The sequence below is a fragment of the Narcine bancroftii genome, chromosome 13, assembly GCF_036971445.1.
Source record: "Narcine bancroftii isolate sNarBan1 chromosome 13, sNarBan1.hap1, whole genome shotgun sequence".
Lineage (NCBI taxonomy): Eukaryota > Metazoa > Chordata > Chondrichthyes > Torpediniformes > Narcinidae > Narcine > Narcine bancroftii.
Window position 1 is genome coordinate 51477877 of NC_091481.1, and position 288358 is coordinate 51766234.

Genomic DNA, 288358 nt, shown 5'->3' on the forward strand with positions numbered 1-288358 from the left:
TGGTCCCCACATGGACCACGACTTCTGGCTGTTCTCCTTCCCCTTGCAGAATGCTATGTACTCGATCAGATATATCCCTGACCCTGGCACCAGGGAGGCAACATACCAACCTGGATCCCCTATCTCTTCCCACAAACCTCCTATCTGTCCCTCTAACTAATGAGTCCCCAACTACAAGAATCCTATTCTTATCCTTCTTTCCCTTCTGAACCTCAGGGGCAGCCCGTGTGCCAGATAGCTGACCCCCACGACTTGTCCTTGATAGGCTGTTCCCCCCAACAGTATCCAAAGCCGAATACTTGTTGCTGAGGGGCACTTCCACAGGAGTACTCTGCAGTGGCGCTCTCCCTCCTTTCCTCACAGTCACCCAATTCACTGACTCCTGCCTTCTAGGGGTGACTGTCGCCTTGTAACTCCTCGCTATCACTGCCTCTGCTTCCCTTATGATCCTCAGTTCATCCAATTGCAGCTCAAGCTCCCTTACACGGTCACTCATTATATGCAATTGGATGCACCTTTTGCAGGTGTAGTCAACAGGAACATCTGTGCAGTCTCTGACTTCCCACATCCCACAATTGGAGCACTTAACTCCCCCAACTAACTACATTTCCTCCTTTCTTACTATAATACCCTTTACTAATAAGCTCCTTCTTAGCCCTGCTCACCGAAGTCCCTTGAACCAAAGTCTCCACTCCTTCACTGGGCCACTCACTCACTGCTCCTCGCTGGCCGCTCCCCCCCCCCCCCCCCCCGTTTCTACAAAACGACTTTTAAACTGTTTACTCATTGTTTAAATACCCGTAATTCTATACACTGCAAATGTGACAACATCCACTTGTCATTCGAAAAATTTACTAAATCCTAAAAATAGCTGTCACATGGTATTTCCTCTGGTAATCCACTATTTTTCCATATATCTCTCATAGAGTTTGATAATTTATCTATCACATTCTGAGTTATGTCAAGTTCCTGACCTGAAGATAGCCAATCCCCATAAAGACATTGAAACATCCTGTTAGAAAGAAGGTGCAAGCTTATAAATAATTCATGCCCTCTGGTGCCATTACCAAACATGAAATCCTTCTTTGTGCAAGCTGTAGGAATGTATATTTGTTATCAAAATACATCTCTTGTAACCACGTCGCCTTTTTCAATCATACATCCGGATTCAGATGTTGACAAGTCCTTACGAATTCAGTTGTTGGTCCTCTCATGACCTGTTCCAAATAAATGTAATAATCCTCTGAGCTTTTACTCAATTATTCAGTGCTCTTCTCAAAGATTTGGAAGTTAACACCATCAAAGCTGGATTCTTTATCTTGGGAAGAGGATATAGAGTTAAATATTAATTAATAATTAATTAATTATTCAGCCAATTCATGTTCTTTTGTCATCCCAAGGCTTATGTTACTTTGTCCACCTGAATTTCTAATACTTGCCAGGAGTTAAGAGATGGTTTTTGTCTCACATCTTTGTCCAGTGCGGCGATCATTGGTGTTTGATCTCTGGTTCCTTGGATCAACCCTGTTAATTCGAGATCCTGCACATTTCGACTTTTCGGTGCTTGCTCAGCTTATTCCCTTTTCCTCCCTGGTCCAAGAACAAGCCTGTATTGTTCAGGAAGTACTGGCTGAACACCGAGACATAATATCCTCAGTCCTTGATCATGTGCTTCTTGTAGTTCTATCACTGGCTTAGATTTTGTAATTGATAGATTCTTTCTTCTCTGAAGCCCTTCATCAAAACCTGACGCATTCAATAGTATACTTGGAGCCACAAATACCACTGAGCGTTTTAATGCTTATGAGCTGGCCACATTAGCAATATCTTCGTTCAGTTCCAGTTGCTGTTTTAGCTCCATTCTTAGCTGCTCCTTTGGTCGCTCCTCTTCTTTCAATCGCTGAATGACCTGCAGCTCCTTTTCTTGTCGTCGCCACACCCGTGTCATTCTTGATCGCTCCTCCTTAACTTCTAAGTCCAATTTGAACTGAAACCACTTTAAACACAGTTGCAACTGCTTGAATCTGCAAATACATAAAACCAGCATCTGAATCTCTGGAGCCTGCCCTAAGAACTCGAGGAGGTAGGTCCTATTAGGTTCTGTGCTCCATATATTGCTTTAATCTCTGATCATGTCTCTATTTTGGAAGCTCTTTCCTATCACCACTCTCTTGTGGTATATCTTCAGCCACTATTTCAAATTCAATCTCAAATTCAATTATTGGCTTTTGCGGTATTTGTGCAGGATATGAATCACTCAAAACTGTATTATCTTTCTTGTCTTTATCCTCCCTCCGCCATTTCGCATCCCCTTATATCTAACTGCCGCCTTTGCAATTCATCAAATCTTCGATTTTCTTAATCTTCTCGGCATGTAGCTCCTTAACTGCTGCAGTTGCTGTTATCTTCCTTGCACTAAGTCATCAAACATGCACAAAAAATCTATCCAAACCAAAGAGTCCTTTTAGGTAAAGTAGATCCAATGCCCCAAAGCGTATTGTACTCTGTAATAAACTTCTTCAATGGTATTAATTGTTGTTTATTGTCTCCTTCTCGATCTGCTCAAAGCAGGGACCAATTAATACTGTCTTCTTCCAAATTCAATATTCAAATTTCTATGTATTCGATTCTGTGTTATATTGCCTAATGTGTCAAACATCCAGGTTTCTAAATATCATCATTTTCTATTAATTAATCAGTCAATATTCCAAAGATTTCTTTGACTAATATTGTGATCATTTCCATTTACATTTAAAATCATGACTCATGAAATAATGAAAAATCCGTTCCAAGGTAGCACTGATTTCATTCAATATTGTTTCGAACTCTTGAAACTGTAAACTGTATTTTAAGGAATTAATAAATGTATATAAGATATTAAGACATTCAAAATTAAATTGTCAAAATAGTATCTGAACGTGCTCTATGTTCTTTATTCTAACAGCACAAAAGCAAATTCAAAACAATGTTTTGTTTATATTATACACGTAAAAATGGACCTTGGCTACCGGCCGTACACACGCAAAATAATTTCAAAATCTTTTGTTTCTGTTTCAATTAGAAATTGGTACAATATGTTTGCAAGTAGTTATAAATCATTTTACACCATTCAACTGCCATGTGAGCATTATTGTATCCCAGCTTTAATGTTTGAGAACGGGATATGTTTTATTTTCTTTACTATTTTTTCAATCACTGATTTCCACCTGCATCATGTCCTTCAAGAAATATTTAAGACATGCAGTACGGTAACAAGCCTTTGAGGCCCACCAGCCTATGCATTCCAAATACACCAAATAAAGTTTTTATAGAAGTTAGGAGGAAACTTGAGCACCAAGAGGCAATCACGCAGACACGTGAAGAACGTACAAGCTCTTCACAGAGATGTCTTATTCGAAAACGTTTTGTGGTTATTATGTGCTGGATATTGTGTGTGCATGGGTGTGTACTTGAATCGAGACCAAAGTTGCTTTATCTCGTTGAATAGATACAGTCAATTGATAATAAATGGAATCTCCCTTGTGATATTTCACTTAAAACACTCTGTCTTCACCGCACCATTTTTTAAATGAGGAGCCGAAACCTGTTTGCAGATTACCAAGTGAGGTCTCAACATTGCATCGTTGTTCTTATATTCAACATCTGCTGTGTATGTAAATCGAAATAGAAATAACATAAGAAACATAACATTAACAGGTGGAAGACAGCTTTAAATATTTTCTTATTGCACCAAATAAAGATCCTATCACAGAGCAGATAATTATTCTTGCATGGTTAACTTGTTCACTAAGCTTGAACAGATTGAGATATCAATTCCCTCCATTACTTCGCCGAATCTGCATCTCATTACACTCTACCAGAAATTTTATTGCAGTATTTATTTATGGAATCTACTGGACGAGACGTTTAAATTTTCATCAGAATCACATCCCTTGAAATTAATGAAATCTTTTGCAGTTTAACACGAATTCGATGGGGTCATTGGCATTCTAAATTGCTGCCATGCTGTATTAATATCTTCAAATAAAGAAGGAAAACCAAAATACTGCAACTTTCAGACACACAAAAGTGCAAATTTTTGAAGGGATATGAAGAGAAAGCACTGGTCGTCGAGCAAAAGAAAGGGGAGGAGACAAGCAAAGTTGGGAAGGTGACAAGTACTTGCAGCCAGTGACTCGCTGGTCATCTGGGTGAAAATGGAAAGGCTGTTCTCAATATTTCACGGATTGGTCACACAAATTGAGGCCTATCCATCCCAGTTCCTAAAACGCTATGGAAACCTTACTCCCATGTACCTACTCTCCCGCTTCGGAATGGCATTTCATTCCACACCAGCGCATTATGGCAGCGGCCACATGGAGAGGGATTAGAAGTTGTGCTCCAGCACTGGTTTCATCCCACCCAGCACTGGTTTCCTCCCACCCTTTCCTCATTCCTCTCAATGACGAAATGATTTGTGTGTCCAATATTACTCTGTTATTTTCCCATTTTCGTTGTTAATTAAACCCTGATAAATGCAAAATTCTGTGCATTCTTTGAAGGAATTAACACATTATTTGGATAAAATGTTGCCGGTGAGATGTTACCCTTGTTAACGGTTTTCTTTATATCTGATCACTCATCTTCAAGAGTGGAATGGATTTGCACTGTTTTCTTTCGACATTCAATCGTTCATACGTAGTTTGTTGACAACAATGAATTTTTGTGGCACGTTATCTACCACAGGCATTTATGAAACCAGATCACGGTCATTGAACATATTTTTTAATTAAAGTTACAAAAAGCATAAAAGTCTCATATTTAATTAATTTTTCACTATTCCCGTCACGCGATCACAGTATGAAATATGAAGGCAGGCAGCAGTGTCCTGTCACAAACTTTGTGTTTCGGGGGGATGAGAGCAGATGGTGTGAGTTGGGTTAGTGGGCAAGAGGTACATACCCGAGTCGCACTGGAAACCCCTGAGATTCACTCCACTTACAAGATAGACAAAACTGCAGAAAAGATGGACTGGATCCATGGGGTTGGAGTTCGTTGTCATTCTGGCTATAGGGTGTAGGGGGATTTGCTAAAACCAATGTCCACTCTGGCAAAAACGTTTCCTTGTTGAGCTCACATGTATTGTGCAGTACACAACAGGATAAATACAACATCTGGGACACAGGCAGTAGCAACATCAAGACCTTTTAACAAGCATCACCTGCTGTCTTTTAGATCGCGAAAGGCATGTTCCACCACTAACCTTGAATCCTAATCCAAGGATTCCCAACAATGCCATCATTCTGACCCCAAGGAATCCCAGTAAAGCTGTCACTCACTACCCAAGGATTTCCAACAATGCCATCACACCGAACCCAAGGTTTCCCCCCAATGCTGTCACTCATAACCCAAGATTTGCCATAAATACCATTACACTTAACACAAGGATTCCCACCAATACCATCAATTAAAAGTCAAGGTCTTATACCTCTGGCACCACTTCATAATCTATTTCCTCCATTCATCTTAAGACAGCCAGTAACAATCCACGATGGACAAGACATTGAAATTAGGATATGATAAATTAAGGAAAGAGTTGTCTAGAGTCTCAAATTGCAGGCCAATTAAAGGTTATGTTGAGCTGACGGCCGCCAATCTGGGAGACTGGGCAACGCGGGAGTGCTTGATTCCGTTCCCAGATCCCGGCGGGTCCGCAACGGCGGTAGTGTTGCCGTAACAGTAGGTCCCGCTGCGTCGCCATTTTCCATGGCATCGGAGATCACTCATGAAGTATCGGTAGCTTGACGTTCATCGTTGCTTTGTAAACTGGATTCGACATTTACTCTCTGGGAGAAGCCTGAGAGTGGTAGTACAATGCTGTCTTTCTGGTTGAAGTCATGTGCTGAGCAGTGTGCTTTGAAACGACATCCATTCTTGTTTGTCATCCATGAACGTAAATGATCTCGATGATTATTGATACTTTGGATTAGCAAGTGGACAATGAGGAAGGTTTTCAAATATTGTAGATGTTTCTGGGCCGGCTGCTAAAATGTAAGTTGCATGTTAATGCAGACGTGTTAGATATTGCATTTTGAAAGGACTAATCAGCATGCGATCAACGGCAGGGCCACTCGATGATCTTCCACCACATTGTTTGCACTGTCGATCGGCAAATGGCCACCAGAGTGAACAATTTAATCCAAGATCACCAGAATTGGGTAAATACCCGGCACTCAAACCGCTGCTACTCAGCACATTAGGCCTGTCCAGACTCAACCAAGCCACTAGGCCCATGCACCTGGACAGCCTAGGAGTAAGGGCGCAGACATCCTCATGAATAAGATTCTTGCCCTGACAGAAGGCCACAAACCATGCCCCATGATTAAGCATGCCTTCCTGCAACAAATCCCTGGACAACATCCAACTAATGTTCGCAGATGAGGACTTCTCAGAGCCCTTCCCCCCACACGTACACCGAATGCTCCCCAAAAATGAAAGAAATAGAAAGATTAGAAAAAAAATAGGAAAGCGTGGAAAGCCCCAGAAGCACTCTTCACAGCACACATAAAGTCTCTATATTAACATTTGACTTTTCAATACAGGTATACATTTTTCAAATTTGTCTCATATTAATCTCTTCTACTCCTAGTATTCTTTATTAATTAATTAAATTTAATATAAATAAACTACTTCTTCCATTTATTAATGTATATCAATATATTATTCATTAATATCTGGCCATAACGTCTCCAATAATTCAAATATTACTTCTGAGTTCCTGCCAACTTCTCATGTTCTTCCAAAAAAAAATTCACCTGAATGAAATCAATCTGATAGTTTTATGACCAACTCTACAATCGATCTATATCCTCTTGTATCCTTCAGCAACCTTCAATTCAATTGACAAAACCTCCAACCTTCTTTCTGGATGACTCAGAAGAAAATGACCAGAAATGAGTTCATTTCTCGAAAGTGTGAAGTAAAAGTACGAAAATAAATCTTGATTGTGGAATAAATGGTTTTTTTTTAGATTTATAGGATTCTGGAGAAATACAGGAATCTTCGTGTGTACCACCAACAAGATAGGAACTGCAACTTCACTTGTGTTGTCTGAAGAGGGATCGCATATTGATTGAGGCCTCATGGCAGGAAATCCCAGTTTGGAAGACAGCCTAATCAAAACCCTTGTGTGTCATGCAAAAGGAGAGGAACGGCTGTCTAATGTTTCACTTAAATAAGGGAAAGAAAAAGGAAGTCTGTAGTGACCTGAAAGAAAGAAGGTATCATCTGGGGAATCCTGCTGGTCAAGTCACTGGAGTTGTGGATATCCTGAAACAGCTAACCTCTCTCTGAAAAGCAAGAAGAACCTTTATGAGCGGTAACTATTTAACTTTTGGTCACTAAATTATGGTGACTTTATAATGATGAATTCTGTGTACAGTATAAGAATTTACCAGTGAACATGGAGGAACAAGAAGTGAGTTTGGACTGTGAAGCAAAGAGCTTTTCTGAACTTACACACACGTGCGCTTAGAATTAGAAGGGGATAAGTTAGGTTAAGTAAGTTAGAGTTAAGTTAAAGTGTGATCCTATTTTCATGTTTAAATATAATTTAAAGCAACTTTTTTTAAGTAACCATTAGTCTTGGTGAATATCAATTGCTGCTGGTTTTTGGGTCATCTGGGCTCTTAGCACATTTAATACGTATTTTATTTGTAAAATAAGAATAGGTATGTTCAGAGTTTACAGGATTAATTTTCCTTCCTTCAGAGCACGTTACTTCTAGTGATAACATGGAAGAGGTTCCACTCATGATATACCATCAGAGGCAGGGTATTTCCGCCAGTGTCGCCTTCTCCCAACTGTCCACCTCGCAGTGTCAGTAACCTTCTGGGTGCGGGATTGATTCAATAGGCGACGCTTTCCCTTTTTTGCTACTGAATACCACTCTGATTAAAATATAGAAGCTTATAATCTACAGACAAGGAGATTTCATTCCGATCATGCTGTATATTACGGAAGAGAAGTCCTGGAGACGCTAACTTGCAAGGTTCTAAATTGGATCTTAATCCAACGATTGTACTCGGTTGCCACGAGTAACAAACAACATTTGGGACAGTAAACTTTCCCCAGAGAGAGTCAAAAGAATAATTAATTTATATCTGAATGGACGTCGAGACCGCTCATTGCAAAGACGGGAAGGACAGACAAAATTCAAAAGAGCGCCATCAGTAAGTGTTAACAGTTGGGAGACAAGTTCATTACATCGGTGGCAGTAACCGGAGTCCTTTGTAATGCGCTAAATGAAGGAATATGCCTTACCAGGAATTCCAATCGCGGCCACAATCGGGTAGAAAATTCATTTGACGGCTATAATCGGAACCCGTCCCATCGCGGTGTCCCCTGCAACTCCGGGCTGCAAAATGCAGAAAACAGAGCGGCTCACATCTAATTAATAGCTCGCCGATCCACCAAGGGATTCTCGAACGGCGTGGTGGAGTTATTTACAACCCCTTTACGAAACATAATCACATAATCACGCCTGATTAATTTCACCCATTTGCAGTTGACGTAATGCTCAACAAAGCGGCGGGGTGGTTACACATCGGTCGCTTGAATCATGACGCAAAGTGATGGGGGATTTAAGTGCAATTCAAATTCATCTCTACGTGACAATGAGCGGAGAGCGGGGGTTGCTTTCAAATTCCAGGTTTGTGTCATTTTAATATCTTATGGGCCAGCAGGACCCCAAACACCAGCAGCAATAGGTATTCACAAAATCAAATGGTTACTTTAAAAAAATGCTTTTAATAATCTTTACAGATGAAAAGAGAATCAAATTGTAACTTATCTTCATTGACTAACCTTAACCTAAATTTACCCCCTTAAAATTCTAAATGCATGTGAATCTATTATGTGTGCAACTTCACAAAAGTTCTCAGGTTCATAGCACCATCTCACTTTTAATTCTTTCAAGTTCACTGGTTGCAGGCAATTCTTTTTCTGTGCACATAATTTAACATTTATAAAGTTCACCAGTGCTTTGACCTGGCCATATTCTAAAATGAGGGATTCTGGAAGCTTGTGAGTTTGTCCATTCCCAGTCCCAGTCATTGTCTGCTGACTGTACATGTGATCTCTGTAGGTTTCTCTCCCTCTCTCTCTAAGAGAAAGCCGTTTTGACTCTCTCTGCTTAACAAAAACTACATCACCTTAAAACAGCAAGTTCTCCGCCTTACTACATTTGACTCGGATGAGATCTTTCATCTGTTGCTTTTTATAAACAACATTCCATTAGTGAAGTCTCTTGAGTCCCATTCAAAAATATTGCAAAAGCTCAGAGGGCCCGATATGTCTAGCATGGGGCAGACCCCCATTATTTAAAATATGACCTATTTTGAAGTGTTTGTATATAACCTACTGTAGCAAATCTTTCCCATTTATCCCCCGAAAAAATCTATAAACTCTGTGAAAAAATATATATATACATTAGAAATATGATTTCTCACCACCGCGGTGCACAGACTTAGAACCATGTTAAATAACGAACAATAATCACATAGATACATACCGTAGTCCTGCACAATTAAATCAATAAATATGTTTGAATTGTTCACTCTCTTACAGGGCGCCATTCATTAATCTCATAGCCTGCGGAAAGAACCTTCCTTCAAGAATGGCTGTTTTGATTTCGATGTTCCTGTAGTTCCTTCCTTCTGGGAAATGGTCAACAACACTGAGTGATCCAAGGCTGAGGTCCCAAGTAATTATTTGATCCATAGTAAGCCATGCTACAGGTGAACGACATCAACGTAGGAAAAGAAGACTCCAGTGATTAACTTGATCGAATTCATGAATCAATATTTACTTCCATCCCAATACTTTTCAGCCTCCATAAGCACACAATTATGTAGCACGACAGGAGCCACTCAACAGTGCCTCTGAGAAATGTTGTCAATATGACGTTTGTAAACCTTACATTCATCAATCACCTCAGGAAGTATAGATTTTACAATCAGATCAGGTGGTGAATCCATGCACAATGGAGGAGGCACAACACAGTATCCTGTGCATATAGTGCAGATATGTATCGACATGGTTCACCTGGACTGTGTTTTAAATTAATGTTATCCAATATATTGATGATAGTTTGATTGAAACATGGACCCTGCAAGTCAAGTTAAGAAGTCAAGTTTATTCTCATCCGATGGTAAAAAGTATAACCAGATGAAACAGCGTCCTCTGAGTCGTTGTGCCTGTACCGCCAAATATTACATGTGCAGGGAAAAGTACCATATCTCAAATTTAATAAATAAATAAATATATAGATATTGTTTTGCACAGATGAGACATTCAGATCTTCAGTGTGAACAGTTTATTTGATCCTTCAGGAGTACCTGTGCCTGTTTTAAGAAGTTGTTAGTCAGGCACCTGGTGAAGTCTCCGATCCCTCTCATCCCCGACGCAGCCAGTTTAAACATGCTGTGTGGAGGGTGCGCTGGGCTTCAATGAATTTGCGCTCCCTCTTCAGACAACACAAGTGAAGTTGTAGTTACTATCTTGTTGGTGGTACACACGAATGATTCCTGTATTTCTCCAGAATCCTATGAATCTAAAAACGAACCATTTATTCCACAATCAAGATTTATTTTCGTACGTTTACTTCACACTTTCGAGAAATGAACTCATTTCTGGTCATTTTCTTCTGAGTCATCCAGAAAGAAGGTTGGATGTTTTGTCAATTGAATTGAAGGTTGCTGAATGAGACAAGAGGATATAGATCGATTGTAGAGTTGGTCATAAAACTTTCAGGTTGATTTCAATGAGGTGAAATATTTTGGAAGAACATGAGAGGTTGGAAGTAATATATGAATTATTGGAGGACGATGTGGGACGTAAGTAGGTCCTTTCATATTGGGTTGGAGTTCGTTCCGAGGTCAGGGAGCAGGATTCATGTACTTATCCGTCAGGAAATGGGAGAACATAGTATCACCTTGATCCTGATTGTTGAATGAGTATGTCCATGTCATTTCCCCAGTCTCTGAAGGTTCCTCCCTCTTTGTCCGAAGTTTATATCTGCCTCTTATATATTGTGTGTATGTTTACGTTTGCATACAGACAGAAGACTATGCCTATGCATAAAGGAGACATCCCACATAAATGTGATGTGGATCAGTGGGCGTATCTGATAAAGGTTTATATACTGAGAAATAGCCCTGATATAGGTATGCTAATAGGTTTAGATGTACCAAAGTCTATAGGACCAATAGAATTAGTATCTAGAGTGAGCGGTCGTGCATACTGTATTTGAACTATGCTTGGATTGACAATCATTTGTCCATTGGAAAGAAAAAATAACATTGCTCAGAAGTAGTCAACATGTTTCAATATGTTACTTTGTGAAACTCAACCAACCATTGAAACAAACGTTCAAGAAAGATTTTCCAGATCGCATTGATTTAAGTCAAAAACATTCAAAGGAATACAAACAGGTCTCAGAAGTCGATATTAAATCCTTTGAATTTGAGGGTGCCCAGATGGAATTTCAGATGTTCCATTTCGAGGGTGATCTCAGTCTGGTTGTTCATGAAATCCTGGACAGATGTTTCAGAGAGGGAACGGGATGTGGAATTGAAATAGGTGGCCAATTGGACACCAATTCATTTGCTGGGATCAGATCTGGTGTGATCAATGAATCGATTTATCAGTGCCTAATTGTCCAAGATAACCGTTCGGTGGGGCAGGAACTGTAGAAACGATTGGTCTACTGGGACAATTGTGTTTATGAATATTGGGTAGGAGGTAGGAGCGGACAGTGGGAGGTGTGGAAACAAAACGTTGGAGGCAATGCAAGTGATGATTTTAGTCATGGTGCGTGATACTGTGGGTTGACTTGTTTTGGTGGATTCCTGTTGGAGGTGTCAGTACAATGAATTATCTTAGATGTGAGGTATTCTGTTAGCCAGATCGAGGTCGGTGCACCAATTAATAACAGCCCCAGGCTTGACGTCGGGTTTGACAGTGAGGTTGGGATCAGTACGGAGATAGTGTCGGGGATGAGATTGTTATGATTGAGGAGAGTGCTGAAGTCTATGGGTTTGATATCTAGAGCAGGTAGAAGGCTGGAACAAGGTGCCCAGTAGTAGAAAGGGTTTAAAGCGCGAGAAAGCGTCCGCAGTGCGGCGGGTAATCCTGTTTGTACTGGGAGGAAAGGAGACAGAGCCGACGGAGGACATTTTCAGCATCGTTGAGGTGTGCGTGAATAGATGCAGGATGGGACGGGGGAAGGGGAGAGATGGCTGATGAGCAGGAGAAGAACGAGAGAAGCGTCCTTTAGTCTTTCAACGGCCGGAAGTGTATCTCTGTGTTTCTGCTGACTGGGTGTCCAGTATGAACTCTAATTAATTGAACATAAAGTGTTGATAACAGAAGTATCTCCAGCGGTATTTACTTTGTTACAAAACACACTTGATTAGGTATTTTGAAGCTAAATACAATTTTATTTGGGTTTACGTTTCATTTCAAGTGTTTCCCATTGCACGTCAACAGGTATCTCGCCCCTTTCTTCAGCTCCTCCCTGAATTTCATCTGTGTCAGCCCATAGATACAGGTGTTTGTGCAGGTACTGAGCATCTTCAACATCACCCCACATTGTTGCAGGATATACATCGGAGTGCTGAAATACTTATCCGTATAGGAATAGTTTTCCTTTGGCAGTGTCATAGAATATATAACTTGGGGTGTCCACGTTAAAATGAAATTGGCGGATAGAGCGAAGAGCAAAATCACCGACTTATTCCGTTTCTCCATCTCGGGATCTTTCTCCATCTCACTCTTGCATCGCAGTTTCCGACGGAGCTTATTCACGACTACAATGTGTCTGACGGTTAATGTATTAAATATCAGAATTAAACCGAATGGTAAGACCGGAGTCATAATATGTTCAAATCTTCTGTACGCTGCCCACAACGGCGCCCGCACGTATTCGTGCGAGGGAACGCAGCGCTGTGGATGGACTGCGAAATAAAATGGACCATTCTGAGCACAGCTCACTGCACCTACTGCAATTATCACCGCGGTGGCTATTCTGACCGTGCAGTATTTGATTTGCAGCTTCTGACAGCAGATGGCGATGAAACGATCGACAGTTAAAGCCACAGTGAACCAAACGGAACAGTCAATGTTTACCTGTTGCAGGACCAACGTGACGGAACATATCGGTGTTTCGAACAAGAAATTTGCGAACAAATAGATAAAATTAATCTGATGTATTATCACTGCAACGATAACCACCATCAGATCTGCGACCGCCATGGCTACTAGATAGCGAGTGAGGCATTTGGAGAGGCCACAGTTCCGGAGAGACAGGATCACAATCGTAGTTACATTAACTGAAAGAAATGAGCAAATATAGAATTACGTTCATGTGGGAGAAAATGAATTGCGTCACCTTACATGCAGAAAGGTCCAAATCCGTCGTTCCCGGCAGCTCACAAGCCCGTCTGCGCTGATCGAAATTGATTGAGGTTCACAGTTCGAACAGACACTCCATTAGCATGTAGAACTGGGACGTCGAATGTCTCAGTTTCCACATGAAGTAATATATTTGGAATATAAGCATGATGCTCTCGTAGAGCTGAGTTATCCCCCTCAGTGAACAAAGGGAACAATGACATTCTCTCTGGCCGCTGAAATTATCGCATTAACGGGTTTGCTGCTGTACGGTAGAGTAGTAGATATCGTGCAGTGTTTACGATATATAATGGAACAAAATCTGAATGGCGTCACACCTGATCATAAGACACACTTTTGATGAAAGAAAAGGACATCTGACTTCACGCTGCATGAAAAGCTTCCCAAGGCTGGGGACAAGGACGATCATCATCCCAATTGAGGTGATTTGGTCTTTCAGCCTTGCGGAACAGAGTTGCCATCAATGGACTGGTTCGTGGAGAACAATGGGGCTGAAGATGGTTCATTTTCAAAGTTTATTTCCTCTAATGTTCGAGCGGCCTCAGCTGGAAATTGCATGGGATCATGGACAGAATGGGGCCGGGATTGAAAGCACCTGCAATTTGGAGGAATGCCATTAAAATTGACTTCTTCTCCTCCCTACATCCGTTCATAAAGCTCTCTCTCTCTCTCTCTCTCTCTCTCTCTCTCTCTCTCTCTCTCTCTCTCTCTCTCTCTCTCTCTCTCTCTCTCTCTTCCCTTTCCTTCCTTTATTCACAGAGCAATATCTATTTTCATCTTTCTTATCATACCCAATTAAAATATTTTGTCTGTTGGTCTGTACCTCTCCTCCTTCCAGTCTCCACCTTCCTTCCACAAGTCTGCAATTAAGACGTCGTGTTTCTTCAATCATATATGGAGGCAAGACTCAAGCCTGACGCAGTAATAATATATCTTGCAGCATCTATGGATGCTTCAAGATCGCCTGCATTCCTCCAAAATTTTGATTAGAATTACCTCGGCTGCATTCATTCGTGTTTCACTCACATAAATAAAGGTTCATAATTCCTCAATGTCTGCAAGTTAAAAGCTGATGGAATCTCGAAAAGAGCATTTGGTGTCTTCTGGTCTGGTGACTGCATGGTGGACCAGGTATTAGTTTGGTGATCCGATCGATTTTAATCATTTCCTTCTTAATCTTTAACCAAAGTGGCTCACACCTGATCCCTTCAATATTTACTATCAGTGATTTTGAAACGACAACGACCAGAGGATCTAAAGCTGCTAAAATGGTAAAAAGAAGACAGCCTCTCTGACTGGAGATTTCGTTTCAGACAGGCTGAAAAGGCAAGTACGTGAGATAAGACGAGAAAAACTGAAGCATTGGAAGAGAGTGAAAAAAGCGATTGAAAAAGCCCTACAGTTAACTTCAGCAATTAAGGATGGTTTGTAAACTGTGGAGGTTGGTGTCAGTTAATAAAGTGTGAAGCACTGTCTTCCAGCAACTCCAAGTTAATCTCGAGGGTGGCCGATTAAGAGAGGAGAAGAAGACGCAAAAATGTTCGGATCTTGGGGCTTTTGGAAGATGCAGATAATGGAAAGTTAACGGATTTCTTCTACAATTTACTCAGCAAAGTGTTTAGAAAGATACATTTGCTACTAAGCCTGAGCACACATGTTTCCAGTTTCCAAGCCAACCTCAGAATATCGTTCAGAATCGGTAAAGGAGAAGGATCGTGTTGTTCGTGAATCTCGTCATAAAATAAGTTCCTTCCTGAAATCTTGGAGTCCAACTTCATTAATCATTGAGCTGGATGTTTTTTCGCTCGTAATTCTATGACTGGCTATTTGGTCCATGTTACGTTCCTTCGTAAGTGGCTGTCAAATGGCCACAGAGATTTGAGGTATTTTCTTGTTGCAGTAACAGGGGAAAATAATGGGCAAACATACTAGAGAATATTTCTTTTTAATGCAATCCTTTTAGATAGGATTGGTTGTGGCATTGATTATCCAGTGGGGATTAATAAAACAGTTTGTTGCTCGAACATGACACCATATTACCAAGGTAATACGGGGAGAACATTTAAAATGGAGTTACCTTTGAATGACGCTGACATTGGATATTTCATGGCCGTTCAGCTGGTTGAGAAATTTAATATCACTTTTTATGTCGTTCACTGTGGACTAGGTTGATGCTGGCAGACAACAAACAATGTTGATGCTTTTCTATTTCACTTTAAATGGTGCAGACGTGCCTGGAAACATGATAATTGTGGTTCTCACAATTTGAAAAAAATATGAAAACGACTCAAATAACATCAAAGTGGAAGGTACTACCTTTCTAGCAATTGCGGAAAACAAGGGTTAATTTAGTGTCTAATCCAGAAGTGACACATATGTCACCTGCGCCCTGCTACAAAGTCTTCCGCTCTTTCACTAACTGACAAATCCCAGAGATTGAAATAATGGCACAGAGCAACATCATCAGGGTCTTGGCATCAGTTGGAAAACTGCACATCTTTCATTGCTGTGAATAGCAAGACGTCATATTCTCCACGCATCTAAGAGAATGTACTTTACATTCTTACCTATTGGAACCATAGTCTACAACGACACAAAAGCAGCCCCCGTGTCTCGTTTATTGAGTAACAAACTATTTTCCTGCCGCTCCCCATTAATGTGCACCTCTTCCATCCATGCACCTGTCCAAATTTCTTGAATGTCGACATTTATCATGTTTTCCTGACTTCATATGGCAACGATCACCACAATCTGCGTGAAGTCGTTCCAATTAACCAACAATGTGGAAAATTTCTGCTAGCCCTTACTCCATCCATTCCCCTCCATCAGGTAATACCCCTTATGTTTCGACATTCAAGAGAATAAAGTGCAAACATATTGCACTCCCCTTGTTTATCCACCCTTCATGTCAAGGCATCATGATTTGGCGGCGATTAATAAAATCAGATTTCAACTGTATTCTTAGATTTACAATGAATGTTAGAAAAAAAGACATAGATATAAAGCTATTTAATTAATCAACGTGTATCAAACCTCTGAATGTGCACAATTATGTTTATAAAACAGAAGGCATCATTTTTTTTCTGATGCCCTCTTTCTAAAATGAACTGAAGAATTGTCAGGAAAGAGACATCGTGTCTACGTTTCAATAATCGTAAGATAATTGGAGATCCACAGGAATCTCTTTCCTTACCTGGAATACCGACCGCAGCCAGTATGGGATAGTAAATTCTCACTATCAGGAAAATAGCTGGATAACCCATTTTCGGCCTGAACCAACGGTAGGTTCTTGCTGCGCAATTGACACTAGTTGACGGAAAATTTATACCCCAGTAATAACTTAATTAAGCTAATGAGTGGCATTTTCATTCGCATTAGCCTCAGACCACGGAAAGAAGCACAATTAGAGATAACATGTTTACACGTTACGTCATTTCGTAATCGAATTTAATGGTCTCATGGACATTAATTACTTTCATGTTACTTGGATAGATATGTGGGGGAAAATGTCCCAATATGTCATGAGATTTGAACCGGTGAAAAAATTAAAATACATATATTCTTCATTGAATTATGTCACAAACGTCATCTCTTTCTATGAATAGTAACATTAGTGTTGTAGGACAGGTTTGTAAAACAAAAATGAATGTATAATAAGGGAGGAAGTTTCGTGATTCCAGAAATTTTTGAAGCCTTCGCAAAGCTGGAAAACAATTTGTGACTACCTGTCCTAAATATTGCTTTCTGACTTCACATCCGTCTTATCAAGTGACCACGATGTACCATCGAAGGCGAAGTAAATGCCAGTGCTGGATGAATGATTCACCACGAACAGCATCTAAACCAAATATATCGAAGACGCAATTGAATTAATGAGTACTTATGTCAAGAGAACGACCGCTTTGTAAAAATTCACTCTGTCACGTCAGGCACCCTTCATCACTGACACACCCTGTCAACAATTCCAACCGATGCACAACACGCCGACACTTTGCGAGTCAGATAATGGAGCAGAGCAGATGCCATTTGCTCACGGCCAAAATTAGAGGAGGTGGAAGTCGATGGTCTGAAGACACAGGGTCTTAAAGACAGTGGACTTTTCTATATTAAAGTAAATGCATTGTGGCACGCAATCGACTTCATCAGTATTTGTGTAGAAGAATGCGTGACGAATAAGAGGATTGAGGCATCCATACATGGACGCCACGAGTATACCGTGATGTCATCAGGATGCTGAAATCAAGGTGATAGGCATCAATGTCAGAATATCCTGCACGCCATCGAGCATACTGGCGTATATTAGTTTCCATACCTCTCCAGGCGTGTACACATATGAGATTTTTTTTATAAAAACAAGACCATCATAAAGACGCTTTGAACCATGTTCTACTTATTTGGGATAAATGTCAACTATTTAGCACCTGTTTGGCCCCGACGCATTTTCAAGAGAAATGCTAAAATTAATGGAGTAACGGACTGCAGCGCACAAATGCCTTTTCATGATCCTACACAACCATTCGTCACTCTTGTTCCTGAATAGATGAATCAGCGCCTTTTATTTTGTTTGAGGAGGCTTCTCCATCCACAATCAGGCCCAAACCCATAATAATTCGGAAAAGTTAGTATTTCTCAATAATGCAACAAATTCATTCAGACAACACTCTGCAATGTCTCGACATGCACGCTTGCCAATTCATATTGCCTACTGATCGGTACATATTAAATCCCCATATAAGAGATAATTACCTGATTGCATCTATAACTTGCCCGTGTCTCCTCACAGGGCAATCACAACGAATATCTTTTCTATTTACTATTCTTCTCTCCCACCTCACGTCCATCGTGAATTTCAGAAGCAAATGAGCACAGTTACGTTTAATGACTGTTCCTTTAGATGATAAATGAAGCATTTTCTGTCGCATGCTTCATTCTTCTTCCCTCACACATGTTTGTCCACAATCACCTGAAGTCTCGTACAAATTTAATAGGATGCCTTAGGAGATCTGTGGTTAGTAAAGTGTTAATTAAGGTGGAATGTGAGTGTTAACGAAAGAGATGAGAACCACTGATTTATTGTCCCTCCCGTTTTTCTTACGCTTCAAGGAATAAATTCTTCAACTGTGCTTGCAATTTTGTTGCTGGCGTTCTGTATTAACGTGACCAAACCGGCTCACATTATTCTAAATCATTCTTACTAATGGCTAATCTTACTTTCACAAAACGTCACAAATTCTAGACGCTGTACTATGATTTATGAAGGCTAATATTCCAAACGTTCTCTTACCGAACCTACGAATTTGTGGCAACATTCTCACCGAGTTAATTAGACCTGAGTGTTCCCCAGTCGCTCTGCTTGACTACTTTGCCGTTTATCGCACGTTGATTTGTCCTTTCAAAATGCAATATCTCACACTTCTCCGCATTAAATTCCAGTTTATATTTTAGCAGCCGACCTGGAACCATCTACAATTTTTGAAAACCTTCCTCTTGTCCACTTGCTAATCCAATATATCAATAATCATCCAATCATTTACGTTCTTGGATGACAAGCAATAATGGATGTCTCGCCCAAGTACACTGCTCATCACAGGGCTTCTGCCAGAGAGACAGTCATGCACTATCACTTTCAGGTTTTTCCCAGAGAGCCTATGTCGAATCCACTTTACGAAGCCACCATGCACACCAAGCTACCGATACTTCAGAAGTGATCTCCGATGCCATGGAAAATGGAGGCGCAGCTGGACCTACTGTTACGGCAGCACTACCGCTGGTGCAGAACCGCGGAGAGCTGGAAACGGAAACAAGCGCTCGTGCGTTGCCCAGTCTCCCAGATTGACGGCAGTCAGCTCCCGATAAGCTTAAAATGGCTTACAAATTGAGACTCTTGACAACTGTTTCCTTATTTTAACATATCCTAATTTCATTGTCTTGTCCATCGTGGATTGTGACTGGTTGCCTTATGGTGAATTGAGAAAATGGATTATGAATTGGCACCATAGGTATAAGTCACTTTTGGGAATCCTTGGGTCATGCGTGATGGCGTTGATGGGAATTATTGGGGTCCGAGTGATAACATTGTTAGGAAATCTTGGGTTGGGAGTGAAAGCTAGTATCGTGGTGGAACATACCTTTGGCTCTCTAAATGGCCGCTGGTGATGTTTGTCTAAGCGTCATGATGTGCTACTGAATTGTTCCAGATGTTGTGTTTGCCTCGTATGTACTGCACAATATATGTGAGCTGAACAAGGAGAAATTTTAGCCAGAGTGGACATTGGTTAGAGCAGATCCCCCTGCACTCAACAGCCACGATTGTAATGAACACAAATCCCATAGACTCCAGGCCATTCGTTCTGCGATTATGTACATCCTGTGAGGGGAGTAAATCACAGGGGTTAACCGTGCGACTCGGGTATGTGCCTCCCACATACCAGCCATACTCCCTGCTCTAAGCCCCCGCACTCCCCAGCAAAAAGCCTATCACAGGTCCCTGCTGTCTGGTTTCATATTTCACACTGTGATTGCGTGACGGGAATAGTGGGAAATTAATGTAACATGAGAATTCTATGCTTTTTAAAACTTTAATTAAATAGTTTCCAATTTCGCTTGTCCGGTTTCAAATATTCTTGAGCTAGATAATGCGCCACAGCTATTCAATGTTGTCTACTAACTAACTGTAAACAATTGAATGGAGAAAGAAACGTTCGAAATGCATTCCACACATGAAGATAACAGATCAGACATAAAGAAAACTGTTAACAAGGGTAACACCTCCACCCGGCACCATTTCATCCCACTGATGAGTGTTTCATTCCTTCAAATAGTGCACAGAATATTGCACTTCTCAGGGTTTCATGAAGAACAAAAGTAGAAAGTGAGTGAGCAGCATTAACAGAGCAACAGCGGTCACAAAAATAATTATGTCATTGAGAGGAATGTTGGGGGGGAACCAGTGCTGGACCACAGCATTTCATTCCTCTCCATGTTGCCACTGCCGTGATGAGCTGGTTTTGAATGAGATGCCATGCTGACCCGAGTAGGCAGATAGGTGGGAGGAGGAGTTCCATAGGGCTGTGGAAACTGTGATGGACAGGCCTCAATTCGTGTGACGAATCCCTGGAATATGGAAGATTGCCTGTCCATACTCACACAGATGACAAACGAGTCACTGCCTCTTAGTGCTTGTCAACTTCCAATCGGTGCACTGTCTCCCCCTCTTTCTTTAGCTTGGCGAACAGCTCTTTCTCCTGCTCCAGTTCCACCTTTGCACACTGGCGGTCCCTCTCTCCTTCCTCCCGGTGAAGTGTGGACATCATGCTCTGCAGCTCCTAAGAGAGAATCTGTGCCTTTGCCAGCCTCTCCACTTGTGTCTGGGTCAGGGCAGTGTGGGACAAATCTGGAATAGTGAACCAGTATTTCAATGATGCGCATCTCAATACACACAACCTCATTGCGACTATACCTGTATCCTCAAGCGAGAGAGCCGCCTGGCTACGTCCACTGACTGCGATTACTGCATTGTTGCTTTCAGGGCATCCAAGGTCGTGCCAGTGGAGCCATCGGTGGTGACCTGCTCCTCTTGGGTTTGCATCTAAGTAGCTCCACTACAGACAAACGCTGCCGCTCCTCCGATTGTGATCCAGCACAGTGTGGAATATTTACTTCAGACTACTCAGCTTGGTCACAACCTGCGTTTCACTACGGATATGACCAGAGGCAGTGGTCATTCATTCAAATGTGGGACCATCCCTTACTGTCCCCGTGACCCCCCTTTCCTGGGCCTTAATTCACATGTGTTCAGTGGGGTATCATAGGATGCTATTTGAAATCATGAGGCGTTAAACCTGATACTAGTGGCCGGAAAACTATTGGAAAATATGGAGGGATATGATGTATGCACGTTTGTAGAATAATTGTCATCTTCAGGTGAGTCGACATGGCTTTGTTTGGTACAGGACCTGTCTTATTGATATGAAGTCATAGTCGTTGTTTATGAAGTTAGTGAAGTGCATATTGCATACGTAGACTGCCCAAGACATTTGCTAGTTATCACCTAATTAAGTTTGTGTGCTCTCATGTCATGACAAGGCAAGACTATTGTCATCGTATTGCACCAGATAACCTGACAAAATAGCGTTATCTGTACCTCGGTACCAAACATGCAGAAACACAACTAGACACAACGCATGTGGCAACGGAGCATAATGTATTGGATACATTTTTTGAGAAATTTGGAAATATTAAAGTGGGTTACATAAATACACACATTTTAAAGTAGATCTTATTTGAAAACCTGAGATTTTATATTCAGTAACATTGCAGAAACTTTGGAGAATTACAAGCATATTTCACAAATAGGTGCTAAATGAAATGATGTCACGAAATGAATAGACCATTGTCTTGGAGGAGACAATCTGGCTGTTTGAAATTACCGAAAGAGTGCTCGCAGAAAGGTCACACCCAGATTTTGTTTACTTAAAATAACTGCTTGATCAAGAGGGAGAACACCTGTGCTGTGCTGAAGAAGCTGGGAATTTTTGTAAGTGAGAGAGACACAAGGGCATTCCGGCAGTCTTAGTTGGAGAAAGAGAATAAGAGAGAGAGACAGAAAAAGATGACAAGCTCAACAAGCTCTCTCAGTCAGCTAGCGTATGTGACTCTGAAAGCAGTGCAAGGCAGGAAAGGCAGGTTGGAAACAAAATGATGATTCTCTGGGAACAAGAGGAACAGGAAGGAACACTGATGGAGCTTGAAATAAAGAGGTTGCCAACTGGAGAACCCTGATGGGGCAAGTTTCATCAGCGAGACATTGAGGTGACTGATGGTGGTACCTCAGTTGTGGACATCCTGGAACAACAAATATCTCTCTGCAAACCTCCAAAGAACCTTCCTGAGTGGTAAACATTAATCTTTCGAGCACCAAATCGTGGTGAACTTTATACATGCTAACTTTTGTGCACAGTATAAGAATTGCCTACAACCAGTGAACTTGGAAGAATCAGAAGTGAGATTCAACAGTGAACCAAATAACTTTTCTTAAATTTATACATATATTACATACACGCTCGCTGAGAATTAAAAGGGAGTTAAGGTGAGTTAAGTTAATAGAGAAAAGTTAAACGTTCATTCTGTTTTCATGTTTAACGATAATTAAAACAAGTATTGTTTAGTTAACTACTTTTTTGGTGATTGTCTATTGCTGTTGGGTTTTGGGGTCCTTTGGGCTCATACAATACCTATGAAGTCTAAGTATTGGAAATACAAACATATAAATACAATATTTTGTTTCACAAATACAACAGTCCGCATGTTAAGTGTCAGCAGCAATTTGGTACTTCAGCATTTTTACAGCTCGCAATTGAGAGAGTATATAGCGGTACTTGGGAGATAGATTAGGGATGGTTTGTTGGAGCATGGCATTCACAAACACTGAAGTTTTGCAGGGGCTTTTGCAAGGTTTATCTGACTCACTGTTATTTGAAAAATTGGAAACAAACGTGACAACAGGCAGTAGTGTTATGGCTGGAAAAGAGCATTTATTGTCTGGAAGGCCATGTGACCTTTACAGGCAGAGAGCAGAATAAAGAAGTTTTGCTCTCAGAGAGGAGGCAATGAGAGAGAGGGAGGGAGGGAGACAGAGGGAGAGTGTGTGTGTGTGTGTGAGTGTGTGGGTGTGTGTGTGTGTGTGTGTGTGTGTGTGTGTGTGTATGTGTGTGTGTGTGTGTGTGTGTGTGTGTTGTGTGTGTGTGTGTGTGTGTGTGTGTGTGTGTGTGTGTGTGTGTGTGTGTGTGTGTGTGTGTGAGAGAGAGAGAGAGAGAGAGAGAGATGGTTCCAGAGAGACAAGCCTCTCTGAAGACGGCCTGTTCAAAGGAGAGGACTGGTTGTCCACTATTTCCCTTGGAACAGGTAAAACAGAAAGTAACTCTGTGGTGGCCTACAAGAAAGAAGTTATCATCTGGAGAACCTTGAAGGGGGCACGTTTCATCAGGAAGATACTGGAGTTTCCTATTGCAAAAGAATGAGTTGCGGATGTCCTGGAACAAGGCAAACTCTCTCAAACCTAACCACCTGAGTGGTAATCATTTATCTGTTAAGCACCAAAGCCTGGTGAACTCTATTAATTTTAAAGTCTGTGACCGTACAAGAATTGCCTGCTACCAGTGAGACTTGATTGTGAACAATATAACTTGGATGAAGCTACACCCACATTACACACTCGTGCGCTTAGCATTAGAATTGGGTTAAGTGGGTTAAGTATGTCAATAGAGATAAGTTAAAGTTTGATTAATATTGTTTTCGTAACCCTTGTCACGCAGCATATCTATTGCTGCTGGGTTTTTGGACCCTCTGGACTCGTAACAGCTAGAAGAAGCTGTTTTACTGCCTTGCGATGTGGTTCTGATGTTGCTGTATCTCTTCCCGGGAATAGCTGAAAGCAGATGTGTGCGGTGTGGCAAGGTTCTGGGAAGGAGGTAAGCTACTCCAGTGATCTGCTCTGACACACTTATGATCCAGCAGAATCCACTCCAGTCCATTTACCTGCAGAATCCATAGTACACTGTGATGCAGCCAGGCAGGACTGTTGGAGAAAATCTGCTGCCCTTGGACCCATGGTATTGTTACGATTCAGAAATCTAAACATTTCCTGTCTCACAGAGTTTATAGAAATATATAGACATGTTTTTAGGAGATAAATTGGGAAAGGTTTGGTGGAATAATTTACATATAAACACGTTAAAACAGATTTTAATTAAAATACAGAAGCTCTGCCTATGATATACGTTTAGGCTCTAGAGGTTTTGCAAGAGCTTCACTAATGGATTGTTATGTACAAAGGGCGACAGATAGAAATGCTTGTTGGAGCCGCTACTGTCTGGAAGAGAACCTGCAGTTTTGAGAGGATCATGTATATTTTTACGAGCAGAGATAATCAAAGGGCATTTCTCTCAGAGACAGAGAGAGAGAGAGAGAGAGAGAGAGAGAGAGAGTGAATTGAAAGAGAAAGGTTATCATATGGACAACCCTGAAGGGGCAAGTTTGTTCAGTAAGATACTGACGTAGCTAATTATAAAGGAACAAAAAATCTCTATCTGGAAACCAACAAGAACCTTCATGCGTGGTAACCATTTTTATTTCAAGCACAAAAGTATGGTGAACTTTCTAAATATTAAACTTTTTGCACAGTATAAGAATTGCCTACAAACAGTGAACTTGGAAGATGAGAAGTGAGATTGGACTCTGAACCCAAGAACCTTTCTGAACTTACACACTCATTACATACATGTCATCATAGAATTAAAAGGAGGTTAAGTAAGTAAATAGAGATAAATTAAAGTGTGATTCAATTTTCATGTTTAAAGATAATTAAAAGCAACCTTTGTTAAAGTAACTATTTGTCGTATTGAACATCTATTGCAGCTGGCTTCTGGGGTCCTCTGGGCTCGTAACATTTTATTGGGTTGCACCATGCCCCAGGTCTGTGTTACAAATGTATCAATTTCACTGACCTCCACCTCCACACCTAGAAATACTTTGCAGGCTATACCAAAACTTGCTGCAAAAATACATACCCCTGAAGACATTTCTGAGCTTTGCTCACCTCACTTTAAACTCGTGTCTTCTTGTATTTGACACTGTACATACGGGACCAAACACATTACCTTCCCAACCCACATTTACCTCTCATTATCTTATTCTCTTTTATTAGATCACTTGTTATCATTCTTTTCTCCACGGAGCTGTTCGCTGCTCATTGACTTGGCCTGTAAGAAATTGAACAACGTGGGTTATTTTGTCTGGAGCCTTTGAAGATGAAGGGTGATCATTATGTAGATATTTAAATCCACAGGGACCAATTATGACACAGAGGAGAACAACCGTTCACGTAAAGAGAAAAGGATTGCTGCAGATCATATCGGATTTGCTGGGGTTAGTGGTCAAAAAAGGAAGTATTTTGGTGGGGATTCGAGAATTTCAAATGGTCACTTCATCGTGAAATGTAATAGGTCGGTTGCATGGATTATAAACCTGTGCTTTCTACGATAGTGGTGGGATAACCCCATGGAATGATTCTATAGGACCCGATTAATTGAAATTTATGGAAACATGGACTTCAAAGTGGTAGTGTGCTGGTGCACATCGTGACACAGGCGAACCGGCTCCGCATGCAATGTCCGCGGTAATGGAGCAGCAGCGTTATGATTGCGCTCTCAAGTTCAGGGTTGACTCATGGACTCGGCCATCGCGCATGCTTTCCTGCTGCGTCATGATGTCACAGTCGGCGCTGGGCCGGGTCTCACGGTCGCCTCTTAAAATGCGGGGCGTGGGTTTTCAAACAGACAGTTGAAACTGAAACTCACCTCGGCTTGTGATTTCGCGACTTATAGCTACCCCTACAATTGGTGACCCCGACGATTCTGGCCTCCACATCATGGACGCTGCAGCAATAAATGCAGTTACTGTGAAACCATAACCCTTCTGGGCGCTTCGCGGGCGCACATGCTTTGGGCAAGTGGAGGGGCAGTTTCAACTCCGGCAGATCAGATCCCACTGGACGATGTTCTACAACGTTGTCAGTGCCCTCGACCTGGAGACAGCCACCTGAATGTAAAACTTAATCCATTATCCCCCACAGGAGGGTAAATAGCCTTCCATCAAACAGCTCCTCCTCAGTGCCTTCGGCCTGTCCAGATGCCAGTGCGCAGCCATGCTCACACAACTGGATGGCCTCAGACACAGGGCGCCATCCGACCTCATGGACCAGATGCTCGCACTGAAAGAAGGCCAGCAACCACGCCTGATGTTTGAGCAGGCCTTCCTGAAATAAATTCCTAATGACCTCCAACTATTGTTGGCAGATGAGGAATTCTCGGACCTACCCATACCCATCAAAAGCTCCCAACAAATATAAGAAATAGAAGATTTCTATTTCTAAATAAACTACCTCTTTCATTTAATAATGTTTACCAATATACTATTCTTTTATATCTGCCCAATTTACCCTCCAAATAATCAAATATTACTTCTGAGTTGCTCCCAACTTCTCTTGATCTTCCAAAATGATTCACGTCACACGGATCCAAGTTGAAATCCATCTGCTATTTTAATGCCCAACTCTATATCCTCATTCATACTTTAACAACTTCCATTCATGAAATCGAGTCGAGTGGACCTCCAACAAGTTAAGAACTGATACTACATTTGTGTTACCTGAAGAGGGAGTGCAAAATCATTGAGGCCCAATGCACCCTGCACACAGCTGTCAGGAATGAGACAGAAGAGTGTCAGACACTTCCCCACCTGCCTGAGGAACAGCTGCTTCAAACAGGCACTGAGAATACTGATGGACAAAAGGAACTTTTCACTCTGAACATCTGCAAGTCTCATCTGTACAAATCAGTATCTATTTATTTATTTATTTTTTCTATTTATATTTATAGATATAGTACATTTCCTGCATATGTAATATTTGTCTGTGCTGACACCATGATCCGGATAACGCTGTATTATCTGGTCAAACTTGTACAATCGGATGAGAATAAATTTGAATTGACTTAACTTGACTTGCAGGCTTTCTGTTTCTAGCACACTATCTTTAATATATTGGATAACGTGCCTTTCAAATACAGTCCAGGTGAACGTTATCGATCCATAGATGCACTATTTGTACAATTTCGTGTGTTTTCCTTCATTTCCTGCTCCATTCAACACCTGAACTGCTTGTAAAATCTACACTTCCTGAGGAGATTGATGAACGCAAGGTTTACCAACCTGACCTTGACAACATTTTAATGAGTCACTGTTAAGCTGCTCTGGCCGACCTATATGATTGTGCGGTTATGGAGGCTGGAAAGCATTGGTCCAGAAGTAATTTTCATCATATAAACTACCACGATATTCACTAGAGTCTTCCTTTCCTACGTTGACATCCTTCACCTGTAGCGTTGCTTTAATATGGATCAAATAATAACTTGAGACACCACCTTGGATTACTCATTGATGTTGACCAATTCCCAGAGGGAAACAAACTACATGGACATCAAAATCGGAACACCCATTCTTGGAAGAAGGTTCTTCCCGCAAGCTATGAGATTGGTAAATGGCGTCCTGTAAACGAGTAAACTATTTCAAAATATTTATGTATTTAATAGTTCCGGATACATTATGTATATGTGCGATTATTGTTTGTTATGTAATATGTTTCCATGTCTGGAGAACGTGCTGGTGAGAAATTCCATTTCTGTTGGCGGTATCTTTACATTTGTGACAGAGTATATAGATATGTTATTGCGAGATAAATTGGGAAAGGTTTTTTTTAAGAGTAGGTTAAATACAAACAGTTCAAAACAGATCTTATTTGAAGTACTGGAGCTCTGCCCAGTGCGAGACATATCGGGACCTTAGAGATTTTGCACGTGCTTTGAAGGGGGCTTAAGAGACTTCACTAACAGATTTTTGTTTACAAAAGGCAACAGATGAATAATCTTGTCTGAGCCGCAGGCAGTCTGAAGGAGAACTAAAAGAGCGATGTGGTTTTGCAAACAGAGAGAGTCAATCAGGTGTTCTTTCAGAGGAAGGGAAAGAGAAGGAGACACACCCATAGATCGCTTGTACAGTGTTACAGCGTGCAGACAGTAGCTGAGACTGGAACAGGACAAGCTCGCAAGATTCCAGAATCCCCCATTTTGGAAGACGTATTGCTCAAAACCCTGGTGAACATTATAAATGTTGAATTTTGTGCACATTATAAGAATTGCCTGCAATCAGTTAAATTGAAGGAATGAGATTGGACTGTGAACCAAAAAACATTTCTGAACTTACAGACACATTACATATGTCAAGCGACCGGTGAGTAATCACCTCACCGCTTTGTGGAGCATTGCGTCATCTAGAGATGGGTGAAATTAATCACGCGTGATTATGTTTCTTAAAGGGGTTATAAGTAACTGCACCACGTCATTCGAGAATTCCTTGGTGGATCGGCGTGATATTAATTAGGATGTGAGCCACTCTGTTTTCGGCATTGTGCAGCCCAAATTTGCAAAGGACACCGCGGTGGGACGGGCTCCGGTTCTGGCCATTAAAGAAATTTTCTACCCACTTTTGGCCGCGATTGGAATTCCTGGTAAGCCATATTCCTTCATTTCGCACATTACAGAGGACTCCGTTTTCTGACACTGATTTAATGAACTCCTCTGCCCACTGTTACCGCTTACTGACTGCGCTCTTTTCATTGTCCTCAATCTTGTTTGTTATTCCTGGCAGCGAGAACAATGGTTTGATTAAGGTCCACTTTTGAGACCTGCAAGTCAGCGCCTCCGGGACTTCTCTTCCGTAATATACAACATGATCGGAAAGGTAACTCGTTGCTGTGGAATAAGACGCTCTATACTTTGGATTAGAATGGTATACGGTAACAAAGAGAGGCAACGTCGCCTATTAGATCAATGCCCCGTCCAGAAGGTTACTGATACTGCGAGGTGGAGAGTTGGGAAAAGGTGACACTGGGGGAAATACCCTGCCACTGATGGTATATCACGAGTGCCAACTATTCCATTGTATTACCGGAAGTAACGTGGCTCTGAGGGAAAGCCAATTAATTCAGTTGTCTCAATATACTTACTCTAATAGAATAAAGAAAATATATATTAATTGTGTTATGAGCCCAAAGGACACCAAAAACCAGCAATAATAAATATTTACCAAGACAAATTGTTACTTAAACAAAAGTTACTTTTAATTACCTTTAAACATGAAAACAGAATCGCTCTTTAACTTACCACTGTTGTCTTAACTAATCTAACTTAACACCCTTCTAATTCTTCGTACATGTGTCTGTAATAAGTGTGTAATTTCAGAAAAGTTCTATGATTCACAGTTAAATCTCACTTCTCATTCCTCCAAGTTCACTGTTTGCAGAAAATTCTTATACTGCGCACAGAATTTAAGATTTATAATGTTCACCTGGCATTGGTGCTCGAAAGGGTTCTCCAGATGATAACTGTTTTCTTTCTGTCACCATAGACTTGTTTTTTTCAATTCAATCCAAGTGAAACATTACACAGCTAGTCCTCTCCTCCTGCATGAACCAGGAGGGCTTTGACTAGGGCATTTTCCAAACTTTGCTTTCTTGCCAGCTTGTCCATTTCATGTTCCAACTGCTCTTGCTGGCAGTTACTTTCTCGCTCTCTCTGTCTGTCTCTGTCTCTGTCTCTGTCTGTCTGTCTGTCTGTCTGTCTGTCTGTCTGTCTCTGTCTCTCTCTCTCTCTCTCTCTCTCTCTCTCTATCTCTCTCTCTCTCTCTCTCTCTCTCTCTCTCTCTCTCTCTCTCACTCTCTCTCAAAGCTGGTTTGACTCTCTTTGCTTACAAAACCATATGAACCTCAGAACAGCAAGCACTCCTTCAGACAATATGTGGCTTCAATAATCTCTTTCTTCTGTTGCCTTGCTGAACAACAATCCATTAGTCAATTCATTTGTGCACTGTTAAAAGCTGTTGCAAATGGTGTAAGGACCCACTATGTCTAGCATTAGTAGAACTCCGGTATTTCTAATATGATCTCTTTAAAGTGTTTGAATGTGACATACTCTATCAAATCTTTCCCAATTTATCTTCCAAAATATTTCTATATATTCTGTCACACTTCCCTTTGTGGGTGTTGTTGAGAACAAACTATGCCTTTTGAAAATAAAAAAAATAACAGCATAGTGTGTTGGCACACTGGAATATATATGGGTGAATCATGAAACGTGCGTCGGATTTGAAAAATCAGCTGAATATCAAATCGGAGGCCATTGAGCTTCAGGTTCTGAAGGCGTGGAGTGAACAAATAAAATATCTCTGTTCAATTGTCAATGAAAAGAAAGGCATGTGGTGGACGGGCTGTTTGTTATATTATGGCGGAACTTTTATGGAAGTAAACATTCGGAGAGACAGATGGCAGGGAGAAAACCAACCGAAGACCATTGAAATGTGCTAAAATATCTGGAATTCAACCATCAGTCCGCCAGTGATCTAATTGCAATGATTCAGTCCGAGATCTACACTGGAATATGTTCTTTTATATGTATTGCGTTTTTTATTTTATTTTCGTGTATCCTCAAGATTAACCCAAGTTCTTCTCACACATGAACCATCCGGCTCAAACATAGCCATAGAAACATAGAAGATAGAAGCCGAGTAGGTCATTCGGCCCTTCACGCCTGCATGCCACTCAATGAGATCATAACTGATCTTAAAGTTCAGTACCCCGTTCCTGCCTTCTCTCTGTTACCCCTAATTCACTTATACTGAAGAAATATATCTAATTCCCTCTTAAATATTTTCAATGAACCTGCCTCTACTGCTTTCTGTGGCAATGAATTCCCCAGATTCACCACTCTCTGGGTAAAGGAATTCCTCCTCATCTCGGTTCTGAATGGATTCTCTATTATCCTCGAACCATAGACCCGGGTTCTGGACTCCCCCACCATTGGAACCATCCCTTATGCATCCATTCTGTCCAGTCCTTCCAGAATTGTATATGTCTCTATGAGATCCCATCTCAATCTTCTAAACTCCAGCGAGTACAATCCAAATTTGCCCAATCTTTCCTCATAAGTTATTCCTGCCATTCAAGGTATCAGCCTGATCAATTGCCTTTGCACTCCCTTCAGTGCAAGAACATCCTCAGATAAGGGGACTAAAACTGCACACAATACTCCAGGTGCGGTCTCACCAAGGCTCTGTACAATTGCAGTAAGGTATCCTTACTCCTATACTCAAATCCTCTTGATACGAAGGCCAACATACCATTTGCCTTTTTAACCGCCTGTTGTCCCTGCATGCTCGCCTTCAGTGACTGGTGCACCAGAACCTCTAGGTCTCTCTACACTTCCCCATCTCCCAATCTATTGCCATTCAAATAGTAGTCTGCCCTCCTGACCCCCTAATCAGTGCGCACAAATCTCCTAGTTTAGTGTCGTCTGCAAATTTGGAGATATTACATCCAATCCCATCATCTAGATCATTAATGTAAATTGTGAACAGCTGGGGTCCAGTACAGATCCCTGTGGCACCCCACTGGTTACTGCCTGCCACTCAGAAAATGAGCCATTTATCCCAACTCTCTGTCTTCTATCTGCAGTGTTGGAATCTAGGGGTTAAAACATTATGAAATAAATGATTAATTAATAATTTTATATTTACTGCATGGTTCAGGGGAAAAGAGGAATGTGATGAAGTGGCAATCACAGCATGGAGCAAAGTTGGCTGAGCAAAATGGTCTGCTCCCAAATACAGGGAGAGGAAATGCAGAAAACGATTTAGGAGGAATGCTCAAACTGAAGGAGGTGGTGAGTAGCACAGGAGATACAGGCCAGACCAGAACAAAGAATGGCCTGCAAGAAACAAAGGGAATGGAAAACCAGTCTAGGAGGAAGATTAAGGAGGTGTTAAAGAGAACAGCAGAAATTGGCCAGACAGGAACAGAATGTTGATTAGAAATATCTGGGGATGAATTAATTTCTGATCAAAACAACAGGATAGTCTGACTTGGAGGATTAAGATGGGAGTGCTACACCCCAGATATCTGCAAAACAGGAGATGACTTGTGATAACCCTTATGCAAAAAGATCTAGCAAAGGAAGACAACTTTTGTTCTGTATGATAATGAAATCTAGCAAAGGAAGCCAACTTTTGTTCTGTATGATAAGGTTGATCTATATAAACTGAGCCAACTGGACAATAGGGGTCAGTCTTGGGGAGTAGCTCACTGTGCAGGTGACCTATGAACTAATGATTGACCTAGAGCTCTGTTAAGTTTTATTCTTGTGCTGTGTAATAAATTGACTGTTGAACCGAATACCTTCTCCTATCACTTCATTCAAAGAACACGCTGGACTCAGACTACACATAGACTAAATTAAGAGTAAGGTAAAGCCAGAGTCTGACAATTTGGTGACCCCGACGTGATGAAGATGGAGAAGTGACGGAAGAAAAGATACGAAACACCGGTCGATTGTGGTGTGGTGATAACAACAAGTGACCATTCTACAAAGGGAGGTAAGCAGACGCCTGTTTGAACGAAGTTCTGCTATTGGCAAAGATAAATTTTGTGTTGTCACTACTCTGCAAAAGCCCTCGTTAAAGCCAAAGAATAAAACAAAAGGGGGTTGGAGTCCCCCTAGTAGAACGGGGTTGGAGTCCCCTGTAGTAGAAGGGGGTTGGAGTCCTCCTAGTAGAACGGGGTTGGTATCCCCTGTAGTAAAAAGGGTGTTGGAGTCCTCCTAGTAGAATGGGGTTGGAGTCCCCTGTAGTAAAAATGGGGTTGGAGTCCTCCTAGTAGAAAGGGGGTTGGAGTCCTCCTAGTAGAATGGGGTTGGAGTCCCCCTCGTAGGTTTAGACACTTGGCCAATTAGAATGAGGTGTATGGTGATGGTTATTTGCTTCTATAGTGTGTAATAAGTATTTGATTAAGGATCGTGTACCATAGTAGTGTATAAGTATCTGTATAAGGTGCATTGTGATAGTTATTTGTTTCTGTAGTTTGTAATAAGTATTTGATTAAGGATCGGTAGTGTATAAGTATCTGTATAAGGTGCATTGTGATAGTTATTTGTTTCTGTAGTGTGTAATAAGTATTTGATTAAGGATCGTATACCATAGTAGTGTATAATCAGTATCTGTATAAGGTGTATTGTGTTATCGTTATTTGTTTCTATAGTGTTCAAGTATCTGTTTAAGAATCGTGTAGTGTATCATAATAGTTTATAGTAAGTATTTGTTTAAGGATTGTGTACAGTGTGCCACTGGTGTTTATAATAACGTGGGAAGGGTCGAAGTAGATTGCAGGGTGGCAAAATCCTACCAGGGGAGAGACCCAGTGAAGTACGAAGTCTAAAGGGTTAAAAATCGGAACATAAGATGGAAGGAGTAATTAGTAATGTAGGGCAAGAGTTCGGGGAAGACAGATGGGTTCCCCCATCTGTAAACCGACAGTGGGGAAAAAAAACAAGGAATCAATTACTGGGAGGATTACCGAAGGGAGAGGAGGTACAGTCTATTGCACGGTACGAACAGATATGGAAAGAGCTGCAGAGTCAGGGGATGGTACCACGAGGGTTTGAAAAAATCCGGCTGGTACTGTACTTAGGAGAAGCAGAGAGGGAAGCAGCCAAGGAGGTACAGGAACATGAGGCAAAGGGACAAGGATCTATATGGAATAGAAGAAGGCTTAAACAACAGAAAGAAGTGAAGGAACAGAGAAGGGCAGATTTACACAATATGACATTGGCTTGCATGGCTGTGGAAGCGAACCTTCAACATGATATTAAAAAGGGATCCCATATCACTAAGGAGAATACGGGGGAGGTTAAGCCGTCAGCCCCGCTATATCCAAAGTTACCAGAGACATTTCCACCACCTTATCCTATTCCCCAGATGCCAGTGATGCAGATAAATGAGGGAATAGTGAATGTCACTGAATTAGCAGGTCACGAACTCCAGGAGGCGAAGGAGAGACTTAAGAGAGTTATGCAGGAAAGGGTGGAGGAAATGAAGGAGTTAACAAAGGAAATACAGAACGATGTATGTAAAGTGAGGGAAACTAGTATGCGACTGGAAAAAAACAAATGAGAGAGAGCAAGAATAGACACTTGAGAATGCCTTCTCGGTAGGAATGTCAGAGGATCACACCACCCCAACTCCTCACAATAGACAAAAGGAGTCAGAGGATGAGGAGATCTTGACTTTTTTGAGTCAGTGTAAGGAGAGTTGGACGGATAAAGCAGGAGTACACCCAGCCACAGATCCCTTGCAGACTACACTCTTTAGGGCTGCAGTAACGAGTGGACTGCCAGCTGTGGTTAGGGAAGCGTTAGAGAATAACCCTGATATTCCTGGCTGCTCGAATGAGCAATGGGAAAAACACTTGACCCATCACATGAAACGTTACAGGGCTAAGCAAAAGGAGGACAAACAAACTACGGAGTCGGCACAAGTGCAACTCCTTAAGCTTCAATTGGAAGAGGCTAGGAAAAAGGCAAACGAGGCAAAAAAGATTTCCTCAAAGGGTGCGAACCAGATGATTCAGCAGCCTCCGCAGCCACCACAAGGGAATAATATGAGTTGGCACCCGGCCCCATATTGGGCACCGGGTCCCACCTATGTGGCCAGAATAGGAGGTCCAATGGGGGGGGATTCCGAATAAGAGGGAGAGGTCGGGGTGCTCCACGAATGCAACCAGCCATATGTTTTGTATGCGGTCAGCCAGGACACTGGAAGAGAGATTGCCCCCTGGGTTGGGATCCTCGGGACACTGGGGGAAGGGGATATGGACCACCACAAAATGAGTATTGGGTCCAGCCCCAGAGATCGTCTGTGCCACCCCCAGTACATCAGGCACCCCATGCGGCTCTAGCTCCAAAGAGACAATTCCCTTTGCTGACAGAAGAGGAGCAATATTCAATAGAATTATTTACATTTCTGATATGTATAATTTGCAGATTAAATATAAAACTACGTTTTCAAAATTCTCTGTTTTGGTTCTTCATTTTATTCAAAAACACCAGAGGATTGTGATCAGTAAATATCACAATTGGTTCGTGAGAGGTACCGTGATGTACATCAAAATTCTGCAAAAAAAACACGACAGACAACAGTATTTTTTTAGTAGTGGAATGGTTCCTTTGATGAAAATTGAATTATTTTGCAAAGTGGGCAACTGATCATCAGAGTTTCATTATGTGTTTTCAATAACACTGCACCTGCTGCCCCCTCAACGGTTTCCACTGATACGAAAAAGTTTTATCAAAATCTGGAGATTTTAACACAGGAAAATGGCATAGCGCATTCTTCAAATTTTCTGAAGCTGTCTGACATTCTTTAGTCCATACAAAGTTCTTCCCTTTCTTCAAATGTTGGCAAAACTTCCTACAATATCCTGCAATTACAAAAAATCATTTTCACTGTTTTCTTGCTATTAGAAATAGGAAATTCATTAATTGCATTCATTGCTTCAATAGGTGCAACTTTTCCACGACTAAATAGTTGACCCAAGTACGTTCCAGTGGGATATGAAAATTCACTCTTCCCAAAATTAACATTTATGTTTGCTTTGGATAATCTTGCCAACAGTTTGTCCAATTACCTTAGTTGTTCTTCCCATGTGTCATTTTTTTGTGACCAAGTCATCAATATAAGCATCTGTATGTGTTAACCCTTGGATCCATGGATTACACAAATTAATCATCCTTTGAAATGTTGCAGGGGCATTTTTCATGTCAAATGATAACACATTATACTCATTTAAACCGGATAGAGTTACACATTCTGAACTATTCTTTCCTCTATTAGTTCAAGGCACACACCAGTAACCCTTCAACAAATCCAACTTAGTATGAAATATAGCTTTGCCAATTTTATCAATACAGTCATCTATTCTCCGAATAGGATAAGCATCTGTTTTACTTACTGAATTAACCTTCATGTAATCTGTACATAACCTAACACTTCTATCTTGTTTCAGTACCAGAATACAAGGAGTTGTTCAAACTGAGTGTGAAGGTCAAATAATAAAATTTCGCAACATATATTCAAAATCCTAATCCATAATTCTACTTTTCTGAATGTTTATTCAGTATGTGTGTAGTTCAATGGGACTCATTCAACCCACATCCACATCATGATAAATCACGGATGTCCTTTGCAGCACATCAGGGAACAAATTTTCACATTAAAATTAATTATTTTAGCTGCATCTCATCTTGTGACTTAAGATGGCCTAACATTTCCTCCAAATTTACCAAAATTGCTGAGTTAGACAGGCGCACAAGAACCATGGTTTCTTTAACGTTACTCTCACAAGATTATGCTTCCATAATATTTTCATCTATTACTTCCTCAACCCTGTCAAAAGCTAACACCTCTGATAGTGGATAGTTCTCCACTACCTTTATACTCCTAATAAGGTTTAAACATATTTATGTGACAAACCAAAGTTTTATTCCTTCTATCTGGTGTGGTGTGTTAACAACATAATTAACATCATTCAGTTTTGATTTAACTACGTACATTCCAGAAAATCTAGGTGTTAGAGAATTGTCATATGTTGGAAACAAAATCAAAACTTTAATTCCTAAGTTAAAATACCTCACGAGCTTTCCTGTGAAATAAACTCTTCGTTCTACCCTGAGCCACTTCTCAATTCACTTTGAAGCCTATCCTTAAATATAGGAACATAATCCAGCAAGTCCAATTGCACATCCTCATTCTAACCTGATATTGAAACACAATTTCAAAAGGGCTGAAACCTAATGACTTTTGCACAGACTCCCTTGCTGGAAATAACAATAAATGAATACCTTCGTCCCAATCTTTTGTAGTCTCCAGACAATAAATTCAAATCACATTTTTTAAGAGTAGAATTAAATATTTCCAAAGCTCTCTGAGTTTCAGGACGGGACGCAGATGAAGTGATCTGTTTATTCCCCTACTCATAAATCAACTGTCGAAACAACCCGAACATAAAGTTAGATGCTTGATCACTCTGGATCTCTTTTGGTCATCCAAACACTCTGAAAGTTCCAGAGCCTTTACCACCATTTTGGCTTTCCTATTCTTTAATTTTATAGCTTCTCGAAATCTCGATGCTGTACAATTAATTGTTAGCATGTACTGATTTCCAGACCTAATTTCCAGTAAGGGACGTACACAATGCATAGTGGAGAGAGAAAATGAGAGAGAGGGAGTGATAGAGAGTGAGAAAGAGAGAGAGAGAGAGAGAGAGAGAGAGAGAGAGAGAGAGAGAGAGAGAGAGAGAGAGAGAGAGAGAGAGAGAGAGAGAGAGAGAGAGAGAGAGAAAGAGAGGTGAGACCAATCTCAATAAGCTCTCTCAGCTTGTATGTCTGTCACCAAAAGGAGCTGAACAGTGCAAGCCAGGAAGAGCCGGTTGGAAACAAAAAGTTCCAATGCAGTAGATGGCTGGAACTCCTATCTGTCTGATGTTACTCTTGGAATACGTGGAACAGGAAGGAACTCTGTGCTAACCTGAAGAAAGAGGTTACCATCTGGAAAACCCTGATGTGGCAAGTTTCATCAGCGAGACATTGAGGTGACTAATGGTGGTACCTCGGCTGTGGAAATCCTGGAACAATAAATCTCTCTCTGCAAACCCTACAAGAATCTTCTGAGAGGTAAACATTTATCTTTCAAACACCAAAGCCTTGTGAACATTATACATGTTAAATGCGGTGCACAGTATAAGAATTGCCTGCAACTAGAGAACTTGGAAGAAGAAGTGAGATAGAACTGTGAACCAAATAACTTTACTTAAATTTACACAGATAAATTAAAGTTTGATGCTATTTTCATGTTTAAATATAATTAAAATCTCTTGTTTTTAAAACCACTTGTCTTGGTCAATGTCTATTGCTTCTGGGTTTTGGAGTCCTTTGGGCTGGTAATTTCAGGCCTACTATCTACTCCATATTAACCTTCTGAACAGGCTTATTAGTCTGTAACACATTAACTTTCTGAAAATGCCTATGAGATGTACCTTTGTGAATCAGGGCAAATTTGTCTGCTCATCTACCTGTTCGTCAACATGTCCTACGTCATTCTCATCCAGGAATAATTTAACCTCCTTTGTAACACACCTTTTTAATTTCCTCAATTAACATCAGTTCATTCAATATGTCAATATCATCATTTATTCCTTTTGAGGCACACCAACAGATTTATTAAGAGCAAAATTCACATAGGATTGTTTGCATTTTTTCATCAAACTCCTTTTTGTCTATAGCGTCTGGAACCAACTCTTAAGCTTTCAATACTGCTTGTTTAACAGTATCATGATTGGCCACTTTCTGTGCAGTCAAAAGAGAGTTTGGAATTTGTGCTTTTCCCTTTAATAGATTTTGGAGTATAAGAGCCTATTTTTGTTTTAGCCATCTTGAGCTCTCAGCAACATTTTCAAAAAGCTGAAACTATGTATCTGTATCTCCTTCATCAAAAGGAGGCATTAGATGTACCTCTCTATCAGTCAAAAAAAACTCTCTCCAGGAGGTACAGACTCAATTCTCGTACTTTCCTCCTTCTCAATTTTCATCCTCTCTAATTGAAACCGTCTGTCCCTTTCAGACTTTTCCAAGTCATATTTTATTCGTCTTTCAGCCAACTCTAACTCATACCTCCACTGGTTTTCAGCTTTCTCTGCCTGATATATCATTTTTTCAGCCTCTTCACTTATTTTTCACCGTCTTCTCTTTTATTTTCCACTTGGACTGTTTCTCAGCCTCAAACAGCCTCTGCTTTTCTCTTTCTTCTTCCATTCCGAGTTAATTCATTTCAAATTGCAACTCACCAGATCTATCCTCTGGAAAATCTTCTGTCTTTCTCAACAGATTTTCATTAACCTATATAATATTTCACTATAATCCTCTGTATTTGTACTTTCCTCACCCAATGCATAACCTATCAGTATTATTGCCTTATAAATAACCATCATTTCATCTTTTCTCTTGTTCTTCAGGTCTGTAGTTGATGGTTGTGACGAAATATTATCAATATCAATTGCTGCAGTTTTCCAGACACAAGCTTTAAATAAGCTTGGAAAAAATACCCTTTGACCAATAACCCACAAAACACGAGTGCAATCGACTGGACGAGCCCAATAAAGGATTACGACCACAAAGGGCCCCAAACCCAGCAGCAATAGATATTCATCAGGACAAATGGCTAATTAAACAAAAGATGTTTTTGAATTATCTTTAAATATGAAAAAATAATCAAACTTTAAATTTTCACTATTAATTTAGTAATTTAACTTAATCCTCTTTTAATTCTAAGCCTACATGTCTGTTAATTTCAGAAAGTACTTTGTTTCACAGTGCAATCTCACTTCTCATTCTTCCAAGTTATCTGGTTGCAGGCAAGTCTTATACAGTGCACAGAATTGAACATGTATAAAGTTCACCTGGCCTTGGTGCTGGAAAAGTAAATGATTACCGCTCAGGAAGGTTCTTGTCAGTTTTCAGAAAGAGATATGTTGTTCCAAGACATCCGCAACTTATGTACTTCCATCATTTACCTCAGTGTCTTGCTGACGAAACTTGCCCCATCAAGGTTCTCCAGATGATAATCTTTTCCTTTCAGGTCATCACAGAGTTCCTTTCTGTATCACCTATTCTAAGTGAAACATTAGACAGCCAGTCCTCTCCTCTTGCATGAACTGCAAGGGCTGGGACTAGCTTGTTGTCCACACTGCAGCCTCTGTTTCAGTTGCAGCTGCTCCCCTGGCCGAAACACAGAGATACTGCTCTCTATCTCTCTCTCTCTCTCTCTCTCTCTCTCTCTCTCTCTCTCTCTCTCTCTCTCTATCTCTATCTCTCTTAATACCGTCCTTGTCAAATAGCAGACCCAATTTATATACAAAAAAAATATCTATATACCGTGTACTTGACATCGACCCCCACGGTATAGCTTGACCTGGTACTGAGCAAGTCCGAGTTTATGATAAATCAGTGCCCACCCAGTGATTGTGCTCTGTGCTCCATCCTTCTGGGATCCTGCCCAATAGCCAATAATCCTGTCCTATTGGCTAATTATTTTTCCAACCCTAAATGCATTCCCCATTGTTCATTACAGAACGTGACCGAACTTTCGGAGAAGGGAAACCAAGCAGACGGTTCCAAACTACTCCTAGATTTCATGATGCAGAAGGGCTCTGGTGCTCGAAGGTTCATGTGGAAATCGTTGGTGGAACTACATCACACGTTACCGAAGATGAGGAGAATATTGAGAGAAATACAGGAAGGAGGTACGGTGAAATATTAAGTGTTTTAAATTTCGGATGTAATAAAATAAGAGTAAAATGATAGTTATAAGAAAATATAAATTTAGTCCCCTACAAGAACAGAGTGCTCATCCATATGTGGAGCTTTACGAGATGAGGGAGATCTTAAACAGTTTGTTTTTCATCATAATTTACTGAGGAAATTTCCATAATGCACAAGGACGGAAGGCCTACAAGCAGTACTGTTATGGAACATAGAGAAATTAAAGAGGATGTGGTGCTTCCTGCCTTACAGCGGATGGTGGTAGATAAATCCCCTTGGCCTGACATGATATTCCCTTGGACCTTGAGGAAGACTAGTGTAGAAATTGCATATTCAAACGTTGCCATTGGTGAGATGCTGTGGAGTTGAAAGGTAATTCAAGTGGTTGAGGTGTTTCTAAAAGTCTCCAAAAATAAACCAAGAACTTATAGGCCTGTGAGCTTGAAGTCGTTAAATTATTGGAGGGTGTTCTGGGAGATTGGATTTTCACAGCCAAGGGCTCATTTAGGATAATAAGCATTGCTTTGTGAGTGGTAGGTTGTGTTTAACAAATCTTAGGATTTTTTGAGGAGGTCACCAATACAGTAGATCTTGATAAGATATTTTCTTGATAAGAAAAGGCTGTGGATATTTTCTACAAGGCCATTAGTAAGCCCTTTGACAGAGTCCCACTTGGGAGATTAATTTGGGTTCGGACACTAATACCCATGGTGAAGTTGCAAAATGAATCAAAATAGGCCACATGGAAGAGAACACAGAATAGTAGTGAATGATGCCCTCCCAGATTGTAATTAGTGCTGTGCCTCAGGGATCGATGCTGTGGTTAATTCGATCGGCATGTTTACAGATGTCATTAAGTTTGGGTGTTTTGTGGACAGCGAGGAAGTTTTTCAATCCTTGCAGAGGGAGTTGGACCAACTGCAATGATGGGACAAGAAAGGGAAAATGGAATTTAATGCAGACAAGTGTGAGGTGTTGCATTTTGGAAGGACAAAGCAAGGTAGGACACACACACATTAAATGGTTGGCCACTGAGCCATGCAGAGAAACACAAGGGTCTGGGAATACAGATACATAATTCCCCGAAAGTGGCGTTACAGGTACACAGGGTTGTAAGAAAAGCTTTTGCCATTTTGGCCTTCATAAGTCAAAGTATTGAGTACTGGAATTGGGATTTTATAATGAGGTTGTATAAGATACTGGTGAAGTCAACTTTGGTGTTTCCTGTGCATTTCTGGTCGCCTACGGATATTGGTAAGATTGAAAGAGTTGGGTGTAAGGGAGTTGAGTTGCAGGGAAAGATTAAAGGTTGAGGACTTTTCTTCCTTGGATCACAAAAGCACCAGGGAATGTTTGGTGCTTTACAAAATTATGAGGGGTATAGACAGACTAAATGCGAGTAGGCTCTTTCCACTGATTCGGAGAAATAAATAGGAAAGGACATGGGTGAAAAGGGAATAGTTTAGGGGAACATTAAGGGCACTTCTTCACTCAGAGAGTATTGGGAGTGTGTAACGATCTGTAAAGTGAGATAAATACAGGCTCACTATTAAATTGTAAAAATAAATTGGATAGACACATGGATGGGAGATGTCTGGTTGGTATGGAATGTGTGAAGATCGTTGGGATTAGCAGAATGGTGTTTAATCACAGACCAGAAGGGACAAATTGAATGTTTTCTGTGCTGTTTTTAATGGCACTCAGAACTGACTACAAGCTCATCTTTTTAAACAGATATCGGACTCTTGACGCATATTGATATAGAGCGAGGTTTATCTGAACTACCCAACCAACTAAGAGCTATGTGATGGAATGGAAATCCCAAGCTTGAGAATCTGATTGTCTTTCTTTATCTGCCTGTTTAGTCTGTCAGACTCTGGTAGCCAGACTCTGGTTGTATCGGGATGTATTTGTTACAATCCTCCGGCATCCCGTTGAGCCTCGACCTTCAGAATGAACTTTTCCACGGCGAATCCAGCCTCCGTCCTCAGTGTTTGAACATGTGGCGTCTGCCAATCAGCAAGTCTCCGAATTCTGCCCTCGAGAGTGCAAAATGAAAATCCCAAAAACTGTTATAACTTCATCCGCTGAAAGAAGACGGACACCCTTGGATCAGCCAATGTTACAGGTCCTGTGAACCTAGGGCACGTGCCGGAGATACATTTTTCCTTGAGAGGGACTAATAAAGTTTTCAATGCCATCGTCGATCATTGCATTAATTCCCAATTAAGTTGAAAGATGTCAACCGGATAATAATCTATAACTGCAGGAGAAAAACTCACAAATATAACCGACTAGAAAATGGTGATATGGTGAAGTAGGCGGGTGCGGGAGTAATACAGTGTGTTTGTGGGACCTTGGTCTGATTGGATCTCTTTGGCCAAACCAACGAAAGTGTAAAATCTCACGAGCTCTTTACGCAGTTCTAGCATTAATATTTTAAGTAGTAAGCATCGAGACACCTAGACATTGTACACATGATAGTTCATAAATACTGATTCCAACATTTTTGTCTTGGGAAATGGGCGAATGCAATCCCCAATTACGTTAGAAAATGGTTTTCCTAAAGGACAAATGTGTTTTAAATGGGCTACTGCAGGAGCCCGATTAGGTTTCCACGCAGCCTGACAAGTGTGCCTTGACCGGAAAAATGTCACAATATATTTTCTCAAACCAATAGAATTGTTGGATCATCATATAGATAGCTTTCATTCACAAAGATGAACACCCAAGGGTCTGCTATTTGCCAAGTTTAATCGTTAGGAACAATTACCTATTTTTCATTGGCAAAAATATCAAGTGGTCTTCACTTTCTCATTAGCAGAACTTTCCTAAAATAATATCCAGTTGGCATTTTCTTACTTTCCAACTCAGGGAGAGCTTTACCCTCACCAATCTAAGATCGGGTCAATGATGGTGTCTTTAACACCAGAATTCTAGTCCCAACCATATGCACTGCCAAGTTTCTTTTTGGAAATTGTGTCGCTGCACCTACTGGATATATATCCGAATCTGTCTTCATATCATCAATGGCTGGTTTTGCAGTCAACCTTAACACAGGGACAATTTTACGCTCTGCTAGATAATTTCCCAATTTGTTTTCTAATTTATGTTGATATTCCACATTAGCCCTTTGGAAGGGATGACTTGGCAGAAATTTAACCCTCTGTAAGAATGCACGTGGCACAAAATTAAAGCATATTAATCCGCAAATTCAGCAAACCCTGTCAAGTTTCCACTTCTTTCTCAAATAGTGTTTCCTTCTTGGTTTTCTCCCTTCTATTATTTATAGTTCTAGCACAAATTAATTTTGTTCCTCTGCCTGTCTAAGTGTTTCTAATTCTAGCTCGAACTGCCTTTACTTCTCTTCTTCTTCTACCTCAAGCTTTTCTCTCAAACTCCAATGTAAGCTTTTCCAACTCGATTTGTTTTATTGGTGACCTCTGCTCACAGGATTCATTCGACGGAAATTGTTTTACTTCTTCCTCTCCAAATGTCTCCTTAATTACATAATAGTCACCTATAACTTTTCAGATCTCTTGCCTTCTTCATTGATAGTTTGACCACCACCGATTCCAACTTTTGTGCAATAGTCAATAAATAATTCTATTAACCCTCTGCGAATCTGCAAAAGTGAGCCATCCCACAAATTTCTGAAGGCCCTTCACTTTTCGGTCCACATAAAAGCCTTTTAATTAGCTCAAAAATTCTTATTAATAAAATTGAAAATGAACCAATCACACAGCCCCCAATTTCCAGTGATCCTAGATGAGCCCTTAATTATGTTACGTCCTCAGACAGCAGCAATAGAAATTAAACAACAAAGTGTTATGTTTATATGTTTTATTATTACTTAGCAATAATACACCTTATATAAATTAGCTAAATTTAACCCACAAACTTGCACCAACTCTGTGGGTATGGCTATGTTTGTGCGTGGAATAACATTACAATTCGGACACAATTCTGGAACGTTGGTTCAAGGTTCAGTGACCGAAATCCAGTGTTAAAATGCAGACTTAATTTTTTTGCACAGAAGTCATCACAAAGTAGGCGAGAAAGACCGGGCGACAGACAGTTGTAAAGTCACAAAATCCTTGTCGAAGTGCTTCCAGCTAAATATCCTGTCAGACAATCGGTCATCAAAATTCCTCTTTCTCTTGTCGCAGAGGAATCGAAGCTAGTAATTCTCACAAAGCTTCCAGAACACTTTTGAGGATCATCTGTCGATCACTATGGTCTCGATGGGATTGAGCAGGTCCCCTTCAAAGGGGACCTTTCCTTTGGCGACACGAAACCAATTCACCACAGTATTCCTCAAAGAGCTCCTGCTCCTGTGCTGCTGACGCAAAATGGACCCATAGTTTCTATAATATGTTAGTCACATGGTCTCTACAGCAGAAGTCCAGTGGCACTTCCTCTCTCTCCATAAGTATCAAAAATTATGCACCCCTTCCCAGCCTACAAACCCACAATCTTCAGTGTTTTTTTAGCTGTAAGCTTGAGTGACAGTACCACACAAATATAAATGAAGTTAGAACACTACATAGTTATGAGCGCACACGACCCCAAAACCCAGCAGCAATAGTCATTCACCAAGACAAGTAGTTATTTAATCAAAAGTTATTTTTAATTATCTTTAAACATCAAAATAGCATCAAACTTGAACTTATCTCTATTGACTTAACCAAAACCAACACAACTCCCTTCTAATTCTAGGCGCTCGGGTATGTGTGTAAATGTAAAAAAAGTTATTTGGTTCGCAGTTCAATCTCACTTCTCATTCTTCCAAGTTCTCTGCTTCCACGTAATTCTTATACTGTTCATAGAATTTAACATGTATAAAGTTCACCAGGCTTTGGTGCACGAAAGTTAAATGGTTATCCCTCAGGAAGGTTCTCGCAGGGTTTGCAGAGAGCGATTTGTTATTCGAGAATTTCCACAACTGTACTACCAAGTTTAGTCACCTCAATGACTTGCTGATGAAATTTGCCCGATCAGGGCGTATGATGACCTGTTTCTTTCCAGCAACACATATTTCCTTCTGTTCCACTTATTCCAAGAGAAACATCAGACAGATAGCACTTCCAGCCATCTGTCGCTCTGGAGGTTTTCTTCAGTTCCAACAAGCTCCCTGGCTTCCACTGTTCAGTTGCTTCCAGTGTCACACACACTAGCTGAGAGAGCTTGTTTCACCTCTTTCTGTCTGTCTGTCTGTCTCTCTCTCCAACTCATACTGCCAGTAAAACAGGTTTTCTCTCTGTGTGAGGGAGAGAAAGAGAGAGAGAGATTAAGAGGGAGAGAAAAAGAGTGAGATCAGTTCTACAGTGCTACATCCAGTAGCAGTAGCTGGAACTGGAACAGGACCTCTTGGCTTATAACAACTTGCACATTTGCGTGCACACACACACACACACACACACACACACACACACACACACACACACACACACACACACACACACACACACACACACACACACACACACACACTTTCTTATAAAATGTATCGGAGCTCCACAGGGCTGTAGTCGTCGCCGCATGCTCTAATCACTTTACACCTACGAATATGTAGCTTGGTTTGATAATAACACCATATATAGATTTTCCCATGATACCACGGTAGTCAGTTGGATAAACAAGGGGAGTAGTCGGAATTCAGGGTGCAGATTTAAACCTAGCTGAGTGGTGCACCAACTACAACCTTGCACTCAAGGTCACCAAATCTAAGGAGATTAATGCTGATTTCAGAATATGAAAGCCAGATGCTTAAAATTCAGTGATCATTGGGGATCAGAGGTGGAGATTGTGAGAAAACCCACGTTCTTGGTAGTCACTATCTTGGGGAAAATCTCCTGGACTAAACACCTCAATGGTGTAAGCACGTGATCTCTTCTACTTCATCAGGAGGTTACGGAGGTTTTGCATGACACCATATAACATGGCAAAATTCTATTGAGTTGTGATGGACACCGGGCTGAAGCAGAATCTGTTATGGGAAAATCAACACACCTGAGCGTAAACCCCTCAGAACGAGTGTGGACACAGGCCAGAACATCACAGGAACAACCTTACCCACTATTTAGTACATCTACAGGGAACGCAGCCGTTGGAGAGCAGCAGCAATCATCAAAGACCCAAACCACCCAAAACACGCACTGTTCTCCCTGCTGCCATCAGGAGAGAGGAGTCAGTGCCACAAGGCACGCATCACCAGAGTCAAGAACATCTGCACCCCCTCCACCATCAGACCCCTCAACACAAGCTTAATGAGAGACACCTTTAACGAGCCTTACCAATGCACTTTATTTATCTTCTTGAATTATCTCTGCATTTCGCAGTCAATTTGTTTACATTCATTATCTGTTTACAGTTATTTTATCTGTTTATATATTTACACAGTGTAGAGATTTTTTCATTACCAATTAGTGCTAATTATGCCACTCCCGAAGGAAAAGTGAATCTCAAGGTTATATGTGATGTAACGTATAGAGTCTGAAAATATATATACTGTATTTGTGTGTGTGTGTGTGTGCATGTGTGCGCGTGCGTGTGTGTGTGTGTGTGTGTGTGTGTGTGTGTGTGTGTGTGTGTGTGTGTGTGTGTGTGTGTGTGTGTATGGGTGTGTTTTAATTGTACTCCAGAGTAAAATTGTTTCATCTTGTTTGATATGTTCATTCTGTTGACAAGGAAGAAATTGAATTGGAATGTGCAAAATGTTTACCCACTAAATATGTTCCAAAATTATATATCAGGGTTACCGAGCGTAACCAAACAGCATATCTATTTGTTCCAAACTTGCGTTGAAAACAAACAGGATGCATTTCCTTATTCATCAGAACCAACATTGAAAACAATTTTCTTCATGTCCATAGAGGTTCAGCGGCAGCACAAGGAAACTCTGTGGACACAAACGGAGCAACTACGTGTGAACACGATATGGATGAGAGAAAAGTTAAGGTTTTCCAGCTGGTTGATCAATACAAGGAGCTCACGGTCATTTCCGCTTTTCGACCTCGAAGGCTTGTGCAAGATGAACTGCTGGCGCGTGGAAGAAACCACGAGGAGTTGAGAGAGAAACATCTATGGGGAGAACTGGAAAGAATACAGATAGATCAGTTGTTCCAGAGCAGCTTTTTGAGGACAGGTATAGGATCGTTTCTTGGGAGTTCAGAAGGACTGGATGGAGAACCGGGAATACGGAAAACTATAATGGTGCAAAAGATCATCCATGACCTGGCCACCATGGAAATATACCAAAATTTCCAATTTGTCTTCACGATCCAATTCCGGTATTTAAACACTATAGAAGGCAGAATAAACCTGACAAACTAGATTCTGGGTCAGTATCCTTACTTTCAAAATGTCCTGGGAGAGATCTGGTAGAATCCAGAAGGGCTGCGGTTTATATTCGATGGCTTAGATGAATTCAAGCACAGGACTGATTTGGATGACAGGCGAGGAGCCGTAGGTGCGCAGAGTAAGTGTCCAAATCCTGAGTGGTCTTGTGAAGTGTCTGACATCATATATAATTTAGTCCTGCACAAGCTGCTCCCAGAATGTTCGGTGCTCGTGACCACCCGGCCTACAGCGTTATATTTGTTGAGAAAATCGAATATCATTGCCTGGACTGAAATTCTGGGATTCCATGGTGATGAACCGAAGGAATATTTCTGAAAGTGTTTTGAAGATCCCTCGTTGGCAGCGGCCGTCTTCAAACACATGGAGGAGAACGAGATTCTGCACACTATGAGCTACAACCCCTCCTACTGCTGGACCCTTTATTCACACGAAGGGACAATGAACCGCAAGGAGATCCCAGAACCATCACCCAACTGTATTCCTACTGTGTTAACCACATCCCGAAATACTACAGTCGTGAGAATGAGAGCGCCCGTGACGTGCTCCTGAGAGTTGGTCAGATGGCCTTCACAGGAATGCAGGAAAAGAAAATTATATTTACAGGTGGGGATTTGATCAAATACAATCTGCAGCCTTGCCAATTTCTCTCCTCCTTCCTGGTGGAACGATGGGAGAGAGAAGATACTGCCGGCGGCGGGGTGTACACTTTTCCCACACATCACGATCCAAGAGTTTTTAGCCGCACTCGCACAATTCTTGACTACAGACCTGGGGGATATCACGGAAGTTCTCACCGAAGCCCACAACAATAACGATGGGCGATTTAAGGTGTTTCTCCTTTTCATTTTTGGTTTCTCTTCCCCAACAACATTTCGAAACCTGGAGGAATTTCTTGGTCCGTTTCGTCATTGAACAACATGCCGAGTGATTGACTGGGTGAAGGAATTTATCTCCGTGAAATTCTCTCTCTCTCTCTCTCTCCCTCTCTCTCATATTCTCTCATTTCGCCTATTTATATCTCTCAATCCCTCTATTATAAACTATTTGAATCTTTATTCCTTTCATTGCGATCTTACCTCTCTGGTCACCCCAGCTCTATCTTTCCCTCTCTCATTGACTTGGCAGTGACATCCTTACTCACTCCATGTCTTCTGATATCGTCTCACTTATCTGCTCCTCTCTATCTCTCTCCCTCTCTCTCTCTCTCTCTCTCTCTCACTCTCTCTCTCTCACTCTCTCTCTCTCACTCTCTCTCCCTCGCTCTTTCTATCTTTCCTTTTCTCTCTCTCTCTCTCTCTCTCTCTCTCTCTCACTCTCTCTCCCTCGCTCTTTCTATCTTTCCTTCTCTCTCTCTCTCTCTCTCTCTCTCTCACACACACACACACACACACACACACACACACACACACACACACACACACACACACACACACACACACAAAGAAAAAGATGTGTGTGCACGCAAACAGGATGTCCGATTTAAAAAGGTAACAGCAGCAGCTTTTGTCTTTCTGTACTGTGAATGAGCAAGGAGATGATAATTTGAAAATCATGGCAGTCAATGTCATGGGCAGACGATGTAAGGTGTAGATTGTCCAAATTTCATAATATCCGGCCGAAATGCGGCGAGTATCTCAATTATAAATCATTGCTACTTGATAGCAATTAGGTCAACAATCTGAATCTGAAAATATCTTGGAAAAGCAATTGACAATAACTTGCAAAATCTGTACAATCTAAATATGTTTTTGGAAAGATAAAAAGAGACCTTGAGAAATGGAGAGACTTACCGATTAAATTGATGGGAAGGGGTAACTGCGTCAAAATTCAAGTAATGCCAATGTTCAATTGCTGCCAATTCTGTGACCTAAACACGATTTAAAGCTACTAAACAACCATACTAGACAGTTCGTATGGAATAACAAGGCACCAAGAATTGCAGTGAAAAAATATGACTTTGGACTTCGGGCTTGCAGGTCTTAGACTTCCATATTTTGAAAAATAAATGATCTAGCTGCACAGGCTGGATTTCTCGCAGCCTTCTTCACTGAAGACAATACACCTCCCCCCACCCCGACCATCTTGTGTTCAAATGTAAATGTAACCAATGAATGAGGGGAAAGCAAAGGAATTTATCTATAAATGGAGTGTCAAAACACTAAAGAAAAAGATGGATAACCCCATTACAATATATAAGATTAGAACATTGTAAGAAATTAATGAATGTATAGGGAAAAAAAGTAGGTCTGTTGTTAGAAACAGAAGTAACTTCACAGAAATTGCTCGAGACAAAAATTGAGAACAAAGAACATTTATTATACAACAATGCAAAGTTGGGTGCTTCCCCTTACCATGGGAATACACACATACACTGGGGCTCACCCAACTTTTATACAGTTCATTTTAGTATAGGGATACCCTCCCCCTTACATTCTTCTGCCTCCTGGAGAGGTTTGGCATTAGGTAATCCTGCCTGCCTACGTGCTGTTTCTGTGCACTTGGAGGACCAGGGGGTATTCTTTCGGTGTCTTATCATATCATTATCCTCATTGTCCTTATTCACAACCCTGTCTTTGTTCTAATTTACACCTTCCCGACCCTCAGGGCTGTGTCCTCTTCATATTTAGAACTGGCTAATACTGTCTAAGGCTTACTAATTACATATGCAAACTTTATAATTCTATCTGGAGCTAGAAGATCCTTATCTCATTCAGACTAACTCTACTTCCTACATTCTATTATCTATTGTCTATCCTTATCTCATTCATACAGTGAACTTGCTGATTCTGTCTAAAGGCTAGGAGATTCTTATCTTACTCAGACTGATTCTGCTTCCTGCATTCTAATATCCATGTCTCATCCTGTTTATAATGGCTTCATTCATTTACCCATGTATCAATTTTTGTTTCTTCATGTTCATATTTTTATATCAGTTTTTATCATCTCTCACAATCCTCACTTTTCTTTTAGATCAGTAATACTGATGTCTTTAACTGAAAATGTCTTACTTGACAACTTGGTGTTTTTCCCAGCTGGTCAGTAAACGGATTGCAGTCTCAGTATCTTCGGATAAAAGTTGGGAAATACACATCCTTTGGTGATAGTGTTCTGACGAGGGGGTCGATGAATTAAAAACAGTACACAAGTCTTTAGGCAGGGGAGAACCATAATGGCCAGAATAGCAAGTCCCGCTGCTATAAGGGCTGTGGGTATCAGACTCCAGTTACCAATAAAAAGTCTAGTCCATCCGACATCGGACCAAGGTTGCCAAGTCTGTACCTGGGCATGGGAAGATTTTTGAACTCCTGAAGAAGTGTCTTTAACCGTCTGACCGTTGTGAGCATTGTCCTTAGTTATTCTTTCACAAACACAGCCTTCAGCAGCCAACGAGTAATCGAGAGCCAGGCGGTTCCGTTGAATTGTGGCTCGTATCTGCCGTTCCTCTTCAGCCCCAAAACTCAGGGCCACCGATCTCCATTTGATGATGATGTTCAAGGCTGTATGGAGTCTGATTAAACGATTTAAATGCCAAGCAGCTTTAGAGTTCTGTAGCAGCTCACGTCATTTGCAACTGGTGCTCCACTTAACAGGGTGGTGCTTGTAATTCTGAATGTATGAGGGACCCAAAGGATGTTTGAGAAGAGACCAAGTTGGGGAGGATTGTTTCTTATCATGTAACCCGTGTGTTGCAGCTTGTCTGCTAAGATTAGTATGAGTATCAGTGAGGTTGTGAGTAGAAACCTGTCTGTGTGCTTTAGCATATGTTTTAACTCTATCTCTGCCACATGTTCAATGCTGACTACCATTCTGTCCGTCTTCATCCCGCCATCTCCTTTGTGCTGTGCCTTTAGAACTCCTGTCTTTAATACTTGAATAGGCTAAAATACAAATTAAATCTATTCCAATAAAGCTGTTGAGTTCCCCTGGTCCGTGTTGAAATCCCTTGTTAACCCATATCCCACTATGAATATACATTATATCTATGCTCTGTCTACATTCTAAAGGTAAAAAATTGTGACCTCTGCTGCCCCTATTCCAGGAGGACTTAATACATAGTGAGTAATTAAATGATGTCCCAGAAATTGGGAAGCAACAAGTAATCAATACAGTAAATGATAGAAAGAATACAGTAAATGGTAGAAACAACATTACGGCACTTTATCCCAACGTAGTGTAACTTTGAAATCAGAAGGATGAAGGACTGCACGCCAGGTGGAGAGTAGATTATCAACGTTGTTATTCTGTGGTTCAGAAGCTTGTTTAATTCATTGGATGTGGCTCCAGCCTTTTTCTTTCATTCGCACAGCAGTGTCTGTAATTAAAAGTACACAATATGGGCCAACCCAGACAGGTTTAAGTTGGTTATCTTGCCATGATTTGACATAAATCCAATCACCGGGTTTAATCGAATGAATAGGATACTCCAGGGGTGGCGTTTGAGCTAATAAGCCCTTCTGTCTTAATTCATGGAGAGAAGTAGACAGCCCCTGTAAAAATTTAAAAATATATTGGTCGTTAGCTTCAGGGATAGGGGTATCAGTGTGGAATGCCATGTAAGGAAGACCAAACATCATTTAATATGGTGAGACTGCAAGGTCCTTACGAGGGGCTGTGCGTGTTCGAATTAGAGCTAAGGGTAAAGATTTAATCCAAGAGAGGCCAGTCTCCTCATGAAGTCGAGTGAGCTGATTTTTCAAGGTTTGATTCATTCGTTCAACACGGCCTGAGCTTGGGGGTGCCACGGGGTATGTAGTTGCCAGTCTATTCCCAGTCTCTTGCATACACCATGAAGTACCTGAGAGGTAAAATGTGTACCTCGATCCGAGTCAATGGTTTGAATCATACCATATCGTGGAATCACAGATTCCATTAGTATCGTGATAACGGTGCTGGCACGATCATTAGGGGTCGGGAAAGCCTCAACCCATCGTATGAAATGATCTACCATCACCAGGAGGAATTTGTAAGTTCCTATCTTAGGAAGTTCTGTAAAGTCAATTTGTATCTGTTGAAATGGGCGTATGGCTATATTGCGACCGCCAGGCATTACCTGGCACATAGATTTCTTATTTACTCTCTGACAGATCGGACAACCCCGAGTACTTTGTTTGGCTATTGTGTATATGCCGAAACAATGAAGTGATCGTACAAAAGTATCAACAAGTGCCTGGGTTCCCCGGTGTGTCTGTTGGTGTATCTGATCTATAATTTGGCGAGCCAAGGCTTTATTCAGGACTTGACGTCTGTCCGCCGTCCACCACAGCCCATCGGCCCTTTGGCGCATACCCTGGTCTTTCATGGAGACCTCCTCTTCCCGGGAAAAGATGGGAGTCTTTTTAACCTCTAGTGGTGCGGGCAGTAACAGGTGCATGTCAATTTTCTCTGCTAGTGCAGCCTGTTTGGCAGCTGCATCCGCCTGTCTGTTCCCTTGGGCTTTGAGACTGTCATCACTTTGATACCTCGTACATGTACTACAGCTATTTCGTTAGGTAGTGTAAGAGCATCCAGGGATTAGACAATTAAGTTTTCATGGGCCAACTTCTGTCCTTTACCAGTTATCATTCCCCATTCTTTCCAGATCTTCCCAAAGGTGTGCACTACAACAAAAGCGTACTTAGAGTCCATGTAGATAGTACCCACCTTGCTCTCTAGACCATGAAGTGCTCGACAGAGGGCATATAATTCACAAGATTGCGCTGACCAATGACCAGGGAGGCAACCGGCTTCAATTACCACTTCTTCTTTCCCATCCACTACACTACAGCCACTATAACGAGTTCCATCAATGCAACGTGATGTTCCATCAATAAACCATCTTTCACCATCCTGTAAAGCCTGATCACTTAAATCCTCTCTAATTTTGGTCTGTAAATCTATAGCTTCTAAACACACATGTTCTAATTCATTAATGGTATTGTCAGAATTTGGAGCGACCAGGAAGGCTGCTGGGTTGGGGTTTTTAGTTGTAAGCAAGGTCAAATCATCCCTATCCATTAGGATCGCTTCATATTTTAAAATTCTAGTCTGTGAGCTACCTTCCAGCACGCTGTAAGAGAAAATTGCGGACTGTGTGAGGGGTGTGAACTATCATCGGGGCACCAAATGTAATCTTTCGTCCTTCCTCAACTAAAATAGCAGTGGCTGCGATGGTTTGCACACATTCTGGCCAACCACGACAAACGGGATCTAAAACTTTTGATAGAAAGGCAACTGGCTGTCTATAGCCTGCCCTCTCTTGTGTTAGTACTCCGGTGGCTACACCTCCTTTCGCATTGGTATATAGGTCAATACGGCTTATTTAAGTCGGGTAGTGCCAAGACTGGGGCACTAATAAGGCTCTGTTTCACGAGGTTAAAACCTTTAATCTCTTCGTCTGTGCAGACAACAGCTTCGCCCCTTAAAATCGCGAGTTTATCATAGAGAAATCTGACCAGGCCTGAATAATTTTCAATCCAGATTCTACAGTATCCCACTAAACCAAGGAATTTCCTAAGTTCTTGGGCATTCTTGGGAGGGGGAATCTGCAGAATACCATGTATTCTCTCTGGACTTATTTTCCTAGTTCCCTGACTCACCAGATGACCTAAGTATTTAACTTCTGATTGTACAAATTGTAATTTGGATTCGCTCACTCTAAGAGCCTTATTCTCTAGAAAATTTAAAAGTTCAACAGTAAACTGTTTAGCTAAATCATACGTTCTTCCAGAACTTAACAAGTCATCAACGTATTGAATCAGCTGACAATTCTCTCTCCGAGGAGCCTCATCTAGTATTTGTTCTAAGACCTGACCGAATAAATTTGGTGATTCTGTAAAGCCCTGGGGAAGGACAGACCACCGGTATTGATTTTTACATCCAGTAAAAGGGTTTTCCCATGCAAAGGCAAACATGTCTCTGCTCTCTGTGACTAATGGACAGGTCCAGAAAGCATCTTTGAGATCGATGACACTAAACCATTTATTATGGGGATCGATTTTACCCATTATCGTGTAGGGATTAGGTACAACTGGGTGACGGGTGAGAATAATCTTGTTCAGCTCCCTCAAGTCCTGCACTAATCGACAGGTACCGTCTGGTTTTTGGACAGGTAAAATTGGGGTATTATAAGGTGACATACAAGATTCGAGTATACCATCTTTCACCAACTGGCCAATTACGGGCTGCAGCCCCTTTCGGCCAGCCATACGAATGGGCTACTGTTTTCGTTGAATACCTTGTTGAGTGTCTTTTAAGTTAACTTGTAGGGGAGGAATATCTAACACTCCTCTATTGCCTTTTTCTGCCCATACACTCGGATTTATAAGTTCTTGATCTTCCTCGCTTAATACATATAATAGAACCCCGATACCTGACTCCTGTGGTCTGGTGCCGATAGCCAATTGGTCCTGTAAATCTCGTCCTAACAAACTCCAGCTTGGGGAACTAGTAGAAGATCCTCTGTTATTACCTTTTTGCCCATTTGAATTTTTACATCTCTTAATACAGGGACTGTAAAGTCTCTTCCTCCTACTCCCGAAACTATCACTGTCCCTTCTATGCTAACACCCTCGGGTTGATGTAAAATTCTAGACCGTACTGCACCGGAATCAACTAAAAATACCATCTTGTCACTGTGGGGTACTATGCTTAAATTTACTAATGGTTCTCCGTGCAGCCCCACGGTGTGAATTGACTGAGAACCGTGACCCCCCTCTTCATAATCTGCTTCCATCAGGGCGTAAGATCACGTCTCCGTGGCTCGCAGTGGGCATTCTTTCCTAAAGTGTCCTTAGTTTTTACAATGATAACAGACAAGTGCTCCTGTTTCCCAATCTTTACCTGGGTTTCAAAAGGGCCCCGGGAATGGTTGTCGTCCATGGAATCCTCCTCTACTCCTCCATCTACTGGGGTCCCAACTTCCCCACCCCTGGCTCCCCTCACAACGTCCAGGAGCTGGCACACAGTCCCTACCCTTTCCATGTTGTTCCTCCACTACTCCTTTGACTGCCTGCATTAATATTTTCGCCTTTCCTTTCTGCTTATCCTCAGACCTCTGGACAAATGCTTTTTTGTGCGATCTATAGAAGCTGGGTTATTCCTTGTTCATGCCAATTCTCAGTCTTCTGTAATTTCCTTCTAATATCTGGGGCTGAGTTCGGAATGAAACCTGTTAGTACCAGTTGTTCCCCTGCTGGGGATTCTATGTCCAGACACCCATATTGCTGTATTCCCGTACGCAATCTATTCAGAAATGCAGAAGGGGTCTCCCCGGGACCTTGGGGAACCTCAAAGGCTTTCTTAAAGTTCTGTCCCTTTGGAACAGATTCCTTGATTCCTCTTATCAAATTAACCGTATAATTCTTCCATTAATGTGCGACCATCACTAGTATTCTTGTCCCAATTTGGTTTTGTCAAGGGAAATTTAGCTTCTCCGGGTATCGCCTCTGGTCCCCCTTGGTGTTCCTTATCCCAGACTCTAATCCCTGCCTGGCGAATCATTCCAAGCTCATCCAAAGTAAACAGAGTCTTAAAGATAGATGTTAACTCATCCCAGGTAGATGTATTTGGTCCCAAAAATTGATCTAATTGTTCAGCACACCCTAAAGGATCTTCTATCAGGGAGATCATCTCTTTCTTAAAGTTACGCACTTCTGTATTGGTCAGGGGTACATTTACGAAACCGAGACCCTCTCCCACGGGAACTTCCCGCAGAGGTCTCATCCAGTTAGTTTCTGGCTTATTGGGTCCAGGTTCCTGCTCCCTGGGAAATGAATCAAAGGGTTCTGTCCTTTCTTCCTGAAGAGTCTCACACTGTTCTGAATTAAAGTCGTCTCTCTCTCTTGTCAATAGAGGTGGCAATCGAGTGCTTTGTGAACAGGTCATCATACCACTCCTACTCTCTTCTCTTTTCTCTAGCTGTGGGGGAGGAGGGAAAGGTGCAAAAGGGTAGAGCATAGGAGGGGGAGGAAAGATAGGAGCCGGCATAGCAGGAACATAAGGTAGAGGAAGGGAATGTAACACATCCCATCCTTGTGGTTCGGGGACAAAAGGTTCCTCATCACTCTTGTCCTTGCATTCTTTTTCATTCAAAACCAATTGATCAAACGATCCCCTGAGCCAGCAGGCTGCATATTCCCTGCTCTAAAGATTATCTTTCTGGTCTTGATAGAGTCACATGTTCAATCCTTGACACATCCAGTCATACTCGGATCCGAGCTTTGGCCAGTATACGAAGCTCCCTTTAATCGGGCTTTTAACCCATTCTACACAACAATAGCTGACCATGGTCGGTTTGTTCTTTCCACGGGTTCTTCCTGCGCCCCAATCAGATAACATTAATCCCAACGGGCTATGCTTGCTTATCTGATTCTCACATCCTTCACTAGGGTTCTCTTCCTTGCTACCCACATTTCCCATACCAACAGGCAAGTAGAATTCCTCTTACCGAGTTCCAGTAGCAATCTCTAGCGTGCTTCCTCAACGGCCTCTCGTTGTTTGTTCTCAATGCCTCTTCTCGGATATCACTCGCTTCATCCACTGACCAGTCCGTGAGTCCAGCTGAATCAGCTGGGGTGCACCTAACCCCGTCGTCGGGCACTCTGTCAGTGGAGGGAGAGGGATCCCGGACGAGCCCCCATTTGTTAGAAACAGAAGTACCTTCACAGAAATTGCTCGAGACAAAAATTGAGAACAAAGAACATTTATTATACAACAGTGCAAAGTTGGGTTCTTCCCCTTAGCATAGGAATACAAACATACACTGGGGCTCACCCAACTTGGAGGACCAGGGGGTATCCTGTCGGTATCTTATCATGTCATTATCCACATTGCCTTTATTCACAACCCTGTCTTTGTTCTAATTTACACCTTCCCGACCCTCAGGGCTGTGTCCTCTTCATATGTAGAACTGGCTAATACTGTCTACAGCTTACTAATTACATATGCAAACTTGCTAATTCTATCTGGGGCTAGAAGACCCTTATCTCATTCAGACTAACTCTACTTCCTACATTCTATGATCTATTACCTATCCTTATCTCATTCATACAGTGAACTTGCTGATTCTGACTAAAGGCTAGGAGATTCTTATCTTACTCAGACTGATTCTGCTTCCTGCATTCTAATATCCATGTCCCATCCTGTTTGTACTGGCTTCATTCATTTACCCATGTATCAATTTTTGTTTCTTCATGTTCATATTTGTATATCAGTTTTTATCATCTTTCACACTGTCAAAAAAAAGCGCCATTGTGCTAAAATGCAGCAATCGAATATTAGCGTTGTGGCATGCAAAAGTGTAAGATATATTAAAGTCTGTTACACAGAGGGAATTCTTATATCCTTTGAAAAATTAAAACACAAATATGGAGTGGCCAGTGGGATATACTTCTATTTTCTCCAGATTAGGTTGTTCTTAAGAGAAGGATAGGGACCAACTTTGACTCCACCTGAAATTAATGAAACTGCATGAACGGTCGTGATGGGGAATACATCCAATGTTATTACAAGAATGTACAATGCTCTCCAGAGCGAAAGTGAAAAACCAGGGTTGTATACGTCAAGGGAAAGATGGGAGTCGGACTTTGGTGTTGTGATTTCAGAAAGAAGCTGTTTGGATTGGTGTAAGGACAACGTGACATAAATTATAAATACAAGGTCAGGACTGGTTCAGTACAATTTTGAAACCAATTATATCTTAGCACACAAAGTCACAAAGATCAAAATCCTAAATTTCAGTGATGTGTTTCAGATGTGGGACTGAGAATGGAAACTTTCTACACGCCATGTGGTCGTGCATGAACGAGAGGCCATTTTGGCAAGTAATCGCAAAAGCAAATAACCAGGACAAGAGGCGTGGCCTGCATACACTACCCAGAGCTGTATCTATTAGGTGATTTCATGGAAATAAATGAAAAATTTACCGAATACCAAATTGTGTTTATAATAATAGCACTTGAGTTAGCTAAAAAATGTATCACGATCACTTGAACATGTGACACCCCAATATGTATAGCAGGATAGACAGAGAAAATTAACAGTTGTATACCTATGAAACAAAATCACATAGAACTTAAAAAAAATTACACCTTTGTAAAGGGCTGGCATCCTTACCAGGACCACATAGGAACCCAATACATTTTAAAAAGAAACAAAAATGGTAATGAAAATTAACTATTATATTTATATATGTGTATGTAATTTCCCCAACTGTACTCTATATACTTCAAATGTATGTAAACTCTGATTGTGAACGGGTTTATATCTATGAATGTGGGGAGGGAAATTGTTTTGTTTTTGTTTGCTGTGCTTGTGAGCAAAGGTTTTCATATCGTCCATTTAAAATGTTACTATGTATATTAAAACAAAAATATATTAAAATAACTATTCTGACCCTGATTCTGAATAATAACGTGCAGGACAGTGATGTAACTGTAATATTTTCGAACACCACCCCTCCCCCCCCCCCATTCAATTATCAGAAGTGGATAAAGTGTTCGGACTGACAGCCCTTTACGCTCTAAAATAGTTGTATTTCCTTAAAGACCGGGAGCTGGAGAGTGAATGGCACTTTCAGTGGCGGGAGAATCTGACATTCATTTCGGAACTTATTGTTGTGTACAAAAATTTCGTTTCCTTTTTTTGCCTTGTGAAGATGAATCAACACTTCTCCTGTCTCACTATCAAGGCTATTCTATATCCCTGGAATAGTTAACGTTGCAGTCAGTGCAATGAATTTATAACACCTGCTATCATGCCTGGCTGTGGAAACACCTGATGACTATGAAGAGTTTGTACGTTCTCCCCGTGTATTCCCGTGTTTTCCCTTGCTGCTCATGTTTCCTTCCACGTTCGAAAATACCGGAGGTAGGTTATTTGGGTGTAAATATGGTGATGGGAGGCACAGACTTCTGGACGAAATGGTCTGTTACCGTGCTATTTATCAAAATGTAAAACAAAAATTAAAATGTAAAACCGCTGATCCCGCTCCCTTCTGGACTCTCGTGAGCTCTGCAGCCAAACTACCTCAAGTCCATACTTAAGCATCCGTTTCCGAGTCCTCAATATGAATAAAAGCACTCATTGATCGAGGTTAATCGGGAGCACGGCTCGCTGTGGGCAACCTCATGAATTCGTCTACTGATTTCTCACTCTGGAAGCAATGAGCCATTCCTGGTTTCGCTAGTGTGATCCCCTACAATTTCGGGCCTCTGCGAAGCATCTTGTCTTCGACTGGGGGTGAATTTTTTCCCTCTCTAGTGCTTACCCGCTCTCGCGGAGCCTCGTTCCCTCAAGATCTGCCGAGGGTGTGTTCCGCCACTTCTGTTCAGAACTCCATTGATGGTTAATGTAAGAAATCACGGCAACCCCGGTCGACAAGGGGTTTGAAACTACAAAGCACCTGCGAGCAGTAGAATCTCGGTGAGGATCCATACCGCTTCGGCGCTAGCAGCTGCTCTGCCATTATGACAGCTATATCAAAATCCACACCTCGATATTTGATCTCTCTGTTCTTCTCCGTCGCTCTATCTCTCACTTACAGGATGAGTTCGGTTGGTCTGATGGATTCTGGTGCCACTCATTTCTTCTAAGCTCTCAGTGCAAATCGCTCACTGACTGAGCTGCTCCTGACTCGTAATAACCTGGGTGATCCGGGAGTGAACGTGATGTTATCGGTTCTGAAGGACGATGACTGTAAAATAGAGACACTGCGGTAAGAATCGGACAATGACAGATATGTTTAAACTAGGTATCTAAGAGTGAACATGGTTAAGACCAGTGTTCGATTTCTTGATAAACAATGGGGATCTGAACCAACTCAAAACTCCATTTCTGGTCATCTATACCAAATAGATCATATGTTTTCCTTCCTTCAAGAAGGGACAGAGTTGCATGGCCTGAAATGCGACAAATTATAAACAAGAGATTGAGTAACTATACATAATCCATTCAAAGACAAGGAGTGCACGACAAATGGTTACTTAAATAAATGTTGCTTTTAATTATCATTAAACATTAAAACAGAATCACACTTTAATTTAACTACCCTAAATTAATCCCCTTCTAATTCTAATCGCACGTGTGTGCAAGTTCAGAAATGTTATTGGTCCATAGTCCAATCTCACTTCTTGTTCCTCCAGTTTCACTGGTTACAGGCAATTCTTATACTGTGCACAGAATTAAACACAGAAATAAAGTTCACAAAGGCTTTAGTGCTTGAAAGGCAAATGGTTACCACTCAGGAAGTTTCTCATCGGGTTAGAGAGAGATCTGTTGATCCAGGAAATTGTTCCAGTGTCTTGATGCTGAAACATGCCCCATCAAGTTTCTCCAGATGATAGCCTCTTTCTGTCAGGTCAAGTGAAATATTAAAAAGTCAGTCTTCTCCTCCTGCATGAACCACAAGGGCTTTGACCATGCCATCTTCTAAATTGTGGCTTTCATGGTTGGCCTATTCCAGTCCCAGCTGCCTCTGGTGGCTGTAATACTATCATTACCTCTCCATCCCTCCCTCTCTCTCTCTCTCTCTCTCTCTCTCTCTCTCTCTCTCTCTCTCTCTCTCTCTCTCTCTCTCTCTCTCTCTCTCTCTCTCTCTCTCTATCTATCTATCTCTATCTCTCTCTCTCTCTCACTGAGAATTTATTTGTATGTAAGGCACACCCTTTGTGACATGACTCCCCATCTTTGTTTTTCCTCCCATCTCTCTGTGTCACATCCCCCTCTATAAAACCCCTCTGTGTGAATGTCTAACTCTCCTTTAAGATCTTCCGCTCTCTGTGAATCCGATTCTCTGTCAATATACGACTACCTGTGTTTCAGACCCTCCGTTCTTTTCTGAGAGACTCCTCCTGTCTGTGAGTGTCGCCTCTCTGTGTGAGTATAACTTGTCGATGCAAGACTCCCCTTCCCTTTGAGGGACTCCCCTAATCTGAGACCTGTCATTTCAATGAAAATCTCGTCTCCCTATGTGTGTGCTCTTTTCTGTGTGACACTCTGCTTCCTATGCGACATCATCTCCGTGAAAATCTCTCTCACCCTCTCTCTCTCTCTCTCTCTCACACACACTTTCACTCACTCCGCCTGTTTATATCTCTCTATCCCTCTATTATTCACTATTTGAATCTTTATTTCTTTCACTGCGATCTTACCTCTCTGGTCACCCCAGCTGAAACTCTCCCTCTCTCAGTGACTTTGCAGTAACATCCTCACTCACTCCATGTCTTCTGATATCATCTCATTTATCTGCTCCTCTCTCTCTCTCCTCTCTCTCTCTCTCTCTCTCTCTCTCTCTCTCTCTATTTCTCTCTTTCTCTATCTCTCGCTCCCTCTCACTCTCTCTCTCTCTTTCTATCTCTATCTCTCCCTCTCTCTCTCTCTCTCTCTCTCTCTCACTGAGAATTTCTTTGTATGTAAGGCACACCCTTTGTGACATGACTCCCCATCTTTGTTTTTCCTCCCATCTCTCTGTGTCACATCCCCCTCTATAAAGCCCCTATGCGTGAATGTCTCACTCTCCTTTAAGATGTTTCGCTCTCTGTGAATCCGATTCTCTGTCAATATACGACTACCTGTGTTTCAGACCCTCCGTTCTTTTCTGAGAGACTCATCCTGTCTGTGAGTGTCGCCTCTCTGTGTGAGTATAACTTGTCGATGCAAGACTCCTCTTCCCTTTGAGGGACTCCACTAATCTGAGACCTGTCATTTCAATGAAAATCTCGTCTCCCTATGTGTGTGCTCTTTTCTGTGTGACACTCTGCTTCCTGTGCGACATCATCTCCGTGAAATTCTCTCTCTCTCCCTCTCTCTCTCTCACACTTTCACTCACTCCGCCTGTTTATATCTCTCTATCCCTCTATTATTCACTATTTGAATCTTTATTTCTTTCATTGCGATCTTACCTCTCTGGTCACCCCAGCTCAAACTCTCCCTCTCTCAGTGACTTCGCAGTAATATCCTGACTCACTCCATGTCTTCTGATATCGTCTCATTTATCTGCTCCTCTCTCTCTCTCTCTCTCTCTCTCTCCCTCAATCTCTCTCTCTCACACACACGCACACACACACACACACACACACACACACACACACACACACACACACACACACACACACACACACACACACACACACACACACACACACACACACACACACACAAAGACAAAGATGTGTGTGCACGCAAACAGGATGTCCCATTAAAAAAAAGGTAACAGCAGCACCTTTTGTCTTTCTGTACTGTGAATGAACAAGGAGATGATAATTTGAAAATCATGGCAGTCAATGTCATGTGCAGACGATGTAAGGTGTAGATTGTCCCAGTTTCATAATATCCGGCAGAAATGCGGCCAGTATCTCAATTATAAATCATTGCTACGTGATAGCAACGAGGTCAACAATCTGAATCTGAAAATATCTTGGAAAAGCAATTGACAATAACTTGCAAATTCTGTACAAACTAAATATGTTTTTGGAAAGATAGACCTCGAGAAATGGAGAGACTTACCGATTAAATTGATGTGAAGGGGTAACTGTGTCAAAATTTAAGAAATGCCAATGTTCAATTGCTGCCAATTCTGTGAACTAAACACTATTTAAAGCTACTAAACAACCATACTAGATAGTTCGTATGGAAGTACTCGAGATGGCAGAGGTCGACAGCATCGAGTCCACGCTGCTGAAGATCCAGCTGCGCTGGATGGGTCATGTCTCCAGAATGGAGGACCATCGCCTTCCCAAGATCGTGTTATATGGCGAGCTCTCCACTGGCCACCGTGACAGAGGTGCACCAAAGAAAACGTACAAGGACTGCCTAAAGAAATCTCTTGGTGCCTGCCACATTGACCACCGCCAGTGGGCTGATAACGCCTCAAACCGTGCATCTTGGGGCCTCACAGTTTGGCGGGCAGCAACCTCCTTTGAAGAAGACCGCAGAGCCCACCTCACTGACAAAAGGCAAAGGAGGAAAAACCCAAAACCCAACCCCAACCAACCAATTTTCCCCTGCAACTGCTGCAATCGTGTCTGCCTGTCCCGCATCGGACTTGTCAGCCACAAACGAGCCTGCAGCTGACGTGGACTTTTTACCCCCTCCATAAATCTTCGTCCGCGAAGCCAAGCCAAAGATAAGGCACCAAGAATAGCAGTGAAAAAAATAAGACATTGGACTATGGGCTTGCAGGTCTTAGACTTCCATATTTTTAAAAGTAAATGATCTAGCTGCACGGGCTAGATTTCCCGAAGCCTTCTTCACTGAAGACAATATACCTCCCCCACCCCCACCATCTTGTGTTCAAATGGAAATGTTACCAATGGAGGAGGGGAAAGCAAAGGAATTTATCTATAAATGGAGTGTCAAAACACACAAGAAAATGATGGATAACCCCATTCCAATACATAAGATTAGAACATCGTAAGAAATTAATGAATGTATAGGGAAAAAAGTAGGTCCATCAATAAAAGCGCCATTGTGCTAAAATGTGTTCCTACCTTTGAATGAATATTAACTTTGTGGCATGCAGAGTTTTGCCGCCAGCCTTCCAGACTTCTGGGGGGATTCCATCCATACCTGCTGCTTTGCCACTTTTCAGTTGTTCGATTGCCTTATATGTCTCATCCAGGGTGGGAACCTCATCCAGCTCTAGCCTTAGGGGCTGTTGAGGGAGCTGGAGCAGGGCGGAATCTTGGACTGAGCGGTTGGTACTGAAAAGAGATTGGAAGTGTTCTGACCATCGGTTGAGGATGGAGATCTTGTCGCTGAGGAGGACTTTGCCGTCTGAGCTGCGCAGCGGACTTTGGACTTGGGGTGAGGGGCCGTACACAGCCTTTAGAGCCACGTAGAAACCCCTGAAGGCGCCAATGTCCGCGCTGAGCTGTGTTCGTTTAGCGAGGCTAGTCCACCACTCATTTTGGATCTCCCGGAGTTTGCGCTGAAGATGGCTGCATGCGCGACGGAAGGCTTGTTTTTTTCTCTGGACAGGACGGCTTTGTAAGGTGAGCCTGGTGGGCAGCTCGCTTCTTTGCCAGCAGCTCCTGGATTTTCTGGCTGTTTTCGTCAAACCAGTCCTTGTTTTTCCTGGAGGAGAAGCCCAGTACCTCTTCAGTGGATTGCAGTATGGTAGTCTTCAACTGATCCCAGAGGGTTTCAGGGGACGGGCTTTGTTGGGACCAAGGTAAACTGCCTCAGGATCTTCGTGATGCCACCATCATCACCCTGTACAAAAACAAAGGCGAGAAATCAGACTGCTCAAACTACAGGGGAATCACGTTGCTCTCCATTGCAGGCAAAATCTTCGCTAGGATTCTACTAAATAGAATAATACCTAGTGTCGCTGAGAATATTCTCCCAGAATCACAGTGCGGCTTTCGCGCAAACAGAGGAACCACTGACATGGTCTTTGCCCTCAGACAGCTCCAAGAAAAGTGCAGAGAACAAAACAAAGGACTCTACATCACCTTTGTTGACCTCACCAAAGCCTTCGACACCGTGAGCAGGAAAGGGCTTTGGCAAATACTAGAGCGCATCGGATGTCCCCCAAAGTTCCTCAACATGATTATCCAACTGCACGAAAACCAACAAGGTCGGGTCAGATACAGCAATGAGCTCTCTGAACCCTTCTCCATTAACAATGGCGTGAAGCAAGGCTGTGTTCTCGCACCAACCCTCTTTTCAATCTTCTTCAGCATGATGCTGAACCAAGCCATGAAAGACCCCAACAATGAAGACGCTGTTTACATCCGGTACCGCACGGATGGCAGTCTCTTCAATCTGAGGCGCCTGCAAGCTCATACCAAGACACAAGAGAAACTTGTCCGTGAACTACTCTTTGCAGATGATGCCGCTTTAGTTGCCCATTCAGAGCCAGCTCTTCAGCGCTTGACATCCTGCTTTGCGGAAACTGCCAAAATGTTTGGCCTGGAAGTCAGCCTGAAGAAAACTGAGGTCCTCCATCAGCCAGCTCCCCACCATGACTACCAGCCCCCCCACATCTCCATCGGGCACACAAAACTCAAAACGGTCAACCAGTTTACCTATCTCGGCTGCACCATTTCATCAGATGCAAGGATCGACAATGAGATAGACAACAGACTCGCCAAGGCAAATAGCGCCTTTGGAAGACTACACAAAAGAGTCTGGAAAAACAACCAACTGAAAAACCTCACAAAGATAAGCGTATACAGAGCCGTTGTCATACCCACACTCCTGTTCGGCTCCGAATCATGGGTCCTCTACCGGCACCACCTACGGCTCCTAGAACGCTTCCACCAGCGTTGTCTCCGCTCCATCCTCAACATCCATTGGAGCGCTCACACCCCTAACGTCGAGGTACTCGAGATGGCAGAGGTCGACAGCATCGAGTCCACGCTGCTGAAGATCCAGCTGCGCTGGATGGGTCACGTCTCCAGAATGGAGGACCATCGCCTTCCCAAGATCGTATTATATGGCGAGCTCTCCACTGGCCACCGTGACAGAGGTGCACCAAAGAAAAGGTACAAGGACTGCCTAAAGAAATCTCTTGGTGCCTGCCACATTGACCACCGCCAGTGGGCTGATAACGCCTCAAACCGTGCATCTTGGCGCCTCACAGTTTGGCGGGCAGCAGCCTCCTTTGAAGAAGACCGCAGAGCCCACCTCACTGACAAAAGGCAAAGGAGGAAAAACCCAACACCCAACCCCAACCAACCAATTTTCCCTTGCAACCGCTGCAATCGTGTCTGCCTGTCCCGCATCGGACTGGTCAGCCACAAACGAGCCTGCAGCTGACGTGGACTTTTTACCCCCTCCATAAATCTTCGTCCGCGAAGCCAAGCCAAAGAAGAAACTTTGTGGAATGTAAAAGTGTAAGATATATTAAAGACTTTACACAGAAGGAATTCATATATCCATTGAACAATTAAAACACAAATATGGAGTGGCCAATGGGATATACTTCTGTTTTCTCCAGATTAGGTTGTTCTTAAGAGAAGGATAGGGACCAACTTTGACTCCACCTGAAATTAATGAAACTGTATGAACGGTCGTGATGGGGAATACATCCAAAGTTATTACTAGAATGTACAATGCTCTCCAGAGTGAAAGTGAAAAACCAGGGTTGTATACTTCAAGGGAAAGATGGGAGTCGATCTTTGGTGTGGTGATTTCAGAAAGAAGCTATTTGGATTGGTGTAAGGACAACATGACATAAATTATAAATACAAGATCAGAAATGGTTCAGTATAATTTTGAAACCAATTATATCTTACCACACAAAGTTACAAAGATCAAAATCCTAAATTTCAGTGATGTGTTTCAGATGTGGGACTGAGACTGGAAACTTTCTACACGCCATGTGGTCGTGCATGAACGAGAGGCCATTTTGGCAAGTAATCGGTAAAGCAAATAACCAGGACAAGAGGAGTGGCCTGCATAGACTAGCCAGAGCTGTATCTATTAGGTGATTTCATGGAAATAAATGAAAAATTTATCAAATAGCAAATTGTGTTTATAATAATAGCACTTGATGTAGCTAAAAAATGTATCACGATCACTTGAACATCTGACACTCCAATATGTAAAGCAGGATCGACAGCGGAAATTAACAGTTGTCTACCTATGGAACAGAATCACATAGAACTTAAAACAAATAAATATTACACCTTTGTAAACGTCTGGCATCTTTAGCAGGACCACATAGGACCGCAGATACATTTAAAAAAAGGAACAGAACATGGTAATGAAAAGTAACTATTATATTTATATATGTGTATGTAATTTCCCCAACTGTACTCTATATACTTCAAATGTATGTAAACTCTGATGGTGACGGGTTTATATGTATGAATGTGGGGAGTGAAATTGTTTTGTTTTTGTTTGCTGTGCTTGTGAACAAAGGTTTTTATATAGTCTATTTAAAATGTTACTATGTATATTAAAAACAAAAATAATATATTAAAAATATCTATTCTGACCCTGATTCTGATTAATAACGTGCAGGTCAGTGATTTAACTGTAATATTTTCGAACACCACCCCTCCCCCCCATTCAATTATCAGAAGAGGATAAAACGTTCGCACTGACAGCCCTTTACGCACTAAAATAGTTGTATTTCCTTAAAGACTGCGAGTTGGAGAGTGAATGGCACTTTCAGTGGCGGGAGAATCTGACATTAATTTCGGAAGGGTTTTTGATTTAATGAAAAGTAGTATCATGTTCGAGGCATGAATCAAATAGCTTCTTGTACTCTGTTTGAATTTAGAATGGCGTTCAAAAACCTGCGAAATTCCGGAGTGAAACTTGTGACTGCGGCTCTGAGGAAAACGGACTGTAAAGGACACGGACTGGGGTAAGTGTCAGACTCTCGAGGAGACTGTATTCACAATCACTGTGGTCCGACATAAGAGGATGGTTTTGATCAATGTGTATTGTGACTGATGAGAAATTGAGGATTTGCACCGTCTCCAAATGAACATTGAACTTATTGTTGTGTACTCAAATTTCGTTTCATTTTTTTTTGCCTTGTGAAGACACACGATGAATCAACACTTCTCCTGCCTCACTATCAAGGCTATAGCATATCCCTGGCACGCTTAACGTTGCAGTCAGTGCAATGGCTTTATAACACCTGCTATCATGCCTGGCTGTCGAATCAACTGCTGACTGTAAGGAGTTTGTACGTTCTCCCCGTGTCTTCCCGTGTTTTCCCTTGCGGCACATGCTTACTTCAACGTTCGAAAATACCGGAGGTAGATAATTTGGGTGTAAATATGGTGGTGGGAGGCACGGACTTGTGGACGATATGGTCTGTTACCATGCTGTTTATCAAAATGTAAAACAAAAATTAAATTGTAAAACCGCTGAACCCGCTCCCTTCTGGACTCTCGTGAGCTCTGCAGTCAAACTGCCTCAAGTCCATACTTCAGCATTCGTTTCCGAGTCCGCAATATGAATACAAAGCACTCAGTGATCGAGGTTAATCGGGAGCGCGGCTCGCTGTGGGCAACCTCATTAATTCGTCTACTGATTTCTCAATCTGGAAGCAAAGAGCCATTCCTGGTTTCGCTAGTGTGATCCCCTACAATATCGGGCCTCTGCCAAGCATCTTGTCTTCGACTGGGGGTGAATATTTTCTCTCTCGAGTGCTTACCCGCTCTCCCTGAGCCCCGTCCCCTCAAGATCAGCCGAAGGTGTGTTCCGCCACTTCTGATCAGAACTCCATTGACCGTTAATGTAAGAAATCACAGCAACCGCGGTCGACAAGGGATTTGAAACTACAAAGCACCTTCGAGCAGTAGAATCTTTGTGAGGATCCATACCACTTCTGCGCTAGCAGCTGCTCTGCCATTATGACTGCTATATCAAAACCCTCACCTCGATATTTGATCTCTCTGTTCTTCTCCGTCGCTCTATCTCTCACTTACAGGATGGCTTCGGTTGGTCTGAGGAATTCTGGTGCCAATTATTTCGCCTCTGCTCTCAGTGCAAATCGCTCACTGTCTGAGCTGCTCCTGACTCGTAATAACCTGGGTGATCCGGGAGTGAACGTGGTGTCTTCGGTTCTGAGGGACGATGACTGTAAAATACAAACACTGCTGTAAGAATCGGACAATGACAGATATGTTTACATTAGGTATCTGAGAGTGAACATGGTTAAGTCCAGTGTTCGATTTTTTGATAAACAATGGGGATCTGAACCGACTCAAAATTCAATTTCTGGTCATCTATACCAAATAGATCGTTTGTTTTCCTTCCTTCAAGAAGGGACAGAGTGGCATGGCTTAAAATGCTCGAAATTATAAACAAGAGATAGAGTAACTATATATAATCCATTCAAAGACAAGGAGTGCAAGAAAAATTGTTACTTATCGAAAAGTTGGCTTTAATTATCTTTAAACATTAAAACAGAATCACACTTTAATTTAACTACCCTAACTTAACTCCCTTCTAACTCTAATTGCACGTTTGTGCAAGTTCAGAAAGGTTATTTGGTCCACAGTCCAATCTCACTTCTCATTCCTCCAGTTTCACTGGTTACAGGCAATTCTTATACTGTGCACAGAATTAAACACAGAAATAAAGTTCACAAAGGCTTTAGTGCTTGAAAGGCAAATGATTCCCGCTCAGGAAGTTCTCGTCGGGTTAGAGAGAGATCTGTTGATCCAGGAAATGCTACGGTGTCTTGATGCTGAAACTTCCCCATCAAGGTTCACCAGATGATAGCCTCTTTCTTGCAGGTCACTACAGAGTTCCTTTTTGGTTCTCATATTCCAAGTGAAACATTAGGAAGTCAGTTCTCTCCTCCTGCACGAACCACAAGGGCTTTGACCATGCCATCTTCTAAATTGTGGCTTTTCAGCTTGTATTGTTCCACTCCCAGCTGCCTCTGGTGTCTGTAACACTATCATTCTCTCTCTCTCTCTCTCTCCCTCTCCCTCTCTCTCTCTCTCTCTCTCACTCTCCGTCTCTCTCTCTCCTCTCTCTCTCTCTCTCTCTCTCCCTCTCTCTCGCTCTCTCTCTCACTTTCTATGAGAGACAGCCTGTTTGACTCTCTCTGCTTGCAAAATTACATGACCCTCTCAGAACAACATGTTTTCTTCCAAACAACCTGTGTCTCCTACAAGATCCTTCATCTGTTGCCATTTGTAAACAACGATAGATTATTGAGTTCCATTGAGCATTCTTCAAAGCTCTTGCAAACGCTGTCTTACCCATATATCTCGCATGGGGGAAGATCTCCAGTATTTTAAATATACGTTTTCAAGTATTTTTATGTAATCTACTCTACCATGTTTCCCACTTTATCTCCCCAAAACGTATCTATGTACCCTGTCACAATAACAACTGATCTCGCCACCTGTTGTCAGGTACCGCAATGGCCCGAGCATCATGTGTCCAATGCACCTCCCTCCGCCTCTGGATGCGAACTTAATATGTTAATTAGCAAGATGTTAGACTGAAAAATGTGGTCCATCGAAATCCCTGCGCTCCATTTGCGCAGTCACGAATCCCGGTGCCAGTAGGCCTTCCACAGGAGCCTGCGGTTTCCATGAGATCTTCGCCAACGCCGTCAATGCTGATTCACTGCTCTTGTCACCGCTTCCCATGCGTTTACTCCAAGGCTTCAACATCTGGGCGAGCGATGGTTCGGAATATAATCTTGCTCTGGTGTCCTGTTCCTGTTGCTTGTCCCTCGGAGCACGGTCGCGTGATGAACTGATACGACAAACGTGTGTCCCGCCAACCTGGGTGCAAGACTCCCTGGTGTTTCGGTGATAGACTCCACCACTGACCCACTTCTCCAGACAGACTGAATCTGGATGAGCCAGTCGGGTGGTCAGGACAGTTGGAAGCCGCAGACGACACAACATAGCCCTGCTCCTCCCGGATCTGGATCAACAGTAACGTTGCCTTTTGAGCAGCAACTTCAAGTCCGGCACGATGACTCTCTTGTCTCTGCATGTTCCTCGCCCTTCAATTTCTCTCATCTACAGGCTGGGGTGTGACGGTCTCACAAAATGTGGTGCCAACAATCTCGCGTCCACTCTCAAATACAAGCCACTCTCTGAGGGAACTGGACCTTATTGACAATAAACTGGGAAATACGGGCGTGAAGCTCATGTGTACGGCTCTGGGGAATCCTGAATGTAAATTACGGAAACTGGAGCGAGTAACCGACTGTGAGATGTTAAGTTGACAGTCTGCAACATCGCACAAATCTGATCATATTTATATCACTGATAAACACTTAGAATTAACATTATCTCAAGATTCGAGACTCGACTTCTTGTTGTGACCCCATCTAAAACAAAAATCAGTCAGATGGAGCTCCTTTGTTCTGCGAAGGGATACGTAAAGACCTACGTCATTTTCAACACATGGTAACAGGAGCCCTTTTCTGCTCCAACGATGAACTGAGTTCAAGGCATCCAACGCACCCGCCTCGTCCTTTCTTTGCCAACTCCTGCAACGATGAAGGAGCTGTCCGCGATCGAGGCCCGTTGGGAGCCGTCGCATGATCAAGAGTACCGGTCCCAATGAACAAACCACAAAAGGCGGTCTGAATCGGTTAACGACCTCGTCATTCCTCTTTTTAACGTGGTCGTAGTGTCCTGACGAATGCTCTCCCTGCCCTCTCCTCCTAGGTGCCTTAAAGGGATGATCTCGTGCTCTGTTGTCCGGGGTGGGTGGGGGAGATTCGATGCTTCCACATAAACTGCAACTAGTTTTACAAGCAGTTTAAAAATCATGAAGCCGTCGGCGCAGGGCCCGGCTTTAGGATCCTTCGGAGGCCAACCCGTGTCCCCACTCCACCTGCAGCAGTGCTGCCGCTGCAGCCACGAAGTACCGGGTTGTGTTTTCGGCTGATGAACCTCATTTTCACACCCTCTGATCTACAGGCTGAGGTGTGTCGGTCTCACGGTTTCCGGCGTCGAGGAGCTTGCCTCCGATCTTCAGACAAACGGGCTCTGGCTCAGCTGGACCTGAGTCATAACGAACTCGGAGATTCTGGTGTGAAAGCGGTATCTGCAGCTCTGGGTGACCCAGAATGTAAAATACAAGAACTTGGGTAAGTACCAGATTACGAGAGATTGCGTTTGTGGTAAACAGTGCAGGCTTACACCTTATCAGTCATTGTGTTGCTGATATACTCTCTCTGTCTGTCTGTCGGTCTGTCTGTCTGTCTGTTTGTCTGTCACTCTCCCTCTCTCTCTCTTTGTCTGTCTGTCTGTCTATCTGTCTGTCTGTCTGTCTCTCTCTGTCTATTTATCTCTCTCTCTCTGTCTCTCTCTCTCTATCTATTTATCTATCTATCCATCTCTCTCTCTCTCTCTCTCTCTCTCTATCTCTCTTCCTCACACTCAGAGGCTATGGTTGGTTGGTCTCACAGATTCTGGTGCCGAGGATTTGGTCTCTGCTCTCAGTGCAAGCCGCTCCCTGATGCGGCTGAGACTGGGAGAAAACTTACTCACAGACCGATCTGTTCCTGCTCTCCGCCATCTCATCCTGACACTTTCGAGCTTGAAATGGATCAGATGAGTGCGTGGGTCTATGTCATGGGTCCGCGGGATTTTATGGAGATGATTCCCCGTGAGAGTTGTTGAAACGTTAACCTCAGTCCCTGTCATTTATGTTATATATTTTATTAAATCCCTCTTTATATTTTGCTATTTCAGATTGTGGTCCAATCTGTTCAGTTCAGAGGGTCGCGATCAGTTGCATTATCTGAATGGGCTCGACCCGAACTGCTAGTGGAATCGTAACGGATGCAGGATGTGAAGATTTTTTTGGCCGATTTTCTGCCCCCCGTCCCCACTCTAACCAGCCACCCTCCGGATTTGTGATGAAAGAGAGAATCCTGATTCGATGTTGCACGCTGCTCTTTCTGATGCTTCTCCGCGGGTCTTGGGGATCACAGCCGTAGTTCCAGCGATTTAGGACTGCCCTGGTCTGTGATTTAGTGATGCCCCTTCCCTCCCGATGCGAATGTCGGTGGTTGACTGGTGGTCGCGCCTGTTAATTGGGTGAGATTGGAAATTAACATTTAGAATCGTTATTTTTCCCTACACACTGTGCAAAATTCTATGATGGCCCACTGACAAGTATATTGGAGAAAGACATAGGAAGTTGTAAACCTCCTAAATCATACTTCCACTTTCATTTTTGTAAAGCTACACTTGGAATTATAAAAAATTCAAATCCTTAAATAAATTAAGTAACTTTACCAGGAATAGACTGAAAAATATATTTAAATCTCGGAAAGAAACTTATTTTAATACAATTAACCACCTATTAATGTTATCGCTAAATCCTTCCATCAGTTTAAATCATTCGTAATTTTATAAAAGAAAGGTAAATAATTTAATTCATCATGCTCCATTTCCAGCTGATTATTAGGTGATCTGTAATCAGATCCCTGTGGCACCCCACTGGTTACCGCCTGTCACTCAGAAAACGAGCCATTTATCCCAACACTCTGTCTTCTATCTGCTAGCCAGTTCTCAATCCACATCAATACTTTGCCCCCAATATCATGAGCCTTGATTTTGTAAGCCAGTCATTTATGCCGGACTTTATCGAAAGCCTTTTGAAAGTCCAGGTACACCACATCCACTGGCTCTCCCCATCTATTTTACCTGTCACCATCTCATAGAAATCCAATAGATTTGTCAAGCATGATTTACCTTTTGTAAATCCATGTTGACTCTGTCCGGTCCCTTCTCTGCTAGTCATATGCTCCACTATTACATCCTTAATAATGGATTCCATTATTTTGCCCACTAGTGATGTAAGGCTCACCAGCCTATAATTCTACGCTTTTTCTCTACCCCCCTTTTTAAATAGTGGGGTAAAATTAGCTACCCTCCAATCTATGGGTACTGATTCTGAGTCTATAGAGTTCTGGAAAATAATTCTTAAAGCATCTGCTATCGGAATGGCCACTTCCTTAAGTATCCTAGGATGTAGATTATCAGGCCCTTGCGATTTATCTGCCTTCAATCCCATCAATTTCCCCAAGACCATATCCTTAGAGATACTGATTTATTTCAGTTCCTCCCTTACATTAGTTTCTATGTTTCCGAACATCCTTGGGAGGTTATTTGTATCCTCTCTTGTAAAAACAGAACTAAAGTAAGAATATAATTGGTCTGCCATTTCCTTATTCCCCATTATATATTCCCCTGATTCCGACTGCAAAGGACCTACTCTGGATTTCACCAATCTTTTCCTCTTGACATATTTATAAAAGCTTTTGCAGTCGGTTTTTATATTTACCACAAGCTTACTTTCGTAATTTATTTTTGCTCTCTTGATTAATCCCTTTGTCCTCCGTTGGTGCATCTTGAACTGCTCCCAGTCTTCGGTTGTGGTACTTTTTTTGGCCAATTGATATGCTCTCTCTTTGGACCTAATGCTGTCTCTAATTTCCCTTGTTATCCACGGTTGAGTCACCTTTTTTGGTTTATTTTTATGCCAAACCGATATAAACGATTTTTGAAATTTCTCCATTAGATCTGTGAATTCTTTCCATTGTCTATCCACAGTCAACTCCCCCATAAACACCACCCAATCAATCTTACTCAACTCCCGTCTCATACCATCATAATTCCCTTTATTTAAATTTAGGACCTTAGTCTCGGTTTTAATTTCATCACTCTCCACATCGAGTGAGAATTCCATCATATTGTGATCGCTCCTACCCAAAGGGCCTCGTACAACAAGATTGTTGATTATCCCCTTATCATTGCATAATACCCAATCTAAAATGGCCTGCTCCCGAGTTGGTTCCTCGACATATTGGTCTAGATAATGGTCTCGTAAACATTCAAGCAATTCCTCCTCCTCAGTATTTTTACTAATTTTGCTAGTCCAATCTATATGCAAATTAAAGTCTCCAATAATGACAGCTGTTCCCTTTTTGCATGCTTTTCTAATTTCTCTTTTAATGCCTTCTCTCACCTCTACACAACTATTTGGGGGCCTATATACCATCCCACTAACGTTTTCCGCCTCTTGCTATTCCTCAGTTCTACCCATATAGATTCCGCATCTTCCAAGTTGATATCCTTTCTGTCAATCGTGTCGGTCCTTTCTCTCACCATCAATACTAACCCACCCCCTTTTCTTTCTTTCCGATCCCTCCTAAATATCGTATACCCCGGGATGTTAAGTTCCCAGGCTTGCCCACTCTGCTGCCATGTTTCTGTAATCCCAATCAAATCATATTTGTTTATTTGATTTAAGACTGCTTCTTGACCACTTGGGTCAAGAGGCCCAGGAAAGAGAGCTCATGAGCACAGTGAGGGATGATCCCACATTTGAATGAATGGCCACTGCACGCCCAGCCTGTGGTCATATCCGCAGTAAAATTCAGGTTGTGACCTGAGGAAAGTGTTCCACTCTGTGCTGGATCACAATCGGAGGAATGGCAGCGGTCGTTTGGAGTGGAGATACTTAGATGCAGACCCAAGAGGAGCAGGTCACCGCTGATGGCTCCACTGGCACGGCCATGGATGCCCTGAAAGCAGCAATACAGTAATTGCTCTCCGTGGAAGTAGCCAGGCGACTACCTCACCAGAGGAAACAGGTATAGTACCATTAATGAGGTTGTGTGCATTGGGAAGCACATAATTGAAATACTGATACACTTTGCCTGATTTGACCCACACTTCCCTGTTCCAGATGCATTCTCAGAGGTTGACAAAGGCTCAGATTCTCTCTAGGGTGCTGCAGAGCATGATGTCCACACTTGACCGGGAGGAAGGAGAGGGGGACCGCCAGTGTGCAGAGGTCACACTGGAGAAGGAGAGAGGGCTACTCGCCGAGCTAAAGAAAGGCGAGTAGACAGTGTGGCGGTGGTAAGGTGTCAAGTACTTACAGGGAGTGGCTCGCTTGTAATCTGTGTGAGAATATGGAGGCAGTCCTTTATATTCCAGGGATTCGTCACGCGATTTGAGCCCTGCCCATCCCAGTTCCTACAGCCCTATGAAACCCCTCCTTCCATGTACCTGCACACTCGGGTCAATATGGCATTTCATTCACCACCAGTGCACCACGACAGTGGCCACATGCAGAGGAATGGAATGCTGTGGTCCAGCACTGGTTCCCCCCCCCCGACCATTCCTTTCAATTACGGAATGGTTTGTGTGATAGCTTTTACTCTGTTAATGTAGCTCATTTATTTCCTACTTATGTTGTTGATGAAACCCTGATAAGTGGAATATTTTGTGCACGATTTAAAGGAATGAAACACTCAACAGTGGGATGAAATGGTGCCGGGTGGAGTTACCCTTGATAACAGTTTTCTTTATGTCTGATCTGTTATCTTCATACGAGGAATGAATTTTCACTGCTTCTTCCTCCATTCAATTGTTTACATGTAGTTGGTAGAAAACAATGAATCTTTGTGGAGCACTATCTGTCTCAAGCATTTATGAAGCCAGAAAATGCTCATTGAACACATTTTTAATTAAAATTTCAAAAAGCATAGAATTCTCATGTTTCATTCATTTCTCCCTATTCCAGTCACACGATCGCAGTATGAAATGTGATGCAAGGGAGCAGAGTCCTGTCACATGCTTCTGGCTGGGGAGTGCGGGGGCTGAGAGTAGGTGGTGGGAGTCGGGTTGGTGGGCAGAAGGCACATACCCCAGTCGCACGGTCAATTCCTGAGACTCACTCCCCTTACAAGATGGACATTATCGCAGTAAAGAATGGGCTGGAGTCCATGGGGTTGGTGTTCATTACAATCCTGGCTATTGTGTGCAGGGAGATCTGCTCATACCAATGTCCACTCTGGCAAAATGTTCTCCTTGTTGAGCTCACATATATTGTGCAGTACACAGCAGGAAAACACAACATCTGGGGCAAAGGCAGTAGCAACAAAAAGACGCTTGGACAAGCATCACCAGTGGCCTTTTAAATGGCCAAAGGCATGTTCCACTATCATCCTTGCTTTCACTCACAACCCAAGGATTTCAATTAATCCCATCACTCTGATGCCAATACTCACACCAATGCTATCACGCACTAACCAAGAATTTACAACAATGTCATCACTCCGAACCCAAGGAGTCCCACCAATGCAGTCACTCACAACCCAAAGATTTCCATGAATGCCATCATTCATAACCCAAGAATTCCCACAAATGGCATATGCAAGTCAAGGTCTTATACCCATGGTGCAATTTCATAATCCATTTTCTCCATTCACCTTTAGGCAACCAGTCACAATCCACGATAGATATGACAATGAAATTAGGATATGTTAGAATAAGGAGAGTTATCGGAACAGATGGCAGTCAAACTAGGAGTTTGGGCAAAGCAGGAGCGCTTGATTCTGTTCCCAGCTTTCCGCGGGTCCGCCCCAGCAGTAGTGCTGCCGTCACAGAATCTCCTGCTGCAGCGACATTTTCCTTGTTATCGGAGATCACTCATGAAGTATCGGTAGCTTGATGTTCATGGTGGCTACGTAAACTGGATTCGAGATTTAATCTCTGGGAGAAGCTGGAGAGTGGTAGTACATGACTGTCTCTCTACCTGAAGCCCTGTGATGAGCAGTGTGCTTGGGCGTGACATCCATTGTTGTTTGTCATCCATTAATGTAAATGATGTGGATGATTTTTGATATATTGGATTAACAAGTGGACAACGAGAAAAATTTTCAAAGATTCTATGTGGTTCTCTGCCGGCTACTAAAATGTAGCAGGAAGTTAATGCAGAAAAGTGGGAGATTTTGCATTTTGAAAGGACAAATTAACATGCGATAAATGGCAGGGCAGTCAAACAGAGCGACTGCAGAATACAGAAACCTAATTATGTCCCTGACAGTAATTCTTGTAAAGAGAACGCTTGGAATATTAGCCTTCATTAATCACAGTAGTGCGTTTAGAATTTGGGGTGTTCTGTTGAAGTTATATCAGCCATTAGTGAGACCTGATTTACAATACTGGGTGCTTGTTTGGTCACGTAAATACAGAACGCCAGCAACAAAATTGCAAGCACAGGTTAAGATTTTATTCCCTGAAGCATAAAAAAGCGGAAGGGACAATTCATGGAGAAATCCAACATTGTAATTAATATAGATCAGTGGTTCTCACGTCAATTTTTGACACTCACATTCCACCTTAAGTAACACCTTATAAACTACATATCACCTAAGGCATCCAAATAATTTTGAACGAGACTGCAGGTGATTGACGAAACTGGTGGGAGGGATCAGGACATGGAGAAAGCGTTAGAGAACACTTCTTTTATCATCTAAGGAACAGCCATTAAACGAAACTATCCTAATTTGCTTCAGAAACTCGCGATGGACATGAGGTGGGAGAGAAGAGAAGATATTCGTTGTGATTGCATGGGAGCAGACAAGAGCAAGTAGTAGAATCAATCAGGCAATTATCTCTTATATTGAAATTTAAGGGGTACCGATCAGTCGGCAATATGAATTGGGCAAGAGGGGAATTGGGCAAGATATTGCAGAGCGTTGTCTGAATGAATTTGTTGCATTATTGAGATATCCTAACTTTTCCGAATTGTTAAAGGTTTTGGCCGGATGGTAAGTGGAGAAAATTCCTCAACCAAAATCGAAGGAGCTCTAATCAGGAGCAAGAGTGGCGAATGTCTGTGGAGGTTGAGGAATACGCATTTGTGCGTTGCAGGCCATATCTTCTTAATTTTACCATTTCTCATGCAATTTTGGACGGGCCAAACAGGTGCTTATTAGAAGAAATTTATCCTAAATAAGGAGAACATCGTTCAAAGCGTCATTATGATGGTCTTGTATTTGATCTCGTATGGATATGAATCTGGACAAGTATGAGAACTAAACTACGCCAGTATATTTGATGGCGTGCAGGATCTTCTGACATTGATGCCTATCACCTGGATTTCAGCATCCCGACGACTTCAGGGTATATACATGGGGTCCATATATGAATGCCTTAATCGTCTTATTTCTCACGCATTCTTCTACAAAAATACTGATGAAGTCGTTGAGTGCCCCGATGCATTTACTTTAATATGGACCAGTACACTAATTTGAAGACTGTGCCTTCAGACCATCGACTTTCACCTCCTTAAATTCTGTCCTTGAGCGAATGGCATCAGCTCTGCTCCGTTATCTGGCGTGACAAACATAGGCGTGAGGTGCATCGGTTGGAATTTTTTTACAGCGTGTGTCAGTGATGAAGGGGGCCTGCCGTGACAGAGGGAATTTTTACAAGACGGTCGTTCTCTTGACATAATTACCGGTTAATTTGATTGCGGCTTCAATATAATTGGTTTAGATGCTGTTCGTGGTTAATCATTCATCCAGCAGTGACATTTATTTCGCCTGCGATAGTATATCGTGTTCCCTCGATAAAACTGAGGTGAAATCCGAAAGGAGTACTTAGGACTGGTTTATCACTGCTTGTTTTCCAGCTTTGCAAATCAGGTTCACCATTTTCGGGAATCACGAAAATTCCTCCCTTATTATACACTCATCTTTGTTTTACAAACCTGTGTTACAACACCAATATTACTATTCATAGAAAGAGATGACATTTGTGAAATAATTCAATGATCATAATATGGATTTTTATTATTTCACCGGTTCAGTCTCATGACATATAAGTCATATTGCGACATTTCTCCCCCACATTTCTATACAAATATCATGAAAGTAATTAATGTCCATGGGAGCATTAAAGTCGATTACAATGTGACGTAACGTTTAAACATTGTTAAATCTAATTGTGCTTCTTTCCGTGGTTTGAGGCTAATGCGAATGAAAAGGCTTCTCATTAGATTAATTAAGTTATTACTGGAATATAAATGGTCCCTGAACTAGTTTCAATTGCGCAGCAAGAACCTACCGTTGGTTCAGGCCGAAAATGGATTTTCCTGCAATTTTCAAGATAGTCAGAATTTACTATCCCATACTGGCAGCGGTCGGTATTCCAGGTAAGGAAAGAAATTCATGTGGATCTCTAATTATCTTACGATTCTTGAAACATAGACAATTCTTCAGTTCATTTTTGAAAGAGGGTATCAGAAGAAAATTGATGCCTTCTGTTTTATAAACATAATTCTGCACATTCAGAGGTTTGATATCCGTTGATTAATTAAATAGCTTGAAATCTAAGAATTTTTTGTAACATTTATTTTAAATCTGAGAATACAGTTGAACCCTAGTTCTATTAAACGCCGCCAAAGCATGATTCTGGATTTGAAGGGTGGAATTACAGGGGCAGTGGAATATGTTTTCACTTTATTCCCTTGAATGCAGAAACGTAAGGGATCTTATGTTAAACCTGATGGAGATATACAAAATCAGGATGGAGATTTTTCAAGCAGAAATTTTCCACAGTGTTGGTTAAATGGAACGAATTCACGCAAATTGTGGTGAACGTTGCCATATGAAGTCAGGAAAACATGACGAATCTCATGTCCACATTCAAGAAGATTTGGACAGGTGCATGGATGGGAGAGGTGTGGGGCCCATGGCACGTCAAATGGTTGAGGCAAGAAAATCGTTTGATACTCACTAATGGAGACCCGGGGACTGCTTTTGTGTCATTGTGGTCTATGGTTCCAATAGGTAAGAACGCAAAGTACATTCTCTTAGGTGCCTGACGAATAACACGTATTTTCATTCACAGCGATGGAAGCTGTGCAGTTTGCCAGCTGATGCCAAGACGCTGATGAGTTCGCTCTGTGTCATTATTTAAATCTCTGACCTTAGACATTTCGAGAAAGAGCCGAAGGCATGGTAGGAGGTCGCAGGCGACATATATGTCACTTCTGGAGTAGACCCTAAATTAAACCCAGCTTTCCTTGAATTCCTAGAAAGATATTACCTTGCTATTTGAGTAGTATGAGTAGTTTTTTTTTTCAATCGAGTGAACCACATTTATCCTGTTTAGAGGCACGTCTGCATCATTGAAAATGTAATAGAAAAGCAACAACATTGTTTGTCGTCTGGCAGTATCAACGCAGTCCACAGTAGCGACAGTTAAAAAAAATAAGGGATATTAAATTTCTCAAAAAGCTGAACGGCTGTAAAATATTGAATGTCTCCGTCTTTCAAAGGTGACTCCATTTTAAATGTTCTCCCCATATTATCTTGGTAATATGGCGTGATGTTCCAGCAGCAAACTGTTTTTTGGATACTCACTGTATCATCAATTGCACAACCAAGCCTATCTAAAAGGATTGTATTAAAATGAAATATACTGTCGTTTGTTTGCCCACTATTGCCCCTGTTACTGAAACGAGAAAATGCCGTCAAATCTCTGTGGCCATTTGACAGCCACTTAGGTAGCGAAGGAGCCTAACGTTGACCAAATAGCCAGTCACAGAAGTACGAGCGAATAACATCCAGGTCAATCATGTGGTTCATGAAGTTGGACTTCAAGCTTTCAAAGAGGAACTTATTTTCCGACGAGTTTCACGAACAACACGATCCTTCTCTTGACAGTATTGAAAACGAAGAATTAGCGAACGTGAACGATGTTACGAGATTGGATTGGGAACTGGAGACTGGTGTGCTCTTTCGTGATCGGGCTCAGTAGCAAAAGTCTCTTCTCAAATACTTTCCCGAGTAGATTGGAGAAGAAATCGTTAACTTGCCTTTCTCGGCATCTTCCAAAAGCCCCAAGATCCGAAGATTTTGGTGTTTGCTCCCGCTCCCGAAATTGACCACCCTCGAAATAAACTTGGAGTTGCTGGTAGACTGCGTTTCACACTTTACTAACTGAGATAAACCTCCACAGTTTCCAAACCATCCTCAATTGCTGAAATTAAATGTAGGGCTTTTTCAATCTCTCGTTGAATCACTTCCACTGCTACAGTTTTTCTCGTGTTATCTCATGCCTTTTCAGCCTATCTGAAACGATGTCTCCAGTCAGAGAAGCTGTGTCCTCTTTGTCATGTTTAGCAGCTTTACATCCTCTGGTTGTTGTTATTTTCAAAAGCAATGATAGTAAATATTGAAGGGTCCAGTTTTGATTAACTTTGGTTAAAGATTAAGAGGGAAATGTTTAAAATTGGTCGGAGCTCCTAACTAATACCTGGCCCACGAAATGCAGTCGCCAGACCGGAAGGCCACAAATGCTCTTTTCGAGATGTCATCATCGTTCACATTACCGACATTGAGGAATTGTGAATCTTTTTCTATTTGAGTGTTACACTAATGACTGCAGACGCTGTGATTGTAATCAAAATTCTGGAGGAACGCAAGCAATCTTGCAGCGTCCATAGGAGGTAAAGTATATTTTCACCGAGTCTGTTTTGAATCTTGTCTCGAGGAATAATTGAAGAACCCCAATGTCTTAATTGCATGATTGTGAAAGGAAGGGTGAGAATGGAAGGAGGAGGGGTACAGTTCAACAGACAAAATATTTTAAGTGGGTATTATAAGAAAGATGAGAATTGATATTGCTCTGAGAAAAAGCGAAGGTAAGGGAAGAGAGAGAGAGAGCGAGAGTGAAAAACTGAGCTTGATGAACGGATATAGGGAGGAGAAGAAGTCAATATAAATGCCATTCCTCCAAATTGCAGTGGTCTCAAGTCCCCACCCCAGTCCCTTCATGATATAACTGTCCATGGTCCCATGCCATTTCCGGCTGAGGACGCTCGAAAATTAAAGCAATCGAACCTTGAAAAAGAACCATCATCTGCACCTCATTTCACCAAGAAAGAGACGCTTGATGGCAAATCTGTTCAGCAAGTCGGAGAGAATAGATTTCGTCAATTGGGATGATGTCCGTCCTTGTCCCTATCCTTGGGAAGCTTGCGTGAAGTCAAATGTCTTTTTCTTTTATCAAAAGTCTGTCTTGTGATCAGGTGTGGCGCTATTCAGACTTTATTCCATTATATATCGTCAACACTGCACGGTATCAGCAATTCTACCGAACAACAGCAACTCCGTTAATGGGATGATTTCAGGCGCCAGAGAGAAAGTCATTGTTCCCTTTGTTCACTGCGGGGGCAAAGTCCGCGTTCCGAGCGCATCATGTTCATATTCCAAACAGGATCGGCCTCCAGATTTCTCGCTGTTACTTGATGTGGAAACTGAGACATTGACGTCCAAGTTCGACATGCTAATGGAGAGTCAGTTCGAACAGTGAATCACACCCAATCTCGATCAGCGCATGCGGGCTTGTGAGATGCCGTGGACGCCTGATTAGGACCTTTCTGCATATAAGGTGAGGCAGATCACCTGAACGTAATGATGTATTTTCTCATTTCTTTCAGTTAATGTAACGGCGATTGTGATCCTGTCACTCCGAAACTGTGGCCTCTCCAAATGCCTCACTCGCTATCTAGTAGCCATGGCAGTCGCAGATCTGATGGTGGTTATCGTCGCCGTTATAATGCATCAGGTTAATTTTATCTATTTGTTCGCGAATTTCTTGTTCGAAACTCCGATATGTTCCGTCACGTTGGTCCTTCAACAGATAAACACAGACTGTTCCGTTTGGTTCACTGTGGCTTTCACTGTCGATCGTTTCATCGCCATCTGCTGTCAGAAGTTGCAAATCAAATACTGCACGGTCAAAACAGCCGCCGTGGTGATAGTTGCAGTGGGTGCGGTAAGCTGTATTCAGAATTGTCCATTTTACTTCGCAGTCCATCCACAGCGCTGCGTTCCCTCACACGAATACATGAGGGCGCCGGTGTGGGCAGTGTACAGACTATTTGAATATATTATAACTCCGGTCTTGCCATTCGGTTTAATTCTGATATTTAATACATTAACCGTCAGACACATTGTAGCGGTGAATAGGCTCCGTCGGAAACTGCGATGCAAGAGTGAGTTTAAGAAAGATCCCGAGATGGAGAAACGGAGAAAGTCGATGATTTTGCTCTTCGCTCTATCCGCCAATTTCATTTTAACCTGGACACCCCAAGTTATATATTCTATGACACTGCCAAAGGAAAACTATTCTTATGCAGATAAGTATTTCAGCACTCCGATGTATATCCTGCAACAATGTGGGATGATGTTGAAGATGCTAAGTACCTGCTCAAACACATGTATCTATGGGCTGACACAGAGGAAATTCAGGGAGGAGTTGAAGAATGGGGTGAGATACGTGTTAAGGAGAATGGGATATACGAGAAATGAAACGTAAATCCATTTATAAACTTTCTTCAGCTTCAAAATACCTATTCATGGGTGCATTTATGAACAAAATACCGCAGGAGATAATTCTGTAATCAGCAACTTGTGTTCAATTACTTGGAGTTCACAATGGACTCCCATACAACAGATACACAGAGACACACTTTAAGCCGTTGAAAAACTAAAGGGCGCTTCACTCATTCTTCTCCTGCTCATCTTCCACCTCCCCCCCCACCCCCATCCCACCTCCATTCACGCAGACTTCAACAATGCAGAACACTTCTTCCGTTGGCTCGGACTCCGTGCCTCCCACTGCAAACAGGATTCTCCGCCGCACTGAAGACTCCTTCTCTCACTTTAACTGTCTTCCTCTCCTGGGCACCTTGTTCCATCATTCTACCTGCTCTGGACATCAAACTCGTAGACTTCAGCAATGTGCTCACTAATAACAATCCCATCCCCTCCACTCTCTCTGCACAAATCCCAACCTCACTGTCAAACCCGCTGACAAGGGTGGCGCTGTTATTGTTTGGTACACCGACCTCGATCTGACTAAATATATAATATCACATACAAGACACTTTCTTGTAATGATCCCTACAATAGGAATCTACCAAAACTAATCAACCCACTCCATCACGCACCATCCCAGAACTCATCCCCCGCATTGCCTCCAACCTTTTGTTTCCCAACCTCCCACTGTCCGCTTCTACCTCCTACCCAAGATCCATAAACACAATTTTCCCAGCAGACTCATCGTTTCTGCATTTCCTGCCCCACTGATCTGTTATCAGCTTACCTTGATTCCATTTTGTTCACCTGGTCAAGTGTGTCCCCACTTATATCTAAGATTTCTCACACGTCCTCTGTCATTTGCATTCCCTAATCTTCACCATCTCATCTCATGGATATCGAGTGACTATGCACCTCCATCCACCATACCGAAGAACTCAAAGACCTTCTGTTTATTTTCTAGATTTATAGATGAAACCAACTTCCCTTCAGAATCACTCTCCTCTAGCTGGCAGAACGTGTCTCACTCTGAAAACTTATCTTTTGATTCATGCAAATTTGTCCAAGTGGACCCCAGCTACGTCTATATTTGTTGATGTTGTCTATGTGGAGTAATCCATGCTGCAAAATTATGCAGCCAAGGTCCCTCAACTCTTCCTCCGCTAAAAGGATGGCTAATTTTGTGTTGTCTCATGCACACATAATGATCTCCTCAACTCTATCCACTTTGCTGCCAAGTTTAACCATGACCTCGAATTCGCTTGGTCCATCTCTAACAACACACTCCCTTTTCTCCATGTATCTGAGTTGTTCAGGTTTGTGTGGATCACACAGGTTAGAACCAGGTCAAAATTGAGTTACAAAGAACACATTTATTTTGAAGATGCAACCCGACAACAGAGTCGATATTTTAGGCAAACCTAAACACATACACAATATAAACTTCGGGCAACGAGGGAGGAACCAACAGAGACTGGGGAAAATTACATGAACATACACATTCAACAGTCAAGATCAATATGTTGCTACGTGCTCCCACTTCCTGACCGGTAAGGACACGGCTCTTACTACCTGACCACGCACTCCAACCCAGTGTTAAACATTCTACTTACGTACCATGAGGAGTCAAAAGGGGCAGAAAAACGGGGATCGTGGCCAATTGTAGTTCTGCAGGCATTTATTGGGGGCCAGTCAATCGGACAGGATGGGCTGATTTGGCTGCACTGGGCAAATGCTCAAGGCCAAGTGCAGGGGAACAGCAGGGGTCTGCCGAGGTGATTCACCTGGGTCAATAGGGTAAAAGTCAGGGCTCATTCTCGGCAAGCTGACTGGACTGGTGATTTAGTTGGACCAATCACAAAGGTCATCTTGATGGCTTGGGGATCGTCTTTGGCCTTGATTGGAATGTAGTGTGTCCTACGAACATGAGTGCAGCAACGCCACCAGGCGGTAGATTCTGCTTGTCCATTAAAATTTGCATAAATCGTGGGAGACACATATTCGACAGACATCGTCGGCAAGCCAACAACCCCCACAGCTACGTCATCTGCACTGCTTCCAAGCCTGTTCCCTGAAAGGATTACTTTCTCGCAATTCCTCTAGTTCTGCCATATCTTCTCCCAGGACGAGGTTTTCAAAGCCAGATGTTATTCATGTCACTAGAAGTTGCCCTCCTTTTTCAAACAATGTGGCTTCGTCTCTCATACCATCAACCAGAACCTTCGTAGATCCTCTCACATCGGCCCTAGCTCTCTCCATCCACACAGGATTGCAGAACAATTTTTTTCCTCTTGCTGCACCTCACCATCCTCTGCATCCAACACATACTCCATCACCATTTCTGCCACCAGCTACATGATCCCACCACGAGATACACATTCCCCTCTGTAATTTCCTCCGTAACTCTCTTATTCACTCATCCCTCCCCATCAATCGTCCCCTTGGCCCCTTCCCCTGTAATCACTTGCGCCCACTCCTCATTCACCCCAAACCGTTCTTGCATGTGAAGTAACACTTCACTCCTGAATCTGCATGTGTTGCAATGCATCAAACAGTTCAATTTTCCTCATTTTCTCGTCGCATGGTAGTTGCTGATCTCCTCGTTGCACTCAGACATAAAACATGCACAACAATCTCTCCAAACACTGCTTTTTGGGTCAAGAAGATCCAATGTCCCAAACCGTATTCAATTGTGTAATAAACTTCTTCAATGGTATTAATTGTTGTTTGTTTGTCTCCTTCTCGATCTGCTCTAAACAGTGACCAATTAATCCAGTCTTCTTCGAAATTCAATAATCAAATTTCTATGTCTTCGATTCTGTGTTATATTGGCTAAGGCTCAATCATCCAGCTTTCTTAAACATAATTGTTAGACTTGAAATCTCATTTTCTATTAATTAATCACTCAATAGTCCAAAGGTTTCTTTGACTAATATTGTGATCATTTCCCTTTATAATCACAGAACAATTTGTCATTGTTGTTTTTTGAATTGTGAAACAATGAAAAGTCCCTTCCAAGGTAACACTGATTTCTTTCCATGTTTATTCAAACTCTTGAAATTATCAACTATATTTAAATCAATGAATAAATGAACAATAATATATTAATACATTCAAAAGTAAATGTTCCGAAATATTAACTGAACGAGATCTATGTTCTTTATTCTAACAACACAAAAACAAATTCAAACTATGCTTTGTTAATCTTATACACGCAAAAAAGGACCTTGGCTGCCGGCAGTTACCACTCAAAATAATTTCGAAATCTTCTGTCGACAACATGAAAGTGGCATTGTAAGTAATTATAAATCATTTTACACCATTCAACTGCCATGTGAGCCTTCTTGTGTCCCTGCTCTTATGTTTTAGAACGGGATATGTTTTTTTTTTATTTACTATTAACCAATCACTGATTTCCACGAGCATCATGTCCTTCAAGTATTTTATTAGACAAACAGTGCGGTAACAGGTGTTTATGACCCACGACCTCATGTCAACTAAATACACCAAATAACCTTTATTTTAGAAGTTAGGAGGAAACCTGAGCACTGAGAGGAAATCAAGCAGACACATGAAGAACGTACAAGCTCTTCACAAAGAGTGTCTTATTCGAAACCGTTATTTGGTTATTATGTGCTGGATATTGTGTGTGCATGGGTGTGCACCTGAATCCAGAGCAACGTTTTTTCATCTCGTTGATTATGTGCAGTCAGATGGTAATAATCGAATCTCCCTTGTGAAATTTCACTTAACCCACTGTGGGTTCACCGCACCATTTCTTAAACGAGGAGCCCAAACCTGCTCCCAATTCTACAAGTGAGGTCTCAGCATTGCATCGTTGTTCTAATATTCAACATCTGCTGTAGGTATAAATAGAAATAGAAATAAAATAAGAAACATAACATTACCAGGTGGAAGCCAGTTTTAAATATTTTTCATATTCGACCGAATCAAGAAAATATCACAAAACAGATAATTATTCTCACATGGTTAATATGTTCACTAATTTCCAACAGATTGTGTTCCCAGTTCCCTCCATTCTTTCGCCGAATCTACTTCTCATTACACGCCACCAGGAATTTTACTGCATTATTTATTTATGAAACTAGTGGACGAGACTGTTAAATTTTCATCAGCATGCCTTTCCTTGAAGTTAATGGCATGTTTTGTAGTTTAACACGAATTGATGGGGTCATTGGTATTCTAAATTGCTGCCACGCTGTATAATCATCTTAAAATAAAGAAGAAAAAACAAAATACTGCAACTCTGTTACAAACAAGAGTACAAATGTTTAAAGGGCCATGAAAGGTCGCTGAATATAAGAGCGATTTTGGCCCATTCACTTGGGCTACATGGTCTGGTAACCATGTTCAAAAGTTCCACGTTACATAGTTGAAAATATTATTGCTGATAATAATTTTTCAACATTTTGTGGTTTTTAATTTAACTCGGCCTAAAGCAGAGTGCTTGAGAATACAGATAAATAATTCCTAAAAGGTTTGGTCAGGGGTACATATGGACTTAAAGAAAGCTTTTTGTACTTTGGCCCTTATGAACTGCATAGCATAGATGTGGCAAACGTGTCGCTATTATGCTATTAAAATATGCTATTTTCTCTAAGTGAGAGAGATAGTGTAATACAGTTCTGCAATTTCACAGTCACCTGCAACAGCTCGGACATGACAAAGTGGCAAGCTTGTGGAAAATAACCCATTTGGAAGACAGGTTGTGAGTGCTTAGTTTAGCTGGTCAAAGCCCTTGTGGTCCATACAAGAGGAGAGGACTGGCTGCCTAATGCTTCACTTGTAATAAATGAAACATAAAGGAACTCTGTGGTGACCCGAAAGAAAGAGTTTATCATGTGGAGAAATCTGACGGGGCACGTTTCATCAGCAAGACACTGGAGTGGATGATTAAAAGGGTCAATCTTTGTCCATGAATAACAAGTCTCTGAAAACGGACAAGAACCTTCCTGAGAGGTAACCATTTCTTTTATTCTTTTAAAATTCTTTTAAATATTTTCCAAACAAAAACTTTTTGAAAATCCATAATATAAAAATTAGAACTACAACTATCCCACGCCCTCCCCCCCCCCCCAAACAGATCCCATAAGGGATGCATTAAAGAAAATATTTATCACAGTTTAAGATGTTATTAAATTGAAACATTTCAAATAAGGCACCAAAGATTCAAATTGGAATAATATCTTCTTATGAATCAGAATCGCCACTCCTCTTGCTTTCGAATTATCTGAATATTAACAAACATAACCGACACAATCCCTCTTCAACTTCACATGTTCTTTCAGTTAAATGAGTTTCCTGCAAAAAAGCAATAACAACTTTCATCATTTTTTATATAGTATATGACAAGTTTTTGTTTAATCGTGTTATTTAAACCTGGCACATTAAATGTTGCAAAGTGCAAATTAGACGTTATTATCAAAGTAAAATAAAAACAGTACAAAAGTCTCACTTTCTCTTCCTTCTATTCACACAGAAAATCCCTTCTGCGATAACAAAATTTTAAAGCTCCCCTTGCTAATAATCTAAATTAAGAAATCATTAAACACCTCTCTAAACAAAGTAGAACTTTCACTAATTAAAAGGTTTTTTAAATAAAAATAAACTACAAAGTAACTACCCAATTAAATGGGTGTGGAAAGAATTAAAATCCCTCCCACTGGTGGCAGAGGACTTCCGAAAGCTTCAGCGACCTCCATCCACCCAACCAGACATAAAATGATAAGCTAAATCAGCTCACAACACCAATGAATTGAATCCCAAAACTTGTTGTGGATCATCAATATCATTCAAGCTTTGTGACATATTAGTCAGAGATGGATACACGCTCCCATTTCCACTCTTCTTAACCGATGTCTACATCTTAGGTGAAGAATGCATTTCAGTAGCCCTGTCTGGCAAAGAATTAGCAAAAATTAAAGCATCATGTTCACTCTCAAATCACTGTGATTGGAAATTATAATAAAAGATCTTCAAAACAGCAGCATATCTAAAAGAAAATTTATAACCCTTCTGCCAAAGCACATCTTCAGCAGAGTTAAATTCTTTACTCCTTTCAATAATTTCGAGACTCAAATCTGGAAAGACAAATACCTTATTTATTTGTACCATCAACGGGGATTAATATCGGCGTGCATTTTGGACTGTTACTCTCAAAACAGTTTCCCTCGCTTGGTAGCATGGACAACTGATCAAAACAGCTCGTGGAGGTTGACCCAGATATGGTTTACTTCATAAGATCCTATGTGCTCTATCTAATTCCAACCCTTCTGAAAAAAAATTCCAAACCCAGTGCTTTAGGAATCCACTTTATAAATAATTTTATTGGATACAAACTCTCAATTCCTTCAGGAATTCCCACTAATTTTACATTATTCCAATGGCTTTGATTTTCCAAAGAGTCTATTTTCTGCATTAAGTCCTTCTTCTGAATTTCCCATCCAATAAAAGAACCTTCCACTTTTTCAATTTTTTCTTCATTATGATATACTTTTCTTTACTAACTTAAAAGGCAACTTCCATCTTCTTAAAATTGTCTTGATCTGCATCCACCATATTCAAGCATATATTAACATTAGCTTTAATGATAGAAATATCTTCTTTCACAGGAGAAATTTCTTCACACATATTGTTCATTTTTTTCAGTCATATTCATAAATCCATGGTCAATCTGAGTAGACATTTGTCTTGACATATTACATATTTGTTGAGCTATAGATTCCAAAATTGTAAAAAGAGCATCAAAGGTAGTATCACTAGTCTTTCCATTAGGCCAACCTTCTTTCCCTTCAATAGCAGTCAATGACTCCTCTTCTATTTCTTCAGTTGGGCTCGAAGATTTTCCTTCTTGTTCCCTTGAATCTACAATTTTCATCACTTTGATTCTGGTCTGACCACCTGCAGACCAAGTCCCCTCAGGTTCAGGTCACTGCCGGAAGAATTCGCTGACAGCCCAGATCCTGTACAGAAGATCACATACTTGCTATTCATCACGCATGACCGGCAGCGCGGGAGCCCAAGTATTCAAGTCGTTCGACGTGCTGTCCCGGGCCTCCGTGCCACTGGGATCCGCAGGTGTATGGGACTTCAGACCCGACACTATTAACTCCGTCACATCGACAGCACACCCGACATCGTGGGCACGCTGACCAAGATAAGAGGAAACAATTGGAAGCACGGCGCCATCTTGTGCGAGCGCCAGGGTAATATTAAAACGAGCTGCAGTACGTTGCTGCGTTGGCAGCTGTCAATCGATTCCATGCAATTATCTTGGTATGTAGGCCTCATTTCTTCTGTACTTTAGAAATGAAGTTTGTTGTGAATCTGTGCTTTCGACTTCTTTGTATTAGAAGCCATTATAATCTTAGAAAATTCGGACAACTAACGAGAAAAGTTTACAGAATTTGGTTAAGTATTTTAATTTGTATATTTATTAGTCCAACTGGAGGAAGACAGAATTGCATTTCTTCTGGTCTAAGGGTAACCATTTATTTTAAAGCGCAAAAGCCTGGTAAACTTCATAAACGTTAAATACAGTATAACAATTTCCTGAAACCAGTAAACTTGGAGGCATGAGAGGTGAGATTGGACCTTAAATCAAAGAGCTTTTCTGAACTTACACACACACACACACACACACACACACACACACACACACACACACACACTTGCGCTTAGAATTAGAAGGGGGTCACGTTAGGTTAGTAAAGTTCATGGTGATAAGTTAAAATGTGATACTGTTTTCATATTTAAAGATAATTAAAAGCAAGTTTTGTTTAAGTAACCATTTACTTGATCAATATTAATTGCTGCTGGGTTTTGCGGTCCTCTGGGTATGTAGCACTCCACTTTCATGTATATATCTGGAAAGCTCTGACAGTTTCACATTATATTTCTTAACATGTTTATTCCTGAATGCCAGTACTATTTATTCCTATGTTTACTCCTGACAGTCACTCTCTGTGTCAAAATCTTTCACTGATCAGCCCTTTAAATATTTCCTCATCCTATTAAATGCATGTGTTTTTATATGTGATGTTGCTAGCCTATTTAATATACTCTAACTATTCTCTCTATTAATGTCTCATATAATTTTATAAACTTCCGTACGGTCATCCGTTGTCCAAGAGATCTCCAGAGAAAACCAGATTTCCAAGCCTGTCCTTGTAATTCATGTCTTCTAATCCAGAAAAAAAATGTCAATTCATTTTGCTTCCTTTCAAAAAACGTATTGAGTCTTTTCATAATGGAACGATAATTGTCCAGAAGCAAGGTGATATCGTTGCTTTGTTGTCATTATCCAGCCCAATTAATGCAAGTGTGACATTGACCAAACTTGTTACCTTATATATATTTGTGATGCCATTTAATAAAGCTTATCGACGTGAGGTCAGTGCTCATCAATGGGTTTTAGAGTCTTGCCATTTATGGTAGAGTATCCAAATCTCCCGAAGAACAAGATTAAATTCAATTTATCTGTACATGTACTGTATGTAACTGAACCATTTTATATTTTGTGGATGGCTTTCTTCATTTTAGTGTTATTTGAGAACTGACTTAATACCCACCAACAATTTTAGCCAATTATTTTATCAACGAGGCTACAAGAAAACTATCTAACACATCATGTGTTGCACGACATTTTTGTTGTCTCTACATACAACCTGATTACCTTCTTTATTGTAAATAATAGTTGAATTTGTGTGTTATACTAATAGCCTCCAAAGGGAGAGCATTGATAATTAGATATTATTTAGTTCTTTCTTTACACCTTTTCAATATAATGTAGGTTTAATACCATTTTATTAGCGAACTATTCGGCACTGTGCTAGTATATACATTGGAGTACATGTTGTACAAGTGGTCGAGTTAGTATACATGCTGTGGAGTCTAATACAAGACTGACACCTCCAGGCCCGCATGTTCTGCATTATATACGTCATTGCTTCTGTCCCATTGACGGGATGTGACGTCATCCATGAAACATCATGTCAGATTACAAACACGTGTTGGATTCTGGTAAATTTCCAGCTTTTTACACGTCCGCCATTTATACAATTATTTTATATAAAACTTATTTAAACCACAATTATAATTATTAAAAATTAATTTAAAAGACAATACATATTTGTGTGTAACACTTATCCCTCCCTCCCCACCCTAAACCACCACTAAAACCCTAATATAATGGAAAAAAAAGGAGAATGACAAAAATATAAATATAACTTCAATTCAGTAACTGCGGAGCTGAAAATTACCCCTCAGATGGCTTATTCAGAGCTCTCAAAATAAACTACTGTACATTTGGGCTTCATATTTTCAAAAATAAATTATATTTATTATGTAAGTTATGTTATTTTTTCAAGTGGATTGCAAGAACATTATTCAGCATTCTGTATTCTTAAATCTACAGCTGATTTCCAAGTAATGGTTACACATTTTCTGGAACTATCCAAAGCTAATTGCAAAAATTCAATTTGATACACAGGTAATAAGACTAATGCTTTTAATTTTATTCAACAAAAATAAAATCGGATCAAGCGTGAATTTTACCTTTAATGATTTTTCAACAAATATTTTCATCTCGATCCAGAAAGATAGAATAAAAATAACAGCCTCCTTCGTGACCAAATCAATAACATAAATCTTATAATGTGGAGTCATCTTTTTTTTTAATTTTTAAGGGGTTAAACATAATTGATTGAAAAACATAGTTTACATCTATATCTTACATTAATAATTTTTGTCATGGTGTCTTTGAATAACGGCTTCCAAACATTCTCATCTATCATTATATCTAAATCAATTTCCCATCTTAATTTTGATTTATGAATACCTAATTTAGGGTGTATTCTTCGAATTAACATAAATTCTTGAAAAACATATATTCATTTTATATTTAGTAACCATTAATTCTAATTCATTCTTTGTATGTAATCTTAAATTTTGACCTAATTTTTCAACCACAAAACCTGAACATGATAATAACAAAACAGGTATTATTCAGAACATTCAACTTTTCCTTTATTCATTGAAAAGTAATAAATTGAACAGCATCAAAACAAACATCTATTTTTTGAATCCATATTTGATTCAAAATCTTCAAAAATTGATTATTCATAGTGAAAGGTAAAAGTCGATTTTGATATAAGGCATTTTACAAGAGATCAAAACATTCCTACTTACCTCATAATCTATTTTATTGCATTATGCAAAATGATTCAAAATAGGTGTAACTTTAGTACCTATTAACAATTTTGAATTCCGTTTATACATAAAATCCTGTATATTTTTTTAAATTCTATTTTAACCAAAGTTAAAGATTTCTCTAAATCAAGCATTATTAAATTGAGCTGCTTCATAATAATTCAAAGATGTGGAAGTTGTAAATCTCCTAATTCAAACTTTCAAGTTAATTTTTATTTTGCATACAAGTTTCCCAATAATTGAATTCAAATCCTTTTAGAAAATCAGATATATAATACATGGGATGGATTGAAGAAAGATTTGAATCCTTGGAAAAATATTAATTTCAATGCAATTTACTCTAACAATTAGAGATAGAGGAAAATCATTCAATCTATAAAAATCACCCTTAATTTTATTAAATAATGGTAAATGATTCAACTTGTAGAAATTAACAAGTTTTTAATTAATTTTAACCCTAGATATTTAATTCCATTATCTGACCATCTAAATTGAGCTATTAATTTACATTAATTATAATCCCTATCAAACAAAGACATAATTTCACATGTATCCCAATTAATTTTCTATCCTGATATTTCACCAAAATCTCTCAATCTCTTACATAAAAATGCAGAATTCATAAGATATGCTGTATAGATCAAAACATCATCAGTAAACAAATTAGTCATATTCCTCATTACTAAATTTAATTCTCTTAAACATAGAAACATAGAAGATAAGAGAAGGAGTAGGTCATTTGGCCCTTCGAGACCGCTCCACCATTCAATACCCCATAACCGCCTTCTCTCTGTAACCCCTAATTCCCTTATACTGAAAAAATATATCAAATTCCCTCTTAAATATATTAAATGAACCTGCCTCTTCTGCCCTCTGTGGCAATAAATTCCACAGATTCACCAACCTCCGGGTAAATAAATTCTTCCTCATCTCGGTCAAAATGGTAATATTGATATCTTGTATTACTAATTGTGATAAAGGATCGATTACTAAAACAAATGAAGCAGGATATAACGGATATCTTTTCTAGTTTCTAGGGAATGATGAAGAAATTTGTCTATTAATCATAACATTAGCAGAAGGGTTTTTACATGAAATTATACCCCAACCAACCAATTTTCCCCTGCAGCCGCTGCAACCGTGTCTGCCTGTCCCGCATCGGACTTGTCAGCCACAAACGAGCCTGCAGCTGACGTGGACTTTTACCCCCTCCATAAATCTTCGTCCGCGAAGCCAAGCCAAAGACAAGACAAGATAGCCCAATTTACAAATGTTGATCCAAATCCAATTTTTTAATAACAACCTAAATAAATAATTCCATTCTAATTTATCAAAATCATTTTAGCATCTAAAACAAGACTTCAATGCCAATTCCGGCTTCTTATGAAACATATGTATTAAACTAATTAATTTAGCAATATTATCTACAAAACATTTTGTTAAATATTATTTAATAAAACTAGATTGATCCATATGAATTAAATCTGGTAAATATGTAGTCATTCTATTTGCTAAAACATTAGCTATAATTTTATAATTAACATTTAATAATGATTATTGGCCTCTCAGATTGTTTTCAACATATATCTCACTTACTTAGGTGTAAGTTATAATGGCATTTGAAAAAAACTCCGATAACGAATGGGTTTCGATTGCTTGTATCAAATCCTCTATAAAAGGAAGTATTATTAAATTTCATAAAATTCTGGTGGAAAACCATCCACCCCAGGGCACCTGCCACTTACCAAAGAAATTATTTAACTGTAAATAGGGCATCCAAGACATTCTAATCCTGGCAATTTAAAGAAGAAAGATGAATTTCAGGTTAAATTTATTAATCTTAAATTCCTCATTTTCTGTCTGAGATGTATAAAAATTAAACTTAAATAAACCTTCCAAGGAATCATTTATTTATGTGGTTTATATGTAATCTTTGAATTCCTTTTAACAGAATTGGTAGTCCCTGATTTTGCATGTCTGCCAGTTCGGGAACTGGTTCAGTTATAGGTAAGTGGGTTGCCACACTATATATATTTTGTTAATATTTCATTTTATTGTAATGTACCTATATAACATTTATTTGATGAAATCAATAAACAATATTGAAAAAGTAAAAGGAAATACAATACTACTCATCCACAACTTCACTCTATCAGCTCCAGGTCGTTCTGCAGTGAATTCACGCACCATATCTCGTACACAGCTTTCAGTTGGCCAGAATATCCCAATGTAAAGCGTCATATTCTACCAGAATGCAGCTGTTGTGAGGCCACCTGAAATGGCAAAACACAGCACCGAAGTGTACTCACCTAAGTACATATTTCCTATGATCAATCATTTTTATATACATATAGAAAAAAAACACAACCTCCCCAATCTCCCAATTATGAACCTTGCTACTCCCGACCCAGACTACAAAGAAAGAAAGAAGAAAATTGAGATCATTATTTAGTCTTTAAGTTAAAACTAAAAAGCTTCTTCGATGCAGGAGTGAAGACATCAATTGGAGTGGATGGAGTCTTCATACTTTATTACTAACAGCTTTGAAATATGAGCTCCAAATGTTAATAAAAAATGAATATTTATCTCTCAAATATATGTAATCTTTTCCAAAGAAATACAGGCTTAAATTTCATTATGCCAGTTTTCATCCCAAATTTAATTCAGATCTCCACGTAATATGTAAATACATTTTGAGACTGCTAATGATGAACGCAAAAACTTTGTTTGATACATAATTAGCTTCAATTTTAAACCTGCTGATTTAATACCTAACAAAAATAACATTGGATTTAGAGGCAAATTTATTTTTAAAATCTACTCGAAAAAGTATTTAATTTGCAACCAAAATCCTTTAACATGGAGCAAGTCCAAGTCGAATGTAAAAAGCTACCTACATCATCAACACATCTAAAATATGTATCTGAGGAACTGAACTGATTTTGTTTACATGGAGCCAAATATAATTGACGTAAAATATACTGGTTTTAAACAGCATCTTCTACACTTGTCTCAAGAGGCCCAGGAACGTTAGCACACGAGGACAGTGAGGGATGGTCCAACATTTGAATGAATGGCCACTGCACGCTCAGCCTCTGGTCATATCCGCAGTAAAAATCAGGTTGTGACCAAGCTGAGTAGTCTGAGGAAAATGTTCCCCACTGTGCTGGACCACAATCGGATGAGCAGCAGCATTTCTTTCCAGTGGAGGTACTTAGATGCAGATCCAAGAGGAGCAGGTCACCGCCGATGGCTCCAATGGCACGGCCTTGGATGGCCTGAAAGCAGCAATGCAATACTCACTGTCCGTGGAAGTAGCCAGGCGGCTCTCTCGCTAGAGGAAACAGATATAGTAGCATGAATGAGGTTGTGTGTATTGAGATGCGCATAATTGAAATACTGATTAACTTTTCCAGATTTGTCCCACTCTGCCCTGTCCCAGACACAAGTGGAGAGGCTGGCAAAGGCTCATATTCTCTCTAGGTAGCTGCAGAGCATGATGTCCACACTTCACCGGGAGGAAGGAGAGAGGGACCGCCAGTGTGCAGAGGTGGAACTGGAGCATAGAAACAGAAACATAGAAGATAGGAGCAGGAGTAGGTCATTCAACCCTTCGAGCATGCTCCGCCATTCAACGAGATCATGGCTGATCTTAAAGTTCAGTACCCCGTCCCCGCCTTCTCTTTTATGAGAGAGTGCTGCGTGCCAAGCTAAAGAATGAAGAGGAGACAGTGCACCGATGGGAAGATGACAAGCACTTCGAGGCAGTGACTCGGTTGTCATCTGTGTGAGTATGGACAGGCAATCCTCCATATTCCAGGGATTCATCACACGAATTGAGGCCTGTTCAGCCCTATGGAACTCCTCCTACCATGTATCTGCCCACTCCGGTCAGCATGGCATTTCATTCAACACCAGCTCATCGTGGCAGTGGCCACATGGAGAGGAATGAAATGCTGTGGCCCAGCACTGGTTTCACCCCCCCCCCCCAATTCCTCTCAATGACAGAATGATTTGTGTGACAGCTGTTGCTCTGTTAATGCTGCTCACTCACTTCCTACTTTTGTTGTTGATGAAATCCTGATAAGTGCAATATTCTGTGCACTAATTGAAGGAATGAAACACTCATCCGTGGGATGAAATGGTGCCGGGTGGAGGGGTTACCCTTGTTAAAAGTTTTCCTTATTTGATATCTTTATGTGTGGAATGAATTTGCACTGTTTCTTTCTCCATTCAATTGTTTTCAGTTAGTTAGTAGACAACATTGAAAATCTATCGCGCATTATCTATCTCATGAATATTTGAAACCAGACAAGTGTCATTGGAAACAATTTAATTAAAGTTTCAAAAGCATAGAATTCTAATCTTCCATTAATTTCTCACTATTCCCGTCACGCGATCACGGTATGAAATATAAAGACAGGCAGCAGGGACCTGTCACAGGCTTTTGGCTGGGAAGTGAGGGAGCTTAGAGCAGGTTGTGGGAGTAGTGTTGGTATGCGGGAGGCACATACCCGAGTCACACAGGCAACACCTCCGATTCACTCCCCTTACAGGATGGACATAATCACAGAAAGAATGGTCTGGAGTCCATGGGATTTGTGTTCATTACAATCCTGGCTAATGTGTGCAGGGGTATCTGGTCGAACCAATGTCCACTCTGGCTAAAGGTTCTCCTTGTTGAGCTCACATATATTGAGCAGTACACAGCAGGTAAACATAACATCTGGAACAAATCAGTAGCAACATCAAGACGCTTGGAGAAGCATCACCAGCGGTGTTTTAGATGACCAAAGGCATGTTCCACCACTAACCTTGCTGTCACTCACAACGCAAGGATTCCTACCAGTGCTGTCACTCACAACCCAAACATTATCATCAAAGCCATCACTCATAACCCAAGTATTCCCAAAAATGACATCACTTCCAAGTCAACATCTTATTCCAATGGAGCAAATTCATAATCCATTTTCTCCATTCACCTTTAGGCAAGCAGTCACAATGCACGATGGACAAAACAATGAAATTAGGATATGTTAGAATGAGGTAACAGTTGTCAAAAGTCTCAATTTGCAAACCATTAAAACTTATCGGGAACTGACGGTCATCAGACTGGGAGACTGGGCAACGCAGGAGCACTTGATTCCGTTCCCAGCGCTCCACAGTCCTGCACCAGCGGAAGTGCTGCCGTAACTGTAGTTCCCATGGCGCCTCCATTTTCCATGGCATCGGAGATCACACATGAAGTATTGGTAGCTTGGTGTTCATGATGGCTTCACATTACTGACTCTCTTGCTGAAGCCCTGTGATGAGCAGTGTGCTTGGGTGTGACATCCATTATTGTTTGTCATCCATGAACGTAAATGATTGCATGATTATTGATACATTCGATTAGCAAGTGGACAACGAGGAAGGTTTTCAAAGATTGTAGATTGTTCTGGGTCGGCTGCTAAAATGTAAACTGGAGGTTAATGCAAACAAGTGTGAAATATTGCATTTTTAAAAGACAAATCAACATGCGATAAATGGCAAAGTAGACAAACTGAGGGACTGGGAACACAAAAACTTAATTAACTCGCTGAGCATGTTGCCACACATTCGTAGGTTCCTTAAGATAATGTTTGAAATGTTTGCCTTCATACATCATAGTACTGCGTCGAGAATTTGTGATTTATAATACTGTGAGCAGGTTTGGTCACGTGAATGCAGAACGCCAGCAACAACATTGCAAGCACAGTTGAAGATTTTATTCCCTGAAGTGTGAAGAAAAGGAGAGGGACAATTGATGGAGGAATCCAGCATTGTAATGAATATAAATCAATGGTTCTCATCTCTTTTGTTAACACTCACATTCCACCTTAATTAACACCTTACTAACGACAGATCACCTAAGGCAGGGGTGTCAAACTCAAATTCATGGAGGGCCAAAATTAAAAACATGGACTAAGTCGAGGGCCGAACTAAATATTTATTGAAAATTTTCAACAACATCTGCATGTTTTCTCTTCTTTCAACATATGTAATGTTAAACTTTTTCTTATTAAAATTAATGTTTAATAATAGTTTTGGATAAACTCTATCCAGAAGCATTAACAAATTAGAAATAAAATATTCAATAAATAATATTTCTCTATAGAGGATTTGTCAAATGTTGCTAGTGTGCTGTCGAATAGTAAAATCTGAGGGCTATTGAGAATGTGGGAAAATAACATGATTCCTGAAACAATCAAATGGGTGACTGATTGTGGGCATGAACTCTAGCAGGGTTATTTGCCATGCCCTTTTTCCATTGGTACAGATATCCTTTGATTTACACACTTTTCAAGTTTTATGCCTAATGAGCTTGTACCCAGGTGCAGGACCATTTTTAACCAGGAATATATTTATCTCTGTGACATGAAACTTTTCGAAGATCGTTTTATCCTGACATTAAAGTTCATAATACTTACTCAGGCCTGTGTGCGGGAGGGCGGAGTTTGCGGGTGATCGGGTTGGACAACAAGAGTGCAGGGGTATCGGTTCTCGCTGCAGGGCGGCATCTCTACGGATCAGCGGCCTCGTCACCGTGAGTCGCAGGTCGGCTTGTAGCAGGGAGAGGGAGTGGGCAATGGTGCTGGTGAGGTCAACCCGAGGCCTCCGGTTCCGGGCGCTGGGAAGCGGCCTTGGCTTCCCCTGACACTGGCCAAATATAATTATATCGCGGGCCAAATTTGGCCTGCGATGTAATTATATTTGGCCCGCAAGATCATTTCAAAAATGTTTTAGAGGTGGCCCTCTGGCCGCCGCGCCAGTGTAGCGCATGCACAGTAATACTACAAATCCCAGAATGCATTGGTGTCAGCCCGCTAATCGCCCCCACCTCCTCTTTTACGTTGCAGGGTCTCACCGTGGACTCTATTTTTTGGGCCTGGCCGGTGTCAGGGGAAGTCAAGGCCGCTTCCCAGCGCCCGGAACCGGAGGCCTCGGGCTTGGCCTCGCCAGAACCGTTGCCCACTCCCCCTCTGTGCCGCAGACTAACCCGCGACTCACGGTGATGGGGCTGCTGATCCGCCGAGATGCCCCAGCACTGTCGTGTCCCCCCACCCGCCCCCCCACCGCAGCATGGCCTGGCCGGTGTCAGGGGAAGCCAAGGCCGCTGCCCAGTGCCCGGAACTGGAGGCCTCGGGCCAGACCTCGCCAGGACCGTTACCCACTCCCCCTCCGTGCCGCAGGCCGACCCACAACTCATTGTGACGGGGCCGCTGATCCGCCGAGATGCCGCCCTGCAGCGAGAGCCGATTCCCCCGCACTGTCGTTGTCCAAGCCGATCGCCCGCAAACCCCGCCCTCCCGCTCACAGGCCTGAGTAAGTATTATGAACTTTAATCTCAGGATAAAACGATCTTCCAATAGTTTCATGTCACAGTGATAAATATATTCCTGGTTTAAAATGGTCCTGCATCTGGGTACAAGCTCATTAGGCATAAAACTTGAAAAGTGTGTAAATCAAAGGATATCTGTACCAATGGAAAAAGTGCATGGCAAATAACCCTGCTAGAGTTCATGCCCACAATCAGTCACCCATTTGATTGTTTCAGGAATCATGTTATTCTCCCACATTCTCAATAGCCCTCAGATTTTACTATTCGACAGCACACTAGCAACATTTGACAAATCCTCTATAGAGAAATATTATTTATTGAATATTTTATTTCTCATTTGTTAATGCTTCTGGAAAGAGTTTATCCAAAACTATTATTAAACATTTATTTTAATAAGAAAAAGTTTAACATTACATATGTTGAAAGAAGAGAAAACATGCAGATGCTGTTGAAAATTTTCAATAAATATTTAGTTCGGCCCTCGACTTAGTCCAAGTTTTTAATTTTGGCCCTCCGTGAATTTGAGTTTGACACCCCTGATCTAAAGGAACAGTCATTAAACGAAATTATCCTCATTTGCTTCAGAGATTCACGATGGACGTGAGGTGGGAGAGAAGAACAGTAATTAGAGAAGATATTCATTGTGATTGTCCTATTAGGAGACCCGGTCAAGTAATAGAAACAATCTAGTAGTTATCTCTCATATGGGAATTTAATGAATACAGATCAGTCGGCAATATGAATTCAGCAAGTGGGGATGTCGAGATATTGCAGAGCGATATTGTTGCATTATTGAGAAATCTTAACTTTTCCAAATTATTAAGGGTTTGGGCCGGATTGTAGATGGAGAAACTTAAATTTAAGGCGCTTAACCATCTATTCAGGAGCAAGAGTGGCAAATGGTAGTGCAGGTTCGGGAAGACGCATTTGTGCCCTGCAGTCTGTAACTCGATTAATTTTATCATTTTTCTTAAAATTTCAGACGGGCCAAACAGGAGCTAAATAGATGACATTTATCCTAAATAAGGAGAACATGGTTCAGAGCGTCTTTGTGATGGTCTTGTTTTTGATCTTGTATTGATAGGAGACTGGAGAGGTATGTGTACTAAAATACGCCAGTATGCTCGATGGCATGCAGGATCTTCTGACATTGATGCCTATCACCTCAATCGTCTTATTCGTCACGCATTCTTCTACGCAAATACTGATGAGTCGATGCGTGCCACAATGCAATTACTTTAATGTAGAAAATTCCACTGCCTTTAAGACCCTGTGTCCTCAGACCATCGAATTTCACCTCCGCAAATTTTGGCCATGAGCGAATGGCATCAGCACTGCTCCGTTATCTGACTTGCCAAGAGTCAGCGTGTTTTGCATCGTTTGGAATTGTTTACAGGGTGTGTCAGTGATGATGGGTGCCTGCCGTGAAAGAGGGAATTTTCACAAAACGGTCGTTCTCTTGACGCAAGTCCTCATTAATTTGATTACGGCTTCAATATATTTGGTTTAGATGCTGTTCATGGTAAATCATTCATCCAGCTCTAGCATTTATTTCACCTGCGATGGTACATAGTGGTCACTCGATAAGACTGATTTGAAGTCGGAAAGCAATATTTAGGACAGGTACTCACTACTTGTTTTTCAGCTTTGCGAAGTCAGGTTCACCACTTTCGGGAATCAGGAAAATTCCTCCCTTATTAAACATTCATCTTCGTTTTACAAACCTGTGCTACAATACTAATGTTACTATTCATGGAAAGATATGACGTTTGTGATATAATTCAATGACAAAAATATGTATTTTTACTTTTTTTTCACCGGTTCAAATCTCATGAAATATTGGGACATTATCCCCCACATATCTATCCGAATAGCATGAAAGTAATTAATATCCATAAGACCAATAAATTCGATTACAAAATGAAGTAACGTCTAAACATCATTCAATCTAATTGTGCTTCTTTCAATGGTTTGAAGCTAATGCGAATGAAAATGCCACTCATTCGCTTAATTAAGTTATTACTGGGGTATAAATGTTCCCTCAATTAGTGTCAATTGCGCAGCAAGAGCCTACCGTTGGTTCAGGCCGAAAATAGGTTTTCCAGCAATTTTCCAGATAGTCAGAATTTTCTATCCCGTACAGGCAGCGGTCGGTATTCCGGGTAAGGAAAGAGATTTATGTGGATCTCTAATTATCTTACGATTGTTGAAATGTGGACACGATGTTTCTTTCCTGACAATTCTTCAGTTCATTTTAGAAAGAGGGTATCAGAAGAAAATTGATGCCTTCTGTTTTATAAACATAATTTTGCACATTCAAAGGTTTGATACCCGTTGATTAATTAAATAGTTTTATATCTAAGTTATTTTCTAGCATTCATTGTAAATCTAAGAATACATTTGAAATCTGATTCTATTAATCGCCGCCAAATCATGATGCCTGGACTTGAAGGGTGGAATTACAGGGGCAGTGCAATAGGTTTGCACTTTATTCCCTTGAATATCGAAGCATAAGGGATATAACCTGATGGAGGCATACAAAATCAGGAGGTGAATGGATTGAGAAAGGGAAAGCGGAAACTTTCCAGTGTTGCTTAAATGGAACGACTTCACACAGATTGTGGTGATCTTTGCCATATGAAGTCAGCAAAACATGTAAATGTCGACATTGAAGTAATTTGGACAGGTGCATGGATGGGAGAGGTGCACGTTAATGTGGAGCGGCAGGAAAATTGTTTGTTACTCAAAGGAGACACAGGGGATGTTTTTGTGTCTTTGTGGTCAATGGTTCAAATAGGTAAGAATGCAAAGTATGTTCTCTGAGGTGCAATGAAAGCTCTGCAGTTTGCCAACTGATGCCAAGCGCTGATGATGTTGCTCTGTGCCATTATTTCAATCTCTGGCCTTGGTCAATTCGTGAAAGAACGGGAGGATCTTAGTAGGTCGCAGGTGACATATGTGTCACTTCTGGATTAGACCCTAAATTAACCCTTGCTTTCCCGTACTTCGGAGAAAGGTAGTACCTTCCACTTTGCTGTTATGTGAGTCGTTTTCTTTTTTTTTTCAAATGGAGGGAACCACAATTATGCTATTTCCAGGCTCGTCTGCACCATTTAAAGTGAAATAGAAAAGCAACAGCATTGTTTGTTGTCTGCCAGCATCAACCCAGTCCACAGTGCCCGACAAAAAAAGTGATATTCAATTTCTCACCCAGTCGAACGTCTATGAAATATCCAATATCATCGTCATTCAAAGGTAACTCCATTTTAAATGTTATCCCGTGTTACCTTGGTAATATTGTGTGATGTTCCAACAACAAACTGTTTTATTTGATCCCCACTGGATAATCAATGCCATAACCAATCCTATCCAAAGGGATTGCATTAAAAAGGAATATACTGTAGTATGTTTGCCCCCTCTACTACAAGAAGAAAATGCCCTCAAATCTCTGTGGTCATTTGACAGCCACTTACATAGAGAAGGAACCTAGCATGGACCAAATAGCCAGTCATAGAATTACGAGCGAAAAATATTAAGGTTAATCATGTGATTCATGAAGTTGGACTCCAAGATTTCAAGAAGGAATTTCTTTTCCGACCATTTTCAAGAACAACAAGATGCTTCTCTGGATAGTAATAAAAACGAAGAATTACCGATTCTGAACGATGTTCCAAGGTTGACTTGGGAAATGGAAATATATGTGCTCTGTCGAGATCGGGCTTAGTAGCAAATGTCTTTTTTCAAACACTTTACTGAGTAAATTGTAGAAGAAACCCGTTAATTTGCCTTTCATTGCATCATCCAAAAGCCCACACATCCGAACATTTTGGCGTCTTCTTCTCCTCTCTAAATCGGCCACCATCGAGATTAACTTGGAGTCGCTGGTAGACAGTGCTTCACACTTTATTCACTGACTCCAACCTCCACAGTTTCCAAAATATTCCCAATTGCTGAAATTAACTGTAGGGCTTTTTCAGTCTCTTTTTCACTCTCTTCCACTGCTCCAGTTTTTCTCGTGTTATCTCATGTACTTACCTTTTCAGCCTGTCTGAAACGAAGTCTCCAGTCAGAGGGGCTGCCTTCTCTTTACCATTTTTAGCAACTTTAAATCCTCTGGTTGTTGCCGTTTTCAATATTTAGTAAATATTGAAGTGACCAGGTTTGAGCCACTTTGGTTAAAGATTAAGAAGGAAATGATTAAAATTGTTCGGAGCACCTAACTAATACCTGGTCCACCATGCAGTCACCAGACCAGAAGGAACCACATGCTCTTTTCGAGATGCCATCAGCATTTTACGCCGACATTGAGGAATTGTGAATCTTTTTCTATGTGAGTGAAACACGAATGACTGCAGGCGCTGTGACTCTAATCGAAATTCAGGAGGAATGCAGGCGATCTTGCAGCGTCCACAGGAGTTAAAGATATATTTTTACCGCGTCGGGCTTGAGTGTTGCCTCAATGTATGATTGAAGAAACACAACGTCTTAATTGCAGGCTGTTGGAAAGAAGGGTAAATGGAATGAGGAGGGGTACAGAACAACAGACAAAATATTTTAATTGGATATAATAAGAAAGATGAGAATAGATATTGCTCTGTGAAAAAGGGAAGGAAAGGGAAGAGAGAGAGAGCGAGAGAGTGAAAAACTGAGCTTGATGAACGGATATGGGGAGGAGAAGAAGCCAATGTTAATGCCATTCCTCCAAATTTAAGGTACTCTCAAACCCCGCCCCATTCCCTTCCTGATCTATCTGTCCATGATCCCATGCAATTTCCGGCTGAGACCGCTCAAAAATTAGAGAAACAAAACCTTTAACAAGAACCAGCTTCTGCCCCATTGTTCCACACGAACCAGACCATTGATGGCAAACCTGTTACACAAGGTGGAGAGACGATACCACCTCAATTGGGATGGTGTCCGTCCTTGTCCCTAGCCTTGGGAAGCTTTTCATGTAGCGTTAAGTCAGAAGTCCTTTTCATTCATCAAAGGTGTGTCTTGTGATCAGATGTGACTCCATTCAGATTTTGTTCCATTATATATCGTCAACACTGCACGGTATCAGCTATTTTACCAACCCCGTTAATGAGATGATTTCAGGGGACAGAGAGAAGGTTATTGTTCCCTTTGTTCACTGAGGGGGCCACCTCTGCGCTCCGAGAGCATCATGGTCATATCCCAAACAGGATCGTCCTCCAGATTTCTCACTGTTACTTGATGCGGAAACTGAGACACTCGACGTCACAGTTCGACATGCTAATGGAGAGTCACTTCGAACAGTGAACCACAACCAATTTCGATCAGCGCAGGCGGGCTTGTGAATTGGCGGGAACGCCTGATTTGGACCGTTCTGCATATAAGGTGACGCAAATCATTTTCTCCCACATGAACTTAACGCTATTTTTGATCATTTCTTTCAGTTAATGTAACTTCGATTGTGATCCTGTCACTCCGGAACTGCGGCCTCTCCAAATGCCTCACTCGCTATCGAGTAGCCATGGGGGTCGCAGATCAGATGTTGGTTATCGTTGCCATGAAAATACATTAGATTAATTTTATCTATTTGTTCGCGAATTTCTTGTTCGAAACTCCGATATGTTCCGTGTCCTTTGTCCTGCAACAGGTAAACATGTACTGTTCCGTTTGGTTCACTGTGGCTTTCACTGTCGATCGTTTCATCGCCATCTGCTGTCAGAAGCTGCAAATGAAACACTGCACGGTTAGAACAGCCACCATGGTGATAATTGCAGTGGGTGCGGTGAGCTGTATTCAGAATGGTCAATTAAACTTCGCAGTCCATCCACAGCGCTGCGTCGCCTCGCACGAATACATGAAGGCGCCGGTGTGGGCAGCGTACACACGCTTTTAACATATTATGACTCCGCTCTTATCATTCGGTTTAATTCTGATATTTAATACATTAACCGTCAGACACATTGTAGCGGTGAATAGGGTCCGTCGGAAACTGCGATGCAAGAGTGTGTTTAAGAAAGATCCCGAGATGGAGAAACGGAGAAAGTCGGTGATTTTGTTCTTCGCTCTAGCCACCAATTTCATTTTAACGTGGACACCCCAAGTTATATATACTACGATACCGCCAAAGGAAAATTATTCCTATACTGATAAGTATTTCAGCACTCCGATGTATATCCTGAAACAATTTGGGGTGATGTTGAAGATGCTCAGTACCTCGACAAACACGTGTATCTATGGGATGACACAGAGGAAATGGAGGGAGGAGCTGAAGAATGGGGCGAGATACCCTGTTGTCGTGCAATCGGAAACACTTGAAATGAAACGTAAACCAAATTAAAACCTTTCTTGACCTTCAATATAGCTAATGAAGTGTGCTTTATTTAAAAAAAACAATACCACTGGAGATAGTTCTGTTATCAGCACATTGTGTTCAATTAATTGGAGTTCATACTGGACACCCATATCACCGATACACAGAGATAAACTCTAAGCCATTGAAAGTCTAAAGGACTCTTCACTCGTTCTTTTGCTCATCACCCACCTCCTCCCCCCCCCACTCCACCTCTATTCACCCACACTTCAATGATGCTGAACACTTCTTCCGTCGGCTCCGTCTCCGTCACTCCCACTGCAAACAGGATTCTCCGCCGCACTGAGAACACCTTCTCCTGCTTTAACTTCCTTCCTCCTACTGGACACCTTGTTCCAGCCTTCTACTTGCTCTGGACATCAAACTCGTAGACTTTAGCAATCCTTCATTCATAACAATCTCATCCCCTCCACTCTCTCTGCACAAATCCCAACCTCACGATCAAACACGACAAACGTGGCGCTGTTATTTTTGGTGCACTGACCTCGATCTGGAAAAATAAATACCTCACAATCAAGACACTTCCTTGTACTTACCCCTACAATAGGAATCCACCAAAACTGATCAACCCACTCGAACACGCACCATCTCTGAACTCATCACTTGCATGTCCTCCTCCTACCTTTTGTTTGCCACCCTCCCACTGTCCACTCCTACATCCTACCCAAGATCCATAAACACAATTGTTCCAGCAGACTCATCGTTTCTGCAATTCCTGCACAACCGATCAGTTATCAGCTTATATCGATTCCATTTTGTTCACCTGGTCAATTCTGTCGCCACCTCTATCCAAGATACTTCACATGTCCTCGATCACTTCAACAGCTTTCAGTCCCGACACTTCACTATCTCATCTTAACCATGGATATTGAATGACTATTCACCTCCATTCCCCCATACTGAAGACCTCAAAGACCTTCTGTTCTTTCTACACTATGGATGCAACCAGCTTTCTGACACGTTCACTCTCCTCTTGCTGCCAGAACTTGACTCACTTTCAATAACTTCTATTTTGATTCATCCAAATATTTCCACGTGGATCCAACCTATGTCTATATTTTTGCTGTTGTCCATGTAGAGTAATCCATGCTACAAAACTATGCAGTCAAGGTCCCTCAACTCTTCCTCCGCTAAAGGGATGGCTAATTTGATGTTGTCTCATGCACCCATGATGAGCTCCTCAACTCTATCCATTTTGCTGTCAAGTTCAACCGTGACATATTCGCTTGGTTCATCTCTAACAACACACTCCTTTTTCTCGATGTACCTCTGTTGTTCGGGTTTTTGTGCGGGTCCCACCGGTTAGGCACGAGGTCAAAATTGAAGTTAAAAAAAAAACATTTATTTTGGTGATGCAAACGGGACAGCAGGGTCGATATGTTAGGCAAACCTAAACACACGCACAATACACAAGAGGCAAATATAAACTTTGGACAACGAGAAAGGAACCATCAGAGACTGTAGAAATGACATGAACATACACATTCAACAGTCAGGATCAAGGTGATACTACGTACTCCCATTTCTTCACCGATAAAGACATGGATCTTGCTACTTGACCTGGGACTTACTCCAAACCAGTGTGAAAGATCCTACATTGAGGAGTCCAAAGAGGCAATAAAAAGGGGAAATTGGCCCTTTATATTTCTGCAGGCAATAATTGGGAACCAATCACTCTGGCAGGCTGTGCCCATTTGGCTGCTGTGTCCAATAGCCCAAGGCCAAGTGCAGGGGCACAGCAGTTGTCAGCCGAGGTGATTAACCTGGCTCAATGGAGTGAAGGTCAGGGATAAGTATGGGCATGTAGCCTGGACTCGAGCACCAGGTGATTTAGGTGGGCCAATTACAAATGTCATTTTGATGTCTTGGGGTGAGTGTTTGGCCTTGTTGGAAGGTAGTGTGTCCTCCGAACATGTGTGTTGCAGCGCTGCCAGCTGGAGGATGCTGCTTGTCCATTAAAATTTGTATAAATCGTGAGAGATACGTTTTCGAAGGACATTGTCGGCAAACCGAAAACCCCACAGCTACCTCGACTGCATTGCTTCGCAACCTATCCCCTGTAAGGATTGCTTTCTCGTAATTCCTCTGGCTCTGTCACATCTTCTCCCAGGACGAGAATTTCCAAGCCAGATCATATTGATGTTACTAGAAGTTGTCCTTCTTTTTCAAGCAATGTGGCTTCCTCTATACCACCATCAACCAGGACCGCACCTGTAGATCTTCGCACATCGGCCCTGGCTCTCTCCATCCACAGAGGATTCCTGAACAGGATTTATTTTTTCTCTTGCTAAAACCGACCAGCCTCTGCATCCAACACATCCTCCATCACCAATTCTGCCACCAACGACATGATCCCACCACTAGATACATATTCCCCTCTCCTCTCATTTCCTCCTTCCATGGGGATAGCTCCATCCGTAATTCTCTTGTTCACTCACCCCTCCCCAACAATCGTCACCTTGGCCCCTTCCCCATTGAGGACTTGTGCCCACACTTCCTCTATCACCACCATTACCTGCCCCAAACAGTCCTTCCAGGTGAAGAAACACTTCACTCTTGAATCTGCATGGGTCACCTTCTACATTTGGGGCTGCATTGTTGTCTCCTGTATATCAGAGAGACTGGTCACACTAGTAAATCGATTCATTGAGCGCATCAGCACTGATCCCAGCAGATGGATAGGTCTCCAATTGGCCACCTATTTCAATTCCGCATCCCATTCCCTTTCTGAAACATCTGTCCATGATTTCATGCACTACCAGACTGAGTCCACCCGTGAAATGGAACACCTCAAATTCCATCTGGGCACACTCAAACTGAATGGATTTAACATCGACTTCTGAGAACTGTTTGTATTCCTTTGAAGGTTTTACACTGTTATCAAAGCGTTCAGGAAAATCTTTCTTGAACGGTCTTTTTTCAATGGTTGGTTGAGTTTCACAAAATGACATATTGAAACATGTTGACTACTTCTGAGCAATGTCATTCTTTCTTTCCAATCACAAACTGATTGTCAAGCCAAGCATAGTTCTAATACTCTATGCACCAACTCTCACACTAGATACTAATTATATTAGTTCCAGAGCCTTTGGTACATCTAAACCAATTAGCATACCTATCTCAGAGCTATTTCTCCGGTATATAAAACTTTCTCAGGTATGACCACTGATCCACATCACCTTTACGTTGGATGTTTCCTTTATGAACAGGCATAGACTTCTGTCTGTATATGCCAGGAAAATCACAAAAATCGTCGCTGTGTATTCCACAGCCTCTAACTGGAAAGCATGTTAGTTTTTCTTACCTTTCTTTGTCACATGGTTTTCAATAGAATCTTTCCCCCCCCCCTCCCCCCCCCCCCACTCCCGTTTAGATTAAGCCTTTTCATTAAGCTCCACACTGCAAAATAACGCAGTGTTTCCGGGGTCAAGAAATGATGTGTAGTACGGTTGCATTCCCATCCTTCGCCTTAACCTGTAGAGGCACTATCAAGAGTTTGCAGTTATGTTCACCGTCCCCAGAAGGACCATTTGTTCAGCGCTGTTTTCATCTGCTTCTTTCATCGACGTTTGTTCATTTTCAGTATTCCTGTTTTCCTTGAAAACATGTAGTATTTTGTGATGCTTTTGACAGGATTTAACACAGCTGAGTAATTCCATACACTGGATATGGGACAACATCCACTTGTCCTTCAAATAATTACTAAATCCATAAAATAGCTATCACATAGTATCTCCTCTAGTATTGAACAACTTTTTCATAAATCTCTCATCCAGTTTGGTAATTTATCTAAATTTATCTACCGCATTCTGAGGTATGTCAAGTTCCTGAAGATGGACAATCTCCATCAAGACATTGGAATGTACTGTTAGAAAGAGGGAGTAAGCTTATAAACCATTCGTGCCCTCTTGTGTCATTATCGACCATGAAATCCTTCTTCATACAAGCTGTAGGAATGTATATTTTTCACCAAAATATATCTATAGTAACCACGTCGCCTCTTTGAATCATACATCCGGATTTAGATGTTGACAACTCTTTACGAATTCATATGGTTGTCCTCTCATGACCTGTTGCAAATAAATGTAAAAAATCCTCCGAGCTTTGATGCATTTTTTCAGTACTCTTTTCAAAGCTTTTCATAAACACTTGGAATTTAACACCATGAAAATCTGGAATCTTTATCTTTGGTAGAGGATATAGAGTCTGTAACTCAATTAATCATTCCGCCAATTCATATTGTGTTGTCATCACAAGTCGTATGTTACTTTATCCACCTGGATTGCTAATACTTGCCAGGAGTTAAGAGATGGTATTTGTCTCCCATCTTTGTCCAGTGCATCCATCATTGGATGGATCTCGAGTTCCTTGGATCAACACAGTTAATTCGAGATCTTGCACATCTCACATTTTCGACACTGGCTCAGCTCGTTGCCTTTTCCTGCCTGGTCCAAGAACCAGCATGTCTTGAGGTGGTAGCACTGGCTAAACCCCGAGACTTAATCCGCTCAGTCCTTGACCATTTTCTTCTTGTAGGTCTATCACTGGATCAGCTTTGGTAATTGATAAATTCTTTCTCTGAAGTCCTTCATCAAAACTTGAAGTTTTCAATAATTTACTATGAGCAACACATATCACTGAGCTTTTTAATGCTTATGACCTGGCCACATGAGCAATTTCTATTTCCAGTTCCAGTTGCTACTTTAGTTCCATTCTTAGCTGCTCCTCCTGCAGCTTCTCTTCATTCCATCGCGGCATGTCCTGCAACTCCTTTTCTTGTTGTCACCACACCGTGTCATTCTTAATCGCTCTTCCTTATGTTCTAAGTCCAATTTGAACTGAAGCCTTTTCCACTTTAACAACAGTTGCACCTGCTTGAATATTGAAATCCATAGATTCAGCAACCGAATCTCTGAAGCCTACCCTAAGAATTCGAGGAGTTTGGTCCTATTAGGTTATGTGCATCATTTATTGCTTCAATCTCTGATCATGTCTCTATTTTGAAAGCACTTTCCCAAAACCATTATATTGTGGTATAGATTCAGACGCTATTTAGAATTCAATATCAAATTCAATTAATGGCTTTTGTGGTATTTGTTCAGGATGTGAATCACTAAAAACAGTATTCTCCTTCTTGTCTTTATCCTCCCTCAGCCATTTCAGTTCCCCTTATATCTAACTGTCGCCTTTGCAATTCATCTTTTTTTTTTATTTTCTTCATCTTCTCGGCACATAGCTGGTTAACTGCTGCAGTTACTGATCTTATCCTTGCACCCCGAAATCAAACATGCACAATAATCTCTCCAAACCAAACAGTCCTTTTCAGGTCAAGTTGACAAATGTCCCAAACCTTATTCTAATGTGTAATATACTTTTGCAATAGTATTAATTGTTGCTTGTTTGCCTCCTTCTCGATCTGCTCTAAACAGTGACCAATTAATCCAGTCTTCTGCCAAATTCAATATTCAAATTCATATCTCTTCGATTCTGTGTTATATTGACTAACTGGTCAATCATTCAGGTTTCTTAAACAGAATCTTTTTACTTGAAAACTAATTTTCTATTGATTAATGAGTCAATAGTCTAAATGTTTCTTTACTAATATTGTGCTTTTTTATACTCATGGAACAATAAAAAGTCCGTTCCAAAGTAGTACTGATTTCTTTCAATGTTTCTTTCGAACCCTTGAAAGTGTAAATGATATTTAAACCAATTGATAAATGAACAATAAGATATTAGTACATTCAAAATAAATGTAAAATATTATCTGAAGGATGTCTATGTTCTTTTTTCGGACAGCACAAAATCAAATTCAAAACAATGTTTTGTTTATATTATACACGAAAAAAGACCTTGGCTATAGGCCGTTACTACTCAAAAAAAATTTCAAAATCTTCTGTATACAACACGAAATTAGCAAAATATGTTTGCAAGTCATTATAAATTCAACTGCCATGTGAGCATTGTTGTTCCCTGCTTTTATATTTGAGAACGGGATATGTTTTCTTTTCTTTACATTAACTAGTCACTGATTTCCACATCATGTTCTTCAAGTATTTTTTTAGACATACAGTACAGTAACAGTTCCTTATGACCCACGAGCTCATACCACCTAAATATACCAAATAATCTTTTTTTATTAGAAGATAGGAGGAAACTTGGGCACCCAGAGGAAATCACGTATGAGCTCCCAGACGAAAACACGCAGAGCACGGCAAGAACGTACAAGCTATTCACATATAATGTTTTATTCGAAAACGTTATGTGGTTATTATGTGCTGGATATTGTGCGTGCATGGGTGTGCACCTGAATCCACAGCAACGTTGTTTCATCCCGTTGAATATGTACAGTCAGATGATAATAAATGTAATCTCCCTTGTGAGATTTCACTTAACCCACTGTGGGTTCACCGCACCATTTCTTAAACGAGGAGCCCAAACCTGCTCCCAATTCTACAAGTGAGGACTCAACATTGCATTGTTGTTCTTATATTCAATATCCGCTGTAGGTATAAATAGAAATAGTAATAAAATAAGAAACATAACATTAACAGTTGGAAGCCAACTTTAAATATTTTTTATATTGCACCGAATGACGAACATATCACAAAACAGAAAAGTATTCTTTCATGGTTAATTTGTTCACAAATCTCCAAAATATTGTGTTTCAAGTTCACTCCATTCCTTCCCTGCATCTCATTACACGCAATCAGAAATTTTATTGCAGTATTATTTATGAAATTTTGTGGATGAGACTATTAAATTTTCATCAAAATCACTTTCCTTTACATTAATTACATGTTTTGTAGTTTAACTCGAATTAGATGGGGTAATTGGCATTCTCAATTGCTGCCACGCTGTATAAACATCTTCAAATAAAGAAGGTAAAATAAAATACTGCAACTCTGATACAAATAAGAGTGCAAACGTTTGAAGGGCCATGAAAGATCACTGAACCTAAAAGCAATTTTGGCCCATTCACTTTGGCTACATGGCCTGGTGAACATGTTCAAATTTTCCACCTTAAATATTTGAAAATATTGTTCCTGAAGATAATTTTTCCATATTTTGTGATGTTTTTTATTTAACTCAGACTAAAGCAGAGGGCTAGAGAATACAGACACAAGGGCCCTAATGAACTGCACAGCATAGATGTGACAAACGTGTCCCTCACGACATATCTGCAAGATGGAAAGGCACACTTTTAAAACAGAGATGCAGAGGAATTTATCTAGGAAAGATTTATGTGTGTCTTCAATTTCCTACCTTAGGTGGCCGTGGTTGCCAAGTCGTTAGGTGTTTTTAAGTGAGAGATTGATAAGTATCTGAACATTCAGTGTATCAAAGGTTCTGGGAAGAAGTCATGGGCTGAGGGGGGAAAGGGATCACTGCTTGAAGAAATTGCGAGTGTACTAGATGGGCCAAATAACTTGCCTATGCTCCTATATCATATTGTCTTATGGTATCATGGTCATACTAGATTATCTTTTACAACAGTCTTAAAACCTATTTTTTTAGACTGATTAGAACAGTCGACGAAGAAAATGGCAAGACTTGATTGGGTGTTCTGTAACATATCAGAGTTGGTAAGGAGGCTGAAATTGAAGAAGCTGCAAGGAGGCAGTGATAGAATTAACCCTGAAAGTTCGGGGGGTCAGAACAGAAATCAGAATAATCACTTTAATATTGGAATAAAGAGAATGAGAGAGGAATAAGAGAGGAGCTTCGAAGGTTCATTGGAAGTGGACATGATCACAAAGCTGCACCGACTGGAATTTCTGAGACTAAGAGGGTGCAGCATTCAACTCAAAGATGCAGTGTTTGAAAGAGAGAACGGGGAAGCCTAATAGATAAGGATGTCACAGGTGGTACCAAATCAAATTAGAGGGCGTATAATATGGGGGAAAAGCCTTTGGAAACATGAAGATTTGAAAGCTTTTAAAAGGCAACTAGTGAAGTAAAGAAAAAGAGGTAAAGGTGTAAAACGAAGTTAAGGGAGCCACCAACAGACAAAAAGGTGTTATAATCCTCCAGCTTCTTAAAGAGCAAAACAGGGAGGAGGTGAGTTATTGGACCGCTAGAATATGACACTGGTGAAATAATGCATGAGTACAAAGAAACAGAGGATGAACATAATATGCATTCTTCGTCTGTCTTTCTTCATTGCAGAAGACAACAGCAGTGTGCCAGAAGTTCAAGGGTGCCAGAGGGAGAAATGTGTGTTGATGCTGTTACCCAGGTGAAAGTTCACAACCAAAAATGCCACTGAACGTAGAACAAAAGAACCGTGGAATATTGATTGTTTGGACATTGACCAAAAGCAGCAGAAAGCGTAGGTCACATGCAAGTTAAAACTTCAGTAAACAACTAGATAGTGCCCATGTATTGCGCCTGACCTGATTTACAATGTCAATTAATAACTTGTTGCATGAAACGGATATGTAGCCTCCTATTATCCACATATTCGAATAAGACACAGGAGAAGAACTGGGCATGTGGCCTATCATGCCTATTCTACCATTCAAAAAATGATGTCATTTTCCTCTCTGCCTACTCCCCATAACCTTAAATATATTTACGAATCAATAATCTTACAACTTCTGCTTTAAATATACCCAATGAAACTGATTCAAAACCCATCCATGGCAATAAATTCCATATATTTACCACCGTGTGACTCAACATTTTTTCTCTCCCTGTTCTGAAGGCACTCCCTATTTTTTTGAAGGCTGTGTTCTCTGTCCGTACATTTTTCCATTACTGTAAATATCTTAGCCATGTCAACTATTTCTCCTGTAACAGATGATGTTGTGTTTGTATAGTATGTATATATGTTTTGGGGAGATAAATGGGACAGTTTTTTTTTTAGTGTAGGTCACATACCAACACTTCAAAAGAGATCTCATTTTAAACACTGGAGGCAAACAGGATGGCTCCTGGGGGCATTTGCAAAAATTTTGGGGAATGTCCAAGTGATTTCACAAAAGGATTGTTGTTTTGAATAGCAACAGATGAAAGAGATTGGAGGAGCATTTCACTGCCACATTCCGTCTGGAGTGCAGCTTGCTGTTCTGAGAGGGCCATGAGGTTTTGCAACCAGAGAGACTCAACGACGCTTTTTTGTCTAAGTGGAGGAGAGGGTGTAATTCAGTTCTGCAGTTTTACAGTCACCAGCAAGAGCTAGGATATGACAAGCTGGCAAGCTTGTGGAACACATCCATTTTGAAGACAGGTTGTGAGTGCTTAGTTCAGTCTGGTCAAAGCCCTTGTGGTGCATACAAGAGGAGAGCACTTGCTGCCTAATGTTTCAGTTGTAATAAATGAAACAACAAGGAACTCTGTGGTGACATGAAAGAAAGAGGTTATCATCTGGAGAACACTTGACGTTGCATGTTTCGTCAGAAAGACACTGGAGTGGATGATTACAAGTCTTAGTTTGTGTCCAGGAAAAACAAATCTCTGCAAACTGACAAGAATCTTCCTGAGTGGTAACCATTTAATTATTTTTATTAAAAACGTTTACAGAATCCATAATATAAAAATTAGAACTACAACTATCCCCTCACCCACTCCCCTTCAACAGTCTTCACAAGAAAAGCATTAAATAAAATATTTATCACAGTTCAAGATATTACTAAATTCATCTTTCTTTGGCTTGGCTTCGCAGACGAAGATTTATGGAGGGGGTAAAAGTCCACGTCAGCTGCAGGCTCGTTTGTGGCTGACAAGTCCGATGCGGGACAGGCAGACACGGTTGCAGCGGCTGCAGGGGAAAATTGGTTGGTTGGGGTTGGGTGTTGGGTTTTTCCTCCTTTGCCTTTTGTCGGTGAGGTGGGCTCTGCGGTCTTCTTCAAAGGAGATTGCTGCCCGCCAAACTGTGAGGCGCCAAGATGCACGGTTTGAGGCAATATCAGCCCACTGGCGGTGGTCAATGTGGCAGGCACCAAGATATTTCTTTAGACAGTCCTCGTACCTTTTCTTTGGTGCACCTCTATCACGGTGGCCAGTGGAGAGCTCGCCATATAACACGATCTTGGGAAGGCGATGGTCCTCCATTCTGGAGACGTGACCCATCCACCGCAGCTGGATCTTCAGCAGCGTGGACTCGATGCTGTCGACCTCTGCCATCTCGAGTACTTCGACATTAGGGATGAAAGTGCTCCAATGGATGTTGAGGATGGAGCGGAGACAACGCTGGTGGAAGCGTTCTAGGAGCCGTAGGTGGTGCCGGTAGAGGACCCATGATTCGGAGCCGAACAGGAGTGTGGGTATGACAACGGCTCTGTATACGCTTATCTTTGTGAGGTTTTTCAGTTGGTTGTTTTTCCAGACTCTTTTGTGTAGTCTTCCAAAGGCGCTATTTGCCTTGGCGAGTCTGTTATCTATCTCATTGTCGATCCTTGCATCTGATGAAATTGTGCAGCCGAGATAGGTAAACTGGTTGACCGTTTTTAGTTTTGTGTGCCCGATGGAGATGTGGGGGGGCTGGTAGTCATGGTGGGGAGCTGGCTGATGGAGGACCTCAGTTTTCTTCAGGCTGACTTCCAGGCCAAACATTTTGGCAGTTTCCGCAAAGCAGGACTTCAAGCGCTGAAGAGCTGGCTCTGAATGGGCAACTAAAGCGGCATCATCTGCAAAGAGTAGTTCACGGACAAGTTTCTCTTGTGTCTTGGTGTGAGCTTGCAGGCGCCTCAGATTGAAGAGACTGCCATCCGTGCGGTACCGGATGTAAACAGCATCTTCATTGTTGGGGTCTTTCATGGCTTGGTTCAGCATCATGCTGAAGAAGATTGAAAAGAGGGTTGGTGCGAGAACACAGCCTTGCTTCACGCCATTGTTAATGGAGAAGGGTTCAGAGAGCTCATTGCTGTATCTGACCCGACCTTGTTGGTTTTCGTGCAGTTGGATAATCATGTTGAGGAACTTTGGGGGACATCCGATGCGCTCTAGTATTTGCCAAAGCAAATTCATACATTTCAAATAAGGCACCAAAGATTCAAGTTCGGGAGGAACCCAACATTGTTATTAGTATAGATCAGTGGTTCTCACCTCTTTCTTTAATACACACATTCCATCTTCAGTAACACATTACTAACCACAGATCACCTCATGCATCCTATTCAATTTGTAGGAGACTACAAGTGATTGTGTACAAACTTGGGTGAGGGAACAGGACATGGAGAATGCGACTGAAAACGCATCAATTATCATCTAAAGGAAACTAATTAAGAGATGATCAACAAGATATTAATACATTAAAAAGTAAATGTTCAAAAAAATTATCTGACGAGATCTATGTTCTTTATTCTAACTGTTGATATGATACACAGAAAAATTGACATTAGATGCAGGCCATTACCATTCAAAAGAATTTCAAAATCTTCTGTTGGCAACTAGAAATTGGCTAAATTTGTTTGCAAGTAATTATAAATCATTTTACACCATACTACTGCCATGTAAGCATTGTTTTATCCCTGCATTTATGTTTGAGAACGAGATACCTTTTCTTTTCTTTACTATTATCCTATCACTGATTTCCACGTGCATCATGTCCTTCAAGTATATTTTTTTAGATATATAGTATGGTAACAGGGCTTTTTGACCCATGAGTCAAATAAACTTTTTTAGAAGATAGGAGGAAAACTTGAGCACCCAAGGAAATCACGCAGACTCATGAAGAATGGACAAGCTCTTCACAGAGAATGTCTTATTCGAAAACGTTATGTGGTTATTATATGCTGGATATTATGAGTGCATGGGTGTGCACCTGAATCCAGAGCAACGTTGTTTCATCTCGTTGAATATGTACAGTAAGATGATAATAAATGGAATCTCCCTTTTGAGATTTCACTTAACACACTTTGGGTTCATCACAACATTTCTTAAACGAGGAGCCCAAACCTGCTCCCAATTTTCCAAGTGTGGTCTCAACATTGCATCGTTGTTCTTATATTCAACATCTGCTGTGGGTTTAAATAGAAATAGAAATAAAATAAGAAACATAACATTAACAGGTGGAAGCCAGCTTTATATATTTTTCTTATTGCACCGAATAAGGAACATATCACAAAACACATAATTATTCTTGCATGGTTAACTTGGTCACTAATCTCCAATAGATTGAGTTATCAGTTCCCTCCATTCCTTCGGCGAATCTGCAACTCATTACACTGTTCTGAAGGCACTCCCTATTTTTTGAAGGATGTGCTCTCTGTCCGAAAATTCTCCCACTACTGTAAACATCTTCGCCATTTCAACTATTTCGCCTTTAGAAGATTATGTTGAGTTTGTAAAGTATATAGATATGTTTTGGGGAGATAAATTGGGACAGTTTTTTTAGTGTTGGTCACATATCAACACTTAAAAACAGATCTCCTTTAAGACAATGGAGCCATAATCAAGCCAGACAGGATGGCTCCTAGGAGCCTTTCCAAGAATTTTGGGGTCCTGCCCAAGTGACTTCACAAAAGGATTGTTGTTTTGAAAAGCAACAGATGAAAGAGATTGGAGGAGAAATTCGCGGCCACAGTCTGTCTGGAGTGCAGCTTGCTGTTCTAAGAGTGCCATGAGGTTTTGCAAGCAGAGAGAGTCAAATATGCTTTTTCCTCTAGGTAAGAGAGAGAGTGTAATTCAGTTCTGCAGTTTTACAGTGACTAGCAACAGGTAGGACATGACAACCTGGCAAGGTTGTGGAAAAATCCCGTTTGGAAGACAGGTTGTGAGTGCTTAGTTCAGCCTGGTCAAAGCCCTTGTGATCCATTCAAGAGGAGAGGACTGGCTGCCTAATGTTTCACTTGTAATAAAGGAAACATAAAGGCATGGTGACCTGAAAGAATTTATCATGTAGAGAAATCTAACGGGGCAAGTTTCGTCAGCAAGTCCAAGACATGCCATGTGCAAGTCACTGCCGACAGACTTCGTGGACTGCCCAGTCCCTGCCCAGAAGATCGGATACTTACGATACACCACGCATGCCCGGCAGCGCCGGGTCCCGAGTATGCAAGTCTTCCGACGTGCTGTCTCGGTCCTCCGTGCCACTGAGATCCACAGCTGTATCGCGCGTCGGGCCCTACAATATTAACTCCTGCAAATCTACAGTGCATCTGACATCACAAGCATGCTGATCAAGATAAGAGGAAACAACTGGAAGCCCATTGCCATCTTGTAAGTGCGCCGGGGTAATATTTAAATGAGCTGGAGTATGTTGCTGATTAGGAGGATGTCCAATCGATTCCGTGCATTCCACTTGGTAAGTAGGGCGCATTTCTTCTGTACTTTTGAAAGGAAGTTTCTTCTGAATCAGTGCTTTCGACTTCTTTGTATTAGCACCCATTATAATCTTTTAAAATTAAGACAACTCACGAGCAAACTTTACAGACTTTTGTTAAGTGTTTTAATGTGGATATTTATTAGTCCAACTGTGGTAAATACGGAATTGCATTTCTGCTGGACTAAGGATAACCATTTATTTTCAAGCACCAAAGCCTTGTAAAATTCATAAATTTTAAAAACAGTATAAAAAACGCCTGAAACCAGTAAACTTGGTGGAATGAGAAGTGAGATTTGACCTTAAATCAAATAACTTTTCTGAACTTACACACACACACATCACACACACGTGCGCTTAGAATTTGAAGGGGGTCAAGTTAGGTTAGTAAAGTTCATGGTGATAGGTTAAAATGTGATATTGTTTTCACGTTTAAAGATAATTAAAAGCCACTTTTGTTTAAGTATGCATTTCTCTTGATCAATATCAATTGCTGCTGGGTTTTGCGATCCTCTGGGCATATCACACTCCACTTTCATGTATTTTTCTGGAAAGCACTGATAGTTTCACATTATATTTCTTAGCACATTTATTCCTGAATGCCAGTTCTATTTCTTCCTATGTTTATTCCTGACAGCCACTCTCTGTGACAAAATCTTTCACTGCACATCCCTTTAAATATTTTATCATCCTATTAAATGCATGTGGTTTTGTATGTGATGTTGCTAGCCTATTTAATATACTCTAAATGGTCTCTCTATTAATGTCTATTATAATTTTATAAACTTCCGTCAGGTATCCATTGGCCAAGCAATCTCAAGGGAAAAGCTGAGATTAGGGTTAGGGTTAGGGTTAGGGTTAGGGTTAGGGTTAGGGTTAGGGTTAGGGTTAGGGTTAGGGTTAGGGTTAGGGAAAAATGCTGTCAATTCATTCTGCTTCTTTTCAAAAAACTTATTTAGTCTTTTCATAGTGGAGCCATAAATATACAGAAGCAAGGTGACCTCGTTGCTTTGTTGTCAGTATCCAGCCCAATTACAATATTACCAAACTTGTCACCTTATATATTTGTGATGCCATTTAATAGAGCTTATCGACGTGCCAGTGCATATCAATGGTTTATAGAGTCCTGCCATTTATGGTAGATTATCAAGATCTCTCGAAGAACAATACTGCTCATTTGACAAGATTAAAATCAATTTATCTGTCCATGTACTGTATGTAAATAACCATATTATATTTTCTGGATGGCTTTCTTCATTTTAATGTTATTCGTGGAATGACTAAATACCCACCGACAATTTTAGCCAGATTCTTTAACAACCAGGTCACAAAAAAACTATCTAATACAACATGTGTTGCACGACTTTTTAGTGGTCTCTACAGTAGAACCTGATTACCTTCATTATTATAATTAATAGTTGATTTTTTGTGTTATACTAGTAGCCTCCGAAAGGGGGGCATCAATAATTAGATAGTTATATAGTTCTTTCTTTACTTCTTTCCAATATAATGTAGGTTCAATACCATTTTATTAGCGAACTATTCTGCACTGAGCTATTATAGACCTCGGTGTACATGTTGTACACGTGGACGAGTTGGTATACATACTCTGGAGTCAAGTACAAGACTGACACCTCCAGGTTTGCATGCTTGGCATATATACGTCATTGTTTCTGTCCCATGGACGGGATGTGACGTCATCCATGACAGGATCAGGTCAGAATACAAACCTGTGTTGAATGCTGGTTAATTTCCTGCCTTTAAACATGTCCGCCATTTATAAAAATATTTCATATATAACTTATTTAAACCACAATTATAATTATTAAAAATAAATTGAAAAGAAAATACATTTTTGTGTGTAACCCTTATTCCTCCCTCCCCACACTCAACCACCCCTAAAACCCTAATATAATGGAAAAAAAAGGAAGATTACAAAATTATAAATATAATTTCAATTCAATAACTGTGAAGCTGAATATTACCACTCAGATGGGTTATTTAGAGCTCTCAAATCAACATACTGTAAATTTGGGCTGCATATTTTCAAAACGAAATTATATTTATTATGTTATTTTTTTTGAAGTGGAATACAAGAACATAATTCGGCATGCCATCTCTGTATTCCTAAATCTACAGCTGATTTGGAATTAATAGTTATGCATTTTCTAGAAATATCTGAAGCTAATTGTAAAAAATTAATTTGATACACAGGTAATAAGACTAATATTTTAATAGTACTCAACAACAATAAAATCGGGTCAAGCGTGAATTTAACCTTTAATGTTTTTGAAACAAATTTTTTTCCTCTCTATCCAGAAAGGTGGAATAAAAATCAGAGGATCCTTCCTGACCAAATCTAAAACATAAATCATATAATGAGGAGTCAAGTTTTTTTAAAATTTTTGAGGGGTGAAACATAATTGATTCAAAAACATTATTTATATCTATATCTTACATTAATAATTTTTGTCATGATGTCTTTAAATAACTGCTTCCAAACATTCTCATTTATCATTCTATCTCAATCAATTTCCCATTTTAATTTCTATTCATGAATACAAAATTTAGGAGATTTTCATTGAATTAATTTATAAATTTTTGAAATAAATTTATTAATTTTACATTTAGGTACCAATAATTCTAATTCATTCTGTCTAGGTAATCTTAAAGTTTAACCTAATTTTTCAATCACAAAATCCTTAACTTGATAATAAAAATACAAGTATTACTCAGAACATTAAACCTTTCCTTTATTCATAGAAAAGTAATAAATTAAACAGCATCAAAACAATCTTCTATTTTTGAATCCTTATTTGATTCAAAATCTTCAAAAATTGATTATTCATAGTAAAAGGTAAAAGTATATTTTGATACAAGGAATTTTATGATTGATCAAAACTTTCCCATTATCTCATAATCTATTTAATTGCATCATTCAAAAAGATTCAAAATAGGTGTAATGTTAGTACCTATTAACAATTTTGAAATCCGTTTCTTAATAAAATCCTGCATATATATTTTTTTAATTCTATTTCAACCTAAGATAAATCTTTCTCGAAATCAAGCATTATTAAATTGAGCTGATTCATAATGATTCTCAAAATGTGGAAGTTGTAACCCTCCTAATTCAAACTTCCAAGTTAAATTTTCCCTTCCATAAAAGTTTCCTAATAATTGAGTTCAAATCTTTTTTTAAAAATCAGAGACATAATACATGGGATGGATTGAAGGAAGTTTAAATCCTTGAAAAAATATTTATTTCAATGCAATTTACTCTAACAATTAGAGTTAGAGGTAAATCATTCAATCTATAAAAATTACCCTTAATTTTATTAAATAATGGTAAATAATTCAACTTGTATAAATTAACAATTTTTTAAAATCAATTGTATCCCTAGATATTGAATTCCATTATCTGACCATCTAAATTGAGCAATTTATTTACATTAATTATAATCCCTATCAACCACAGACATAATTTCACTTTTATCCCATTAATTTTCCATCCTGATATTTTGCAAAATTCTCTCCATCTCTTACGTAAAGAAATGCAGAATTTATATGATATGTTATATAGATCAAAACATCAGTAAACAAATTAGTCTTATTTGCCTCATTACTAAATTTAATTTGCTTAAATATTGATATCTTGTCTTACTAATTGTGCCAAAGAATCAATTTCTAAAACAAATGAGGCAGGAGATAATGAATATTTTTCTAGTTAATCCAGTCAATGGGAAAGATGAAGAAATTTGTCCATTAATCATAAGATTAGCAGAAGGGGTTTTATATGAAATTATAACCCAATTAACAAATTTTGATCCACATCCAATTTTTTATAACACATTAAATAAATAATTCCATTCTAATCTATCAAAATCTTTTCAGCATCTAAAACTAGACTCCAATGCCAATTCCAGTTTCTATGAAACATATGTATTAAACTAATTAATTTAGCAAATTAATCTACAAAATATTTTGAACCATATCAATTAAATCGGTTAATATGTCGACAATATATTTGCGAAATCATTACCTATATTTTTATAATTAATATTTAATAACGATTATTGGCCTATAAGATTCAATTTTCAATATATATCTCTTTTACTTAAGTATAACAGTTATAATGGCATTTGATATGAACTCCGATAAAATGGGTTTCCATTACATGTATCAAATCCTCTATAAAAGGAAGTATTAACAAATTTCATACAATTCTGGAGGAAAGCCATCCTCCCCAGGGCACCTAACACTTTCCAAAGAATTAAGACCAATAACATCTTTTTTAACTTTAAATAGGGCATCCAAGGCATTCAGACCTTGGCAAATTAAAGAAGAAAGATGAATTTCAGTTAAAATATATTAATCTCTAATTCATAATTTTTGGTCTGAGATGTATAAAAATTAAAATTAAATAAGCCTTCCAAGGAATCATTTATTATTGTGGTTTATAGTTAATGTTTGAATTCCTTTTTACAGCATTGATAGTCTTTGAATTTGCGTGTCTGCCAGTTCGGAAAGTGGTTCGCTTATAGGGAAGTGGGTTGCCACATTATATATAATTTGTTAATATTTCATTTTATTGTAATATACCTGTGTAACATTTATTTTATAAAATCAATAAAATTTTGAAAAATTAAAAGGAAATACAGTACTACTCATCCACAACTTCACTCTATCTGCTGCAGGCCATTCTGCAGTGAATACATGCACCGGTATCTCATACACAGCTTTAAGTTGGCCAGAATACCCCAATGTAAAGCATCATATTCTACTAGAATGCAGCTGTCGTGAGGCCAACTAAAAGGGCAAAACGTGGCACTGACGTGTACTCACCTAAGTAAATATTTCCTATGATCAATCATTATTATATATATAGCAAAAAAAAACACTACCTCCCAGCCTCCCAACTATGACCCTTGCTCCTCCCGACCCAAACTACAAAGAATGAAAGAAGAAAATGGAGATCATTATTTAATCTTAAAATTAAAACTAAAAAAACTTCTTAGATGCAGGAGTGATGACGTCCACTGGAGTGGATCGAGTTCTCATACATTATTACTAACAGCTTTCAAATATGGGCTCCAAATGTTAATAAAAAATGAATATTTATCTCTCAAATGTATGTAATCTTTTCCAAAGGAATACAGGTTTTAATTTCATTATGCCATTTTTTTCACCATAAATTTAATTCAGATTTCCATGAAACATCTATATATATTTTGAGACCGCTAATAATAAACGCAAAAACTTAGTTTGATACATAATTAGCTTCAATTTTAAAGCTGCTCATTTAATACCTCTACAAAATTAACATTGGAATAATAGGCAAATTTATTTTTTAAATCTGCTCTAAGAAGTATTTAATTTGCAACCAAAAACCTATAACCGTGGAGCAAGTCGAAGTCGAAGGTAAAAAGCAACCTAGATCTTCAACACATCTAAAATATGTATCTGAGGAACTGAATTGATTATTTTTAAATGGAGTCAAATATAATTGACCTAAAATATTATACTGGTTTTAGACTGCTTCCTGTCCACTTGTCTCAAGAGGCAGAGGAAAGGGGGTTCATGGGGACAGTGAGGGATGGTACCACATTTGAATGAATGGCTTCTGCACGCTCATCCTGTGGTCATATCCGCAGTAAAACTCAGTTTGTGACCAAGTTGAGTATCCTGAGGAAAATGTTCCACGCTGCGCTGGATCACAATCGAGGAGCAGCAGCAGTCGTTTGGAGTAGAGGTACTTAAATGCCGACCAAAGAGGAGCTGGTCACCGCCGATGGCTCCACTGGCACGGCCTTGGATGTCCTGAAAGCAGCAATGCAGTACACGCTTTCCGTGGAAGAAGCCAGGCGGCTCTCACACCAGAGGAAACAGGTATAGTAGCATTAATGAGGTTGTGTGTATTGAGAAGCACATAATTGAAATACTCATTCACTTCTCTTGATATGACCCACACTGCCCTGTCCCAGACACAAGCAGAGAGTCTGATAAAAGTTCAGATTCTCTCTAAGGAGCTACAGAGCATGATGTCCAAATTTGACCGGGGGAAAAGGAGAGAAGTACCGCCAATGTGCAGACGTGGAACGGGAGCAGGAGAGAGAGCTGCTCTCCAAGCAAAAGAAAGAGGAAGAGACAGTGCACCGGTGGGAAGGTGACAAGCACTTACAGGCAGTAACTCACTGGTCATCTCCGTGAGTATGGACAGGCAATCCTCCATATTCCAGAGATTCGTCACACGAATTCGGGCCTGTCCATCGCAGTTCCCACAGCCCAATGGAACACCTCCTCCCATGTATCTCCCATGTCTGCATGGCATTTCATTCAACACCAGCGCATTGTGACAGTGGGCACATGAAGAGGAATGCAATGCTGTGGTCCAGCATTGGTCTCTCCCCCCCCCCCCCAACATTCCTCTCAATGACGTAATGATATGTGTGACAGCTGTTGCTCTGGTAATGCTGCTCACTCACTTCGTATTTTTGTTGTTGATGAAATCCTGATAAGTGCAATATTGTTCACGATTTGAAGGAATGAAACACTCATCAGTGGGATGAAATGGTGCTGGGTGGAGGTGTTACCCTTGTTAACAGTTTTGTTTTTGTCTGACCTGTTATCTTCATGTGTGGAATGGATTTGTACTGTTTCTTTCTCCATTCAATTGTTTACAGGTAGTTAGTAGACAACATTGAATGTCTGTGGCGCATTATCTACATCAAGCATTTATTAAACCAGACAAGGGTCATTGAAAATATTTTAATAAAAGTTTCAAAAAGCATAGAATTCTCATGTTACATTAATTTCTCACTATTCCCTTCACACGATCACAGTGTGCAATATGAAGCCAGGCAGCAGGGTCCTGTCACAGGCTTTTGGCTGGGGAGTGTGGGAGATAAGAGCAGGTTGTGGGAGTAGGGTTGCTGTGCGGCAGGCACATACCTGAGTCGCACTGGAAAACCCTCGGATTCATTCCTCTTACAGGATGGACAGTATCGCAGAATGAATGGCCTGGAGTTCATGGGGTTTGTATTCATAACAATCCTGACTCATGTGTGCAGTGGGATCTACTGGAACCGATGTCCACTCTGGCTAAAGGTTCTCCTTGTTGAGCTTTCATATATTGTGCAGTACACAGCAGGCAAACTCACCAACTGGGTAAAATACAGTAGCAACATCAATACCCTTGGACAAGCATCACCAGTGGCCTTTTAGATGGCCAAAGGCATGTTCCACCACTATCTTCCTATCACTCGCAACCCAATGATTCCCAACAATGCTATCACTTTGACCACAATCATTCCCACCAATGCTGTCACTCACAACTCAAGCAATCCCATCAATTCCATCACTCATAACCTAAAGATTCCCAAAAATTACATCACTTTCAAGTCAAGGTCTTATACCTATGGCGCCATTTCAAAATCCATTATCTCCATTCACCTTAAGGCAACCAGTCACAATCCACGGTGGACAAGACAATGAAATTAAGATATGTTAGAATAAGGAAAGATGTGTCTGGAGTCTCAATTTGCAGGCCATTTAAAGGTTATCGGGAGCTAACGGCCGTCAACCTGGGAGACTGGGCAACACAGGAGCGCTTGATTCGATTCCCAGCTCTCCGCGGACCGCACAAGCGGTAGTGTTGCAGTCACAGTAGCTCCCGATGCACCACCATTTTCCATGACATCGGAGATCACTCATGAACCAACGGTACCTTGGTGTTCATGGTGACTTCGAAAAGTGGATTCAACATTTGCCTTCTGGGAGAAGCCTGAGAGTGGTAGTGCATGACGGTCTCTCTTGCTGAAGCCATGTAATGAGCAGTGTGCTTGTGCATGACATCAATTTTTGCTTGTCATCCATGAACGAAAACGATTGGATGATTATTGATATATTGGATTAGCAAGTGGACAACGAGATTTGTAGATGGGTCTGGGTCGGTTGCTAAAATGTAAGCTGTAATTTAATGAAGACACGTGTGAGATATTGCATTTTCAAAGGACAAATCAACTTGCGATAAGCGGCAAAGTAGTCAAAAGAGCGACTGGGGAATACATAAACCTAATTAACTCGCTGAGAGTGTGGCCACAGATTCGTAGGTTCGTAAAGAGAACGTTGGGAATATTAGCCTACCTAAATCATAGAACTGCGTCCAGAATTTGTGATTTTCTGTGAAAGTTAGATCAGCAATTAATGAGACCTGATTTTGAATACTGTGTGCAGGTTTGGTCACGTGAATACAGAACCCAGCAACAAAATTGCAAGCACAGTTGAAGATTTTATTCCCTGAAGCTTAAAAAAAACGGGAGGAGAGGGCCAATTGATGGAGGAATTTAACATTGTAATGAGTATAAATCAGTGGTTCTCACCTCTTTTTAAACACTCACATTCCACTTTAATTAACACCTTACTAACCACAGATCACCTCAGGCATACTATTAAATTTGTACGAGACTTCAGGTCATTGTAGACAAACTTGGGGGAGGGAAAGGGCATGGAGAATGCGACAGAAAACGCTTCAATTGTCATCTAAAAGAACAGTCATTAAACGAAACTGTCCTCATTTGCTTCAGAATCTCACGATGGACGTGAGGTGGGATAGAAGACCAGTAATTAGAGAAGATATTCGTTGTGATTGCCCTGTGAGGAGACACGGGCAAGTAATAGAAGCAATTAGGTAATTATCTCTTATATGGGGATTTATATGGGGATCAGTAGGCAATATGAATTCGGCAACTGGGGATGTCGAGATATTGCAGAGCGTTTTCAGAATGAATTTGTCACATTATTGAGAAATCTTAACTTTTCCGAATTATTAAGGGTTTGGGCCGGATGGTAGATGGAGAATCTTCCTCAACCAAAATATAAGGCGCTGAACCATTTATTCAGGAACTAGAGAGGCGAATGTTTGTGCAGGATCAGGAAGACGCATTTATGCGCTGCAGTCCATAGTCCATTAATTTTAGCATTTCGCTTCAAATTTCGGAAGCACCAAACAGGTGCTAAATAGAAGAAAATTATCCTAAATAAGGGGAACATGGTTGAAATCGTTTTTATAATGGTTTTGTTTTTGATCTCCTATGGATACGCGTCTGGAGATGTATGGGAACTAAAATACGTCAGTATGCTCGATGGCGTGCAGGGACTTCTGACATTGAAGCCTATCACCTGGATTGCAGGATCCCAACGACGTCACGGGTGAATGCCTCAATCGCCTTATTCATCACGCATTCTTCTACACAAATACTGATGAAGTCGATGAATGGCGTTATGCATTTACTTTAATATGGAGCTGTCCACTGAATTGAAGACACTGAGTCTTCAGACCATCGACTTTCACCTCCTCAAAATCTGCCCGTGACCGAATGGCTTCAGCACTGCTCCTTTATCTGACTTGCCAAGTGTCGGCGTGTTGTTGATCGGTTGGTATCGTTTACAGGGTGTGTCCGTGATGAAGGGGGCCTGCCGTGACAGAGGGAAATTTTATCAAACGGTCGTTTTTTGACATAAGTCCCCGTTAATTTGATTATGGCTTCAATATATTTGCTTTAGATGCAGTTCGTGGTGAATCATTCATCCAGCACTGGCATTTATTTCGCCTGCGATGGTACATCATGATCACTCATAAGCCTAAGGTGAAGTCCGAAAGCAATATTTAGGACTGGTGTGTCCCCGCTTGTTTTCCAGCTTTGTGAAGTCAGGTTCAGAACTTTTGGGATTCACGAATATTCCTCCCTGATTATACACTCATCTTTGTTTCACAAACCTGTGTTACAACACTAATGTTACTATTCATAGAATGTGATGACTTTTGTGAAATAATTCAATAAGCAAAATATGTATTTTTATTCTTTCACCGGTTCAAATCTCATGAAATATTGCAACAGTTTCCCACAAATATCTATCCAAATAGAACGAAATTAATTAATGTCCATGGGACCTAAAGAAAAGTCGATTACGATGTGATGTAACGTGTACACATGTTAACTCTAATTGTGCTTCTTTCCATGGTTTGAGGCTAATGCTAATGAAAATGCCACTCATAGGCTTAATTACGTTATTACTGGGGTATAAATGACACTGAACTAATATAAATCTGGCAGCAGGAATCTAACTTTGGTTCAGGCCGAAAATGGATTATCCAGCCATTTTCCAGATAGTCAGAATTTACTATCCCGTACTGGCAATGGTCGGTATTCCAGGTAAGGAAAGAAATTCACGTGGATCTCTAATTTTCATACGTTTGTTGAAAGGTAGACACGATGTCTCTTTACTGACAATTCTTCAGTTCATTTTAGAAAGAGGGTATCAGAAGAAAATTGATGCCTTCTTTATTATAAACATAATTCTGCATGTTCAGAGGTTTTATACTCGTTGGTTAATTAAATAGTTTTAAATCTACGTTTTTGTCTAACATTTATTGTAAGTCTAAGAATACAGTTGAAATTTGATTCTATTAATCGCTGCCAAACCATGATGCCTTGACTTGAAGGATGGAATTACAGAGGCAGTGCAATAGGTTTTCACTTTATACCCTTGAATGTCGAAACTAAATGGTATAATCTGATGGAGGTGTTCAAAATTAGGAGGGGAATGGACAGAGTAAGTGCAATCAGAAATATTCCACAGTGTTTGTTAATTGGAACGACTTCACGCAGATTGTGGTGAACGTTGCCATATGAAGTCATGAAAACATGGTAAATGTCGACATTCAAGTAGGTTTGGACTGGTGCATTGATGGGGGAGGTGTGGGGCCCATGGTATAGGTCCACCTCAATGGGTAGCAGCAGGAAAATCGTTTAATACTCTCTAAAGGAGAGCCGGGTCTGTTTTGTGTCGTAGTGGTCTATGGTCCCAATATGTAAGAACGCAAGGTACATTGTCTTGGGTGCCTGGAGAATATAACGTCTTGTTATTCACAGTGATGAAAGCTGTGCAGTTTGCCAGCAGATGCCAAAACTCTGATGAGGTCGCTCTGTGCCGTTATTTCAATCTCTGACCTTGGTCAGTTCTAGATGGAGCCGATGGCGTGTTAGGAGGTCGCAGAAGAAATATGTGTCACTTCTGGATTAGACCCTAAATTAACCGCTGCTTTCCCAGAATTCCTAGAAAGGTAGTACCTTACTCTTTGCTGTTATTTGAGTAGTATTTTTTTCAAATCGGGGGAAACACAATTATCATGTTTTCAGGCACGTCTGCATCTTTTAAACTGAAACAAAAAAGCAACAACATTGTTTGTCGTCTGCCAGCATCAACCCAGTACACAGTGCCGAAGAGAAAAAAAAAGTGACATCCAATTTCTCAACCAGCTGAACGACTGTGAAATATCCAATGTCATCGTCATTCAAAGGTAACTCCATTTTAAATGTTCTCCCCATGTCACTTTGGTAATATGGTGTCATGTTCCAGCAACCAACTGATTTTTGGATCTTCCCTGGATCATCAATGGCACACCCAAGCCTATCTAAAAGGCTTGTATGAAAAAGAAATATACTGTAGCTTTTCTGCCCATTATTTCCCCCTGTTACTGCACCAAGAAAATACCGTCAAATCTTTGTAGTCATTTGCCATCCACTTAGGTAGCGAAGGAACCTAATGCGGAGCACATAGCCAGTCACAGAACTACGAACGATTAACGTCCAGGTCAATCATGTGCTTCATGAAGTTGGACTCAAAGCTTTCAAAGAGGAAATTCTTTACCGACGAGTTTCAGGAACAACAAGATCCTTCTTATGATATTAATGAAAACGAAGAATTACCGAACGTAAACGATGTTCCAAGGTTGGCTTGGGAACTGAAGACTCTTGGGCTCTCTATAGATAGGGCTAAGTAGAAAAAGTCTCTTTCCAAACAGTTTCCACGCGTAAATTGGAGAAGAAATCCGTTAACTTGCCTTTCTCTGCATCTTCCAAAAGCCCCAAGATCCGAACATGTTTGCGTCGGATCCTGCTCCCTAAATCGAACAGCCTCAAGATTGGTAAAGACTGCTTCGCTCTTTCTTAACTGACACCAACCTACACAGTTTCCAACTCATCCTCAATTGCTGAAATTTATTGTATGGCTTTTTCAATCTCTCGCTGACTCTCTTCCATTGCTCCAGTCTTTCTCGTGCTATCTCCCACCTTTTCAATCTGTCTGAAACGAAGTCTCCAGTCTGAGGGGCTGTCTCCTCTTTACTATTTTTAGCAGCTTTATATCCTCTGGCTCAGTCATTTTCAAAGGTAATGATATTAAAATTTAACGGGACCAGGTTTGAACCACCTTGGTTAAAGATTCAGAAAGAAATGTTTAAAATTGGTTGGATCACCTAACTCATGTCTCGTACACTATGCAGTCGCCTGACCGGAGGGCCACGAATGATACTTTCAGGATGCCAACATTGAGTATTTGTGAATCTTTATCTATGTGAGTGAAACACGAATGACTGAGTCGCTGTGATGGTAATCAAAATTCTGGAGGAAGGCAGGCGATTTTCACCGTCCATAGGATGTAGAGATATATTATTACCGAGTCGGGCTTGAGTCCTGTCTCAAGATATGATTGAAGAAACACGACGTCTTAATTGAAGGCTGGTGAAAGGAAGGGGGAATGGAAGGAGAAGGTGTACAGACCAACAGACAAAATGTTTTAATTGGATATGATAAGAAAGATGAGAATTGATATTGCTCTGTGAAAAAGGGAAGGAAAGGGAAGAGAGAGGGAGAAACTGAGCTGGACGAACATTTATAGGGAGGAGAAGAAGTCAATGTTAATCCCAATCTTTCAAATTGCAGATGGTCTCAATACCCTCCCCATTCCATCCCTGATATATCTGTCCATGATCGCATGCAATTTCCGACTGAGGTCGCTCGATAATTAGAGGAACAAAACCTTGAACAAGAACGATCTTCTGCCCCATTGATCCCCTCGAACGAGAGGACTTGATGGCAACTCTGTTCCGCAAGGCCGAGAGGCCAGATCGCCTCAATTGTGATGATGTCCGTCCTTATCCCTCGCCTTGGGAAACTTTTGTTGTCGCGTGAAGTCAGGTGTCATTTTATTTCATCAAAAGTCTGACGTGACCAGGTGTGACGCCATTCAGATTTTGTTCCATTATATATCGTCAACACAGCATGGAATCAGCTATTCTACCTTACAACAGAAACCCCGTTAATGGGAGATTTCAGGGGCCAGGGAGAAAGCCATTGTTCACTGAGGGGGCCACCTCCGCGCTCCGAGAGCATCATGGTCATATTTCAGACAGGATCGGCTTCCAGATTTCTCGCTGTTACTAGATGCGGGAACTGAGACACTCGACGTCCAAGTTCGACATGCTAATAGAGTGTCAGTTCGAACAGTGAACCACAACGAATCTCGATCAGCGCATGCGGCTTGCGAGCTGCCGGGAACGCCTGATTTGGACTTTTCTGCATATAAGGTGAAGCAGATAATATTTTTCAACGTGCACGTAACGCTATATTTGCTCATTTTTTTCAGTTAACGTAACGGCTATTGTGATACTGACACTCCGAAACCTTGGACTCTCCAAATGCCTCACTCGCTATCTAGTAGCCATGGCAATCGCAGATCTGATGGTGGTTATCGTTGCCGTTATAATGCATCAGATTAATTTCATCTATTTTTTCGCGAATTTCTTGTTCGAAACTCCGATATGTTCCGTCACTTTGGTCCTGCAACAGGTAAACACGGACTGTTCCGTTTGGTTCACTGTGGCTTTCACTGTCGATCGTTTCATCGCCATCTGCTGTCAGAAGCTGCAAATCAAATACTGCACGGTCAGAACAGCCACCGTGGTGATAGTTGCAGTGGGTGCGGTGAGCTGTGCTCAGAATGGTCCATTTTACTTCGCAGTCCATCCACAGCGCTGCGTTCCCTCGCACGAATATATGAGGGCGCCGGTGTGGGCAGCGTACAGACGATTTGAAAATATTATGACTCCGGTCTTACCATTCGGTTTAATTCTGATATTTAATACATTAACCGTCAGACACATTGTAGCGGTGAATAGGCTCCGTCGGAAACTGCGATGCAAGAGTAAGTTTAAGAAAGATCCCGAGATGGAGAAACGGGGAAAGTCGGTGATTTTGCTCTTTGCTCTATCCGCCAATTTCATTTTAACGTGGACACCCCAAGTTATATATTCAATGACACTGCCAAAGGAAAACTATTCCTATACGGATAAGTATTTCAGCACTCCGATGTATATCCTGCAACAATGTGGGATGATGTTGAAGATGCTCAGTACCTGCACAAATACGTGTATCTATGGGCTGACACAAATGAAATTCAGGAAAGAGCTGAATAAAGGGTTGAGATGCCTGTTCACGAGAATGGGAAACTCGAGAAATGGAACGTAAATAATATTATAAACTTTCCTGAGCTTCAAAATACCTAATCAACTGTGTTTTTATTTTGAAAAGAATCCCGCTGGAGATAATTCTCTTATCAGCAATTTATGTTCAACAAATTGGAGTTCATACTGGACACCCATACAGCAGATACAGAGAGATACACTCTCAGCCGTTGAAAGACTAAAGGACGCTTCACTCGTTTTTCTCCTGCTCATCTCCCACCTCCCCCAACTCCACCTCTATTCACGCACACTTTAACGATCCTGACACTTCTTCCATTGGCTCTGTTAGCATGCCTCCGACTGCAAATAGGATTCTCGGGCGCACTGCGGACAGCCTCTCCCACTTTAACTTCCTCCCTCTTCCTGGGCACCTTGTTCCATCCTTCTATCTTCTCTGGACATAAAACTCGTAGACTTCAGCACTCCACTCACATAAAAATCTCATCCTCTCCACTCTCTCCATATTAATCCCAACCTCACGATCAAACCCGACGACAAGCGTGGCGTTATTATTGTTTGGTGCACGAACCTCGATCTGGCTAAATATAAAATCTCACATATAAGATTATATCTAAGATAATATTATCACATCTCACGTATAAGATAATATAAAATCTCACTTCCTTCTACGACCCCTAAAATAGGAACCCACCAAAACTAATCAATCCACTGTATCACGCACGATCTTTGAACTCATCATTTGCATTGCCTCCAAACTTTTGTTTCCCAACGTCCCACTGTACGCTCCCAGCAGACTCATCGATTCTGCAGTTCCTGCCCCAGCGGTCTATTATCAGATTACCTTGATTCCATTTTGTTCACCTGGTCAAGTCTGTCCCCACCGATATCCACGATACTTCACACGTCGACTATCACTTTCAGTCTCTAAACATCACCATCTCATCTTTAGCATGGATAACGAGTGACTATACATCTCCATCCCCCATACCGAAGGCGTCAAAGCCCTTCTGTTCTTCCTTGACTAAGAATGCAACCAGATTCCCTACTCAATCAGTCACCTCTAGCTGGCAGAACTTGTCTCACTCTCAATAACTTCTCTTTTGATTCATCTAAATTTGTCCACGTAGATATTGTCTATATTTCTTGTTGTTCTCTATGTGGAGTAATCGATGCTACAAAACTATTCAGTCAAGGTCCCTCAACTCTTCCTCCACTAAAGGAATGGCTAATTTGGTGTTGTCTCATGCACCCATGATAGGCTCCTCAACTCTATCCATTTTGATGCCAAGTTCAACCATGACCTCATATTCTTTTGATCCATCTCTAACAACACACTCCCCTTTCTCCATGTACCTGTGTTGTTCTGGTTTGTGTGGGTCCCACAAGTTAGGAACCAGGTCAAAATTGAAGTACAAAGATCCAATTTATTTTGGGGATTCAAACGGGACAACAGGGTCGATATGTTAGGCAAACCTAAACACATACACAATACACAAGGGGAAATGTTTCGGACAACGAGAGAGGAACCAACAGAGACTGTGGGAAATTACACGAACATACCCATTCAACAGACAGGATCAATGTGATACTTTGTGCTCTGACTTCTTGAAGGGTAAGGACACCGCTCTTGCAACCTGACATCGGAACTTACTCCAACGCAGTGTGAAAGTTTATACTTACGTCCCATGAGGAGTCCAAAGAGGCAGAAAAACGGGCACATGGTCATTTATAGTTTTGCAGGAGGTAATTGGGGGACAATCACTCGGGCAGGTTGGGCCGATTTGGCTGCAGTGACCAATAGCTCAAAGCCAAGTGAAGGGAAACAGCAGGGGTCAGCTGAGGTGATTCACCTGGGTCAATTGGGTGAAGGTCAGTCTGGGAAAGCTGCCTTGACTTCAGCACCTGGTGATTTCGGTGGGCCAATCACAAAGGTCATCTTAATAGCTTTGGGTTAGCCTTTGGTCTTGATTGGAAGGTAGTGTGTCCTACGAATATGAGTGCAGCAGCGCCACCAGGTGGTGAATGCTGATTGTCAATTAAAATTTGTATAAATCGTGGGAGACACATTTTTGACAGATATCATCGGCAAACCGACTAACATCACAGCTACCTCGACTGCACTTCTTCGCAACCTGTCCCCTGTAAGGATTACTTTCTCGCAATTCCTCTAGCTGTGTCAAATCTTCTCCCAGGACGAGGTTTTACAAGCCAGATCATATTAACAAGTTACTAGAATTTGCCCTCCTTTGTCAAACAATGTAGCTTTCTCTCTACCACCATCAACCAGGACCGCACCTGCAGATTTTTGCACATCGGCCCTAGGTCTCTCTATCCACACTGGATTCCAAAACAGGATTTCTCTTTTCCTCTAACTACACCCCACCTGCCTCTGCATCCAATACATCCTCCATCACCATTTCTGCCACCAACTACATGATCCCACAACTAGATACACATTCCTCTCTCCTTTCCTCTCTTCCTTCCATGGGGACCACTCCCTCTGTAATTCTCTTGTTCACTCATCCCTCCCCACCAATCGTCCACTTGGCCCCTTCCCCTGTGATCACTTGCGCTCACTCCTCCACCCTGACCACTATTACTGACACCAAACAGTTCTTCCGTGTGAAGCAGCACTTCACTCTTCTACATTTTGGCTGCGTTTTCTTCTGTTCTACATCAGAGAGGCAGGTCACACTGAGAAATCGATTAATTGAGCACATCAGATCTGATCCCAGCAAATGGGTATGTCTCCAATTGGCCACCTATTTCAATTCCATATCCATTTGCCTCGCTAAAATAGCTGTCCATGATTTCACGTACGACCAGACTGAGACCACCCGCGAATTGAAACACAACAAATTCCACCTGGGCACACTCAAACTGAATGGCTTTAACATCGACTTCTGAGAACTCTTTGTATTCCTTTGAAAGTTTTTGACTGTTATCATGCCGTTCAGCAAAATCTGTCTTGAACGTTTTTTCTTTCAATTGTTCGTTGAGTTTCACAAAATAACATATTGAAACATGTTGACTACTTCTGAGCAATGTCATTCTTTCTTTCCAATGGGCAACTGATTGTCCATCCAAGCATATTTCTAATACTGCGTGGGCCACGCCTCACACTGGATAGTAGTTCGATTGGTTCCAGAGCCTTTGGTACATCTAAAACAATCAGCATAACTATCTCAGAGCTATTTCCCGGGATATAAACCTTTCTGATATATGCCCACTGATCCACATCACCTATATGTAGGATGATTCCTTTATGCACAGGCATCTTTGTATATGCCAGAAAAATCACAAGAAAGTCATCGCTGTGTTTTCCAGCAGCCTTTAACTGGAAAGCATGTTAGTTTTACTTACATTCCTTTTACATAATTTTCAATAAAAATCTTTGTTTTCCACACTTCTAGATCAGGCCCTTTCATTTGCTCTGCACTGCAAAATAACGCAGTTCTTTCTGGGTCAAGAAATGCATGTGTAGTACGGTTGCATTCCCATCCTTCGCTCTAACCTGTACAGACACTATCAAGAGTTTGCTATTATCTTCACAGTCACCAGAAGGACCATTTAACAATGCTGAATCTTCAACGCTGCTTTAATCTGCTTCTTTCATCGACGTTTGTTCATTTTCAGTATTCTTCTTTTCGTTGAAGACATGTAATATTTTGAGATGATTTTGATAACATATATCGCAGCTGAGTCACTTTTTGCAATCTTTGTTGATGTGTCCTTTACACGGCCAGCCAAAGTATACTCTATTTTCCTAGAAGAGAGCTATTTTCTCACAATGTATCTTCATTGCAATTTGTGCACAGTTTTTGAAATCGTCCTTATTACTCCATAACGAAAATTGGTTTTCTCAACAGGTGAACTTAGGTTTTCCTTAATTTCACTGTCAGAAGTGTGGTAAGTGTATTTTTCTTCAATTTTGGTTGCAATAAGATTTGGACTTTTCAACTTCTTTACTCATTATTTAAATACCCGTAATTCCATACACTGGATATGTGACAACATCCAATTGTCCTTCAAACAATTGACTAAATCCTTAAAATACCTGTCACATGGTATCTTCTCTGGTGTTCAACCACGTTTTCATAAATCTCTCATCCAGCTTGGTAATTTATCAACCACATTCTGATGTATGTCAAGTTGCAGAAGATGACCAATCTCCATCAAGACATTGAAACATCCTGCTAGAAAGAGGGTGTAAGCTGATAAAACATTCGGGCACTCTGGTGTCATTAGCGACCATGAAACCCTTCTTCATACAAGCTGTAGATATGTATATTTGTCTCCAAAATATATATCTAGTAACCACGACGCCTCTTTGAATCATACATCTGGATTCAGATGTGACAACTCTTTACGAATTCATGTGGTTGTCATCTCAGGAATTGATGCAAATAACTGTAAAAAAAAATCCTCTGCGCTTTGACTCATTTATTTCAGAACTCATTCCAAAGCTTTTCATAAACACTTGGAATTTAACACCAACAAAATCTGGAATCTTTATCTTCGGTAGAGGATATAGAGTCTGAAACACAATTAATTATTCAAACAATTCATATTGTCTTGTCATCTCAAGGCGTATCTTACTTTGTCCAGCTGCATTTCTTGCCAGGAGTTAAGAGATGGTATTTGTCCCCCATCCTTTGTCCAGTGCTGCCATCTTTGATGTTTGATCTCTGGTTCCTTTGATCAACCCAGTCAATTCGGGATCTAGCAAATCGCGCTTTTTCTGTGCTGGCTCAGCTCATTGTCTTTTCCTGCCTGGTCGAAGAAAAAGCCTGTCTTGTGGCTGTAGCACTGGCTAAACACCGAGACATAATATGCTCAGTCCTTGACCATGTCCTTCTTGTAGTTCTATCACTGGCTCAGCTTTGGTAATTGATAGTTTCTTTCATTCTCTGAAGTCTTTCTTCAAAACGTGGCGCATTCAATAATTTACTTTGAGCAACAAATACCACTGAGCCTTTTAATGCTTATGACCTGGCCACATTAGCAATATCTTTATCCAGTTCCATTTGGTACTTTAGCTCCATTCTTAGCTGCTCCTCAGGTAGCTCCTCTTCAAACCATCACTGTATATCCTGCAGCTCCTTTCCTGTCGTCACCACACACGTGTAATTCTTAATCGCTCCTCCTTATCTCCTAGATCCACTTTGAACTGAAGCCTTTTCCACTTTAACAAAAGTTGCACCTGCTTGAAACTTCAAAGGCATAAAATCAGCATCTCAATCTCTGAAGCCTGGCCTATGAACGCGAGAAATTAGGTCCTATTAGGTTCTGTGCATCATGTATTTGTTCAATCTCTGAGCATGTCTCTATTTTGGAAGCTCTTTCCCAAAACCACTTTATTCTGGTATAGCTTCAGCTGCTGTTTGGAATTCAATATCAAATTCAATTAATGGTTTTTGCAGTATATTTGCAGGATGTGAATCACTAAAAACAGTATTCTCTTTCTTGTGCGTATCCTCCTTCATCCATTTCACTTCGGACAACCAGTTTACCTATCTCGGCTGCACCATTTCATCAGATGAAAGGATCGACAACGAGATAGACAACAGACTCGCCAAGGCAAATAGCGCCTTTGGAAGACTACACAAAAGAATCTGGTAAAACAACCAACTGAAAAACCTCACAAAGATTAGCGTTTACAGAGCTGTTGTCATACCCACACTCTTGTTCGGCTCTGAATCATGGGTCCTCATCACCTACAGCTCCTAGAACGCTTCCACCAGCGTTGTGTCCGCTCCATCCTCAACATTCATTGGAGCAACTTCATCTCCAACATTGAAGTACTCGAGATGGCAGAACCTGACAGCATCGAATCCACGCTGCTGAAGATCCAACTGCGCTGGTGGGTCACATCTCCAGAATGGAGGACCATCGCCTTCCCAAGATCGTGTTATATGGCGAGCTCTCCACTGGCCACCGAGACAGAGGTGCACCAAAGAAGAGGTACAAGGACTGCCTAAAGAAAGCTCTTGGTGCCTGCCACATTGACCACCGCCATTGGGCTGATATCGCCTCAAACCATGCATCTTGGTGCCTCACAGTTCAGCGGGCAGCAACCTCCTTTGAAGAAGACCGCAGAGCCCACTTCACTGACAAAAGACAAAGGAGGAAAAACCCAACACCCAACCCCAACCAACCAATTTTCCATTGCAACCACTGCAATCATGTCTGCCTGTCCCGCATCGGACTTGTCAGCCACAAATGATCCCACAGCTGACGTGGACATTACCCTTCCATAAATCTTCATCCGCGAAGCCAAGCCAAAGAAGATATCTTACTGCCGCCTTTACAATTCATCAAAAAGTTCCATTTTCTTCATCTTCTCGGCACATCGCTCCTTAACTGCTGCAGTTGCTGATCTCCCCGTTGCACTCAGACATGAAACATGCACAATAATCTCTCTAAACTTTTATGTGCTTTTTATGTCAAGTAGATCCAATGTAATAAACCGTATTCCATTGTGTAATAAACTTCTTCAATTGTATTAATTGTTGCTTGTTTGTCTCCTTCCCGATCTGCTCCAAACAGTGAAAAATTAGTCCAGTCTTCTTGCAAATTCAATATTCAAATTTCTATGTCTTCGATTCTGTGTTATATTGAATAAGGGTCAATCATCCAGGTTTCTTAAACATAATCGTTTTACTTGAAATCTCATTTTCGGTTAATTAATCAGTCAATAGTCCAAAGGATTCTTTGACTAATATTGTGATCTTTTCCCTTCATATTCGCAGAACAAGTAGGCATTGTTGTTTCTGGAATCATGAAACGATGAAACGTCCATTCCAAGATAGCACCGATTTCTTTCCATGTTCATTCGAAATCTTGAACTGTCTACTCTAATTAAGTCAATGAATAAATGAACAATAACATATTAATACATTTAAAAGTAAATGTTCAAAAAAATTAACTGAACGAGATCTATGTTCTTCATTCTAACAGCACAAAAGCAAATTCAAAACAATGTTTCGTTTATATTATGCACGCAAAAAAGAACCTTGGCTGCCGGCAGTTACCACTCAAAAGAATTTCAAAATCTTTTGTCGACAACACGAACGTGGTGAAATATGTTTGTAAGTAATTATAAATGATTTTACACCATTCAACTGCCATGTGAGCATTCTTGTATCCCAGCTTTTATGTGTTAGAACGGGATACATTTTCCTTTCTTTACTATTAACCAATCGCTGATTTCCACGAGCGTCATGTCCTTCAAGTATATTTTTAGTCATACAGTGCGGTAACGGGTCTTTATGGCCCACGACCACATGCCGCCTAAATACACCTTAAACGATTTATACTCAGGAGGAAACCCGGGCACCGAGAGGAAATCACGCAGACACGTGAAGAACGTACAAGTTCTTCACAAAGAGTGTCTTATTCGAAAACGTTATGTGGTTATGATGTGCTGGATATTGTGTGTGCATGGGTGTGCACCTAAATCCAGAGCCACGCTGTTTCATCTCGTTGAATATGTGCAGTCAGTTGATAATAAATGGAATCTCCCTTGTGAGATTTCACTGAACCCACTCTGGGTTCACCGCACCATTTCTTAAACGAGTAGCCCAAATCTGCTCCCAACTTTCCACCTGAGGTCTCAACATTTCATCGTTCTTCTTATATTCAACAACTGCTGTGGGTGTAAATAGAAATAGAAATAAAATAAGAAACATAACATTAACAGGTGGAAGCCAGCTTTAAATATTTTTCTTATTCCACCGAATAAAGAACATATCACCAAACAGATAATTATTTTTGCATGGTTAATTTATTCACAAATCTCTAACAGATTGTGTTCCCAGTTCCCTCCATTCTTCACAGAATCCACATCTCATTATGCGCCACCAGGAATTTTACTACAGTATTTATTTATGAATTTAGCGGATGAGGCTGTTAAATGTTCATCAACATCCTTTTCCTTGAAATTAATGACACGCTTTGTAGTGATGGGGTCATTTCATTCTAAATTGCTGCCACGCTGTATAAACATCTTCAAATAAAGAAGGAAAAACTAAATACTGCAACGCTGATACAAGCAAGAGTGCAAACGTTTCACGGGCCATGAAAGGTCGCTGAATTTAAATGTGATTTTGGCCCATTCACTTCGGCTACTTGGTCTAATGACCATGTTCAACATTCCACATTAAATACTTGAAAATATTGTTCCGGAAAATATTTCTTCAACATTTTTTGATGTTTTTCATTTAACTCGGATAAAGCAGAGGGTTTGAAAATACAGATAAATAATTCCTAAAAAGTTTGGTCGGGGTACCTACGGACTTAAAGAAAGCTTTTGGTGCATTGGACCTCATGAACTGCACAGTATAGATGTGGCAAACGTGTCGCTCATGCAATATCTGAACGATGGAAAGAAACGCTTTGAGAAAAGTGATCCAGAGCAATCTCTTTAGAGAGTGATTTGTGAATCTTTTCAATTTGCTACCTTGGGTGGCTGTGGAGGCCAAGTCATTAGGTGTATGTAAGTGAGAGAGTGGTAAGTATCTGAACATTCAGTGCATCAAATGATCTTGGAAGAAGACTGCTTGATGAAATTGTGAGTGAACTAGATGGGCCAAATAGCCCTCCTATTCTCCTATATCTTATCGTCTTATGGTATCATGGTCAAAAGAGATGATCTTTTAGAACAGTCTAAAAACAGTACTTTTTGGGCTGTTTAGAGCAGTCGACCAAGGAAATGTCAAGTCTTGATTGGGTGTTCTGTTACTTATCAGAGTTGGTAACAAGGCTGAAATTAAAGAAACTGCAAGCAGGAAGTGATAGAATTCACCCTGCAAGTTTGCGGGGTCAGGATAAAACTCAAAATGACCACTATAATATTGGAATAAAGAGAATAAGAGAGGAATGAAAGAGGACCTTCGAAGGTTGATTGGAAACGGACAGGGTCATAGACCTGCAGCGAATGGAGTTTCTGAGTTTAACACAGTACAGCAGTTCGCTGGTGGGGTGGGGGCTGGAATTGACAGAACCTGCACTGACGGTCCCAAACTCATGATATCTAGACACAACAGGCAGGAAACTTGCTACAATAGCATAGTGACTCAGCAATATCTTTAGGTCTGCTGAGAAGCCCTGGTCTACTCCACCTGAATGTCATGAGGTAGTACGTAGTACATACTCCAATTGTCAAGGCACCAGGTCATTTGTTGTTTGTCTTTATCTAGCCTGACATAAATTACTCTTTTACTCTTTCAGACTGAAACCTGAGGCGTGGTCCCGTTATTCATCATATTTCATCTTAATGGCATTTGTCCACAACTTATATCTGCCACAATGGGACACATTCATCTCAAGAATGCAGTGTTCAAAGAGAGGACGGGGAAGCCATGATAGACAAGGATGTCACAGGTGGTACCGAATCAAAATAGAGGCTGTATAATATGGGAAAAAGCCTCGGGAAACTAAGATTTGAAAGCTTTTAAAAGGCAACTAGTGAAGAAAAAAAGAGATAAAGGAGAAAAACGAAGTTAAGGAATCCACCAAGAGAAAAGAGGGCGTTAACATCCTCCAGATTCATAAAGAGCAAAACAGGGAGGAGGCGAGATATTGGACTGCTAGAAAATGACACAGGTGAAATAGTACTGGAGGACAACGTAAAATAGGATGAACATAATGAGTATTCCTTATCTGTCTTTATTCATTGCAAAAGACAACAGCTGTATGCTAGAAACCCAAGGGTGCCAAAGTGAAAATGTGTGTAGATGATGTTAACAAGTGGAATGTTCACTACCAAAAATGCCACTGAACTTAGAAATAGAGAACCGTGTAATATTGATTGTTTGGACATTGACTAACAAAAGCAGAAAGGGTAGATCACAGGAATTTAACACTGCAGTAAACAACTAGATAGTGCCCATCTTTTGCGCCTGACATGATTTACAATGTCAACTAATTACTTGTTGCATGGAACAGATATGTAGCCACCTATTATGCACGTATTCCAATAGGGCACAGAAGCCAAACTGGGCATTTGGCCTATTGTGCCGATTCAACTATTCTAACCATTATGTCATTTTTCTCTCTGCCTCCTCCCTATATCCTTAGATACATTTATGTATCAATAATCATAAATCTTCTGCATGAAATGGATTCCAAACCCGCCCATGGTAATAGATTCCCTATATTTACCACTGTCTGACTCAACAATTTTTTTCTCTACCTGTTCTGAAGGCACTCCCTACATTTGAAAGGCTGTGCTCTCTGTCTGAACATTCTCCCACTACCATAAACATCTTCGCCATTTCAACTATTTCTCCTTTAGCAGATTATGTTGTGTTTGTATAGTATATAAATATGTTTTGGGGAGATAAATTGGGACAGGTTTTTTTTTTAGTGTTGGTCACACTTCAAAACAGATCTCATTTAAGACACTGAAGCCCTACTCAAGTCAGACAGGATGGCTCCTGGGAGCCTTTGCAAAAACTTTGGGGTGTGCCTAAGTGACTTCACAAAAGGATTGTTGTTTTGAAAAGCAACAGATAAAATAGATTGGAGGAGCAATTCACAGCCACAGTCTGACTGGAGTGCAGCTTGCTGTTCCAAGAGTGTCATGTGGTTTTTCAAGCAGAGAGAGTCAAATATGCGTTTTTTCTCTAAGTGAGAGGGAAGGTGTAATTAAGTTCTGCAGTTTTACTGTCACCAGCAATACCTAGGACATGACAAGCTGGCAAGCTTGTGGAAAAATCCCATTTCGAAGACAGGTTGTGAGTGCTTAATTCAGCGTGGTCAAAGCTCTTGTGGTCCATACAGGAGGAGAGGACTGGCTGCCTAATGAAACATAAATGAACTCTGTGGTGACTTGAAAGGAAGAGATTATCAGGTGGAGAACATTGATGGGGAAAATTTAGTCAGCAAGATACAGGAATGTTTGATTAAAAGGTTCAGTCTTTCTCCATGAATAACAAATTTCTAAAAACTAACAAGATCCTAACTGAGTAGTAACCATTTATTTCATTATTTTTTAATTCATTTAAATATATTCCAAACAAAAACTTTTACAAAATCCATAATATAAAAATTAGAACTACAACTATCCCACGCCATTCCCCCCCCCCCCTCAACAGACCCCACAAGGGAACCATTAAAGAATATATTTATCAGTTGAAGATATTAATAAATTCATACATTTCAAATAAGGCACTAAAGATTAAAGTTCAAATGGTATTTTCTTATGAATCAGAATCGCCACTTCCCTTGCTTTCGAATTAAAAGAAGATGAAAATATATAACCGATCCAGTCCCTCTTCAATTTCACATGTTCTTTCAGTTAAATGAGTTTCCTGCAATAAAGCAATATCATCTTTCATCATTTTTTATATTGGATAAAACATGTTTTCGTTTAGTCGTGTTATTTAAACACAGCACGTTAAATGTTGCAAAGATCAAATTAGATATTATTATCAAAGTAAAATAAAAACAGTATCAAAATCCCTCTTTCTATTCATTCTATTCACACAGAAAAAGCCCTTCTGCGATAACAAAATTTAAAGCTCCCCTTGCTAAGTAATCTAAATTAAGCAATCACTAAACCCCTCTCTAAACAAAGTAGAACTTACACTATTTAAAAGGGTTTTTTTTTAATAAAACTAAACTACAAAGTTACTCCCCACTTAACTGGATGTGGTAAGAAATAAAATCCCTCCCACTGGTGGCAGATGACTTCTGAAAGCTTCAACGACCTTCATTCACCCAAACAGACTTAAAAATTAATAATCTAAATCAGCTCACAACCCCAATTAATTCAATTCCAAAACTTGTTCTGGATCATCAATATCAATCATGCTTTTTGACATATTAATCGGAGATGGCTTTCCGCTCCTATTTCCACTCTTCTTAACAGATGTCTTCCTCTGAGGTGAAGAATGCCTTTCAGTAGCCCTGTCTGGCAAAGAATTGACAAACATCAAAGCATCGTGATCACTCTCAAAACACTGCGATTGGAAATTACCATAAAAAATCTTCAAAACTGAAGGGTATCTAAAAGAAAATTTATAACCCTTCTGCCAAAGCACATCTTCAGCAGAGATACATTCTTTACTACTTTTAATAATTTCTTGACTCAAATCTGGATAGAAAAATACCTTATTTCCTTGTACCATCAATGGAGATTGATATCCACGTGCATTCTCGACTGTTACTCAAAAGAGTTTCCCTGTATTGGTTCCATAGACATCTAAAATAAAAACAGCTCCTGACCTTGATATGGTTTACTTCATAAGGTCCTATGTGCTCTATCTAATTTAAAACCTTCTGGAACAAAATTATAATCCCAATGCATCAGGAATCCACTTTTTAAATAGTTTTATTGGATAGAAACGCTTAATTCCTTCAGGAATTCCCACTATTTTTAAATTATTCCAACGGCTTTGATTTTCCAAAGAGCCTATTTTCTACAATAATTTCCAATCAATCAAAAGAATCTTCCACTTTTTCTATTTTTTCTTTATTATTATATACTTTATTCTAATGTGTAATAAACCTCTTCAATGGTATTCATTGTTGTTGTTTTTTTTTTGTCTCCTTATCAATCTCCTCTATACAGTGACCAATTAATAGAGTCTTCTGCCAAATTCAATATTCAAATTTCTATCTCTTAAATTTTGTGTTATATTGACTAATGGCCAATCATCCGGATTTCTTAAACATAATCGTTTTACTTGAAAACTTATTTTCTATTGATTAATGTGTCAATACTCCTATGGTTCCTTTGACTAATATTGTGATCATATCCATTTATAATCACAGAACAAGTAGGCATTGTTGTTGTTTGACTCATGAAACAATAAAAAAGTCCATTCCACGGTGGCACTGATTTCTTTCAATGTTTATTCGAACGCTTGAAATTGTAAACTATATTTAAAGCAATTAATAAATGAACAATAAGATATAAGTAAATGTTCAAACAAAATTTCTGAACGAGATCTATGTTATTTATTCGAACAGCACAAAAGCAAATTCAAAACAAAGATTTGTTTATATTCTACACGCAAAAAAGGCCTGTGGCTGTCGGGCTTTACCACTCAAATGAATTTCAAAATCTTCTGTAAACAGCTATAAATTGGCAAAATATGTTTGTAAGTAATTATAAATCATTTTACATCATTCATCTTCCATGTGAGCATTAATGTATCCCTACTTTTATGTTTCAGAACGGGATATGTTTTATTTTCTTTACTGTTATCCAATCACTGATTTCCGAGTGCATCATGCCCTTCAAGTATATTTTTAGACAACAGATCTTTATGGCCCCCGAGCCCATGCCACCTAAATACACCAAATAATTTTGTTTTGAAGATAGAAGGAAACCTGAGCACCCAGATGAAATCACAAATGGGCACCCAGAGGAAATCACACAGACACGTAAAGAACGTATGCGTTCTTCACAGAGAATGTATTTTTCTAAAGTTTTATGTGGTTATTATGTGCTGGATATTGTGTGTGCACCTGATTCCACAGCAACGTTGTTAGATCTCGTTGAATCTCCAACAGATTGAGTTACCAGTTCCCTCCTTTCTTTCGCCGAATCTGCATCTCATTACACGCCAACAGAAATTTTATTTCAGTATTTATTTATGAAATCTAGTGGACGATACTTCTAAATTTTCACCATAATCACTTCCCTTGAAATTAATGAAATCTTTTGCAGTTTAACACGAATTCGACGGGGTCATTGGCATTCTAAATTGATGCCACGCTGTATAAACATCTTCAAATAAAGAAGGAAAACCAAAATACTGCATCTCTGATACATACAAGAGTGCACATGTTTGAAGGGATATAAAGAGAGAGAACTGCTCGCCGAACTAAAGAAAAAGGAAGAGACATGGCGGAGTTGTGAAGGTGACAAGTACTTGCAGGCAGTGACTTGCTGGTCATCTGGGTGGAATGGAAAGGCAATCCACCATATTTCACCGATTGGTCACACAAATTGAGGTCTGTCCGGCCCAATTCCTTTTTCTTTTTCCTTTCTTTGGCTTGGCTTCGCGGATGAAGATTTATGGAGGGGGTAAAAAGTCCACGTCAGCTGCAGGCTCGTTTGTGCCTGACAAGTCCGATGCGGGACAGGCAGACACGATTGCAGCGGTTGCAGGGGAAAATTGGTTGGTTGGGGTTGGGTGTTGGGTTTTTCCTCCTTTGCCTTTTGTCAGTGAGGTAGGCTCTGCGGTCTTCTTCAAAGGAGGTTGCTGCCCGCCAAACTGTGAGGCGCCAAGATGCACGGTTTGAGGCGTTATCAGCCCACTGACGGTGGTCAATGTGGCAGGCACCAAGAGATTTCTTTAGGCAGTCCTTGTACCTTTTCTTTGGTGCACCTCTGTCACGGTGGCCAGTGGAGAGCTCGCCATATAACACGATCTTGGGAAGGCGATGGTCCTCCATTCTGGAGACGTGACCCATCCAGCGCAGCTGGATCTTCAGCAGCGTGGACTCGATGCTGTCGACCTCTGCCATCTCGAGTACTTCGACGTTAGGGATGTAAGCGCTCCAATGGATGTTGAGGATGGAGCGGAGACAACGCTGGTGGAAGCGTTCTAGGAGCGTAGGTGGTGCCGGTAGAGGACCCATGATTCGGAGCCGAACAGGAGTGTGGGTATGACAACGGCTCTGTATACGCTTATCTTTGTGAGGTTTTTCAGTTGGTTGTTTTTCCAGACTCTTTTGTGTAGTCTTCCAAAGGCGCTATTTGCCTTGGCGAGTCTGTTGTCTATCTCATTGTCGATCCTTGCATCTGATGAAATGCTGCAGCCGAGATAGGTAAACTGGTTGACCGTTTTGAGTTTTGTGTGCCCGATGGAGATGTGGGGGGGCTGGTAATCATGGTGGGGAGCTGGCTGATGGAGGACCTCAGTTTTCTTCAGGCTGACTTCCAGGCCAAACATTTTGGCAGTTTCCGCAAAGCAGGACGTCAAGCGCTGAAGAGCTGGCTCTGAATGGGCAACTAAAGCGGCATCGTCTGCAAAGAGTAGTTCACGGACAAGTTTCTCTTGTGTCTTGGTGTGAGCTTGCAGGCGCCTCAGATTGAAGAGACTGCCATCCGTGCGGTACCGGATGTAAACAGCGTCTTCATTGTTGGGGTCTTTCATGGCTTGGTTCAGCATCATGCTGAAGAAGATTGAAAAGAGGGTTGGTGCCAGAACACAGCCTTGCTTCACGCAACCCAATTCCTACAACCATATGGAACCCCTCTTCCCATGTACCTACTATCGCTCATTGGCATGGCATTTCATTCAACACCAGCGCATCACGGCAGTGGCTACATGGAGAGGGATGTGATGCAGTGTTCCAGCACTGGTTTCCTCCCATCCCTTCCTCAATCCTCTCAATGACAGAATGATTTGCGTGTCCAATGTTACTCGGTTAATGCTGCTCACTAACTTCCCATTTTCGTTGATGGTGAATCCTTGATAAGTACAAAATTCTGTGCATTAATTGATGGAATGAAACATTTATCATTTGGATGAAACGATGCCGGTGAGATGTCACTCTTGTTAACGCTTTTATTTATGTCTCATCAGTCATCTTCATGAGTGGAATCGATTTGCACTGTTTTCTTTCGCCATTCAATTATTTATTTATAGGCAGTTGGTTGACAACAATGATTTTTTGTGGCACGTTATCTACTACAGGCATTTAAGAACCCAGGCCACGGTCATTCAACATATTTTAATTAAAATTACAAAAGGCATAAAATTCTCATGTTCAATTAATTTCTCACTATTCCCGACACACGATCACAGTATGAAATATGAAGGCAGGCTGCAGGGTCCTGTCACAAACTTTGTGGGTCGGGGGGCTGAGAGCAGGTGGTGTGACTTGGATTGGTGGGAAAGAGGCACATACCCAAGTCGCACAGGCAACTCCTGAGATTCACTCCCCTTACAAGATAGACATAATCACAGAAAGAATGGCCTGGATCCATGGGGTTGGAGTTCTTTACAATCCTGGCTATTGGGTGCAGGGGGATTTGCTCGAACCAATGTCCACTCTGGCTAAAAGTTCTACTTGTTGAGCTCACGTATATAGTGCAGTACACAACAGGCAAACACAACATCTGGGACAACGGCAGTATCAACATCAAGTCACTTTGAAAAGCATCACCAGCGGTCTTTTAGATGGCCAAAGGCATGTTCCACCACTATCCTTGCTGTCACTCACAACCCAATGATTCCCATCAACACCATCACTCATAAACCAAGGATTCCCACCAATGCCATCAATTACAAGTCAAAGTCTTATTCCCATGGCGCAATTTCATAATTCATTTCCTCCATTCACCTTAAGGCTGCCAGTAACAATCCACGATGGACAAGAAAATGAAATTAGGATATGTTTGAATAAGGAAAGTGTTGTGTAGAGTCTCAATTTGCAGGCCATTCAAAGGTTATCGAGAGCTGACGGCCGTCAAACTGGGAGACTGGACAAAGCGGGAGCGCTTGATTCCGATCCCAGATCCCTGCGGGTCCACACCACCGGTAGTGCCACCGTAACAGTAGCTCCCGCTGCGCCGCCGTTTTCCATGGAATTGGGGATCACTCATGAAGTATCGGTAGCTTGGCGTTCATGGTGGCTTTGTAAACTGGATTCGACATTTGCTCTCTTGGAGAAGCCTGAGAGTAGTAGTACAATGCTGTCTTTCTGTCTGAAGCCATGTGATGAGCAGTGTGCATGGGCGTGACATCCATTCTTGTTTGTCATCCATGCACGTAAATGATCTGGATGATTATTGATACATTGGATTAGCAAGTGGACAACGAGGAAAATTTTTCAAGATTGAAGATGGTTCTGGGCTGGCTGCTAAAATGTAAGCTGGATGTTAATGCAGACAAGTGTTCGATATTGCTTTTTTAAAGGACAAATCAGCATGCGATAAACGGCAGGGACATTCGATGATGTTCCATCACGTTGTTAACACCGTCGACCGGCAAATGGTGCCAGAGTGAACACCTTAATCCACAATCCACAGAGGTGGGTAAATACCTGGCACTCAAACCGCTGTTCCTCAGCACGTTCGGCCTGACCAGACCCAAGCGGGCCAGCAGGCCCATGCACCTAGACACCCAAGGAGACAGGGCGCAGCCACCCTCATGAATGAGATGCTCTCCTTGACAGAAGGCCACAAACCATGCCCCATGTATAAGCAGGCCTTCCTGGAACAAAGGCCTGACGACATCCAACTATTGTTGGCAGATAAGGACTTCTCGCCCCCCCCCCCACACAAGCCCACCAAATCCTCCCCACAAATGTAAGAAATAGAAAGATGAGAAAAAATTAGGAAAGCGAGGAAAGCCCCAGAAGCACGGTTCCCAGCACACATAAAGTCTCTACATTAACATTTGACTTTTCAATACAGGCATCCATTTTTTCAAATTTGTCTCATATTAATCTCTTCATCTCCAAGTATTCTTTATTAATTAATTAAATTTAATATAAATAAACTAGCTCTTCCATTTATTAACGTATGTCAAAATATTAGTCCTTTATATCTGGCCATATCGTCCTCCAATAATTCAAATATTACTTTTGAGTTCCTCCCAAATTCTCATGTTCTTCCAAAATATTTCACGTAATTGAAATCAATCTGATAGTTTTATGACCAACTCTACAATCGATCTATATCCTCTTGTATCCTTCAGCAACCTTCAACTAAACCATATAACCATATAACCACTTACAGCACAGAACAGGCCAGTTCAGCCCTACTAGTCCATGCCATAACAAATCCCCACCCTCCGAGTCCCACTGACCAGCACTCGGTCCATACCCCTCCAGTCCTCTCCTATCCATGTAACTATCCAGTCTTTCCTTAAATGTAACCAATGATCCCGCCTCAACCTCGTCTGTCGGAAGTTCATTCCACATCCCTACCACCCTTTGCATAAAGAAATTTCCCCTCATGATCCCCTTATAATTTTCCCCCTTCAATCTTAAACCATGACCTCTAGTTTGAATCTCCCCCACTCTTAATTGAAAAAGCCTATCCACGTTTACTCTGTCTGTCCCTTTTAAAATCTTAAACACCTCTATCAAGTCCCCTCTCAATCTTCTATGCTCCAGAGAAAAAAGCCCCAGTCTGCACAACCTTTCCCTGTAACTCAAACCTTGAAATACTGTCAACATTCTCGTGAACCACCTTCTCTGCACTCTCTCTAATTTGTTTATATCTTTCCTATAATTTGGTGATCAAAAGTGTACACAGTACTCCAAATTTGGCCTCACCAATGCCTTGTACAATTTCATCATAACCTCCCTACTCTTGAATTCAATACTCCGATTTATGAAGGCCAACATTCCAAATGCCTTCTTCACCACACCATCTACCTGAGTATCAGCCTTGAGGGTACTATTTACCACAATTCCTAAATCCCTTTGTTGCTCTGCACATCTCAATAGCCTACCATTTAATGCATATGACCTATTTAGATTTGCCTTTCCAAAATGTAACACCTCACACTTATCTGTCTTAAATTCCATCAGCTATTTCTCAGCCCACACCTCCATCCTTCCTAAATCACCTTTTAATCTACGGTAATCTTCCTCACTGTCCTCATCACCACCAATCATTGTATCATCCGCAAACTTGCTTATCCAATTCTCCACCCCTACTTCCAGATTGTTAATATATATAACAAACAATAGTGGACCCAGGACTGATCCCTGAGGAACTCCACTAGTCACCGGCCTCCAATTGGACAAACAATTTTCTACCACTACTCTCCGACTCCTCCCATCCAACCATTGCTGAATCCATTTCTCTACCTCTTCATTTATACCTAATGCCTCCACCATTTTTCCTAACCTCCTGTGGGGAACTGTCAAAAGCTTTACTAAAGTCTAAATAGACAACATCCACAACTTTCCATTCATCAACCTTTTTTATAACCCCCTCGAAAAACTCAATCAGGTTTGTCAAGCATGATCTACCCCTGACAAAACCATGCTGATTACTCCCTAGCAATCCCTGTACCTCCAAATATTTGTAAATACCATCCCTCAGAACACTTGCCATCAACTTGCCCACCACAGACGTCAGTCTCACGGGCCTATAATTCCCAGGTTTGCATTTGGACCCTTTCATAAACAGAGGAACCACATGCGCCACCCTCCAATCCTTTGGTACCACCCCCGTGGCCAGTGACATCCTAAATATCTGTTAATGGCCCCACTAACTGTCCACTAGCCTCCCTGAGTGTCCTAGGGAATATTTTGTCCAGTCCGGGAGATTTATCCACCTTTATCTTTTTTAACACAGCCATCACTACCTCCTCGGTTATCCTTATATGCTTCATGACCTCCCCACTATTTTTCTTTACTTCAACTGGTTCAACATTTTTTTCCCTAGTGAATACCGAGGCAAAGAAATCATTCAAAATTTCCCCCATTTCCTCAGACTTCTCACTCAGCCTACCCTCACTATCTACAAGGGGTCCAATTTTATCCCTCACTAATCTTTGACTTTTAATGTACTTATAGAAATCCTTTGGATTTATATTTACTCTGTCTGCCAAAGCCTCTTCGTGCCTTTTTATGGCCTTTCTAATTTCTTTCTTAAGATTCCTTTTACACTCCTTGTAGTCCTCCTTCACATTGTCAGCTCCCTGTTCTTTATACCTCTTGTACACCTCCCTTTTTCTCCTAATCAAATTTCCAATATTCCTCGAAAACCAATCCTCCCTATGACATCCAGCCTTTCCTTATGTCCACTGGGACATAATTACTCTGTACCCTCAAAATCTCTTTTTTGAATATCCTCCATTTTTCATTTACACTCTCACCTGAAAATATCCTGTCCCACTCAATACTCCCCAAATCATTTCTTATTCCTTCAAAATTTGTTCTTCTCCAATCCAGAACCTCAACTTTAGGCCCCTCCTTGCTCTTCCCTAAATCTACCTTAAAGCTAACAGAATTATGATCACTAGACCCAATTGGATCTCCAACAATAATGTCTGATACCTGACCTAGCTCGTTCCCTAACAGGAGATCCAGTATTGCACTGTCCCGAGTCGGTTCTTCTACTAATTGATTCAGAAAACAATCTTGAACACATTTAACGAACTCTAGCCCATCCAACCCTCTAACTGCATGGGTGTCCCAATCAATGTGGGGGAAGTTAACATCTCCCGCGATCACTACCTTATGATTCTCACACATATACGTTATCTCTCTACACATTTGTTCCTCTAGTTTTCTTGAACCATTTAGTGGTCTGTAATACACCCCTATTTGCACCCTCATGTCTCCTTCACCCCTCAATTCCACCCAAACAGCCTCACTGGATGATCCGTCCAGACCATCTTGCCACCTCACGGCAGTAATGTCCTCCTTAACAAGCAGAGCAACGCCTCCCCCTTTTATACCCCCTGATCTATCACATCTAAAACAATTGTATCCTGGAACGTTAAGTTGCCAGTCGTGCCCCTCTTGTAGCCAGGTCTCACTAATTGCCACAATATCGTGACCCCAAGTATCTGTCCATGCTCTAAGCTCATCTACCTTGTTCACTATGCTTCTTGCATTAAAATATATGCATTTCAGAGAATGACCCTCACATACATTCTCTTTTCTACCTTCTACCCTAATCTCCATCCTCTCTTTGATATCGTTTTTATTTTTATCTAGGAGCCCATGCTCCCTTGACACTGCTCTCACACTCTGTTCCCCAACCCCCTGCCAAACTAGTTTAAACCTTCCCCCACAGCTCTAGCAAATCTGCTTGCCAGCACATTGGTCCCCCTCCAGTTCAAGTTCAGTCCGTCCCTTTTGTACAGGTCTGACCTTCCCCAGAAGAGATCCAAATGATCCAGAAATCTTATCCCTTGCCCCCTGCACCATCTCTTTAGCCACGCATTCATCCTCCACATCCTCCTATTTCTACCCTTTCTTGCGTGTGACTCAATTGACAAAACCTCAAACCTTCTTTCTGGATGGCTCAGAAGAAAATGTCCAGATATGAGTCTATTTCTCGAAAGTGTGAAGTGATAAACTTAAGAAAATAATTCTTGAATGTGGAGTAAATGGTTTGTATTTAGATTAATAGGATTCTGGAGAAATACAGGAATCAATCGTGTGTCCAACCAACAAGTTCGGAACTGCAACTTCACTTGTGTTGTCTGAATTCATTGAGGCCCCATGCACCCTGCACACATAATATTTCAAGTGTACGCTTCAGGGATGAGAGAGATCTGAGACATCATCACATGCCTGACTAACAGCTTCTTAAAATAGGCACAGATACTGCTGAAGGATCAAAGGAACTGTTCACACTTAAGATCTGAATGTCTCATCTGTACAAAACAGTATCTATATATTTATTTATTTATTAACATTTATAAAGTTCTTTTCCCTGCATATGTAATATTTGCCTGTACAGGCAGCAGGACCAGAGGACGCTGTTTCATCTTGTTATACTTTTTACCATCGGATGAGAATAAACTTGACTTGACTTAACTTGACTGGAAGGGTCTGTTTCCATCAAACTATCACTTTAAGGGATAACACAGTCCAGGTGAACGTTACCGATCCATATCTGCACAGGATCCATTGTGCATGGATTCACCACCTGAACTGCTTGTAAAATCTACACTTCCTGAGGAGATTGATGAATGCAAAGTTTACAAACCCCATCTTGACAACATTTCACAGAGGCGCGGTTGAGTGGCTCCTGCCGAGCTACATACTTGTGTTTGCTATGGAGGCTGAAAGGCATTGGGACGGAAGTAAATATTGCATCATGAAATCAATTAAGATAATTACGAAAGTCTTCTTTTCCTACGTTGATATCGTTCACCTGTAGCATGGCTTTAATATGGATCATATAATTACTTGTGACCTCACTCAGTGTTGTTGACCAATTTCCCAGAAAGTCAATGAAGAAAAGTTAAAGTTTGATTCTATTTTCACGTTTAAACATTATTAAAAGAATTCTTTTAAGTAACCATTTGACTTGGTTGACGCTGGTCTTTGGGGTCCTGTTGGACCATAAGATATTAAAATGATACAAACCTGGAATTTGAAAGCAACCTCCGCTCTCTGCTCAATGTTTCACGAAGCGATGTATCTGAAATGCACTTCAAACCCCCATCACTTTGCTTTATGGTTGAAGCAACCGATGTGTAACCACCTCGCCGCTTTGTTGAGCATTACATCACCTACAAATGGGTGAAATCAATCAGGCGTGATTGATTTCTTAAAGTGGTTGTGAATAACTCCACCACGTCATTCGAGAATCCCTTGGTGGATCGGCGAGATATTATTTAGGATGTGAGCCGCTCTGTTTTCTGCATTGTGCAGCCTGGATTTGCAGGGGACACCGCGATGGGACGGGCTCCGATTCTGGCCGTCAAGGAAATTTTCTACCCGATTTTGGCCGCGATTGGAATTCCTGGTAAGCCATATTCCTTCATTTAGCGCATTACAGAGGACTCCGTTTAGTGACACCGATGTACTGAACTTTTCTCCCAACTGTTAACGCTTACTGACGGCGCGCTTTTGATGTTTGTCTGCCCTTCCCATCTTTTCAATGAGCGGTCTCGGCGTCCATTCAGATATAAATTGATTATTCTTTTGTCTCCCTCCGGGCAAAGTTTACTGTCCCCAATCTTGTTTGTTACTCGTGGCAACGAGTACAATCGTTGGATTAAGGTTCAATTTAGAGCCTTGCAAGTTAGCGTCTCCGGGACTTCTCTTCCGAAATATACAGCATGATCAGAATGAAAACTCCTTGTCTGTGGATTATGAGGTTCTATACTTTTAATCAGAGTGGTATTCAGTAGCAAAAAGGGGCAGCGTCGCCTATTGCATCAATCCCGCACCCGGAAGCTTACTGACACTGCGAGGTAGAGAGTTGGCAGAAGGTGACACTGGCGGAAATACCCTGCCTCTGATGGTATATCATGAGTGGAACCTCTTCCATGTTATTACTAGAAGTAACGTGCTCTGAAGGAAGGCCAATTAATCCTGTTAACTCTGAACATACCTATTCTTATAGTACAAATAAAATATGTATTAATTGTGCTAAGAGCCCAGAGGACCCCAAAACCCAGCAGCAATTGATATTCATCAAGACTAATAGTTACTTTAAAAAGTTGCTTTTAATTATATTTAAACATGAAAATAGGATCACACTTTAACTTAACTCTAACTTACTTAACCTGACTTATCCCCTTCTGGTTCTAAGCGCACGTGACGTAACGTGTGTGTAAGTTCAGAAATTTTATTTGCTGCACAGTCCAAACTCACTTCTTGTTCCTCCACGTTCACTGGTTGCAGGAAATTCTTAGACTGTGCACAGAATTTATCATTTTGTGACCAAAAGTTAAGTAGTTACCGCTCAGAAAGGTTCTTGTTGGTTTTCAGAGAGAGAGAGATTAGCTGTTTCAGGATATCCACAACTCCAGTGACTTGACCACCATGGTTCTCCAGATGATAACCTCTTTCTTTCAGGTCACTACAGACTTCCTTTTTGTTTCCCTTATTCTAACTGAAACATTAGACAGCCGTTCCTCTCCTTTGGCATGAACCACAAGCGCTTTGAGTAGGCCGTCTACCAAACTGAGGCTTCCTGCCAGCTTGTCCTTTTCCAATTACAGCTGCTCTTGCTAGCTGTAACTCCGTCTGTCTGTCTGTCTGTCTGTCTGTCTCTCTCTCTCTCTCTCAGAGAAAAACCCGAGTGACACTCTCTGCTTACAAAACCACATGACCCTCTAAGGACTGCAAACTTTCCTGCAGAGAATATGCTGCTACAACAGTCAGTTTCATCTGTTGTATTTTGTAAACAACAATCCATTGGTGAAATTACTTGAGCAAAAGTTCTGAGAATGTCTAGGATTACAAGTACAAATAAGATCTGTTTTAAAGTGTTTCTATGTGACCTACTCTAACAAAATCTTCCTAATTTATCTCTCAACACATTTCTATATATTCAGTCACAATTTCCTTTGTGGGTGTTGCTGAGACTAAACTATGCTGTTGAAAAATTAAAAAAATGATTACAGCATAGTGGGTTCGCACACAGGAATATATATGGGTAAATGACGAAACGTGGGTGTGATTTGAAAAATCAGCTGAATATCATATCGGAGGCCAAGGATCTTCAGGTTGTGATGGAGCAGTGTGAATAAAAATATAATATCTGTTATATCATCAACGAAAAGGAAGGCATGTGGCGGTCGTGATGCTTGAGAGATTGAAACGGAATCTTTATGGAAGTTTAACATTCTGAGAGATACATGCGTGCACAAAACCAATCGATGACCATTGTCACGTGCTGGAAATACCTGGAATTCAACCTTCTTTCGGCCAGCGAAATGTTTGCAAATTTTTCGTCTCGGATCAGCATTGTAAAATGTTCTTTAGTCAATGTATTGTGTTTTTCTTTTATTTTCGTGGAGCATCAGGGCCATTTTGCACATGGACGACCCCGCTCAAATATAGCCGTGCAATTTATAACACAAAATCCACGCACAAAATCTTCGTGCGGGGATGAATTGGAACACCAGGAGGGACGCCGGGCGGAAATGGGGTGCATCTATAAACTTCTTCAGGACAGTGGGAAAAGGGTCCCTGGAGCTGTAAAAGCGCCGTCTTCACCACTACGGCTGGAAGTGGAAAGTTAAATAGCACTTGTAAATGATCGATATTGTGAAGGTAAGTGGTAGAGCTCGTTTCTAGAATTTGAAGAAGATAAGAAGAAGGAGTAGTGTGTCTTCATCCCACTCATCAGTGCACCTGTGCGGTTCAATATAGCACAGTTTTGAAAGCATTGACTTATTTCTCTGATTGCCAGAAGACGTTCATCTCCAATGAGATCGTTGCCAACTGCGGTTGTAATTTCCTCTCTATTTGTGTTGGTGAGTGATTAAACAATAATTTCACTGCATCGTGTCCTTTCTCCAGTGAACATCCTGACGGCTGTGATCCTGTATCGGGGAAATTGCGGGCTGTCCAGAGGAATCACGCGTTACATGGTGGCAATGGCGATCTCTGACCTGCTGGTTCTCATCGCTCATGTGTTGCTACGAGAAATCTACGTTTACTATTCCCCGAACTCCTTCCTGTCCCGGAGCTCAGTGTGTCCTTCATATATATACCTGCGGATTAGCACGTTTGACTACTCGGTCTGGTTAACCGTATCCTTCACCTTCGATCGTTTCGTTAGCATTTGCTGTCCGAAGATCAGACACAGGTATTGCACTGATCGGGTGGCCGCCGTGGTTGTTGTGTCCTTGTGTGTCCAGATCGGATTAAAATACATCCCCTTTCACTTTATGTACGAGCCTCGCTTTACGAAGGGAAACGTGAAATGGGGGTGCCGGCCACGATCCGCCTACTTCACCTCCATCGGTTGGCTCATTTTCCAATGGTTGACGGTCATCTCACTCTCCTTACTCCCCTTCGCTCTCATGTTGATTCTGAACGGGCTTACAGTCAGATATATTGTGGCGGCCAGCAGGGTTCGGCGACAGCTAAAGAGAGGAGAAGAGAAGGACGGTGAGATGGAGAATCGTCGCAAGTCCATAGTCTTACTGTTCACGGTCTCTGGCACTTCCATTGTACTCTGGATGACGGGAACTGTGACATACATCTGTACTCGAGACACGGTTAATTTTGTGGGCGTGGATCTCCGGAGCCCCTCGGCCGTGGCGAACGAGGTGGGGCTCTTACTCCTTCGCGCCAGTGCAGGTACCAATACGACAATCTACGCAATGACCCAGCGCAAATTCAGACAGGAAGTGGTGAAAGTGTTTAAACGTTTAACTCGTATTACTAATCCCAAAATGCTAGTAGGGCAATGATCCATGTTCCCGAGTGACAATATAACGGCTACTTTTTTTGTTATCCCTCGTCAAAATGACCCGATGCATGCTCTAATTTCATGTCTGGATATATTTCACCGCCATCTCGTTCTATTCACTTACTAATGTTTCTTCGCACCAACTTCATTCTTCATTACAGTTCTGGTAGTGCAACATTTGTTCATTCATTGAGCCGATTGCTTACACCCAGGGCAAAACAGACCTTTCGAATGATGCAGCGACTTACTGTCTACTCGTCTAAATTGCTGAACTGTGGCTGATGCCCGCGGGTGCTGTTCTTCATATTGGAGAGACGCACTACAGGCTGACACAGAAAGACACTCATTTGAGGGGGGGAAGAAGTCTGTTTTCCACTCAAGGCTGCAGCAACATTCAAAATGATCATGGCTGACTAACATTTGATGTAATATTTTCTCTTTGCACAACTCTTCTTTAATCACATCTGAAGATCGAACCTCCGACTGACTCTGTATCTCGAAACGCACTACCGCTGAAGCCATGGAGGACAATTCCCCAATCTCCAGAACGCAGGACACACATTACACCACCTGAGGATTTTCATTGCACATCCAACTCTCTGAAACATTCAAGGGATGTAGTTCCTTTGTGACTCAACAGACATATTTAATGGGTCGGGAGAGGACACACATAAAAAGTTAATTTGGAATATTTGATTTGCTGATCTCTCCCCCTGTTGAATGTGCATTTGATATTATGAATCAACGCAGATTTTACGAAAGCAAAAAGTACCCATCGACAGAAACGCAATAACCACTGGTATTTATATGGAAAAACGGATTACAACATTAAAGCGAGAAAAAGTGACTACCAACCGCATGGAAATAATAGTGGGGTTGGGGCGAGAGAGAAAAAGAAAGAGAGAGGGGGAGAGAGAGAAAGAGAGAGAGAGAGAGAGAGAGAGAGAGAGAGAGAGAAGGGAGAGAGAGAGAGAGAAAAAAGAGAATGGAAAAGAGAGAAAAGGAGATAGATTATGTGTTTGAGTGTGTGTGTGTGTGTGTGTGTGTGTGTGTGTGTGATGTGTATATTGGGAAGTAAAATACAGAATCTAGAGACTCAATCAGCGGAGTGTGAAAGTTCAGATGTGAATCTTGATGATAATATTTCCAAGATTATAAGCTCAAGCAGACGTGGCACTGCAACAGATGTTGAGGAAAACATATGTGTTAGCGGATAAGGAAGATGAAATCAGGAACCGGCAACTGAGGCAAAAAGTTGATATCAAAAATCAGCAACTGAAGTTACAAATGGCTAGTGATGGATTATTGAATGGAGGAAAGAAAAGACCAGAAGTTGAGGAACAACACGCTATGAATATGGTCAAAGTGAATGCATTAGGTCAGGCTTTGGCAAGATTAGTCAATCAAAGTGACATCACCAAGTGGCTTGCGCCTAACATTTCAGAACAGCCATGGGTCCTGCAGCCACGAAAATATATATGCTCGAGAAAGGGGTCATGGGGGTCGCGGCTAGTGCACAAGTGACAATGACCAATACTATGGAAAGAGTTAGCGGCATTCAATCACTCTGGAGGGCACAATATAACGATATTCCCGCAAGGAAAGAATTTCAAAATATCAACCATGCGATTTGATCATCAACCATTGGAGAACCAATGACAAGTAAAGGATCTCCATCAATGCCAGAACTTACAATCCAAGGATCCCCAACAATATAATCACTTGCAACCCAATGATCCCCATCAAAGCCAGCACTGACAATCCAAGGATCCCCATCAATGCCATCATTTACATCCCAAGGATCTCCACCAATGCTATCACATACAACCCATGGATCCACATCAATTCCATCAATTACAACCCAAGGATACTCACCAATGCCACTCAAGGTTCTACACCTATGGCACAAGATCAAGATCCTCTTTGTCCCGTCACCTCATGGCAACCAGTCACAAGTAAGGGTGAACAAGAAAATGTAATGTCACTTGAAGCAAATCAAAATGAAATCTCTGCTATGTTAGAGCAGCAACAAGGTTCATACAGTCTACCTAAGAAGGAAATTCTAATTTTATGATGTTCAATTACAATATCTGATGTTAATGAAATCGTTAGAATATTACATTGAAAGTAATATTAAAAACGGTAAAGATCATCTTTATTACTTGGAACAGCGTACTAGAGGACAGCCGAAAAAGTTAATCAAAGGTGGTCAATATATGAATCCAGAACAAGGTTTTAAATTGACAAAAGAATTATTGTTTCACAATTATTGCGACAACCTTAAAATCGAAATGGCCCACATAGACAAGATTCGCTCTACGCCAGTGTCTTGGGTAAACTTATACCTCTCATTTTGTTCGTTTTAGATTGGTCACAGTGTTTGAGCTTCCAAAAGAAAATAGACACACACACCGAGAGCAGTTCAGTTTATTCAAATGTTTATTACAAATTCAAAAGCTGATTTCACACTACAATATGCAAGCCCTTCCCAACTATACTTATCAACGCTTGGACTGGTCCCAACAGCCGAAGCGAGGCAATGACTGCACACTTGTAGTAGGTTGTCAGGTTGCCGGTAGCAGCTTCTCCACCTCCCCTGACCGGGATGTTGGCTGGACTCCAGAAGTTCTTCTTCTTGCTGAGAGATGTTGCCACCTCTCGGAGAGTCTCTATAAGGCAGCGGGACCATGCCTTATATTACCCAAAAACTGCTTACCCAAGCACCTATTCCCAGCACAGCAAGAAAGATAAGCAAGCAAGCTTGCATGCTAGGTTAATTAACGAATAACATAATTTTCAGCTTATCATTTTTAATACAATGGGTTATTCTACATCAAGGCTAGGCCTCTGACAGTCTGTGACCAAAACAAGCAGGAAGATTAAATGTTCTCGGTACACAGATGTCCTTTCTTCAGATAACAGAATCTCTGGCCCCTCGGTGGAATTTTGCTTATGTCTGCTGATTCTAAAAACAATTAGGTTCTCAGCCTTACAGAACCCAAAGCTGCAAGTTTTTTTTTAATAAAAAGGTTCTCAGCTCTGCAGAACCAAGAGCTGGAAATTAAGAAAAAAAAACAGGTTAAAAAAATAGGTTAGAATCTTCCATTACATTCCGCCCCTTGGTCACACACTGTCAGACACGAGACTTGACAAGCATTTGAGTACAAAAAGAGCGTAAAAGAGAAATTAAAACTACAATAATCACAAAAACAAGCAATAATGCGAGCAACCAACGGAGAATATGGTGGCCCAACCCCCCGAATGTACCAGCTAACCATGAAAAAAGATTCCAACCAAGGCTCAAACTATCCTTGTTGGCCACAATACCCAGACGCTGGAGCTCACGAACAGACTTCGAGACATGCTGAATAATAACAGAAATATTAGTGGTTACATTAGGAATATACGAGCAACATTCAGAACCAACAACGGCACACGTGCCACCCTGTTTTGCTAACAGAAAATCCAAGGCCATACGATTCTGTAAAGCCACAGTCCTAACGGCAGAGAGTTCATCATTAAGGTCACTAAGACCCTGATTTACAGACAAAAGAGCAAAGGATGTCTCATTGGCATCGCCATAACCTGGCATCAAGGCGCCAAGGACAATCTCAACACCTGAAAGGTGACGACTATGCAAAAGGACAGTGGACCTATGCATAAGCAAGGGATGGTCCTGTAAACGGGAAATATGGTGCAGGTAGGGGACGGCATATGCTAAATAGCAGCAACCACCCCAGGTAAGGGGCAGCCAGGCATAGGCACGAGACCCACAAACCCAATAAGTCCCGTTCACAGGGGGCTTGGAAATGAAAAGAGAATATGTCAGACAATCACTGAATCTCAGTGAATCGGCAGGTTTGGCAGGGAATTTACAAAAACAGACAGAGCCCTTCACATATTGGGAAACAATAAAATAGGGGGGTGTGATATTATGAGAGAAGGTAGAAATATGCCATCCTCGGAAAATACCCACAATATCACTCAGATTAAAGAAACGAGCTTCCTCAGGCACAGGCTGATCAACATCTATGTAAAGTCTGCCTTTGGAGGGGTCAAAATATTTCCAAGCAGCAACTTCCTTTCGGGTGAAAGGAATGGGGATCATGGGAATACCTGTACCAGCATGCAAAGGGCCTATGATACAAACCCAACAATTAGAAACATTTAATCAGTGAGCGTATGCATAGGAAACATGGAGAAAAGAATTGTCAGACAAATCTGAAGGAATGTTTGATGGCGAGGTAGACCACCAATCCTCCACAGAACTGGAATCCTTCCGCCACTTAGTAACAGGTGGAGCAGATTTATTACAAGATACAAAGCATGTACAAAAACGACCATCACAGAAGTAGGGGGAAACCTCTTCATTTGGTCCATCTACAAACAAAATATAAGAACCGACACTGGCAATAACATATGTATATAAGCTGCACTTGAGGCGGGTGACCGAGGACTTCCTTGATGTAATGCACCAGACTGTGTCTCCCACGGACAACTCCCTCGGAACTTCCTCGTTATTACAAATTCAATTGTTGGCACCAAAGCACCTGTTAAGCCGGATCACCAAGATCGTAAAATGGAGAACCTGGAACAAAGAAGCCTGACACATGTCACTGACGATGCTGTAAGCGTTCAGTGTTTAAACAGACTAAATCATCCTGTCCCTCAATAGCTACCCATCGAGTGTTACCCTTGGCAGGTGTCACTATTTCTCCTTTAACAGGAGGGCCACTACCTGGTGGTGCCACCCATACCTTTTGTCCGGCATTTTCTACTTCAGGAGTGGGGGGCAATGATTGGTTTTCCTCTGGAATAGGCTGTAGTTCAGAAGCGTGAAGAAGTCGGTGGAAAGGTGTACCTCCTTTTAAAGGGCGACGATATAAATTGTCGGCTGCCTGCTGCAGCACATGACACTACCCCTTCAGGGTTCCCAGTCGTGTTAACAAACGAATTTGTTCCTTCAGTAAGCCATTCATTCGTTCAACTAACCCAGCAGCCTAAGGAATATAGTGAACCCACAAGATACCGTTGTCATTTGCCCAATCACAGATTGCCTTCCCGGAGAAGTGCGAGCCATTATCAGACTGAATCTCCTCTGAAACATCATAACGAGAAATTAAATAATTTAATCCTTGGATAGTACTAGCTTGGTCAGCCGCCTTTGTGGAAAAGGAAAAAACCATGTCCGAAAAGGTGTCAACCATTACTAGGACGTAATGTTTACCCATACAGTCTGGCATGGAGCCTATGTAATCAATTTGCCAAACCGCAGCTGGGCGAGCACCTCATTTTATTCGGCCATGAGCACCAGGAGGAATGACACGGGACTTCACAAGTTGACATTCTGGGCATGTACGCACGACCCTGCAGACATCATCCTGATGGACGGGTAAAGCATGTGTTCGGGCCCACAAAGCTGATCCCTTCTCCCCCAAATGACCACTCTGTTCATGTGCCCATCGAGCCAGGGGGACGGTATCAGCACGGCTGATGGTTGCAAGCTGATCTGCTACTGCATTATGTTGTGCCATGTTAGTTACCACATTAGTATGGGCATCAACGTGATACACAGTTATCTCACGGTGCTGGGAAGCATGCCACAACAGCTACCACAGCTCTTTGCCCCACACTAGGCAGTCATGTATCATCCAGTCATTCTTTTGCCAATCAGGCATTCATACTACAAGTCCATTAGCCACAGCCCAGGAATCAGTAAACAGGCAAAGAGGGTGATCATGGGGATCTAATGATAAAGTGACTGCCTTCAACTCAGCATTCTGACTGGAGCCACCATCCCCCTCCTCTAATAAGTGAGTTCCTGACTTGGGATGGTAAGCCACTGCCTTCCACTTTTGCTTTCCTTACACCCACCGGATGCTACCATCAGTAAACCAGGCATTCTCTTGTTCTGCTGGAGTGAGCAAATCATATGGTTTACCCCACTGAACTGGTGAAGGGGATATGGGAGGGGGAAAGGTGGGTTCAACATCCTCATGACGAGATGGAAGATCAGCCACCTGTTCGTGTATGCGGTCCACACCTTCAGGCCCTCTGGTTGCACAACTCTGAATATACCACTTCCATTTAACAGTAGAAGACTGCTGCGCCCGCCCGATCTTTAGATTAGAATCTTAAGCCAGAACCCAATTCATTATTGGAAGTGCAGGTCTCAATTGAACATCTGCATCACATGTCATTCTTTCAGTCTCCAGCAGGGCCCAGTTACAGGCTAGTAACTGTTGTTCAAAAGCAGAATAACGAGTGGCAGCCTCAGGAATGGGACGTGACCAGAATCCCAGCGGGACTCGGCGAAGCTCTTGTTTCTGCCAGAGGCTCCAGCAGGCCACATCATCAGTAACGGAGACCTGTAGTTCGTAGGGGGTATCTGGGATGCGGGGAGCAATGGCCGGGGCCTGAAGAATAGCTTGGCGGACTGGAACGCCCTTTCCTGATCGTCACCCCATACAAAGTCTGTTTACTTTTGGGTAACCTTATACAGAGGACGTAAAAGCAATGCCGTGTGGAATATGGAGTCGCCAGTATCCCAATAACCCCAGGAAACGCTGGGTCTCTTGTTTGTTAGTAGGAGTGGCCAAGTCTGCGATTTTATTGCGAACTTTATTGGGAACCACTTGTTCTCCAGCATGCCACTGAATTCCAAGGAAAATAACTGTCTGGGACGGGCCCTGTACCTTGGCGGGGTTAATGGCCCACCCTCTTTGCATCAGGGTATCTTGGACACTCTCCAAACCTTCCTGTACCATCCCTTCTGTGGCCCCTTGGATCATCACATCATCAATATAATGGTGAATTGAGAGGGAAGGCGATACTGGCACCATCTCCAGGTCACGGGCAATTAGGCTGTGGCAAATAGTGGAAGAGTGTACATAACCCTGAGGGAGGCGAATGAAGGAATACTGGCACCCATTCCAGGTAAAGGCAAACTGATCCTGTGAGTCCTCAGCTATAAGAATACTGAAGAAGGCGTTAGCAAGATCAATGACAGCATACCATGTTCCCGAGTTCCCAATAGCAATGTTCTCAATAAGGGTAACAATGTCCGGAACTGCTGAAGCAAGTGGTGGGGCATGTTTGTTCAAAAAGCGATAATCAACTGTCATTCTCCAGGAGCCATCCGGCTTCTGGACCGGCCAAACAGGGCTATTAAAGGGCTACGTTGCGGGCCTCACTACCCCTTCTTCTTGCAAAGCATAAATGGTGGCACTAATCTCTTCTTGTCCTCCAGGGAGGCGATATTGTGGAATGCACACTGGTTTCATGGGGGGTGGCACCATCACAGGATCCCACTTAGCCTGACCCGCTACTAGTCTTTTTGTAATAGTCCGAATTCCAAATGCAAATCCCCTTTGGCTAGTATTTAGGGCCGTACCAGCCAACATATTAATACCCAGGATACACTCGTCAGTAGCAGCCACGAAGGCATGTAACCAGATAGGAGAAGGGCTATCACCCACCGTGGCACAGACTTCTACTTCCTTTGCCAGGGTGACCGCTCCTCCCAACCCCTCTATTTGAAAGGTCGGTCCAGTACAGAGGTCGGAGTTACCCAGAATCACCGAGTGCTCCGCACCCATATCGACCAAGGCCAAATATTGGTGGTTATTACCCCCCACCCCAATGGACTGTTAACGGTATGTAGGGCTGTGGGTCCCCGTGTATCCGCTGTATCTCAATGGTGTAGACACGGGAGCCCTGCCCACACCTTCATGCTTTAGTAGGGTTCGGGGGCTTCCAGGCCAACATGCCACTATTATCCATTAGAGCCTTGTTAACCATTTGTTGTATCTCATCACGGGTAACTGGAGCAGGAGAAGCCTGCTCGATAGAAGCAGCAGGGGGAGAAGAGTGCACAGCTGGGCTAGGAGGACTCAGCAGCTGGGGATAATGTTCCCCTGCTTTTCTCTTATAAAGGGCATAAAGGACCGCAGTAGGTTTCCCATCAATACCACTTTTAGGTACGCCTAACTTTAACAAGGTTAGAAAAAGGTCCTTTCTTGTCGGTCCGTTATTAGCAGCAGCCCCTCTCTTTTCATCCTGCTTGTCTGATTTAACCTGGGCTGAACGTGAGTGGATTTTACCTCCCAATTCTAATTCTCGAAGCCCAGATAAGATGTGCACCACCTCAGACACAGGGTGCCCAATTAGTGGACTAGTTACGGACAGAACCAGCCCCCGTGTAGTAGGTTGGGCGGAATGAACCAATCTGGTATGCATTCCGGCCGTGAATATCTCTTCATCAGGGTTTCCCACATGTACCCACAGCCTCAAACGCCCTGCATACAAGGCAGAGGCCAGGGCCTGTTGATGAATTACTGCTATACCCTCCTCTGGGGTTCCCCAATTGTTCTGCAAATATAAATCCCAATCTACTGGTAATGGGTATACTCGTAGCAGGGCATCCCCTAGAGTAGTAAGTAAGTAATCCATCTCTCTCCCTCTACCCCACAGCTCAGCAGTGACCCTGATATCAGTAGTCAATGTTCCTAATCCCAACAATTCCTCAGGGGTTAAAAATAATACATTACCCTCTCCTTGTTCCCAGACATGCAGGAGCCAGGCTGCCAGAGTTTCTCCTGCCTTTTGCTTAAATCGATCTCCAATGGCAGCCAGCTCTTTTATAGAGAAGTCACGTATCATTGACGGCTTCTGACCCCTGTTCCCACTTTGGCCCGCAGGGACCTCCACCCAGTCTAGGGGAGGATTCCGAGGCCATCCCGTAGAGGGGGTGGGCCATAGAGCATAAGCAGGGGTTTGGGTATTTTCCCCTGGATCCACTTGAGAGACCGGGGTATCTATCCCTTCCATCTCTACCCTTACATCACCCCCCCCTTCCATCTGTTTGGGAAGTCTGCTGCCTTATTGGGCGGGCGTGAACAGCAGGTGGAGAGGCCAGTATGTTAGGCACATGCTGAGGAGTATCTGTATTATTACCATTGTCATCATTCCAGATATTCCCGTCCCAATTCTCAATTACATCAGTATCGTCACCATTCATTATCATGGCATGAATACGATATGGATCGGGTTCTACTCCTTGCCTTTCGTTATCTGCACAGAGCTGCTGCCGGAGTTTTATATTACGGCAGATCGTTTGGACATGCTTATCTTCCCATTCTTTGGCTCTGTCCTGACTGGTGCAAACAATTTCGTTCATCATGGAGCAGTGTTGTCGCATGGCTTCTACCTCCTCCTATAATTGCTTTCTCTTGCGCTGAGATTCTACTTCTCGCTGAACTGATTCTGCTTCATGCTCAACGGAGTGGTGTAAGGCTGTGGCCAGCAACCAAAAACCGTCAGCGTCTCCTTTTTATCAGGAAATTTTCTTTCTCGAAGGAGAGAGGCAACCCGCTCTCCCAGAGGTGCCCTTGATGAATCTAACTTCTCATCCCAACTAATGGGTGGTCCCAACAAAGACAGGGTATTGGCCAACATGCCAAACCCATCATCTTTGGAAGTCCATCCAGGAATCAAGAACTGCTCAAGGCTCACCTCTTTCTTTCGGCGAAACATCTTGAGACCAACCCTGCTCACAGCGCCAATTGTCTTGGGTAAACTTATACCTCTCATTTTGTTCATTTTAGATTGGTCACAGTAAATGAGCTACTGAAAGAAAATAGACACACATACCGAGAGCAGTTCAGTTTATACAAATGTTTATTACGAATTCAAAAGCTGATTTCACACTACAATATGCAAGCCCTTCCCAACTATACTTATCAACGCTTGGACTGGTCCAAACAGCCGAAGTGAGGCAATGACTGCACACTTGTAGTAGGTTGTCAGGTTGCCGGTAGCAGCTTCTCCACCTCCCCTGACTGGGACATTGGCTGGACTCCAGAAGTTCTTCTTCTTGCTGAGAGACGTTGCCACCTCTCGGAGATTCTCTCTCTTAAGCAGCGGGACCATGCCTTATATTACCCAAAAACTGCTTACCCAAGCACCTATTCCCAGCACAGCAAGAAAGATAAGCAAGCAAGCTAGCATGCTAGGTTAATTAACGAATAACATAATTTTCAGCTTATCATTTTTAATACAATGGGTTATTCTACATCAAGGCTAGGCTTCTGACAGTCTGTGACCAAAACAAGCAGGAAGATTAAATGTTCTCGGTACACAGATGTCCTTTCTTCAGATAACAGAATCTCTGGCCCCTCGGTGGAATTTTGCTTATGTCTGCTGATTCTAAAAACATTTAGGTTCTCAGTCTTGCAGAACCCAAAGCTGCAAGTTTTTTTAAAAAAAGGTTCTCAGCTCTGCAGAACCAAGAGCTGGAAATTAAGAAAAAAAAAGCAGGTTAAAAAAATAGGTTAGAATCTTCCATTACAGCATGCGTTAAAATGAAAGGATACAAAGGTTTTATAAGCATATACATTCTTTTGAGAGGATATTGTAATGCAATGGGAAGTAGTGTACATTTTTTGTAGTTGAATTTCCTTGATAATTTGTTGATTATTATAAACAAATTATAAGATGGAGGATTTATGGAAAACCAAAATTGTACAACTTTTAAGGATTTTGTACAATTTATGGAATGGCATGTGCATGTAAATTCCCTGCCAGTGCTTTTAAATATTAAGAGTACTTCAACAGCTTCTAAAACATAAAGAAATATAAGTCATTGTTTCAACAGAAACCAAAGGATATCTTACATCCTAGAACAGACGATTGTGCTGAGTCGCATTTTAATTGTGTTGAAAACATAGAGAAAATATGTACAACTTTTCTTTCCTCTTCGTTTTGGAGACGTCGTCAAATAGCATATTTTGACCATCATCAAACCTTGCAGACTCTCCTATATTAGGTCTTGCCCATTCAGTACATGTACATATTCTTCCATTGTTAAGAGCCCAAAGTACCCCAAAATACAGCAGCAATAGCTTGTAGCCGACTGCTACACAGACACACACTCCCTTAAGTTCTGAGATTTATTGAGGCTGGAAAGACTCATTTTATATAGTTGGAGTTCCTGCCATTTGTTTAATTGGCTGACATCAGCCACATGAATAACAATAGCGACCAGGAACATTCTTGCATATAAGTACCCTTCTTCCCCAGCCTGTTATTGATCTGTTAGCTGGGCAGCTTTGCCAGCCCCATCTTATGGATACTGATTTTGTATGGCTCCATCTTATACCCCCAACGGTTCATTGTCCTGGGAGTCACTTTAACAATCTCTGTCTGTGTCTGCTGCTGCACGATGTGCCAGCCCAATGTCCACAATTGCAGGACGCGACAAGATATTCAACGCAAAAAATGGTAACTTAAATAAAAGTGGTTTCAATTATCTTTAAACATGAAAAGAGAATTAAAATATAACTTATCTATATTAACTTAACTAAACCAACTTCACCCCTTCTAATTCTAAGTGCACGTGTAGCTAATGTGTGTGCAAATTTAAGAAAAGTTATTTGGTTCACAGTCCAATTTCACTTCTTATTCCTCAAAGTTGTGTAGTTGCAATCAATTCTTATACTGTGCACAGAATTTAACATGTATAAAGTTCACCAGGATTTGGTCCTCGAAAGGTAAATGGTTACTGCTCAGCAAGGTTCTTTTAGGTTTTGTAGAGAGATGTGTAGTTCCAGTATGTCCACAAATGAGGTACCACCATTAGTCACTCAATGTCTTGCTGATTAAACTTGCCCCATCATGGTTCTCCAGATGATAACCTCTTTCTTTCAGGCTGCCACAAAGTTCCTTTCAGATAGCACTTCCAGACATCCGCCACTCTGGAGCTCTATTTCAGTTCCAACAAGCTTATCCTGGCTTATTACATATTTCTGCCACACACAAAGACTCCGTTCTTTCTCTCTCTCTCTATCTGAAATTCAAATGGACAGAAGCATGTGCTTCTCTCTCACACTTGCAAACCCTCCCACCCTTCTCCAGAAAACAATAAGACTTAGTCTTTTGCTCCCATCTGTTATTTTAGATAAACAATTACCTCTCAATGACCTCTAACTGAAAACTTTGCAGAAAGGTCCAAATCTGAAAGCCTAGCTCTGGTTGTCCTTCCAAGACAATAGTCCATTCATTTCATTACATCATTTCAATTAGCACCTATTGTGAAATGTGCATATCATTCTTCTTAGTTTCTGTAAAGTCACTGAATATTAATTCTTCAGTATTTCAAATAAGATCTGTTTAAGTATGTAGTTATTAGAGTATTAAACCTACTATAATTTTAATAATTAATCTCCCAAAAATATTACCACATATTCCTTGAAACCTGTCCCCTTAAAGGAATTTTAACCCTTGAGTTAAAATTCAGTAATTACTAAACTGCCTTTAAAATCAATAATGAGATGAGAATTCACAATATATGGTATAATAATTTAACAATGTTGAAAGCATTTTAGTACCTGATCAATTTTAACATTTTGACAAACAATCTGCTCTAATGCCATTTGAATCTCTGATATGAATACACTGCAAATTGTATTCTTGTAATATTAAACTCCAATTTAACAATCTTCTGTTTTTGTTCTTCATTTTATTCAAAGACCCCAGAGGTTTATGGTTCGTAAATATCACAATTGGTTCCTGAGAGGTATCGAGACATACATCAACGTTCTGCACAGCAAACACGAGAGACAACTGTTCTCTTTCAATAGTAGAATAGTTCTTTTAAAGAAAATGTTATCTCTAAACTTTAGCCCCTAACAATTAACTTTCCAATCTCACCAACCCTAAAGGGGAAGAGCCTTTTTACATCTCCTCTATCTAGCCCCCTCATAATTTTATTCACCTCTAACAAATCCCCCCTCAACCTTCCAAGCTCCAATGAATAAAGTCCCATCTACTCAATTGTTCTTTGTATTCTAGATACTGCAATCCAGACAACATTTTAGTACATCTTCCTCTGAAAATTAGAGAACTGGGTGGTCAATTCCATTATATTTTTTCAATAAAACTTCACCTGCTTCTCCCTCACTGCTACAGAAAAAGGTTGATGAAAATTAGGATTTAAAGCTGTCTGATACACTTTAGTCCAAACGTATTTCTCACTTTTAATCAAAGGTTTTGTTAAAGGAAGAGCAAACTCATCAAAATCTCTGCAGAACTTCCTATAATAAACCTTGTCACTGCTTACTTGCCATTGGGAATAGGAAACTCAGAAACTTTGCTTGAATAGTTGCAACTTTGCAATGACCAACTACATGATTCAAGTATGTTACCATGGCATTTGAAAATTCACTCTTTGCAAAATTAACAGTAAAGTTTGCTGTGGATAATCTTGCAAACAATTTGTCCAATTCCTTCAAATGTTCTTCCCATGTGTCACTTTTTCCGACCAAGCATTTGTATGTGTTAACCATTCGAATACCGAATTCATCATCCTTTGAAATGTTGCAGGGGCATTTATCATGCCACAAGGTAACACATTATAATTATTTAAACCGTATGGAGTAACAGAAGCCGAAATATTCTTTCCTCTCTCAGTTAAAGGCACACACCAGTAACCCATCAACAAATCCATCTTAGTAAGAGTATGCTACATGATTATTGCAGTTCTTGGAGTTGTTGATGAGTATATGTCAGCGATTTACATTTAATCTCTAATTCTCATATGGTATTTCCACCCCCCTCCCCCCCCCGCCCCCCGCGTGCTCTGAACTTTCTTGAATTCACTTCCAAACCAGAGAACACACAATATTTTTTTACCAACAACGCTGTTCTATTATTATGCGTATAAAACCCCATTTGCACCTGTTTCCATTCACTGAGCGGAGAATACAACTATTGTTCTAATTGTCATTACTGAATAATTCTTGATTTTTAAAATTATTTCAAACCTATCAAACGGCAGAAAAGTTATCTTTGTAATACTGTGCAGACCAACATGTTTCATTTTCGAGAACGTTCATTTCGATGAAAAGAGAAAGTTTGAGGGGATTGACAAGGGAATGATGAATGGAGCAGTAGATGCATGGTAAGACGTTCCAGCTGTTCTGGTAGAAGCAGGTAAAATACTAATGTTTCAGATACTTCCAGATATCGAAGCTTTGCAATCATGCCCATGACATGCAAGCGAAAGAACTTAAGTTAATTAGGGCATTTATGCTCGGCAGAAAATGTGTCCGAAATATTTTGTTCCTGTACCAGAAACTTCTATAACCGTATAACCATTAAAAAATTACAGTACAGAAACATGCCATCTCGTCCCATCTAGAGCAATCACCGATTTAATAGAACTCCACTAGTCCTATCTACCTGCTCCATGTCCATAACTCTTCAATACCCTCACATCCACGCACTCATCCAACTTTCTCCTAAATGAGAAAATGTAACCTCTAAACTTTAGCCCCTAACAATTAACTTTCCAATCTCACCAACCCTAAAAGGGGAAGAGCCTTTTTACGTCTCCTCTATCTAGCCCCCTCATAATTTTATACACCTCTAACAAATCCCCCTCAACCTTCCAAGCTCCAATGAATAATGACCCATCTACTCAATCGTTCTTTGTATTCTAGATACTGCAATCCAGACAACATTTTAGTACATCTTCTCTGGACCCTCTCTGCTTTATTAATATCCTTCCTATAATTTGGGGATCAGAACTGCATACAGTACACCATATTTAGCTTCACCAATGCCTTGAACAGTCTCAACATCACCTCCCAGCTCCTATATTCAATGCCTCGATATATAAAGGCCATCATAAAAAACCTTCTTTACCACCCTATCTACATGAGAATCCACTTTCAAAGAACGACGTCCGTTATTCCAAGATCCCTCTCTTCCATTTCATTATTCAACGTCCTCCACTTCACTCTACATGTTATATCATTTTGTGGTTATTCACTCAGATTTATTTTTTAAATGACCAGCTAAATATATTTTAATAACTATTCCATTGATAGTTGCCCTGAAATGACTAATGTTTTCAGGTTACTTTAGTTGATGACATATATAAAGTGTATCACATTTCTCCCTTCTTCTCATTACCATGAAGTTGCTGATACCACGCTCGGATTCTTTCCCTCAGAATCAAGGAGCATTCTCCAATAACTTCACACAGTCCGTCCATTGGGCGTCATTCAAGCAAAGGACTGAAAACTGCTGAAAATATTCTGGACAGAAACGGAAGGAGGAGGTTGCAGAGGCAGATTCTGTAATCATGGGGATAGTGCGTTTCATGTTGTTGAATCAAAATTCATGAAGGCTTCGGCTTGAGACATTTGTGTTTATGACAACCATGTACCAACTTTTCTAATAATACAAACATTTAGTTCATATCTTTCTCTCACTGGCGCTGAAATTCCTGTTGAATTGTAAATATTACCAATCACTGAAGTCGAGTTGAATGTAAAATAAACAAACTGAGAGAAGTCAATGGAAATAACATATTCAAAACCTTCATGGATGATGCAGAGAAAACTGCGATTGAAAGCATTGCAATTGTTTCAATCACTGACAGGTATTTTAAAGAGTATTTTGTCAGTTGGGAAGAAATTTTCCTTCGATCTGTGGGTTTATATTTTCAGTGTATAGTTTAACCAAAATAAGTTCAATGGGAAGTTCTAGTTCAAGTTTGTGATTATCTGAACGCTCATAAATAATTGGATGAAACAGCCTTTCTCTCAACAATGGTCCACATAAAGACCTAAAGATATCATGTGTTTCTAACGAATTCAGAACATGACAATCACATTCACAAATTAAACTATAATATAAAATACATATGGAAAGTGATTTATTCTCTTTCATTCATAAGAGATACAAGGTTACAGGAAGCCATCTTTAATATGCTGGCAATGTTCATAAGACTGGGGTTGTGGTTGCAGACAGAGTCTGTGGAGGAGAGCTTGGTTTATGTGATGGCCTGAAATGCATTTATTTTTTTAATGAAATGTCAAGCAGTTTTGGGCATTGCGGTTCACATCCGACTCGCTTCCACATGTGTCCAAAACGTCGCAAGTGTTTATTCCCGATTGCGTCGAAATCAGCAATGACAACTTTATTCATCCCTATCAAATTTACGAAAACATAAGCATTGCTGTTGATGCACCCGTTAACGTGGGTTCCAGATGTGATGTGATTTATTTCAAATCTCCCCTCAGATTACAGCCAGTATTCACCCATGTCAGTGCTTATCGCAGATTTGAGAGGGAGGACGGTTTGTCAGCAATCTGCAATTTAGTTTTCTATTTGTCCAGTTAATCTCCTGGCGATTGTGGTCCTATCCGGGCAAAGTGCGGACTCTCCACCTGCACCACTCGTTACCACGTGTTCATGGCTGCAGCAGATCTAATGGCCGTGATTTCCGCTGTGATATTGAGGCGGATCCGTTTCTATTTCTCTGGAACCTTTCTCGATATATATCCGTACTGCAACATTATATTTGTCTTGATGTGCGCCACGAGAGACAGTTCTGTTTGGTTCACTGTCAACTTCACCTTTGACCGGTTTGTCCTCATCTGTTGACGGAAACTGAAAACCAGGTATTGCAGAGGGAAAACTGCGACTATGGTTCTGTCAACAACGCGAGTTCTGATGTTCTTAAAAAACGCACCGTTCTATTTTACATCTGAAGCGCGAGTGATAATTGACAACGTGCCTTGGTTCTATGATAGAAAGACACCCTATTTTACAGATCCTGAGTGGCTGCAATAGAGCCGATTTGACAAGGTAGTCGTTCCCTTGGTCCCTTTTGCTGTTATCTAACTTTTCAATGCTCTGTCTGTGGGGCACATTCTACTGGCCAGTCGCGTCCGAATGGCCCTGAAGGGTCAGAACAAGGAGGAGAATTGTAAAGACACGGATTTGGAGAGCAGGAGGAGGTCTGTGGTCTTACTCTACACAATCTCCGGCAGATTCGTTCTCCTGTGGTTAACGACTCTCGTTGATTATTTATATTACAACGTTGCAGTCAAAAATACCAATTATTACAACCCTTATGAATACATCTTTGGACAAGTCGGATATTTATTACAAAACGTAAGCCTATGTACAAATTCTTTTATTTATGGCGTGACTCAGTCAAAGTTTCGGCAGGAATTTGTGAGTGTGGTAAAATATCCAGTGATGGCAGTTGTTCTGTTCATTCGGAAATTAAACAATGTTAACTCACGAATGGTGCAAAAGTCAGAGAGTCTTTGCATTGAATCTCCAAACGAAACATTGAAAGGACATTCTAGGACTGCAAGAGATTAGAGACAATTGATAAATTGGATGATGCTCTTGACACGTGTCCAATAAGGAGAGTGGGTTGGAGCATGTATAAATTGTGGAAACAAGTCCGAAATCCAGAGAAATCTTTGAACAACTGATGATCATTTTAACAGACACTGTTGGGTTAACAGTGATTCAGCGCCTTTGTTCAGCTTTCAGCGAATGGCATTAATTCATAGAGAAATAATTGGACATGTCATGTCCTAGGTAGTACAGGGTGAAACCAACAGGGGCAGAACGTGTACTGTTGTTGGACCAAATTACAACCAGAAAGGAAGTATGAATGTCATGAACGACTATTGTAACACACCCAGGAACTATCTGAGCACGAAAATAAATGGTGAGGAAAATATTTTCCTGAGATTGCAATGGCCATAATAACTGGATATAGTACTTCTTGCAATCCAAAATTATATTTTGACATTTGATGCGTCCTTTCTTCTCAGACCGCACGTAAACACAATTTGGAATCTTGCGAACGCTTCGAAATATTTGGTGCCGATTAATGAACTTTTATTACATCGATTAATTGCACATCAACAACTGTTTAACACCATTCCTGCAAAGATGTCGCTTACTGAACTTTTCTCTTCTTTATATGCTTCTGTCATCAAGTTGCTGGAATATTCAGTCTCCTGGTTCTTCAGTTCGTGAATTATTCAAACTTCGATCTGTTCCTGTTCAATCATCAGACTTAATTCCATGTTCACCTAAGAAGACAACATTATTTGCTCTCCATGAGTGACAGGACTTTAAAATATATACAGGTTATCTACACATTTTAACATTATTGCTTTAACAACGTTCTCCATGCCGAGGCAGATCAGGATCAATATATATGGTTTTAAATTTGAACATTCCACTCTTGCATTTGGTTAGTTCCAACAAATTTTCACTTGAATTAGACAACTTTAAGTTGATTTGACAGATCCATTATTTGATGTTCGCTGATCAATGCCGTTTCTAAAACACCCATCGCATTTTAAAACATAGTACATAGAACTCTGAATATTAACTACTGTCGTTTCAAATCAAGATGCTCAAATGATCTCTTTAATCCTCAGATCTGTGATAATAACCTAATCCTCAATTTTATGATAGCCAAGTGTTCATATATTTTTAACGTCTCTGATGTACCAGACAGGACCACGACCTTGGCTATGATTTCAGGGAACCTACCATTCATTTTTATATAACCTTACTCTAAGGTCTAATTTCCATTTAGTTCCACTCACCTTAAACCGATGTTCAAAGGAATTCGCTATTTTAGCGGCAGGGGTAAGGTACTGGCTGTCGAATCCATAGACCTTTCATGATATTGTCTACCGTTCACTCTGGTTGCTCCGGAAAAACGGATCTGGGAGCTCACCATATATATTCTCTTCCTATTCGTATCCACACTGATGTAGTCACCTCTAATATTCATCGCTCCAAAGTGGGTACAATACAATCTTCTCACTGGCAGTGAGGATGCTGAATACCAAACGATCGGCTCACACTATCAGAGAATTTCAATTTCATAAAACAATGTTTATTTATTTACTGTGTAGGCGAAGTACTTTCCTCGCATGGGTATTGTTTAACTACTGTTATGATCCCAAACGACCCCAAAACCCAGCAGCAATAGATATTCACAACGACAAATGGTTACTTATACAAAAGTTGTTTTTAATTGTCTTTTAACATGGAAAAAGAATCAAACATTACCTTATCTCTATTAACTTAACTACCCCAAATTAACCCCCTTCTAATCCTAAAGGCATGTGTATGATGAGTGTGTAAATTTAAGAAAACTTCTTTGCATCACAGTTCAATCTCACTTTGGTTTCTTCCAAGTAGTATAGTTGGAGGCAATTCTTATACTGTGCATAGAATTTAACATGTATAAATTTCACCAGGTTTTAGTGTTCGAAGGTTAAATGTTTACCGCTCAGGAAGGTTCTCGTAGTACTTCTAGATTGAGATCAGTTGTTCCAATATTTAAACAATTGTGATACCATCATTAATTACATCAATAGCTTGCTGATCAATCTTGCCCCATCTGGGTTCTCCAGATGATAACATATTTCTATCAGGCTATCACAAGGTTCCTTTCTGTTCTGCTTATTCCAAGAGAAACATCAGGCAGATAGCACTTCCAGCCATCCTCCGCTCTGAAGCTTCTGTTTAGTTACAACAAGCTTCCTGGCTTGCACTGTTCAGCTGTCTTTCAGTTTCACACACACACACTGGCTGAGAGAACTTGTTTTACCTCTCTCTCTCTCTCTCTCTCTCTCTCTCTCTCTCTCTCTCTCTCTCCCTCTCTCTCTCTACCACTCTATTTCTCTCTCTCTCTTTCTCTCTCTCCTCTCTCTCTTTCTCTCTCTCTCCTCTATCTCTCTCTCTCTCTATTTATCTCTCTCTCATTATCTCTCGCTCTCTCTCCCTTTCTCTCTCTCTTTCTCTCTCTTTATCTCTCTCTCTCTCTATCTATCTCTCTCTCTCCCCCTCTCTCTCTACCTCTCTATTTCTCTTTCTCTCTTTCTCTCTCTCTCCTCTCTCTCTTTCTCTCTATCCTCTATCTCTCTCTCTATTTATCTCTCTCTCTCATTATCTCTCGCTCTTTCTCCCTCTCTCTCTCTCTCTCTCTTTCTCTCTCGCTTTATCTCTCTCTCTCTCTCTCTCTCTCTCTCTCTCTCTCTCTCTCTCTCTCTCTCTCTCTCTCTCTCTCTCTCTCTCTCCAACTGCTAGACATCACTTGCCTCAAAATCCCCACCTTCTCCTGAAAACATTAGGAGTTAGTCTTTTGTTTGCATCTGTTGTCATGTGTAAACAAAACTTCTGAGGAGTGAGCTTTCTGCGCACTTTGCAGAAAGATCAGAAGCCTTGTAAAAATGTTCAAACACAAACGACGTGTCTCCAGTCGATTCATTTGATGATATCATTTCAATTAGCAGCTACTTGTGAAATATGCATAGCACTCTCCATAGTTTCTGTAAAGTCCCTGAATATGAATTCTTCAGTATTTCAAATAAAATGTTTTAAAACGTGTGTATGTGTGTAACCTCCTCTAATTTTACCAAATTATCTCCCAAAGACTCCAGTTCACTATATATTGATTAGGCATGTTCTCGCATGCAGCCAACATCCTCCTGAATCAGCGATGCATACTCTCCGAAGTATAACATGCGTTCTTTCAATCGGTAAACAAATCTGCATACATTATTGCAAATGTAATTTCACTCAGTGTTTAAAGTTTGGGTCTATTAATTACTCTAGGCGCATGAAGGCAATCCACCAACGAATGGATAATTGAATACTTATTAACGAACAAATACCTTTATTAAAACAGTGCAATAACACTAATTTTGCATCTTCTACATTCTATTCAGACCTCACACGCATATGCTCCATTACCAGCACCACTGTCTTGACACAGTTCACCTCCACTGGAAACAAGGACAGGATTACCCCTATCCTTTTGTTACACCCCACCAGCTTCATTATCCAAAATAACGTTCCCCAGCATTTCTATCAAGGGCAAATTGATCCACCACCAGACCACTCCCTCCGTCTCCTTTTCTCGTTCACTCCTTTCTGAAACTCACATTTGCTTTATCAATCTTCTTATATAGCTGCCTCACCTGTTGTGTCAATCACCGTTTCCTCCGTATTTTCTGTGTCAGTGGGACACACCTGTACGGTACTTCAAATGTTAACGCTAAACACCCTCTACATTACTTCAGTGTATTCTTCTCAGAACACCAGTTCCAGTGATCTTCTCTGTCACTCTTGAGGTCCTGTGGATTGACCGCTGATCAGTGCACCTGCAGAATCCGTACAACACTCTGATGCAGCCAGGCAGAATGGTCAGAATATAGCGGCTGCAGAAGATTTAATCTCCTTGGACCTATGGTATTCTTTAAACTCAGCAATCTAAACCTTCCCTGTTTCGCACACATGACACTCTATGTGGTTCCATCCATGCTGTGTTTTAAATGTAACAATTGCAATGAACTCCACCACCGCAATGCCAACTCTTTATGCAACCGCTAAGCTTTGCTCCCCTCGCCTTAAACACAAATCTGCTTATATTTTACACTACCGCACTGGACAAAATGCGTTCCCTGTCGCATCTATTTCAACATATCATTATCGTAACCTCCTCTATTAGTTCACCTCATCATTCTTCGCTCCACGGAGCGATCCATTTCTCTCTGACCTGGCCTGTCAGACATTGGACAAACGTGGGATATTTTGTCTGGATGCTTTGCGGATGGGGGTGGGGGTGTCTGTTATGTAATTTTGGAAAACCACAAGACGAATTTCACACAGAAGAGAACAATCTTAAAATATTTAATTTATAGAATTATCAGAGTTCCCGGGGATAGGGGACAAAATAGGGAGGATTTTGGTGGCGCAGTCACGATCCTCGTTAGGTCGTCCCTAATCAAAGGCTTTGTGTCTGAGGATTCGAGAATAGCAAATGTTTTGTGTTGTATCGTCCAGGTAGTTCTGCGACGTGGTGGGCAAACCCTTAGTTATGATCTATAGGACCCGATTGATTAATATTCCACGAAACAATGACATCACAGTGGTAGTAGGACTATTTTACAAAGGTCATGCCTCACGATTCAAATTGAGGTTTAGGAGGTGTTGACCGATGAAATTGAAGAAGGTAGGGCGGTTGATATGGTGCATGCGAATATATGGAAAAATATTTTAACGGCTTCTAAATTGCCATTAATTGAGAAAGTCGGGAGGCATGATGTCCGTTTAAACTTGTCTGTGTGGGTTAAAATTGACGGGTCCTCAAGGCTGATATCTTTAGTAGATGGAAGAATTTGTGGCTGTAGTTCCGTGACTTCCTTTATTTCGCTTGGACCTCTTCTGGCACTCCCGCTTTTTTGTGAATTATATAAATTACTTGAGGAAATAGTGGAGAGGAGGGTCCGTTAGCTTGTAGATTAAACGAATGTTGGATAGGTTTTGGACAATCCAGAAGATTCAAAATTGAATTAGAGTTTAAAAAAAGAATTAAGAAAGATGTAGTGCTGGGAAGATAAGGGGCGAAAGGAATTCATCCAGAAATGTGTGAAGATAAACACCTTAGAATGCCCAGTATGAACGTGGAATGTCTGTTCAGCTCGATCCTGGGGTCCAATCCCTATATAATTTGACATAGCTGTGTAGGGTCACAGGTTATGCATGAATGTGCAAGGTGTGCTGGCTTTAGTAATGGAAGGATTTGAGTTCAAGGGTCACATAGAAATGTTGCTTCTCGATAAATATTTGTCAGGAAATTTTAGAGTGAGTGTAGAAGAGATTTATCAATTTGGTACCTAGATTGGAGATAATGTTTTCGGGAGCAATGTTGGCACATAAATTCCTAACCGTGGCTGTGCAATTTCAGAGAATGCGTTAGAAGGTGTTTTCTGTGCTGAACATTAGTAGTCTTGGATTGAGTTCAGAGGCCGCGAGAAATCATAGGGAGACTTCCACTGCGTTAATATTGGCTGGTACTTCCTGAAGTAAAGAGTGATAGATATATCAGAATTTGTCAGGTGTGTCCAAGAGGGCTTCCTGACACAGAATGTGGAATGGCCGACTAGATGGGAGCCCACACTGGATCTAGTACTGGGTAATCAATCTGGTCGGGTGGAAGAACTCTTACTGGGTGACCAAAATTTCCTGAGCTTTAGAACAACTGGATACAAAAATAAAACCACCAAAATGGTAAAATTATTAATTAGAGAATGGCTAATTGTAATGGGACGAGGCAGAATAGATAGAGTAAAAAGGGAAAAGGGGTTCACAGAAAAATACACGGAAGTGGTATGGAGGGTGTTTAGCAATAACTTGGGTGAGCTTCTGTATAGGCGTGTGCCACTGATACAGGGAATATATGCAAGGAAGACAGGGCATTGCCTGGTACAACAGGTGAAGCATCTACATAAGAAGATGAAGGAAGCAAATGTTTGATTCAGAAAGCTGGGCTCGAGATCTATGTGCTAGCTGGGAATGAACTAAGAAAGTTACCTGCAAGAGCTCTAAGGAGATTGAGAAGTTCTTGTCGAATAATATTAAGCAGAACTCCAAGGTGTTCTATGTGTATGTGAATAACATAAGAATGAAGAGAATGAAGACGAATACACCTACGTATAATGGGGGCAACATGTGCCTGGAATCTAAAGAATGAGGACATAATCTAATTGAAAACTTTGCTTGGTCGGTGTAAGTTCAGAATAGTACAGGCTTGTGGCCTGGACCAAGTTGAGATTAGGGAAGAGAAAGTATTTGATCTTCTTAAATGATTAAGATTGATCATTCCCCTGGGCCAGACGTGAGATTCTGCAGGTTACCTTTGGAAAGGGGGAAGAGATAGGAAGTTGGCAACAATCATTGGAATTACCTTGGCCAGAGGGATGGTTCTGGTGACTTCTAGAATGAATAATGTACTCAAATTGTTTCAAAACATGTAAAGGAGTTCCCTGGGAACCTGAGAATTATAGACCGATGAGTTGTACATCAGTGATGTTCAGACTAATGGAAAGGATTCTGAAGGATTGGATCTATAAGCATTTGGAGAGCACAGTATTTCTTTATCAATATTTAAATTAACATTGAAATTTCACATCCAAAATACAGAGCACATATGGATATTTTTTAACATTCAAAAAGATACACAAAACTTAAATCATATCATTTCATTGAAGATACTCCACGTTTTAATCAAACGGATTATATTGAATTGATATTATATTATTTTATTATATTTTTAAAGAAATTTAAACCAACTGCCAAGAAAGATTATGTTTGGCCATAAATAAAGAATTTAAAGAATTCTTCTCAGTGATAATTTACATCATTAGTCAACATACCTACCTTCATAACAAAGATGACAAAAGTAATTAAAAACGTGTCAACAAAAGTGGTTGAAACTTTTCATCCAAATCAGAAATTGAGCATCCTGGTTAAGTACAGTCTACTCAGGGATAGTCCACATGGCTTTGTGAAGGGAAGGTCGTGCCTTATGAGTATAATTGAGATTTTAGGGGGAGGTAACAAAAGAAATTGATTAGGCTAAGGTGGTCGATGTAAACGAGATGAATTTTAGTAAATCATCTGACAAGGTCCCCCACGAGAGACTCATCCATCAAGTTACAAGGCACTGCATCAGCAGATCATTAGTTGTGTGGATAATAAATCGGTTTGTCGGAAGAAAGCATAGAGTAATAGTGGAAGTAAAATATTCTGCCTGACGTTCAGTAATTATAGAAGTGCAACAAGGATCTGTTCTTGGACCCTTGCTCTTTGTTGTTTTATGAATGACCTGGATTAAACATAACATAACATAACATAACAATTACAGCACGGAAACAGGCCATTAGGCCCTTCTAGTCCGCACCGAACCAAACACCCCTTTCTAGTCCCACCTCCCTGCACAATGCCCATAACCCTCCATCTTCTTCTCATCCATATACCTGTCCAACCTTTTCTTAAATAATACAATTGACTCTGCCGCCACTATTTCTCCCGGAAGATCATTCCACACAGCTACCACTCTCTGAGTAAAGAAGTTCCCCCTCATGTTACCTCTAAACCTCTGCCCCTTAATTCTTAACTCATGTCCTCTTGTTTTAATCTTTCCTCCTCTTAACGGAAATAGTCTATCCACATCCATTCTGTCTATCCCTTTCATAATCTTAAATACTTCTATCAAATCCCCTCTCAACCTTCTACGCTCCAAAGAATAAAGACCCAATCTGTCCAATCTCTCCCCATACTCCAGATGCTTAAACCCAGGCAACATTCTGGTAAACCTTCTCTGCACTCTCTCCACTCTGTTTACATCCTTCCTATAATTAGGCGACCAGAACTGCACACAGAACTCCAAATTAGGCCGCACCAATGTCTTATACAATCTCAACATCACCTCCCAACTCCTATATTCCATGCAATGATTGATAAAGGCCAGCATACTAAAAGCCTTCTTCACCACCCTATTCACGTGAGTTTCTACCTTCAGGGAACGATGTACCGTTACTCCTAAATCTTTCTGCTCTTCTGTATTCCTCAATGCTCTCCCTTTTACCACATATGTCCTATTCTGATTCTTCTTACCAAAATGAAGCACCTCACACTTATCAGCATTAAATTCCATCTGCCATTTTTCAGCCCACTTTTCTAAGCAGCCCAAATCCCTCTGCAATCCTTGAAAACCTTCTTCATTATCCACTATTCCACCTATCTTAGTATCGTCTGCATATTTACTAATCCAATTCACCACCCCATCATCTAGATCATTAATGTATGTGAGTCAGCATGTGTGAGGACGACACGAATATTGGAAGAGTTGTTGAATGTTATAAGGGGATATAGATAAGTTACATGGGCAGAAATGTTGCAGATGGACACAATTCCAGATAAGTGTGAGGTGATACATTTAGGAAGAACAAACCAGAAGGCTGAGTACAAGGTTAACAGTCAGTTACTCTCGAGTGTGGATGAAGAGAGGAGCCTTTGGGTTCAAATCGAAATATCATTAGCCAGGCAGGTTGATAGGTTCTGGACACCTCATTATAGGAAGGACGTGGAAATTATGGAGAGGGTGCATAGGAGATTTAGCAGGATGTTGCCTGCATGGGGAAGCAAGTCTTATGATGCAAGGTTAAAAAAGCTGTGATGCTTCTCACTCCGAGCTTTGAACGATGAGAGGAAACGTGATAGAGGTCTACAATATTGTGAGTGGCATAGATAGGGCGGACAGCCAGCACCAGTTTCCCAGAGCAGGATCCCAAGCACCAGAGGACATCTGTTCAAGTAGGTCGAGTTGGGGGCGGGGGTTAACGGAGACATCATGCTATATTTTTTACACAGCCTGGATTGATTTGCCGGCGATCCTGGTGGAGGCTGAAGGTAATTTAAGAAACTCTTAGAGACAGACACGTAGATGAAAGAAGAATAGAGGGTTATGGGGTAGGGAGCGTTTAGTATAATTTTTAGGAAGGAATACATGGGTCGAGGGCCGAAGGTTATGTACTGTTCTTATTTATTCCATGTTTTTTTTATTTAGTATGGTGGATGGCAGTAGCTATTATAATACCCGCATTTTCTCCATTTTCGAGTTTGTACGTTCATCACTCCCTGAGGAAACTGCACAATCTATTGAATCCTGCCAGAAACTATATCCCACACGGTTATACCGTGTAAAATAATTTAGCGTCGATAAGAAAATTATAGCATTTTTAGCACGTCCTGACGATGTATATGGCTCCGAAAACATACAAGCGTTGAAATGTTAAACAATAAAGCCTGCAGATGCTTGATTGAAATGTATGAAAAAAAGCTCCCATATAGATTTTGTTCATCTTGGTGATGTAGATCGATGTTTTGGAAGCTGCTCGCTGGAAGAAATGCGGATATTGGCAGATGTCTTCTCCTTCCTCTCTACAAAGGTACTGAATGATTAAAAAATGGCACCATTAAAGTTGATCAAGACGTTGCCTGGCTCCGACGAAAGGAGTAATGGAGAGATATTCAACAAGCTTGTATTGTTTTCTCTGCAGCGTCGATGGCTATGGGTAGACAGATTGGAATTTTTGCAAAGTAATGAACGGCGTTTGCAGGCTGTCAAGTCATAATCTGTGTTCTTTTCATGGTGTAAAAGCGTCACATACCTGAAGAATTGAATTTATGGGAGCGGTGGTGGAAAGGAGAAGGGCATTCAAAATTGTTAGTCAGAGAGTGATTTGTGCATGGAACCGTATCCATTGCTTGTGGTGGAGGTAGATACAACAATAGAGTCTCCAATAGATATCATGACAGACAGATTAAAGTGAAGGGATTAAGTGAAAATCATGTGTGAACAGGACATATATAGTTTGTAATCCACATCATTCTCGGCCTAGACACGTGGGTCGTGGAGATTGTCCCCCTTTGACGTTACGGCTATGCAGTGGTCCGAGGGGTTTTGAGGTCTCAATTCAACCTTTAGGCTGGACGAAAACCTGGGAGTTGTGAAACGTGCAGAGAATAAAGACAGGGCTTAGATATAGAACAGTATTTGAAGCACGAGACATATTGGGTACAATATCAGATTCACCGCTGGTTTTAGATAAACTATAAATGACGTATAAAATCGAAGTAAGTTACAAATTCCGGGAATATTTTCTTCAAGTGAGACCAAACATTGAGAGCATTAAGTGTGAAATTAGATATTGTTGGAACGGGCAACATAGCAGACAAAATAGGTAGACAATGGGGAAAGGATGCCATGATATTCCATCGTGCCTATTGTGGTGGTAGGCTATCGTTCTGTGGGACATAACTTTAGGAAGTATTGGAATTTGATCCGACTGAAAAATTATTGCTGTATTGATCACCGATTGGCTATTCAAGATTGTTTTTCCTACTATTCGAGCATCACTTACATTACATGTACACACAACTCTGTAGAGCAGGGAAGAGTCATATATGTTGTGTCAGAGTATCTAGATATGTTTTAGGAGATACATTGGGAAAGGTTTGTTAGAGTATGACACATACAAACGCTTTAAAACAGATCTTATTTGAAATACTGGAGCTCTGCCCGATGCGAGACATATTGGGGCCAACGCAAGACGTTGGGAGAATGATCTTGATAATTCATTAATGGATTATTGTTGACAACAAGGCAACAGAAGAAAGAGCTTCTCGGAGCCGCAGACAGTCTACGTGAACCTTCTTGTTCTAAGAAGGACATCTAGTTTTGCAAGCAGAGTTAAAGAAGCTTTACTCTGTGTGTGTGTGTGAGTGTGTGTGTGTGTGTGTGTGTGTGTGTGTGTGTGTGTGTGTGTGTGTGTGTGTGTGTGTGTGTGTGTGTGTGTGTGAGAGAGAGAGAGAGTGAGTGAGTGAGTGAGAGAGAGAGAGAGAGACAAGAGGAGTGGACTGATCGTTTAATGTTTCACTTGGAATAACAGAAACAAAAAGGAACACTGTGGTTACCTGAGAAAAAGAGGTTATCATCTGAAGAAAACTGAAGGGGGTAGGTTTCATCAGCAAGACACTGGAGTGGCTGATTAAAAATGAATCAGTTGTGGATGACCTGGAACAACAAATCTCTCTCTGAAAACCGACAAGAACATTCCTGAGTGGTAACAGTTACCTTTCAAGCACCAAAGCCTGGTGAACTTCATAAATGTTAAATTCTGTGCACAGTATAAGAATTGTCTGCAACCTGAATTGGAGGAATGGGAAGTGAGTTTGGACTCTGAACCAAAGAACTTTTCTGAACTTACACACACATCACATATTCCTGCGCTTAGAATTACAAGGGGGTTAAGTTAGGTTAATTAAGTCAATAGAGATAAGTTAAAGTTTGAGTCTGCCTTTTTTTATGTTTAACGATACGTCAAAGCAACTTTTGTTTCAGTAACTATTTGTCCTTGTGAATATCTATTGCTGGAGCGTTTATGGGTCCTCTGGGATCGTAACAATGATGTCCTGAAATCTGAATTCCAGACGTTAAAAGGTGAAGTTGAGCGTAGATCGCTTTATGTGAAAACTAAATGTCGCAGGGGATTTGGTGAACAATTGCACTGAATGAAAAGGATAAATCACTATACAGTCCGCCTGGCTCGGAGGGTTGCGTTATGAAATTTATTTCTGAAAGAAGCAGATGGAATATTTAACCGCGCTCTTCAACTCTTCCCTGAACTTTGTCTGGGTTGCTGCATAAATAAACGTGTTCGTGCAGCAGTTTAGAGTTCGCAGCAAGTATCCGACAAAGTTAAAGACCATTTGTGATTCGTTTTCGTTTCCTCCAATGCCTGCGATTCGAAAATAAAGGAATTGTAAAACGTTCGCCATCCACAGCAAGAGAAAACTGCCGGAGATTGTGAAGAGCAGAAGCACAGACCTCCTCCTGCCCTCCGTCTCGGGATCACTGCGGTTTCCCCACTTGTCCTGACCGATCAGTCCCTTGCGGACCCGACTGGCCACAAGAATGTGCCTGATTGTCAGGCCGTTGAACAGCAGGATTACAGTGAAAGGAAATAATGGATTTAAACACTTATCGCACCAGTGAAATCCGACCCATCCAGGGTCAGCGTAAATGCTTAGCTTCACTTGACAAAACCAGGGCACATTATCAATAAACATCAACGGCTCGAAAAAAAAGTAGTAAGGGATGCTCTTCGGGAAGAGTGTAACGGCAATTGCTGCCAGAACAAACGCCGCAGTTCTACCAGTGCAATATTTAGCTTTTAGATCCAGGCAACAAATGGCGACAAATCTATCAAATGTGAGGGAAACCGTAAACCAGACCGAATAGTCCGTTGCTACACGAGCAAGAACGTGTAAAATACCGCACACGGGGGTGATATGCAGGAAACACACGGGGAAGTAATGGAATTTAATTCGACTGAAAATTACTTCAGTAATGATCACCATCAGGTCCGCCATTGCCATGGCCACCAGGTACCGAGTGGTGCATGTGGAGAGGCCGCACTTTCCCCGGGACAGGATAGCAATCGCCACCACGTTCACTGGACAAAAGGGAAAAAGACAGGTAATCAGAATGACATATTCAATACTCTTTCCACAAAACTGAAGTTAATGAAGCCTGATACATACATATCCCTCCACGTTCTCCGCAAAATAATACTCAAATAATTAAAACGGGGATTAAGGGCGGAAATTAGCAGACGAGCACACACACAAAGCACAGTTAAAATTCCAAATATGCTTAGTGATTAGTTAAGATATTAAGTGATTAAGCAGAACGTTCATACCCATTTCTGGAATGTTCCCAAAACTTTGGGTAGACGTGACCAGATGATTAATTTTAGTAACAATGTCAACTCCCTTGCAATATTGCCTCCTGCTCTGATAGTACCGACAGCAGTGGATATGCCCTGCCAAGAGTGATAGGGCTTGTCTCGGGGTCCGTTGACCAACAGAGATTTGAGTTCATATTAGTTTTCAGTCAGCATCCCACCCACGACACCGACCAGTTCGAACAAGTGACCAATTAAGCAACTGATCTGGTAAGTTTTCGGAATGAAGGACGAAACAGCAGCATTCAAAGGAAACCCCTGCAGTCAGATCTCAGATTCCGATTTTAGATTGCCATCAGAAGAAGTGAATTCTTAACAGTTAATAGCTTCGGATTCGAAACGGATCGCTCTCACTGAAATAGCACTTCCGAACCGTTCCTCGAAGCGCGTGACCCTAAAGGTTTTTTTTTAATTAGCTACTTGTTTGCATCATTACAGGAAAAAAAAAGAATAGAGCATTAATGAAATAGCCATACGCAATGATACAAAAAATATTTTATAAATTTTCTCCCCATTCCCCACTCCTAACCCAAAGAAAGAAAATAAAAAAACAACGACCATCTAATATACAATAATATTAGCCTAGACAATCATTAATTGGTATTAAAATATTGATTATGAGGAATGGATAACATAGAAGTGGTGGATGGAAAACTATCCATAAAATCCATGATGGTTTCCAAATACTATAAAAAAGTTCAACTGGATTCCTTAAACTATATGTATTTTTTCCAAAGATATACAATCAAACATCTCATGATACTATCCACTTATTTACATTTCTCTATCATCTTTCCATGATATCGCAATGCATTTCTTTGCAGTTGCTATTGCAATATTTAAAAATGTTCTCTTGGTATTGTCCAATTTCAATTTTATATAATTTCTTAAATATCTCCAAGTAAAAATTTTATTCGATCCTTTGGTATCTTTATCTTCATAATTAACCTATTAATGTACTCAGTTCATTCGAACTCTTTCCTCTTTTTCTCAAGACCTCACTGAATGCCAAAAAAAAGTCCCTATTTCTTTCGGACAGCGAAAACACTTATTTGAATAATTGGGATTAAGTCCCTTTAGGTGAATGTCCGTTTAGTGAAGCTGAATGGTGATTTAGGAGATAAATGTTAAAGCACAGGTGTTGCTGAAAGCTATGTACGTATCACAAGCAGATGCAAATCAAGCAAAGGAAACTGAATAGAAGCAAAAGTCGGCAACTCAGCGCCTGTCATTCTATTTGCTCATGTCTAATCCTCAGCGCGGACACAATGTTCCAATCCAGAACTCCCTCCCTCTCTTTTTATGCATTCTGCATTCCCCTATCTTTCTCTTCTTCTCCCCTTTCTCTCTGTCATTTTTCTTTCTTATACGTACTCTCTCTCTCTCTCTCTCTCTCTCTCTCTCTCTCTCTCTCTCTCTCTCTCTCTCTCTCTCTCTCTCTCTCTCTCCTCTTTCTCTTTCATGTTACTGGATTTCATCAATCTGGCTTCCAACCAACCATTTACTTTCTCAGGTTTCCATCTGTTTGCCTTTTTTCGAGTTTCTGAATTATTTCTCTGCTTCATTCATCCACTCCAGTGTTTGATGTGCGCACCAATTATTCAACTTCTCGCGTCTTGTAAGATATCCAGAAAGATTTATGACCGTCTCCCGAGATCTCAACACAGGAGTAACAAGAATCAAACAACAACCGGCTGTTGGCGGTTGCTTCGGAAATTGATGTGGAAAAATAACTCTGAATATCACAGTTCAACTTCTATCCTGTCTGAGGGAATGTGCTGAAATCCAAAACATATGACAACATCTGATTTTCATCAATGACCTGCAAAATGATTCTTTTCATTTCGATTCTTCGTCACCAAACTTTAGAACGTGTTCCTTTCTTACCTCTAATCACTCATTATCATTTCACATGACACGATAAGGAAAGCCAATGAAAACCACAATTTACACTTGTTATACCTCTCCCTCCAATTTAGACCATTTGAAACTTCGGAATTTTAAAACATGATTTAATGAGTTACATTTATACATGCTGCGAGGTTATACACACTTCTGGTCCACAAACACCACAGGTTAACCTACTGTTTCCGTGCGGTTTTAATGGATGGCAGGAAATCGGAGTACCGGGATCGCCCACACAGACTCGAGTAAAATCAGAAGTACTTTAGAGCCGGCGCCGCCGTGCACTGTTATAGCTTTGTCCCAACGACGACGCTAACTGTGCCACACACGTTCATAAATGGCTGTCAAGAATTGATGTAAACTTTGCGGAACATCTCCGGCCACTTAAAATAAGGAAATATGAAACATGCCAACATTTTTTTCTATTCTTTGAATAGCTACTATTTCAGAATTTCTGCTGTCGATATATCAACATTAAATTAAGTTGCACTGCCCTTCTTCGTATTACTCAGTATTTCGGACAGGTGGTTTTCTTCGTTTCTGCTGTGAACGAAGAACAGCAGCAACTATTTTTTCAGCTGTCCATCGAATGCGTTCGATCATGATTCGGATGCTGATTGGCATTGCTCTGCCAAAAAAGCGCAGTAATCCATGTCAACACCCAAAAGATCGACCCGACTTCAAAGGACGCAAGTATTGGTAGAGAGTTACCAAGAACTCCGAAGACAGCGATGATCATGTACAATATTTTCTCCACACTTAGATAACGCTCCCACATGTTCTATGCGAGGCGATGTGTTCCTCTTTGCCGAATTTAATTCCTCCGAATCGAGTTTAAAAGCCGCATATTACAGATCTCCGACGGGGCTTTTCGGTTTTAACTGTTCAAAATGCATTTGAATAATGTGCATAAATAAATGACGTCAGCTGGTCTAATCCCCCGCCATGATATGTTGTGCTTTGTTCAGTAATTTAATTAAGAAACGCTGCAATGTGGCAAGTGCATGGTTTGAAATGGAAGCGGCGTTGCCTCAGAAATTGGGTATCATTTCAAGCAAACTCGTACTTACCTTTTAACTTGATATTAACCCATATTCTATGGCCCACACAAATCAAAAAGGAGATAGTGGACAACCTTGTCGAGATTATCTTTTCAATGGAAAAAAAATGGATATTTTTCTATTTGTAATTACTCTGGCCTTTGGGAAATTATATAATGTACTTATCCAATTTATAAAATTTATTGGAATACCAAAGCATTCAATTCATGAAATAAATAATCACATTCTAATCTATCAAACGCTTTTTCTGCATATAAAACCAAAGCTATTGATGGTATTTTTTTGCTGTGCTATATTTAACAAACTTAAAAATCAGGTTATAAGGTAAATATTTATAAAAGTGAGGTAATGACAATGACTGAGATAGATTACACTAAAGTTAAGAAAATGACAAAATTTAAATGGCAGAGGGAGACGGTCAAATATCTAGGAAATAATAATAAGAAGAATAATATAATTTATTTAAATTAAATTACTACCTTAATTAAAGAATTAGATGGAAAGATTTTCCAATTTCTTTAATAAGAAGGATAAATTGTGTGAAACTTTGAAACAGAGAAAAATAGTTGCAAGAGTAGGCCATTTGTCCCTTCAAACCTACACCACCATTCAATATGATCATGGCTGATCAGTACCCTGTTTCGACCTTCTCCCATTACCCCCTGATCCCCTTAACCACAAGGGCACAATATTGACAAGGAACTGGCCTCAACTACTTCCTCTGGCAAATAAATATACAGATCGAACGCCCTCTGAGAGAAGTATTTTTCCTCATTTCAGTCCAAAAAAAAAACTTCCCTGATCCTTAAGCTGTGACCACTGGTTCTGGATTTTTCCAGCAATGGAAACAACCTATCTGAATCTAGTCTGTTTAAACCCTTACGATTCCCCCTATATTTTCTAACTTCCGGAGAATATAAGCCTGATCTATCCAACCTTTCATCATATGCAAGTCCTTCCATCCCTGGTATCAGTCTAGTGAAACTTCTCTGCATATTTTACTCAAATACTATACCTATTTCAATAATTATCAATTTTTGTACCAACAATGTTTTTACAAGATTTCAATAAAAGTCCAAGACGGTTTATTTGCCAAGAAACATGCCTGGGATTGCTTTGGAAAAGCAAACATGTAAATATGATCAGGGAGACTACAATTGCCTAATTTTAAAAATTACTATAAAGCAGTTAAACTTAGATTTTGTCTTCCTGTTATCAGACTGGTGAAAAGATAATGTGAGTATAAATTGAAATTAGTAAAATAGGAAAAAATAATTTTGAGCATATTTTGTATAAATACCATGAAAGACTGTTGGGAGGGCAAATTGATACACAAACTTTGAAACATATACATAAAATGTGGAATATAAAACATGTAGAAAGAGGAATGAAGAATTATCAGTTGTATGGCATGTTATTAAAGAAAAATCCTTTGATTCCTTTTACAGTTAATGATGCTTATTTTGACATGTGTTATAATTGCGGATTTAAAAGAGTAATGGATATTTTTAAAAGATTTTTTTGGACATTTGACTAATTGAAAGATAAGTATAATATACCAAATAATACTAGTTTTTTCTTATTATCAACTTACAAGATTTAAATAAAAGTCCAAGACGGTTTATTTGCGAGAAATCATGTTTGAACTGCACAAGAAAGGATTCAAACCCATATTGTTATATCTAGCTCATCTGCCATCACTTCAGAAGATGGTCACAAGGAATTTTTGAATCCGGTGGAAGAGGCATTCAATGTTTTCAATAGGTTTCTCTCAAATTCATCTAATATTAACCAGTAATTGGTGCCTGAAGTTTAAAAAAATTTGGAGGCTTTGTTTTGTTTTGAGTGGAGGAGGTATGGCTGTTTTCATGTTAATTGAAGGGGTAATGTTTTGTTCTCTGAAAGGCTAAAATATGTGGCATTTTTTAAAATTATTTTATTTTTCCTTATTTTGTTTCTGTTTGTCAGTAAAGATTTAAATGGAATATACTCGCTTTACTTTATAATGTTGATAGTAATTACCTATTTCCATTTTAACTTATCTAGAGCAAGTAATCCAGTCTATGTTGTTTACTATCGACCGTGAGGAACTGGGGTTGTGCACTTAGTTTACTAAGTGATCATGGGAAAATAGGGCTAACATTCGAATAATGTTCACGTGCATGGTCTATTTAAAATGTGAACATTTTATTTAAATCAAGTAGAGGTTTTAGATACTTGCATTATTAATCTTGAAATGTAATAATATTATTATCTATATAAATAATGTTATTGGGATATTTTTATTAGCTATTAATGATATGGTATCATTTTGAATGCTGGCTATCTGGATGGTTTGATGAATTTAAGGGGTCTGCTTATATTATTTTCTTTTCTGCTGCTAATGTGAAGGGAATTGAGTTACAGGGAAAGATTAATAAGGTTAGGACTCTATTCCTTGGAGTGTAGAAAAATGAGGGAAATGTGAAAGTTTTACAAAATAATGAGAGGCAAATGCCAGTAGGAGGCTCTTTTCACTTACATGAGGAGGGATAAATACAAGAAGACATGGACTTAGGGTGAAAGATAAAATGTTTAAGGGGAAGAGTAGGGAAAAATTTTCACTCAGATACTTGTGGGAATGTGGAATCAGTTGCCATCTGACATTGTAAATATGGCATCACACATGAGTTTTAAAAATTGTGATAGAATATATAGAAATATTTTGGGTGATAAATTGAAAAAGTTAGAATAGGATACATATATACACTTTAAACAGATCTAATTTGAAAATGCTGGACATATCATATCCAGAGTACTTGCAGAAACTGTTTAGAATCCCTATGGATTTCACAAGTGGGTGTTAATTGAATTGACATCATGAATGAATGGAATATTGTCTTTGAAACCACAAAAAGCAGACAGGCTGCCTACTGATATCTTTTTTGCAAGGCTTTTTACAAGATTGCTCAGATGTCATTGAAGGGTTCTTGTTTACCCAAAAACCACAGACTCTACTCCTATTGTTTGCAGGAGAACGTTAGGGGTTTTGCAAGTAAGAGAGGGAAGGACACAGGCTTCCTGGCAGTCAGGTTTGCAGAGTCTCAAAGAAGCAGAAGTGAATCCTTGACTCTGTGTGACACAGAAAGCAGTAACAAGGTAGGAGAAGCTTGTTGGAACTGAAATGGAAGCTCAAGAGTGCTGGATGGTTGGAATGCAATCGGCATCATCCTTCTCTTGGAATAAGTGGAACAGAAAATATCTCTGTGGTAGCCTGAAAGAAAGAGGTGATCATCTGGAGAACTCTGAAGGGGGCAAAATTCATCAGTAAGACATTGAGGTGACTAATGGTGGTACCCCATTTGTGGATGTCCTTAAACAACACATCTCTCTCTGTAAACATACAAGAACCTTCCTGAGTGGTAACCCATCAAGTACCAAAACCTGGTGAACTTTATACATGTTACATTCTGTACAGTTTAAGAATTGCCTGCACCCAGAGAACTTTGAAGAGTGAGAAGTGAGAATGGACTGTAAAACAAAGAACTTTCTTAAATTTACACACACACATTATATACACATGGGCTGAGAATTAAAAGGAGGTTAAGTTAGGTTAATTAAGTTAATTGTGATAAGTTCAAGTTTGATTCTGTATTCATGTTTAAAAATATTTAAAACAATTTTTATTTAAGAAACCATTTGTCGTGGTAAATACAAGAAGACATGGACTTAGGGTGAAAGATAAAATGTTTAAAATGCTGGGTTTTGGGGTCCTTTAGGCTCGAAAAAAAATGAACTGGAGATATATATCAGTCGGATAGGTCTGGAAGGTTATGGAATTGGTGCAGGTCAGTGTGACTAGCTATGAAGTTTTTGCCACGTACTAGAAAGGCCGAATGGCCTGTTTTCGGGCTCGTACTCTTAAATGGAACACAACTTTATTATACATTATACCTGCATGGTGTTTCTTTACTGCAGAATTTATAATTTTTACTTTGGTTATATTCTTTAATATAATTATTTACTGTCTGGAGAAAAATAATTAACTACGATTTGTTTTTTTTTTATTCAAATAAGAAGCTATGGTACGATTGTACCGAAATAGTCCAATGGGTTGAAGAATAAGAATTAATTGCGGGAACATACAGTCTAGCCAGTGAATGAGTAATAAAGTCACAGACCAGATCATCCAGAGATTCGACATCCAGCAATCTGAGGCTGGGCAGCACAATCCTGAAAGGAGCAGATTACTGATGAACGTACAATTTGTCATTGATCATGTATATTAAGTTCGTTAGGTAGACATTATGAAGACGGGAATGACATGCGAAGGAAATGGATCAACAGGAATTTTAGAAGAGGATCATAAAATATCGATATGAAATGATGATATAACTTTCAGATAGAAATATTAGATTAACCTCACATTTCATTATTCAAATCACTTCTAAAGTTTGAAGCTTATTTGACTCATTATGTTCTCATTTGAATTGGGAGCGAATTGTTTGAGTAAAAATTTTTTAAAAAGAGACTCATTCCAACGGATCAGGTGAGGGACATATGATCTCCACCTGCTCCGGTAGCGCCAATCACACACGTTGCGGCCATCAACACTACCGAGAACACGGAAGTGAGCGTTCAATGATTAAGCGACAGGAATAACAAAGAACAGCATGGAAGATCTACAGGAAAATCCAGTCCGAAACGGCTTGTGACAGTCGCCTCTACTATTCCGGACCTTGTCTATTTTCCTCTATGGGGAAGCGAGTAAGTAAGCCTTCATTTTCAAAATAATGTGGCGAAGCGGATCAATTTAAAAATACACATGACATTCCCATTACACTTCAGGGTGGTTTATACTGAGTTCGTGCTGAAAGCATCTCTCACTGCAATGATGACACCCGAAATGTCCCAGGGTGTGGAGAGCACCAGCATAAAACGCTAGGTCGGGTCAAAAACGCACTGTTCGGATTCACAATACAAGGGGAGGACTGTGTCCGTATTATACCAAGGAAAGTTGCAGGGTGATATACCGAGAGTGCAAGCGAAAAAGGTAATTGCAGGAATGGATTTCCGGGATGGTCGTGAGAGGAAACTTTCAGCAAGTTGGACATAATCTGGAACGTTCGTGTTTCGGGTCCAGGGTGGAGGTGGGGATGGGGATCATTTCTGATTTTGTTTTTAATTTCTCCGTAGATTTTGCTGCTATTCCATGTAACACAGAGCGTTAACTGCTGTTTTAAATCAATGTTATTGACAGTGAAAAGGACAAAAATAAAATTGTAAAATCGGTTCAATGTAACTTGAGCGAAAATGCCGCTCCCTCGTCTCAGGAATGTGGTTCTGGAATCCATTCTGTCATATTGAACGCGGCACTTGAATTTGAATCACACGGGATTATCAACAGCACTTTATGAAATAATTCAACATCCCTCAGACGATCGAACAGATGGAAATCAGAAGGAAACAACAAAAATATATAGAGGCAGAGGCAGAATACAGTTGCGGAATTATGGTGCATTTCGCGTGTCCTTTTCTGAATCCTACCTTACTGAGTTGTTATGTGGCTGGAAATGAGGCAATTGTTTCGCAATTTTTAAAAAAAATAAAATAAAAATTAGGTCTAGAGAAGTTGTCCGCAGCCTTTTTTTTCCCTAGTGACATGTTGCCTTAAGTAATTCCTTATTAATCACAGAACAACTATAGCACACGAATTACTTGAAGTGGTATGTGAGTGGAAAGAAGAAGTTTGAAAACCACTGTTGAGAGCAGTGGTTCTCAACATTTTCGTTCCACTCACATACCACTTTAAGTAATCCCTATGCAATCGGTGCTCTGTGATTAGTAAGGGAATGCTTAAAGTGGTATGTGGGAGGAAAGAAAAAGTTTCAAAACCCCTGTTTTAATCGTCCCTCGTTGTTTTCATAACGGTTTCATAACTGTGAAGGAAATGGGCCAATGACAATTTTTCTCAAGCAAAATATTTCAGTAATAATTGGTCTGGAGCAGTGATTCTCAACATTCACTTTCCACGCACACCACCTTAAGCAAAAGGCAATGAAAGCATCCGGGGCATTTAAGAGACTCTTTGAAGGCACGTAGATATATGCCAGCACATCAGCGAGGGCCAAAAGGCCTGTAGTGTGCTTTAATGCTCTCTGATCTACGTTATATTTTCTACATTTAAGCATGCATTCAGAGTGAGAGAAAATGCAATATCATTGTTTTCTCAGACACATTTCTAATGTGTTATTTTACATTTAATTGTGTTTCCAGATTGTGAAGTGATACATAACTTCAAAGGAATTGGAAAAGTTAAAGAACAAGGAACTGCTGAGGTTGGAATTCTGAGAAAGTTGGATATCACCTGGAACAGATCATGTTTCAGGTTCAGAGTCTGCTCCAGATATTTTTTTTTAATTTCCCTCAGGATTTTGTTGTTTATCCATGTAACACAATGCGCTTTAAATCCATTTAATTGACAATGACAAAGAAAAATAGTTAAAATGCTGGAATGTAATTTGAGCCAAAAAGGATGCTTCCTCTTGGGAGGAATGTAGTTTTGGAATCCATTCTGATGACAGGCAGCTGCTTCAACAAAGCACTGAAAATTATATAATGCAAGATAACAAAAAGCACCTTCCGAAATGATTCAACATCCCTCAGCTGATTGATCAGATTAAAAAGATGAAATCCCCACAGACAAAGAATATTGTTGTGGAATTAGGGTGAGAATGTGAATTTTGTGTTAATTTCTGAACGATTGAACATCATACGGGCTTCTTAATTAATAGGCCAGTTGTCAATTGCATATTTTAAATCAGTTGTTATCGATTTATTTTTTAATTTCCACTGACATACAGCCTTTAAACACGTGAGATTTTCTGGTCTCAGAAGCTGATCAGCTTGTTACTTGGAGGGCAAACTGGCTTGGAACACCATGCGCTGTCAGTTTCTGTGAGGGGAGCTGGACAACGAGACAATCCTCTGTCTGCATGACGGTAAACAAAATTTAAACTGTTTCATGTATGTTACATTCTAAATGTAATATAACTTGATGATAATGGAACATTTACATGACCTTTACATGCCAACTTAAGTATCCCCATGCCATGGGGATTTGGAAGGGATTACTTAAGGGGGGATATGAGTGTAAATTTTAAAAAAGTTAGAAAACCACTATTTTAAAATACTCTGAAAAAGTATATAGAGGTGTTTGGGAGAAAACCTGGGAAAGGTTTGTTAGAGCAGGTTACACACAAACACTTTAAAACACAGAATTTTTGCAGGCGTTTTGCAGAGTTCACAGACTGATGATGGACTGTTGTTTGCAAAAGGCACCTAAGTTGCAACATGCCCTGGCAGATTTGTCTGAAAAACAGTTTGCTGTCTGGAAGGGCATGTGATCTTTACAGGGATAAGGAGAACAGATTTGCTCTCAGAGTGGGAGGGAGTGAGAGAGAGGAGAGACAGACATCGGTTCAATCTGGCAAGCTTTGGAAGATGGCCTGATCAAAGGGGAAGACTGGCTGTTTCCCTTGGAATAGATGAAACAGAAAGGAACTCTGTGGTGACCTGAAAGAAAGAAGTAATCATCTGGAGGACCCTGAAAAGGGGCAGGTTTCGTCAGCAAGACACCGGAGTGGCTGTCCTGGAATGAAACAAAAAACTCTCTTAAAACCAACAAGGACCCTCCTGAGTTGTAACCTGTTAGGCACCAAAGCCTGTTGAACTTTATCAATGCCAACTTCTGGGCCCAGTACAATAATTTCCTGGAACCAGTGAGATTGAACTATGAACCAAAGAACTATTCTAAACTTGTATATACAATGCACACACGTGCGCTTAGAATTAGAGAGGGGTTAAGTGAGTCAATATAGACAAGTTAAAGTTTGATTTTGTTTTCATGTTCAGTCATAATTAAAAGCAACTTTTGTTTAAGTAACCCTTTTGATTAGTGCAAATCTATTGCTGCTGGGTTTGGGGTCCTCTGGACTCATAACAGTACATAATTGACTTATTTAAATAGCAATTGTGTCTTGAGCAGATGTTATCAACCAAGGAATTAGGGGATATGGGGAGAAGGCAGGTAGGTGGAGTTAGGTCATAACTTAGATCAGCCATGATCGTATTGAATGGCGGAGAAGGCTTGATGGGCCATTTTTGGCCTACTCCTGTTCCTACTTCCTATGTTCCTATGTTCCTATTTAACCCCCATGCATTTAACTTAATAAACCCTTGTAATTATATGGAAACAGAATTACTTAACTCGGTACACGAGTTGGAGAGGAAAAGTTTGAAAACCACTGTCTTCTGATTGTGTTAGATTTATGCTCTTTTCCTTGCTTCAGCTGAGATTTCACACATTTTATCCAATGTTCAGAACACATCAGATAGTGTTTTGAGAAGAGTGGTGAACTACCATGCTGAGTCCAGTTGAAACACAGACAGTGAATTTTGTGAGAACGTTATTACAAAGAGTGGAGGGTACCTAAAATGCCTCGCTATGGATGATGGTGGATGCTACAACATGAGGGGAATTTAAGAGAATCTTAAAGAGGCAGTTAGAAGAAAGAAAAATAGAGGATTCCAAGGTAGCAATATATTTTTGGGATGAATATTTAGGTTGGCACAATACCAAGGTCCGAAAGCCCGATGTTGTAATGCTCTATGTTCTGTTTACTTCATTTGAGGATGCAGTTAGAGTGAGAGAAGATGCAATATCATTGTTTTCTCAGCCACGTTTCAAATGGAAGGAAGTCAGATTTTGTTTAACATTTAAGTGCGTTTCCAGATTGTGAGGTGATGTTAAAGAAAAAAGATAATTGATGATGTTGGAGTTATAAGGTTTTCAAAGGAGGAATGTTAGACATAATGTGGGACAGTTCACATTTCAGGTCCAGAGTCTGCTTCAGATATTTAAAATATTCTGTGCATTTTGCTGCTCCTCAATGTAACACAAAGTGTTAACTGCTGTTTTTCATCAATTGTACTAACAGCTGCAAAGACAGAAAATCCTTAAACTGGTTGAATGTAATTTGAGTGAAAAGGCGGCTCCTTCTTCTGAGAAATGTGGCCATGGAATCCATTCTACTGACAGGTCACAGAGACTGAAATTTGTATCATACAGGACAACATACTGCACATTTTAAAATAATTCAATATCCCTCAGCTGATCGATCAAATAGAAATCAAAAGGGAAAGGTGGAAATATAACCCCACAGAGATTGTTGCAGAATTAAGGTGAGAATGTTCATTCCCAGTGCTCATTTCTGAACATTCCAACATTGTACGGGTTACTGAATTAAGTATCCAGTTTTCCATAACACAATTTTGGATGTCTTCTTGTGGAAATTGCTAGCGTTGAGCTCTTTTCCTTGGCTTCAGTTGAGATTTCGCACAAATTGTTCCTGTGTTCAGTATACAATGTAATGTCCAATGCTGTGAAAATAATGATGTTGCATCTTCTCTCACTCTTAACGGCATTCCCAAATGCAGTAATTAAAACAGAACATTACAGCACATAATGGCCCTTCTGCTCTTATTGTCCTAGGAAAAAGGCACTATCTGTCCACCATATCTATGCATCTTACTATCTGGCAGACCTCTATGAAGTCTAACATACTATTTCTTCGCTCCAAAGAGAAAAGACCCATCCCTGCTCAACCTGCCTCTGGAGATTGATGCTTCTGTCTTGATAAAAAGCTGCTGGCTGCCTATATTATCTGTGCTTATCTATGATTCTCATGATCTGTAAACCACCATTGCATCATCTCCAATGCTTTTTCGCTCCAAAGAGAAAATACTCAGTTTTCTAACCTTGCCTCAATAGCCATATTTTCAAACCACGGAAACATGCTGGTAAATCTTTTCTATAACTTCAGCATTGCTTCCACTTTCTTCCCACAGTGATGTTAACGGAATGGAATACAAGATTATTAGTTGCACCATCAACTCAAAAATACTGAACTCAATGCCCCAACTCATATAACCCATCATATTATAGGCTCTTAAATATATTATTAACCTGCAAGACAACCTTGATATATCTATGGACTCAAAGATCCCTCTTGTTTTCCCAGACAGTTAAGTACTCTCAGTCCTTCCATGCCTTTCTCATCTATGCACCTGTCCAAATGCTTTTTAAATGTTAAAGTTGAGCCCACATACCCCTATTTGTCTGACAGCTAGATTCACAATCCACCTCTCTCTATGTGAAAAGGATTTGCCTCATGTTCTTCTTAAACTTTTCCCCTTTCACCCTTAACCCATGTCATATAGTTTGCATTTCACCCGCACTCTGTGGAAAATGCCTATCTATATTTACTCTGGCTACCCCCTCATAATTGTAAATACACTATCAAATCTTTTCATTCTTCTATGCTCCAGGAACTAGGTCCTAAACTTTCCCTGTAACTTAGCTCCTGAAGTCTGGGAAACACCCTTTTAATCATCCATGCACACTTCCTGTCTTTCCCGTAGTTTGATGACCAACACTATGCTATTCTCCAATAATTTATATAACTTTAACATATCATCCCCACTCATATACTCAATACATTAATTTATGAAAGTAAATCTGCTAAAGCTCCATTTTCAAACTGAGCCACGTGTGACGCTACTTTAAGGGAATTATGTAGCTATATTTGTATTTCCAGATAGCTCTGTTCCACAGCATTCCACAGTGTCATACGTTTTACCATGTATGTCATTGCTTGGTTTGACATTCAAAACTGCAGCACCTCACAATTCTCTACATTAAATTCTACCTGCCATTTTTCATCCCATTATTACATATAGCCCAGATAAATTGGCAAACTTTGAAAAGATTTCGCTGTCCACAACGCCTCAATCTTAGTGTCATCTGCAAACCTGCTGATCCAATTTACCACGTTAAAATCCAGATCATTGATAAAGATGAAAAACAACAATGGTCCCAGCACCAATTCAGGCTCTCTGACATATAATTTGAAGGGTTACATCTGGAGCCTATTTCTAAACAAGGGAAGGACATGGAATAACCTCCAATCAACCACAACCATGGCTAAGGACATTGTAAATATTTCTGCCAGAGCCCCTCTTATTTTTAAATTAGCCTCCCTCAAAAAGTGAGAGAAAGCCTTGTCAGGCCCTGGGGATTTCTCCTCCATTATTTAGTTTAATTGAGAAAGAACCTGCTCATATTTAATCTGTGTAGGTACAACTACCTTTTCTACCCATTTTCCTTACTTATTGATCACATTTAACTCCCTTTCCTGAGATAATACTGATGAAAAAAATCCATTCATGATTTTCCCCACCTCTTCTAGTTCCATACAAAGCCGACCACTCTGATCTTCAAAGCGATCAATTGCCCTTAATAACCCTTAGGATATTCCTTCACATGTTTTGGTTAGTGGTCTTGATTCCTTTCTGGGTGTTTTCCATGTTGCCTACACCTTTCCCTTCTTCCAAACCAGATCCTCGATATTCCTCAAACACCGAGATTCCCTATGTCTGCCAACCTTTCCTTTAATCCTAACAGGAACATACAAACTCTGTACTCTCTCAAAATTTCTCTTTGAAGGTATACCACATAAGTCCCTCATTCTTGCCAGAAAACAAATTATCCAAATCCACACATTCTCTATCCTTTTTCATTTCTTGGGAATTGGGCTTTCTCCAATTCAGAATCTCAATCTGATCCCTGGACCAATCCTTCTCTATAATTAATGAAACTAATAGCATTTTGATCACGGGACTTAAAATGTTCCTGCACACAATACTTCTGTCCACTGTCCTGACTTGTTTCCTTATATCCACCTATGCACTCTCCCTGGTTGTAATCTATACATATTGATTTACTAGAGTTTCCGGAACATATTTGACAAACTCCAAACCATCCAGTCCTTTTATAGTATGGGATTAACAGTCTCTCTATGGAAAAGTACTATCCCCACAATTATGTTTCCTGAAGCTGTCTGCTCTCTCTCTACAGATTTACTCCTGCAAATTTCTTTCACTATTGAGTGGTCAATAATTGTGAAATGTGTATGGTCATACCGTGCTAATTTCTCAGCTCCACTCCTATAACCTCATCTGATGACCCTACTAGTCTTTCCTGCCTGAACACAGCTATGATATCTTCCCTGACGAGCAATGCCACTCTCCATCTTTCATCTCCTCCCCTGTTCTATCTCGTATTAAACAATGGAATACTGGAACATTCCAGTGCAGTCCTGCCCTCTCTCAACCAACTATGAAATCCCTTATCACTACTGCTCTCCTCTTCTCTTCCCTTCCCTTGTTAGCCACAGAATCATACTCTGTTGCAAATACCCGATTGCCACGGTTTGTCTCTGGAAAATCGTCTCTCCAAAGGTCCAATATGGTATATGTTATTAAGGGGAATGGCCATGCAGTTCCTGCATATAACCTTTCCATCTCTTGACTGTCATCCATCTACCCTACAACTGCATTATAGGTGTGACGTGGACCCTGTCTATCACCCCGTCTACCTCCTGATTGATGCGGGGTTCATCCATATCCAGCTCCAATTCCATAACTCGGCTTGTCAGCAAATGCAGCTGAATGCACTTCTCACAGATGAAGTAGTCAGGGATACTGTAGGCTCCCCTGAAAGCACACATTAAGCAACACGAGCATTCTCCCCTGCCTTGGCTAAAATTCCAACTGCTTATGTCTAGAGGAAATAATAGTGTCATTGTTTGAAAACAATCGGAAAAAGTTGTATCACCTAATCCTGCTTCATTGTCATCTTTCTATCCAAGATGACATTAATCGATGTTTTGTTTCTGTCTGGCGGTTTTGAGTTATTGGAACACAGTTCATCAAAACTTCGCCGAGTCTTTTATTACACTCAGTACAAAATATCATTCATTCTCAGAGTTATAAAGGTGTAATAGAAGTAAAATGGCCTCTCAGCTCAACTAGTGTAGAAGATCAAAAGTCCAATAGATATAACAAAGTAGGTATTCGGCCCATTGATTTCACTCCACCATTTCATCATGGCCTTATCCATTCTCCCACTCAGCCCCACTTTCCTTCCCAGTAATCAAACAGACATGAAACATTCAGGGGATTGAGTTCAAGCGTCAAAAGGTAATGTTGCAAAGTTACAAATATCTGGTGAGACCACACTTGGAGCATTGTGTTCAATTCCAATCACCCCATTATAAGAAGAATATTGAAGCTATGGAGAGGGTGAAGGGGATGTTTCCTGGATTAGAAACTAAGTCTTGTAAATCACGATTAGCAGAGTTGGGGCTTTTCCTTTTTGAGCATAGAAGGATGAGAGGAGACAATATACGTCTACAAGATAATAGAAGGCATAGATATTATTAAATATTTGAATTACAATGAATTTATTACCATATATATTGTACAATGTGCACATAACCCTGACCTTTTATTTGCTGCATCCAAACATGAATTTCAAAAAATATAAAATAACGTGCATAATATAAATTGAAAAGTAGACATCAATGACAAAAACAACAGATAATATTCAGATTTATCCAAAGAGCGAAAAGGTGCAACTTTACAACCAGACAGCCAGTCCTCACCTTTGACCACGCCGTCTTCCAAAACTTGCCAGCTTTTCCCTCTGGGACCGAAGTCTGTGTCTCTCCTCTCTCACGCTCCCTCCCACTTTGAGAGCACAGCTGTTCTCCCTCTGCCTGCAAACATCACATGCTCTTCCAGACAGCCAATTGTTTTTCAGACAAATCACATTTGCAAATTGACTGCTACTTTTGCAAATAGCAGTCCGTCATTGAAGTCTCAAAGCACTCTGCAAACCTCCTGCAAAGATTCTGTGTTTTTAAATGTTTGTGTGTGACCTGCTCTAACAAACCTCCCAACTTATGTCACAAACACCTCTATATACTGTGTCACATGTCCTTCTGTGGTATTGGGACAGTCCATTCTAAGTGCAGCAATGGTGGGATGTGGGAGTTGTAGATAGGGGTTCAATATCTCAATAGCTGTTGAAAAGAAAATGTACTTGAAAAAGTTGTGCTGGTCTTCTGGCCACTGTCTGAGGCAGAAGAGAGACGAGGTTGTGGCCAAACTGATGCTGCATGATCCTGTCATGAACCAGAGTTTCTCAGTTTGTTTCATGTCTGTTTGTGCATTTGAGTTACAGTAAAACCATAGGAAGCAAGTCTAAGTCGTCATTATGTTCAGAAAAGTTAAGTTCTTGCTTTTGACAGATAACTTTGCTGAGTTGCTTTCAATTTTATACACATCTCTGATGGAATGCTGCAGCCACTAAATTTATGGGCTTTCCCTGTGGAACGAAGAGCCGAGATATTGATGACTGACAAATTTCGACAAAATTGTTTCTTTTGAAAATTGGTAGTGGATCGTTTGATGTACTCAAATGTACGTGACACTATTGGCTTGAACATATTGTAAAATGGACATGGTTTTTGCTTCATCTGCTTCAGAAAGATTTCGAGTTGATATCCAAGGTTGAGCAGTTTCAGTTGCAAGTATATGGAAATGGAATTGGCTATTGTAAAATCATGAAGAAATATGGCCCCCTTCTGGCTTGATGTTAATGGGCAGGTGTGTGATAAAGTGTGATAAACCACATAGCTTGCGCTTTGATTCTCTCCTAGCAGAGACATTCGACAAAAAGTAAAGGTCTTGCTTTGGAGGAATGTATCCCTAAAATTTGAAATGTGTTATACTAAATGTCCATTGATGAGAGGAGGAATGGGCCTTGGAAGACCAGGCACCGGGAAACTCAACTTGCCATGGCGGAGAGCATAAATGTGCTTCCCGTGTGTGCACTGACATGGCTGTTCTGAGTGTAGGGCACTACCAGTAACCACGGAGACACCATGAGGAAACCATAAGCTTTAATACACAGAAGAAACTTGCTGGCCCGCATCCCAGGATAGGAATGGAGGCAAGGGAAAGGTGGCTCGACCTTTATGGCCCAGGACCACGGGGGAGGAGTCATAGGGTATGAGTCATCCATGGGCGGACCAGCTCCATATACAATGATAACTATAAACAATGGAGGACACATACCACCTCACTGAGACCTCACAATTTCCCAGTCAGGACAAACGAAAGCTGGAGGTACAACACTGCATATTACACTTGGGCTGTCCACACGCACATTGTCTGAATTACAAGCAAATGTTAATCTGCTTTGTACTTTATTTTGCTGGACTTCAGAAGAATGACCGGAGATTTGATAGAGATATACAGTGCAGATGGGGTAGATTCAAGCTATCTTTATTTTCACTTAGGTGAAGTTATACAAGTACTTGAGAATATTGTTTAGGGGTGAAAGGTGTGATATTTAGACTGAACGTTATGGGAGGACTTCACGCATAGTTTTGAGAGAATGGAAGGAGCATCCATCTGAAATGACAAATTAGTGTACTATTTAGATATTATACAAATGTTAGATAGATACATCGATGAGAGGACTCGCTCTTCCACATTCGATTGTTTCTGCTCTGACATTATATCCACCATCTTGCCTCTCTCTGTTACATTTCAGCATTAGAAGCCTTTGTTTTCTAATCACATGTATACTGTATACTTCATCTTTCTCCGCGCGAGTTTGTATTAGATACGAACAAGAGGACGTAGGTTGGGGTGAAATATCAAATATTTAAGGCGAAGAATGAGAGGTCACCTTCACTCAGGGACCTGAGGGTGTGTTGATCGGGCTGCCGACGGAGATGCTGGATGCAAATTCGATAACAACATTTAGGGGAATATTGGGATGGGAAGGGAGGACTATGTTTCAGGTGCAGGTAAATATGTCCAGGCGAATACATGGTTCTGGAATTATTAGATAAGGGTAGCGGCTGTAGAGTTCTATTGTTTCTTCTCTCATGTCAAAGGTTCGTAAGAGGCAAGTACTGGGGATCTTAAAGTAACACATACAAACGATTGGATCCAACATACATAATTGTTGGATTCAACCATTGCCGTTGTGATGCAGTGAACGGAGACAGTATCACATTTGGAGGGTAATTTTGTTGACACTATCTATACTTCTTTGTGCAATTCAGAAAATGGCCCAGTAAGAGAAAAGAAAACAGGGAAATTGACTATCATTCTTGGAATCAATATGGACATGGGTAAGCCCACTCCTTTCTTTACAGTTACATTTCCCCCAATTTCAGTCTTGGCTAAATTTTCAAGTGGAAAAGGGAGCTCCTTGAATTTTGAGAGATTTTATAAAATCAAGACATTGGTTCCACTGGTCAAGATACCTTGAGTTTCAACAGTTCCAGTACAGGAAATTGCACTGGGAAAATTATTGTGATTTGACTGACTTGGGCCTGGTTTTTACCGAGCAGATACGCAGGAGGCAGCCTGATTAGAGAAGGGTGGGTACACCCATGCAGGCGTAAAGTTCGGGAATTGATGGCTGTGGGAATGTAAAATTCCATGGAAAGGGTTCAATCTATTTCCAGACACTGGTGGACCCGGTGTGGAAAATGGACCTCAACCGCAAAGGATAGCAACATCTGCAAGTTTGTTTTTGACATGAAGAGTGGTATATTTTGCACACTTCAGGAAAGTTCGATTCAGTACAGGTGTGACCATGAGAGGCCAGCAGAAAATTTGAAATTAGTTTCGAGGTAATGAAGGGCAATGCTGGAATGTTATGTGGCCGATCTGTGAAACATACACAGGTGCGTGAGCTCATTGTCGATATTATCTGTTTTGTAGATGATCCTATCCACAAATTGGTGACTGGTCTGATTGCCGCAGATGAAAATGGGTTTTTATACAAGGTTTATGTTAATCTGTATACACAGATCTGAACCCTGAAATCTCCGACTTCTTCGAAAACTGCGATGATCACCAGCTGCTTCACTTGACGAAATTCTACCGATCCCGACTAGAACAGGTGATTTAAGAGGGTGAGGAGGGACTCGGCCTCATGTTAACAAGAGAAAATATCATCACTGGACGAGAGTATCACGTAAGTAAGAGGAACACGGATTGAGTGATGATTCTTCAAAATGCATCGTTGTCTGTTTGACCCTATGTAAAGGATCCGCTTGACAGTTGAACGGTGGATATCCATGTAAATTAAAGACGTAGGACAAATTTGTCCCAGGACAAATTCACTGAGTATTGAAGCATGGAGCACGACACTTCAGTTATTTGAACACATTCACTGCAGACACATTTGGAGACGTGCCCTCAATTAACCGTTGAGGGTACTGCAACACCTCAGTCTATTCTGCATGCCTTTCCGCGATCTATGAAATTTATGACTTGGAAATCCCAGACTGATGTCTGTGTTCATTTAGTGACCAATATTTACAATTGAGACAGAGTATATAGAGGTGTTTGTGAGATAGATTGGGAAGTTTGTTAGAGCAAGCCACACACAAACACTTTAAAACACAGAATTTTTGCAGGAGCTTTTACAGAGTGTACAGAGACTTCATTTGCAAAAAAGGAACAATGTAGCAACATGCCAGGCAGTTTTGTCTGAAAAACAGTTTGCTGTCTAAAAGAGGATGTGATATTTGTAGGCAGAGGCGGTACAGCTTTGTTCTCAGAGTGGGAGGGAGTGGGAGTGGGAGTGAGAGAGAGGAGAGACACAGATTTAGGTTCCAGAGGGACAAGCTGGCAAGCTTTGGAAGACGACCTGATCAAAGGTGAGGACTGGCTGTCCGGTGTTTCCCTCGGAATAGGAGAAACAGAAAGGAATGCTGTGGCGACATGAAAGGGGTTATCATCTGGAGAACCATGAAGGGGATGTTTCGTCAGCAAGACACTGGAGTGGCTGTCCTACAACGAGAAAACTCTCTCTGAAAACCAACAACTACCCTCCTGAGTGGTAACATCTACCTATTAAGCACCAATGCCTGGTGAACTTTATTAATGTTAACTTCTGGACACAGTACAAGAATTTCCTGCAACCAGTGAGATTGGACTGTGAACCAAAGAACTTTCATGAAACTTACATAAACATCACACACACCTGCATTTAGAATTAGAAGGGGTTGTAATTCAATAAAGATAAGTTAAAGTTTAACTCTATTTTCATGTTCAAAGATAATTAAAAACATCTTTTGTTTAAGTAACCCTTTGTCGTGGTTCACATCTATTGCTGTTGGGCTTTTAGGGTCTTCGGTGCTCGTACCACCATGCATCGTCTTGTGGCTTTATTTCCATCTCATTTCAATTTCACCCTGGGCGCTTGGGTCATTTATACAGCCAATACTGAACATTTTAAAGTTTGGTCAAATATCTCATCATGCCACATAGTTTGGTCTCCTTCTATTCCTTAAATTGTTCCATGCCCAACATAAAGCATACGTTTAAAGCTGTAGGGGTGATTCATTGCAAATATTCGAAGTGGATTTAGCACAAGTAACCGTGGTTTATTTTACCAGCTTTCTTGAGAGGTATCTCTGTTTCCTCTCATCGTGAATTAAATATAATGGCAAGTCACTTTGTAAAATTATATCATTCCTTATCTGACAGTCCCGCATGTAGTTCCTTAATTCTTGTTACTGTGACTTTGCCTGTGCCTCGCACTGATGTGAAGAGCCCTGACATTTATGTCTGCTCCTAATGCCAATTACCAGAAGTAGGTTGGCACTGGATCCAAAATGGAGCCACGTATCGAAGTATTTGCTCGAATAACTTCACTGATAATCCTTCTGGATGTACGTTACAAGCCCAGAGGACACCAAAACCCAGTAGCAATAGGTAATCACCAAGAGAAATGTTTACCTAAACAAACGTTGCTTCTAATTATCGTTAAACAAGAAAGTATAATCAAATTTTCACTTAACTCTATTTACTTAACTTACCCCAACTTAATTCACTTCGAATTCTATGTGCATGTGTATATAATGTGTATGTAAATTCAGAAAAGTTATTTGGTCCACAGTCCAATCGCACTTCCCATTCTTCCAAGTTTACTGGTTGCAGGTTTTTTTATCGAGTTCACAGAATTTAACATGTATAAAGTTCACGTGGCCTCGGTGCTCGAAAGGTCAATGTTTACCGCTCAGGAAGGATCTTGTCAGTTTTCAGAAAGAGATATGTTGTTCCAAGACTTCCACAACTGATGTGCTTCCATCATTCACCTCAGTGTCTTGCTGACGATACTTGCTCCATCAAGGATCTCCAGATGATAATCTTTTCCTTTCAGGTCATCAGAGTTCCTTTCTGTTTCACCTATTCTAAGTGAAACATTCGGAGAAGGGAAACCGAGCAGACGGTTCCAAACTCCTCCTAGATTTCGTGATGCAGAAGGGCTCTGCTGCTCGAAGGTTCATGTGGAAATCATTGGTGGAACTACATCACACGTTACCGAAGTTGAGGAGAATATTGAGAGAAATACAGGAAGGAGGTACGGTGAAATATTAACTGTTTTAAATTTCGGATGTAATAAAATAAGAGTAAAATGATAGTTAAAAAGGAAATATAAATTTAGTCCCCAACAAGAACAGAGTGCTCATCCATATGTGGAGCCTCACGAGATGAGGGAGATCTTAAACAGATTGATTTTCATCATAATTTACTGAGGAAATTTCCATAATGCATAAGGATGGAAGGCTTACAAGCAGTAGTGTTATGGAACATAGAGAAATTAAAGAGGAAGTGGTGCTTCCTGCCCTACAGCGTATGATGGTAGATAAATCCCCGTGGCCTGACATGGCATTCCCTCGGACCTTGAGGAAGACTAGTGTAGAAATTGCATATTCAAAAGTTCCTTACCTAGATGCTGTGGGGTTGAAAGGTAGTTCAAGTGGTTAAGGTGTTTCTAAAAGGCTCCAAAAATAAGCCAAGAAATTTCAGGCCTGTGAGCTTGAAGTCGTTAAATTATTGGAGGGTGTTCTGGGAGATTTGATTTTCACAGCCAAGGGCTCATTTAGGATAAAAAAAAAAAGCATTGCTTTGTGAGTGGTAGGTTTAACAATGAAGTTTAACAAATCTTTGGATTGTTCGAGGTGGTCACCAAGACAGTAGATGAAGAAAAGGCTGTGAATGTTTTCTACAAGGCCATTAGTAAGCCTTTTGACAGAGTCCCACTTGGGTGGTTAATTTAGAAGGTTTGGACACTAATATCCATGGTGAAGTTGCAAACTGGAATCAAAGTTATTTCTCTGCAGCGGTTGTGAGTATCGGGTAGTGTGTGTGTGTGTGTGTGTGTGTGTGTGTGTGTGATATTATATAGAAATGTTTTGGGAGATACATTGGGAAACGTTTGTTAGAGTAGGTCACATGTCACATGCAAACTCTTTAAAACAAATATTATTTGAAATATGGAGCTCCGCTCATGCAAGACATATCGGCCCCACAGCTTTTGCAAGAGCTTTGGAGAGTGCCCAAGAGACGTCATTAATGGTTTATTGTTTACAAAAAGTCAGATGAAAGAACATGTGGAAGCCACCTTTTGTCTGGAGTAGAGCTTGCTGTTCTAGGATCGTCATGTAGTTTTGCAAGCAGAGAGTAAAAAAGGCTTTCTCTCTGTCTGAGGGAGAGAGAGATTGAGAGGGTGAGAGAGAGAGAGAGAGAGAGGGATCAGTTCTACAGTGCTACAGCCAGTAACAGCAGCTGGGACTGGAACAGGACCTCTTGGCTAATAACAATGTGTGCGCATGCGCGCGCGCACACACACACACACGCGCGCTCACACACACACACACACACACACACACACACACACACACACACACACACACACACACACACACACACACACACACACACACACACACACACACACACACACACACACACACACACACACACACACACACACACACACACACACACACACACACACACACACCTACGAATATGTAGCTTGGTTCGACAATAACACCATATACAGATTTTCCAATGATACCACGGTAGTGAGTTGGATAAAGAAGGGGAAGAGTCGCATTCAGGATGGAGATTTAAACCTGGCTGAGTTGTGCACCAACTACAACCTTGCACTCAAGGTCACCAAAACTAAGGAGATTAATGCTGATTTCAGAATATGAAAGCCAGATGCTTACAATCCAGTGATCATTGGGGATCAGAGGTGGAGATTGTGAGAAAATCCACGTTCTTGGTAGTCACTATCTTGGGGGAAACACTCCTGGACAAATACCCCAATGGTGTAAATTCTATTGAGTTGTGATGGACACCGGCTAAATCAGAGTCTGTTATGGGAAAACTCAACACCTCTGACCGTAAACCCCTCAAAACGATTGTGGACACAGGCCAGAACATCACAGGCACAACCTACTATTTAGTACATGTACAGGGAACGCTGCCTTTGGAGAGCAGCAGCAATCATCAAAGACCAAACCAACCAAAACACGCACTGTTCTCCCTGCTGCCATCAGGAGAGAGGAATCAGTGTCACAAGGCACGCACCACCAGGGTCAGGAACATTTGCACCCCCTCCACCATCAGACTCCTCAACGACAAGTTCAATCAGAGACACCTTTAACGAGCCTTACCTGTGCACTTTATTTATCTTCTTGAATTCTCTCTGCATTTCGCAGTCAATTTGTTTACATACATTATCTGTTTACAGTTATTTTATTTGTTTATAAGTTTACAGAGTGTAGAGTTTTTTCACTACCAATTAGTGATAATTCTGCCACACCCATAGGAAAAGTGAATCTCAAGATTTTATGTGACGTAACGTATAGAGTCTGAAACTATATATACTCTGTGTGTGTGTGTGTGTGTGTGTGTGTGTGTGTGTGTGTGTGTGTGTGTGTGTGTGTGTGTGTGTGTGTGTTTAAAAACAAACAGGATCCATTTCCTTATTCATCAGAACCGACACTGAAAAACATTTTCTTCATGTCCATAGAGGTTCAGCGGCAGCACAAGGAAATTCTGCGGACACAAACAGAGAAACTACGTGTGAACACGATATGGATGAGGGAGAAGGTTAAGGTTTTCCAGCTGGTTGATAGAAACACGGAGCTCACGGTCATTTCCACTTTTCGACCTCGAAGGCTTGTGCAAGATGAACTGCTGGCGCGCGGAAGAGACCACAAGGAGTTGAGAGAGAAACATCTACGGGGAGAACTGGAAAGAATACAGATAGATCAGTTGTTCCAGAGCAGCTTTTTCAGGACGGGTATGGGATCGTTTCTTCGGAGTTCAGCAGGACTGGCTGGAGAACCGGGAATAGGGAAAACCATAATGGTGCAAAAGATCATCCATGACTGGGCCACCATGAAAATATACCAACATTTCCAATTTGTCTTCACGTTCGAATTCCGGTATTATCAATTATAACCCAATTATAATGCGCAGTCCTTTCGCATCTCATTGGTTTCTGTGATGCAATAAACCATCTCGACGTGCAGAACTGCAGCATTGGGTATGATTTGGTCCAATATCTGGGAGCTGGGATGCACAAATGCAAGACTTTGAGGTAACTGATAATTTATCTCTAACTGCATTTTCAATAATCAACATTTTATTTCAATGCATAGAAAAAGAGTTTGGATGAAATTGGAAAAGTGCAATTGTGATAAATAAACAGAAAATCATTCAAAGACTGGGAGTTTGATTCTGTATACGAATTTTTATTTTTATACTGTTACGTGCCCAAACTCAGCAGCAATAGTTATTCACCACGGCAAATGGTTACTTAAACAAAAGTTATTTTTAATTACATTTAAACATGAAAACAGAATCAACTTTAACTTATCACTATCAATTTAAATTAACCCCCTTCTAATTCTAAGCGCACGTGTATGTGATGTGTGTGGAAATTTAAGAAAAGTTATTTGGTTCACAGTTCAAACTCACATCATTCTTCCAAGTTCATTGGATGTAGGCCATTCCTATACTATGCATAGAATTTAACATGTATAAAGTTGGTGCTCAAAGGTAAATGTTTACTGCTCAGGAACACCATTAGTCACCTCAATATCTTGCTGATGAAATGTGCCCCATCAGGGGTCTCCAGATGATAACCTCTTTCTTCCAGGCCACACAGAGTTCCTTCCTGTCCATTTTTTCCAAGAGAAACGTCAGAAAGATCCAGCCATCCGCCTCTCTAAAGTTTCTGTTTCAGTTCCAACAAGCTTCTCCTGGCTGACACTGTTTCAGCTCTGTGTGTGTCTCTCTCCATCTCTGCGAATCCAACTGTCTTTCCCTCTCTCCCTCTCTCTCAGGTGCAAAACTTTCTCCTTTTCCAGCAAACAATAGGAGTTTTTCTACTGCTCCCAACTGTTGATTTTGGAAAATAAACTTCTCAATGATCTTTGAGTGAGCACTTTGCAGAGAGGTTAGAAGTCTTGTAAAAATGTCCCACACAGTCCATTTGATTCATGACATTATTTCAATTAGCACCAACTTGTGAAATGAGCGTAGCATTCTCCATACTTCTGTAAAGTTACTGAATATAAATTCTTCAGCATTTCAAATAAGATCTGTTTTGAAATGTGTAACCTACTCTAATTTTACCAATTTATCTCCCAGAAAATCTCGAATATTCTATCACAATACACATGAATAAAATACACAGATAAAATAAAATAAAATAAAATAAAAAATTCCTACAGGTTTCACATGATACCCCAATTTGTAAGTTTAAAATGGCTGCTTTTGAAAGATATTAGTGACTATATCAGATCTGAAAATAAATGTCCTTAATTTAATATACTTCATCAAGTCTTTTTTCCGTGTTTCTTAATGTCCTTTCACGAGGCTTCTGCGAACAGCCACTGGCACCTTGGCCTAGAGTAATTTCAACAGTCGGTGGGTCTTAGCATCTCCCTTACCCCATGGAGGATTAAACTTCTGAGTGAAGTTGCGCAAGATATTCCCTTTTGCTCTGGACTTTCCTATTCTCATACGTCCTCTTCCTCTCTGCGAGTCATTTCTCTCTCTCTCTCTCTCTCTCTCTCTCTCAAAACATTTCTATATAATCTGATACGCACACACGCACCTTTCTTTCTCGCTCCCTCTGTTATTAACCTTTGAGAATCTGTTCTGAGGACTACTGCCCTCCTGTCAAATTGTCCTGCTTTATGGGAAATTTCGCTCCGTGTTTGATTGCCCCTCCTCTCTCTCTCTCCTTCTCTCTCTCTCTCTTTCACTCTCTCTCGCTCTCTCTCTCTCGCGCTCTCTCTCGCTCTCTCTCTCACCGAGAACTTCTTTGTATGTAACCCCTTTGTGACATGACTCCCCATATTTGTTTTACCTCCCTTCTCTCTGCGTCACATCCCCCTCTGTTAAACCTCTATGCATGAATGTCTCACTCTCCTTCTAAGTCTTCCCCTCTCTGTGACTCCGCTTCTCTATCAATATACCACTATCTGTGTTTCAGACCCTCCGTTCCTTTCTGTGAGACTCCACCTGTCTGTGAGTGTCGCCTCTCTGTGTGAGTATAACTTGTCAATTCGAGACTCCTCTTCCCTTTGAGAGACTCCCCCAATCTGAGACCTGTCATTTCAATGAAATTCTCGTCTCCCTATGTGAGAGTGCTCTTTTGTGTGTGACACTCTGCTTTCTGTGCGACACCATCTCCGTGAAATTCTCTCTCTCTCCCTCTCTCTCTCACACACATTCACTCATTCAGCCTGTTTATATCTCTCTATCCCTATATTATTAATTATTTGAATCTATTTTTACTTTCATTGCTACCTTACCTCTCTGGTCATCCCTGTCTCAAACTCTCCCTCTCTCAGTGACTTCGCAGTGACATTCTCACTCACTCCATTTCTTCTGGTATCGTCTCCTCTATCTGCTCCTCTCACGCTCTCTCTCTCACACACACACACACACACACACACACACACACACACACACACACACACACACACACACACACACACACACACACACACACACACACACTCACTCACTCACTCACTCACTCACTCACTCACTCACTCACTCACTCACTCACAAAGATGTGTGTGCATGCAAACAGGATGTCCGATTAAAAAAAAAAGCTAACACCAGCAGCTTTTGTCTTTCTGTACTGTGAATGAACTAGGAAATGATAATTTGAAAATCATGGCAGTCAATATCATGTGCAGACGATGTAAGGTGTAGATTGTCCCAATTTCATAATATCCGGCAGAAATGCGGCCAGCATCTCAATTATGAATCATAGCTACGTGATAGCAATGAGGTCAACAATCTGAATCTGAAAATATCTTGGAAAAGCAATTGCTAATAACTTGCAAAATCTGTACAAACTAAATATGTTTTTGGGAAGATAGAAAGAGACCGAGAGAAATGGAGAGACTTACCGATTAGATTGGTGTGAAGGGGTAACTGCATCAAAATTCAAGTAATACCAATGTTCAATTGCTTCCAAATCTGTGACCTAAAAACTATTTAAAGCTACTAAACAACCATACTAGACAGTTCGTATGGAATCATAAGGCACCAAGAATTGCATTGAAAAAAAATGACATTGGACTACGGGCTTGCAGGTCTTAGACTTTCCTATTTTGAAAATAAATTATCTAGCTGCACAGGCTAGATTTCTCGCAGCCTTCTTCACTGAAGACAATACACCTCCCCCACCCCCACCATCTTGTGTTCAAATGGAAATGTAACGAATGGAGGAGGGGAAAGCAAAATAATTTATCGATAAATGGAGTGTCAAAACACTCAATAAAAAGATGGATAACCCCATTCCAATACATAAGATTAGAACATCGTAAGAAATTAATCAATGTATATGGAAAAAAAGTAGGTCTCTCAATAAAAGCGCCATTGTGCGAAAATGTGTTACTACCTTTGAATGGAGCAATCGAATATTAACTTTGTGGTATGCAAAAGTGTAAGATATATTAAAGACTGTTACACAGAAGGAATTCTTATATCCTTTGAACAATTAAAACACAAATATGGAGTGGCCAGTGGGATATACTTCTGTTTTATCCAGATTAGGTTGTTCTTAAGAGAAGGATAGGGACCAACTTTGACTCCACCTGAAATTAATGAAACTGTATGAACGGGCGTGATGGGGAATACATCCAAAGTTATTACAAGAATGTACAATGTTCTCTAGAGTGAAAGTGAAAAACCAAGGTTGTGGACGTCAAGGGAAAGATGGGAGTCGGACTTGGGTGTGGTGATTTCAGAAAGAAGCTGTTTGGATTGGTGTAAGGACAACATGACATAAATTATAAATACAAGATAAGGACTGGTTCAGTATAATTTTTAAACCAGTTATATCTTATCCCACAAAAGTTAGACAGATCAAAATCCGAAATTTCAGTGATGTGTTTCAGATGTGGGACTTTCTACACGCCATGTGGTCGTGCATGAACGAGAGGCCATTTTGGCAAGTAATCACTGAAAACAAATAACCAGGACAACAGGAGTGGCCTACATGGACGACCCAGAGCTGCATCTATTAGGTGATTTCATGGATATAAATCAAAAAATGGGAAAGAGGATAAAGCGTTCGCACTGACAGCACTCTACGCACTAAAGTAGCTGTATTTTGTGAAAGACCGCGAGCTGGAGAGTGAATGGCACTTTCAGTGGCGGGAGAATCTGACATTAATTCCTGAAGGGTTTGTGGTTTCATGAAAAACTATATCATGTTCGAGGCATGAATCAAATTGTTTCTTGTACTCTGAATTTAGACTGGCGTTCAACAAACTGGGAAATTCCGGAGTGAAACTGGTGTCTGCGGCTCTGAGGAAAACGGGCTGTAAATTACAGGTACTGGGGTAAGTGTCAGACTCTCGGGGAGACTGTATTCACGATCAACTTGGTCTGACATGTGAGGATGGTTTTGATCAATGTGTATTGTGACTGATGAGAAATTGAGGATTTGCACCGTCTCCAAATGAAGATTGAACTTATTGTTGTGTACACAAATTTCGTTTCCTTTTTTTGCCTTGTGAAGACACACGATGAATCAACACTTCTCCTGCCTCACTCTCAAGGCTATTGCATATCCCTGGCACGGTTAACGTTGCAGTTAGTGGAATGCCTTTATAACACCTGCTATCATGCCTGGGAGTTGAATCACCTGCTGACTATAAGGAGTTTGTACGTTCTCCCCGTGTCTACCCGTGTTTCCCTTTGCGGCTCATGTTTCCTTCCACGTTCGAAAATACCGGAAGTAGGTTATTTGGATGTAATTATGGTGGGGGGAGGCACGGACCTCTGGACGAAATAGTCTGTTACCGTGCTGTTTATCAAAATGTAAAACAAAAATTAAAATGTAAAACTGCTGATCCCGCTCCCTTCTGGACTCTCGTGAGCTCTACAGCCAAACTGCCTCAAGTCCATACTTCAGCACCCGTTTCCGAGTCCGCAATATGAATACAAAGCACTCAATGATCGAGGTTAATCGGGAGCACGGCTCGCTGTTGGCATCCTCATGAATTCGGGTACTGATTTCTAACCCTGTAAGCAATGAGCCATTCCTGGTTTCGCTAGTGTGATCCCCTACAATGTCGGGCCTCTGCCAAGCACCTTGTCTTCGACTGGGGGTGAATATTTTGCGTCTCTAGTGCTTACCCGCTCTCCCGGAGCCCCATCCCCTCAAGATCAGCCGAAGGTGTGTTCCGCCACTTCTGATCAGAACTCCATTGACCGTTAATGTAAAGAAATCACAGCAACCCCGGTCGACAAGGGGTTTGAAACTACAAAGCACCTTCGAACAGTCGAATCTTGGTGAGGATCCATACCGCTTCTGCACCAGCAGCTGCTCTGCCATTATGACAGCTATATCAAAATCCTCACCTCGATATTTGATCTCTCTGTTCTTCTCCGTCGCTCTATCTCTCACTTACAGGATGAGTTCGGTTGGTCTGAGGAATTCTGGTGCCAATTATTTCGCCTCCGCTCTCAGTGCAAATCGCTCACTGACTGAGCTGGTCCTGACTCGTAATAACCTGGGTGATCCGGGAGTGAACGTGGTGTCTTCGGTTCTAAGGGAGGATGACTGTAAAATACAGACACTGCAGTAAGAATCGGACAATGACAGATATGTTTACACTAGGTATCTGAGAGTGAACATGGTTAAGACCAGTGTTCGAATTCTTGATAAACAATGGGGATCTGATCCGACTCAAAACTCCATTTCTGGTCATCTATACCAAATAGATCGTTTGTTTTCCTTCCTTCAAGAGGGGACAGAGTGGCATGGCCTAAAATGCGAGAAATTATAAACAAGAGATAAACTATATATAATCCATTCAAATACAAGGAGTGCAAGACAAATGGTTACTTAAAGAAAAGTTGCTTTTAATTATCTTTAAACATTAAAGCAGACTCACTCTTTAACTTAACTACCCTAACTTAACCCTCTTCTAATTATAATCGCACTTGTGTGTAAGTTCAGAAAAGTTATTTCGTTCACAGTCCAATCTCACTTCTCGTTCCTCCAGTTTCACTGGTTACAGGCAATTCTTATACTGTGCATAGAATTAAACACAGAAATAAAGTTCACCAGGCTTTAGTGCTTGAAAGGCAAATGGGTACCGCTCAGGAAGTTTCTCGACAGGTTAGAGAGAGATCTGTTGATTCCAGTGTCTTGCCCTATCAGGGTTCTCCAGATAATAACCTCTTTCTTTCAGGTCACCACAGAGTTCCTTTTTGTTTCTCATATTCCAAGTGAAAAATTAGGAAGTCAGTCCTCTCCTCCTGCATGAACCACAAGGGCTTTGACCATGCCGTCTTCTAAAATGTGGCTTGCCAGCTTGTCCTGTTCCAGTCCCAGCTGCCTCTAGTGGCTGTAACACTATCATTTTCTCTCTCTCTCTCTCTCTCTCTCTCTCTCTCTCTCTCTCTCTCTCTCTCTCTCTCTCCTCTCTCACTCTCGCTCTCTCTCTTGCTTTCGATGAGAGGCAGCCTGTTTGACTCTGTCTGCTTGCAAAACCACATGACGCTCTCAGAACAACAAGTTTTCTTCCAAACAATCTGGGGCTCCTACAAGATCTTTCATCTGTTGCCTTTTGTAAACAACAATCGATTCTTGAATTCCCTTGAGCATTCTTCAAAGCTCTTGCAAAAGCTGTGGTGCCCATATGTCTAGTATGGGGAAGAGTTCCTGTATTTTAAATATACATTTTCAAGTGTTTTTATGTAATCTACTCTAACATATTTCCCAATTTATCTCCCAAAAACATATATATATAATCTGTCACAGTAATAACTGATCTCGCCACCTGCTGTCAAGTCCCGCGATGGCCCGAGAATCATGTGTCCAATGCACCCCCCCCCCCCCTTCGCCTCTGCATGCGAACTTAATATGTTAATTAGGAAGATGTTAGACTGAAAAATGTGGTCCATCGAAATCCCTGCGCTCCATTTGCACAATCCCGAATCCCGGTGGCAGTAGGCCATCCACAGGAGCCTGCGGTTTCCATGAGATCTTCGCTGCCGCGGTCAATGCTGATTCACCGCTCTTGTCCCCGCTTTCCCATGCGTTTACTCCAAGGCTTCACCATCTGGGCGGGCGATGGTTCGGAATATTATCTTGCTCTGTTGTCCTGTTCCTGTTGCTTGTCCCTCGGAGCCCAGTCCCGTGATGAACTAATACGACAAATGTGTGTCCCGCCAACCTGGTTGCAAGACTCCCTGGTGTTTCGGTGACAGAATCCATCACTGACCCGCTTCTCCAGACAGACTGAATCTGGATGAGCCAGTTGGGTGGTCAGAAGGACAGTAGGAAGCCGCAGACTACACAACATGGCCCTGCTCCTCCCGGATCTGTATCAACACTAACGTTGCCTTTTGAGCAGAAACTTCAAGTCCGGCACGATGACTCTCCCTTCAATTTCTCTCATCTACAGGCTGGGGAGTACCGGTCTCACACAATGTGGTGCCAAGCATCTCGCGTCCACTCTCAATACAAGCCACTCTCTGAGGGAACTGGACCTTAGTGACAATAAACTGGGAGATACAGGCGTGAAACTCATATGTACGGCTCTGGGGAATCCTGAATGTAAATTACGGAAACTGGAGTAAGTAACCAACTTTGAGATATTAAGTTGACAGTCTGCAACATCGCACAAATCTGATCATATTTATATCACTTTTCTTCTTTGGCTTGGCTTCGCGGACGAAGATTTATGGAGGGGGTAAAAAGTCCACGTCAGCTGCAGGCTCGTTTGTGGCTGACAAGTCCGATGCGGGACAGGCAGACACGATTGCAGCGGTTGCAAGGGAAAATTGGTTGGTTGGGGTTGGGTGTTGGGTTTTTCCTCCTTTGCCTTTTGTCAGTGAGGTGGGCTCTGCGGTCTTTTTCAAAGGAGGCTGCTGCCCGCCAAACTGTGAGGCGCCAAGATGCACGGTTTGAGGCGTTTTCAGCCCACTGGCGGTGGTCAATGTGGCAGGCACCAAGAGATTTCTTTAGGCAGTCCTTGTACCTTTTCTTTGGTGCACCTCTGTCACGGTGGCCAGTGGAGAGCTCGCCATATAATACGATCTTGGGAAGGCGATGGTCCTCCATTCTGGAGACTGATAAACACAGAATTAACATTATCACAATATTCGAGACTCGACTTCTTGTTGTGACCCCAACTAACACAAAAATAAGTCAGATGGATTTCCTTTGTTCTGCGAAGGGATACTAAAACACCTGCGTCATTATCAACACATGAGTTCAAGGTATCCAACGCACCCTCCTTGTCCATTCTTTGCAACTCCTACAATGATGAAGGTGCTGTCCGCGATCGAGGCCCGTTGGGAGCCGTCGCATGATCAAGAGTACCGGTCCCAATGAACAAACCACAAAAGGCGGTCTGAATCGGTCTACAACCTCGTCACTCCTCTTTTTAACGGGGTCGTAATGCCCTGACGGGTGCTCTCCCTGCCTTCTCCTCCTAGGTGCCTTAAAGGGATGATCTTATGCTCTGATGTCCGGGATGGGTGGAGGGAGATTCGATGCTTCGACGTAAACTGCAACTAGTTTTACAAGCGGTTTAAAAACAATGAAGCCGTCGGCGCACGGCCGGGCTTTAGGATCCCTCGGAGGCCAACCCGTGTCCCCACTCCACCCGCAGCAGTGCTGCCGCTGTATTTTTGGCTGATGAACCTCATGTTCACACCCTCTGATCAACAGGCTGAGGTGTGTCGGTCTCACGGATTCCGGCGTCGAGGATCTTGCCTCCGCTCTTCGGACAAACGGGTCTCTGACTCAACTGGACCTGAGTCATAACGAACACGGAGATTCTGGTGTGAAAGCGTTATCTGCAGCTCTGGGTGACCCAGAATGTAAAATACAAGAACTTGGGTAAGTACCAGATTACGAGAGATTGCGTTTGTGGTAAACAGTGCAGCCTAACACCTTATCAGTCATTGTGTTGCTGATCTCTCTCTCTCTCTCTCTCTCTCTCTCTCTCTCTCTCTCTCTCTCTCTCTCTCTCTCTCTCTCGCTCACTCACTCACTCACTCACTCTCTTCCTCACCCTCACAGGCTATGGTTGGTTGGTCTCACAGATTCTGGTGCCGAGGATTTTGTCTCTTCTCTCAGTGCAAGCCGCTCCCTGATGCGGCTGAGACTGGGAGAAAACTTACTCACAGACCGATCTGTTCCTGCTCTCCGCCATCTCATCCTGACACTTTCGAGCCTGAAATGGATCAGGTGAGTGCGTAGGTCTATGTCATTGGGTTGGCGGGATTTTATGGAGATGAATCCCCGTGAGAGCTGTTGAAACGTTAACCTCACTCCCTGTCATTTATGTCATATATTTTTTTAATCCCTCTTTATATTTTTCTATTTCAGATTGTTGTCCAATCAGTTCAGTTCAGAGGGGCACAATCAGTTGAATTCTCTGAATGGAGCTCGAGCAGAACTGCTAGTTGAATCGTAACGGATTCAGGATGTGAAGTATATTTTTGGCAGATTTCCTGCCCCCCGTCCCCACTCTAACCAACCAGCCTCCGGATTTGTGATTGAAGAGAGAATCCTGATTCGATTTTGCACGCCGCTCTTTCTGACGCATGTCCGCGGACCTGGGGGATCACAGCCGCAGTTCCAGCGATTTAGGACTGCCCTAGTCTGTGATTAAGTGATGCCCCTTCCCACCCGATGCGAATGTCGGTGCTTGACTGGTGGTCGCGCCCGTTAATTGGGTGAGATTGGAAATGAACATTTAGAATCGTTATTTTTCCCCACACACTGTGCAAACTTATATGATGGCCCACTGACAAGTATATTGGAGAAAGACATAGGAAGTTGTAAACCTCCTAAATCATACTTACACTTTCATTTTTGTAAAGCTACACTTGGCATTGTAAAATTCAAATCCTTACAAAAATTGAGGAACTTTACAGACTGAAAAATATATTTAAATCTCGGAAAGATTTTTATTTTAATACAATTAACTACCTATTAATGTTATCCGTAAATCCTTCCATCGGTTTAAATCATTCGTAATTTTATAAAAGAAAGGTAAATAATTTAATTCATCCTGCTCCATTTCCAGCTGATTATTAGGTGATCTGTAATATAATAGTGGTTATTCCTGTCCTATTCTTCAGTTACATCAGTAGATTGGTCCTTTAGTCCGATAAACATAAAACATTGAGTGGAAGACTCCAAACCTTTTCCATTTCAGTCTATGAAATCAGATGGTAATTGGGCTTTTAAACTCATTAAGACTTCACTGCCAATTAATCGTGATCTGATACATTTTTCCACTCCTCCCCACTGACTGGTCTTCTGCCAACATCAGTTGGTTAATCAAGAATCTATCAATATCTGTCATACATTAATTGATTTGTGCCGAATAATGCCCTGTGCTGTATAGTGTCGATTCCCATTCTTCGTTTCTAATGTCGTGTGAGGCAGGGTACGAAACATGAGTACTAATTAACGCAGAAAAACACTCAATAGATTGAAAATGAGATTTTTTCCCCATTTATTGTTTAATTGAAGGGGTAGTTGGAAAGATAAAAGGAAGAGATCTAATTTGCAGTGTTCATTAGAAACCCCAGATATATTTTCAAGGGACACACTGTTGAAAGGAACCAAAGCGATGCACAGAACACTATTTACTCACAATGATATTGTTTCCTTGGCGAGGAAGACACTGGAACAATTTGGTAATAGCATCAATTTCCACTGGACCAAAATACAAAATGAACTGTTTGTAAATCGCCCTGAGCCAGGTTTGTGCATAGTGGAAGATATTAAAGGCAGGTCAGTATCGGAAGAGTTCCTTTGTCTTTCATTTGCGTATTTTTGATAGCGCCAGTTGGTCGCTTCTTCCTTTTTCTTCCTTCGCTTGATGTTTGGTCCTTCCAGAAGCATAAGGACGTCCAATCTCTCCGGCTCTTCTCATTGTTATAAATTGAGTGAAGCGCAGGGATCGATATAGAATGAAAGCGGAGGATATTAAAGGAAGGTGGGTGTCTGGAACTTTCTTTCGATTTCATTTGTTATAAATTGAGAAGATTGCAGAATCCAGGTCACGTTACCCAGCCAATTAAAGGAACGGTGATCTTTAATGGAACGACCACTGAGAAGCAGCTACTGAGGAAATGGCCAGTGGATCTGAAAGCAGTTGACTCATCACGCTTGGGCGAGAGTAGTCTAAGGATTGGTGCACGAATTTATAAAAACATCCCTATTGGGAGAAAAATCAGCAAGAAAGCAGCGGTAAACTAGTTGAGGTCAGGAACGATTTTTTTAAATTCCTTGTTCTGCTGGTGAGTGATTTAATTCAACCGTTTTCCAAAGCACTCAATAAAGAAGTGCAGGCAGTTGTTGAGGTTGGTTAAGTTTAATTTCCTGGTCAGCAGATTAATGTTTGTTGTTTTAAACTATGTTGGGCAGCCAGGCGGCAGCAGCAAGGTGAATAAAATCTCTCAAACCCGTGAGATTAATTCCCTGTGATTAAACTGTCGCAACAGTTTAAGCAAATGTTCAGGTACCCGTATTCGAACAGATGATTTGCGATGATTAACCCATGGGTTGTCTCACATTTCTAAAGGAATTGGGCGCGTAGTGTCACCGAGGCCTGCTTTCATACGTGTGAGTGTGCATGCATTTATAAATTGATGAATGATTTCGAGAAGGTAGGCTCACAGTGTAATTGTCCCTCCTTCTTATCTCTACCCCGATTTGCATTGTATGTGTGTTTTTATGAGTGTGTGGATGTATGTGTCTATTTGTTTGTATGTGTTCTTCTGTGTGTCTATGTGTGCGTTTCTGTGTGTGCGTGAATGCGCGTGCGCTGGTGTGTATTTCTCAATCGGTGAATGATTTCGAGAATCTCGGCTCACAGTGTATTTGTTCCTCACCCATTGTCTCTCCATCCCTTTGCTTTTTTCTCCCTCTTATCTCACTGGCTTAATCAGTCACTTTAGTTCTTGATATTTACATTGTGTTTCGCTGTGACTGGTTCTTCATTTCCCTCTGCCTCACTTCATTTTTTAAAAAAGGGGTGTTGGTCAACAACTGGTCAAACAGAAAAGTGCTCTGGCAATCAAAGTCGGACCCTACTGCAGTTTAAACTACTTGCTGAATGGTCAACAATCACGTGAGGGCCTGAGACACGCTCCACGCCAGGTGTATAGCAGCTGCGCACACACGCTCAGATGCTCTGGTTGTTTTTTTCTCTCAATAAAGGTCAATGTAGTGGTAGATGTGCTTTCTCACGAGTGAAACGACAACAAGCAGGTGAAGAAATTCTACATTACCAACAGTAGACTCGAACCTGCAGTTGGAAGAAATTCCGGTACGGCCAGGGAGCTCAAACTCCCGTGTGATGTCTCAACAGGTCGTCCTTGCTCCATCATTCCAAGGGCCTGAAGGTGGCAGTTATTTGACGCGGTACATGGGTGTGCACATCCATCAATGAGAACGACTGTCCAGATGATAGCCAACAGATTTGTGTGGCATCGCCTTCGAAAACAGGTCAGCAATTGGGTTAAGACTTGCACTTATTGTCAGACGCCAAAGTCCAGAAACACTCAAAGCCCCCACTACAATCGTTCGAGCCGAAATATCAGAGGTTTTATGATGGATACATTGACATTTTAGGCCTCCTATTGGTGTCATGTGGTTCCTATTTTCTTCTCACAATAGTGGATCAGGCCACGCGATGGCCAGAGGTGGTTCCATTGGAAGACATGACTGCCGACACCTGTGCCAGGGCCCTCATTTCGGTCTGCCAGCTCACATTGTGTCTGACAGGGGTGCCCAATTCACATCAAGCCTGTGATGAGCAATGACCATCCTGCTTGGAACCAAGTTGCACCACACAACTGTGTATCATGCACAATCCCACAGACTAGTAGAAACGTTGAGCAGGCATTTAAAACCGGCCCTTATGGTGTGGCTGCAGGGACCTTGCTGGGTTAACAAATTGTCATGGGTACTCTTGGGCATACAAACGGCACCTAAGGATGATATAGGTGCCTCAACGGCAGATCTGGTCTATTATCACCCCTGATGGTTCCAATCAGGAGGGGAGTGATACGCACAGCGGTCCTAAGCAAGCTCCGTGGGATCCTCGGTTTTTGGCACTTATCCCAACATCTCAACATGGTCAGGCCAGGTCCGATACCCCCAAAACTTGCAGGACTGCAAGTACGCTTTCATACATGAAGGATCACACCGAGCACCATTCCAGTGTCTATGTGAGGGTCCCTTGGAGGGACTAAAATGTAACGGTTCAACATAACTTTTGGATATCGGAGATAAAGAGGAAGCTTTTGCAATTGACCCCCTCACACCCGCCCATCTGAATTTGGATGGGCCAGTCATGCTTTAGGCGCCTCGGTGGAGAAGAAGGCCACCCAGACAAAGGAAGTGTGCAGACTTTAGTGGTCCGCAGCAGGATTGCCATTTATGTGCAGTTCATATGGTGACCCACTTACCAGTAAGCGAACAGACTCCCAAAATCTCGAAGGGCTGTGGAAAAAGTGGGAAATTGACCTGCATCCAACACAAGTTTTTAAACTGGGCTAATGACATCAATGAGAATGTCACTTCCGGTCCATGCAACAGATTCAGTGATGTATATTATCCCAGCATGCAAGCCTGGTGGTGTCTGTCTTACACTAGATGCAGCAGCATCTATATCGACCTCCCATCAAATGCATCAACTGGACAATATGCACAGTGATTGCAAAACGTAGAATACTTCCATAAATCACTTTAATTATTTAATAACTATGCCATCGTTGCTCTGTGATTAGTAAGGGTTTGCTTAAGGAGATATGCGAGTGGGAAGGGAAGGTTGAGAACCACTGCATTAGAACCCCCCCCCCCCCACACACACACACACATACACACACGCGCACACACACAAGCACACACACACACACAAACAAGAACACACACAATCACACACATACACACAAGCACACACATACATACCCACAGACACAAAAGTACACATACACACAGACACACACATACACACACAGAAGCACACACACAAGCTTACGCACATACACACAGACACACAAGCACACACACATACACACACATACACGTACACATGAGCACACACACACATACACATAAACACACATACATGTACACACGAGTACACACACACATGCACACACACAGACACACGAGCACACACATACACACCAACACACAAGCACACGCACACATACACACATAAGCATACACACAAGCACGCACACACAAGCGCACACACACATACACACAGACACACGAGCACACACACACACTCAAGCACACACACATACACATACACACAAGTACACACACACAACAGACACACAAGCACACACGAGCGTGCACAAGGACGCACAAATATTCATATACTCAAACACATGCACTTCCAAGCATGCACCTCCATACAAAAATAGTGAAGAAAAAGAAAAATTAATGACTAACAGACAGAATAAGAGGCATGGAACAGAGAGACAGACAGACAGACAGACAGACAGACAGACAGACAGACAGACAGACAGACAGATAAATAAGTTTGTATGTGTGAGATAGAGACAGACGGAGAGACAACCAGGCAGAAAAACGGACGGAATAAACACAACAGCAGACGCATTCACACATAACTTCACAGAAATAGAACTTGTTGAATCACAGCGTTTACCAGGCATTGTCACCGGGAGAGAACAACAAATATACAAGGAGCGAAATGCACAAAGGCACATTTTGGAAGAATAAATAATCAAACCACTCGGTGCTCAGCTATCACTCCTGGTGCCTCTCCAACATCACCGCCAGAACCTAAAAGGATCACCTCATATTTCTTGGGATAGTATGGTCATCAGGGAATTTCACCAACGCTGTGGTCTCACTCGCTTCACCCCAATCAAACTCCGTCTTTTCTTTCTGATGGCCAACAGTGCCTCTAGTCATTGTCCATCCTCCTGTGCCTTCCTCTTCTGTTACTTGGTTACCGTGAAGTCTTGTCATGTCCTGGCAGTACCGGGGACCTGGATTTCTAAGATGGGGTTCACGGCATTCTCAAGAGAGGGCTGCGTAGCCACATCTGGTGGTCCACAGAGCGACCAATCACGTGGGTCGGTAAATGATGAGGTCCTGCAAAGTATGTTTGTGGTATGAAAGTGAAGCACAGGATCCCCAGGGTGGTGTTTTCACGACCGCTACTCGTGACACGTGCTACTGAAGTTCGAAATGGAGGAATAATGCAGCTTAACAGGTAAATAAAGAGATGGTGCAGGAATAAAGACCTCAGAGTTCTAGATCAGTGGGCTCTCTTCCAGTTAAGGTGGGCCTGCAGTGGCAGGCCAGTTTATATATTAACTGCAGAAGGAGTCATGGGCTTGTGGGAAAGTTTGTTCATGCTGTTCCGGGAGTTCTGAACTAGATTTTCAGGAGGATGGGAGCCAGATTACCGGAGCATATAGTGGAGTTGAAGAGGATAAATATGATATGACTTAAAACGGAGAGAGAAATCAAATAGATGTCCGTGCATCTATTTAAATGCAAGAGATATCATAGGAAATGAAGAAGATCTTGGTGCGTGCATTGGCTCATGGAGTTATGACATTGTGGCCATTAGTCAAACTTGGTTGCAGGACTTCAATATCCGAGGTTCTATAGTTTCAGGCACGAGTGACTGGGCGGGATGAAAGCAATAGGTATGTCATTATTTGTCATGGAGACTATCACAGGTAAGCGCAGACAGGACAGAGTAGAGTGATTTTCCACTGGGGCTCTATGGATAGAGCTGAGGAATGGAAAAGGTATAAATATTTTAAGATCTTTTATTGTAGAAGATCGAATAGTCATCAAGGATGGGAAAATCAAATTTCTCAGGAGCTGGCAGACACCTGCAGAAAATATACATTTATGATAGCAGGTGATTTTAACATTCTACATATCGACTGATATTCCCATGCTGTAAATGGAATTGGTGTCTTTGGGTCCTCAAATGTTTTCAGAGAGGTTTTATAGATCAATGTATCGAAGAACTAAGTGGAGATAATGCAATACATCGGAATACATTTGAGGAGGGAAAAACTTTGGGTCCAGTGATCAATGCCTGTAATTTTAATAAATTATGGAGAAAGATAGATATGGTCCTTTATTTGAGGTTCTCAAATAAAGTGAACGATCACGTTTAGGAAATGTGAAATGATCTACAGAACGTGATAGGTCATGTTTAACAAATTTGATAGAGATTTGGAGGATGTAATCTCGAAGGTTAATGGAGGAAATGATGTAAGTGTTGTCTGTATGGACTTAGTAAGGCCTTTGAAAATGTACCACATTTAAGATTCAAGATTCAACATTCAATTTATTCTCATGAAATGAAGAGACTGCAATATTACACGAAGTATGTTTTCATCTGCCATAAGACAGACAGGTTCGCCATCTGTAGAAAGTGCCTGAAACGCCTCGAGCAGTCAGAGAAAGAGAGCAAAAAGAGCAAAGAATTGCTGTGTGTCATTGGATATGCCTCCATCAGTGTTACAGCCGGGATAACGACTCAGATGCCTGCCTAAACCAGGATGAGCACAGCTCAAGATCCAAAGCTCTGAAACAATCAGATATGCTTCAGCACACTCGGCACCTCTTGCATCCCACTTCAGAAATCTTGTATCAAGCCCAGACTGAGCAAGTGGTTGAGTATTAAAAATCTGTGCTGATAATCCGACCAAAATATTCACAGAGGACATCAATATTTTACTCCAGCTGGGCATGGTACCCACCTGTTCCAAACAGTCATCCATCATGATAAATCGGTCTCATCAGCAGAATAAAATATTTTCAGGGTTGTATATGATATATATATATATATATATATATATATATATATATATATATATACTCTGTCAATACATCTGTAATCTTGTATCCTTTCAGCAATTTTTGATCAGTCTGCAGCCCGTTGCGAATCCCTTCACTCCAGTGGCCAGCAGCCCACTGCTATGGTTCCATTTCGTGGCTCCTCGCCTCTAGTCAACAATAGTCAATTACCTGTGTACTCTTCACCCACCGAACCTCTCAGTAGTCCTTCGTTATTGTCACCATCCTGTGGTTTCGTTCCCTCTGCTTCTCCTTCTCAAACTGTTGTGGATTCCTCATTTTCTAGTCTCCTGCGCCAGTCCTCTGCTTTAACTGATTCTGTGAGTTTTCCTGGATGCTGCCGATCATCATACACGGCAGTTGACTAAGACCACAACATCTCTATAAAGGGTAAACCCTTTTGCTTTTAATTCTTAGTTAATTTTGTGCCTATCACTTTAAGATAACTCATTTTTGTAGTGTTACCATCGTGACTATCGTGTAATATGTCGTAATATCCGCCCAGCCTAATGGCTTGCTCTTTCATTCTATAAGATGTGTGAGCACTAGAATTTTTTTGTATCTCTTTAAAATGTTGTATCTTTATATTTTTATAGCAGACTTTAGCTATTGATTTGTTATTCAATGTTATGTAAGTCTTGTGGCGAAGCAATGCAAAATGTTTATCTGTTCTATCAACCAATCTAAACTAAGTAAAGTCGCAGCCAGAGTGTTTGATTTTAAGAATTAATTAGATATAAATTTGAGATATCGCACCTCATGCTAATTTTGAAATTAGGATATGTTAGAATAAGGATAGTGTCATCTATATTCTAATTCAAAGAAAAAAAATAATTGTGAACTTAGTTCGGAAGGAAGGCTTGTAAAACTTGTCTCAAAGAATTCACAATATAATTTAAAGCAAAGAGACATCCACGCTGTAAAATTAGAATATTCCAGAATTGTTTGAAGCTTTCTGTAACTTGTGCTATTTGAAATTGAGCGAAAGGACAGGCCAGACCCTTGCATCCTTTAAAAAATAGAATCCACAGCTCTGGCATTATAATTGGCAGGAATCCCAGAAAATGTTATTGTAAATATAAACATTGAGATGAGAAAGATTATATGCAGAAACACAGAGACAACAAGCCACCAGCAACTATTTTCATGGCACCAAGTAAACATTCGTTTACAGTTCCAGCAGGAGCCAGTATATGCCAAGGCAGAAGCCAGATTCAGTGTGAAGAAACCAAGATGGATATGAAGAAGTCTCATCAGGCTAAAGACCTCGAGAAAACAGGTCTTCTCAAAGAACTGTTTGATCATGAGTTGAGCCGGCAAGGTCGACGAACAATGCATAGCAGGAATTTGGAGCGAGGAGCCAATGATAAAGCAGCATCAACTAGCAATCAAAAATAAGTCTCTGTCACGGTACTGAAGGTCTCATTTACTGGCGTAAAGGTTAGTGGAAGTGAAACAAATTAAGGTATGTTGCAAAGACCTATTGTTGTTGTACCAAGCGAAATGCAGAAGACAGAGACTCAATCAGCGGTATCTAAAAGTTCAGATGAGAATCCAATTATAGTATTTCCAAGGATATGTGCAGGAAATCTTCAATGTCTTCAAAGGAATCTAGAGAAAGAACAGCTTCATGTGCTTCAAGCGTATAAGCTATGTATGCTAAGGCACAATCAGACTTGGCTTTCATCTGTGCCCAACAACAGTGGTTCGAGTATAAGGAGGTTCAAATCAAGAAGCAGCAATCGGAGCAAGAAGGGTATCTTAAAAAGATACAAATGGCCAGTGAATAAGAAATTAGCTTATTGAACAGAGAAAAGAATACTGGAGTATAAGGATCAACATGCTATGAATATGGCCAAAGTGAAAGCATTAACACAAATTAGTCACTCAAAATTACATACCCAAAGGGCTAGCACCTAACATTCCAGCAGATCAATGGGAAATGCAATCTCAGAAAAAAATATACTCGAGCAAGGGGCCACGGATGTTGCTGCTAGAGTTCAAATGGCAATGACCAATTCTATGGAAAAAGCTAGCGCCATCAATCTCTCCAGAGCGCACAATGTATTGATCTTCCAGAAAAGAGTGTTTTTCAAAAAAAAAATTAACCATGTGAGTTGATCATGTCCAACCACCGATGTCTCATCATGTTGTTGGAGAGCAAGTAACAAATAAAGATAACCACGAATGCTGTCACTTACAACACAAGGAGTCCCAGCAATCCTATCTCTTACAACCTAAGGATTCCCATCAATTTCATCATTCACAACACATGGATTCCCTCCAATGCTGTCACTCACAACCCAATATAGACATCAATGTCATCACTTACACGTCAAGGTCTTACACGGTGGCACCAGCTCAAAATCCATTTTCTTCAATCACCATAAGGCAAACAGTCACAAGCCACGATGGACAAGACAATGAAATTAGGATATGTTAGAATAAGGAAACAGTAGTCTAGAGTCTCCATTTGCAGGCCATTTAAAGCTTATCGGGAGCTGACGACAGTCAGACTGGGTGATTGGGCAACGCGGGAGCGCTTGTATCCGTTCCCAGCTCCCCGCTGATCCGCACCTGCAGTAGTGCTGCCATATCATTAGCTCCCGATGCACCACAATTTTCCATGGCATCGGAGATCACTCATGAAAGATTGGTAGCTTGGTGCTCATGGTGGCTTCTAAACTGGATTCGACATTTGTTCTCTGGGAGAAACCTGAGAATGGTAGTACATGACTGCTTTTCTGGCTGAAGCCCTGTAACGAGCAGTGTGCTTGGGGATGACATCGATTGTTGTTTGTCATCTATGAACGTAAATGATCTGGTTCATTATTGATACTTTGGACTAGCAAGTGGACAACAAGGAAGGGTTTTAAAGATTGTAGATGGTTTGGGGCCGGCTGCTAAAATGTAAGCTGGAAGTTAATGCAGAAAAACGTGAAATATTGCATTTTGAATGGACAAATTGGTATGTGATAAATGGCAGGGCAGTCAAACAAAGCGACTGGGAACACAGAAACCTAATTAACTCCCTGAGACCGTTGTCACAGGTCGGTAGGTTCGTAAAAAGAACGCATGGAATATTAGCCTTCATAAATGACAGAGGTGCGTCTAGTATTTGGGATGATCTGTTAAAGTTAGATCAGACATTAGTGAGACCTGACTTAGAATACTGCGGACAGGTTAGGTCACTTGACTACAGAACGTCAGCAGTAAAATTAAAAGTGTGCAGAGAATATTTACCAGGATGCTGCTGGGTCTTCAGGAACTGAATTACAAAGAAAGGATGAACAGGTTAGGATTTTATTCCCGGGAGCGTACAAAAACCGGAAGGGACAATTGCTGGAGGATTCCAAAATTGTAATGGGTATAGTTCAGTAGTTCTCAGCTCTTTGTTAACACTCACATACCACCTTAAGTAACGCCTTACTAACCAAAGATCACCAAAGTCATCCTATTCAATTTGTACGAGACTGCAGGTGATTCAGGACAAACCTTGGGTCAGGAACCAGGAGATTGAGCAAGCGTCCGATAACGCGTCAATTAACATCTAAAGGAATAGTTATTAAGTCAAGCTGTCCTCATTTGTTTCAGAAACATGTATAGATGCTGCACTCGTGATGGACGTGAGGTGGGAGAGGAGAGCGGTTGGTCGGGATATTCGTTGTGATTACCCTGTGAGGAGACACGGTCAAGTAATAGAAGCAATCAGGTAATTACCTCTTATATGCGAATTTAATGGTTATCGGTCAGTTGGCAATATGAATTGGGAAGAGGGCATGTCGAGATATTGCAGAGTGTTCTCTGAAGGAATTTGTTGCATTATTGAGAAATGTTAAATTTCCAGAATTATTAAGTGTTTGGGCCAGATGGTATGTGGAGGAAACTTCTTCAATCAAAACATCTGTTTCAAGGACGAGGTTGGCAAATTGTTGTGCAGGGTCAGGGAGACGCATGTTTTCGATGCAGTCCGCTGCCCCATTAATTTTAGCATTTCTATTGACAGTTTTGACGGGCCAGATAGGTGCTAAATATATGAAATGTATCCTAAATATTTCGGAAAAGAGGAATAACAAGGAGAACATTGTTCAAAGCGGCTTTATAACGGATTTTTATGTCGGATGGATACGCGTCTGGAGAGGTTTGGGAACTAAAATACGCCAGTATGCTCGATGGCGATCCGGATCTCTTGACATGAATGCCTGTCACCTGGATTTCAGCATCCCGACGACTTCACAGTATATCCATGGTGTCCATAAATAAATGCCTCAATCGTCTTATTCGTGACGCATTATTTTACACAAATACTGATGAAGTCGATGAGTGCCACAATGCATTTAGTTTAATATGGACCAGTTCACTGATTTAAAGACCCTGTGTCTTCAGACCATTTACTTGCACCTCCTCAAATTCTGACCGTGAGTGAATGTTATCAACACTGCTCCGTTATCTGAGTTGTAAAGTGTAGGCGTTAAATGCATCGGTTGGAATTGTTTACAGCGTGTGTCAGTGATGAAGGGGGGCTGCCTTGTCAGAGGGACTTATTACAGAACGGTCGTTCTCTTGACTAAAATCGATTGCGTCTTCCATATATTTGGTTCATTTTCTGTTCGTGGTGAAACATTCATCCAGCACTTGCATTTAATTCGCCTGCGATGGCACAACGTGGTCCATCGATTAAACAGATGTGGAGTCGAAAGCAGGATTTAGGACAGGTGTGTCACCGCTTGATATTCCAGGTTTGAGAAGTCTAGTTCACCACGTTCGTGCACCACGAAAATTCTTCCCTCATCTTTATTTTACAACACTAATGTTAGAAAAACATGACACTTGAGAAATAATTCAATGATCAAAATATGTATTTTTATTATTTCAGCGGCTCAAATCTCATGACATATAATTAATACTGGGACATTTTCCCCCACATATCTATCTAAATAGCATGAAATTAATTAATGTCTATGGAACCATTAAAGTCGATTACGAAATGACACAACGTGTAAACATTGTTAATTCTAATTGTGCCTCTTTCCGTGGTTTGACGCTAATGCGAATTAAAATGCCACTCATTACCTTACTTAAGTTATTACTGGGGTATAAATGTTTCCCGATCTAGTGTCAATTGGGAGGCAAGAACTTGTTGTACAACCTACCTTTGGTTTAGTCCGAAAACTGATTATCCAGCAATTTACCAGATAGTCAGAATTTACTATCCCGTACTGGCAGCGGTCGGTATTCTGGGTAAGGAAAGAGATTCATGTGAATCCCTAATTATATTACGATTGTTGCAACGTACGCACGATAATTCTTCAGTCCATTTTTTAAAGAGGGTATCGAAAGATAATTGATGCATTCTGTTTTATAAACACAATTCTGTCTATTCAGAGGTTTGATTCCCATTGATTAATTGAATAGATTTTTTCTAACATTTGTTGTAAATCTAAGATTACAGTTGAAATCTGATTCTATTAATCGCCGCCAAAACATGATGCCTGTACTTAAATTGAGGAATTACAAGGGCAGTGCAATAGGTTTGCACTTTATACCCTTGTATGTAGAAAAATAAGGGGTATGCCCTGATGGAGGAATACAAAATTTGGAGGGATGAGTACAAGGTGGAATTAATCACGGTGTTAGTTCAATGGAACGTCATTACGTGGTTTCTGGTGAACGTTGCCATATAAAGTCAGGAAAGCAGGATAAATGTCGACATTCAAGAAGATTTGGAGAGGTGCATGGATGGGTGATGTGTGGGACCCGTGGTATAGGTGCACCTCAATGGGTAGCGGCTGAAAAATAGTTTTAGGCTCACTAAAGGAGACCCGGGTCTGTTTTCTGTCGTAGTGGTCTTTGGTTCCAATAGGGAAGAAAGCAAAATCCAAACTCTTAGGTGCCTCGCCAATATTACGTCTTATCATTCACAGCGATGAAAGCAGTGCAGTTTGCCAGCTGATGCATAGGCGCTGATGAGGTCACTCTGTGCCATTATTTCAATCTCTGGCCTTGGTCCGTTCCAGAAGGAACCGAAGGCGTGGTAGGAGGTCACAGGTGATATATGTGTCACTTCTGGATTAGACCCTAAATTAACCACTGAATTCCTGGTAAGGTTGTACCTTCCTCGTTGCTGTTATTTGTACTTTTTTTTTCAAAAGGAAGTAACCACAATTATCCTCTTTCCACGCACGTCTGTATCATTTAAAATGAAATAGAAAAGCAATAACAATGTTTGTCGTCTGCCAGCATCAACCCAGATCACGGCGCCCAGCAACAAAAAAAAAAGTGATATGCAATTTCTCAACCAGCTGAACGGCTGTGAAATATACAATGTCGCCGTTCATTTTAAATGTTCTCCTCGTGTCACCTTGGTTATTTGGTGAGATGTTCCAAAAACAAACTCTTCATTGGTTCCTCACTGGATCATCAATGGCACAAGGAACCTAACGTGGACCAAATAGCCATTCATAGCATTACGAGTGAAAAACATCAAGGTCAATCATGTGGTTCCTGAAGTTGGACTCAAAGCTTTCAAAGAGGAACTCCTTTTCGACGAGTTTCACGAACAACACGATCCTTCATTTGATAGTAATGAAAACGAAGAATTACCGAACGTGAACGATGTTCCGAGGTTGGCTTGGGAACTGGAGACTGGTGCGGTCTGACGAGATCGGGCTTAGTAGCAAAAGCCTCTTTCCAAACACTTTCCCCAGTAAATTGGAGATGAAATCCGTTAACTTGCCTTCCTCGGCATCTTCCAAAAGACCCAAGATCCGAACATGTTGGCGTCTGCTCCAGCTCCCTAGATAGACCACCCTCGAAATTAACTGGTAAACAGTGTTTCACACTTTATTAACTGACTCCATTCTCCACCGTTTCCAAACCATTCTCAATTGCTGAAATTAACTGTAGGGCTTTTTCAATCTCTTGTTGATTCTCTTCCACTGCTCCAGTATTTCTCGTGTTATCTCCAACCTTATCAGCCTATCGGAAACGAATGAAGTCTCCAGTCAGACGGGCTGTCTCATCTTTACCATTTTGAGCAGTTTTAGATCCTCTGGTTGTTGTCATTTTCAAAAGCAATGATAAAAAATATTGAAGGGACCAGGTTTGAGCCACTTTGGAAGGAATTAAGAAGGAATTTTTTAAATTAGTCGGAGCACCTAACACCATGCAGTCGCCAGATCCGAAGGTCCCAAATGGTATTTCCGAGATGCCATCAACATTTACCTGCTGACATTGAGGAATTATGACCTTTATGTATATGCGTGGAGCACGGAAATCTGCAGACGCTGTAATTGTAGTCAAAATTCTGGAGGAACGTAGGCGATCTTCCAGCGTCCATAGGAGGAAAACATATATTGTCACCGAGTCGGGCTTGAGACCTTCCTCACTATATGATTGAAAAAAACACAGCGTATTAATTGCAGACTTGGGAAAGAAAGGGGAGACTGGGAGGAGGAGGAGTGCAGACCAACAAATAAAATATTATATTTATATTTATCTCTAAGAGAGATTAGAATTGATGTTGGACTGTGAAGAAAGAGAGAGAGAGAGAGGGGGGAGAGAGAGAGAAAGAGAGAGAGAGAGAGCGTTTGAGCTGGAGGAACCGATACATGGATGAGAAGATGGGATGGGGGAAGTTAACGGAAATCAGAGAAGTCGATGTTAATGCCATTCCTCCAATTTGCAGGTTGTCTCAAGTCCCCGCCCCATTCCCTTCTTGATATATCTGTCCATGGTCTCATGCAATTTCCTGCTGAGGCCGTTCGAAAATTAGAGGAACAAAACTTTAAACGAGAACCATCTTCTATCCCATTGTTCCCCACGAACGAGACGCATTGATGTTAACTTTGTTCCGCAAGGCGGAGAAACCAGATCACCTCATTTGGCATGATGTAAGTCCTTATCACTAGACTTGGGAATCTTTTGATGTCGCGTTAATTCAGATGTCATTTTCCGTCAACAAAAGTCTGTCTTGTGATCAGGTGTAACGTCATATAGATTTTGTTCCATTATATATCTTCAACACAGCTATTCTGATCTTAGGTGCCGGAGAAAAAGAGATTGTTCACTTTTTCACTGCTGGGGCCACCTCCGCGCTCCGAGAGCATCATGCTCATGTTCCAAACTGGATCGGCCTCCAGATACCTTGCTATTAGTTGATGCGGGAATTGAGACATTCGACATCACAGTTCGACATGCTAATAGAGTGTCAGTTCGAACCACAACCAATCTCGATCAGCGCCGGCGGGCTTGTGGGCTGCCGGCAACGCCTAATATGGAACTTTCTGCACATTGGGTGACTCAGATAATTTTATCCCACGTGAACGTAATGATATATTTGCTCATTTCTTTCCGTTCATGTAACTGCAATTGTAATCTTGTCACTCCAAAACTGTGGCCTCTCCAAATGCCTCACTCCAAATCGAGTAGCCATGGTGGTTATCGTTGCCGTTATAATGCATAAGATTAATTTTATCTATTTGTTCGCCAATTTCTTGTTTGTAACTCCCATGTGTTCCGTAACGTTTGTCCTTGAAAATGAACCGTTTGGTTCACGGTGGCTTTCACAGTTGATCGTTTCATTGCCATCTTCTGTCAGAAGGTGCAAATTAAATACTGCACGGTCAGACAGCCACCGTGGTGATAGTTGTAGTGCGTGCGATGAGCTGTGCTCTGAATGGTCCATTTTACTTCGCAGTCCATCCACAGCGCTGCGTCGCCCCGCACGAACACATGAGGGGGCCGGTGTGGGCATCGTGCAGACGATTTGAAAATATTATGACTCCGGTCTTACCATTCTGCTTAATTCTTATATTTAATACATTAACCGTCAGACACATTGTAGCGGTCAATAGGCTCCGTCAGAAACTGCGATGCAAGAGTGAGTTTAAGAAAGATCCCGAGATGGAGAAACGGAGAAATTCGGTGATTTTGCTCTTCGCTCTCTCCGCCTATTTCATTTTTAATGTGAACACCCCAAGTTATATATTCTATGACACTGTCAAAGGAAAACTATTTCTATACAGATAAGTATTTTAGCACTCCGATATATATCCTACAACAATGTGGGATGACGTTTAAGATGCTCAGTACCTGCACAAACACGTGTATCTATGGGCTGTCTCAGAGGACATTCAGGGAGCAGCTGAAGAATGGGGTGAGATGCCTGTTCACGTTCAATGGGAAACACTTGAAATGAAACGTAAACCTAATTTAAAATTTTCTTGAGCTTCAAAATATCTAATCAGGCGTTCTTTTTCAACAGAAATACCACAGGAGATCGTTCTGTTATCAGGACATTCTTTACAATTAATTGGAGCTCATACTGGACACACATTCAGCAGATACACAGAGATACACTCCAAGCCGTTTAAAGACTAAAGGTCGCTTCACTCGTCTTCTCCGACCTCCCCCTACCCCGCCTCTATTCAGGCACACTTCAACGTTGCTGAACACTTATTACGTCGGCTCAGTCTAAGTATCTCCCGCTACAAATAAGATTCTCCGCCTCAATGGGGACACCTTCTCCCGCTTTAACTTCCTTCCTCCTCCTGAGCACCTTGTTCCAACCTTCTAACTGCTCTGGACATCAAACTCATAGCCGTAAGCACTTCCATCTCATCCCCTTCATTCTCTCCGCAGTAAGCCCAAACTCACTGTCAAACCCAAAGACAAGTGTGGTGCTGTTATTGCGTTGGTGCACCGACCTCGATCTGGCAAAAGGAATACCTAATATATAAGATACTTCCTTTTACTGACTTCTCCAACAGGAATCCACCAAAGCAAATAAACCCACTCTATCACGCACCATCTCTAAAGTCATCACTTGCATGGCCTGCAACCTTTTATTTCCCAACCTCTCACTGTCTGCTCTTGCCTCCTATCCAAGATGAATAAACACAATTTTCCCTCCAGACTCATCGTTTCTGCAGTTCCTGCCTCACCGGTCTTTTATCAACTTAACTTGGTTCCATTTTGTTCACCTGGAAAATTCTGTCGCCACATATATCCAAGATACTTCACACATCATCTACCACTTCAACACCTTCCAGTCCCTAAATTTCACCATTTCATCTTTACCATGGATGTCGAGTGACTATACACTTCCATCCCCCATACTGAAGGCCTCAAAAACCTTCTGTTCTTTCTAGACTATAGATGCAAGCAACTTCCCTACACAATTGCTCACTTCTAGCTGGCAGAACTTGTCTCACTCTCAATAACTTCTCTTTTGATTCATCCAAATTTGTCCACATGGACACCAGCTATATCTATTTTGTTGTTGTTGTTGTTGTCTATGTGGATTAATCCAAGCTAGAAAACTATGCGGTCAAGGTTCCTCAACTCTTCCTCCGCTAAAGAGATGGCTGATTGGGTTTTATCTCATGAGCTCCTCAACTCTATCCATTTTTGCTTGCACATTCAACCATGACCTCAACTTTGCTTGGTCCATCTCTAACTATTCACGACCTTTTCTCGATGTACCTGTGTTATTAAGATTTGAGTGGGTCCCACAGATTAGGAACCAGGTCAAAATTGAGGTACAAAGAACCCATTTATTTTGGGAGTGCAACGGGACAACAGGGTCGATATGTTAGGCAAACCTAAATACACACACAATACACAAGAGGCAAATATAAACTTCAGACAACGATGGAGGAACCGTCAGAGACTCGAGGAAATTATATGAACGTACACATTCAACAGTCAGGATCAAGGAGATACTACCTGCTCCCACTTCTTCATCGATAAGGACATGGCTCTTGTTACCTGACCTCGGGTCTTACTCCAACCCAGTGTGAAAGGTCCTACTGACGTACGATGAGGAGTCCAAAGAGGCTGTAAAAAGGGGCACATGGTCCTTTATAGTTCTGAAGGCAGTAATTGGGGGCCAATCACTCGTGCAGGCTGGGCCCATTTGGCTGCTCTGGCCAATAGCTCAAATCCAAGTGCAGGGACACAGCAGGGGTCAGCCGAGGTAATACATCTGGGTCAATTGGGTAAAGGTCAGGACTGAGTGAGGGCAAGGTGACTGGACTGCAGGACCTGGTGATTTAGCAGGGTCAATCTCAAAGATCATCTTGATGGCTTGGTGTGAGTCTTTGGCCTTGATTGAAGGTTGTGTGTCCTACGAACATGAGTGCAGCAGTGCCACAAGGTGGTGAAGGCTGCTACTTCGACTCCATTGCTTCGTGGCCTGTCCCCTGTAAGGATTACATTCTCGCAATTCCACTACCTCCATCACATCTTCTCCCTGTACGAGGTTTTCTAAGCCAGATCATATTGATAAGTTACTAGAAGTTGCCCTCCTTTTTTAAACAATGTGGCATTTTCTCTACCACCATCAACCAGGACCGCACTTGCAGATCTTCACACATCAGCCCAGGAATCCAATAACAGGATTTCTCTTTCCTCTTGCTGCACCCCACTAGCCTCTGAATCCAACACATCCTCCATCACCATTTCTGCCACCAACTACATGATCCCACCAGTAGATACACATTCCCCTCACCTCCTTTCTTCATTCCATCCAGTCCGCTCCCTCCGTAATTCCCTTGTTTACTCACCCCTTCCCAAAAATCGGCCCCTTGGCCACTTTTCCTGTGATCACTTGCGCCCATACCTCCGCCCTCACAACCATTACTGGCCCCAAACAGTCCTTCCATGTGAAGCAATACTTCACTCTGGAATCTGCATGGCTCACCTTCTACATCTGGGGCTGTATTGTCGTCTCCTCTACATCAGAGAGACTGAACACACTGGGAAGTCGATTCATTGTGCACATCATCTCTGATCCCAGCTAATGAATAGGTCTCCAATTGGCCACCTATTTCAATTCCGCATCCTATTCCCTTTCTGAGACATCTGTCCATGATTTCATGCACTACCAGACTGAGACCACCCGCGAATTTGACCACCTCAAATTCCATCTAGGCTCCCTCAAACTGAATAGCTTTAACGTCGACTTCTGAGAACTGTTTGTATTCCTTTGACAATTTTTTCAAAGTTTCGGTGAGTTTCATAAAATACCATATTGAAACATGTTGACTACTTCTGAGCAATGTCATTCTTTATTTTCAATGGACAACTGATTGTCAATCCAAGCATAGTTCTAATACCGTATGGGCCACCTCTCACACTATTTACTAGTTCTATTGGTTCCAGAGTCTCTGGTACATCTAAACCAATTACCAAACCTATCTCAGAGCAATTTCCTGGGATATAAACCTTTTTCAGATATGCGCATTGATCCACCTCACATTTATGTGAGATGTTTCCTTTATGCACAGGCATAGACATATGTCTGTATATGCCACGAAAATCACAAAAATCATCGCTTTGTATTCCAGCAGCCTGTTAGTTTTACTTACCTTTCTTTGTCGCATGATTTTCAATAGATTCTTTGTTTTCCCTCCTTCTAGATTAAGCCTTTTATTAATTCTACACTTCAAATAATGTAGTGTTTCCTGGGTCAAGAAATGCATGTGCAGTACGGTTGGATTCCCATCCTTTGCCTTAACCTGCATAGACACTATCAAGATTTTGCAGTTATGTTCACCATACCAAGATGGACCATTTGACAATGCTGAAGCTTCAGCGCTACTTTAATCAGCTTCTTTCATCGACGTTTGTTCATTTTCAGTATTCTTCTTTTCCTTGAAGTCACGTAGTTTTTGAGATGCTTCTGACAACATTTATCGAACCTGAGTCACTTTTTGCACTAATATTGATGTGTCCTTTACACTGCCAGCCAAACAATACTCCATTTTCCTCAAGAGAGCGATTTTCTCACCTTATACCTTCTTTTCAATTTGTGCAGTTTTACAAATCGTGCTTATTATTGCATAATCGACATTTTTTTTCTCAACAGGTGAACTTAGGTTTTCCTTAATTTCACTGTCAGAAAGGTGGTAAATGTATGTTCTTCAATTTTGGTTGCAACACGATTTGGACTTTTCTACTTCTTTACTCATTGTTTGAATACCTATAATTCCATACACTGGATATGTGACAATAACCACGTCCTTCAGAAAATTTATTAAATCCTTAAAATAGCTGTCACGTGGTATCTTCTCTGGTATTCAACTACTTTTTCATAAATCTCTCATCCGGTTTGGTAATTTATCAACCAGATTCTGAGGTATGTCATGTTCCTGATCTGAAGATGGCCATTCTTCATCAAGACAGTGAAACATCCCATTAGAAAGAGGGTGTAAGTTTATACACCATTTGTGCCCACTGACTTCATTAATGACCATGAAATCATTTTTCATATAAGCTATATTTGTCACCAAAGTATATCTCTAGTAACCACGTCACCTCTTTGAAACATACATCCGGATTCAGATGTTGACAACTCTTTACGAATTCATGTGGGTGTCCTCTCATGAATTGTTGCAAATAAATGTAAAAAAATCCACCGAGCTTTGACTTATGTTTTTCAATACTCTTTTCAAAACTTTTCCTAAACACTTCGAATTTAACACCAACAAAATCTGGAATCTTTATCTTGGGTAGAGGATATAGAGTCTGTAACTCAATTAATGATTCCACCAATTCATATTGTCTTGTCTTCCAAAGACGCATGTTATTTTGTCCACCTGGATTTCTAATACTTGCCACGAGTTAAGTTAAAATGTTTCCCATTTTTGTCCAGTGCGGCCATCATTGGTATTTGATCTCTGGTTCCTTGGATCAATCCAGTTAATTTGGGATCTTGCACATCTGGCATTTTCGGCGCTGGCTCAGTTCATTGCCTCTTCCTGCCTTGTCCAAAAAAAACCTATCTTGAGGCAGTAGCACTGGCTACCGAGACTTAATATGGTCAGTCCTTGACCATGTGCTTCTTGTAGTTCTATCACTGGCTCAGCTTTGGTAATTGAGAGATTCATTTGCTGAATTCCTTCATCAAAACGATGCTTTAAATAATTTACTTTGAGCAACAGATACCAGTGAGTCTTTTAATGCTATGACGTGGCCACATTAGCAATTTCTTTGTCCAGTTCCAGTTGCTACTTTAGCTCCATTCTTAGCTGCTCCTCCTGTAGCTCCACTTCATTGCATTGCTGCATGTCCTCATGCTCCTTATCTTGTCGTCGCCACATCCGTGTCATTCTTAATCGCTCCTCCTTATCTTCTAAGTTGAATTTGAAATTAAGCCTTTTCCACTTTAACAACAGTTGAACCTGCCTGAATCTTCAAATGCATAGAATCAGCATCTGAATCTCTGGAGCCTGCCCTGAGAACTCGAGGAGTTTGGCCCTATTAGGTTCTGTGCATCATGTATTGCTTCAATCTCTGTTCATATCTCTATTTTGGAAGCTCTTTCCCAAAACCACTATCTTGTGGTATATCTTCAGCCGCTATTTAGAATTCAATCTCAAAATCAATTAATGGTGTTTGCGGTATTTTTCTAGGATGTGAATCCCTTAAAACAGTATTCTGTTTCTTGTCTTTATCCTCCCTCAGCCATTTCACTTCCCCTTATATCTAAGTGCCGCCTTTGCAATTCATGCAAAAGTTCCATTTTCTTCATCTTCTCGGCACATAGCTCCTTAACTGCAGCAGTTGCTGATCTCCTCGTTGCACTCAGACATCAAACATGCACAACAATTTCTCCAAAAGAAACAGTCATTTAAGGCAAAGAAGATCCAATGTCTCAAACCGTATTCTAATGTGGAATAAACTGCTTCCATGGTATAAATTTTTGTTTGTTTATCTCCTTCTCGATCTGCTCTAAACAGGGACCAATTAATCCAGTCTTCTTCCAAATTCAATAGTCAAATTTCTGTCTTCAATTCTGTGTTATATTGACTAACGGGTCAATCATCCAGCTTTCTTAAACATAATAGTTTTACTTCAAAACTCATTTTCTATTAATCAATGCGTCAATAGTCCAAAGGTTTCTTTGACTAAAATTGTGCTGATTTCCATTAATAATCGCAGAACAGGTAGGCATTATTTTTTTGACCCATGAAACAATGAAAAGTCCATTTCAAGGTAGTACTTATCTCTTTCAATGTTTATTCGAGTTCTTGAAACTGTAAACTATAATTAAACCAATTAATAAATGAACAATAAGATATTAATATGTTCAAAAATAAATGTTCAATAAATTATCTATGTTCTTTTTTTTCTAACAGCACAAAAGCAAATTCAAAAATGTTTTATTTATATTATACATGAAAAAAAGACCTTGGCGACTGGCCATTACCACTCAAAATCATTTAAAAATCTTCTGTAGACAATTAAAAATCGGCAATATATGTTTGCAAGTAATTATAAATAATTTTACACCATTCAACTGGCATGTGAGCACTGTTGTATCCCTGTTTTTAAGTTTGAGAATGGGATATGATTTATTTTCTTTACTATTACACAATTACTGATTTCCACGTGGATCATGTCCTTCAAGTATATTTTTAGATTATACAGTGAGGTAACAGGCCTTTATGGCCCACGAGCCCATGCCACCTAAATAAACCAAATAACTTTTTTTAAAAGATAGGAGGAAGCATGAACACCCAGATGATGTGCAAGTTCTACACAGAGAGTGTCTTATTGGAAAATGTTATGTGGTTATTATGTGCTGGATATTGTGTGTGGATGGGTGTGCACCTGAATCCAGAGCAACATTGTTTCATCTCATTGAATATGTACAGTCAGATGATAGTAAATGTAATCTCCCTTGTGAGATTTCACTTAACCCACTCTTGGTTCACCGCACCCTTTCTTAAACGAGGAGGCTAAACCTGCTCCCAATTTTCCAAGTGAGGTCTCAACATTGCTTCATTGTTCCTATATTCAACATCTGCTGTGGTGTAAATAGAAATAGAAATAAAATAAGAAACATACATTAACAGGTGGAAGCCAGCTTTAAATATTTTTCTTATTGCACCGAATAAAGAACATATTACAAATCAGATAGTTATTCTTGCATGGTTAATTGTTGAGTTAACAGTTCCCACCATTCCTTTGCCGAATCTACATCTCATGACACACCACCAGCAATTTTACTGCTGTATTTATTTATGAAATCTAGTGGACGAAATTTTCATCAAAATCACCTTCCATGAAATTAATTACATGTTTTGTAGTTTAACACGAATGCCATGGCATTCTGAATTGCTGCCTGTATAAACATCTTCAAATAAAGAAGGAGAAACAAAATGCTTCAACTCTGATACACACAAGTGTGCAAAAGTTTGAATGGCCATGAACGGTCGCTGAATTTAAAAGCGATTTTAGCCCATTCACTTGGGCTACATGATATAGTGACCATGTTCAAAAGTTCCACATTACATACTTGAAATTTTTGTTCCTGAAAATAATTTTTCCACATGGTGTAATGTTTTTGATTGAAATCGGCAGAAAAAAGAGGGCTTTAGACTACAGTTAAATAATTCCCAAAAGGTTTGGTCAGGGGTATATACAGACTTAAAGAAAGCTTTTGGTTCTTTGGCCCTCATGAATTGCACATGATGTGGCAAACATGCCACTCAAGACATTTCTGCATGATCGAAAGGTACACTTTTAAAACAGTGATGCAGAGAAATTTCTTTAGAGATTGATTTGTGAATCTCTTCAATTTGCTACCTTGGGTGCCTGTGGAGGCTAAGTCATTAGGTGTATGTAAGTGAGAGTTTGGTATGTATCTGAACATTCAGTGTATCAAAGGATCTGGGAAAAAGACATATGAGTGGGTCTGAGGGGGAGAAGGGATCACTGCTTGATGAAATTGCGAATGAAGTAGTTGGACCAAATAGCGTGCCTATATCTTATTGTCTTATGGTCATACGAGATTATCTTTTAGAACAGTCTTAAAACAGTATTTTTTAGGCTGTTTGGAACAGTCGACCAAGGAAATGACAAGTTTTAATTGGGTGTTGTGTTACTTATCAGAGTTGGTAAGGAGGCTGAAATTGAAGAAACTGCAAGGAGCCAGTGATAGAATTCACCCTGCAAGTTTGAGGCTAGGAACAAAAATCAGAATGACCACTATACTATTGGAATAAACGGAATGACAGAGGAATGAGACAGGAGCTTCGAAGGTTAATTGGAAGCGGACACGATCACAGAGCCCTTGCAACAGGATTTGCAGTGATTAACAAGGTGTAGAAGTTCTCTTGTGGGGGTGGGGGATGGAATGGACAAAACCTGCATTAACTGTCCCAAACCACATGATAACTAGACACTACAGGCTGGCAACTTGCCACTACAGCATAGTAACTGGCTCGTGAATGTCATGAGGTACTATGTACTCCAAATGTCATGACACCAGGTCACTTGTTGTTTGTCTATATCTAGCCTGAAATAAATTACTCTTTTGCACTTTCTGGGTGAAACCTGAGGCATGGTCTCGTTAGTCATCTTATTTCAACTTGATGGCATTTGTCCACAACTTATATCTGCCACAACGGGATACATTCATCTCAAGAATGAGAGCACTGGGAAACCAGATAGTCATGGATGTCACTAATGGTACTGAATCAAAATAGAGGGAGTATAATATGGGAAAAAGCCTAGGGAAACATGAAGATTTGAAAGCTTTTAAAAAGCAACTAGTGAAGTTTAAAAAAAAAGGTGAAAAACGAGGTTAAGGAAGCCCCCAAACGTAAAGAGACTATTAAAATACTCCAGCTTCATAAAGAGCAAAACAGAGAAAAGAAAGCAAGATATTGGACCTTTAGATGATGACACTGGTGAAATAATACTGGAGTAACAAAGAAAGTGAGGATGAACATAATGAGTATTCTTCGTCTGTCTTTCTTCATTGCAGAAGACAACAGCAATGTGCCAGAGGCTCAAGGGTGCTAGAGGGAGAAATGTGTGTAGATGGTGTTACCAAGGAGAAGGATCATGATCAAAAATCCCACTGAACTTAGAAAAATAGAACCGTGGAATATTGATTGATTGGACATTGACCAACTGTAGAGCTCATCAAAAGAATCAAAGACTTGTTGATCCAAACCAAGGCTTTTATTAGCAAAAGACAGGAGCTCTTCACAGGTGGCCGATCAGTCCAGAATGATCCAACCTGGCTAGGTTAAGGCCCAGACAATAGGCGTGGCTTAGCTCTCAGCCAATCGCTGTAAGCACAGTCTAGATACAGTAACTATATACACTATGTACATTGGTGATAGATCTGTACTATCACACCAACAAAAGCAGAACTGGTAGGTCACAGGTGGGTTAAAACTGCAGTAAAACCATGAGATAGTGCCCTTGTTGAGGAGTCACGTGATGGAGTAGTGGCCGGTAGGGGAACTCCAGCCCTCTCCAGAAAAGTAAAAAAAAGATAGACAAAAAGCAAAGGCACAAACATAAAAACCAAAACAAAGTGAAAGTAAAAGTGCGGAGAAAATAGCAGCGAAGAAAGAAAAACCAAAAACAACGGGAAGAAAAGAAGAAGGAAAGATGTCGGAAGAAGAAGGTGAAGGCCTTACCTGTACGAGGAGGCCAGCCGTGGAGAGAGAAGCCCATTCCCTGAGGTCAGTCGAAGCCCCGAACTCGGGACTACAAGAATGGCTCACGGAGCCAAACAAAAGTGCGGAACCGCGCATGCGCGTGAAGACAAAAATAACACTGACGGGAGGGGGGACCAGCTGAGGAGTAGATCTCCACAGCTGAAACAGACAACGACCACACAACAGCAAGAGGAAAACACAGAAAATAAGGAGAGCAAGAAAGAAGAGAGTAAAAATAAGAAATCAAAGAAACAACAGATGACCAACCCAGAGGAAGAAGATCAACACCAAGACACTTCTAATAAAAATAAGAAGACCAAAAATACCCAACAAAATAAAACAAAAACCCAACAAGAAAACCGGAAGAGACAGAGGTAAAGGACAGAGATCCTGGAGTGGACTCAGAAGAAGAAGAGGAAGAACACAAAGAAATGGAAGATGAAGGAAAGGGCAAGTACATGGATATATTTTTTAAAGAATATATGGAAACAGTAAAAGGATGGCAGTCACAAGAATTCAGTGAAATAAAAAGAAGAATAAAAAGTACAGAAGAAAAAGTGAATAGATTAGAGATGATCATGACAGATATAGGAAAAAGAGTAGACGAGGTGGAAGAATGAGAAACAGCCATAGAAATGGAAGTAGATGACTTAAAAAAGAAATTAGAAGAATCTGATAAAAAAGTTAAAGAGACACAAGAGCTGTTAGCTCAGAAGATAGATATAATGGAAAATTATAATAGAAGAAACAATATAAAGATAGTGGGCCTTAAGGAAGATGAAGAAGGCAAAAATATGAAAGAATTTATAAAAGAATGGATCCCCAGGGTCCTAGGAAGACCAGAATTACAGGAAGAAATGGAAATAGAAAGGGCACACAGAACATTAGCCCCTAAACCACAACCACAACAAAAACCAAGATTCATTCTAGTAAAATTCCTAAGATATACAACAAGAGAAAATATATTGGAGAAGGCAATGAAGAAAATAAGAGAAGACAAAAAACCACTGGAAAACAAGGGTCAAAAAATTTTTTTTCTATCCAGATATAAATTTTGAACTCCTGAAGAAGAGGAAGGAGTTTAATGCAGCAAAAACGACCCTATGGAAAAAAGGTTATAAATTTATGTTAAAATACCCAGCAGTATTTAAAATATTTATTCCAGGGCAGCAAAACAGACTATTTTTGGATCCGGAAAAAGCACGAAAATTTGCACAACAACTACAAAACAGACAGAGAGAGGAAGAGATGTAACAAGAACAAAAATGACAACAAACTATAAGTATGTGTGTATGTTGGTATATGTGTGTGTGTATGTGTGTATATATATATATATATATATATAAAATAGAGTATAGGTAAGAACTAAGAAGGGAAATAAAGGGAAGAAAGGAAGTAAGGAGGGAATTAAGAGAGTGACCTTTGTTATATATGAAGATTAAAATCTTTTCTGGGGGGGCTGGGTGGGCAAGAATTCAGTCACTGCGAAATCAGTTGACGCTTGCGAGTGAATTCGCAAATCCAAATGGAGAAGGGAGATGTGGTTGCGCGACAAGGGACAAAGGGCAACTTAGAAAGGGGAGGGACTATTGGGGTTAAAGGAATTTTAGATATGAGAATAGTGGAAATATTTTATGTTTTAGAAATGTTGTCTTATAATGTGTTCAAAAAAAGAAAGCAGAAATGGATAAGAAGGGAAGGTGGTGATGAGGAAACGGAAAGGAAAGATAAACAAAGTATGAAATGGCTATGTTGAACTATATGACTTTAAGTATTAATGGAATACATAACCAAATCAAAAGGAAGAAACTGTCAAATTTACTGAAAAAAGAAAAAAATTGATATAGCATTCGTACAAGAAACACATCTAAATGAAGTGGAACACAAGAAATTAAAGAGAGATTGGATAGGACATGTAATAGCAGCATCATATAATTCAAAAGCCAGAGGAGTAGCTATATTAATCAATAAAAATGTACCAATCAAAATAGAAGAGGAAATAATAGATCCAGCAGGGAGATATGTAATGATAAAATGTCAGGTATATTCAGAATTTTGGAATTTACTCAATGTATATTCACCTATTGAAGAAGATCAAAAATTAATGCAAGATATCTTTTCGAAGATAGCAGACACGCAAGGGAACATACTAATAGGAGGGGATTTTAACCTTAATTTGGACTCAAACATGGATAAAACTGGAACAAAAACTAACAGAAAGAACAAAGTAACCAAATTTATAATTAAATCGATGCAAGAAATGCAACTTTTGGATATATGGAGGAAACAACACCCAAAGGAAAAGGAATATTCATATTATTCAGGTAGACATAAAACATACTCAAGGATAGACCTATTCCTGTTATCAGCCCACATTCAAGGGAGAGTTAGGAAAATGGAATATAAAGCTAGACTATTATCAGACCACTCACCCCTGTTATTGGCAGTAGAGCTAGAGGACATCCCACCAAGAATGTATAGATGGAGATTAAACTCCATGCTACTTAAAAGACAGGATTTTAGAGAATTCATTGAATGACAAATTAAAATGTTCTTTGAAATAAATACGGAATCAGTGAAAGATAAGTTTATACTATGGGACGCAATGAAAGTGTTCATCAGAGAGCAAATAATAAGTTATGTAACTAAGATGAAGAAGGACAACAATCAGGAAACAGAACAGTTGGAAAGGGAAATAATAAATATAGAAAAAGAATTAGCAATAAAGGAAGATGCAACTAAAAGAAGAGAATTGGCAGATGAAAAAATAAAATATGAAACACTACAAACATATAAGGTGGAGAAGAACATAATGAAGACAAAACAGAAATATTATGAGCTAGGAGAAAAAACGCACAAAATTCTAATGTGGCAGCTTAATAAAGAACAAACTAAAAGAATGGTATTGGCATTAAGGAAAAAGGACAAGCAAATTACATATAATCCAACGGAGATCAATGAAAACTTCAGGGAATTCTACGAGCAACTATATCAAACTGAATACGAAGGGAAAGAAGACAAAATAGATGAATTTCTAACTAAAATTGAACTACCAAAATTACAAACAGAGGAGCAAAATAAATTAATAAAACCATTTGAAATATAAGAATTACAGGAGATATTAAAAAAAACTACCGAACAATAAAACACCAGGAGAGGATGGATTCCCAATAGAATTCTATAAAACATTTAAAGATTTATTAATTCCTCCCCTTCTGGAAGTCATCAACCAGATTGATAAAACTCAAAGCATACCAGATTCATGCAAAACAGCAATAATTACATTAATACCAAAGACAGGGAAAGATCCACTTGCACCAGCATCATATAGACCAATATCTATACTTAACACAGATTATAAGATAATAGCTAAACTATTAACAAACAGATTAGCCGACTATGTACCAAAAATAGTAAATCTAGACCAAACTGGATTTATTAAAAAAAGACGAACAACAGACAATATCTGTAAATTTATTAACTTAATTCATGCAGTAGAAGGAAATAAAACTCCAACAGTAGTGGTTGCTTTGAATGCAGAGAAGGCCTTTGACAGAGTAGAATGGAATTATTTATTCAAAGTACTACAAAAATTCAGCCTACCAGACAAATATATTAATTGGATTGAAGCATTATATAAGGGGCCATTGGCGAAAGTGACAGTAAATGTATATATATCAAAACAATTTAACTTAAGCAGATCAACATGGCAGGGATGTCCACTATCTCCCTCACTGTTCGTGTTAGCTATAGAACCACTAGCAGAACTGATAAGAACAGAAAATAAAAAAAGGGATAAAAATAAAAGAGAAAGTTTTAGGTGTGATAGAGTCGGAGGGGCAAGAAGAGGTGGGGTTGCATTGCTTGTCAGGGAGAATATTACAGCGGTGCCTAGGAAGGATAGATTAGAGGGCACATCCACGGAGGCTATTTGGGTGGAATTGAGGAGTAGGAAAGGAGAGGTTACACTTGTAGGGGTGTATTATAGACCACCCAGAGGGGACCGAGACCTAGAGGAGCAAATCTGTAGGGAGATAGTAGATATTTGTGATAAGCACAGGGTTGTAATTATGGGAGATTTTAATTTTCCACATATAGATTGGGAAACACATTCTGTGAAAGGACTGGATGGGTTAGAGTTTGTGAAATGTGTGCAAGATAGTTTTTTACAACAATATGTAGAGGTGCCGACCAGAGAAGGAGCAGTGTTAGATCTACTGTTGGCAAATGGGATGGGTCAAGTAACGGAGGTTAGTGTTGGCGAGCACTTCGGGTCCAGTGATCATAATGCCATCAGCTTCAATGTCATTATGGAAAGAGAGAAATCAGGGCCAAGGATTGAGGTTTTTGATTGGGGAAAAGCTAGATTTGTGGAGATGCGAAAGGACTTGCAGGGTGTGCATTGGGACAATTTGTTTTATGGGCAGGATGTAGTAGAGAGGTGGAAGTCTTTTAAAGATCAGATTTTGAGAGTGCAAAAGCTTTATGTTCCTGTTAGGTTAAAAGGAGGGGCAAAAGGTTTGAAAGAGCCGTGGTTTTCAAGGAATATTGGAAACTTGGTTCGAAGAAAAAGGGAGGCGTACATTAGATATAAGAAGCATGAAGTTAAGGAGATGTTTGAAAGATACATTGAATGTAAGAGGAATCTTAAGAGAGGAATTAGGAAAGCTAAAAGAAGGTACGAGAAAACTATGGCAAGCAGGGTGAAAACTAATCCAAAAGAGTTCTACAAATATGTTAATGGTAAGAGGAAAGCTAGAGACAAAATTGGTCCCTTAGAAAATCAGAGCGGAAAACTGTGTGTGGAGCCTAGAGAAATGGGGGAGATATTGAACAGTTTCTTTTCTTCGGTATTCACTAAGGAGAAGGATATAGGGAGATGTGAGATAAAAAAAAGCAAATTGGGTAAATATGGGGAATATAGAGATTACAAAAGGTGTAGTTTTAAGGCTTTTGAAGAATATAAAGGTGGATAAGTCTCCGGGACCAGACGGGATCTTCCCCAGGACATTGAGAGAAGTGAGGGAGGAAATAGCAGAGGCTCTGGCGGTAATTTTCCAAATGTCATTAGATATGGGGATAGTGCCAGAGGATTGGCGCATTGCGCATGTGGTTCCGTTATTTAAAAAGGGTTCAAGGAGGAAGCCTGGCAACTATCAGCCTGTAAGTTTGACGTCTGTGGTAGGTAAATTAATGGAGAAAATTCTTAGAGATAGTACTTATAAACATTTGGATAGACAGGGTCTGATCAGGAGCACTCAACATGGATTTGTGGGAGGAAGGTCATGTTTGACCAATCTGATTGAATTTTTTGAAGAGGTGACTAGGAATGTGGATGAGGGTAGTGCAGTGGATGTTGTCTCTATGGACTTCAGTAAGGCCTTCGATAAGGTACCACATGGAAGGTTAGTTAGGAAGGTGCAGTCTTTAGGTATAAATTTTAAGATAGTCAAATGGATTGAACATTGGCTGAAAGGGAGAGGCCAGAGAGTGGTAGTGGATAATTGTCTGTCAGGTTGGAGGCCGGTGACCAGTGGTGTGCCTCAAGGATCTGTATTGGGCCCATTGTTGTTCATTATATACATTAATAATCTAGATGATGGGGTGGTGAATTGGATTAGTAAATATGCAGACGATACTAAGATAGGTGGAATAGTGGATAATGAAGAAGGTTTTCAAGTATTGCAGAGGGATTTGGGCTGCTTAGAAAAGTGGGCTGAAAAATGGCAGATGGAATTTAATGCTGATAAGTGTGAGGTGCTTCATTTTGGTAAGAAGAATCAGAATAGGACATATGTGGTAAATGGGAGAGCATTGAGGAATACAGAAGAGCAGAAAGATTTAGGAGTAACGGTACATCGTTCCCTGAAGGTAGTGAATAGGGTGGTGAAGAAGGCTTTTAGTATGCTGGCCTTTATCAATCATTGCATGGAATATAGGAGTTGGGAGGTGATGTTGAGATTGTATAAGACATTGGTGCGGCCTAATTTGGAGTTCTGTGTGCAGTTCTGGTCGCCTAATTATAGGAAGGATATAAACAGAGTGGAGAGAGTGCAGAGAAGGTTTACCAGAATGTTACCTGGGTTTAAGCATCTAGAGTATAGGGAGAGATTGGACAGATTAGGTCTTTATTCTTTGGAGCGTAGAAGGTTGAGGGGATTTGATAGAAGTATTTAAGATTATGAAAGGGATAGACAGAGTGGATGTGGATAGACTATTTCCGTTAAGAGGAGGAAAGATTAAAACAAGAGGACATGAGTTAAGAATTAAGGGGCAGAGGTTTAGAGGTAACATGAGGGGGAACTTCTTTACTCAGAGAGTGGTAGCCGTGTGGAATGATCTTCCGGGAGAAATAGTAGCGGCGGAGTCAATTGTATTATTTAAGAAAAGGTTGGACAGGGATATGGATGAGAAGAAGATGGAGGGTTATGGGCATTGTGCAGGGAGGTGGGACTAGAAAGGGGCGTTTGGTTCGGTGCGGACTAGAAGGGCCTAATGGCCTGTTTCCGTGATTTAATTGTTATGTTATGTTATATATGTTATAAAGAATATAAAATCAGTCTATTTGCAGATGATGTTATAATATACTTAAAAGAACCAGAAATATCAATAAAAGAATTACATAGGAAATTGAAGGAATATGGAGAACTGTCAGGGTACAAGATCAACGCAAATAAAAGTGAACCAATGCCAATGAATAATGCGGATTTCTCAAAGTTTAAGAAAGAATCGCCATTTAGATGGCAAATGCAAGCATGAGGCCTACCTCCTTTCCCTTCAATAGCAGTCAATGACTCTTCTTCTATTTCTTCAGTTTGGCACAAAGCTTTTCCTTGTTGTTCCTTTGAATCTGCCACTTACATCACTTTGCTACTGGTCTGCACACCTGCAGACCAAAACCCGACATGTACATGTCACTGCAGGCCAACTTTGCTGACAGCCCAGACACTGTCCAGAAGCTCGCGTACTTGTGATGTACGACGCATGTACATCAGCGCCGGGCCCAACCATGCAAGTCTTCCGATGCGCTGTCTCGGGCCTCCGTGCCACTGGGATCCACAGCGGTATCGCGCGTCGGGCCCGACACTATTAATTCTGGCACTTCTACAGGGCGCCCAATATCGTAGGCACGCTCATCAAGATAAGAGGAAACAATTGGAAGCCTGGAGCCATCTTGTGAGTGCGCCAGGGTAATATTTAAATGATCTGGAGTGCGTTGCTGCTTAGGCAGCTGTCCGATCGATTCCGTGCATTCCACTTGGTAAGTAGGCCTCATTTCTTCTGTACTTTCAAAAAGATGTTTCTTCTGAATCTGTGCTTTCGACTTCTTTATATTAGCAGCCTTTATAATCTTTTAAAATTCAGACAACTTACGAGCAAACTTTACAGACTTTTGTTTAGTATTTTAATTTGGATATTTATTAGTCCAACTAGTGGAAGACAGAATTACATTTCTTCTGGCCTAAGGGTAACCATTTACTTTCAAGCACCAAAGCATGGTAAACTTCATAAATGTTAAATACAGTATAAAAATTGCCTGAAACCAGTAAACCTGGACGAATGAGAAGTGAGATTGGACCTTAAATCAAAGAACTTTTCTGAACTTACACACACACACACACACACACACACACACACACACACCCACACACACACACACACACACACCTGTGCTTAGAATTAGAAGGGATCATGTTAGGATAGTACAGTTCACGGTAATAAGATAAAATGTGATACTGTTTTCATGTTAAAAGATAATTAAAAGCAACTTTTGTTTAAGTTACCATTTTTTTTTGCACAATAAAAATTGCTGCTCAGTTTAGCGGTCCTCTAGGCATGTAACACTCCACTTTCATGTATATATCTCGAAAGCTCTCACAGTTTCACATTATATTTCTTATCAGCTTTATTCCTGAATGCCAGTTCTATTTCTTCCTATGTTTTTTCCTGACATCCACTCTCTTTGTCAAAATGTTTCACTGCAAATCCCTTTAAATAATTCCTCATCCTATTAAATGCATGTGTTTTTGTATGTTATGTTGCTAGCCTATTTAATATACTCTAAATGCCATCTCTATTAATATCTCATATAATTTTATAAACATCCGTCAGGTATCCCTTGGCCAAGGAATCTCCAGAGAAAACCAGATTTCCAATCCTGTCCTTATAATTCATGTCTTCTAATCCAGAAAAAAATACTGTCAATTCATACTGCTTCTTTTCAAAAATATATTTAGTCTTTTCATAGTGGAACCATAATTGTCCAGAAACATGGTGACCTCGTTCCTTTGTTGTCAGTATCCAACCCAATGAATGCAAGTGTGACATTGACCAAACTTGTCACCTTATATATTTGTGATGCCATTTAATAGAGTTTATTAACGTGGGGCCAGTGCACAACAATGCTTTTTAGAGTCCTGCCATTTACGGTAAAGTATCCAGATCTCCCAAATAACAATACTCCTCACTTGTCAAGATTAAACTCAATTTATCTGTCCATGTACTGTATGTAACTGAACCATATTATATTTTGTTTGATGGCTTTCTTTATTTTAGTGTTATTCCAGAACTGACTAAATACCCAACGACAATTTTAGCCAGATTCTTTAACAACCAGGTCACAAAAAATCTATGTAACACAACATGTGTTGCATGACTTTTTAGTGGTCTCTACAGTACAACCTGATTACCTTCTTTATTATAATTAACAGTTGAAGTTTTGTGTTATACTAGTAGCCTCCAAAGGGAGGACATCGATAATTAGATAGTTATATAGTTCATTATTTACCTGTTTTCAATATAATGTAGGTTAAATGCCATTTTATTCACGAACTATTCTGCACTGACCTATTATAGACCACGGTGTACATGTTGTACACCTGGTCAAGTTGGTATACATGCTGTGGAGTCGAGAACAAGACTGACATCTCAAGGCTTGCATACTGGGCATATATACGTCATTCCTTCTGTCACATGGACGGGATGTGATATCATCCATGACAACATCAGGTCAGATTACAAACCTGTGTTGGATGCACGTCAATTTTGCCCGTTTTACACATGTCCACCATTTATAAAAATATTTTATATATAACTTATTTAAATCACAATTATAAATATGAAAAAATAAATTGAAAAGACAATATGTTTTTGTGTGTAACCCTTATCCCTCCCTCCCAACCCCCAACCAACCCTAAACCCCTAATATAATGGAAAAAAAGAGAATGACAAAAATATAAATATAACTTCAATTCAATAACTGCGAGCTGAAAATTACCACCTGGATGGCTTATTCAGAGCTCTCAAACCAAAATACTGTACATTTGGGCTTCATATTTTCAATAAGAAATTATATTTATTATGTAAGTTATAAGTTGATTTTTTTCAAGTGGATTACTAGAACATAATTCAGCATGCCATCTCTGTATTCCTAAATCTACAGCTGATTTCCAAGTAATGGTTATGCATTTTCTGGAAACGTCTAAAGATAGTTGTAAAAATTTTATTTGATACACAGGTAATAATACTAATAATTTTAATATTACTCAACAAATATAAAATTGCATCAAGTGTGAATTTTACCTTTAATGTTTTTCAACAAATATTTTCATCTCTCTCCAGAAAGGTAGAATAACAATAAGAGCCTCCTTCTTGACCAAATCTTAAACATAAAGCTTATAATGTGGCGTCAAGTATTTTTTTTTAATTTTGATTAGTTAAACATAATGATTCAAAAACACAATTAACATCTATATCTTACATTAATAATTTTTGACATTGTGTCTTTAAATAACTGCTTCCAAACATTCTTATCTATCTTTCTATCTCAATCAATTTCCCATCTAAATTTTGATCTATTAATACCTAATTTAGGAGATTTTCTTTGAAGTAATTTATAAATTTTTGAAATAAATGTATTCATATTACATTTAGTAACTAATAATTCTAATTCATTCTGTCTATGTAATCTTAAATTTGACCTAATTTATCAATCACAAAAGCCTTTACTTGATAATAACAATACAAGCATTATTCAGAACATTAAACTTTTCCTTTATTCATTGAAAAATAATGAATTAAACAGCATCAATCTTCTATTTTTGAATCCCTATTTGATTATTCATAGTGAAAGGTAAAACTCTATTTTGATATAAAGCATTTTACGACAGATCAAAACTTTCCAACTTATCTCATAATCTATTTTATTGTATCGTTCAAAATTATTCAAAACAGGTGTATCTTTAGTACCTATTAACAATTTTGAATTCCGTTTATAAATAAAAACCTGCATATATCTTTTAAATTCTATTTTAACCTAAGATAAAGATTTCTCTAAATCAAGCTTAAAATGAGCTGCTTCATAATAATTCTCAAAATGTTGAAGTTGTAAACTTCCTAATTCAAACTTCCAAGTTAATTTTTCTTTTCATTAAAGTTTCCTAATAATTGAGTTCAAATATTTTTTAAAAATTCAAAAGTATAATACATGGGGAGGATTGAAGAAAGTTTTGAATCCTTGGAAAATTATTCATTTCAATGCAATTTACTCTAACAATTAGAGTTAGAAGTAAATCATTCAATCTATAAAAATCACCCTCAAATTTATTAAATAATGGTAAATAATTCAACGTAGAAGTTAAGAAACTTTATAATGAATTTAAATCCCTAGATATTTAATTCCACTATCTGACCATATAAGTTGAGCAATTTATTTACGTTAATTATAATCCCTATCAACCAAAGACATAATTTCATTTTTATCCCAATTAATTATTGAACCTGATATTTCATCAAATTCTCTCAATCCCTTACATTAAAAAATCCAAAATTCATAGGATATGTTATATAGATCAAAACATCATCAGTAAACAAATTTGTCTTATATTCCTCATTACTAAATTTAATTCCCTTAAATATTGATATCTTGTCTTACTAATTGTGCCAAAGGATCGATTTCTAAAACAAATGAAGCAGGAGATAATGGATATCTTTTCGAGTTAATCTAGTCAATGGGAAAGATGAAGAAATTTGTCCATTAATCATAACATTAGCAGAAGGGATTTTATCTTAAATTATAACCCAATTAACAAATGTTGATTCAAATCCAATTTTTATAACACCTTAAATAAATAATTCCATTCTAATCTATCAATATCTTTTCAGCATCTAAAACTAGAATCCAATGCCAATTGCTGCTTCTTATGAAACATATGTATTAAACTAATTAATTTAGCAATATTATCTACAAAACATTTTCTTAAATGTTATTTAACAAATCTAGATTGATTCATATGAATTAAATCTGTTAATATGTAGTCAATCTATTTGCTAAAACATTAGCTATAATTTTATAATTAACATTTAATAACAATTATTGGCCTATAAGATTCAGTTTTATCTCTCTTACTTAGGTATAACTTAGGTATAACAGTTAAAATGGCATTTGCAAAAAGCTCTGGTAAAGAATGGGTTTCCATTGCTTGTAATAAATCCTCTATAAAAGGAAGTATTATTAAATTTCATAAAATTCTGGCGAAAAACCATCCTCACCAGGGCACCTACCACTTTCCAAAGAATTAAGATTATTAATAAATTATTTAACTGTAAATAGGACTTCCACGCCATTCAGATCTTGGCAATTTAACGAAGAAAGATGAATTTCAGTAAAAAAAATATTCATCTTAAATTCATCATTTTCGGTCTGAGATATATAAAAATTAAAATTAAATAAAACCTTCAATGGAATCATTTATTTTTGTGGTTTACAGGTAATCTTTGAATTCCTTTTAACAGCATTGATAGTCTTTGAATTGGCATGTCTGCCAGTTTGGGAAGAGGTTCACTTATAGTTAAGTGGGTTGCCACACTATATAAAATTTGTTAATGTTTCATTTTATTATAATATATATGTGTAATATTTATTTGATAAAATCAATAACAAGATTGAAAAAGAAAAAGGAAATACAGTACTACTCATCCACAACTTCACTCTATCTGCTGCAGGCCTTTCAGCAGAGAATACATGCACCGGTATCTCGTACACAGCTTTCAGTTGGCCAGAATACCCCAATGTAAAGCATAATACTCTGCCAGAATGCAGCTGTCATGAGGCCACCTGAAAGGGCAAAACTCGGCACCGAGGGGTACTCACCTAAGTACATATTTCCTATCATCAATAATTTTTATATATCTAGAAAAAAAAACTACCTCCCCAACCTCCCAACTATGACCCTTGCTCCACACGAACCAAACTACAAAGAAAGAAAGAAGAAAATGGAGATCATTAATTAATCTTAAAGTTAAACCTAAAAAGCTTCTTAGATGCAGGAGTGAAGATGTCCACTGGAATGGATCTAGTCCTCATACTTTATTACTAATGGTTTTCAAATATGGGCCCAAATTGTAATAAAAAATGAATATTTGTCTATTAACACTTCCAATCTCTTTTCAGTGCCAACCGCTCAGTCCAAGATTCCGCCCTGCTCCAGCTCCCTCAAGAGCCCCTAAGGCTAGAGCTGGATGAGGTTCTCACCCTGGATGAGACATATAAGGCAATCGAACAACTGAAAAGTGGCAAAGCAGCAGGTATGGATGGAATCCCCCCAGAGGTCTGGAAGGCTGGCGGAAAAACTCTGCATGCCAAACTGCATGAGTTTTTCAAGCTTTGTTGGGACCAAGGAAAACTGCCTGAGGATCTTCGTGATGCCACCATCATCACCCTGTACAAAAACAAAGGCGAGAAATCAGACTGCTCAAACTACAGGGGAATCACGTTGCTCTCCATTGCGGGCAAAATCTTCGCTAGGATTCTACTAAATAGAATAATACCTAGTGTCGCCGAGAATATTCTCCCAGAATCACAGTGCGGCTTTCGCGCAAACAGAGGAACTACTGACATGGTCTTTGCCCTTAGACAGCTCCAAGAAAAGTGCAGAGAACAAAACAAAGGACTCTACATCACCTTTGTTGACCTCACCAAAGCCTTCGACACCGTGAGCAGGAAAGGGCTTTGGCAAATACTAGAGCGCATCGGATATCCCCCAAAGTTTCTCAACATGATAATCCAACTGCACGAAAACCAACAAGGTCGGGTCAGATACAGCAATGAGCTCTCTGAACCCTTCTCCATTAACAATGGCGTGAAGCAAGGCTGTGTTCTCGCACCAACCCTCTTTTCAATCTTCTTCAGCATGATGCTGAACCAAGCCATGAAAGACCCCAACAATGAAGACGCAGTTTACATCCGGTACCGCACGGATGGCAGTCTCTTCAATCTGAGGCGCCTGCAAGCTCACACCAAGACACAAGAGAAACTTGTCCGTGAACTACTCTTTGCAGACGATGCCGCTTTAGTTGCCCATTCAGAGCCAGCTCTTCAGCGCTTGACGTCCTGCTTTGCGGAAACTGCCAAAATGTTTGGCCTGGAAGTCAGCCTGAAGAAAACTGAGGTCCTCCATCAGCCAGCTCCCCACCATGACTACCAGCCCCCCCACATCTCCGTCGGGCACACAAAACTCAAAACGGTCAACCAGTTTACCTATCTCGGCTGCACCATTTCATCAGATGCAAGGATCGACAATGAGATAGACAACAGACTCGCCAAGGCAAATAGCGCCTTTGGAAGACTACACAAAAGAGTCTGGAAAAACAACCAACTGAAAAACCTCACAAAGATAAGCGTATACAGAGCCGTTGTCATACCCACACTCCTGTTCGGCTCTGAATCATGGGTCCTCTACCGGCACCACCTACGGCTCCTAGAACGCTTCCACCAGCGTTGTCTCCGCTCCATCCTCAACATCCATTGGAGCGCTTTCATCCCTAACGTCGAAGTACTCGAGATGCCAGAGGTCGACAGCATCGAGTCCATGCTGCTGAAGATCCAGCTGCGCTGGATGGGTCACATCTCCAGAATGGAGGACGATCGCCTTCCCAAGATCGTGTTATATGGCGAGCTCTCCACTGGCCACCGTGACAGAGGTGCACCAAAGAAAAGGTACAAGGACTGCCTAAAGAATTCTCTTGGTGCCTGCCACATTGACCACCGCCAGTGGGCTGATAACGCCTCAAACCGTGCATCTTGGCCCCTCACAGTTTGGCGGGCAGCAACCTCCTTTGAAGAAGACCGCAGAGCCCACCTCACTGACAAAAGGCAAAGGAGGAAAAACCCAACACCCAACCCCAACCAACCAATTTTCCCCTGCAACCGCTGCAACCGTGTCTGCCTGTCCCGCATCGGACTTATCAGCCACAAACGAGCCTGCAGCTGACGTGGACTTTTTACCCCCTCCATAAATCTTCGTCCGCGAAGCCAAGCCAAAGATATGTAACCTTTTCCAAAGGAATACAGGCTTTTATTTCATTAAACCATTTTTTCATACCTAAATTTAATTCAGATTTCCACATAATAGCTAATCATATTTTGAGACCACTAATGATAAACGCAAAAATTTAGTTTGGTAAATTATTAGCTTCAATTTTAAACCTGCTGATTTAATATCTCTTAACAAAAATAACATTGGATTTAGAGGCAAATTTATTTTTTAAACCTGCTTTTAAAAAGTATTTAATTTGCAACCAAAAACCTTTAACCTTGGAGCAAGTCCAAGTCGAATGCAAAAATCTACCTACATCTTCAAGACATCTAAAACATGTATCTGAGGAACTGAACTGTTTTTTTTTTAAAACGGAGTCAAATATAATTAACGTGAAATATTATACTGGTTTTAGTCTGCTTCTTGACACTTGTCTCAAGTGGCCCAGCAAATAGGGCTCATGGGAACAGTGAGGGATGGTCCCACATTTGAATGAATGGCCACTGCATGCTCAGCCTGTGGTCATATACGCATGAAAACTCAGTTTGTGACCAAACTGAGTAGACTGAGGAAAATGTTCCACACTGTACTGGATCACAATCGGAGGAGTGACAGGGGTCGTTTGGAGTGGAGGTACTTAGATGCAGATCCAAGAGGAGCAGGTCACCGCTGATGGCTCCACTGGCACAGCCTTGGATGCCCTAAAAGCAGCAATGCAGTACTCGCTGTCCATGGAAGTAGCCAGGCGGGTCTCTCACCTGAGGAAACAGGTATAGTAGCATTAATGAGGTTGTGTGTACTGAGAAGCGCATAATTTAAATACTGATTCACTTTTCCCGATTTGACCAACAGTGCCCTGTCCCAGACACAAGAGGAGAGGCTGACAAAGGCTCAGATTCTCTCTAAGGTGCTGCAGAGCATGATGTCCACAGTTGACCGGGAATAAGGAGAGAGGGACTGCCAGTGTGCAGGCATTGACTGGAGCAGGAGAGAGTGCTGCTTGCCAAGCTAAAGAAGGAGGAGGAGACAGTGCGCCGATGGGAAGGTGACAAGCACTTACAGGCAGTGACTCGCTTGTTATCTGCATGAGTATGAACAGGCAATCCTTCATATTCCAGGTATTCATCATACGAATTGAGGCCTGTCTATCCCAGTTCCCACAGCCCTATGGGAACTCTCCTCCCATCTATCTGCCCACTCGGGTCAGCATGGCATTTCAATCAACACAAGCGGATCACGGTAGTGGCCACATGGAGAGGAATGCAATGCTGTAGTCCAGCAGTGATACCCACCCTCAATTCCTCTCAATGACAGAATGAGTTTTGTGACCGCTATTGCGGTCACTTCCTACTTTTGTTCTTGATGAAACCCTGAGAAGTGCAATATTCTGTGAACTATTTGAAGGGATGAAACACTCATTAGTGGGATGAAATGGTGCTGGGTGGAGCTGTTACACTTGTTAACAGTTTTCTTTAAGTCTGATCTGTTATCTTCATGTGTTGAATGGATTTGCACTGTTTCTTTCTCCATTCAATTGTTTACATGTAGTTAGTAGACAACATTGAATATTTGTGGCGCATTATCTGCCTCAAGCATTTATGAAACCAGTCAAGGGTCATTGAAAACATTTTAATTAAAGTTTCAAAAAGCATAGAATTCTCATGTTACATTATTTTCTCGCTATTCCCGTCACGCGATCACAGTATGAAATATGAAGCCAGGCAGCAGGGTCTGTCACAGGCTATTGGCTGGGGAGTGCGGGGGCTTAGAGCAGATTTTGGGAGTAGGGTGGGTGTGCTGGAGGCACATACCCAAGTCGCATGGGCAAACCCTGCGATTCACTCCCCTTACAGGATGGACATAATTGCAGAAAGAATGGCCTGGAGTCCATGGGGTTTGTGTTCATTTCAATCCTGGCGAATGTGTTCAGGGATATCTGCTTGAACCAATGTCCACTCTGGCTAAAGGTTGTCCTTGTTGAGCTCACATATATTGTGCAGTACACAGCAGGCAAACACGACATCTGGGACAAATGCTGTTGCAACATCAAGACGCTTGGACAAGCATCACCAGCGGACTTTTAGATGGCCAAAGGCATATTCCACCAATATCCTTGCTGTCACTCACAAGCCAAGGATTCCCAAAAATGACATCACTTTCAAGTCAAGGTCTTATACCTATGGCTCCATTTCATAATCCATTTTCTCCATTCACCTTAAGGCAACCAGTCACAATCCACCATGGACAAGATAATGTAATTAGGATATGTTAGAATAAGGAAAGAGTTGACTTGACTCTCAATTTGCAGGCCATTTAAAGGTTATCGGGAGATGACGGCCGTCAAACTGGGAGACTGAGCAACGCGAGAGTGCTTGATTCCATTCCCAGCTGTCCGCGGGTCCGCCCCGGCATTAGAGCTGCCGAAACAATAGCTCCCGCTGCGCCGCCATTTTCCATGGCATCGGAGATCACTCGGTAGCTTGGTGTTCATGGCGGCTTCGTAAACTGGATTCGAGATTTGCTCTCTGGAAGAAGCCTGAGAGTGGTAGTACATGACTGTCTCTCTGCCTGAAGCCCTGTGATGAGCAGTGTGCTTGGGCGTGACATCCATTGTTGTTTTTCATCCATGAACGTAAATGATTGGATGATTATTGATACATTGGATTAGCAAGTGGACAACGAGGAAGGTTTTCAAAGATTGTAGATGGTTCTGGGTCGGCTGCTAAAATGTAAACTGGAAGTTAATGCGGACAAGTCTGAGATATTGCATTTTGAAAGGACAAATCAACATGCGATAAACGGCAAAATAGTCAAACAGAGCGACTCGGGAACACAGAAACCTAATTAACTCGCTGAGAGTGTTGCCACAGATTCGTAGGTTCGTAAAGAGAACGTTTGGAATATTAGCCTACCTAAATCATAGTACTGCGTCTAGAATTTGGGATGATCTGTGAAAGTTAGACCAGCCATTAGTGAGACCTGATTTAGAATACAGAACGCCAGCAACAAAATTGCAAGCACAGTTTTAAGATTTTATTCGCTGAAGCGTAAGAAAAACGGGAGGGCCAATTGATGGAGGAATTAAACATTGTATTGGTATAGATCAGTGTTTCTCACCTCTCTTTTAACACTCACATTCCACCTTAATTAACACCTTACTCACCACAGATCGCTAAGGCATCCTATTAAATTTGTACGAGACTTCAGGTGATTGCGGACAAACTTGGGAGAGGGAACAGGACATGGAGAATGCGACAGAAAACGCTTCAATTATCATCTAAAGGAACAGTCATTAAACGAAACTGTCCTCATTTGCTTCAGAAACTCGCGATAGACGTGACGTGGGAGAGAAGAGAAGTAATTAGAGAAGATATTCTTTGTGATTACCCTGTGAGAAGATACGGGCAAGTAATAGAAGCAATCAGGTAATCATCTCTTATATAGGGATTATTGGGTACCGATCACTCGGTAAAATTAATTGGGCAAGTGGGGATGTCGAGATATTGCAGAGCGTTGTCTGAATCAATTTGTTGCATTATTGAGAAATCCTAACTTTTCCGAATTATTAAGGGTTTGGGCCGGATGGTAGGTCGAGAAACTTTCTCAACCAAAATATAAGGCGCTGAACCATCTATTCAGGAACAAGAGTGGCGAATGGTTGTGCAGGAACAGGAAGACGTTTTTGTGCTCTGCAGTCCGTAACTTCATTAATTTTAGTATTTCTCTTGAAATTTCGTACAAGCCAAACAGATGCTAAATTATCTCAATTGTCTTATTCGTCACGCATTCTTCTACACAAATACTGATGGAGTCGATGAGTGCCACAATGCATTTACTTTAATATGGAAAAGTCCATTGACTTGATGACCATGTTTATGGTCTTCAGACCATGAACTTTCACCTTTTCAAATTCTGCCCGTGAGCGAATGGCATCAGCACTGCTCCGTCATCTGACTTGCCAAATGTCGGCGTGTTGTGCATCGGTTGGAATTGTTTACAGGGTGTGTCAGACATGAAGGGGGCTTGATGTGACAGAGGGATTTTTTTTTTACAAAACGGTCGTTCTCTTCACTGAAGTCCCATTAATTCGATCGCAGCTTCAATATATTTGGTTTAGATGGTGTTCGTGGTCAATCATTCATCCAGCACTGGCATTTATTTTGCCAGCGATGGTACATCATGGTCACTCGATAAGTCTGATGTGAAGTACGAAACCAATATTTAGGACAGGTGTGTCACCGCTTGTTTTCCAGCTTTGCAAAATCAGGTTCACCACTTTCGGGAATCACAAAAATTCCTCCCTTATTATACACTCATCTTTGTTTAACAAACCTGTGTTACAACACTAATGTTACTATTCATAGAATGTGATGATGTTTGTGAAATAATTCAATGATCAATATATGTACTTTTATTATTTCACCGGTTGAAATCTCATTACATATTGGGACATTTTCCCCCATATATCTATCCAAATAGCATGAAAGTAATTAATGTCCATGGGACCAAAAAATGTTGATTACGACGTGACATAACGTATAAACATGTTAACTCTAATTGTGCTTCTTTCCGTGGTTTGAAGTTAATCCGAATGAAAATGCCGCTAATTAGCTTCATTAAGTTATCACAGGGGTATAAATGTTCCCTGAACTAGTGTCAATTGGGCAGCAACAACCGCGTTGGTTCAGGCCGAAAATGGGTTATCCAGCCATTTTCCAGATAGTCAGAATTTACTATCCTATACAGGCAGCGGTCGGTATTCCGGGTAAGGAAACAGATTCATGTGGATCTCTAATTATCTTACGAAATTTGAAAGGGAGACACGATGTTTCTTTCCTGACAATTCTGCAGTTCATTTTAGAAAGAGGGTATGAGAAGAAAATTGATCCCTTCTGTTTTTAAACATATTTCTGCACATTCAGAGGTTTGATTAAATAGTTTTAAATCTCTCTTTTTTCTAACATTTATTGTAAGTCTAAGAATAGAGTTTAAATCTGATTCTATTAATCGCCGCCAAACCATGACTTGAAGGATGGAATTATAGGAGCAGTGTAATAGGTTTGCGCGTTAAACCCCTGAATGTCGAAACTAAGTGGTATAATCTGATGTGCGTAAACTAAACTAGGAGGGGAATGGATAGAGTAAGTGCAAGCAGAAGTTTTCCACAGTGTTGGTTAACTGGAACGACTTCACGCAGATTGTGGTGAACGTTGCCATATTAAGTCAGGAAAACATGATAAATGTCGACATTCAAGTAGATTTCGACAGGTGCATGGATTGGAGAGATGTGGGGCCCATGGTATAGGTGCACGTCAATGGGTAGCGGCAGGAAAATCGTTTGATACTCCCTAAGCGAGACCCGGGTCTGTTTTGTATTGCAGTGGTCTATGGTTCCAATATGTAAGGAAGCAATGTACAGTCTCTTAGGTGCCTGGCGAATATGACGTCTTGTCATTCACAGTGTTGAAACCTGTGCAGTTTTCCAGCTGATGCCAAGACTCTGATGAGGTCGCTCTGTGCCATTATTTCAATCTCTGGCCTGGGTCAGTTCGAGAAGGTGCCGATGGCGTGTTAGTAGGACATATGTGTCACTTATGCATTAGACCCTAAATTAAACCCTGCTTTCGCGGAATTCCTAGAAAGGTAGTACCTTCCTCTTTGCTGATATTTGAGTAGAATTATTTTTCAAACGAGCGAATCACAATTATCCTATTTCCAGGCACGTCTGCGTCATTTAAATTGAAATAGAATAGCAACAACATTGTTTGTCGTCTGCCAGAATCAACTCAGTCCACAGTGCCGAACATAAAAAAAAAGTGATATTAAATTTCTCAACCAGCTGAACGGCTGTGAAATATCCAATGTCATCGTCATTCAAAGGTAACTCCATTTTAAAGGTTCTCCGCTTATCACCTTGGTAATATGGTGCCACGTTCCAGCAACAAACTGGTTTTTTGATCCTCACTGGATTATCAATGGCACAACCAAGCCTATCTAAAAGGATTGTATTAAAAATAAATATACTGTAGTTTGTCTCCCCATTATTTCCCCACCAGTGGGCTGATAACGCCTCAAACCGTGCATCTTGGCGCCTCACAGTTTGGCGGGCAGCAACCTCCTTTGAAGAAGACCGCAGAGCCCACCTCACTGACAAAAGGCAAAGGAGGAAAAACCCAACACCCAACCCCAACCAACCAATTTTCCGCTGCAACCGTGTCTGCCTGTCCCGCATCGGACTTGTCAGCCACAAACGAGCCTGCAGCTGACGTGGACTTTTTACCCCCTCCATAAATCTTCGTCCGCGAAGCCAAGCCAAAGATTTCCCCCTGTTACTGCAATAAGAAAATGCCGTCAAATATTTGTAGTCATTTGCCAGCCACTTTGGCAGCGAAGGAATCTAATGCGGACCAAATAGCCAGTCACAGAATTAAGAGCGAATAACATCCAGGTCAATCATGTGGTTCATGATGTTGGACTTAAAGCTTTCAAAGAGGAAATTCCTTTCCGACGAGTTTCACGAACAAGATCCTTCTCGAGAGTATTGAAAACGAAGAAATACCGAACCTGGACGATGTTCGGAGGTTGGCTTTGGAACTGGAAACTGTGGTGTGTCCTGTCTAGATTGGACTGAGTAGCAAAAGCCTCTTTCCAAACACTTTCCACGAGTAAATTGGAGAAGAAATCGCTTAACTTACCTTCCTCGGCATCTTCCAAAAGCCCATAGATCCGAGCATGTTGGCGTCGGCTCGTGCTCCCTAAATCGACCACCCTCGAAATTAACTTGGAGTTACCGGGAGACAGTGCTTCACTCTTTATTAACTGACACCAACCTCCACAGTTTCCAAATCATTCTCAATTGCTGAAATTAACTGTATGGCTTTTTCAATCTCTCGTCGACTCTCTTCCACTGCTCCAGTCTTTCTTGTGTTATCTCCCACCTTTTCATCCTGTCTAAAACGAAGTCTCCAGTCAGAGCGGCTTTCTCCTCTTTACCATTTTTAGCAGCTTTAGATCCTCTCGTTGTTGTTATTTTCAAAAGCAATGATAGTAAATATTGAAGGGACAAGGTTTGAACAACTTTGGTTAAAGATTAATAAGGAAATGATTAAAATTGGTCGGAGTACCTAACTAATACCTAGTCTACCATGCAGTCGCCAGACCGGAAGGCCCCACGTGATATTTTCAAGATGCCACCAGCATTTACTTTGCCGACATTGAGGATTTGTGAACCTTTATCTATCTGAGTGAAACACGAATGACTGCAGACGCTGAGACTGTAATCAAAATTCTGGAGGAATGCCGGCGATCTTGCACCGTTCATAAGAGGTAGAGAAATATTTTCACCGAGTCGGGCTTGAGTCTTGCCTCAAGATATGATTGAAAAAACACGACGTCTTAATTGCAGGCTGGTGAAAGGGACTGTAAGGAGGAGGGGTACAGTCCAAAAGACAAAATATTTTAATTGGATGTGATAAGAAAGATGAGAATTGATATTGCTCTGTGAAAAAAAGGAAGGAAAGGGAAGAGAGAGAGAGAGAGAGAGAGAGAGAAACTGAGCTGGATGAACGGAGTCAATTTTAATGCCATTCCGCCAAATTGAAGGTGCCCTCAATCCCCGCCCCATTCCCTTCCTGATAGATCTGTCCATGGTCCCATGCATTTTCCAGCTGAGGCCGATCGAAAATTAGAGGAACAGAAACTTGATCAAGAACCATCTTCGGGCCCATTGTTCCCCTCGAAAGAGAAGACTTGATGGCAACAAGGCGGAGAGGCCAGATCACCTCAATTGGGATGATGTCCGTCCTTGTCCATCGCCTTAGGAAGCTGTTGTTGTCGCGTGAAGTCAGATGTCCTTTTCTTTCATCAAAAGTCTGTCGTGATCAGGTGTGACGCCATTCAGATTTTATTCCATTATATATCGTCAACACAGCATAATATCAGCTATTCTACCGAACAACAGCAGCTCCGTTACTGGGATGATTTCAGGGGCCAGAGAAAAAGTCATTGTTCCCTTTGTTCACTGAGGGGGCCACCTCCGCGCTCCGAGAGCATCATGGTCATATTCCAAACTGGATCGGCCTCCAGATTTCTCGCTGTTACTTGATGCGGAAACTGAGACACTCGACGTCCCAGTCCGACATGGTAATGGAGTGTCAGTTCGAGCAATGAACGACAACCAATCTCATTCAGCGCAGGCGGGCTTATGAGCTGCCGGGAACGACTGATTTGGATCTTTCTGCATATAAGGTAACTCAGATCATTTCCTCCCACGTGAACGTGGGATATATTTGCTCATTTCTTTCAGTTAATGTAACTACAATTGTGATTCTGTCACTCCGAAACTGTGGCCTCTCCAAATGCCTCACTCGCGGTCGCAGATCTGATGGTGGTTATCGTTGCCGTTATAATGCATCAGATTAAGTTGATCTGTATGTCGCGAATTTTTTGTTCGAAACTCCGATGTGTTCCGTCACCTTTCTCCTTCAACAGGTAAACTCGGACTGTTCCGTTTGGTTCACAGTGGCTTTCACTGTCGATCGTTTCATCGCCATCTGCTGTCAGAAGCTGCAAATCAAATACTGCACGGTCAGAACAGCCACCGTGGTGATAGTTGCAGCTGTGCTCAGAATGGTCCATTTTACTTCGCAGTCCATCCACAGCGCTGCGTCCGCCCGAACGAATACATGAGGGCGCCGGTGTGGGCATCGTTCAGACGATTTGAAAATATTATGACTCTGGTCTTACTATTCGGTTTAATTCCGATATGTAATACATTAACCGTCAGACACATTGTAACGGTGAATAGGCTCCGTCGGAAACTGCGATGCAAGAGTGAGTTTAAGAAAGATCCCGAGATGGAGAAACGGAGAAATTCGGTGATTTTGCTCTTCGCTCTCTCCTCCAATTTCATTTTAATGTGGACACCCCAAGTTATATATTCTATGACACCAAGATATATGTTCTGTGACGCTGCCAAAGGAAAACTATTCTTATACAGATAAGTATTTCAGCACTCCGATGTATATCCTGCAACAATTTGGGGTGATGTTGAAGATGCTCAGTACCTGCACAAACACGTGTATCTATGGGCTGACACAAAGGAAATTCAGGGAAGAGCTGAAGAAAGGGGCGAGATATCTGTTGACGTGCAATGGGAAATACTCGAAATGAAATGTAAACCCAATTAAAAACTGTCTTCAGCTTCATAATACCTAATCAAGTGTGTTTCTTTTAAATGAAATTATCACTGGAGATAGTTCTGTTATCAACACATTGTATTCAGTTAATTGGAGTTCATACTGGACACCCATACCACCTATACACAGCGATACACTCTAAGCCTTTGAAAAACTAGAGAACGATTCACTCTTTCTTCTCTTCCTCATCACCCTCCTCCTAGCCCCCCACCCCACCCCGCATCTATACTCGCATACTTCAACGATGCTGAAGGGGTAGGGGTGGGGCAAGATGGCGTAGAGTCTAGACGTGTAATCTCGACCTCTCTGGCCAGAATTTTAAGAACACGTTTTTAACTCTTTGTTTTCAGGTTTAAATTTTTTTAAACTTAGTTTAAAGTATCAAGGAATTGTTATGGCTATTAATGGTAAAACGATTAAACTTCACATGCAGAAGAAACTACATTTTCGGAGTGTTGAAGATTTAGGGCCTAGGCAGCCTGCTGCAGTTTCAAATTTGCTTTCTTCCGTCTCTAAATCACAGAGATTGCCTGTGAGAGCTGATAAAATGACTACTACTCACCAGGAGAAGGACATCGCTGGAATTACCCGTTCTCAGAAGTGTTAGAAATTGAAGTACCTTTAAAGAAATTGCTCGAGACAAAAATTGAGAACAAAGCACATTTATTACAACAACAATGCAAAGTTGGGTGCTTCCCCTTACCCTGGGAATACACACACATACTGGGGCTTACCCAACTTTTATACAGTCAATTTCAGTATCAGAGTGCCCTCCCCCTTACATTCTTCTGACCCCTGGATGGGTTTGGCATAGGCAATCCTTCCTGCCTACGTGCAGTTTCAGTACACTTGGAGGACCAGGGGGTATCCTGTGGGTGTCCCATTATGTCATTGTCCTTATTCACACCTTCCTGATTCTTGGGGCTACAATCTCTTGGTATGCAGAGTTGACTCATCCTATCTAGGGTTGGCTAATTTAATATGTATAAATCTGTGTAAGGTTAGCTACTTAGATATGTAGGACTTGGTACTTCTATCTAGGGCTAGGAGACCTTTATCTGATCCAGACTACCTCAACTTCCTACATTCTATTGTACCTTACCATTCCTTTTCTTAGTCTTATGGTGGGTCTTGTCACAAAGAAGATTCTTATGTTAATCGTGCTGACTCTGCTTTCCTGCATCCTAATCCCCAAGCTCATCCTGTTTGTACTGGTTACAGCCATTAACTGATGAATTTTAGTTTCTTCCATATTCATAATTTTAGATCAATTTTCCCATCTCTCACAATCCTCACTTTTCTTTTAGATCAGTAATACTGATCTTTTACCATGATCAGTGTTACTGATCTTTGGTTACTGGTGTCAGTGTGACTGATCCCCCCCCCCCCCTTCCTCACTTTTCTTTTAGATCAGTAATACTGATCTTTCAAGTGTAAGGTGTTGTTTTACCCAGCTGGTCAATAACCGAATTGTAATACCTGTGTAAAGTCTTTAGGTAGGGGAGCACCATGAAGGTCAGAGTAACGAGTCCAGCTGCTTATTAGGTTTGCGAGTATCAGGCTTCAGTTCTCAGTAAAGAGTCTAGTCCATCCCACATCAGTCCGAAGTTGCCACGTCTGAACATGGGCATGGGCAGATTCACGTTGAAATCTTGAAGCAGTGTCTTTAACCACCCGACTTTTGTAAGCATTGTCCTGACGAAGTCTGTGAGAAACGCTGCCTTCAGCAGCGAACGAGTAGCAGTCTGTGAGAAAAACTGCCTTCGGCAGCGAACGAGTAGCGAGAGTCAGGTGGTTCCATTGAATTGTGGCTAGTATCTGATGTCCTCTTCAGCCCCGAACCCTAGGGCCACCGATCTCCGAAGGCTGTCTGGAGTCTGATATTGAGGTGCCAAGCAGCTCACGTTGTTGGTAACTGGTGCTCCCCTTCACGGGGTGATGAAAAGAGACCAAGCTGGGGGGGGGGGGGGTTGTTTCTCGTGAATTAATTGTGTTTTGCAGCTTGCCTGTGAGTCTCTCCCTGTGTGTGAAATGTACATTGATTAATCACTATGTAGGCTGTTAACTGACTATCGCTACTGTGTTCCCCCTGGTCCGTATTAAAAATGCCCTAAATCTATGCCCTGTCTATACTGTAAAGTAGCACAATTGTAACCTCTGCTGCTCCTATTCCAGGAGGACTTAAAACATAGCGAGTACTGAAGTGACATAAACAGTTAACAAACAATACCCCAATAAATGAATAAACAGTTAAAAAAATAAACAGTTAAAAATACAACAATAAATGTATAAACAGTTAAAAAATACAACAATAAATGTATAAACAGTTAAAAAATACAACAATAAATGTAACATTACGGCACTTTGTCACGGCGCAGTGTAAGTTTCAGCTCTGAAGGATGAGGAACTGCACGCCAGGTTGAGGGTTGAGTCTGTGTGTCGTGATGTTGTGGTTCAGAAGCTGGTTTGATTCTTTGAATGTGCATCCAGCCTTTCTCTCTTGTTCTTACTGCGGTGTCTGTAATTAAAAGTACACAGAAGGGACCATCCCAGGCAGGTTTTAGTTGATCCTCTTGCCATGCTTTTACATAAACCCAATCATCAGGTTTAATAGAATGTATAGGAAAGTCTAAGGGTAGTGTTTGGGCTAATAGTCCCTTTTGTTTCAAATCGTGGATGGAAGTAGAAAGCCCTCGTAAAAATTTTGAAATGTATTGGTCATTAGCCTCAGAAATGGGAGAATCAGTGTGGAACCCCATAAATGGGAGCCCAAACATCATCTCGTACGGTGAGACTGCAAGATCTTTACGTGGGGCTGTCCGAATTCTAATCAGGGCTAATGGTAACGATTTAATCCAGGAAAGACCAGTCTCTTCATGAAGTCGGGTGAGTTGAAGTTTCAACGTTTGATTCATACGTTCGACTCGACCTGAACTTTGGGGATGCCATGGGGTATGTAGTTGCCAGTCTATTCCTAGGTTCTTGCAGACACCCTGGAGAATCTGAGAGGTGACATGCGTACCTCGATCTGAATCAATGGTCTGCATCATACCGTATCGTGGAATGACACATTCAATGAGTATTCTGATGACAGTGTTGGCACGATCATTCGGGGTAGGAAAAGCTTCAACCCATCGTGTAAAATGATCGACCAAGACAAGGAGAAATTTGTAAATACCAATCTTAGGAAGTTCAGTGAAGTCTATTTGTATGCGCTGGAATGGGCGAACGGCAATGTCGCGACCGCCAGGTATTACTTGGCGCATCGATTTCTTATTAACCCTCTGACAGATGGGACAAGATCTAGTAGCAAGTTTAGTAATATTGTATATGCCAGGGCAGTGAAGGAAACGTCCAAAGGTATCAACAAGGGACTGGGTTCCCCAATGTGTTTGTTGATGTAACTGATCTATGACTTGGCGAGTTTGGCTTTGTTAAGGACTTGCCGTCCGTCTACTGTCCACCACAACCCGTCGGCAGTCTGGCAAAATCCCTTATCTTTCATTGAGACCTCCTCTTCCCGTGAAAAGATGGGATTCTTTTTAATCTCTATCGGTGTGGGCAGTAGCTGGTGCATGTGAATCTTTTCTGCTAGTGCTGCCTGTTTGGCAGCTGCATCAGCCTGCCTGTTTCCTCTAGCTTCAGGACTGTTACCAGTCTGGTGTCCCCGCACATGTACAATGGCAATTTCGGACGGGAGTGTTAAAGCCTCTAGGGATTGGGTAATTGGGCTAACTTCTGTCCTTTGCCAGTTTCTTTCCATATCTTACCGAAGGTATGGACTACACCAAAAGCATATTTAGAGTCAGTGTAGATAGTTCCTACCTTGTTCTCTAGTTCGTGGAGTGCTCTACAGAGGGCATATAGCTCACAGGATTGTGCTGACCAATGACCAGGGAGGCGACCGGCTTCGATCACCAGTTCCTGTTTACCGTCCACTACACTATACCCACTATAGCGGGTTCCTGCAATACAACGTGAAGAGCCGTCAATAAACAATCTTTCTCCTTCAGTTAAAGGGACATCGGTTAGGTCTTCCCTAATTTTTGTTTGTAAGTCAATAACCTCTGAGCACACATGTTCTAAATCGTTTGAGGATTGGTCATTAGTTGGAGAGATGAGGAAGGCTGCTGGGTTGAGAGTTTTGGTTGTAAGTAAGGTCAAATCATTGCTGTCCATTAGGATCGTTTCATATTTTAAAATTCTCGACTCCATGAGCCAGCTTCCAGCCCGCTGTAAGAGAATATTGCGGACTGTATGAGGGGTATGAACTATCATAGGGGCGCCGAAAGTAATCTTTCGCCCTTCTTCAACCAAAATTGCAGTGGCTGCTATGGCTTGTATACATTCTGGCCAGCCACGACAAACGGGGTCTAAAAGCTTTGACAGGAAAGCTACTGGTTGTCTATAGCCTGCCCTGCTTTGGGTGAGCACTCCGGTGGCTGCCCCAGCTTTGGTATTAGTGTATAAGTCAAAAGGTTTGTTTAGGTCGGGTAGCGCTAAAACTGGGGCACGCGTAAGGCACTGTTTAACAGAGTTAAAATTTTTGATCTCTTCATCCGTCCAGTCAAGGGGTTCGGTTCCTATACTGGGAATCTTATCATAAAGGAATTTGACCAGGTTAGAATAATTTTCCATCCAGATTCTACAGAATCCCACTAACCCAAGGAATTTCCTGAGTTCCTGGGCATTTTTGGGAGGGGGAATCTGTATAATACCAGTTATTCTCTCTGGGCTAATTTTCCTGGTTCCTTGACTCACTAGATGTCCTAAGTATTTGACCTCAGATTGCACAAATTGTAGTTTGGACTCGCTGACTCTCAGACCTTTCTTCTCTAAAAAATTTAAAAGTGCTACCGTAAAATCTTTGCTAATTCATAAGTCCTCTCTGTAATTAGCAAGTCATCAACGTACTGTATGAGTTGGCAATTTTCTCTCCGAGGAGCTTCATCTAATACCTGTTCTAGGACTTGACCGAATAAATTGGGTGATTCTGTAAAGCCTTGTGGAAGGACAGTCCACCGGTATTGGTTTTTACGGCCAGTAAAGGGGTTCTCCCATTCAAAGGCGAACATGTCTCTGCTCTCTGTAGCTAATGGACAAGTCCAAAATGCATCCTTGAGATCAATGACACTAAACCATTGATTATGGGGGTCAATTTTACTCATGATGGTATAGGGGTTAGGTACAACCGGGTGACGGGCAAGAATGAATTTGTTAAGCTCCCTCAAGTCCTGTACTAGGCGGTAGGTTCTGTCTGGTTTTTGAACAGGTAAAATCGGGGTATTAAAGGGAGACATACAGGGTTCGAGTATGCCGTCCTGAATCAACTGGTCAATTATGGGCTGTTAACCTTTTCGGCCAGCCATCGGAATCGGGTACTGTTTCTGTCTAACAATTTGTTGAGTATCCTTTAAAGTGACGTAGTGGAGGAATGTCGAGGATTCCTCTATTGCCTTTTCCTGCCCATACTCTTGGATTTATAAGTTTTCAATCTTTCTCGTTCAAAACATAGAATTGTACTCCAATGCCTGATTGTAAAGGTCGGGTACCGATAGCCAATTGGTCCTGTAAATCCCTTCCTAGCAAGCATACTCCGGCTTGGGGAAGTAATAGAAGATCCTCAATTATGATCTTATCTCATTGAATTCTGACCTCTCGCAATACCGGGACTGGAAAGTCTTGTCCTCCCACCCCAGAAACTGTAACTGTCCCTTCTATTTTAACCCCCTGGGGTTGGTGTAGAATGCTAGATCGGGCGGCTCCAGAATCGACTAAAAATATCATCTTATCACTGTGGGGTCCTATGCATAAATTAACTAATGGTTCTCCGTGTAGCCCCACGGTGTGTATTGGCTGAGAACCGTGACCCCCCTATTCGTAATCAGCTTCCATCAGGGCATAGGAGCGTGTGTCCATTGCTCACAGTGGGCATTCCTTTTTAAAGTGCCCTTCCTTTTTACAATGGAAACAGATAAGAGGTCCTGTTTCCCAATCTCTCCCAAAATTTCTAGGGGGCACACGTCATCCACGGAATCCTCCTCTACTCCTCCACCTGCTGGGGTCCCCACCTCCCCACCCGTGGCTACCCTCACTGCGTACAGAAGTTGGCCAGTAATCCTTATCTTTTTCGTGATGACTGTTTGTATTAAAATTTTAGCTTTCCCTTTTTGTTTATCTTCTGCCCTCTGGACAAATGCTCTCTGAGCAATCTGCAGTAGCTGGGTAATTCCTTGCTCGTGCCAATTTTCTGACTTTTGTAGCTTTCTTCTGATGTCTGGGGCTGAGTTGGTAACAAAACCCGTTAGAACCAATTGTTCCCCTGCTGGAGATTCTATGTCGAGACCCCCATATTGTTGAATTGCCATGCGCAATCTATTGAGAAATGCAGAGGGGGTCTCCTCGGGACCTTGGGGAACCTCAAAGGCTTTTTTGAAATTCTGTCCTTTGCGGACAGATTCTCTGATTCCTTTGATCAAATTAATCCTGTATTCTTCCATCAGTGTGCGGCCACCACTGGTATTTTTGTCCCAATTAGGTTTTGTGAGGGGGAATTTGACTTCTCCAGGGGTCGCCTCATGCCCCCCTTGGTGTTCCTTATCCCAGACTCTAATGCCTGCCTGTCGGATCATTCCCCGCTCATCTAAGGTAAACAGAGTCTTAAAGATGGATGTTAATTCCTCCCAAGTATACAGGTTTGGTCCCAAAAATTGGTCTAACTGTTCGGCACATCCCTGGGGATCTTCTATCAGGGAGATTAATTCTTTCTTAAAATTACGTACTTCAGTGCTGGTCAGGGGCACATTTACGAACCCAAGACCTTCTCCCATGGGAACCTCCCGCAGGGGTCGCATCCAGCTGATTTCTGGTTTCTTAGATTTGTGTTCCTGTTCCCTGAGAAGTGAATCGCAGGTTTCTGCCCCTTCTTCCTGAGGGATCTCACGCTGTTCTGAATTACAATGTTCTATCTCTCCTGTCAACAGAGGTGGTAATCGAGCGCTTTGTGAGCGAGTCACCATACCACTCCGGTTCTCTTCTTTCTTCTCTAGTGGTGGGGGAGGAGGGGGAGGTGCAGAAGGGTAGGTCATAGGAGGGGAAGGAAAGATAGGAGCCGGCATAGGAGGAAAATAAGGTGGAGGGAGGGAATGTAACACATCCCACCCCTGTGATTCAGGGACAAAAGGTTCCTCCTCTCTCTTATCCCTGAGTTCTTTCTCATTCAAAACCAGTTGTTCAATGGGTTCCTTGAGCCAGCAGGCTGCATATTCCCTGCTCTCAACATTGTCTCTCTGGTTTTGATAGAGCCAGATGTTCAAAGCTTGACACATCCATTCATCCTCAGATCCGAACTTTGGCCAGTACACGGAGCTCCCTTTAACCGGGCATTTAACCCATACAATACAACAATACCTGACCATTGTCAGTTTGTCTTTCCCACGGGTCTTTCCCGTGCTCCACTCAGATAACATCAACCCAAGCGGGCTGTACGTAGCTATCTGGTGTTCACATCCTGAACCAGGACGCTCTTCCTTGCTACTCATAATTCCCATACTTATAGGCAAGTAAAATTCCTCTTACCGAGTTCCAGTAGCAATGCTCTAGCGCTCTTCCTCCCGTCGTTTGTTCTCAATGCCTCTTCTCGGATATCACTCACTTCTTCCACTGACCAGCCACCCGTCGCCTGTGAGTCCAGCTGAATCAGCCAGGGTGCACCTACTCTCGTCGTCGGGGCACTCTGTCAGTGGAGGGAGTGTGATCCCGGACGAACCCCCATTTGTTAGAAATTGAAGTACCTTTAAAGAAATTGCTCGAGACAAAAATTGAGAACAAAGAACATTTATTACAACAACAATGCAAAGTTGGGTGCTTCCCCTTACCCTGGGAATACACACACATACTGGGGCTCACCCAACTTTTATACAGTCAATTTCAGTATCAGAGTGCCCTCCCCCTTACATTCTTCTGACCCCTGGATGGGTTTGGCATAGGCAATCCTTCCTGCCTACGTGCAGTTTCAGTACACTTGGAGGACCAGGGGGTATCCTGTGGGTGTCCCATCATGTCATTGTCCTTATTCACACCTTCCTGATTCTCGGGGCTACAATCTCTTGGTATGCAGAGTTGACTCATCCTATCTAGGGTTGGCTAATTTAATATGTATAAATCTGTGTGAGGTTAGCTAATTAGATATGTAGGACTTGGTACTTCTATCTAGGGCTAGGAGACCTTTATCTGATCCAGAATACCTCAACTTCCTACATTCTATTGTACCTTACCATTCCTTTTCTTAGTCTTATGGTGGCTCTTGTCACAAAGAAGATTCTTATGTTAATCGTGCTGACTCTGCTTTCCTGCATCCTAATCCCCAAGCTCATCCTGTTTGTACTGGTTACAGCCATTAACTGATGAATTTTAGTTTCTTCCATATTCATAATTTTAGATCAATTTTCCCATCTCTCACAGAAGGAAGGTGCGTGTGCCCCCGATGTGGATCCTGATCCTGGCAGCCTGCTAACTTCAACAGAGGGGGCACGCAAGAAGAAGACTCCATTGCTGGAAAAACTGCCTGTTGTTGAGATGCAGCAGGAGCTACAGTTACCTGGTTCTGCCACTACGCAAGAGAAAGCAGGGCTGGGCTTTTCTTAATTACAATGCTGAATGAAATGTCTCAGAGGCTCAGTTTGGAACTGGACACAGTTAAAATACCTGTGGAAGCATCTTGTGAGGATTTTAAACAATTTCAGGCTGCTTTTTTGAAATGTCAACAACAAGTGGCTTCTAATACAGAAAAAGTGCTGGAGGTGGAAAAATCTGTTAAAGAATTGCAAGAACATGAGAAGGAGTTAGAGAGGAAAGTAGATTATTTGGAGAAGTAGAAGGAATAATGTGAAGATTATTGGTTTGCCAGAAGGTATGGAAGAACAAGACCCTCTTCGTTTTTTTACTGAATGGATTCCACAAATACTGGGGCAGGATTTTTTTCTCTGGAAGGCTTGGTATCGGAAAGAGCTCATGGAGCCTTAAGAAGATCTCTGCCTGGTCTGTCACTGAGACCCATGATAATTCGATGCTTGAATTATTTGGATGGAGAAATTATACTTCATTTAGCAGTGCAAAATGTGAGACAACGACAAGCTCCATTAATGATGCAGAACAGTAGAGTTTTTTTCTACCCCAATTTGAGTCAAGAGGTTATTAAGCGTCAGGTCGATTTAATCCAGTTAAAGAAGTTTGGTGGCGTAAAGGCCATAATTCTACGTTTTGCTATCCGGCAGTGTTGAAGGTGTTCTGTGGAGACTTTCAATCTCGGTTTTTGAGATTGAGTGTGAGGCAATAATTTTTGCTGATTCATTGCCAGATGTAAGAGGACAAAGTTGTAGTCCACCATTGTCTCCTAAAGGAAAATCTGGTTGCTCTGGAAATGGAAGAAATGGGAACGGAAAGAGTCCAACTTTTCTTGAAATGGAGTCACCGAGTCTGGAATCTCTTGGATGAATAGAAGAACCTTTTTATTTTTACTTTCTTTTTATGTCATTATGATATCTTGTTGTTAGGCTTTGTTTGGCTGGGGAGGGAGAGATTTGCTCTATGTTCTATTAGTCATCAGCCACAGGTGGGTGATCCACACCCAAGTTTTGTTTAGGGATTACTACATTTTGGTAGGTTTTTTTTGGGGGGGGGGGGTTCTTTCTTTTTATTTTTTTTATTTTCATTTTTTTAGACTTTAATTTGTGGTTTCTTTTTCTCCTATTGGAGGGCCTATTTATGTTGATCTGAGTTTTTATATGTTGATATTATTAGTTCTTAGTTATATTAGTAGGTATGTCAAAGTTGAAGTTTGCTACTTTTAATGTTCGAGGTTTAAACAGTCCAATTAAGCGTAAACGTATTTTGGCATATATTTTAAAAATGAAAATTGATATTGCTTTTTTACAAGGAACACATCTGAATGTCAAAGAAAGTATGAAATTGAAAAGGGATTGGTTAGGACATGTATATTCTTCTTCATTTAATTCCAGGGCGAAAGGTGTTGCAATTTTGAGACATAAGAATTTATCTTTTGAATTACAATCAATGGAGGAAAAGGCAGGATGTATTCTTAAATTAAACTGTAAGATTTTTTGTGAATTTGGACTCTACTTAATATTTATGCCCCAAATTAAGATGATGAAACATTTATTTCTGATGCATTTTTATGTCTGGGTCAGGCTAATGAGAATGTTTTAGTTGGTGGTGATTTTAATTGTGTTTTGGAACCATTATTAGATAAGTCCCCAAAGAAAGTTAAGAAATCTAAAATGGCAGTTCAGGTTCAAGCATTGATGAAAGATATTAACTTAGTAGATATTTAGAGACGTCTTAATCCAACAGAGAAGGTTTTCTATTCAGCTGGACATGAATCATTTTCAAGGATTGACTTCTTTTTAGTATCAGCACATTTACAGGGGAAAATACAACAAGCAGAATATAAAAGTAGGGTGATTTCGGATCATTCTTTGTTATACTTTACTTATACAACTTCTGAGAAAGTTCAAGTGGCTTATCGTTGGATATTTAATACAATGTTGTTAAAAAATATGGAATTTATTGATTTTTTGAAAGAACATAATCTTTTTTTGAAAGAAAATTCTAATTCTGTTCATAGTAAATTTGTAGTGTGGGATGCTATGAAAGCTTATTTTAAGAGGACAAATAATTAGTTATATTGCTAAAATGAAAAAGAATCGATTAAATCAGAGTCTTGAATTAGAGAAATGGATTAGTGAGTTAGAAAAGGAATTTCAAAGAGACACTACAGAAGATCAGAAAATAGAATTGTCCAGGTTGAAACTGGAATATAATACTTCCCAATCTTATCAATTTGAGTGTATGATTAATAGGAATGAACAATGATATTATGAATGGGGAGAGAAAGCACATAAGGTATTGCATGACAATTAAAGAAAGAACAGGTTTCGAGGACTATTAATGCTGTTAGATGGAATTCATTTATTATGTATAAACCTTGTGAGATTAATGATGAATTTTGTTCATTTTATAAAAAGTTATATACATCTGATGGAGAACAAGAAAATGGATCGATTGATCTTTTTTTAATCACAGTTGAACTTACTGACCTTAGAGGATGTAGATATACAGGAGTTGGAAGCACCATTTACTGACTCAGAAATTAAGATGGCTGTGATGGAAATGCCGAACGGTAAATCACCTGGTGATGATGGATTTTCGGTCGAATTTTATAAAATATTTTACAATGACCTCTCTATAGTGTTTGGAGATGTACTACATCAGGTTGGCGAACATTATGAATTACCTGAGTCTTGTTCTAGTGCTTTAATTATGGTAATTCCAAAGAAAGATAGAGATCCTTTGAAAGTATCTTCATATAGACCGATTTTGTTGTTGAATGCAGATTATAAAATTATAGCCAAATTTTTAGTGAATAGATTGGCTAAGTTTTTACCTAAGTTGATTCATATGGATCAAACAGGTTTCATAAAGAATAGATATGCCTCGGATAAGATTTTACATATGATTAGTTTGATTAATAGATTTCGACAATCTCCAGACTATCTGATGGTGATATCATTAGATGCCGAAAAAGCATTTGATAGAGTTGAGTGGAATTTTTGGTTTAAAGTTTTGGAGAAATTTAAGTTTGGTCCTTTTTTTACTGGTTGGATTAAGGCTTTATATAGAAAACCGGTAGCTAGAGTACTGACGAATGGTTTGATTTTGGAATCGTTTAAACTGACCCAATCTACTCATCAAGGTTGTCCTTTATCACCAGCTTTATTTGCGTTAGTGATTGAAAGTTTGGCTCAGTTAATAAGACAGAATACACAGATACAGGGTATGAAAGTTTTAGACGAGGAATATAAAATTAATTTATTTGCTGATGATGTATTGGTGTACTTGACAAATCCAGCTCGATAACTTTTGCATTTCAAGGAGTGTTTGATGAAATATGGATGTCTTTCTGGATATAAAATTAATTGGGATAAAAGTGAAATATTTTCAGTGAGTGAAGGAGATTATTCAGCTTATAAAAATATTCTTAATTTGAAATGGACAGATAAAATTAAGTATTTGGGTATAATTATGGATGTCCATTATCAATCTCTATATAAATGAAATTATGTTCCGTTAATGAAAAAAATTAAGACTGATTTGATTTCTACCCAATTTATTGGGTAGAATAAGTACAATTAAGATGAATATCTTTCGACATATACAATATTTATTCCAATCTGTTCCGTATTTACTTGACAATACTTTTTTTCGAGATTTGAATAAAATGGTTAGGGAGTTTTTATGGAGAGGTAAATTTTCAAGAGTAGCATTGAATAAATTAACTTGGAAATGTGACCTAGGGGGATTATGGTTGCCACATTTTCAAAATTAGTATGAAGCAGCCCAATTTAAATTTATTAGTTCATTGTTGGATTTGGAACGGCCCCCTAGTTGGGCCAAAATTGAGATGGCAAATATTTATGAATTTGAAATACATCAATTTTTGTTTAGATGGAATGTAAATTTGTTACAGCAATATAATGTGCCTATATTAAAACATTCAATTAAATTATGGATGAAGAAAAGAAAATTGATAGGTTCTAGTGGTGAATTGTTGGCTTTGACTCCGATGTATAATAATCAACTTATTCCTTTTTCAATACATGTCTTGGGTAAACTTGTACCTCT

General features: G+C 40.9%; 1 protein-coding gene, 2 long non-coding RNA genes and 2 pseudogenes across 9 annotated transcripts; 4 read left to right on the forward strand and 1 right to left on the reverse strand.

The window, feature by feature from the left end:
- The first annotated feature begins 8102 nt into the window (after positions 1 to 8102).
- LOC138747949 (uncharacterized) lies at positions 8103 to 10324 on the forward strand. Its single transcript, XR_011347744.1, has 3 exons — positions 8103 to 8210; positions 8546 to 8689; positions 9607 to 10324. It is a non-coding gene; the product is annotated as an uncharacterized lncRNA (long non-coding RNA).
- A 2171-nt stretch (positions 10325 to 12495) lies between these two features.
- Positions 12496 to 13293, reverse strand: LOC138748041 (C-C chemokine receptor type 2-like). Its single transcript, XM_069907739.1, has one exon. It carries the CDS (start codon positions 13291 to 13293, stop codon positions 12496 to 12498), a length of 798 nt encoding a protein of 265 aa, XP_069763840.1.
- Positions 13294 to 15106: 1813 nt separating this feature from the next.
- On the forward strand, positions 15107 to 226262 carry LOC138748042 (NACHT, LRR and PYD domains-containing protein 12-like; annotated as a pseudogene).
- LOC138748692 (probable G-protein coupled receptor 139) lies at positions 162729 to 178724 on the forward strand (annotated as a pseudogene).
- Positions 199124 to 217010, forward strand: LOC138747948 (uncharacterized). 7 transcript variants are annotated; one of them, XR_011347740.1, is made up of 7 exons: positions 199124 to 199251; positions 200761 to 200872; positions 201348 to 201485; positions 203484 to 203727; positions 210528 to 210596; positions 211284 to 211450; positions 216314 to 217010. It is a non-coding gene; the product is annotated as an uncharacterized lncRNA (long non-coding RNA). The 7 variants fall into 7 exon arrangements; XR_011347737.1 differs by lacking the exon at positions 210528 to 210596; XR_011347741.1 differs by lacking the exon at positions 203484 to 203727.
- Positions 226263 to 288358: the final 62096 nt, after the last annotated feature.

What these genes read in the sequence shown, in the direction of transcription:
- LOC138748041 (XM_069907739.1), bottom strand. Translation starts at nt 13,293, where the DNA reads ATGGCGGTCGCAGATCTGATGGTGGTTATCGTTGCAGTGATAATACAT.